The sequence below is a fragment of the Canis lupus genome, chromosome 30 (genome assembly GCF_011100685.1).
Source record: "Canis lupus familiaris isolate Mischka breed German Shepherd chromosome 30, alternate assembly UU_Cfam_GSD_1.0, whole genome shotgun sequence".
NCBI lineage: Eukaryota > Metazoa > Chordata > Mammalia > Carnivora > Canidae > Canis > Canis lupus.
The window spans coordinates 11,387,641-11,633,955 of NC_049251.1; the positions used below are offsets into that span (position 1 = coordinate 11,387,641).

General features: G+C 38.7%; 5 protein-coding genes, 1 long non-coding RNA gene and 1 pseudogene across 19 annotated transcripts; 3 read left to right on the forward strand and 4 right to left on the reverse strand.

Moving 5' to 3' along the window:
* Positions 1–5,437: 5,437 nt before the first annotated feature.
* On the reverse strand, positions 5,438–105,724 carry LOC111093274. 4 transcript variants are annotated; one of them, XR_005381563.1, is made up of 5 exons: positions 105,004–105,390; positions 99,739–99,881; positions 80,707–80,812; positions 24,522–24,586; positions 5,438–7,173 (listed from the first exon to the last, which is right to left on the reverse strand). It is a non-coding gene; the product is annotated as an uncharacterized LOC111093274 (long non-coding RNA). The 4 variants fall into 4 exon arrangements; XR_005381564.1 differs by lacking the exons at positions 5,438–7,173; positions 24,522–24,586 and adding exons at positions 67,371–67,741; positions 74,602–74,661; XR_005381562.1 differs by lacking the exons at positions 5,438–7,173; positions 24,522–24,586; positions 80,707–80,812 and adding exons at positions 94,697–94,918; positions 105,676–105,724 and having other exon boundaries at positions 105,004–105,255.
* Positions 7,809–95,977, forward strand: CTDSPL2 (CTD small phosphatase like 2). Of its 7 annotated transcripts, none has more exons than XM_038580281.1 (14): positions 7,813–8,025; positions 20,503–20,559; positions 35,948–36,157; positions 58,179–58,317; positions 59,848–59,997; positions 65,908–66,123; positions 70,751–70,829; positions 71,469–71,580; positions 73,787–73,873; positions 85,057–85,119; positions 85,224–85,303; positions 88,301–88,427; positions 90,323–90,418; positions 91,062–95,977. In XM_038580281.1, the coding sequence occupies exons 3-14, from the start codon at positions 35,972–35,974 to the stop codon at positions 91,125–91,127; spliced, it is 1,401 nt and encodes a 466-aa protein (XP_038436209.1). In that variant the 5' UTR covers positions 7,813–8,025; positions 20,503–20,559; positions 35,948–35,971; the 3' UTR covers positions 91,128–95,977. The 7 variants fall into 7 exon arrangements, with proteins under 7 accessions (XP_038436214.1, XP_038436209.1, XP_038436210.1 ...); XM_038580282.1 differs by having other exon boundaries at positions 7,813–8,020; XM_038580283.1 differs by lacking the exon at positions 7,813–8,025 and adding an exon at positions 8,146–8,166.
* Positions 105,725–105,787: 63 nt separating the features above from the next.
* EIF3J (eukaryotic translation initiation factor 3 subunit J) lies at positions 105,788–131,734 on the forward strand. Its single transcript, XM_038580287.1, has 8 exons — positions 105,788–105,949; positions 106,036–106,139; positions 118,854–118,908; positions 119,388–119,479; positions 125,243–125,357; positions 127,748–127,909; positions 129,561–129,634; positions 129,932–131,734. Exons 1-8 carry the CDS (start codon positions 105,904–105,906, stop codon positions 130,061–130,063), a joined length of 780 nt encoding a protein of 259 aa, XP_038436215.1. The 5' UTR covers positions 105,788–105,903; the 3' UTR covers positions 130,064–131,734.
* On the reverse strand, positions 131,630–203,417 carry SPG11 (SPG11 vesicle trafficking associated, spatacsin). Of its 4 annotated transcripts, XM_038580277.1 has the most exons (40): positions 203,098–203,417; positions 200,262–200,446; positions 198,615–198,839; positions 197,015–197,216; positions 192,916–193,053; positions 192,297–192,745; positions 191,110–191,255; positions 187,296–187,428; positions 181,833–181,988; positions 181,238–181,413; positions 178,909–179,085; positions 177,993–178,064; positions 177,383–177,510; positions 176,889–177,064; positions 175,960–176,173; positions 172,558–172,761; positions 170,902–171,008; positions 168,288–168,433; positions 167,148–167,309; positions 164,839–164,905; positions 160,373–160,538; positions 158,070–158,275; positions 157,703–157,811; positions 156,110–156,269; positions 155,432–155,704; positions 154,620–154,820; positions 153,442–153,549; positions 150,565–150,727; positions 147,991–148,205; positions 146,807–147,548; positions 139,763–139,902; positions 138,689–138,887; positions 138,142–138,279; positions 136,904–137,037; positions 136,087–136,194; positions 134,465–134,633; positions 133,930–134,018; positions 133,575–133,730; positions 132,708–132,859; positions 131,630–132,201 (listed from the first exon to the last, which is right to left on the reverse strand). In XM_038580277.1, exons 1-40 carry the CDS (start codon positions 203,400–203,402, stop codon positions 132,021–132,023), a joined length of 7,377 nt encoding a protein of 2,458 aa, XP_038436205.1. In that variant the 5' UTR covers positions 203,403–203,417; the 3' UTR covers positions 131,630–132,020. The 4 variants fall into 4 exon arrangements, 3 of the variants coding, with proteins under 3 accessions (XP_038436205.1, XP_038436206.1, XP_038436207.1); XM_038580278.1 differs by lacking the exon at positions 198,615–198,839; XM_038580279.1 differs by lacking the exons at positions 197,015–197,216; positions 198,615–198,839; positions 203,098–203,417 and having other exon boundaries at positions 200,262–200,397.
* LOC102152730 lies at positions 183,759–184,816 on the reverse strand (annotated as a pseudogene).
* A 1,789-nt stretch (positions 203,418–205,206) lies between the features above and the next one.
* PATL2 (PAT1 homolog 2) lies at positions 205,207–211,699 on the reverse strand. Of its 2 annotated transcripts, XM_038579877.1 has the most exons (10): positions 211,151–211,699; positions 210,778–210,919; positions 209,196–209,316; positions 208,996–209,093; positions 208,723–208,776; positions 208,491–208,624; positions 208,189–208,348; positions 207,554–207,694; positions 206,629–206,726; positions 205,207–206,021 (listed from the first exon to the last, which is right to left on the reverse strand). In XM_038579877.1, the coding sequence occupies exons 2-10, from the start codon at positions 210,865–210,867 to the stop codon at positions 205,868–205,870; spliced, it is 1,050 nt and encodes a 349-aa protein (XP_038435805.1). In that variant the 5' UTR covers positions 210,868–210,919; positions 211,151–211,699; the 3' UTR covers positions 205,207–205,867. The 2 variants fall into 2 exon arrangements, with proteins under 2 accessions (XP_038435805.1, XP_038435806.1); XM_038579878.1 differs by lacking the exon at positions 211,151–211,699 and having other exon boundaries at positions 210,778–211,082.
* A 17,516-nt stretch (positions 211,700–229,215) lies between these two features.
* B2M (beta-2-microglobulin) lies at positions 229,216–234,097 on the forward strand. Its single transcript, NM_001284479.1, has 3 exons — positions 229,216–229,303; positions 232,991–233,266; positions 234,084–234,097. Exons 1-3 carry the CDS (start codon positions 229,216–229,218, stop codon positions 234,095–234,097), a joined length of 378 nt encoding a protein of 125 aa, NP_001271408.1.
* The last annotated feature ends 12,218 nt before the right edge of the window (positions 234,098–246,315 follow it).

Below are 246,315 nucleotides of genomic sequence, written 5' to 3' on the forward strand. Positions count from 1 at the left end.
CCAATTCTTTTTAAGACTCTCCTCACTAAGGGTTTCAAATGAAAATTCAAACAACTATCTCAGAAAAAGGGGAAAATTTAATGGTCCATGTAAGCAAACTGCATAAAGGACAGGAGTCTCCCGGACTTGTGTAGCAATTCAATTCCATCAACTTTGTTTCACCAACTCCCATTTCTGCCTCTCTCTACTTGCTACTTTCTTTCACTTAGACCAGCTTTCCCCTCAAACCTCTACCCATGACTTCCAGCAGGTCTATTTTCTTAGTTGGCCACCCAAAAGCAGCTGCTCCTCTTTCCTTAATTCCACTGCAAAAAATCTGAGGGAACGGAGACTTTTGTTTCTGGCTATGATTAATTTGACCTGTCCTCCAGAATTAGTAGCAGCTATGAAACTGAACAATACATATTAATCGACTGTTTTGGGTTGCGCAAAACTGAAACTTCTGAAATAAAAACTTTAGCACTTGAACCCCACTATCACCCAGCTTCCTGTGGTGTAAAGAGGCTGAGCTGAGAATACAGAGATAAGAGTGGAGAGCAGCTGAAGCAGTTGGAATCAGTGCGGTAGCGCCAGAGAAGACGGAGCTATACAGAGTAGTAGCTCGCGAAATCCTTGGGGATGCCCGACTCCATGGGTGAGGTCTGGGCTGTACATAATCAGAGCAAGACCACCTGATGCTTACCAGATAGCAGTTGTTACAGAGCTGAGAATGGAATGTAGATACTAGTGGTCAAGAAGTGTTGGCCTAAAAGCAGTGCTAAGGGGCACTAAATTTCTGGGCCTGCCAAGGTAGCGATCTCTAACAGTTGTGGCATCCAGCTGAAACATTAGAGAGGCTGCATCTTGGGAGTAAAGACAATGCCCTAGAGTAAGACCTCCCCAGGCCTGCCCTAACAAGCTCTGACAAGATGGCAAGGGGAGATAGAGTATGGAGATCGTATCCTGCCAAGTTAAAACTTAGGAAATTCCTTGGGCATCTCACAGATATGAGCTAACAAAGTATAAAATCAAGCCTATAGTAGTTTAAGGTGACCACTCAGTAACTGAAGAATCTGCTAAAACAAGAAACATCACCTTTCAGAAGATATAATTTCTACGGCATCTACACAGTGATGTCCAGTATTCAATAAATTACTAGACAAAGACTTGAAATGTAATTCATAGTTTAAAAAAAAATTAGAGGGGGGATCCCTGGGTGGCGCAGCGGTTTGGCGCCTGCCTTTGGCCCAGGGCGCGATCCTGGAGACCCGGGATCGAATCCCACATCAGGCTCCTGGTGCATGGAGCCTGCTTCTCCCTCGGCCTATGTCTCTGCCTCTCTCTCTCTCTCTCTCTCTCTCTCTCTCTCTGTGACTATCATAAATAAATAAAAATTAAAAAAAAAAATAGAGGGGATCCCTGGGTGGCGCAGCGGTTTGGCGCCTGCCTTTGGCCCAGGGCGCGATCCTGGAGACCTGGAATCGAATCCCACGTCGGGCTCCCGGTGCATGGAGCCTGCTTCTCCCTCTGCCTGTGTCTCTGCTTCTCTCTCTCTCTCTGTGTGACTATCATAAATAAATAAAAATTAAAAAAAAAGATTTTATTTATTTATTCATAAGAGACACAGAGAGAGAGGCAGAGAGCCCGACGTGGGACGCAATTCCCGGTCTCCAGGAACACACCCTAGTCTGAAGGAGCACTAAGCCACCTGGGCTGCCCTATTAGTTGTTTGTTAATGCAGGTATTAAAAGTTTATTTAAAGATCAAATGAAAATGTTTTAAATGACTAAACAGAGTCTCAGCACAGAAATGAAAATTACAGAAAATCAAAAGGAAATTCTAGGACTGCAAAGTATAATAATTGAAATGAAAAATACATTGGGTGGGGTTTTTTTTGTTATTGTTTTTTTTTTAATTTATTTATTTATTCATGAGAGACACAGAGAGAGAGAGGCAGAGACACAGGCAGAGGGAGAAGCAGGCTCCATGCAGGGAGCCCGATGTGGAACTTGATCCCGGGTCTCCAGGATCACGCACTGGACCAAAGGCGGTGCTAAACCGCTGAGCCACCCGGGCTACCCACATTGGGTGGGTTTCATTGCAAATTGCAATGATAGTAGAATGAATTTGAGGATATATAAATGTAGTTGTACTATAAGTATTTGAAAATAGTTGAAATGTTGAGAGACCCAGAAATGTGGATTTGGGGTTCATTCAATATTTATTGTGTGCTCAAGATGTTCACCCCACTCCCTAACACAAAGTCTAAAGATTTCATCATAAAAGAACAATGATCAGGATCCCTGGGTTTAGTGCCTGCCTTTGGCCCAGGGGCATGATCCTGGAGTCCTGGGATCAAGTCCCATATCAGCCTGCCTCTGTCTCTGCCTCTCTCCCTCTCTGTGTGTCTCTCATGAATAAATAAATAAAATCTTAAAAAAAATCATTCTTTCAATTACTTATTGAGTACCTAATACGTCTGGAGATACAAGGGATACAAGAGTGATAAAGTCTCTGCCTTAGTGGAATTTATATGCCAGAGGGAGATATTATTTTCTATACTCATATTGATAAATGCTATAAGAAAAATAAGTTAGAAAAAAAAAGGAATAATGATGTAGGAGTGCTATTTCAAAAGATTTTGTCTATTTTAGAAAGAGAGAGAGAGAGCGTGCTTGGAAGCAGGGGAAGGTGGAGGAAGATAATCTCCAGCAGACTCCCTGCTGAGTGCAGAGCCTGATGCAGGCCTCAATCCCACAACCCTGAGATCATGACCTGAGCTGAAATCAAGAGTCGGATTTATTCATGAGAGACACACTTAACTGACTGAGACACTCAGGTGCTCCTAGAGGAATACTATTTTAGATAGGATGATCAGGGAGGGCCTTTCTGAAAAAGGGGTATGAGAACAAGCCATGTGAATATTCTATGCAATACTATCCAATAAAAATATAATTAATACAAACTACCTATGTAATTTTAAATTTTCTGGTAACCACATTTTATTTTAAATATTTTATTTATTTAATTATATGAGAGAGTGCGAGAGAGTAAGAAATAGTGACTGAGATAGCACAAGCAAGGAGGAGAGAGAGAAGCAAGCTCCCTGCTGAGCAAGGAGCCCAATGCAGGGCTCCATCCCAGGATCCTGGGATGATGACCTGAGCTGAAGGCAGACACTGAACCAACTGAGCCACTCAGGCACCCCTAGTAATAACTTTTAAAAATACTGGTGAAATTTTGATATTTAACCAATATATCCAAAATATTATTATTTTAATATGTAATCAACATAAAATACTACTCATGAGATATTTTATATTTTCTTTTGTACTAAATCTTAAATCTAGTATATATTTTACATTTACAATGCATCTCAATTTGAACAGTAAATTGTCATTGGAAATATTTAATTAGTATTTAGCATTAATAAAATTTATATTTGAGCAAGTATGTTCACATACCCATGTTCCACAAGCATACTTAAAAGTTTTCCAATAACTGAACGAAGTATTAATGTTTTTCAATACACTTTACTTTTTCGGGCACTTTCAGGTTCACAGCTAATTAAGTAGAAAGTAGTGAATTCCCACATACTCCATTCACACACACACACACACACAAGCTAAAATTTTTTATTAAAATTGATAAACTAACACTGTACACATCATTATCAACCAAAGTCAGTTTACATTAAAATTCACATTTTGTATTGTAAATTCTATGGATTAGGACAAATGTATAATGACATGTATCTACCATTATAGTATGCAGAATAGTTTCACTGCCCTAAAAATCACACATAGTCGACTTATTCCTCCTTCCTTTCCTCTAAGCCCCTGGCAGCCACTTTTCCAAAATATTATATAGTTGTAATCATATAGTATATAGCCTTTTCAGATTGGCCTTTTTAGCTGATTAATATTCCGTTGTATGGGTATATCACAGTTTAACTTTTCACCTATTGAAGGACATTTTGGGTGCTCTAAGTTTTGGCAATTACGAATAAAGTTGCTATTGATATTCATGTGTAGATTTTTGTGTGGGCACAAGTTCAGCTTCTTTGGGGAAATACCAAGGAACAATTTTTTTATTGTAGTAAAATACACATAATATAAAATTTACCATTGTTACATTTACATGTAAAATATACAATTCAGTGGCATTAAGTATACACTAACAATGTTGTGCAACCATTGCCATTAACTAGTTCTAGGACTGTTTCATTACCCCAAATGGAAGCTCTATTAAGCACTCGGGTCTTAGTTTTAAAGTTTAAGCTAATTAAAATTAAATAAAATTAAAAATTGATTTCCTCAACCACAATGCCTCATTTCAAGTGTCCAGTAGCCACACATGGCTTGTAGCTAGTGGCTGTTGAATAGCACAGGTCTAGGGGGAAAAAGAATTAGAAGCAGAGAAACAATAAATATAAAGCCCTTGATACAGGAATATACTTTTTCAAAGAATAGTTAGTTGGACAGTATGATGGAAATACAAATAACAAGAGGTAGGGAATTTAGTTAGTAAGGTATCCAAGAGTGAGCTAATAGCTCACTTGCATGTCACAGTAAAGATTTTAGATTTTAAGGGTGATGGAAATTTTATAATGAGGTTTAAAATGATCACTCTGGCTGTGTGTTAGAAAGGTTGAAGGAGGCTCAAGAACAGAACAGGAACACTTATAGTAGAGAGAGACCATAGAGATTATGGTCCTTGAACTAGGGACATAGCTGGAGTGGTAAGTGTTTGGATTCAAGATATTTTCAAGGTCTAGCTTATTGCACTTACAATGGATTGGATGAAATATGAGAAACAAACTATATTCTATAAGGTACAGAATACTGAGAGAAGCAGATTTGAGAGAAAATGAAGTTTTGTTTTGACCATGTTTCAGATGATCATTGCCATCAAGTGATTGCAATATTAGAGCAAAATGCAATTCTGATATTTCAGTATTTAAGTATTACTTCCTTAATGATGTATTATCATTTGTAGTAAGAGTGATAAAAATATATCTCACAGAGAATTTTAAGAATTGTTTGTGAAGTGCATACGCCTTACATATCAAAGGTAAATATATTCCATATACTGTGAAATAAGGAACTTTTTGAAGGATTCTATTGAATATCCAAGACACTTCTATCACATTACTTAGTGAACATTCTATTTCATTAATGGTTTCATATAGCAATAGTTCTGTATAGGTTAGAAAGCATGCATGTCACTAGGTTTTTGCATTAATTTTTTTCCCTATGGCTACTGCTTTGCATCTTAATATACTTCAGGGTTTTTTTTAAAGTTCATATTTTTGGGCAGTCCCGGTGGCTCAGCAGTTTAGGGCCGCCTTCAGCCCAGGGTGGGATCCTGGAGACCCGGGATCCAGTCCGAAGTCAGGCTCCCTGCATGGAGCCTGCTTCTCCCTCTGCCTGTGTCTCCGCCGCCGCCCCCCCCCCAATGTCTGTCATGAATAAATAAATAAAATCTTTAAAAAGCTCATATTTTTAAACCTTTATTTCATTCTAAAATCTTGGACAGAATTTTTACTGAAGCTTAATGACATTAACAACTATTATTTAAGGAGCAAGGAAAACACCTTATTGAATGTTTTTCCGTAAATAATATCTCATTTGATTTCAAAACAATCCACTTAGATATTGCAGAAAAGAATCTAGTAGACTATTAGATGTAAAATCCACTTAGATATTGCAGAAAAGAATCTAGTAGACTATTAGATGTAAAAGAAGGTGAAAATCAGAAATAATACAGTCAACTGTGAACAAATGGTATTGAAATATTAAATAAATTGCAAAAGCACTTAGACTTGCTACCAGCAGCCTTTCTAAACTTAACATCTAACAATCTAACATTGCCACAGGAGACAGTAGGAGGTGCTGTAATGAGCAGAAGGGGGGCTTGAGTCCTGATTATATTTCTTCCTGGCAGATTGTCTTTGGATAATACATCTGTTTTTTTCTTTTTTCTCCCCTCTCCTCACCTTAAAAAAAATTTCAGTGTCTTCAGCTGAAGAGTTTGGGGACTAATATCACCTATTTTATTTTTTTCCTGGGGTTGTTGGGGAAATCAAAATGCATGTAAAACTACTTTGTAAATGGCATACTTGTTTTAGAAGAGTGAACACTGGAAGTTACTACTACGGGGAACAACTTTTTTCAGAAATATTTCCAATTTTTACCTGATTTAAAAATTATTTTGGTAATCAATTGGGGTAATTGTTTAGTCTATATTCTAATTGCTTTCCGTGATACACACTGGATAATCAGTAACTGTTTGTTGATTTTCAATTATTTTGTGGACTAATACCAGTTCTGCACACAGTTACACCACGTCCTGTCAATGTCTCATTTAGAGCATTCTTGTATTAGGAAGAGACCTGGTACAAATGAACTCTGAGCTCTGACAGGATCTGTAGTATATAAGGCTATCAGGAGACAACCCACCTCCTCCACACTTTGAAACCACCAGATTCACAAGATTCTCTGCTTACCTGCGTCTCATCTCTCTCCACTATCTTCCCCTCAACTCCTGTATCCCTGGTGCACAGAACTACTTCCCTAATTGCTCAGTGCAATTTCATTTTTGGATTTTTCCATCTGTCGTTTCCTTTACCTAGACACTTCCCTTCTAACATCGATTCTTCACGCCATCATCTCATGAAAGCCATCTCAAACCCTCACTCAGTTGTACGCCTGTCAAGAACTCCTTGTGGTCATTTTAGCTGTATTTAAATTGTTTACTTGTTTGTCTTCAATAGACCATGAACTCTGGGAAGGCAGGGTCCACGTCTGCCTTGTATCCCTCGCATCTAGTATGGTCCTCACACCCTGTGTTTTTTTCAGTAAATGTTTCTTGATTGAATAACGTGAATGGCCCAAGAGTTTTAGCAAAGAGATGATGCTCTTCCAACCACTACACTCGGTTTTCTGATATTCCACTAGGGCTGGGCGCTTGGATTGACACATTTCCACCCCGTGAGGCTGACGGTCGGTCCTTAGATAGACTCAGTAATGCAGGTAGGACCCCAGTTGTCTGAACGATCTGGCTTCTCGGAAGGACCACCGCCGACATCGCGTGGAGTCGAACGGCGTGGGTGTGCATGGCAGATCCACAAGCGACTGCTATGCTCTCTAGGCAGAGCGCTGGAAAGAGGACCTTCAACGGCCACCCGGATCCCTGGAAAGAAGGAAGGATTCGTCTCACCACGGCCTCCGGCAGCGCTCCCTGCACACGACCTCCTCCAGCGCGCCAAGGCGTTAGTCCCACCCTGTCCCGCTTGGCCCCACCCACCTGGCGCGCCCGGGTTGCTAAACCCCAGCGGCCAGGGCGAGCGCCGCGTTCCTAAGCCCCGCCTCCCGGGCGAGGGCGCGCTCCCCCTCCCAGCCCTGCCTAAGCAGTTCCGTTAGCAGCGGGAGGAAAAACCGTCCTTCGGATCCCCGCCTCTTCACTCCCAACGCTTTACTCCCTACTCCTCCTGCAATCACTACACAGCCAGCTACGGAGGCCCCTAAAGTACAAATATCCCCCGGGCCCTGGTGTAGCCTCATAGGTTTTGTCCTTGTTCCTCCATTCGGTCCTAAGGGTCTGCGTTCAATTTTTGTCAAGAATCGGGTTTGTGAGTTTCTTCTGGCGGCAGGAACTCCAAGGCCCTTTACGGAACTAAAAGTTGTTTTTTTGTTTGTTTGTTTGTTTTTGTTTTTGTGCGGGCTTTTTGTTTTTTGTTTTCTGTTTTGGTTTGGTTTGGGTTTTTTTTTTTTTTTTTGCCGCTGAAGCCTCCCGCATTCCTTCCCTCCCACCTCGCGGAATTGTGGCGGGAGGGGGAGGAGGAAGCCAAGGCGCCTGCGCGGAGAGGCCGCTTTCCATCCGGGTCTCTGTCCGTGCGGTGCAGCAGGTCGGTAGGCGGGAAATGGCGACTGGCTGAAGGAGCTGGTTCTGTTGCTGCTGCGGGCTAAGCGGGAAAGACACCACACATTGCGCAGTCGGGACCATCGCCGGAGCCTGAGGATACTTCTCTGTCGTCACAGTTAGGTAATCCCCCTCGTCCAGACACTGCCGCTGCTTCCAACCTTAGTCCTCCTCTTCCAGGGCCGTCTGCCGGGGTCTCCTCCCCTTCCCAACCGGGTTCTCCAGCGGCTCGGCGCCTTGGTAGGCATGCACCATTGGCGCCCTGTAAGTGCGCGGTGTGGAGCCGCTCTTCTCTGGACTTTCCCCTGGGAACAGAAAGGGAGCTCACTTCCCGCCAGCTTCAGCTCCCGGGCTGCGGCCTGTGTTGTGATTTCTGGGGTTAGATTTCACTTTGCTACCCACCCCCACCCCGATCTCACGTTCCTAGTCCCAAACCCTGTGGTCCCTCTGGGTAGTTGGGTTAGATCAGCTTTTCTAACCTTGGCCCACCTGATGTTTTCGATATTTCATTCTTTCTAGTAGGGTGCTTTTAGGGGGGCGTTGCTCTATCTCAGTTTTTATAAACATCTTTCGAGGATCTGGAATTAGATATTTCATCAAGTTCTGTTTATCTTCTGTACTGTTGAAATGTTGACTTGACATTGTTACTTTTTCGAATCAGGAGTGGTAGTAAAGGACAGCCCATGTGGAAGGCCTGTGGTTTCTGTAGTGGTCAATTAAGGGTGAATCTTATCGGCCGTAGTAGTCGCCGCTTTCCTTGGGTATTAAATGACTATGTGCATGTTTACTTTTTCATTCTTGACTAGAATTCTGTGGTAAATAATTGCATAAGTAAATCGTGTTTATTTACTTCTCACCCTAGTGGTGGCTGGATGTGTGAATGATGTTAAGCACTTTAGAGTACCTTAGGGAAGCCTAAAGAGATACTGCTCGTAAACTGCCCTAAGATCTTGAAATGAAATGTACTTAGTAAATGTTCCTCCTAGGCAAGGATTTATCTTTCTAGCGCTAATAAAGCGGTACCATGATTACTGCCCAATATGGATATACAAATTAGTACTTAAAAGATAGATTTATCTTAGTAATTTTCAGATTGTAGATTTCTTTACATACAGTTTCCCCATTCTTTGCCAAGTTTTAAATTCTTCGTTTGTTGTCCACCTGTAATCCTTACAAAAGCAAGGAACCGGTAGTTAAGGCTAGTTTCATTCCGCCCCCCCCCCCCACCTTTTTTCTTATATTGCAAACCATTTGTCCATAGAGAAAAGTAGAGTCAGTTGGTGTTTTTCAGAATTTGTTTTTCAATATTGTTGAATTTGAGGCCTTCGTATTTTTCCCCCTTAACTAGCTAAATTTTTTAAATGTGGCTTATGTTACATATCAGTCAATGTTTATAGCTCAAAGGTTTTTTTCGCTTTTCTAGGTTTAGTTTAGATGACTTTACTAATGTTAGCATATTAGGATTAAATTTCAGTGATAAACAACATCATTATAATTGTCTTTTGGTAGATTCCCCCCAAGGTCATAAAGAAAGTCAAGGCAAAAGTAGCTCTTAGGTGAAGCAGTCTTTTAGGATTGAATTGAACCTCATACTTGTCTTCCAGGAGCAAAAGAAGAGTGGGTGGGAAGTGGAGATGAGGGCATATTGGATACTTGCTGAGCCTATTTGTTTAAAGAATAGGGCCAAATATGTGACTAAAAGAATGTAGAATAAATTATTTGATTTGCGAAGGTTTTAATCTCTACTTTAATGACCTTTTTGGGTAGTTTATAAAGCATTAATTTTTTTTAAACATTAATGTTTTTAATAAAATTTGGTTTACAGATAGCTGAGTAAGGATTGTGTGTAGATTTTGTCTTAAAAAACTCTCCCAAATTGTTTTAATTCTACGTTCATACAGTACCTGTGCTCTTTTCATATTCTTCTCAGTAGGAGTTGAAAGAAAGTAAAAGCTCTAGTGGTATAGACCTTAATAATCTCTGTGGACTTGTAGGTGTATAGAAATTCCAAATAGGATTGTATGGAAAAACTGAATAGGATTGGTATGTTTTATAATATTCAATATAATGTCTCAGGCATTTCATTTGAGCTAGTAATGTTATTCTTTTTCCACTGTTAAGAAATTAAGAATTGGAGAAGTTTGCTCTTCCCCAAATTTATCTAACTATTCTTATGTTTGAGATTCTGTCTAGAGGTTTCTTCATAAGATTATTATAATACAAAATCCATACTCTTCTGTTTTTTTTTCTTTTTTTAAAGATTTTATTTATTTATTCATGACAGACACACACACACACACACACACACAGAGAGAGAGAGAGAGAGGCAGAGGGAGAAGCAGGCCCCATGCAGGGAGCCGGACATGGGACTCGATCCCGGGTCTCCAGGATTACACCCCGGGCCGAAGGAGCACTAAACTGCTGAGCCACTGGGGCTGCCCCTATTCTGGTTTTAAAAAAAACTTGGATCTGTTGTTCAGAAAGACACGTGAGGCTCTAGACTTGTAACTAACTATAGGATTAATTGCAGATGGAATGAAATGGTATTAAATTATCTCAGTCGTAAGAGACTGTACTTTGGATTAATGCAATAAAGAATAAAGTGGTTTGTTAGAATTTGAAGTAAACTGTGTAATTATATTTGTAATTGACCAAGTTGTGAAAAATCATAAAGTAGAAAAGACACTGTAAAGTCATAAGTATCAAATGTTCTGAAAAAGTCCTCATATATGGTGTGCTAAGGTAATTTTTCTGGGTGGGTTAAAAGGTTACCTGACCATTTTAGGGGCCTGCTTGACCCAGTTGGTAGAGCACGCAACTCTTGGTCTTGGGGTCATGAGTTCAAACCCCACATTAGAGATATATAGAGATTACGTAAAAATTTTAAGAAATTAAAAGAAAGTTACCTGTTTGAACTGGATTAGCTACAGAGAGTCATTTGCTCTACTTTGAAAGTGAGAAGATTTAACAGATATAAGACTTATGATAAAACCATACAGTCATAATTTTAGTTATCACTTACTTGACATTTGCCACGAGGCATATATCTAAGCCAGACATATATTCCCTACTGGTTGTATATGACTACATTAATTTTTAGTTTAAACTGTATTAAATTGTAATTGGATCTACATTACAGATAGGTAGATTAGATGGTTGACTGTGTAGCATAATTTGAGAATTGCCAGTGCCAAACTTTGTGTCTGGTGTGTTATGGAATTCATTTTTAAAATGACCTATTGATATTTCTTATATTCCCTGTATGAGTGAAACCATATAATGCTAAATTCAAATAAATAAATAAAATAATGTTTAAAATCACAAATTCTCTGGAGAAAATTTAAACTGTTGTCTTTTATTGGTAATATTATCCCATATTAGTTTATCAAATAAACTTGCTGATACCACAAACAGGTGAGGGTTCAGAGGCAGTGGAATGTAGAAGTAAGATTTTATGCACTCACTGATCAGGAGAGGTGTGGCATATAGGAACACTGTTTAGCGGGAAAAGGCATGATAAGGGTTGAGTTGTAGTGAGAAGCTTGGGTTTCTTGGGGTCCTTTACGAATCTTGTGAATCTGACAGTAATGAGGGGTAAGACTAAGTGTGGGCTAAAGAAGAATGGTAGAATCTTAAGGACAAATATGGCTTATTGGTTTGGCTAGCCCTTTTGTTTGCTTCCCTCATCTCTAGGTCCCCCAGTTAATACGGTTTAGAAGAATGAAGGGAGGGCAGCCTGGGTTGGGTGGCTTAGCGGTTTAGCGCCACCTTCAGCCCAGGGCGTGATCCTGGAGACCCCGGATCGAGTCCCACATCAGGCTCCCTGCATGGAGCCTGCTTCTCCCTCTGCCTGTGTCTCTGCCTCTCTCTCTGTGTCTCATGAATAAATAAACAAAATCTTAAAAAAAAAAAAAAAAAAAAAGAGTGTAGGGAAACACTAATATGCCATTTTTAAAAAGTAGTGTTGTAAAATTTTTACGTAATAAGTCTTTTAACTTTATTATAAGGTCACAATAGACCATTTGAGTATATTTTTAATCCCATGTTTTATGGTATTCATAAATTCTCCTGTATTTATTTAGAGAGATTGTAGGAAAGGAAGTATGTCTAGATTAAACATGAATCATCAGCAGTACTTTAACTTGAGGTTTTAGCAATCATGTTTTCATAAGAGCTGTAATAATTTTAGTATAAGGAAATGTGTTTACTACTTTAAAGAAACTTAAAGCTGTAGTATTAGAAGGGACTTAAGGGCCACCTGAGTGGCTCAGTTGTTAATAAGCATCTGCCTTAGGCTTGGGTTATGATCCCAAGGTTCTGGGATGGAGCCCCACATCAGGCTCCCTGCTCAGTAGGGAGCCCGCTTCTTCTCCCTCTCCCTCTGCCTGCCACTCCCCCCCCCCCCCTTGCGCATGCTCTCTAATAAATAAAATCTTTTTAAAAATAAAGGCACTTGAATACTGCATAGATAATAGAGATTAATATTTAGTAATAGTTGTTTATATCTTTCAGGAAGAATGTTTTCTTTTTTTGGATTAAATTCTTCCATATCAAGTAATTCTTTGAGGGGCACCTGAGTGGCTTAGTCAGTTGATCATCTGCCTTCAGCTCAGGCCATGATCCTGGAGTCCTGGGATTGAGTCCCGCATCTGATTCCTGCTCAGCTTCTCCATCTGCCCCTCCCTCTGCTCATGTTCTCTCTCTCTCAAATAAATAAATAAAATCTTAAAAAAAATTCTTTGGGAAGTAAAAAAGCAGAGATATTGCTAAAAGTAAATAAGAGGGGGAAGATTAAGACCCTATTAGCAGCATAACGATAGTTTAAGTTTCTCAGGTTGACCAGTTTAATCTTTAATTAGGAATTTAGAAGTATGCCTTATTGAAAAAAGTATGTTACTTTTTTAAAAAGATTTTATTAATTTGTGTGAGAGAGAGAGAGATTGCACAATTGCGGGGTGGGGGAGGACAAAGGGTGAGGGAGAAGCAGATGGGGGGCTCCATCCCAGAACCAAGAGATCATGACCTGAGTCAAAAGCAGATGCTCAACTGACTGAGCCACCCATGTGCTCCAAAGAGTATATTACTCTTTAAAAGAAAAATATCCAGAACACATAAGTATCTTTTTAGTTGAGAAAAAAAAACTATGATTATTTGTTTTAGTAATAATTGTTTTCTTCCTGGTATTCCCCAAATATGTATGATTATCCTGTTTCATTGAAAATGATTAACCTTTCACTGACCCCCCCTTTTTTTTTTTTTAAGATTTTATTTATTTATGAGAGACAGAGAGAGGCAGAGACATAGGCAGAGGGAGAGGGAGAAGCAGGCTCCATTGCAGGGAGCCTGATGTGGGACTCGATCCTGGGACTCCGGGATTACGCCCTCAACCAAAGGCAGATGCTCACCCGCTGAGCTACCCAGGCATCCCCCTTTCACTGACCTTACAAGTACCTGTTTTAGTATATTTTGTTAAATAAGGTAATTATATAATCCTTTAATTTTCTGAGGTACTAATAAAAATTATTTGAAAAATATTCACAATCACATTTCAAACAATCAAGCACTTTTCCTTATTGAGAGTCTACCTTATTTTTTTAGTTATAGCAAACAAAATGTAGTTCTCTTAGAGAATTATGATTATACCTTGTCTTTGACAAGTTATTTGTTTATTTGGATTTTAGTTTTTATGTAGTCTTTGCCCCCAACCTGGGGCTTGAACCACGACCCCAAAATCAAGAGTCGTGAGCTTACCCACTGCCAGCCAGGTGAATTTCTATTGAAATCATTAGGGCATGTGAGACTTTTGATTCTGGGGTGTGAGTTCAAGTCCCATGTTGGGGGTGGAGTTTACTTAAAAGTTCACTCTTCATAGATCTTGTCTTTAGTTTATCTCCATCAAAATGACTAACTTTTCCTTGGAATGTGGTATAATAATAGTAGGGATTATTTCAGGTACTGTAAATGTATTTTTTTAAAGAATTTTTATTTATTTATTTGAGAGAGTGATAGAGTGCACAGAGGGAGAGGGGGAAGCAGACCTCCTGCTGAGTGGAGAACCACTCCATCAAGTGTTACTGATAGGAATTTTTTTCATACCATGTAGTTGAATGTTTTTTTTTTTTTTAAGATTTTATTTATTTATTCATGAGAGACACACAGAGAGAGTCAGAGACACAGGCAGAGGGAGAAGCAGGCTCCATGCAGGGAGCCCGATGCGGGACTCGATCCCCGGTCTCCAGGACCACACCCTGGGCTGAAGGCGGCACCAAACTGCTGAGCCACTCGGGCTGCCCGAATGCTCTTTTTACAAGATGTTTAAATCATATTTATTGATGGTAGTTAAAACAATCTTCAAATTACTGTTGTTAAAGATTAGGTGAAAGAAATACAGGGCAGCCTGGGTGGCTCAGTGGCTTAGCGCCACCTTCAGTCCCGGGTGTGGTCCTGGAGACCCAGGATCGAGTCCCACATCAGGCTCCCTGCATGGAATGGAGCCTGCTTCTCCCTCTGCCTGTGTCTGTGCCTCTCTCTCTCTCTCTCTCTCTCTGTGTGTGTCTCATGAATAAATAAATAAAATTAAAAAAAAAGAAATATAAAAATGTCCTCAGCAGGATATATAATATATATTGATTTTGCCCTAAGGATATTTCTACTGAGGACATACAAGGTTTTAAGTGGGGTACCACTAGTAGTATTTTAAAACATATATCTGAATGACTGTGCCTTAGTAAGTTTTTTCAGTGATTAACAAACTGAATAATGCCCTCTATTCTCAGAGTGTTTCAGTCATCACTAATTTAACAGTCCACATATTTTATTTCTCTAGAGAAAAATAATTGATCATGGATTTAGAAAAAGCATTCTTTGTTGTTGTTCATCAAAGAAAATTTTGAGAGGAAAAAATCCTCATAATTTTATCAACCTAACTCAGCAGCTCTTCTATTTTTTATATATTCTCTATATTTTGATAAGTGCTTTTGGTTATAAGTTTATTATATTTAGTAGTTTTTGAAGAATTTTACAATGTTAATAAAAAAGAGAAAGTCATACATCAAAAATAGTAATAACTCCAAAAGACCACCTGTCTTTATCACATGCTTTTTTGGGGGAAGTATTTGATGAAAACTTTTTTTTTTTTTTAAAGATTTTATTTATTTATCCATGAGAGATACAGAGAGAGAGAGAGGCAGAGACACAGGCAGAGGGAGAAGCAGGCTCCATGCAGGGAGCCCGACGTGGGACTCGATCCACGGTCTCCAGGATCAGGCCCTTGGCTGGAGGCAGCGCTAAACAGCTGAGCTGAGTTTTCGGGCTGCCCTGAAAACTCTTTTTGTAGTAGAGTTGATGCTTGTGTAATACTCCTCTACTTATTCTTTCTGCTCTAATTGATTTTTGACTTTTATTAGGTGTTAAGTAGGAGGGACAGAGAAATCTCTTCCTCTCTGAAATCATTTAATGAAGGCTTAGGGGTGAAGTGGAGATTAAAGTGGACAGTTGTAATATCTGAAGCTGTTGATTTCAGATTAGTCAGGCTAGAAATATAGATCATGAAAATAGATGCTGACACTTTTGAAAATGTTATTTGGTATCAATGAAGGCAGTGATTTTTAGCTTTTTCTCTCATGAGTATAAATTTAGTAGTGATACCATTTATAACACTATAAATTAACAAACCCTTGGAAATCTAGAGCTAGAGGAGACCAAAGGGGTCATCTAGTCCAGTAAAGTCTTTGTTTTATTAATGATGAGCCATTCTGAAGACTTACCATGTAGTAAATGTTTGTCTTAATTAGGGTGCTGTGGGATGAGTTGTATGTAATGGAAGGATGAAAACAGCTCAGATTAATTAATGACTCATTTCCCATTTTGGCAGCTCTCTTTTTTTTTTTTTTTTAAGGTAAAATTTACATGTAGTGAAATGCATAGAACTGATGTCCAGTAACAACTTCTGTTGAGGAAATCAGGGATGCCTGGGTGGCTCAGCAGTTAAGTGTCTGCCTTTGGCCCAGTGTGTGATCCTGGAGTCCTGGGATCAAGCCCTACATCGGGTTCCCTGCATGGAGCTTGCCTCTGCCTCTGCCTGTGTCTCTGCCTCTCTCTCTGTCTCTCATGAATAAATAAATAAAACCTTAAAAAAAACCCAAAACTTCTGTTGAAATCAAATGCTAGAATGATTGCATGATCACTTAATCATTGGTTGATCAGTGTCACACTTAACTAATGGTAAGATTCAGGACTGATACTTCCCTATTATCCTTCAATAACTCCCTTAGGAGGCTACTCCATAACCTTGCATGCATATATTCTTTATATTGCCAACTTATAAAATTACGTATATCTAGATTTAATGGGAAAACCCAGACTTTTCCTTTAAAGCTTGATATCTAATCTTTTTATAGTTTTCTTTATACTTATTACCCACTTTTATTTCCCTCTTCTCTGCTTCATTCAGCAAATACTTGTTTAAAGGATGTACATTAGGCTAGTCCTAGATAATTTGTTAAGAATCTTTTATATGTAGTGTGCTGTTTTGTTGTTTTGATAGAAATTTGTGCACTAAAGACCTCAGTAGCAAATTATTAACTGAATTTATGCTTGTAGCATTATTATAATCTTGTTAACACAAGATAATTTGTAACTGTAATTGTTTGCTTCAGATATTGCTTGGAATCAGGGATTTTGTGAAGAGGAAGGAAATCTTATGAGGAAGAAACATTTTTAGTTTTATTTATAGTTCTTTTTTTTTTTTTGTGAGTAAGAATTGATTGCTGCAGTGAGGATTGTTTATGTTTTAGTGACATAGTTTTTTCTCTGGTCTCTGAGGAAAATGAGAAAAATTATGGTGTAGTTCAACAGAGTTTGAATTTTCTTTTGTGCCAGGTTACTGGAGTTACAGATAAGACTTTTGCCTTCAAGACTCTTACAGTCTAGTATAATTAAAGATACATAAATTATTTCAATAGGATTTGTTAAGAGCTTAGGTAGCGATAATCACAGGTTTACATAGGCTTAGGGATGTGGAGGTGGTTACTTAACTTACTGGAGTGCATGATACTTGAGCCAAGCTTTCAGTGATGAAGGTAAGAATTAGTTGAAAGAATGTTTGTGGTAAAGAGAAAAGCAGAAGCAGGATACATACAGCACAACGTGGCAGGAAACTATTACTATTGGACTGCAAAGAGTGGCACAGCAAATAGCAATGAAAAAAGGCTTGGAGAGGTAGATCGTGTAGGGTTTTATATATATATATGCCAGAGTTCAGTCTTTATTTTGAAGGCAGTTAATGAGAAGGAACAGGCAGATTTGTGGAGTGTGGAGGATGGATTTAAAGGGGACAGACTGAGAAATGATTTAGAGGTAAAATCATCAGGATGTGACGATTGACTCTCTGGGGGACAAGGGAGAGGAGGAATGAGCAGGATGTTTAGGATGATTTCTGGTTTGGTTGATTAGATAGATGGCAGTAGCATTACTTGTGATCAAGCATGTAGGAGGGGGTCCTGGCTGGCTCAGTCGTTAGAGCACGCATGTGGCTTTTGATCTTGGCTTTGTGAGTTTGAGCCCCACACTGGGTGTAGAAATTGCTTAAATAAATAAGCTTTTAAAATAGGAATATAGTAGGAAATATATAGTAGGAAGAGCAAGTCTGTGAATGAGGGTGGAAAAGTGAGTTCAGTTTTGGGTAAGTTGAATTTGCGGTGCCACATGTTGAGTGTGTTGAGAAGTGTTGAGAAGGCTGTTGGATGTGAATCTGAAATTTAGAGGTGATAGAGAAACTAGCAGAATTAACTTTGTAATTGGTAGTGAGCATTTGGAAGAGGCTTTTTTTTTTTTTTTTAAGATTTTATTTATTTATTCATGAGAGACACAGGCAGAGGAAGAAGCAGGCTCCATGCAGGGAGCCAAATGTGGGACTCCATCCTGGGACTCCAGGATCACGCTCAGCGGAAGGCAGATGCTAAACCACTGAGCCACCCAGGCATCCCTGGAAGAGGCTTTTCTTTTCACACCCTCACAACTTTCCCAATCCTTTTAACTGGCCTGCAGGTAAATAGAAAGCGAAGTTCATTGCCCAGTTTTAGATTGATGAGCAATCAGTTTTTTCTATTCCTGAAATGAGATCTGGTTTAAATGTTGAAGAAGTGGAAACGTTTTACATTATATACTCACCCCCTTCTGCAACATCAGGAGTTTGCACCCTTAATGTGTCATTGTCGTTAGTAGTATTTATTTCCATAGTGTACTCATTTCCCAATCTTGTTTTATTCTATATTACTGATAATAGGAAAGAACTTATCTAGTAATGGAGCTCCAGAGAACTTAAAGGATATGTTAAATTCTAACATAAATAGAATTATCAAGATGAGGCAGTATGTGCATATTCAAAATTCTTCCTTTTACATTTTAAGTTTAAATAATAATATTAGGTTATTGCAAGTGTTGAGTAGGCAGTATCTGACTGGTATTTGGCCCAGTTAATATGTACCATTTAATTTTGTTATCAGGGTAATGCTGACCTCATGAAAATGAGTTGGGAAGTGTTCCTTTCTGTTTTCTAAAAGAGTTTGTAGATTTGGTGTTTTTGTTTTAAATGTTTGGTAGGATTCTACAGTGAACTCATCTGCACCCCTGTGTTGAACACTTGTCCTATAATTTGAATTTTTATAGATAGATATAGGGCTGATCAGGTTACCTATTCTTTTTTTTTTTTTTAATTTTTATTTATTTATGATAGTCACACAGAGAGAGAGAGAGAGAGGCAGAGACACAGGCAGAGGGAGAAGCAGGCTCCATGCACCGGGAGCCTGATGTGGGATTCGATCCCGGGTCTCCAGGATCACGCCCTGGGCCAAAGGCAGGCGCCAAACCGCTGCGCCACCCAGGGATCCCCAGGTTACCTATTCTTGTGTGATCTCTTGTGTTCATGTTTTTTTAAGAATTTGACTTTCATCTAAATTGTTGAATATATGGACATAAAGTTTATAACATTCCAATATTGTTCTTACGTCTGCGGGGTGTGTAGTGATTTTCACCTTCCCATTCTTGATATTTGTAATTTGTGTCTTTTTTTCCTTAGTCTTGCTAGAGGTTTATCAATTTATTGATCTTTTCTAAAAATCAGCTTTTGATTTCATTGAGTTTTCTGTTTTTGACCTCATTGATTTTTGGTTCTGCTGAATGCTTTGTCTCTTGACAGTGGGTTGTATATTCTTTTTTTGTGTGTCTTGCAATATTTTATCGAACACTAGATATCATAAATAGGACAGTAAAGACTGAGTAGATAGAATATATATACCTGGAAAACTGCATACCTGGATTTTTTTTAGTGTAGCAGTCCGAATAAGCTGAGTTTTGGTTTTGTTGTTGCAAAGAATTTTTCTTTGCAAAGAGTATTTTAAATGCATCATTGATTGATTTCAAACTTCTCTAGTGTTACTTTGTGCTTAAGCTAGAAATGAAGGCAGGAGAGAAAGGGTTTTTCAGTTTTCCTGATTGACTCTCAATTTTTGGCTGTCCTTGTGTACTTGTACCTCTATGCAGACTGTAAATGCTCCTTATTCTCTTCCCATGGTAGATTACAGTTATTGATCTGTGTTTATTAGCCTGGTGATGAACTCAGGAATATCTCTGTTGTCCCAAGTCCAGTCTAAGTCAAGAGTAGGCTCTGTGTATCTGGACATCAGAATGGATCTCTTTCAGTAATTGCCCCTCTGTGCTAAATCAGGCCTTGCAACTTTTCAGGTCTTGTTTGTTTATTTATTTATTTTAAAGATTTGATTATTTATTTGAGAGAGAGAGAAAAAAAAAATGAGCAGGGGGAGGGGCAGAGGCAGACTCCCAGACGAGCAGGGAGCATGACGTGCGTGCCGCTCGATCCCAGAACCTGATCCCAGGTCTCGGAGATCATAATCTGAGTCAAAGGCAGATACTTAACTGACTGAGCTACCCAGGCCCTCCCATCCTTTACAGTTTTTGTTATCTTTTCCTCAAACCCCTCTTTTTCCCAACCCTGCTTATCTTTCCATTCCATTTCCTGAAAGGCCCAGAAAAACCAGGAAATACTAAAATTTTTATCTCAAATTTAGATGAAATATTTCTGTACTTTGTATATCTGACAGTCCACCATTTTTTAGTCTACAGGTTATTTTGTCAGTTCTTATAAGTAGTAAATATATGAACAGCAGAATAGGAGGGCAAATTTTACTTAGTCCCCTTTTCTGTACTGTTGTTCTTCCCCTTTATACAGAAGTTTGTTAAAAATTTTTTTAGAAAGAGATTTTGTTTTCCCATTCCAGAGTCTCCCTCTCTTACTCTCTTGGAAACCTTTACCTTACACTATCATTAGTGGCTTAGAAAAAAGGATTAGTGGAGATTTGTAGTTTTTTTTCCTTTTTAATTGTGGTTAAATATAAGATAAAATTTACCATTTTAACTGTGGTTTTTTTTTCCATTTTAACTGTTTTTAAATGTACAATTCGGTGGTATTAAGTACATTCATCTTGTGCAGCCATTACCACTATCCATCTCTAGAACTTTTTCTTCCTGATGTGAAAGTCCATATCTATTAAATAATAATCCTCTTTCCCCTCCTTCCCTCAGGCCCTGGCAACCACTATTCTACTTTATGTCTCTACTGAATTTGAGTAGGAACCTCATGTAAGTGAAATCATACAATATTTGTCCTTTTGTGACTGATTTATTTTCCTTAGCATAATGTTACCAAGTTTTATCCATGTTGTAGCATATTGCAGAATTTCTTCCTTTTTAGGGCTGAATAATATTCCATTGTATATGTATATCACATTTTGCTCATCCGTCTGTTGATAGACACTTTTGCTTTCACCTTTTGGCTGTTGTGAATAATGCTGCTGTGGCAATGGCTATGCAATTATCTGTTTGCTTTCAATTCTTTATAGAGTATATACCTAGAAGTAGAAATGCTAGATCATATGGTAATTCTATGTTTAATTTTTTGAGGAACTGCCATAGTACTTTCCACAGTGGCTGAATCAATTTGCATTTTTATCAGCAGTGTACAAGGATTCCAGTTTCTCCACATCCTTGTTGATACCTCTTATTTTCTGTTTTTTGATAATAGCCATCCTAATGAATATGAAGAGGTATCTCATTGTGGTTTTGGTTTGCATTTCTCTAATGATTAGTGATGTTCAGCATTTTTTGATGTGCTTATTTGTGTATCTTCTTTGGAGAAATATCTGTTCAAATCTTCTACCCAGTTTTGAACCAGGTTGCTTGATTTGTTGTTATTGTAGGAGTTTTTAAAATATATTCTGGATATTTAAACCTTTATGAGAGAGATGATTTGCACATATTTTCTTTTCTTTCATAGTTACCTTTTCACTGTTCATAGTGTCTTTTGATGCACAAAAGTTTTTAACTTTGATGTAGTCCAGTATATCATTTTTTTCTTTTGTTGCTTGTTGCTTTGGTGTCCTATCCAAGAAATCATTGCCAAATCCAGTGTCATGAGCTCATCCTCTGTTTTCTTTTCTTTTCTTTTTTTTTTAAAGATTTTGTTTATTTATTCATGAGAGACACAGAGAGAGGCAGAGACACAGGCAGAGAGAGAAGCAGAATCCATGAAGGGAGCCGGACGTGGGACTCGATCCCAGGACTCCAGGATCACACCCTGGGCCGAAGGCAGGCGCTAAACCGCTGAGCCACCCGGGCGTCCCTCATCCCCTGTTTTCTTCTGAGACTTTAACTCTTAGGGTCTTTGATCCATTTTGAGTTAGTTTTTTTGTACACTGTAAGGTAAGGATCAGTTTCATTTTTTGCATTTGAATATTCAGTTTTCCCAGCACTAGAGATAGTTTTGCTATCGATAGGCTTGGTGTAGAAATATGGAGTATAGTTTTCCACATGGTTGGTGTAATGATGTAGATTTTAGATTTTTCTTTTCTTTCTTAAAGATTTGTTTATTTTAGAGCCGGGGAAGGGGCAAATGGGGTGGGGGAGAAAGAGACTCCCCACTGAGCATGGAACCTGATTTGGGGCTGGGTTCTGGGACCCTGAGATTATGTCTTGAGCCAAAACCAAGAATCAGATACTTAAACAGCTGAGCCACCAGGGCTCTGAGCTACCCAGGTGTCCCTAGGTTTTTCTATTCAGTTACATTATGGGTAAAAATATACTATAGGAGCTACCCTGGAACTGTAACCCCCATTTGTAACACTATTTCAATGAGAAGTTTTATTTTGAGCTTCTAACTGCCAATTTGTAAACACAGCTGTTTGTAAGTTAACCCTATTTTAAGGCTTTGTATAGATAGGGGTTCAGCAGGAAAATCACTTGTGAATGACTATGTATTTAGAAAAGAGCAGAAGTAAGAACAAACTTTAGAGGCTAATGGAAATTAAATTTTTGGTACCTTTCTAATTAGCTTTTTGTTGGTGATAAATATACCATTTTTATATTGTCGGTTATTTTTTATTGAAATTACCTGGAAATTGTTACTTAAAACACTTCTGCCATTTTCTCCACCTCATTTTCCTCCATTGTAAGATGGAAATAATGGACACTACTTTATGTTGTTGAAAGATTAAGTGAAATAATGTGTTTACAAAGCACTTAGGACGGTCCCTTGTACCTAGCAGTTAATAAAGGATGGCTGTTGGTTATTATATCACTTTAACATTTTCCATATTCAGATCCATGTAGTTAAGATAGGTACTTTATTTTTGAAAAGGATAGGTTAAGGGTTGGTTTTCTGGAGTGGACAGCAAACTTACTAGAAAACCAATACGATACTTTTTACACCATGCTTTTTGGATTATGCTTGTGATGTGCTATAATAGTAGTGTGCTTGTTTGGATTATGTTTCAGTATTCAGTTAAGCATGGACATTTGGACCTTTATTTTAGGATTTTAGTAATCTGTAAGAAATGCCAGGAGATTAAATTAGCAAATATTTATTGAGATCCTTGGAAATACAAAGTATTTTTGAAGTGTTAGTCATAGTTCCATTCTTTTGTGGGGCAAATAATGCAAATATCTTCCTCTAAATTAAGCCATAATTGGCAAACTAAAAAAGTTATATTTGTTTTTAAGTATTAAAATGAAAAAACTTGGGCAGCCCTGGTGGCTTAACAGTTTAGCACCACCTTCGGCCTGGGGTGTGATCCTGGAGACCCGGGATTGAGTCCCACGTTGGGCTCCTTGCAGGGAGCCTGCTTCTCCCTCTGCCTGTGTCTCTGCCTGTGTGTGTGTCTCTCTCTCTCTGTCTCTCATGAATAAATAAATAGAATCTTTTTAAAAATTAAAAAAAATAAAATGAAAAAACTTTACAAGCTTTGAGTTTTTTTTTTTTAAGCTTTGAGTTTAAAACAAAAATTATGCTTAACTAAGTTGCTAGAATTCTTCTTAGAAATTCTTCTTTATTTTATTTATTTACTTTTTAAGTAGGCTCTATACCCAGTGTGGAGCCCAACACAGTGCAGGGGTTGAACTCATGACCCCTGAGATGAGATCAAAAGTCAGATGCTCAACTCACTAAGCCACTCAGGTACCCCTAGAAATTCTTCTTTATTAGATAAGGGAATTGATGGTGTAATATAGATTTTATTCAGTTGACTTTAAATTTTTTTGGTTAGAACATTTAACATTTATAAATATTTGCGTTGGGAAGTAGTGAACTTCAAGTCTCCTTAAGCATTTGAGCACATTCTAGGTACCGTTAGACAAGGAAAACTACCTGAAAGATTTCTGCTTTGGGGAAGTTGAACTAAAGTCTTTTTCAACTTTAGTGTTTTGATCCTTAGAAAAAAATGAGGAAAGGGCATACATAGGCATTTAATGAAATGAGAACTAGAGGTAGCCTATAAATATAATTAAAACATTTAATTTAACCAGTCATTACTACAATTTAAAGTCATTTTTTCTTTCAGTTAGCAAACATTTTAAAAATTAAAAATAAATTTTTTTTTTAAGATTTTATTTCATCCATTCATGATAGACATAGAGAGAGAGAGGCAGAGACACAGGCAGAGGGAGAAGCAGACTCCATGCTGAGAGCAGGCGCCAAGCCACCCAGGGATCCCCAAAAAGAAATTTTGATGTGCAAGATTCGGTATATGGACAGGTGGGGCCCTCTTTAAGTCTCTGTACATGTGTGCTACCTCAGCCAGGAATATGATTGTCCCAGCACCCCTGCAACTTTAGACTCTTAGAGCTGTTGGTCCTAATAGTTTGCCTGCCACAGAAATGATTACTTATACCGAAATTGTCACTTAAACTGAGGACACCACTCAGTGTGGTCATTGCTCAACTGCTTTAAATCATGTGAGTCTCTTTTTATGAAGACCTCAAAATTGGCAGTCCTGTAAGCCTGACAGACCATCTGAGCTTGCAGGTAGGTAGAGGATACCGGAGTAGAGCAGCCCCAGATAAGAATGACACAGACAGACTCTTAATATTCTTACCCAAATATGAGCAGTCTTATAAACATTCTCAGATTGTTACATGTCTTTGGTTGATTTCTAGAGTACTGAAATGGTGGCTTTTATTATTTTGTCCAACTGAATGGTTGCTCTTTGGGGAGATCTTTGACCTCTTAACCTGGCCAGAGTCAGAATTCCAGGGATTTTATCTTAACTTACTCAGTATCTCTGTCGTCTTGTTCCCTACTGTGTCTAGGTTCCTCAGGATCCAGTAGATGACAGACCTGGAATTAGAAATCTGGATATTAATTAGGTTTATTTCACAATAGTCTTACAATAGCAGTGCCGGTGCTGTTATCATATATATGATTATTGAAGCCATATGTATACTCTTTTTGCTGTGTTCTTTCTATTCATCCCTCACTTTTTTTTAAAAAAGATTTTATTTATTTATTCATAAAAACACACACACACAGAGAGGCAGAGGCACAGGCAGAGGGAGAAGCAGGCTCCATGCAGGGAGCCTGATGTGGGACTTGATCCAGGGTCTCCAGGATCAAACCCCGGGCTGCAGGGGGCACTAAACCGCTGCGCCACCGGGGCTGCCCTCATCCCTCACTTTTAAATAGTTAAGTATATTTATTTACATTGTCAGAGAATAGTTAAGTATATTTATTTACATTGTCAGAGAATATACATACTATACTCTCCCTTTCAACCTTCATTTTATTTTTGCTGAATGAGTAACTAACTACATGTTGTATGTTTGACACTATCAGTTCTTAAGCAATATCTGTAGTCAGTTTTTTCTTTTTTTTTTTTTTTTAAGATTTTATTTATTTATTCATGAGAGACACAGATAGAGACAGGCAGAGACACAGATAGAGGAAAAGCAGGCTCCATGCAAGAAGCCTGACGAGGGTCTTGATCCCGGGACTCCAGGATCACGCCCTGGGCTGAAGGCAAGCGCCAAACTGCTGAGCCACTCAAGGATCCCCCAATTTTGTTTGCTTAAGGGCTGATTGATTTTTTAAGAAGGGCTCCATGAACACAGTATAACTAGAGTTCTTGCTCATTGATAATAGTTTGTGGCCATTATTCTTGTTATCTTGGTTGAATATAAAATTCTTGGTTTCATGTTCTTTTCTTAATTATTTTAATATATCAGTGTTGCTATTGGAAAATTTAGAAGAGTTTTTTTTTTCCATTATAAAGTCACTTAGTGCATGCCTATATCAGAGGTCTGCAAACTGCTGCCCATGGGCTGACTACCTGTGTTTGTAAACACAATTTTATTGCTCGCAGCCATGCCCATTCACTGACATATTGTTTTGGATGCTTTTGTTGTACAGTGCCATAGATAATACTGAAACCAGTGAGCATGACCTAGACATTGATATTTGAATTTCATTTAACTTTAACCCTGTGGTCTGCAAGCCGAAAATATTTACTGCTCGCTTTATTTATTTATTTATTTATTTATTTATTTATTTATTTATTTATTTATTTGAGACACAGAGAGAGAGGCAGAGACACAGGCAGAGGAAGAAGCAGGCTCTATGCAGGGAGCCTGATGTGGGACTCGATCCTGGGACTCCAGATTCACACTCTGAGATGAAGGCAGAAGCTGAACTGCTGAGCCACCCAAGTGTCCCTACTGTATACTTTTATAAGAAAAAGTTTGCCTACATCTTGCTTAGATGCCCAAAGGATTTTTTCCCCTTTAAAGTTCAGAAAAGTCCTAGTAATTTCTATCAGACTATTTCTTCACATTTGCTATTCTCAGGTCTGTTTCTTTCAATATATAGTTTCATACTTTTTCTGATAAGTTCTCTTGTTTTTGAGTATCTGATCCATTTCCAATATTTACCAGTTTCTCTTCGATCTTTTTTTTTAAGATTTTTATTTTTTAGTAATCTCTATACCCAACATGGGGCTTGAACTCAAAACCCCAAGATCAGTTGCATGCTCCACCAACTCAGCCAGCTAGGTACCTCTTGAATCTTTTCTAATGTGTGAAAATATTCCTTCTTTGTTATGTTTATTTAATTCTTTGTTCCTTCTTTTTTGGTCTGTTTCTAAAATGAATTTAAAATTTTTTTTCTGTGTTCTTTCACTTCATTTCTCTCTCCTCAAATCTTGGTTAAAATTGTTAATAAGGGATCCCTGGGTGGCGCAGCGGTTTGGCGCCTGCCTTTGGCCCAGGGCGCGATCCTGGAGACCCGGGATCGAATCCCACGTCGGGCTCCCGGTGCATGGAGCCTGCTTCTCCCTCTGCCTGTGTCTCTGCCTCTCTCTCTCTCTGTGACTATCATAAATAAATAAAAATTTAAAAAAAAATTGTTAATAAAATTGGGACGTCTATGTGGCTCAGGGGTTAAGTGTCTGCTTTCGGTTCAGGGCTGATCCTGGAGTCCTGGGATCAAGTCCCATATAGGCCTCCCTGCATGGAGCCTGCTTCTCCCTTTGCCTGTGTCTCTGCCTCTCAATCTCTGTGTCTATCAAAAATAAATAAAATCTTTAAATAAAAATTTAGTATTAATGTCTTTAAGCTTGCTTGGAAATAGTGTGTAGTTGTGATCTGTTTTTGTGGACTTCTCTTTTGCAGTCGTCTTGTCTGTAGAAAGTTAGGGATTAAAAAAAAAAGAAAGTTAGGGATTAATTAGTTAATTAATTCAAAAAATAATATTCTATTTCTTTTTTTAAAGTAAGCTCCATATCCAACGTGGGGCTCAAATTCATGACCTCAGGATCAAGAGTCACGTACTTGGGGCTCCTGGGTGGCTAAGTGGTTGAACATCTACCTTTGGCTCGGGTCGTGATCCAGGGTCCTGGGATAGAGTCCACATCAGGCTCCTCGCAGGGAGCCTGCTTCTCCTTCTGCCTGTGTCTCTGCCTCTCTCTGTGTGTCTCTCGTGAATAAATTAAACATAATAATAATAAAGTCTTTTAAAAAAAAGTCACGTACTCTACCAACGAGCCCCCAAAAGGTAGAGGTTTTGTTCTGTGCTTCCTTTTTTTTTTTTTTTTTTTCTTATGATGACTATATGGGCTCTGATCTAATTTCTGTTACTTTTTAATGTGAAATTTGTTTTCTTGAACTTTTAAGAGGAGATTTAGTGCAAGACAGTTTTTGACTTAAATGGAGCTTTCTTTTATTTTCTTACTTCCTATGTTTGAAAATATGGAGGATTGCTTTCTTGAGATTGCTTAAGTTTATGTTCCTCTGCCCCCTTTTTTCTAGATGTTCTCTTTGCTTTTCTCATTTGATCCTGTCCTACGCTGTTTTTTTACTTAATATAGTTTCTTAGTGTTGAACCCTGTTGGTAGCTCTGGTAGTGAGGGTTTTTGTTGTTTCTGCTACTTTGTAATGGAAAATATCAAGCATATGCACAAAGTAAACAGAGTGGTATTATGAAGCCCATATGACCATTACTCAGTTTGAGTACTTAGTAACATTTTGTCCATCTTCTGGATCTGTGTCCCCACCTACTTCCACCTTCCTGCTACCTGGTTGGTATTATTCATAGGAACTTTTTGTAGGTATTTATTTTGGTAAAATTTACATACTTTGAAATACATAGATTTTAGCTATAAGTTTTGACAAATAGAGCCATATTCCATCACATATGTAATTTCTTTTCCCCCAAACAGCTTCTATTCTGATTTGTTTCTCCTTAGATTATTTTTGCCTCTAATAGAATTTCTCTTTAATGGTATCATCAAATGTGTATGTATTCTTTTGTGTCTGCCATTGCTCAGCATAATGTCAGAGATTCTTTCATGTTGATGATAATAATTGTTTGATTTTTATTCCACTGTGTGAAAAGACCACAGTATTCATGTTTCTGTCCCTGAGCATTTTTGTTGTTTCCAGTTTGGGACTACTATAAATAAAGCCTACCATGAACATTTTTGTAAAGTATGCTGTGGACACGTTTACAGAAGATAAAAACATAGAAGTGAAAAAATTACTGTATCAAGGGGCAAGATGTTGTTTAATAGAAATTTACCAAAAACCTAACATCCCATTAGTAGAATATGAGAGTGCTCATTGTTCCACATCCTTACTCCCATGTATTATTGTCAGTCTTTTTAATTTTTGCCTTTCAAGTACATATGGATTAGTATGCTGTTTTGATTTTAATTTGCACTTCTGATGGGGAATTATATTGAGCATCATTTCATATGTTTGTGGCCAAACATCTAGCTTTTATGAAGTGTCTTCTCAGGTCTTTTTAATTTTTATGAAGTCTAGTAACCTAGTTTTTGCTTTTATGGTTTCTACTTTTGTGGTTATTCTTCATATATATATATATATATATATATATATATATATATATCTCCTCTGGATAGAGATAGTTTTACTTTTTCCTTTCTAATGTGAATTTCTTTTCTTTTTACTTGTCTTTCTAATTCCATGACATGAACCTCTAGTAAAATGTTGAATAGAAATGGTGAGTGTAGACAGCCTTGTCTTATTCTTGACCTTAGTTAAGAAAGCATTTAGCTTTTCTTTCTTTCTTTTTTTTAACAATTTTATTTATTTCTTTGAGAGAATGAGAGAGCATATGTGTACTTGCACATGCAGGGGGAGGGATAGAGGGAGAAACAGACTCCCTGCTGAGTGGGGAGGCCAGTGTAGGACTCCATCCCGGGACTCCAGGATCATGACCTGAACCAAAAACAGACGCTTTGGTGCCTTGCATTTAGTTTTTCATTATGCAGTATGATGTTAGCTGTGGGGTTTTTGTAGATGCCTTTTCTCAGATTTAAGTTCTGTTCTATTGCCGGTTTTTTTTAGTATTTTTATTGTGAAAGGGTGTTGAGTTTGGTCAGATGCTTTCTTTTTTTTCTGCATCATTTGAGATAATCATATGGGATTTTTCCTTTGCATCTATGTGCCTAAGGGATATTGACTGGTAGTTTTACTTTTCTTGTAGTGTCTTTGACTTTAGTATCAGAGTAATGCTGACCTCATAGATTGAGTTGGGAAGTGTTCCACAATTTTTTGAAAGGATTTGAGAAGGATTGGTGATAATTCTTTTTTTTTCTTTTTAAGATTTTATTTATTTATTCATGGGAAACACAGAGAGAGGCAGAGACATAGGCAAAGGTAGAGGCAGGCTCCCTCCAGGGAGTCTGATGTGGGACTTGATCCCGAAACCCCAGGATCAAGCCCTGAGTGGAAGGCAGGTGCTAAACCGTTGAGCCACCCAGGTGTCCTGGTGATAATTCTTTAAACATTTGGGGGACACCTGGGTGGCTCAGCAATTGGGCATCTGCCTTTGGCTCAGGGCATGATTCCGGTCTGGGGATCGAGTCCCATGTTGGGCTCCCTGCATGGAGCCTGCTTCTCTCTCTGCCTGTGTCTCTGCCTCTCTCTCATGAATAATTAAATAAATCTTTAAAAAAAAAATTTGGTAAAATTCACTAGTGAAGAAACCCTCTGGTCCTGGACTTTGCTTTTGAGAAGTTTTTTTTGTCTTGTCTTTCTTTCTTTCTTTCTTTCTTTCTTTCTTTCTTTCTTTCTTTCTTTCTTTCTTTCTCTCTCTCTCTCTCTCTCTCTCTCTCTCTCTCTCTCTTTCTTCCCTTTAGGGATTTATTTATTTATTTATTTATTTATTTTTATTTTTTATTTTTTTTATTCATAGACACAGAAAGAGAGGCAGAGACACAGGCAAAGGGAGAAGCAGGCTCCATGCAGGAAGCCTGATCACACCAGGATCACACCCCAGGCTGCAGGCAGCACCAAACTGCTATGCCACCGGGGCTGCCCCCCCTTTAGGGTTTTATTAAGTATTCTCTACACCCAAAGTGGGCCTCAATCTCTCAACCTAGAGATCAAGAATTGCATGCCAGCCAGGCTCCCCTGAGAAGTTTTTTTTTTTTTTTTTAAGATTTTATTTATTTATTCATGAGAGACAGAGAGAAAGGCAGAGGCACAGGCAGAGGGACTCGATCCCACGTCTCCAGGATCATGCCCTGGGCCAAAGGCGGCACTAAACCGCTGAGCCACCCAGGCTGCCCTCCCCTGAGAAGTTTTTAAAGAAATTATGACTACTTATTCAACTTTACTTAAGAGTGTTTTGAATTATTTTTCTTGAGCCCATTTTACTTATATCTTTATAGAAATTGATCCATCTCATCTAAGTTACTGGATTTGTTGGTGTGCAGTTGTTCGTAGTATTCCATTAAAATTATTTTTATTTCTGTAGTTTGGTATTAATGACCCATCTTTCACTCCTGACTTTAGTAGGTTGAGTTTTTTTCTTGGCTAGTCTAATTTAAGGTGTGTCAATTATGTTGATCTTTTCAAAGAAAAAACTTTTGGCCTCATTAAGGTTTTTTTTCTGTCTTTTTAAATCATCCATTTGACTAATTTCTGTTTTATTTTTTATTTCCTTCCTTCTGCTTGCTTTAGATTTAGTTTGCTTTTCTCTTTATAGTTTCTTTTTTTTTTTTTTTTTATTTATTTATGATAGAGAGAGAGAGAGAGAGAGGCAGAGACATAGGCAGAGGGAGAAGCAGGCTCCATGCACCGGGAGCCCGACGTGGGATTCGATCCCGGGTCTCCAGGATCGTGCCCTCGGCCAAAGGCAGGCGCCAAACCGCTGCGCCACCCAGGGATCCCCTCTTTATAGTTTCTTATGAAAAGTTTTGTTATTGAGTTGAGGTCTTTTTCTAATATAAGCATTTACGTAAATTGCCCTCTAAGCACAGTTTTGGGAGCATCTCATAAGTCTTGGTGTGTTTTGATTTTGTTTTGTTTCATCCTGAAGTATTTTCTAATTCTCGTGATTTCTTTTTTGACACGGTGCTTACATATTTAGGAGTTTGTTGTTTAATTGCTGCATGATTGTTAATTTCTCAAGTTTCTTTCCTTGTGATTTCTAATTTCATTCCAGTGTGGTTGGAAACCGGATACTTGTATGATTTCAGTCCTTTTCAGTTTATTGAGACTTGTTTTGTGTCCTAAAATGTAGTCTATCCTGGACAATGTTCTGTATTCTGTTGTTGTTGAATGGAATGTTCCATGTGTGTCTCTTAGGTCTAGGGAATTGTTCATGTCTTTGATTTCTTTATTGATCTTTTGTCTAGTTCTATTCATTATTGAAAGTGAGGTATTGAAATATCTACCTATTGTGGAATTGTCCATTTTTCACTTTTGTTTGGCAGTTTTTACTTCTTGTATTTTGAGACTCTGGTGTGAGGTACATATATGTTTATAATTTCCCTCTAAATGCTGCTTATTACATCCCACAAATTTTCATATGCTGCTGTTTTGTTTTGTTTTATTTTTTTCTCCAAAATATTTTGTATTTCCCTTGTGGTTTTCTTTTCTTTCTTTTCTTCTTTTACTAACGATTTTATTAATAAATATATTTTACATTTACATTTTTCAAATATTTGGTACTTTTTAAGATTCTTTGTTTTTGATTTTATAATTGTGGTCAGAGAATATATTCTTTAAAATTTTCTTTATATTTATTTAGACTTGTTTTACATTTCTGCATGTGGTGTGTCTTGGTAAGTATTTCATGAAAAATTGAAAAGTATATGTTTTCTTCATCTCTTGTGTGAGTAGTTTGTTTTTAAAGTTCATGAGGGCTTAACTGCTCCAGCCTTTTTAGCTGCCCTTTTTTTTTTTTTTAACACACTTGCAATTTTATTTTTTCTTTGGCGTTAGAGTTGAGGGGAAACAGAGGTTTTGGCTGAGAAATAAACTTCTTTGCTGAAATTACATACTGAAAATTTTAAATAAGTAGTAGAAGATGGAGAAGATAGGTAGTTGGTAAACTGGGACCTAAAGTTGCTATCTCACTTCTGCCACCATGACTTCCTGTTATAGACCAAATTATAATAGGGAAGGGAGCTATTCTTTATTTTGCTTGTTAAAGTCTAGGTAAGACATGAAGGGGGAAGTGCCCTTGCAAGCTTCCAAGAATGAGAGGCACAAGTCCATTTATTCTACTGTCTCTATCTGAGGTACAATCCCTAAGACTACTATGAAAGAGTAGAAGGTAGTTATATGGACTCAATTTGCTCCCAGACTTTTTCCAAAGCTTAGCTTAGCTTTGTTTTGCTCTGCTCTGCTCTTCTCTTGCTTTGCCTTGCCTTTTTAAGATTTTATTTACCCATTTGAGAGAGAGAGAGAACATGAGCAGTGGGGAGGGGCAGAGGGAGAAGCAGACTCCCTGCTGAGCAGGGAGCCTCTGCTGGGCCACACCCCAGGACCCTGGGAATATAGCCCTAGCTGAAGGTAGGCGCCCAATGGACTGAGCTACCCAGGAGCCCCTCCAGAGCTTTTCTATCCTCCTGTCATTGATGAACAAGGCAAGGGAAGACCAAGGCCATACCCACGATGGCCCCTTCAGATTTCCAGAATAAGTGTTGTTCTATCAGAGCTGAGCAGCAGCTTTTGAATTCATTCCTCTTAGATATATGACTTTCTCCCCATACCCTGTGGAAACACACTTTGGTGGGTTTAGCCTGAAAATTAGAACATGGAGCATATTCTTCCGCAGCAGCCAGCACAGCAAATTTGAGGTGCTCACCAACAGCTTCTCTGCCCACATAAGAGCCTCTGCTTGGGAGAGCTTTAAGATGAAAGCACAGAGCAACCAGCAGAGGTGGCTGCCCTGGGGGAGGCCATGCTTCCCTGTGCCCATAGGCAGGGAGTGCTTAGTGTTGTACCTTTCTGGACAGAGGGACCTACTTGATTGGCCTCATGCCTCCAACAGCCCTCTGGCAGGTTCCAGGTCAGGGCTGCAAAATGCTAGAATTGCCTATCAGGGCACAGGCTTTATTGGCATGTCCTCATGGCCATGGGGAGAAAAGCCAACACACATTTGTTGGGTGGGGCTGTGAGCTTACTTGCTCACACCTGCATGGCCCTCCAGAACGGCATATGGTCTGGCACTGCGTCACCTCTGGGGGCCTTCCTTGTCCAGCCATCTTGCCCCGTGGAGCCTTTTTAGGCATATCAAGTACACCTTTTACAATTCACTGTTGGGATGGACAAAAACCTACTTTTCAGGTCCTTCTTTAAATGCTCTTGTCTTTTTTCCAGTAAATGCCTGCTGGTTATTTTTAACTTAAAGGACCTTTCTCCTAAGCTTTCCCAGGACTATCTTCATTGTTTTCATGGGGAATGATCTAGTATTTTATATGTACATTATGATATGTATACTTATCTGACAGACTTTTTGATTCTCGTGGGCATAGGTTATAATTTTTATCCTTAATGTTCTAGTAGCAGGTGACCAATAAGTATTTAAGTTTTAAACAAGTTTAAACTTGCTGAGACTGGATTTACATATATATATATATATATATATATATATATATATACTTTTAGTTTTTTAAGACCTATATTATATCAATGTATTATTTCATAAGATTTTATCATTTCCATTTAATGATTTTGGGTTTAAGATAGATTCGTTCTTGGGTATTTTTTTTACAAATTTTTATAAGTATTACAGCAATTGGTTAAAAACAGTTTTGAGAAATTCCCTCTTGCATTTTCTATATGAGCATTTTCCTTTTCTAAGGAGTGCTGTGCTCGGTAACTAAGGCATTAAGTCAACATTTATGCACTCTAAATAGGGTTTTAAAGTAAATAATACATACCTTGAATGATAAAAACACCTTTGAAGTTAACATGGACTGTGTAGGAGAAAAGACAGTATTTTTTTATTTTGGGATAGCAACTTAAAACTGAACACTATTTGCTGACAGGAAAAAAAATAGTTGTTTGTGAAGATATTTAGGGACTCCTCTGGTGAATCCTTTGAGTTTGGGGTTTTTGTTAGAGTAGATTTTGTATACATAACTTTCTAAAAGTTTCTAACTTTTTTTTCTGTGACTGTTATATTGAATTGGTAAAGACACAATGTCTTAAGCTTCTTAATTGGTCGGTGAAGACTCTAACCTTTGCCAGGAATTTCTGCATCTTTAGGAGTTTAGAATGCTTAAATGGGGTTAGACTTTTCTGTGAATGCCTTCACTGTTGTTAGTAGCATTATTTTTCTTTGCACTTTAGACTTTTCTAATTCCTTTTTCATTTTGAGGCTCAGGATGGTAAATGAATGTATTCTTTATACAGGTGAGAAAACAAGTGACTATAGTTCAGCTATGATTGAAATAGATTAGAATTCACATTTCTTAATTCTTAGTTTGGTAGTTTTTATATTCTGTTTCAGATTCTAATTTAGGGTATGTACTTTAATATTTGTGTCTTGATACAGTTTTGTCAGCCATTAATTTTCTCATCGAGAAAGTAAGAGTTCCAAGTGGATTGTCTCATACTTTCTTTCTAGTGTGAATTCAATTTTTAAAGTATCATTATGGGGGCGCCTGGGTGCTCAGTTGGTTAAGCATCTGCCTTCAGCTTAGGTCATGATTGGGGTCTTGAGATCGAGCCCCACTTTGGGCTTCCTGCTCAGCAGGAGTCTGCTTCTCCCCACCTGCTGGTGCTCTCTCTTGCTCTCTCTCTCTCACTTTCTCAAAGAAATAAATAAATACAATCTTTTTTTTTTTTTAAAGTAAAGTATCATTATGTGTGGTAAGATCAAATGATCCTATAAATTGAATGATCCAGGGGTGCCTGATTGGCTCAGTTGGTTAAGTGTTTGCCTTCAACACAGGTCATGACCCCCAGGGTCCTGGGATCGAGTTCCACATCGGGCTCACCACTCAGCGGAGAATCTGCTTTTCCCTCTGCTCCTCCTTGCTCATACTCTCTCTCAAATTAAGTAAAATATTTTTAAAAATATTGAATGATCGAACTGCTCTTCTTACACTTGTATGATTGTTGATCATTAGAATCATGCTCATGTAATTCATTCATTCACTGAGGATTTTTGCACTGCATTGTGAGCTCCAGAAGTCAAAAACCTTCCATATGTTGTTTATTCTTTGCTAGGTACTTAACCTAGCCCAGTGTCTTGAATATGTTAAGTGCTTAATAATTATTTGTTGAATGATTAAATGAATGATAATGTCAGCATGAGTGGTGGCAGCATAGTGCTGTGGAAAGAGTATGCACATTTATGTATGTATGAATGAGAGAGAAAATCTTAAGCGGGTTCCATGCCTGGCACAGAGCCCAACACAGGACTTGATTTCACAACCCTGATATCATGACCTGAGTCAGAACCAAGAGATGGATGCTGAGGTGCCTGGGTGCCTGTAAAGCATCTGCCTTTGGCTCAGGTCATGGTCTCTAGGTCCTGGGATTGAACCTCGAGTCATGCTTCCTGCTCCTAGGGAGTCTGCTTCTTTGTCTCTCCCTCTGTCTCACCCACTGCTCATTCTCTCTCTCTCTCTCTAATAAAATCTTTATAAAAAAGAGAAAAGAGTTGAATGCTTAACCTTTGATACTGAGCCACCCAGGCACCCTGATGTTACTCCCATTTTTATTAGATCATAGGGTATAATATTTTAGAAGTTGTTGGAAAGGGTGTAATATTTTAGAAGTTGTTGGGAAGGTAAAAGTTCAAAGCAGTTTTCCACTTAAAAATGTTGGTTTCTTACTTTAATCCCTAGAGACTTGGAGCAAGAGATTTTTCTTACATAAGCTGGCATGTTTGGGTATGCTAGGTTTAATTGTAATAACCTTTGTTATTTTTCTCTTACAGTTTTATATGTGGCACTCATAAAAGATGAGGCTGAGAACACGGAAGGCTTCTCAGCAATCAAATCAAATTCAAACACAACGCACTGCTAGAGCAAAGAGGAAATATTCAGAGGTTGATGATAGCCTGCCTTCAGGAGGAGAAAAAACACCGAAAAATGAAACCGGCTTGTTGTCTTCAATTAAAAAATTCATTAAAGGAAGCACACCCAAGGTAATGGTTTTACCTTGTACTTACATCATTAAAATTAAAGTATAGATTGTTTTATTTAAGCATGCAGAGATGAGAAATGTATTGCTAGTAGATTAAAGAAATGTCTACATTTTGTTACTTTAAGAGTAATAACATGAACAACATTTTATGGCCATTCAGGAAAGCATTATTTATTCTATTTAACTGATCCATTTAGCCTTCTTCTTTTTTTTTTTTCTTTTTAGCATAGTATTAGGAAAAATAAAATTTTTCTTTATTTTATGTGAGTTTCTTTTACTTCCATTTTTTTCATATCAAAGAAAATTTAAATTTTCTTGTTAATATTTTTAATACAGTGTCTAATTAGTGAAATAAATTCTCTGAATTCTAACACGTGTATAATGACAATAGTATTACTTTATTAAAGAGGAAAAGTTATTAAAGACAAAATGATCACATGCTCCACATTCATACTTTGGACCAGCTTGATCTGAGGAAACTCATATACCCCTCTGAATCTCAAGAAAACAATAGTAAGATGGGACTAGTTCTAACTACTTTTTTGTTCATAGTTGTTTTTACATTAGATGGCAAACAGAAAAAGGAGTTTGAGAAATTTTAATATACTCTATAAATAGTGTTGTTATTATATAATGTAGACATTAATGAAAAATACAAGATTTTGGTTAAAAAAAGAAAGAAACTTGATAGATAGGTTTTTCCTCTGTCTTCTGACTTCTGTTTATATTCTTTTGATCTGGGCATTCTTCTCTTAATTTGGCACCATAGCATAGCATATCATGCTTTTTTATCCCTTAGTAGTAAGATCTATCTTTGTTGGTTAGCAAATTTTTGCCCATGTCAACTACACATTCAGGGTTTTCCTACAGAAATTTTTAAGTTTCTTTGTATAAATTTCAAAATCTTGCAATTTTCATTAATGTCTGCTTAAAGGTTTAAATAAGATAGGGCCAGTAAAAACCTGTTTGCAAGCTGACCTTTTATTCACGAATTTTGAGGGGCAAGAATTTTCCTCCAGCTACAAATTCATTTAATTGTACTGTTAATCATCTAGATTTTTTTACTGTATTCTATAAGGTTATTATGAAAATTAGTATTGGAATGTCTTGCTAAGATCAAGGTATACTATTTGTTGTTTTTCTCCTCCCAGGCTACTAATCCTGTTAGAAGTTAAATGATTAGCTTGTCATGTATTATTCCTCTTGAGCTTATACTGTCTTCTAATTGTTGTTTTTTTATCCCATTGTCATTAAATCATCTCTTTGATAATATATTCTAAAGTTTTATTGAGAATCTGTACAATGCTTTCTTATGTTCAGTATCTTAAGTATAGGTTGTTTATTTCAAAATTTGGGTAGGAGTTGGCAAGTAATGTTTATTGAGTATATTTGTTAGGTGCTTTATATTTAGTAGTTCCTTAACTCCTATCTTTTGATATTTTATAGAAGAGAAACATTTAGGCGTAATGAATATAGATAACTTGTACAATGTCCGTAACAACAATAATTGTAATAAATGTCCAGGATAAAAACGAACAATAAAGAACAAATAGAACAGTAATTACTATCATTTATTAAACAGTATGTGTCATACACTGTTCTCGGTGTTTTAAGTGTAATAACTTCTGTAAGCTGTATGGACCATATAAAGTAGGTGCTATCATCTCTACATTACAATCTCTATATTACAGATAAGGAAACTAAGGCACAGGAAGGTTAAAGAACTTGTCTAGGGTTACTTAGCTTTAAGTGGCAACACTGGAATTGAAACCCAAAAGTTTCAGAGCCTGCACTTTTAAGCCACTATGCAGTACTGCCTCTACAATAAGTGACAATGCTGAGAGTTAAACCCAGGTACATTTGACTGTGATACCTGTGCTCTTTATCCTATACCATTCTGTCTCAGAATAATGAGACAGAAGCTAGATAATGTCTTAATAGCATCACTTATCTTGTGTAAGCATTGAAAATTTTTCTTGATTAAAGCAAATAAGAGTACAATCTTTTATACTTTGTCATTTATATTTATATTCTATCATCATTTTAAAGCTTCCTAAAGCTTATTTTTTTTATAGGATGTTTCCCCCCTAGTATTTTTTTGCATCTATCTTCATCTTCTGTCTTTAGTCTGACTGGATGATAAACTACATTTCTTATCTCCACAAATGTCCTTTTTAAAACCAAGTCTGATAGACAACTCCCTGTGCTGCCTTTTTTGTTTCTTTGGTACCTTTCCCTCTTTGTGTCTACTTTTGGACTTTTCAAGTTATGTGGCTAGAATTGAACTTTTTAGACAAGCCTTCTTGCTTTCTCTTTTGAGCTGTAGTCCTTTCTAAGGTATCTGACATTGCTTTTATGCCTGTTTCAGGAATCTTTTTGAAATGGTCTCATATCACCCTCCTTTTTTGCTCTACTGTTAATATTATGATTTCTAGGATTAGTGTCTGTTGGTACTTGCCATTTTACCATCACTGACCCATTTTTATATTTTTATATTGTTAACAAGTTCTAGTCTGTATTCTGGTCTTAATTTTGGTTTTTTTTTGTTTTTTTTTTTTTGTTTTTTTTTGTTTTTTAAAGATTTTTTTTATTAATGATAGTCACAGAGAGAGAGAGAGAGAGAGAGAGGCAGAGACATAGGCAGAGGGAGAAGCAGGCTCCATGCACCGGGAGCCTGACGTGGGATTCGATCCCGAGTCTCCAGGATCGCGCCCTGGGCCAAAGGCAGGCTCCAAACCACTGCGCCACCCAGGGATCCCTGGTCTTAATTTTGTATAAATTAGCCATGAGAATATTTAGGTAAACCAAACATAGGTGGTTAATTTATGAATATAAGTGTGTATATTAGTTTGCTAGGACTGCCATAAGAAAATACCAGAGATTGAATGCTTAAACAATAAATGTTTTTACAGTCCAGAAGCTAGAATTCCAAATTTAGAGTGACAGCAAGTAGGTTTCTTCTGAGGCCTTTCTTGATTTGATGGCTTCTTTCTTGCTGTGTCCTCCCATAGTTGCCCATCAGTCCTTTGTGTTATCTGTGCTGTAATCTCTTCTTGTAAGGACACCACTCATAACTGGATTAGGGCCTACCTTAATGAACCCATTTTAACTTAATTATTACTTAAAAGCTGACTTTGTAAATATGGTTATGTTCCATGGTTTAGGGCTTCAACATATGAATTTAGGGATAGGGAAGGGGACACAAATTCAGCCCATAACAGGGTAAATGAAATCTCTGGTCTCTTTCAAATCCAGGTTTTGTGATTGAAACATTTACCACTTCTCTGATTTCGGAATTATGAAATTGTCAGTAAGAGCACTTAGGAATTCTTGACATGCATTCTTTCTGCATTTAGCAAAATGAGATTTTTTTTTAAAGATTTATTTATTAGCGAGAGAGATCAACTGGGGGGGACAGAGGGAGAGGAAGAGAGAAAATCAAGCAGACCTTAATGGAGGGCTTGATCTCATAACCCCAAGGTCATGACCTAAACCGAGACCAAGAGTCAGACACTTAACTGACTATACCACTCAGGGGCCCCAGCATAATGAGATTTCTTTCTTTCTTTTTTTTTTTTTAATTTTTTTTTAATTTTTATTTATTTATGATAGTCACAGAGATTGAGAGAGGCAGAGACACAGGCAGAGGGAGAAGCAGGCTCCATGCACCGGGAGCCCGACGTGGGATTCGATCCCGGGTCTCCAAGATCGCGCGCCCTGGGCCAAAGGCAGGCGCCAAACCGCTGCGCCACCCAGGGATCCCCATAATGAGATTTCTGATATATATTTGAAGTGAAAGCCTCACAGCTAAAATATATTTATTTTATATCAGAAATCTCTCTACTCCTTTCCAAATAGATGGTTACTGAAGTTTTCCTATAATAAAATGATCTTTCCTCTCTTCTTATCTAAATACTGTTATGCTCTTGTTAAGGGTCACCAATTTGTATATGGTTATAATTCTAATGAAATAATCAAATCCTTACCTGCTACATTAAATCAGTGTTTTAAGATCTTTTAAGTATAACCCTCAGAAAGAAATCTATCTTTTACTACATTCATACATGGGCAATAGAACTCACCCTTAATATATTTTATGTGCTCTGATTTTTATTTTCTGTTTCTTCTTCTTCTTCTTCTTCTTCTTCTTCTTCTTCTTCTTCTTCTTCTTCTTCTTTATTTATTTATTTATTTATTTATTTAAAAGATTTTATTTATTTATTCATGAGAAACACAGAGAGGAGAGAGATGCAGAGACACAGGCAGAGGGAGAAGCAGGCTTCATGCAGGGAGCCTGACGTGGTACTTGATCCATGGTCTCCAGGATCACGCCCTGGGCTGAAGGCAGCGCTAAACCGCTGAGCCACCTGGGCTGCCCTTTTATTCTCCTTTTAAAGGTTATTTTAATACTTTAATTTCTTGCTCCACTGGTGGGTTGTACCCCTTGTTTTAAAAACATGTTTAGATGAAAACTTTGTTTTCTAAACTTTGTACTACTACCAAGCTTCATGGTTTCATTTGGAACATTCTTCCTTCTTACAAAAGTTAACATAAGCCAGTCTCTCTAGATGTCTTCTTTAATGACTAGATTAAAAAGTACTCTACCATTTATTATGGAATGAAAAAAATTAAAAGTTCAGATTGGATGGTTATATATACATAATCATAGCATATACCAGATAACTAAAATTTTACTTATTTTTTTCCTGATCTGTAGGCCTTTTACCTCTATTTCTTTACTTATTGCTTTGGTTAGGGCCTCTAGTACAAGGTTCTGAGAAGTAGTGAGAGTAAATACTTTTTCTTGTTGCTGATTTTAGAGGAAAATAGTTGGTTTACCATTAGATATGATGTTAACTAAGTGTTATTCTTAGTTATCCTTTACTCATTTGAGGAAGTGATTATTCCTAGTTCACTAAAATTCTTTTTTTTTTTTTTTTTAATTTTTATTTATTTATGATAGTCACACAGAGAGAGAGAGAGGCAGAGACACAGGCAGAGGGAGAAGCAGGCTCCATGCACCGGGAGCCTGATGTGGGATTCGATCCCGAGTCTCCAGGATCGCGCCCTGGGCCAAAGGCAGGCGCCAAACCGCTGCGCCACCCAGGGATCCCCCACTAAAATTCTTATGTTGAGTTTTGTCGAAGACTTTTTCTCCACCTATTGAGATGGTCTTCAGATTTTCTTTTATTCTTTTAATATGGAGTAGTGCAGAAATATTTTTAATGGAAAACCAAACTTGTATTGCTGGATTTGATTTATTGTGTGTATGGGTTTTTTTTTAAAGGGATTTTTACACATCTGTGTTCATGAGAGTTTTGGCCCGTAGTTGCCTTGATTTTAATATTTCCAGATTTTGGGATCAAGATTATGCTTGGGCCATAAAGCAAGTGAAGAATTGTTCCCTCTGCTTCTTATTTCTGGAAAGAACTTATATTGGCTTAGAATTATTTTATCTTTACATAAGTAGTAGAATTCTTTGTGAGAGCTTTTATTGTAAATTTGATTTTTGTAATATATATGAGACTGTTTAGCTTTTCTATTTTTTTTTTATTGTGAAAAAATTTAGATTTATAGCCAGCTGTACTCAGTTTAGATGATCCCAATTTTGCTGGCAACATCCAAAGCATCATAGTCAGGAGCCAGTCGAACATATGCTTTCTTCTCTCCATCAGTCCTGATCAAGGTGTTGATCTTGGCCACATCAATGTCATAGAGCTTCTTCACAACCTGTTTGATTTGGTGCTTATTGGCCTTGACATCCACAATGAACACAAGTGTGTTGTTGTCTTTTATTTTCTTCATGGCTGTCTCAGTAGTCAGGGGGAACTTGATGAAGGCATAGTGACCAAGCTTGTTTTTCTTTCTTTCTTTCTTTCTTTCTTTTTTTTTTTTTTCCAAGCTTGTTTTTCCTGGTGGTGCTCTTTTGAGGATATTTGAGCTGCCTCAGAGATGCAGGGTCTTGGGTTGTCGGAATGTAGGTGACATACGAATCTTCTTTTTTTTTGTGACTGCATGCCTTTCGGCACCTCTTTCTTAGCTTTCAAAGCCTTTGCTTTGGCTTCGGCTTTGGGAGGGGCAGGGGCTTCCTTCGCCTTCAGAGCCATCTTCATGAAAGGGCACTTTTCTGTTTCTTATTTCAGTTTTGGTCATACGTGTTTTTCAAAAAATTAGTTCATTCATCCAAGTTGTTGAATTACTTGGTATAAAGTTTTGTGATATTTACATAAATATCAATGTCTGCTGTATCTATAATGATGTACCTCTTTTCATTCCTGATATGGATAGTTTATGATTTATCTTTGTTTTGATGTATTACTAGAGCCTTTTTAGCTTCATTACTCTTTCAAAGAATCAATGTCTATCTTTGTTAATTTTCTCTTTTCTTTCCATTTTCTATTGATTTCTATTTGTTTTTAATATTATACTTTCTGTCTGATTTAATTTTACTTTTTTAGTTTCTAGAAGTGGGAGCTTAGATAAGGAATCAGTAAACATTTTCTGTAACTATTTCAGATAAACAATATTTTAGACTTTGTGGAATATATTGTATTACAGCTACTACTCACCTCTTCAGATAATACATAAATGACCGACCATGACTTTGGACACTGATCTGAATTTCATATAATTTTCTTTTTTTATTTTAAATATTTTATTCACTTATTCATGAGAGACACACAGAGAGAGGCAGAGACACAGGCAGAGAGAGAGAAGCAGGCTCCATGCAGGGAGCCCGATGTGGGACTCGATCCTGGGACTCCAGAATCATGCCCTGGGCCAAAGGCAGGCGCTCAACCGCTGAGGCGTCCCTCATATAATTTTCTATGTCATCAAATAACCTTATTCTTTTGATCCTCCCCAACCCTTCCTACATCCCCATTTACAAATATAAAAAAAAAACATTCCTGGAGTACCTGGCTGGCTCAGTCAGTAGAGCGTGTGATTCTTGTGGTCTTGGGTCATGAGTTCAAGCCCTTTATTGGGTGTAGAGCTTACTTAAAAAAAGTTTTGAAAACAAAAACAAAAAACCCATTCCTAGCTTGCTGGTCATCAAAAACAGCTTGTTGGACTTGGCTTCTGGATTGTAGTTTTCCAGCCCCTTGTTTACTTAGATCGTCGATATTACACTCCCCTCCAATATAATTTTTAAAGCTGTGAATTTCAAAGTATTATTTTCCCATACATTCTGATTGTATATATTTTTAAGTTTTTATTTTAATTTCAGTTAATATACAGTGTTATATTAGTTTTAAGTGTACAGTACAGTGACTCAGCAATTCCATATATACATTACCTGGTACTCATCTGATTATATTTTTATTACCTTTTTTGTGGGTGTGTATGATTTAGTCTCTGACCCATGGACTATTTAGAAATGTGTTGTTTAACTTCCAGATTTTTGGGCAATTTTTAGATGTCTTTTAATTGTTGATTTCTAATTTAATATCATTGTGATTTATGAATATACTGTGTATGATTTCATTTATTTGATTTTTTTTTATTTCTTGATTTTTTTTAATACTTTCTAGCATGTAGTCTATGTTGGTGAGTGTCCCATGTGTATTTGAAAAAAATGTGTGTATTCCAGAATTATTTAGTGCAGTATTCTGTAACAATTAGATCTAGTTGGTTGATAATATTTCAGTCTTCTGTGTCTTAAACTTGTTTTATTAGTTACTACGAGAGGGATGTTAAAATCTCCAACTGTTACTATGAATTTGTCTACTTTGCCTTTCATTTCTACCATTTTTTTTCTTCATGTGTTTGAAGTTCTCTTGTTAGGTGTATACACGTTTTTGATGAGTATAAATTGTTCTTGTTACCACTGTGAAATGTCTCTCATCTCTATTAGTATTTGCTTTAAGATTTTCTTTGCCTAGGGACGCCTGGATGGCTCGGTGGTTAGGCACGGCTTTCGGCTTGGGGCATGATCCTGAAGTTCAGAGATCGAGTCCCACATCGGGCTCCTTGAGAGGAGCCTACTTCTCCGTCTGCTTATGTCTTTGCCTCTCTCTCTCTCTGTCTCTCATGAATAAATTTTAAAAATCTTAAAAAGATTTACTTTGCCTAATATTAATATAGCTACATAATTTTCCCAGCATTTGCATGATATAGTTCTTTCCCTCCCATGAATAAATATACTCTGTGTATTTATATTTAAATTGACATGTTCAGTTAGGTTTAAAGTGAATATTAATATGGTTGAGTTTATTAATCTTATTCTGTATCTATCACATTTTTTCTTTATTTTTCTGTTTTTCTTATCCTGCCTTCGTTTTCACAGACTAGTTATCTGTTAGAATTTCTTCTATTTCTTATATTGACTTGAAAAATTAACTTTATGGAGGGACGCATGGGTGCCTCAGTGGTTAAGCATCTGCCTTCAGTTCGGGGCATGATCCCAGAGTTCCGGGATTGAGTCCCACATCAGGCTCCCTTCTGCCTATTCTCTGCCTTCTCTCTGTGTGTCTCATGAATAAATGGATAAGATCTTAAAAAAAAAAAAAAACTTTATGGAGTTACAGTTATACACAAAATACCTGTTTAAGATATATAGTCACAAATTCTTAACATATTTATACACTAATGACCAAAAAGTACCTTTACAGTCTTTGCAGACAATTTCACAGCATCACCCTAGGCAACCATCAATCTACTTTTGTTATAGATCTCATAGAACTTTTCTAGAGTTTCATATTCATATGACTGTAATCATTCAGCATCTCTTGTATCTTTCACTCAGCATAAAAGTTTTGGGCTTACTTGTATTACTGCATGGATTCATTACTTTTATTCACTCCTCCACCTAGAATTCTATTGTATGAGTGTACTGCATAACATAATTTGTTTATCCATTTACACAGTTTTTGGTTTTGGTTTTGGTTTTTTATGAATATCATGAATAAAGTTGCTATGAATATTTGTGTTGAGTCCATGTGTGGACCTATATTTAAGTTAAAATTGGGTAAATAAAGAAGATTGGTACTGCTGGGTCCTATAATAAATACATGTTTATTTTTTTGTGGTAGCTTTATTGAGACATATAATTAGCATGCCATAAAACTCACCCATGCAAGGTATAAATTCAGGAGCTTTTAGTATATGCACAGAGTTCTACAACTGTTACCATAATCAATTTTATGCCATTTATGTCATCTTCAGTGGCTGTCACCCATCAAGTCTCCTTTCTTCCCTAGCCCTGAGCAACCAGTAGTTGACTTTCTGTCCATATAGATTTGCCTAGTCTAGACATTTCATATAAATGGAATTCTACAATATATAGTGTTCTATGTCTGGCTTCTTTCACTTAGCATATTTTCAGTGTGCATTTGTGTTACAGAATATATCATTTCACCATTCTTTCTTATTGTGAAGTAATATTCCATTGTATGGATATACTCCATTTTTTCAGTTGATGGACATTTGGGTTGTTTCCACATTTTGGCTTTATGAAAATGACGGCTATGAACATTCACATAAAAGTTTTTTTGTGGGAATCTTTTTTTCTTTTTAAAAGGTTTTATTTGAGAGCACGATCACAAGCAGCGGGGGAAGGGCTTGAGGGAGGAGCAGACTCCTCGCTCGCTGAGCAGGGAGCCCAGTGTCAGACTTGATCCCGGGAGACCCTGGGATCATGACCTGAGCCGAAGACAGACATTGAACCAACTGAGCCACCCAGGCACCCTGTGGAAACCTATTACAGGATAATACGATAATTCTGTGTTTAACTTTTAAGGAATTGTAGGTTGTTTTCCAAAATGTCTGTACTATGTTACAGTCCCACCAACAAAGTTGAGGGTTCCAGTTTCTCCACATCCTCAACAACACTTGTTTATTGTCTTATTAGTTTTAGCCATCTTGGTGAATGTGAAATAGTTTGTTATTGTGGTTCTGATAATACATTTTCTATTTATTCATTCATTCATTCATTCGAAACACAGAGAGGCAGAGACACAGTAGAGAGAGAAGCTGGCTCCCCACAGGGAACCTGATATGAGACTGGATCCCAGGATCCCGGGATCAGACCTGGGCCAAAGGCAGATGCTCAACCATTGAGCCGCCCAGGCATCCCATGATATACATTTCCCTAATGACAAGTCACATTGAGAGACTTGTCTTTTTTTTTTTAAGATATTATTTATTTATTCATAGAGAGAGAGAGAGGCAGAGACACAGGGAGAGGGAGAAAGAAGCAGGCATCATACAGAGAGCCCGACATGGGACTCGATCCAGGGTCTCCAGGATCACGCCCTGGGCTGCAGGTGGCGCCAAACAGCTGCGCCACCGGGGCTGCCCACGTTGAGAGACTTTTCATGAGCTTGTTGGTCATTGTAATTACTTCAAAGAAATGTCTTTTAAATCCTTTTTAAAAGGATTTTAAAACCCATTTTAAATTGGGTTTTGGAGGATGCATGGGTGGCTCAGTGGTTGAGCGTCTGCCTTTGACTCAGCTCATGAATCCCAGGGTCCTGGGATCAAAACCCACATGAGGGTCCCCACAGGGAGCCTGCTTCTCCCTCTGCTTATGTCTCTGCCTCTCTCTGTGTCTTTCATGAATAAATAAATAAAATCTTAAATAAATAAATAGGATTTTGGATTTTTATAATTGAATTGAAAGAGTTCTCATTTAGATACAAGTCCTTTATTTGATATATGATTTGCAGGTATTTTCTTCCATTCTTTCATACCCCTTTGAAGCACAAAAGTTTTAAATTTTGATCAAGTTCAATTTGTTTACTTTTGGTTGTTGTTGCTTATATTTTTGGTGTCATATCAAGAAGCTATTGCCAAAATCAAGGTTTGATAAAATTTTAAGAGTCTCATGCTCCACTGACTGAGCTAGCCAGGCGCTTGATAAAATTTTAGCCTTAAGTTTTCTCTGTAAGTTTTTTCTTATAAGCTGCTAAGTTTGTTTCGTATACGTTTTATAGTTTTAGTTCTTATGTTCAGCTCTTTCATCCATTTTGAATTAATTTTTGTAGGTGAAGTGAGGTAAGGGTCCCACTGTATTCTTTTGCATACTAATAATATTTATTGGTCCTACCACCATTTGTTGAAAGACTGTTTAACTTTTAAGAAACTGCCTAGTTGTTTTCCAGAATATTTGTACCATTTTACATTCTATCCAGCAATGTCTGACAGTTCCAGTTGCCCACATCCTCAGCAATATTTGGTATTGTCAGTCTTTTTAATTTTAGCCTTTCTATAGGAGTGGAGTAGTTATCTCATTGCATTTTTATTTTGCATTTCCCTGATTAATGAGGTTGAATATCCTTGCATGTGCTTATTGGCCGTATATGGATTTTCTTGTTGTTGTTTTTTTTTTTATCTTTCATTTTTTTGGCTTTTAAAATTTTATTTAAATTCAGTTTGCCAACATAAAGTATAACACCCAGGGCTCATCTCATCCATATATGGATTTTCTTTTGTGAACTGACAGTTCAGATTTTCCCATTCGTGGGGAATGACTTCTTAACTTTTTTCTTGTGATTTCATTAGTAATCTCTTGAGCAAGTGGTTCTTAAACTTTTTGATCTCAGGCTCCTTTACCTCCTTACAAATTATTGTTTATGTGGGTTGCATCTATAAATATATCTCATTGGGGGATCCCTGGGTGGCGCAGCGGTTTAGCACCTGCCTTTGGCCCAGGGCGTGATCCTGGAGACCTGGGATCGAATCCCACATCAGGCTCCCGGTGCATGGAGCCTGCTTCTCCCTCTGCCTATGTCTCTGCCTCTCTCTCTCTCTCTCTCTGTGTGTGTATGACTATCATAAATAAATTTAAAAAAAAAATCTTTAAAATAAATAAATAAATAAATAAATAAATAAATAAATAAATAAATCTCATTGGATAATAAAACTGAGGAATTTTGGGACACCTGGGTGGGTCAGCAGTTAGGCATCTGCCTTTGGCTCAGGGTGTGATCCCGCGTTCCTGGGATTGAGCCCCATATCAGGCCCCTTGCATGGAGCCTGCTCTTTCCTCTGCCTACTTCTCTGCCTCTCTGTCTCTCATGAATAAATAAATAAAATTTAAAAAAATAAAACTGAGGAATTTTGAAAATATTCATAATTGCAATTATAAACTCATTGAATGTTAATACAAATAACAGTTTATTTCCTAAAAACAAAAAGGAAATTAGTGGGTAGCGTGACATTGTTTATAATTTTGCAGATGTCTTTAATGGTGGCTTCATACAAAGTAGTTTTTATTGAAGTGTTTAAAGAAAACCATATTCACATGTATCTGTTAAAGGGAGGAGTATTTTAATATGCTTTTTAAATAATTGTGATAGTCTTTTGATACATATTGATACTAGACCAATGTAGTTTCTTAGGTTCTTGTTCCAAGAAGGAATTTGAAAGTGCTGCAATGATCTTGTTTTCAGTGTGCATTTGTGTTGTAGAATATATCATTTTTGTCTTGCACCTGGAGTGAGATGCTCTATGTATGATTTTCTAACACTGCACTGGTTATTTAGAAGATAGTGGTTCACTGAATTATGTAGATCTTTGACATGTTGATATATTTCATTATTCAGTATTTAAAAATCACATTTGTGAATATCCTCATTGATCTCAACAGCATAGTTGTTTGTTGTTGTTTAAGATTTTATTTATTTATTTATTTATTTGAGAGAGAGGAGAGAGAGTGCAGGCTTGCTTGCCAAGCAGGGGGAGGAGCAAGGGGAGAGGGAAGTAGGGGAAAGAATCTCCTTGCTGGGCAGCCCTCGTGGCCCAGTGGTTTAGTGCTCCCTTCGGCCCAGGGTATGATCCTGGATACCCAGGATTGAGTCCCACGTTAGGCTCCCTGCATGGAGCCTGCTTCTCCCTCTGCCTTTGTCTGTGCCTCTCTGTCTGTGTGTGTCTCTCATGAGTAAATAAATAAAATCTTAAAAAAAAAAAAAAAAAAAAAAGGAATCTCATTACTGAGTGCAGAGCCTGACATAGGAGCTCTCTCTCACAACCTGAGATCATGACCTGAGCCAAAACCAAAAGTCTGAAACCAAGAGTCTGGTGCTCAACCAACTGAGTCACTCAGGTGCTCCACAACAGGATAATTTTTAAGTACTGGAAAGCTGTGAATTTTATGGTGCTGGGTCCAACTTTTCTAAACTTATGATTTTTGCTTCAAAGCTCTCAATTTTTTTAAATATTTTACTTATTTATTCATGAGAAACACAGAAGGCAGAGACACAAGCAGAGGGAGAAGCAGGCTTCTTGAAGGGAGCCCAATTGGGACTTGATCCCGGAACTCTGGGATCACACCCTGAGCCGACGGCAGATGCTCAACCACTGAGCCACCCAGGCGTCCCAAAGCTCTCAAATTTTATTGTTGGCAACAAAAAGTTTTTCTTGAAGTGACAGACTTGCTTTGTTCACTTTTCAGAAAGTACCTACTTCAAGTAAAAATAGTTTTCCTTTGGAAAAGTTGTCTGACCCAGCTTATAATTAATTCAGACGCTTTTTCTTTTTCTTTTTCTTTTTTTTCTTTTTTCTTTTCTTTTCTTTTCTTTTCTTTTCTTTTCTTTTCTTTTCTTTTCTTCTTTTTCTTCAAGAGAGGGAATCAGAGCAAGAGGGAGAGAGCGAATCTTAAGCAGGCTCTGTGCCTAGCATGAGCCCAAGGCAGGGTTCAATCTCACAATTCTGAGATCATGACCTGAGCCATGCAGATGCTCTCAGATGCTTTTTCTCAAGATGACTGTGGAAGCAGAAGTTTACAGCAGTAGTGTTTTATTATACTAACTATCCCATCATACAGAATGTTAGCACATATTTAAGGATTGAGATTTAATTAATTTTACAGCTTCAGTGGGGACATTATTAAGCCGAACTGTCTTTTCCCCCTACTTGTGCATGGCAGTAAATAATACAATGACTATTGAGTATCATTGTTTTAATGTGCTAAGTGACAGTAGTTATATCTATCATTGTTTTTGCTTAGTACAAATATTCATTACAAGCTATTTCAGGGTAAATTGAGATGCAAAATTATTCACCACTTGTGTTTGCTACTATGCATTCACAGTAAAAAAGATCTTTAGTGATTAGTTGATGTTAGTATCAGATAAATAGAGTCAAAACAGAAAGTTGGCCATATCCGTAAGGCAAAAGTGTAATTCTATAGACCAGATAGATATTAACTCATTTCCTGTATTTGCAGATAAGTTTTCAATTCAGTGAGTGACTTTGGGAAGTAGAAGGGGTTGTTTCTTTTATAGACTTTATCCAGGAGGCTTCCAGCAGTATACTGTGCAAGAGTTTATAAGTCTTTCAGATACTATGTACACTTTTTCAACCAATGCTGTATGAGAACTAACTCTTTAAAATATTTCATTGTTTTTATTTTTAGTTTGAAAAGCTGTAATGATTTTTGGCTTTTAAGGAACTCATCATGTGTACATTTAAACTATTCTTCTTTTTTAAATGCTGAATGACTGTTCTCAAATGATAGTGCAACTGAATCAGCACCATCACTTTATTTGAATATGTTCTATTACATAAGGCATGATAAGACAACTTAATGGTATTTATGCAGCCAAAGAGAAAATAGCTTCATCATATTCTCATTTGTAACTTACAGTATGATCCAGATTCTTTGGGGGTTTTCCTCCTTTTGTGAGTCAGAGAATTCGGATCAATCAGTTTCTGCCTCAGTGTGATAATAAATTGAAACCACACATCATCCAATCTTCCTTTTTTAATCCAGTAATCCATTCATAATTATAAATTTATGAATTTTACTTTAAACTATTACTAAATTTCAAAATAGCTATTTTAGATACAATAATGTTATTATTTTTTAAGATTTTATTTATTCATGAGAGAGACAGAGAGGGGGAGAGAGAGAAAGAGGCAGAGACACAGAGGGAGAAGCAGGCTCCATGCAGGGATCCTGATGTGGGATCGGTCCTGGGTCTCCAGGATCAGGCCCTGGGCTGAAGGCAGCACTAAACCGCTGAGCCACCCAGGCTGCCCAGAATTTTAAAAATTGAATCTGTTATTATTGCAAAGCAAAATATTAAGAGTACTCTTACTATATTTCCACAAATACATATATTAAAAAGTTAAGATTTCAAAATAGTAATTTACTGGATTATAATGATGCCACATAGATTGTATGATAGCAAGTATGACTGTTGAAGATAGCTGGTAAAGAGTACAGTAGTATTGAACACCAAGATCTTTTATATTTCCTCATATTTGCCTTAGTAGTGTTCATTCCTTACTGCAGGTTTAGGATCCCATCTGGTATTATTTATTCTATGCCTGAAGATCTTCATTTAGTATTTCTTGTATAGATCAGCTGGAAATGAATTCTGTTGTTTTCTGTCTCAGAATGACTAAAATGAACAGTTTTTTAAAAACTTGCTATATCTCTTACCAGCTTTCTTACAGCTTTATATCTGTATATACTGAGCCTATAGTCATTACCTACTATCTTTTAATCTTTATCTTAGTCTTAAAGGGTCAGCATATGTTCAGTATGTTTAATGCTTATCCTTAGTCCTCATGTCATTGTCTGCAGTCATTTTTGTTGTCTGAAGCTCATTTTCTATTAGATGCCCCAGGAAGTACTCATGGGAACAATATTCTTGCACGTTGATAATAGTACTCTTTAAGGCTGAAAATCCAGTTTTGCTGCATATAAAATACTTGACTAGAATTTTCTCTTCTTATTTTAAATGTTACTTCATTTTCTTCTGACAAAAAGGCATTACTGTTGAAGTTTGTTTTTTTTGTTTTTTTGGTTTTTTTTTTTACTGTTGAAGTTTGATGATGATCTAATTTTTTAGTTTATAAATGATTTTCCTTGAGTGCTCGCTTCAGCAGCACATATACTAAATGATCTTCTTTGGTCTCCAAAGGATTTTTTTTTCTTTAAATTATATGAAGTTTAGGCTGTGTCTTGTTTGTTTTATGGATTGATAGTTTTAATTAGACATATCTTTCAATATATAACACAAAATCATTTTCTTTAAAAGATTGGTTGATTTGAGGGAGAGACAGAGACTGTGAGTATAGGAAGAGGGAGAGAGAATCTGAAGCAGACTCTGTGCTGAGCACAGAGCCCAAAGCATGGCCAGTCTCAAAACTGTGAGATCCTGACCTGAGCCAAAACCAAGAGTCAGAAACTCAACTGATTGAGCCAACTGGTTGCCCCTAAATTCTTTTCTTTGAGGAAAATTTTCTAATATTCATTTTTTTTGCCATGCTTTTGGTTTCCTTCTTCAGGGACTACTATTTTCTTCTTCTTCTTCTTCTTTTTCTTCTTCTTCTTCTTCTTCTTCTTCTTCTTCTTCTTCTTCTTCTTCTTCTTCTTCTTCTTCTTCAAGATTTATTTATTTATTTATTCATGAGAGAGCGAGAAAGAGAGAGGCAGAGACACAGGCAGAGGGAGAACCAGGCTCCATGCAGGAAGCCTGACGTGGAACTCAATCCCGGGTCTCCAGGATCAGGCCCTGGGCTGAAGGCGGTGCTAAACCGCTGAGCCACCTGGGTTGCCCCCAGGGACTACTATTTTCTGCCTGTTGGATCTTTGTGTACCTTCATTATTTGTAATATTTGATGTCTTTTAAAAATTTCCCATTTTATCTTTTATTTCTTTTAAAAGTCATAATCTATTGTTTACTCACTTTTATGTCTATTCTTGTTCAGACTATTTCTGATATGATTTTTTTATTTCTAATTATTTTATCTGCAATTTGAATTTTTCTAACTTATGTGTCTCATTTTCTTAATAAGTCTTGTGTTTTGAAATAGGTTATAATTTTGATCTATTCTGTATGCATATTTTTCTAATACGCATTTCTAACATGCATCTGTAAAGATGTTATTCTTTGTATATTTTATTACAATAATTTTTGTGTGGATTTAACATCTATATTTGTTCATTTTTGTGCATTAGTTTTTCTGAATGTTTAGAAGGTAGTGTGGTTTAGGGTATCTTTTCTGTTTTGGTGTAATGTTAAAAAATATAGTGATTGCTTTTTGAGTTTTCCTGTCTCTTTATTACTACTCCATGTTTATCTGAAACTTCACTTTCCTTTTATTTTTCCCCCCTTTCTCTTTTTTTCTTTTTAAGTAGGCTCCATGCCCAGCGTGGAGTCCTGTGCGGGGTTTGAATTTTCCACCCTGAGATCGAGACCTGAGCTGAGATTAAGAGTTAGATGCTTAACCAACTGAGCCACCTAGGCACCATCTTTCCTTCTTCTCTGTTGTGCCTTTGTTAACTCCGTTTTGATTCCATTCCCAGTAGTTTCCCCTTAGTGTGTAGCCTTATTCAAGAAGAGAGCCATAGTTGGTCATTTTCAAGAGTTTATAGTAGATGTTTCATTCTCACCACGGACCCCTTTACTGTTCGATTAGAAAGCAGCTTTCTCTCCTCTCTTAAGATTGTCCTGTCATGCTTTCCATTGAATACCTACCTTTTTAGCTATTTTGGGCTTTTCTTATTCTCAGGTGTATCACACACCTTGCTGATCTTCTACACTAGTGCATGTGGGCATTCAGTGTATGACGGCTGTTGGGTTGTCCTTATCTGCTTGGAATTTAGGAGAGACAGAATCTTGTCTCCCAATTCACCACTGGGTTTTTTTGCCTCTTTAATTCTTTGTGTTTCCCTTGGGATTCAGACATAAGAACATACTACCTTCCCAAGATTTTCCTCTAAAAGCCTATTTTAGGGACAATTGTGAAAAATATAAATTCCAGAGAAGACATTACAGGGTTAATGAATTTATTAAAACAACCTGTACAGTAATGTAGGAATCTTGGTTTTCCTAGTTCTTTTAAAAATCATGCCACATTCAGAAATTCCCCAAATTATGTAGTTGAACGTTCAAGAAGGGCTAGGATCAGGTGATGAATTGTCTTATCAATGACTGCAGAACTTTTACCTTGATTTTAATAGCTTCCTCTTCCTACTTAGAGATGTAAGCTAAAATATTTTTACTTTATGTATTTATATACTTTATTTTTTTTTTTTTAAGAAAAGAGTTATTTATTTTAGCACAAGCAGGGGGAGAGTCAGAGGAAAAGGGACAGAGTGATTCCTCAAACAGACTCCCCTCTGAGTGCAGAGCCTGGCATCATGGGGCTCAGGGCTTGACCCTAGGACACTGAGATCATGACCTGATCCAAAATCAAGAGTCAGGGATCCCTGGGTGGCGCAGCAGTTTGGCGCCTGCCTTTGGCCCAGGGCGCGATCCTGGAGACCCGGGATCGAATCCCACGTCGGGCTCCCGGTGCATGGAGCCTGCTTCTCCCTCTGCCTATGTCTCTGCCTCTCTCTCTGTGTGTGTGTGACTATCATAGATAAAAATAAAATAAAATAAAATATTAAAAAAAAACAAAATCAAGAGTCAGAGACTTAAATGACTGAGCCACCCAGGCACCCCAAATATTATATGTATTTTTTTTTAAATATTTTATTTATTCATTAGAGAGAGAGAGAGAGAGACAGGCAGAGGGAGAAGCAGGCTCCATGCAGGAGCCCGATATGGGACTCGATCCCAGAACTCCAGGATCACGCCCTGGGCCAAAGGCAGGTGCTAAACCATTGAGCCACCCAGGGATCCCCTATTATATGTATTTTTAATTGACTGCAGTACAGTCTATTCTGCTACAGTAAATATGTGGTACTTGTGCAACATCAGTTAGCCTATAGACTCTTGGTAAACGGGAGAATAGTGTCAGTATAACATGGGTGGTGCATTGCTTTATACATGACTTTTTCCTAAACTGGACAAAGGGATCCTGAATTAATGGGAGTTGAAATTTGTAAAGGTTTAGTTAGTTAGTTAGTTAGTTAGTTAGTTAGTTAGTTAGTTAGTTAGTTGAGAGAGAAAGAGCAGAGACAGCACAAGTGCAGAGGGTTTGGAGAGGTAGAGAGAGAATCTTTTAAGCAGACTCTGCTGCTGAGCAGGCTCAGTTCAGTCTCACAACCCTGAGATCACGATCTGAGCTGAAGCCAACAGTCAGACACTTAATTGGCTGTGCTACCCAGGTGCCCCAGGGAGTTGAATTTTATATTTCATCAGGAAAGTAAAAAACTTTCAATTCAGCTGTTACAGAAACAACTCCCTCCCAAACAAACATACACGCAGAGGTTTTAATTAGAAGTGATAATTAGCAGCATCAGGGAGGAGAGTTCCTTCCTAGAGAAGTACACTCTGGTCTAGCAGGGACTTTTCTCATGTGGCAGTCTGCATTTCCTTTTTTTTTTTTTTTTTTAAGATTTTATTTTATTTATTTATTCATAGAGAGAGAGAGAGAGGCGGAGACACAGGCAGAGAAAGAAACAGGCTCCATGCAGGGAGCGTGACGTGGGACTCGGTCCCGGGTCTCCAGGATCACACCTTGGGCTGCAGGCGGCGCTAAATCGCTGTGCCACCAGGGCTGCCCTGCATTTCCTTTTGTGTCCATCTTAGACCAACTGTGTTAAAGCTCCACTTCTCCGTTCCCATAAGCCCTTTTTTCTCCTTCTCTGTTTTTATTACTTTTTTTAAGCCCTAAGGTAGCATTTCGCCTTCTGTTCGCTGCCTTGCTGGGGTGTCCAAGTTATCTCTGAAGTGTCCCAATCATTGTTTTTGTGAATGCTATGGTTACAAGAATTAACAGGGCATTGATTGATCTGCTCTGTATAACCCTTCTCTACCCTCCTGGACCAATTATTTTTTCTTTAAGCCTTGTTATTTTTAGTGTTGCAGAATGCAGGGTTTTCAAGAATGTAAGTATTTATGTTATAGCAGATGTACTAAGAGATTTCTTCAAGAAGATGCTGGAGCTTAGTGTTTAGCTTTGAGGCATTTCTGTTCTTGAAGGACTTTATTTTATTTATTTATTTTTTTCTTGAAGGACTTTATAAAGAGAATCCTGTTTTCTGGCATTGGAATCCAGGGTTTGGGATATGAGGCTTACTATTCATTTTAAAATGCAGAAGAATGATAAATAGTAACCATTTGAAGAATTTTGTCATGGATCCCTGAGGTGTTATCTTGTGCTATAATGACATTTTTTTTTTAATAATGACATTGTTTTAATGGAGGTATCTAAATTAGAGAAACTACTAAGCAAAAGTAAAATTCTGTATGGTGTGATATGTAATGATGTATTTTTATATTATTTTTGTTCTGTTTTGATCCAAGTAGGGAATTTTTTTTAAAAGAAAGCTTTTTAATAATCTTTAATATCTTTTTCTTCTAAGATTTTATTTAAATTCAAGTTAGTTAACATATAGTATAGTATTGGTTTCAGGAGTAGAATTGATCCAAATAGCTAATTATAATTGTGGCAATTTACAATACTAGGGTTTGTTTTAGAAATAATAAAATAATATTCAACCTTAGAGAATGTACGGTACCATCTTATTTGCTACGATATAAAAGCATTAAATACAAATGTTCAGTAGAAATAAAAGAATTATTCCCCATTGAATAAGAATAGTGATCATACATACAGATTATGTTTAATATAGACTTAAAAATCTAATCTAATCCTTACCAAAAGATAGCAGGTAGTCTTATTAAAACAGCAAGAAAAAAAAAAACAGCAAGGAATTGGGGCACCTGGCTTGCTCAGTTGGTAAAGCATGCAACTCTTGATCTTGAGGTTGTGAGTTCAGGTGTAGAGATTACTACAAAATAAACAAAAGAATCCACCAAGGAATTAGAGGTCAGTATTACAGTAATGTAAGAAAATCACATACGTGGTGATAGAAAAATTTTACAAATGAGAAAAATAGATGTACAAATGAAAAAAAATCAGTGTTCTCTAAGAGTACACTTGGAGTATACTCTTAGTACTGCAAAAACAGTGTAAACTGGTGGTGTGGATTTGCCTCATATAAGAGGATATGAATAGAAAGCTTTATCGGGGAGTAGACTCCTTGGTGTTAATTTGGGCATTTAAAGAATTGAGGATGGCATTGGGGTGTGGCAATGGCAGACCCTGTTATTTTTGGTAATATGTGATATGCCAGCAAATTCCAATGGAGTTCTTTCTCTTACCCTGAGTGCTCAGGGAAACAACCACTGTTCTTTCAGACAAGTCTAGGAATAGGGGAAAATTGCTGAAAATTCAGAGCATATTGTACAATTGAGTATTTAAATCGCACAGTTTAGTGGACCCTGGGATAAGAATCTGAATTTTGGGGATGCTGTAGTTCTATTTGTGTATTATAAGTACATTAATAATAAACACTCTTAAAACATTGTCATATTTTTTTTACACTGTTGGATATTATATAATTGTATTTTGTTTCTCCTGGATGTGAAAAATGGGAAAATATATTACACATACTATATCTTTTTTAAATTAAGGTATAATTGATATATACAACATTATATTAATTTTAGCATACAACAGTGATTTGATATTTTTATGTGTGTGTGTGTTGTAAAATGATCATCACAACAGGCCTAGCTAACATCCCCATCACCATAGTTAGAACTTCTTTTTATGATGAGGACTTTTAAGATTTACTCTCTTAGCCACTTTCATATATGCAGTACTGTATTAGCTATAGTTACCATGCTGTGTATTACATTTCTATGACTTATTTTATAACTAGAATTTGTATCTTTTGAGTCCATTCATTCATTTTGCCAGCCCTCACCCCCCACCTCTGGCAACCACCAATCCATTCCCTGTATCTTTGAGCAGGTTTTTTGTTTTTTGTTTTTTGTTTTCTCATTTGTTGACCACATAGAAGTAAGGTCATATGGTATTTTCACTGTCTTTACTTAGTACATTCATGTTTTCATAAGTGGCAAAATTTCCTTTTTTAATGGCTGAGTAATACTCCATTTGTGTGTGTGTGTGTGTGTGTGTGTGTGCGCGCGTGTGCACCCCATGTATTCTTTATCCATTCATCAACAGATGGACACTTAAGTTGTTTCTGTTGGCTATTGTAAATAATGCTGCAGTGAACATAGAGGGTACATCTATTTTTATAAGTATATTCTATAAGGTGGAATGCCTGTGCTCAATGCATGTTTTTTCCCTCATATCTTAAGGAAGAGAGAGAAAATCCTTCGAAACGAAGTAGGATTGAACGTGATATAGATAATAATTTGATCACATCAACACCAAGAGCAGGAGAAAAGCCTAACAAACAGATATCTCGAGTAAGACGGAAAAGTCAAGTAAATGGAGGTTTGTTAATATTTAGATATTGTTTTATTAGGTTTGTTAATATTAGATATTGTTTTATTAGGTGCATAGATCTCACCTGTCATGTTTCTTTTCTGTTTTTAAAAATGGACTCTGAGATTTTTCCCTATTTTTGTAACCCTTTGTATTAAGTATTAATAGCATGAAATGAAATAAAAATTTATCTAATATAAATCTACTTTGATGAATTAAAATGATAAGTAAAGGCAGAGCAACTAGCTTTATACTATTTATCATGAAAATATATATGGAACAGCATTTTCAACCTCTAATAAGCTCAATTCTTAAAGCAGTAATAACTGTGACCTAATTTATTGAAATATGTACAAAGAATCTGTTCCTGGATCATGGAATTTCAGAGCTCAGAAAGGGCCTGGATCACTCAGGACAGTGGTTCTTAACTAGGGGTGGTTTTGTCCCCAGGGAACATTTATTAATGTCTGGAGACCTTTATGGTTGTCAGAACCTATTGAAGGGTTGCTACATCACTTCTAGCAGGTAGAAGTTAGGGATGCTGCTAAACATCCTACAGTGCACAGGACGTCCTCCCACAGTAAAGAAACATCCAGCCCAAAAGTCAATAGTACTGCTGTTGATAAATCTTGTTCTAGGTCAGTATAATATTGCTAGGAAGCTCCTCAAAGTCAAAAAGGAGGAAAACAAGAAGGACAAGCAGAGAAAAGCTATATAAAACAACACTTCAGAGCATGGAATGGTGCATTTTAACCATTGCTCTTTTAAACACAACAGCAAGAATAATTCCTTGCTTCTTTCCTCTCAATTCAGTGTTGTATCTCTATTGTTAGAATGGACTAATAGGGAAAAAGAAACAAAAGACCTATTACAAAGAAGGAAAAAATCTGGTAGATACCAAGTAAAGTTATGGAAGGTCAAGGATGATTAATCAAAACACATTTGTTTGAATTTGTTTTTACTGTATATTTTCCAAAAGATCATGAAATTTTTTTTATTAATAAGAAACTGAAAAAAAACAAAAGACAAAAAACCTGTTTGTTTTTCTTAACCATTCTGAAATGATGTCTGGGTATACATAAGTAATTTTTGATACTGCTATACATAGTCTTCTGCTTTAATAGATCTATGTTGTCTATTTATTTAGCTGTTATTCATTACTAATAGGTAGGTTTTGTGAATGTAGACAGCCTCCCAGAATGTAAAAAAGGACAGGATTTTGCATTTATCTTTTTGATGTAACTTGCTTTACTTACAAAGAGTTTTGTTTTCACTTATACTGTGGATTTTGAAGCCTTTCAGTCTATATACTTCTAGCTTCAAATGAGCTTTGTAGCAGTTATAAAGCATTATAAATAAACTTGTTATAAAGATCATTTGATTTACAATTTATTTACCTCGGGATATTTTTAAAGTAATAAGCTTTAACATTAAATGTTAATCAGTTTTTATAAAGTATTTTGAGGCAAAAAAGAAATTTTTTAAAACATTTCTTTAAGTCATGTTTTCTAGATTCCAACTTTTTTTCTTGTTTCTTAGAAGCTGGTAGTTATGAAATGACAAATCAACATGTAAAACAAAATGGAAAATTAGAAGATAATCCTTCCTCTGGCAGTCCTCCAAGGACTACATTGTTGGGGACCATATTTTCTCCTGTCTTCAACTTTTTTTCACCAGCAAATAAAAATGGTAAGTATAAACTATTACCTATAATTTGGGTTTAAAAATTATTAGTTCTCCTAATTTTTTAAAAGATCTGTTTGATTTTACTGGCTGTTTTGTCAGCAGCTTATGTTTGTTTTCAGCCTCATTAAAAAACACACAACTCCTGGGACGCCTGGGTGGCTCAGCGGTTGGGCGCCTGCCTTTGGCTCAGGTCGTGATCCCCGGATCCAGGATCGAGTCCCACGTCAGGCTCCCTGCGAGGAGCCTGCTTCTCCCTCTGCCTATGTCTCTGCCTCTCCTCTCAATCTATGTCTCTCATAAATAAATCTTTAAAAAAACAAAAACAAACAAAAAAAAAACACAGCTCCTGAAGAAAAAAAATACACAGTTCCTAAAATACCTTTTTTTTTTTTTTTTTTTTTAAGATTTTAAAAAATACATGTCTCTCATGTATTTATTCATGAGAGACAGAGAGGCAGAGACACAGGCAGAGGGAGAAGCAGGCTCCACGCAGGGAGCCTGACTTGGGACTCGATCCCGGGTCTCCAGGATCAGGCCCTGGGCTGAAGGCAGCGCTAAACTGCTGAGCCACCTGGGCTGCCCAAGACCTTTTTTTTTTTTTTTTTTAAGTGACAAATAAATTTAGGTCATATTTAATTCTCTTGAAGTGCATGAACTCCACTTTCACTATCTGAAAAGCTATATGATAAACTGGGCCAGAGGGAAAGTAATGTCTTTTATGTTGGAATAACTTCTGTAATCTTTAGTGTGTACAGGAGAGAATCCAGAAACACTTTAATATTCTAGATCAATAAAGTAGAATTTTAAGTGAGCTGAAACGAAGTCATTTTTTTTTTAAGATTTTATTTATTTATTCCTGAGAGACAGAGAGAGAGAGACAGACAGACAGGCAGACAGACAGGCAGGCAGAGGGAGAAGCAGGCTCCATGCAGGGAGCCTGATGTGGGACTCAATCCCTGGTCTCCAGGATCATGCCCTGGGCCAAAGGCAGGCACTAAACCGCTGAGCCACCCAGGGATCCCCTAGGTCATTTTTTTTTTAATACATCTTATATTATTTGCTTGATTTTTTTTTCCCCCTTAGGGATTTTTTTTTTAAAGACTTTATTTATTCATGAGAGACACAGAGACAGAGGCAGAGGCAGAGGCAGAGGGAGATGCAGGCTCCCTGCGAAGAGCCTGATGCAGCACTTGATCCCAGGACTCCAGGATTACACCCTGAGCTGAAGGCAGATGCTCAACCACTGAGCCACTCAGGTGCCCCTCCCAACATAATTTGTTTAAGATTTTATTTATTTAAGATAGAGAATGCATGCTAGAAGAAGGAGAGAAAGGGAGAGCATCCCAAGTAGACTCTCTGCTGAGTGTGGAGCCCAACTTGGGGCTTGATCCTACAACCCTGAGATCATGACCAGGGCCGAAACCAAGAGTTGGACACCCAACCAACTGAGCTACCCAGATGTCCCTCCCAACATTTTTTTTTAAAGATTTAACTAGTGTCCTATCTTTTTTGATGATTAATTCTTAAGTTCATAAACAATAATGTAGTCTCTAGATTATGTGAGAGCAAGAGATCATGCCTTTATTTTTACATCTACCTAGTTGTTTGATATAGTATGGGGCACATGGAAAATAGTCATTAAATATTTATCTGCTGATTATTTAAATTCTCGTATGAATTATGGTTGTGGATAATACAATTTTTAAAAGGCAGAATGGTGCACTATAAAATTTAGATGCTCTGGGGGCTTAAAATAATGCATATTGGCACATGAAAGGATTTGTGAAGTCCTATAGTAGAAATAAAACAAAAACTATATTTAACTTTAACTTTGTATTTCCTAGACATATTTGCCTCCAAGAATCCTTTTCTGTGGAATATCTGTTAATATATTGTAAAATATATTAAGTTTAAATATAAGTTTAAAAGTTTTAAAATAAAACTAGGGCCTTTTATTTTTTTTTTATTTTTTTATTTTTTATAATAAATTTATTTTTTATTGGTGTTTACTTTGCCAACACACAGAATAACACCCAGTGCTCATCCCCTCAAGTGCCCCCCTCAGTGCCTGTCACCCATTCACCCCCACCCCCCGCTCTCCTCCCCTTCCACCACCCCTCGTTCGTTACCCAGAGTTAGGAGTCTCTATGTTCTGTCTAAACTAGGGCCTTTTAGAACATCTTTCAGAATAGGTGGTATAGTGGAAAAAGAATAAGCATTGGAATTAGAGAAACTTGTTTTAAAATTCCAGCTCTGCCACTCTTTAAACATGTTATCTTGGTCCAGTTCTTTAAATTGAGCATCTTGGGACGCCTGGGTGGCTCAGAGGTTGAGCATCTGCCTTCGGCCCAGGGTGTGATCCTGGAGTCCCTGGATGGAGTCCCACATCAGGCTCCCTGCATGGAGCCTGCTTCTCCCTCTGCCTATGTCTTTGCATCTCTCTCTGTAACTTTCATGAATAAATAAATAAAATCTTTAAAAAAAAATAAAAATAAATTGAGCATCTTAACCTATGAGAGAGGATAATTATACTTGAGTATGGGGCAGAGGCAATTTGAAGATTTCAGTTTATTCAAATCAATATTTGCCATATCCCAACCATTGTACTAGTAGTCTCTGGAGAGTCAAGGATGATTAACACATGGTCCTTGCCCTCAAGGAGCTTGCTTTTTTACAGTAGGGAGAGAGGGGCACCTGGGTGGCTCAGTGGTTAAGCATCTGCCTTTGGCTCAGAAGAAATCTGGGTTTAAGCAGTAGACTATTAACTGTATTATCAGCTTATAGGTATTGAAACCAGTGGAGTAAATGGTCTATATGGTCAGCAAACTAAGATCTTGGGGGAATAGATATTTGGGCAGAAGTAGTTGATGTTTGATAGTTACAACTTTTTCTTTGAAGGAGGAGATGGTGCCATGTGCTGAGATTCCTGGTGGCAGGGATGAAGAGAACAGTGAAATGTTTGCTTTTGGGTATAATTAAAAGAAATCCCAGTAAGCCTGTAAGTTACATTGATTCAAGAGAGATTTCTGTGATGGTTGACAGTGGAAAGACAAGGGAGCAAGGACCCTGAAACTACTGGTTTGAGAGTGATTTGTGATATACCATGAAGTCTAACTAGTTGAGAAGGTTGGGGAAGGAGCTGTTGAAGGATTGTTTAGAATGAAAGAGATTGGGTTTTATCAAACATGAAATCACATGTAATAGGAATATGAGATCGATAATTAAAAGATGAGGAAGTTATGGTAGGGGATTGATATATTTGAACTTTTGTCTTCAGAGATGAAACTTTTCTTAGTGTGAATATCCAGGTTATGGTCATTGTAGTTACTTAAGAGAGCAGTTATGAATGAAGATAGAGCTAGAGAAGGCAAGACTTTTGAGGATTAGTCTTAGGATGAGTCATTGACATTACTATAATAACTAGGAGGTGTTTAATAGACTGCTGGTGAGGTGTTCAATTCTTCTAATTGAGAGAGGATGCTGGCAGCAGTTAGTAGATGGCAGCAGTGGGATAAGTGAAGAATTATATAGCTAGATGACATCAGTCTCAGGAACAGGTATTTTTTTGCATATTCAGTGGAAAAACCAATGATCTGGTAGCAGAAATGGAGATAAATGAATTCTGATTCAGTTAGTATGTTGAGTATGGAAGAATAAAGAGCTTTGCAGGAAAGATGTCAGGAAAAGAGGTTTTTTGGAAGGGAGTTACATTTAAAGCTATGATGGAGAAAGAACATTCTGTGAGAAAGTTGAGAGTTTAGGAGGTTGATTTTGTTGTTGAAAATGACATTTGGGGGCAGCCCAGGTGGCTCAGCAGTTTAGTGCCACCTTCAGCCCAGGGCATGATCCTGGAGTCTCGCGTTAAGCTCCCTGCATGGAGCCTGCTTCTCCCTCTGCGTGCATCTCTGCCTCTCGCTGTGTCTCTCATGAATAAATATATCAAATTAAAAAGAAAAAAAAAGACATTTGGAGAATTCCATAAAGAAAGAAAAGAGTTGGGTTTATCTAGTAGTGGAAGAATAGGGCAACAGGTTCATCTAGGTGGTAGGCGAGTATGATTAGGAAACTAACTTCAGTCTTTGTTACTAAGATGGAATATTGTTGGGAAATTGTTGTGTCTCTGAATTAAAATATTCTGATGGTTAGGGGAACATTTAGCTCATTCTTGCATAACTACCTCTGATTTTAAAATTACAACTGCCTACAGTGGCTAGGATGCTTAGTATGGAAGGATAAGGATCTGTTTAATGGAAATGATAATGGAAAAAAATACATATAAAATGCCTAGCTCATAGTAGGCACTTAATAAAAGATATTTGCTATATTGAAAAGAAGTTCTATGGTCAACAATACTGTATTGTATACTTCAAAGTTGCAAAGAGACTAGATCTTAGATTTTCTCACCACAAAAATAATGATAATGATGCGGCAGGATAGAGGTGTTAGCTAATGCTAGGTTAGTAGTCATAATGCAGTATATATATAAATGTATTAAATCAACACGTGAATAAGCGTGAAACTTAAACAGTTATATGTCTGTTATATCTCCATAAATTTTTTTTTAATTTTTAAAATCTATTCATGAGAGAGAGGCAGAGACATAGGCAGAGGAGAAGCAGGCTCCCTGTGGGGACCCTGATGTGGGTTTCAATCCCAGGACCCTGGGATCATGACCTGAGTTCAAGGCAGATGCTCAACCACTGAGCCATCCCTCAATAAAAAAATTTTTAAAGTTCTGGGGATCCCTGGGTGGCTCAGCAGTTTGGCACCTGCCTTTGGCCCAGGGCGTGATCCTGGAGTCCCGGGATCAAGTCCTGTGTCAACTCCTGGCATGGGGCCTGCTTCTCCCTCTGCCTGTGTCTCTGCCCCCCCTCCCCTCCCTATGTTTATCATGAATAAATAAATAAAATCTTTAAAAAAAATTTTTTTTTAAAGTTCTAAGTTATAAAAGCTCTAAATAGGTGTTGCTAAACTATTCGAACACTCTTAAAATTTTGTTCATCAGTATCACTTTACCTTATAATAGTCTTTATTCCTGATTATTTGAGATGTATAGAAAAAAAAAAACACTAAACAGTAGTATCCTCAGCTCTATTTCTGTTGCATTTGGTTTTTCCAAATTTTTTAGTTTAGTTTTCATTTTTAAAAAATATTTTATTTATTTATTCATGAGAGACACAGAGAAAGAGAGAGAAAGGCAGAGACACAGGCAGAGGGAGAAGCAGGCTCCATGCAGGGAGCCCGATGTGGGACTTGATCTCCGGACTCCAGGATCATGCCCTGAGCCAAAGGCAGATGCTCAACCTCTGAGCCACCCAGGTGTCCCCCGCCCCCCCTTTTTTTTTCTGTTTTTTGAGTTTATTTTTCAGTATTTCACTTTTATTAAAATATATCTGACATACATTTATGTAAATTTAAGGTAAACAAGTTGGGCAGCCCCGGTGGCTCAGCGGTTTAGCGCTACCATCAGCCCAGGGCATGATCCTGGACACCTGGGATTGAGTCCCACATTGGGTTCCCTGCATGGCTCCTGCTTCTCCCTCTGCCTGTGTCTCTGCCTCTCTCTGTGTCCCTCATGAATAAACAAATAAAATCTTAAAATATATATATAAGGTTAACAAGTTAATTTGATACATTTGTATATTATAATATGATTGCCGTGTAACAATAGTTAGCACCTCTATCACATTACATAATTATCCTTTTTAGTGGTTAGAACAATTAAGCTCTAGTCTCTTAGCAAGTTTGTTGATTATAATACAATATTGTTTATATTCACTCTACAGTGTATTAGGTCTGTAGGGCTTATGTTTGTTTGCTATAAGTCTGTACCCTTAAAAATATCTATCCTATTCCCTACCCCCTTTTGAGTTTTTATATGATGGTTGTCAATACCCTGAATCTTGATTATAGGAACATCAGGATCCGATTCCCCAGGACAGGCTGTGGAAGCTGAAGAAATAGTAAAACAACTTGATATGGAACAGGTGGATGAGATCACTACCAGTACTACTACGTCAACTAATGGAGCGGCTTACTCAAATCAAGCAGTTCAAGTGAGGCCATCGATAAATAATGGTTTAGAAGAAGCAGAAGAAACAGTTAATCGTGATATCCCACCTCTTACAGGTGAATAAAATTCCTTTTCTTAATGCATATTCATGAATAATTTATAAAAATGCAATCTTTCTCATTTTTTTCTTTAATCAATCAAATGCATAAGTTTTTATTTCTTGAACATAAAACAATTAGAATTGGAAATAAAACTTTCTCCCCAAAATCTGCTCATTTTGAATTTGAATTTTTTAAAAGATTGTTTTGACTGAGCATTAGTCATTTTACAGTTTATTTGTACTAATCTAATTACTTAGAGAAATAAATAAGTGAATTTATTTATTTGTTTATTTTTAAGGATTTTATTTATTCATGAGAGACGAGAGAGGGAGAGAGAGGGGGAGAGAGGCAGAAACAAAGGGAGAAGTAGGCTCCCTACTTCTGATATGGGACTGATATGGGACTCGATTCTGGGACTTCAGGACCATGTCCTGGGCCGAAGGCAGGCCCTAAACTGCTGAGCCTGTACTTAGAGAAATTTAATACAAATAGCAAAACATGCTCATGTTTTGTTTTTTTTTTTTAACACAATTATAGATGCATCAGTCTCAGACCTTTCGGTCTGAAGTCCCCACCTAAAGGCAGCCTTCACATTTATTGGACATATAAATGACATCTCCCCAAAAGAAGCTGCTTTTCCTAGATCTTTCCCTACATCCAAACTTTGCAGCCTAATTCTGGATCCTTATAAATGCCTAACATAATTGTTGGGTTCCTGAGCCAGTTGTCATGGAAATGTAGAACATATGAGATCAGAATTTATTACCTCTGAGGGTTGTGGTATATAGACATATAAAGCTAAAAGATAAAACTGTGCCATGATGCTTAAAAGCAGAAATAAAATTGAGAATGGTCATCTTTTCCCAGAGGGACAAGATCTTAGCTTTAATCTTAGATTTGTTTTTTGGTTTTTTATTTCTTAAAATGCCAGATACTTGAGAGACCGTAGCACATATGTATTGGTTCAGAAATGTAGTTTTGTGTAAGGAAGTAGAATGATGTTCTTCCTTTGAATATAAAGGGGAAACATGAAAAAATATAATTAAAATGGCAGAAATCATTTGAGGAAAAAATGCATACAATTATGAAACTTCTATATAGTGTAACTCAGTAATGCTAATATGAAGAGAAAAGCACATAACAGGAAAGATTTATTTTAAATTGGTCACATAAAAGATTTTTCTATAATGTTAAACAAAATATCTATAATGTTAATATCTATGTTACATTATAATGTTATATTTTTTAAGAATAATACTGAATCTAGCAAATCAACATGGATTATATACACAGTTCATTATTGGGTGGATAAGACTTGCAAAAGAACTTACTCTTCATCTGTCATTTTATGCTCATTACTTTGCCAGTATAGACTAAGTATAAACTAAGTCCAGAGCTTTGGGCTTCCTGTTTGATATTTGTTCTGTTTTTGTTTTTTTAACAATCTTGAGGTCTTTTATTTTCTTTACATTTATCATGCCATGAATTAATAGGTAATGGGTTCCAGCAGTTCAGGCTCCTTTCTATTGGTTCTCACAAAGTGTGTTGCTTTTGTGCTGCTGTATGATCCCACGTAATTTTTTTTCTTCTGATAACTGAAGATCCTTTGGGATTTCTATAACCTTAGTGGTTTCTAGAGGGAAAAAGTAATACTTACTCCAGTTGTCTCATTCATTTATTCCCCTAACATTTGTTGAACACCTATTTTCTGATATGGGTGTTATTTATAAAGATGAATAAGATAAATGCTCCTTGACCCTAAAGAGTATGTAATCTAATTGACAAGCCAAGTATACAAAAAAATTACTGTACAGTGTGGTAAGTGCTATTACAAATAAACGTGCACAATGTTCAGGTGGCACACTTACTCTGGATCATGACAGGATAGAAGTAAAATTTTTGCTGATCTTAGAAGATGAGTATGAGTGACAAAGGTTTTTACTTATTCTTAACTTCAAGAAACTAGCCAAAGAGAATAAGGAAGGAAGGAAGCTGGCTCTGCCATTCTCTTAGCTTTGTGGCTTTAGACAACTTCAGCTATCTGAGGTAGTTTTCCGAGCTTTAAAAGATATAATTCATGGTTTTGAAAGAAAAAAAGTTTAGCATGAAGGCACTCAAATATTGCTTCCTTTCCCCCTTTCTCTGAGGTTAATAGGAATTTGAAACAGAAGTGGTTAGAAGATATATTTTTCCATTACTTCTTGTGCTAATGAACTGTTACTGGCATAAAGTTGTTACAGATGGACAAAAATTATGCTTTACATCTGTTGTCATTCACTGAACATACACACTGTGTTATAAGGTAATATATACACAAAGAATTAATACATGATGGGGGCACCTGGGTGGCTTAGTCGGTTATGTCCAGCTCTTGGTTTTGGCTCAGGTCATGATCTCAGAGTCATGAAATAGAGCCCCATGTCAGGCTCCTCGCTTAGTGTAGAGTCTGCTTGAGATTCTCTCCCTTTTTCCTCTCCCTCCCTGTCTGCCCTTCTCTTGACCTGTGCATGTGTGCACTTAGTCTCTCTCTCTCTCCCTCTCAAATAAATAAAATCATTTAAAAATTAATAACAAATTTTTATTAATAATAACAAAACTTGTTTTTTGTCCTGACTTACCCAGTATGCCATTCCTGGAGATAGATTTTTTTTTTTTAAGATTTTATTTAGGGCAGCCTGGGTGGCTCAGCAGTTTAGCGCCATCTTCAGCCCAGGGCCTGATCTGGGGACCCGGGATCAAGTCCCACGTCGGGCTCCCTGCATGGAGCTTGCTTCTCCCTCTGCCTGCGTCTCTCCCTCTCTCTCTCTCTCTCTCTCTCTCTCTCTCTCTCTCTCTCTCTCTCTCTCTGTCTCCAGGATCACGCCCTGAGCCAAAGGCAGACGCTCAACCACTGAGCCACCCAGACGTCCCCTATAGATAGATTATAACACTTTTTATTGAGTTCTACTGTCTTAGTCCTTTTGGGCTGCAATAGCAAATTACCATAGACTAGGTGGCATATACACCACAGTAACGTATTTGTCACAGTTTAGGAGGCTGGGAAATCCAAGATCAAAGCACAAGCAGATCCAGTACTTGGAGAGGGCCTGCTTTCTGATTCGTAACAACTGTCTTCTCATGCATCCTTACATGGTAGAACCTATATGAGTTCTGGAGTCTCAGGGTACTAATCCCATTCATGAGGGCTCCAACCTTCTAAAAGTCTCCACCTCCAATTACCATTTTGTGGGGACACAAACATTGTTTCTAGCATCGATCTTAAATTATTATCTCTGCGACATTAACTTAAAATCTTTTGTCCTCTACTTGAATTTAAGTTATAATTATTATCTTAGAAAATTCTCAGTATAATTTTTTTTTTAAGTTTTTCATTTAAGTAATCTCTGCACCCATTGTGGGGTTTGAACTCATGACCCTGAGATCCAGAGTTGCATGCTCTTTCTACTGAGCCAGCCAGGCTAGCCTCCCGGCATAATTTCTAATGCTCTATCAGTTGACAGAATTTTAGCTTAAATGTAGAATGAACCATGTGGGGATCCCCGGGTGGCGCAGCGGTTTAGCGCCTGCCTTTGGCCCAGGGCGTGATCCTGGAGACCCGGGATCGAATCCCACGTTGGGCTCCCGGTGCATGGAGTCTGCTTCTCCCTCAGCCTGTGTCTCTGCCTCTCTCTCTCTCCCTGTGTGTGACTATCATAAATAAATAAAAATTAAAAAACAAACAACAACAACAAAAAAAAAGAACATGGAGACCAGGAGAAAAAAAAAAAAAAAAAGAATGAACCATGTGTCATGGAATATAGAATTGCTTCATGATTATTTTTAGGCTGCTTGTTAATTAGAAGTAAAATAAAGCCTCTTTTAAGGCAATGGTTTCTATACAGAGCAGCATTTTTTAAAATGTTTAAAAGATTTTAAACAACCTTAAGGTTCCTGGAAAAATGTACATACCGCATTTTTTCATAAGTCTTCAAGGGGGTTTCATGAACCTCTTAAATAATGTTTATAAACCTCAGGTTAAAAACTACCTTTGGGTCTAAGGTCAGCACAAATATATATTGACCTCTTGTGTATGTACAAGGTACTTTGCAAAGTGTTACTGCCTATAAGAGCCCATGAAATTTTTATGGTTTTACATGTAGCACTCTCTAATTAGAAATTGAAATTTTGTGGGATGCCTGGGTGGCTCAGTGGTTGAGCATCTGCCTTCGGCTCAGAGAGTGATCCCAGAGTCCCAGGATTGAGTCCCGCATCGGGTTCCCCATGGGGAGCCTGCTTCTCCCTCTGCCTGTGTCTCTGCCTTGCTCTCTGTGTCTCTCATGAATAAATAAATCTTTAAAAAAAATTAAAATTTTGTGGAGTGTATTTTTCTGGTAATAAGTAGTAAATTTTCTCTTTTGCTGTGAGGGATTTTAATTCTGCTAGCTGTGATCTAGCTTGCCATTTTATCAGTAATGGCAATTTCTTCCTTTGGATCTGGAGTTAGAACTATATGTTAATAAATTTGCTTTGCAATACTGTTTATAAGTTATTTCTGTCATATTTTGAATCTAAAATACCCAGAGAAAAATCTTACATAAAAACAGTAAAAATATATGCTTCATAGTGAGTAAAAGTAACATTTTGTTTTCATTCTTTTAAATAGCACCAGTAACTCCAGATAGTGGTTATTCATCAGCTCATGCAGAAGCCACCTATGAAGAAGACTGGGAAGTATTTGACCCGTGAGTTTGTTTTGTTTTTCTTTCTCTCTTGGAGCAGAATGAAAGACATGTGTGGCCACCAAATATATTTGGATGTCAGTTAACCAAGGGAAAGATCAGATTGTTGACTATATTTGCTTTTATGGTTGTTACTCCTGGATGGTATATTTTAAAGCCTGTTTTTCAATATTTTATGAGTTTTGTAGCATAATCTTCATCTTTCTCTCACATCATGCACCCACAAATTTTCTGATCTTGATGGCAAGAATTATATCCTTTGAGGTTGTCAGTTGTATCAATGTTAGAGATTAAGAAAGTCTCTGCAGTCCATTATTATTATTATATGTCATTCAATACATCTTTTAAATTCCCTAATAATGTTCTAAAAATAAAGCAGCACAAGCTATAAATATCTTAAAAAGAAACGTGTGTGGAGGGGTGGCTGAATGGTATATTGCAAAGAACATATAATGTAGGTATTAATACTTTAACTGGGTTACTGAAATACTAATATATTTTCAGTTTTATTACATTTCATAGGCTTGGTTTACTAGGTAAAAAGTGTATTATTAAAGATTTAAACATGAGCTGAATTTGGTAACATGTTTTATATTTATAAAATGTAGAAATGTAGAGATTTTCTTAAAATTTGATTTATAGGTATTATTTCATCAAACATGTTCCACCGCTGACAGAAGAACAACTAAATAGGAAACCTGCTCTTCCATTAAAAACAAGAAGCACACCAGAATTCTCCCTAGTTTTAGACCTGGTAAGTATATTATGTGTACAGGTAGAGAAAATAGTTAAATTTCTTTTTTAAAACACTAGCCCAAAATGCCTAAAAGGATAAAAGTGAATGTGAATAGTCTTTACACATTTACTAAACATATCTTAGATGTTCTGAAATGTTTTTATTGGAAGCATAGTCTAATGCCAAGATCCTCAGTTTGGTTGGTATCAGGTACTCTTTTGAAAATAAATTAGGTCATCATTGTTGTATTTAAATTAGCTCTTTTCCCCATATTTCTGAAACCCTTGTGACTTTAAAAAAAAAAATTCCTAATAAATTTCCTGATATGTTCTATTTCATTTCATTCTTAGATTTCACCTTTTTAGAGAGGGGGAGGGCAGTCAAGGTTATGTGTCCCCTGAAGGACCAAATATCATCTGGGTCCCAATGAATTAACTTTATATAAGATTATAATCCTTTTCCTATTTTTATTTTTGTATAGTATCTAATACTAATAACTTACTAATAGACTCCCAAAAATATGATCTCTTAATGCTAATAAAACCTTTAAAGTGCTCTCAGTATGTTAAAAAATATATGTTTTAGGGTACCAGAAGAGTTTTGAGAACTGAACACCTACCTAGCACATAATATTTGAAAGCATTTTATTATTTAGCCTTTGTTACTGGTATTCTATAATTGGAAATGTGCTTTATTTCTCCTAAAATTTTTTTCTTGAGGAAAAGCTTATTTTAAATCTTAACTAGCATGTATAGTTCTTTTGGAGAGTTCAGCACTTTTAGCCTTTGACTAGCCAAAGAGATGTAAGAGAAATCAACAGAGTTCCTAAGTATTAGGTATTGATTAGAGAGAATAAGTAGAGAAAAATTTTGAAACTGATTATGAGTAATCTAGGTTTTTTTTTTTTTTTTTTTAGTAATTTAGATTTGATGTGCAAGTTAGTGGAGAAACTGGAAAGAGATTTTGCTAGATTTTTGTGTTAGGAGTTAATGTGGTCATGATAGCAGGCTTGACCACGTAATTTTTAATTCAATGTGAAGGTAAATAGAAAAGGAAAGCTAAGATTTGGGTGAGCATAAATGAGTAATTTTATAGAAGTAAATGAAGAATGATCAAAATTTAGATAGTCTGTTGATGAAGAAGTAGTAGAATTAGTTGTGTTTCAGTTGAAGGAAAGAGACTACCTTTTTTTAAGATGCTAAGACAATACCTTGAAATGTGTAGACTGATATGCTATTAAAAGAAAATGAGGCATATCTAGAGTATTTTTTGCTCTTTGCCTCCCCAGAGTTAACTTTAGGTTAAAAGAAACACTCCAGCTAATAAGATGTGGAATCACAAGGTATGAACATTTGTGTTTCATTTTAATTCATTTTAAATGCATTGAAAAATTTTGGGGGTAGTCATTAGCTTTTTTAAAAAGCGTTTGTCACTTAACACAAATAGAACTGTTTTTAATCATTTATTTAAGAAATATATTTACACATATCTTAGATTGAGTGATCCTCACCTTTTTATCCTTTTAATGAGAAAACAGGGTTTGATAATCAAAAATGACAAGTCTTCATTGACTGCTAATTTATTAGCTAAATAATATTTATGTCTGAAACACATTCCACAGATACTAAGGCATTCATTTTATAAAATAAAAATCTTTGTTAAAGGTTAAAGGATAAGGAGCTATGTGGATAGAATATATGTATTTTTAAAAATAATTAGATTCTAAACTTCCATTTGCTAATTCTTAAAAGGAGTGTATATCTATTTCACTTAACAGAAAGTTGGCAACTGCAGAACTCAGAACACTGGTTCTCAAACTTGAGCTTGCATTGGAATCACCTAAAAGGCTTATTCAAATATGGATTGCTGAACTCCTCTCTTACTCATCGTCTTCTGAGTTTTTGAATTACCACAAGTGGAGCTGGAGAATTTGCGATTCTAACTAGCTAGAACTTTGTATTTCTAACTAGTTATTTATCTGCATTTCTAACCCAGGTGATGCTGATACTACTTGCTGGTCCAGGGGACCATACCTGAGAACCAGTGGCTTTGAAAGTTCTATCCCAGATTGCTATGCCACACACAGGAATGTATGATAAATATAAAATTCCACATATGAATGAGTGCTTCTATAAATGTTTTTGGTGGTCATGGGTACATAAAATTATCATATGAAATTTCTTTTAACATTTTGGTTCATTCAGTATGTGCTTTTTATTTTAAGGATGAAACACTAGTACACTGTAGTCTAAATGAGCTAGAAGATGCAGCACTTACTTTTCCAGTCCTTTTCCAAGATGTCATTTATCAGGTAATTAAAAAAATTTTTAACTTGACTTTTGGCCTGTTAGATAATGTTCTGAACCAAGAAATCTTTCATAATTTTGTGTGTGTAAAGTTTAATGTGTTTTTTCCTAATTGATTTCATCAATATATCAATGATTTATTAACACAAAGTAGCATCATGCAAAATAATTACATAAAACATTAATGTTCCCAAAAATGTCAAGTTTTTTAACCCAGTGATCTCTGCTAGTTTCATAATCTGTTTGCCAGCAGGTGGAGGCAGGAGCACTGACATCATAGATCCCCAAGAAGAACTTGCCAGGTTAACACCTGGTGTTTTGTTTTTTTGTGGGTTTTTTTTTTTTCTCCCAAAATCCAATTAGTATAAAGAAAACTCATTCCTTGTTGGTCATTTTTATATCCTTTTGTAGTAATATGGTCTGTAGATGGCAGTTTATGCATCTACTTTATATGAATCATAGAATTCCAGGATACTCTTCCAGTTACTGCTTTAAAAATCTGGGTAAAAGCATTTCTCCCTCATCTGTGTTGATGGACAGGTAACCATGCGAAATGCAAATATCATTTACATTTCACTGTGAATATTTGTGTTGGCTGTAGTTTTTCTTCACATCTGATATTTTCCTGTCATAAAATTTGAATTAATTAATTCATATGAATACGCTTTGAAAATTGCAAAGTGCCTTTCTGTGATGGTGGTTGTTACTTAATCAGCTTTACCTTCATACATACCAGTTGCTGAAGGATTGAGAAAGGGTCAAAAAGTTTGTTCTTTGTCAAGAGGAAGCAAACCTAAGGATTAAATAAAGCCACAGAACAATTACTTTGTGAATGGTGAACAGGTGTTCATGGTTGTTTGTGCGCTTAATAGGCAGTTAGAATGTGGGTATAGTTTTCTTGGCACATGATAGTTACTATCTTTTCAGAATCATAAAATTTCAGAGTTAAATAGAAGTTTGTGGTTCAGGATCTGCTTTACCTACTTTACTTTCTAATGAGTCATAAGAGGATTTACTTTAGCAATTATTGTCAGTTCTGGTTTAACATAGATAGGCATTATAGGCATGCTATTATGTGAGTACTATATTTCATTTCCCTTCTATGAAAGCTGATTTTAGTTCTGGTTTTTGATTAGAGAATGAGCAAAATACACATAAAAATAAAGGATTTTAAGATTTTTACATTTCTTTTTTAACTGGATATTATTTGATTTAAGGTAATCATTTTTTCTTAAGAAGACATTTTTTGCCAAATAGGTTGTTCTTATTTAGTTCACATCAAGGACAGGAGTCTTGTGGCAAATATAAATAATATAGCAATGTCTTAGTTCTCTTTAGCTTGATAACCTTGTTTTTTGTTGAAAAATTGCATTCAGGCTTTGAATTTGGAAAGGAAAGTTGTTATTTGAAAAATACTAAATTATTTTTGGATGACTTCTTAAGTTTTCAGATTTGAAATTTATTTCTTGGAAATAGTTTTGGTTTGTTTATGTCATTTTTGATAGTGAAATAAGAAACTTGGAAAGTAGAGGAGTTTGATTGTTCCCTTTCGTGAGCATTTCTTTTTATTGTGACCATAAAATTGAATTTTTTTCTTACTGCTTCCACCATTTCTGCCTTAATTCTCTTCTTTTTTTTAATAAAGTTCTTATTATTTTTATGTGGATCTGGATAGTTGTCTTATTTTGAATAAAAGTCTTCTGGCGGTGCATACGACTAATACTTTTAAAAACCATATATGTGCTGCGTCTACTTCTGTGGAATTCAAAGAACTCTTTTTCTTATATATTCTGAGTTATATTTTCTGAAACTAAAAAATAAATGATCTAGCCTAAATTAGGAGCAGTGTGAGCAGGAAGTTTGAATCTTATAAGTTAAGAGATGATTGCATTTTAATATTGCGATTTATTAGTTTACTACATCATGTACAGAGTTTAGTCTCCCTTCAGTAAATTTTTGAGGATGTCCATAGTTAATATTGGGTATATTCCCTTGGATTTCTGGTTTTGGCATATCCGTTCTGTCTGCTTTTTAAAAAATAACTTTGAAGAAATCTTGGGTTAGGGATCCCCTAGTTTTCAGACCAGCAAGCTCCCTTTAAACAGGGAATGATGTCTTTTAAACTTTCAGTGGTGTTGTCTCCATCTACTGGCAAAGAAGAAATATACACAAGGGTCTGAGATGATCTAAGAGATTTTGGAGAAACCACATTATTAGGTAAGATGTAACTTACATATTTAACCACTGCAATATAATGTGGCCCACTTAAAGGTAGAAACCTGTAAAATACTGTATATACTCTTAAAAAATAATTTATTTAGGTAAAATAAACCATTTTTAAGTGAACAGTTCCATAGCACTTATCTATATACTCTTGAATATGTCAGTTGCATAGCATTTATGTATATGCTCTTAAAAATAAACTGATAATGTTAAAGTAGGATCAAATTCTTCATCTGAATCAAAACCAAATAAAGTGTCCTCTTGGGACTTATTTTACTTTTGGTTTCTTTTTGTGGTAACTTTGTTATGGTTGAACTATATCTAATTTTAATTCTACTTGTTATTTTTCTTTCTTTCAAAACAATTTAAAGTGTAAATTGTTTTACATATGTTTCAGAAATTCTCTATATCAGGGGTTGGCAAACTTTTTCCTGAAAAGGGCCAGTTTTTAGTATTTTAGGTTCTGCAGTCTATGTTCCCAATACTTTTTCTGACATTGTAGCGTGAAAGTAGTCATAGACAATATGTACATAATCAAATAAGCATGGCTGTGTCCCAGTAAAACTTTACGTACAAAACTACGTGACGGTTTATATTTGGCCCATAAGCCATAGTTTGCTGACCCTTGGTCTAATAGTTGTGAGAGTATATACAGTAAATTTACATATTCAAATTCTAAGTGGAAGTAAGTAATCAAATATTCATCAAAATTCTTATTAATATATAGAGAAATTTAAAACTAGATCCACTATAATCTGATTGTGGGCTTTCTTAGTTATTTTAGATGAAAGTTGAAGGGAAATTTAAGGGGACCACTACTCATATTTAAAGATTGCCTGACTTCATGGTATATACTCTCCTTTTGATTGATAAGTAGGACTCAGCTTACTTAATGCAGGTCTCAGAATTATTGAGCAGGTCAATTATTCAAGCCTCAATTTAGTACATTGAGTGTATTTGAATTCCATTTCTCTGGGGGATAAAAAATCCTAAAAGATCCAACTCAAATTAAAATTTGATAAATGTTACTACTGACACATATGGATAGATTGTAGTTTGTGAAGATGGAGAGAAAAAGTCATTCAAAAGAACTGAGTTTTTAAAGTGAGGGTGTGGGACTCACAAAGGCAAAAGTATATGGATTTTTGTTTGAATGGGTCTTTTTTTTTCCCTTTAAATTGGTTGTTTTTCCATAAATTATTTTACAGCTAGTTATTGGGAAAACATATTTATTCATAGAATGGTGCAAATGCATTTGATATCTGGAAAAACAAGTGCATGATCAGTACCAATGCACATACTTAATCTTTATATTTAGCTTATTTGACACATTGTCAGGAAATCCATCTCGTGGTGTTACTCAGTTAAGAGGTCTCCACTGTATTTAGTTTCTGTTCCTGCAGATCCACCAATTCAAGACTCTAGGTCATCTCACTCCCTCTTCCATCCAGAAGATGACTTCTATCCACAAGCAGGACTGAATCAAAAGACAGATTTTTCACTTAGCTCTTGAGCTGAACCACCTCCTCAATGACCTTCCTCTATCTCCATCAAGAACTGGAGCTCAGTTTTTTGAAGATGTAATAGAGCTACTCAGCCCAAACGTGGCTAATTGAAGACAAAAAGAAGATGCCTCATATGTTTCACCACAGTGCAGCCAAACGTAACTGTGCTGTCCAACTCCTCATTCTGTAAAGTATGACAGGGGCATCTGATTTTTGACTCTGTTCACCAATAAGACTTTAGCCAGTCAGTGGCTTTCTGAAGATCAGTAAAATCATCAAACTTTGGGTCAGCTGTCCAGAAATCAGATTGTGGTAAGCACTCAAGGAGAGATAGGATCTTTAGGGAGCTACTTGCTAAAGGATGCTTTGTTTTATTAGTAGAGGTTGCTTTTATGGGGAAAATTGGGGGGAGAGGTGGGTGGGAAACCCCATGTTTAGCAAAGCTCCACCTCTTTCCCCATTACTATAGTTTGTTTGTTTTCTGGGAACCTTACAGCCTAGGATAATTTTCACAAGCATCTCAGATATTTTGTACTATAGAACAAGAGGCATAGAGGGTCAGTAGTTTCTTTCTCCTCTCTAGTCTTTCTTGGAAAAGTGAGGATTATTTTTGCTTCATGAAGAAAAAAGCAATCATGTAATTGAAGAGTTTTATAATAAATATCTAAGTTTCTCTTCTTTCAGTCTCTGACTTAGATACTAACCAAGAGGCATTTTGTTTTGACCTTCATAAAGCATAATTTTTGTTGTATAAAAGTATAAAGTAATGTGTATAATTGTGCCTTAAATAAAACATTTGGAGTCATGGACACTTAGTATTTGATGATTAATATTTTAGCTGGTAGGGAACAATATTTTGATAATTGTAGGTTAATATAAAAGTAATTTTAAAGGAACTTTCCTAGCCTTATTAGTAAGTTTAGTTAGACATTGATACTAATTTTTTCATTGTAATTATTCATTATTCTTAAGATTAAAAAAAAGCTGAAACCTATAGTTACCTACTTCTCAAAGGTGATAAAATGTATTTCATGAGGAATTCTTTGTATTTTTTGTAAATGGATCTTAAAATTAGAGGCAGTTCATTTTTTAAATGCATGGAAAATTCTTGTTCAGCTAAAAATGTTCTGCAAATTTAGGAGAGGTGACAGATGATTACTAAGCATATTAAATTGTTTAGTCAGTTTAGAATTTTTTAAAGCAGCTTATTTTTGTTTTACTAAAGTGACTTTTTTTGCTTTTAAAATTACTGAATTTTAAAAAAATAAAATGGCTGAATTTTATTTAAATATATTTTATGTATACACACAAATACATATGCACATATTAAAATTATATATATATAAACCATATATATATAATGGCCAATTTTTACTTGAAAATTATGCTTCATTGCCAACTTATCTATATGAATACCATAAGCTTCACTTTATCCCATGTAGACTCTAAAGGAAAATTCCTTTCAAATTTATTTCTATTTAGTTTAATGCTTTGCAGAATCTTTTAGTTTGGTGATTTTTGGTTTTACTTTTTTTTTTTTCTTTTGATATTTTAGTATTTACCTACTCATTTCCAGATTGATCTGCCTACAAATACTATCCCCAGCAGCCATCTACTTCTTGTTAGAACTGTGTTAAAGCAAAAGATGACTATAATGTCAGCCAGTGGGTTATGAAGTTGAGGTCCGCAGGTCCTACCTGAGCATCTCTCTTTCTCTGAAGAGGATTTAGGTTCTATCTCTGTGCTCTAGTATTGATGCTAAGAAAATGATAACTAAGTTAAATAGTTAAGCTATCAACTGATGCAATTCATGATTTAAAAGTATAGACTGCAGCTATACAGTTTTCTCTTTGAGTTGAGGTAGCCAGTTCTGCCCCATAGAATCGTACTCATTCCAACTATTCTCCTTATGACTAATTACTTGTAAATAATAAGGTGGATGGTAATAATAGGTGTTGACAATCTCAGTGAGGTGGGCACTATTCTAGATGCTTTATATATATTAACTTATTTAATCCTCACAACAACCCCATGAGGTAGGTACTATTATTTTACTCATTTTATAAATGAGGAGACTGAGGTGTACAGAAGGGTTAACAAATTGGCAGTCACTTGTACACCTATGGTATCTACTAATGGTAAGATTTTTCAATTATTTGTAGCATCTCATTCTTCGCATTCCCCAGTTTTGTTGTTTTTTTCTACTGCTTTAAAGTCTTACTGCTAATTCAGTAAATGGCATTTACCAGTCATCATCTTATTTAAAGATGCCATATTCTTTAAGTAGGGAAGTCCCATTGAATTGACTTTTTTTTTTTTTTTTAAACCCATATCAATCAGTATGGGGCACCTGGCTGGCTCAGTTGGTGGAGCATGCCACTCTTGATCTTGGGGTCATGAGTTTGAGTCCCATGTTTGGCCTAGAGATTTTTTTTTTTTAATTAAAAATTAAAACCTTAAAAAAATTTTAAAAACCTTTATCAATATAGCAATAAATTCAAAGGTTATAATAGAAAAACTATTAAAAGATATTTCTTTTTGAATATGTTAAGGTTATATTATCTGTGCTTAAAACCATTTAGAAATGTTTTTCCTTAGGGGTACCTTAGGTGGCTTAGTGGATTAAGCATCTGGTTAGGTGTCTGACTCTTGGTTTTGGCTCAGGTCATGATCCCAGGGTCGTGGGATCAAGTCTGATGTCAAACTCCACACTCAGCAGAGTCAGCTTGAGATTTTCTCTCTCTCCCTCTCTCTCTCTCTCTCTCTCTCTCTCTCTCTCTCTCTCTCTCCACCTCTCTCCACCCCCTGCCCTTCCCCGCCCTTGCACTCTCACTCTCTCAAATAAAATAAATAGGGATCCCTGGGTGGCACAGTGGTTCGGCGCCTGCCTTTGGCCCAGGGCGCAATCCTGGAGACCCGGGATCGAATCCCACATCGGGCTTCCGGTGCATGGAGCCTGCTTCTCCCTCTGCCTATGTCTCTGCCTCTCTCTCTCTCTCTGTGACTATCATAAAATTTAAAAAATAATAATAATAAAATAAAATAAATAATATCTTTTTTAAGACATTTTTCCTTAAAAGATTTACATGTAATAAATTTTTTTTTCTTACTTCCCCACAAAGTAATGCTGCTTTGGGTGTTTTCTTCTTCCTTTTCTCCCCATCTTCCTCCTCTTCTTCTGTTTTTTCTTTTTTGTGGTCATGCTGTTAAAGTTATCTGTGAAATTAGATAAGATTTGGTAAACTATGGCAGCACCCGTGGCCCAGGGGTTTAGCGCCGCCTGCAGCCCAGAGCATGATCCTGGGGTCCTAGGATCGAGTCCCACGTCAGGCTCCCTGCATGGAGCCTGCTTCTCCCTCTGCCTGTGTCTCTGCCTCTCTCTCTCTCTCTCTCTGCATCCCTATGAATAAATAAATAAAATCTTTAAAAAAAAGATTTGGTAAACTAATAGAAATTATTCAGTTTATATAGCTTGACATTACATACTTAGTCATGAATTTAGACAGACTATCACAAAATATTTATAATCAGTTTTTAACTAGCTTTTTATTTGGTGACTTTACTTCTTTAAATCTAGTTTTGTTAACCATTTATGGCCTGGTTGGACTATGTGTATACACCAGTTATAGGATGTCCTTATTGTCTTAATAGCAAAGAAAGTACATGCTATCAGGTATTGTTCATATGAAGGAATGTTGATGTACTGTTAATGTAATGTTTTCCATTATATATATATATTCATTATATTTCTATATAAAATTTAAATTTTAGTAAAATCAGTTCACAAGATTAGTTCCATTATCACGATTTTGCAGGTATTCTTCTAGTAGGTTTTGTTTTTAAAAGTTTTGTATTTTTAACATATTCATAAATCCCTATCTTTGGGGATGCCTGGGTGGCTCAGCGGTTGAGCGTCTGCCTTCGGTTCAGGGCGTGATCCCGAGTGCTGGGATCAAGTCCCACATCGCGCTCCCTGCACGGAGCCTGCTTCTCCCTCCGCCTATGTCTCTGCCTCTCTCTCTCTCTCTCTCTCTCTCTCTCTTTCATGAGTAAATAAATAAAATCTTTTTAAAAAATCCCTATCTTTTGGTAGTAGTCCTTTTTAAGACATATCTTTGGGTATGGTATATTTATATAATTGTTTCTTTATAGCATTCTGCATTACTTTTAAACTTTTGGCTTTTTTCAGAATGTGTATTGTTTAGTGGTAGAAGATTAAAACTTTGTAAAGAGTTGTTAGGAGAAGGATGGTTAGTGAAATAAGTAGAGAAAGAATGTGGAAAATAGGAAATAGGCAGCCCAGGACAGGAATCTTTGTGATGAGAAAGTTAGAAGATAAATGTAGTTAAGAGCATCTGTGGAATAGATTTGGAAGCATTTGGGAATGGCATGCCTCTGTGCATTTGTACATTTCTGTATTTCTTTGACCTCACACAATAAGTGATTGTCGTCTCTTTGTATTATATATATCTTACTTACAATTTTCTGTTTCCTACTAGGTAGTACTTAGTGTTTGACTTTTATATATTTCTGCTTTAATATATCCATCCAAATGATTTAGACCCTCCTGGCCTTGTGTCTCTTAATTTTTCTTTCTGAGATTTTGCCTTTGCAGCACATAGCAGAACTTCTACCCTTGCCCGTTGTTACCTTGTACCTTTCTATATTTTTTTTTCACTAACAACTTTAGTTTCTGTGTATATATTTTAATCCTGTTCAAATGCTGAATCTGTTTTGAGGCTAGAACTTTTATAGCTAACAATTATTCTGTTTTTATGGTAAGGAAACAGTCTAGCAATATACTCCCCCATCTTCACTGCCACCTTTCATCCCCTGTAAACAAGTACATTTTGAAAGTAATGTCAAATTTTAAGATGTATTTTTATATTAAGAATAGTCAAAGTAGTAGAATGTATAGTGAAGTTATACTTTTGACTTAATTTGGAAGTCATGTATAAGAGGTTGGAAATGTCATCTTTGTATAGTGTTCCACTTGCTATGCTTGGATAATACTGTTTATGTAGAAGTATTTCTCTAAAATGGAAGTATAGGGATCCCTGGGTGGCGCAGCGGTTTAGCGCCTGCCTTTGGCCCAGGGTGCGTTCCTGGAGACCCGGGATCGAATCCCACGTTGGGCTCCCGGTGCATGGAGCCTGCTTCTCCCTCTTCCTGTGTCTCTGCCTCTCTCTCTCTGTGACTATCATAAATAAATAAAAAAATTAAAAATAAATAAATAAATAAAATGGAAGTATGTTAGGGTTCAGAGGAAACAAATCCCAATTAGAGACCTTACTTAGCCTAATTATAATATGGAACAAGTGATAACAGAGATATTGAGAACAAATGAAATAATTTACACAAACACAAAAATAAAGTATTTTGGTTATTAAATGCATGTAAATGATAAACTTTCTTAGGAACAAACAAAAGGCTCTGATGGTTCATAGTTTATCATCCTTGAGATGAGGTCATTGGAAAAAAGTGTTGACTAAATTGATGGGTGTGTTGTTTTTTTTTTTAATCATCACCAATCTATTTTTGAAAAGACCCGTAGTTAATAAAAAATGTTAATAAAAAATGTTATTTCCGGGCAGTCCCAGTGGCGCAGTGGTTTAGCACCGCCTGCAGCCCAGGGCGTGATCCTGGAGACCCTGGATCGAGTCCCATGTCAGGCTCTCTGCATGGAGCCTGCTTCTCCCTCTGCCTGTGTCTCTGCTACTCTCTCTCTCTCTCTTTGCATCTCTATGAATAAATAAATAAAATCTTTAAAACAAAAATCTGTGTTACTTGAGGTGGCCACAAGGATGGATGAAAAATGTTAAAATTAATTAGAAGAGCAGCTATAGTTAAATTTCTTGTGCCTCATCCTAAATGATAGTGATTGAATACCAAGGATTTGGTAATTTTTATTTGCTCTAGAGGTAGGAACATATGGCATTAGTTTGTTTTTGATTAGTCAGGATTAAAATAAAGTGCCTAATAGGATTAAAAACAAGTATATTTTATCATTTTAGCCTAGAGGTAGGGGTAGAATTGATATTATTAACCTATTACAATTGTTCAAAATTTGTCTTCTACAAGTGGTTAGTATTTAAGGAAACAAGTGGTTAGTGTTTAAGGAAACTCAGTAATTGACCTTGTATAGTCACACTGGCTTGCCTCTCTCTGGTCTATACTGCTTAACTTTGGATAGTTCTATTTGATTTACTCAACTGTGTTGTTTTTTTTTTTAATCAAGTATTTGCTGTATATTTGGCATTTTCTTATGCCTGAGGACTTTGGAAACTATAAAGATTGGTAGTACATGGTTGCTACTTCCTAGAATCCTTTGCATGATTTCCCTATTTTTCCCTAAAACATTCCCAGAGCAAGATTTTTATCATGAGGGCATTTTTGTGTGGATGTATGTTGATGACAGCCTGGCTGACTCAACAGTTGAGCATCTGCCTTTGGCTCAGGGCATGATCTGCAGTCCCAGGATCGAGTCCCTCATTGGGCTCCCTACAGGGAGCCTGCTTCTCCCTCTCCCTGTGTCTCTGCCTCTCTCTCTCTCTGTGTCTATGAATAAATAAATAAAATCTTTTAAAAAATAAAATAAAAAAATAAAAATTAAATCTTTTATAAATCTGTTTTAACTGTTGCTTGTGGCTTATAATTCTGTGCTTTTTGAATTCTGGAGTGTATTATAAGAGCTACATTAAATATAGGCAAAAAGAACACAGAAATAAGAAAATAATATTTATAAGGCAGTTCTTTGGGTATTGTAGTTTTTTCTGATGTTGCCAGTAGGTTTTGATAACTGGTGTGTTTGACTATTGTATTTTTAATATCAAGTAGACCAGTAGTGCTAATTTAGATGCCACGTCTGAATCAGTAAATGTTGAAGAAGATTGAATTCTGAAAAATTCCAGTTATTTAAACCCACCAATCCAGACATCTCTTTCTTGAACATTATCTTAATAATAGAGATTTAAAATAAAAGTATTCAAAAAAATAAAATAAAATAAAAGTATTCTTAGCAGGTGATTGTTGAGAAGAAATTCTGAGTATTAGAGGAAGGTCATTGAGACAGGTCAGCTAGAGGTGGACACACAGCCTGCCTAATTATTGGATGGATGCTACCTGGCTGGAAGATGGAGCTGATTGGTGGATCAAAATCTCAAAGGGAAACCTTCCATTTTTAGTTGAAATGTTTATTAAAATTATACTGTATGCTGCCATTTAAATATAAAAGTGACATCACCAATGATGATTATTACCCTACCAAAAGATTGTTTTAAGTGATTTTTTGTATATGAAATCTATTTGGTTGAGTGGTACTTAGTGTACTTTTCTATTACTTTAAAATATGAACTTCTTAATTATAATATATCCAAAGTTAGAACACAACATGTCTTATAAATACGTTGTTTCTACTTTATGTGTTTATTTAGTGAAGCCTATCTTTGTTATTTCTTTAGGTTTATGTGAGATTAAGACCATTCTTCAGGGAATTCCTGGAACGAATGTCTCAGATGTATGAGGTAAACATGCTTAAGCTAATTACATAAGTATTTTTATTTTATTCAATATAGTACCCATATTTAGATCATGTATAATGATTACTTCTTTTCCCCTGAATTTGTAGATCATTCTTTTTACTGCTTCTAAGAAGGTGTATGCAGACAAGTTACTGAACATACTAGACCCTAAAAAGCAACTGGTCAGGTAAATTTAATTAAGAAATAGTGGAAATGTCTGTCACACTGATCTATGAAATTACTATGATTCTATTTAATTTTGATGGCCATTTTCAGTTGGCTGCATATATAGAGATTGGTTGTGTTGAATGGTGAAATGAATTTTTTTAAGCCCCCAAACTCTTTAAGAGTTCCTAATGATTTAACTTCAGACAGACGTTCTTTAAAGGATACAAGGATCAAATGTATTTATTCACTCACAATTCTATTTGTATCCTCACTTCTTTTGGGACTTGGGGGAGATTGGGGGTATGTGGAATTTTTCACTGTGTGCATGATATTTTCACTTCCTGTCTCTGAAATAATGCATGTTATGTCACCTTTTTTAATGGCATAGAGAAATAAAGGTTAATTTTAACAGAAAGGATAAATTAAACTCTTTTGCTTTTTTCAAGAGCAAATTTGTCCTCCATGGAAAGAAAACATTACATGAATCTAATTGGAAATTGCAGTTGGTTTAGTCACTCAAGTTATCCTGATCTGGACTCAGTTCCTTGTGTGTGTCCTGAGCCAGCAGATGCAGTGTGTTCCTGGTTAGGTGGGAGTGCCTTGGGTAATTTTAAAACAGTTTGAAAATAAGTTCCATTATTTCTGTCAACTGAAGTGAGATATTAAGACTGCCAGCAGTCTTGCTGCATCCTTTAAGATGCCAGAGTTAATCTTGGATTTTTTTGACCAAGAGCTATAAGAGATGCCAGAAAAGGCTCATAAAAAAAACTTTAATAGCTGGGAATTCATTTTCTTGAATACTTTCTTCCATATTTTTTAGTGGAAAATCCTAGTTTCTACTGTTACAATAGTACCTTTGTTATTGAGTATTTGCAGTTATGCTGAGACTTTTTCTGATGTCTTGCTTAGCAGATTTTCTTTCTTGTAAATAGAACTTTGATTTTTTTTAACCTAAAGGATCAAAATTTGTCCTTGTCACTTTCCATTTTAATCTTCCATATAAATAAGCATCAAACACAAAAATGAAAATGGTATTCTATTCATGAAAGTATAATACATGCTCATTTTACCTAACTTTAAAAAAGTACACAAATGATTTTGTTTTGATGACTTCATTCATTCTGAAGATTTCTATTTAGCACCTCCAGTGTTCCATGAACAGTGGTGAGCAATACATGCCTTTCTCTTTTAGAGCTTTCATTTTACCAGGGAGCAAGTCATAGTTATGGAATTATGATGTTACAAATTAACACCCCTCTTTTAAACTAGTTTTATAAAATCTACACATTTGGAAGTTTAAATTTGTTTTATGTAGTTGCATTTGAATAATTTAAAACAGGAGAAACTTTTTGAATGATATATTGAATTCATTAGTGCTAAGGGGAATTATGTTGAAGACAAGGTAGACTCAGAAATTCTATAATCTCTGAATCTCGTGAGTCCAAATGCAAATCTGATGACTGGCAAAAGTAGTTTCTTTCTAAAACTGAAATACCTACTACAGATCCTCACTCTCCTGAATAACTGGGAGGAGTTTTAGTGTAATTTAATTGAAGTAATCATTAGTATCCACATACATATTCATTTGTTTCCTGTCTTGGGTGAGTTTGCTGCTATTGGGGAAGAAACATTAGTAGTAACTTGCATGTACACGCTGCATTTGCCTCTCCAGTTTCCGCATACATAAATGTTTATACAAATAAAAAAATGGAATCTTTTATAGGCCCAACCAGGTCTTAAATTCTTTTGTCTGGTCTTATCTTTTCAAAGTAGGGTGGTCTTTAAACCATACAGAAGTAGATGATCACTTAATTAAAAGTCTTCTTTATAAAAGGGAGGAAGAGAACTATTTTGACTACATTTTGTCTGGTTGGAAAACTGTCATCACCACTGGCACGGATATTTTTAAGGTTGAGTTTTGTTGTTTTGTTGTTTTAGAGCTATGGCACATTTTGTTGGTAGAAAATGCCCTTTTCTTGAAATTTCAAATTAAAACTACAGGTATAAGTAGGCCCTAGCTGCTGAAAAACTGTTTAGTGGGATTAAGACACAAGGAAGCCAGATTACCAAATTATTAATGTATGCAAAGGGAATATTTCAAGGTGATCTATATTAATGATTAGTAATATTCACAGACTAACATTTTGAGTGCTAAATGAGATGATATAATATGACAGTATATAAGTATTATTATAAAGCCTTTAATAGCTTTTTAAAAATGATATAACATTTTTCAGTTAAGTATCATTGGTGTAAAACATCAGTTTACATTTGTAATAAATCTGAATTCATCATTTCATTCAATCCTTGTTTTTTCAAATGATCATATACACACTCACTAAATTAAAAGATGGGTTTGGGAAAAGTTGAAATGATGGAATGTTTTGGCCTCCACATCTTTTCTCAAAACTATAAGGGAAACTAAAAACATTTTTTAAAAATGCCAACACAGAAACATTCCTTCTTATATTTTCTATTCTGGCATGTACAGGGATAGGGAGGCTGTGTGGTCTTCTGGTTAGAGCAAAGGACTGGGAGCCAGGAGGATCCTGGGTTCCAATGCGGGGCTAACCACTGACTTACTGTGTGACCTTGGGCAAGTCACTTGACCTCCTTGTGCCTCAGTCAACCATCTGGAAAATTGGTTAAAAAGCAGGACCTCGCTGACAACCAGATGCTGCATCTGAACTGAGCTTTCCTGGGTAAATAAATTACAAAAACAATTTACAGAGTTTTTAATCCCTCTTTATAATTTAATATAACATTTTGGGATAAGCCAAAGTTCTTAAAGGCATGGTAATATTTGGTTGTAAGGTTTCAATAATTGCTAACATTTTTTAAAGTAAAACTGTAGCCCAAAGCTTAGGCTCACATTGGTATTTGAATTTCCTTTGTGAGAGAAAATAATAAGGCTTAAACTCTAAAGCCTATGGTATGTCTGTATGTTTCAATATATGTTGTACTTTTCAGAGTTTTTTTTTTTTTTAAGTTAATTTGTTTTTATTTTTATGTTTAGGCATCGGCTTTTTCGTGAACATTGTGTTTGTGTACAAGGAAACTATATAAAGGACTTAAATATCCTTGGAAGAGATCTTTCAAAGACTATAATAATTGACAACTCACCACAAGCCTTTGCATATCAGGTAGGATGAAAGGGTTGCTAAACAAATTTCAGATTGGGAAATATATATATAATGAGAACAAATGCTGCCAAACAGTATATGATGGGTGAACAGAATTTTCATAGGTGAAATTTCCCTGTTAAGTGTTATCTTTTAGAATTAGAAAGGCCAAATTGTTGTATTCCTTGTGGAAAGTTTTCTTTTAAATGAAGTACAACACAGATAAAAAATCTGAGTAATAAGTCTGAATAAGAAGGGACTATAAGGGCAGCTCGGGTGGCTCAGCGGTTTAGTGCCACCTTTAGCCCGGGGCATGATCCTGGAGACCCGGGATCGAGTCCCACGTCGGGCTCCCTGCATGGAGCCTGCTTCTCCCTCTGCCTTTGTCTCTCCCTCTCTGTGTCTCTCATGAATAAATAAATAAAATCTTAAAAAGAGAGAGAGAGAAGAGTATAAAATATACATCTTTGGGATGCCCACATGGCTCAGCAGTTAAGCACCTGCCTTCAGCCCAGGTAGTGATACTGGAGTCCTGGGGTCAAGTCCCACATCGGGCTCCCTGCATGGAGCCTGCTTCCCTCTCTGCCTGTGTCTCTGCTTCTCTCTCTGTCTGTGTCTTTCATGAATAAATAAATAAAATTTTTTATATATATATAATCTTATATATATATATATATATATACACACACATACACAATCAATTCATAGCATTCCTAGCAGTTAAATAATTATTTGTAAACATGTTTGAGAATTATAAATAGTTACAATTATAAATTATAATAGCTTACCCATGTTTTAGTCTGTTTGCTTTGTCTCTCATGAATAAAGAAGTAAAATCTTTAATATATATATATACACATACACACACACACACATCAATTCATAGCATTCCTAGCAGTTGTTAAATAATTATTTGTAAACATGTTTGAGGATTATAAATAGCTTACCCATGTTTTAGTCTGTTTGCTTTGACATTCTGAAATAATTTCTTAGACTGTTTTGTCAATATGTTTATACCGTGGCAGTGTTTCTTTGAAATATAACTTGGACTAGAAATGAGCCATCCTTGCAAGATATGTTTTACATTATGAATAATGTTCATGTGATAGGTCTGAGATTTCCTTCACAATAAGTCAGTGCAGATTAGGGATGGTGGAAATTGGATTGAGTGTGTATATAAAACAAGTAAAAAGATGTAAAAGGGGAAAACTGCATATGGTATTGACCTATGTTCAATTTAGGTCATTGCTCACATTTTGAAATATGTTTTTAAGAATTTCGTATTGGTTTCTTGATAAAATCATTTCAGTTATCTTCCATCTTAAACTTAGTATTCTGCATAAATGTTAAAGACAACCTAGAGGTTATTTACTATAAAACAAATATATTTTGCATTCTGGTTTCTAGACTCCTCTTCAGTGAAATACCATTGCATCTGTTTGTTACATTCCTGCTGTTTCAGGTTATCCTACTATTTGTTGGGAATAAAACAATGAATGTGATACTGTCCCTGTATAAAAGGACAGGCTTTCTAGTAGTGTTCTGTTTAGATTGGCAGTACGCCTTAATTCACAGCACCTTGCACTTACTGATAGTAGCTATTTCTTTAATCAATCAAGTAATATTTGTAGTTACATTAATGCAAAACTTGTTTCAGTGAATCTTTCTTGTTTAGTTTCATATATACTAAGAAGACACATTATGCTAAAAAACCAATTAGGCTTTGATGTATTCCTTAACATCTGTCTCTTGCCCCGTTGAGTTGTTGGAATATGACAAGCATAAACTTTGATGGCATTCCTTTTCAGAGGAATTTATATAGATCAGTGTCTCTTAAGTATCTGTTATTTCTCTTTTAAGCTTTTACAAAGTAGGCAAAATGTAAATAGGATTTAATTATTTATTTATTGTTTTAGCTATCTAATGGAATCCCTATAGAAAGCTGGTTTATGGATAAAAATGACAATGAACTCCTAAAATTGATTCCATTTCTGGAGAAGCTTGTAGAACTGGTAAGTATATCTTAATTTTCTTTTTCTGTTTTGCTTTTATTGCCTCAACTCTATTGAAATAAACCTTTCTAATTGCTTTATTTTGTATGCACTGACATTTTAAGTGAACATGCTGTGAAATTAGGGCAAAAGTTGAAAAGGATTATAAGTATTTTTCTAACCTTGTAAATTACATCAAAATCATGCTTATTGGTATTTAAAAATATTGTAGATTGAATATTTTTATTTGACTGGGCTTCTTACACATCAATAACTAGTAGTATTAAACTGATTTCACTTTCCTTTCATAGTTCAGGTCTAGAATTTATGCTTATGCTACTGAAACTTTATTCTGGGGTGATTTTTTTCCTAATATATGAAGTAGAGTTCAGTGGCTTAACACTTTTACCTGTCTTTTGGTTTTGCCTCTTAGTTGCATAATTGTTTTTTACAGAATTAAAACTTGAATGACAGGTTTCTTTAATCTAAATTGAATTCTAAGTTATCACCTTCCATATAGTATCTTTATATTTGGCAAACAATATTAACGTATGTTGTAAAAATAAATAGTGGTATATTTTCTCTGCAAAGGAATGTTCACAATGCTACGAGGATCATATTTTTGAAATTACATGGTTTTTAAAATGTCTTTTTCTCCACACAGAATGAAGATGTTCGACCTCACATCAGAGACAGATTTCGCTTGCATGATTTGCTGCCCCCAGATTAAGTACAAAGACTTGTCAAATCACTGAAGGGGGAGAGAATGCAGGACCCTTTTGGACTAAGACAAAAACATTGCCATTACTGTTGAAATTTTGCATTTTTGTACCCCGTCTTGCTTTTCTTATCTTTGGTGCCCAATAATAATCAAGGGTTACAGAAAGAGACTTTATCTCAGATTGAATACATACAGTAGGTAGGCTAAAACAGAAGAGTCTTTAGAACTAGTGCAACTCCAGTGAAATTTTTTTATGTACAGGACATCTGCAGTTTATAAAGAATTCTGTTTCTGCCACCAGCAGTTTGACCTGTAGTCACACAGGATTTTATGATAATAACAGAGATGAAAATGGACTTTTATTTTCTCTCTGTTTGGTGCTCTAAGTGGGTTTGTAGCCACTTTTCTGTTACTTTAAGATTCTCATTTCAACAGGAATGGCCAGTAAAAGTTGTTTTATTTTTTCCTGTTAAGGTTTATAACCTTTTTACATTTTTGACCTGTATTAGATTAGATTTTCATTATGCATTCCTTTTAGTTGAGGCGCTTCATAGTTTTCTGGAAATAGTTGATTTTTAGTTTTTTATTATACATTTGAATGGCCGTTTTCCTGCTTTGTCTGCCTGCATATTGTATATTTGTTTAAAAATATTCTCTACTTTTAGTCCATGTAAGTTTCATTTAGAAAGACATGCATTTATATTTTGTTTCTGTAATATTCTACTGTAGGTGAAATCTTTAAAAAAAAAAATCAAAGGACTGGGTAGATAAGAATATATGAATGACTAATATTCAAAAGATTTAAACCATTGTGATGGCATGTGTTCCCAAATGGTAATATCTTGCAATGGCACACAGATTTAATGGATAAAGGTATACCTCAGACTTCACTGTGCTCACCAATCTTTGAGGAGAATGAGTTTGGTCACCTGTTGGGCTTGATTTGGTTACTGCTGCCTTTGGTTTTCTCCAGGAATGAAGTATTCAGCACAGTGACTCAGTATTTTTAGTTATTTTGCATGGGCTGGTAGTACCTCTGTTATGCTCTTGGTTACAATCAATTTAAAACTCTGTGTAACAGTCTTGGTACCTTACAGTAGCTATGCATAATCCTGTGGCACAGTAAACTCCCAAGCCACCAATGCAGTTAATATGCTCTCATAGTGGTTTTCTATGCTATATGAAAATAGTCTTCAAGCCTTGGTTCTCTAATGCAGCTACCACAAGAGGTTGATATTTTTATAGTGGCGTGTAATCTCCTTTTCGGGAGGCTTTTTATGGAAGGTAGAATTTGTAAAAGTTAGTATGCTTTGCCTCTCGACTGCATTAACATGCCACAGGCTCAGACTGTTTTTGTGTAAAGGATGTCAAAGAACGGCACTTTTTCTAAAGAGAAGTTTGATATTTTGTATGCTTGTTAAGAAAGTACAGTATTGGAAATTAAAGGTGGACAACTGATAATTGAGGAGTATGTCACTTAATTTTTTATGTATATTACCTGTTTACTTGTACAACTTATTGTACAAATTACATGCAGCTTCATTTTCAAATGAATCCTTAAAATAAGGAAATCTTTTTAGGAAAACATTTAATTTTTGTATTTTTGATTTTAAAGGCATGAGTTATGTCAATTTTCAGTGTATTAATGAAGATTTTAACTTTTCATCAGGTTGAGTGTTTTCTTACTATATTATCTGTTGTGTATGTAGTTAGCATATTGTGTCACTGAACTGTTTAAAAAAATCTAGCATGTAGAGCAAGCCTGTTTTGTGGAAAATCCTTATTCATTAAAAAAATAATCATGGCAGATTTTCTGCAAAAAAAAAAAAAAAAAGCAAAAGCAATTGCAATTCAGAATACTGGTTTTTTTTATTATTATTATTTGTTTTGGTTGTTTTTGTTTTAATTTAAAGAAAGGTATTTTGCTTGCAGGAAAAAATTCTCCAGATTCATTTTAATGAGAATCTTTGAAATGTATTTATCTTTAGGGCATCTGGGCATCTTTATGCTGTTTGTCTCCTGTCTTTCTTGAAATAAAATGTACATACGTTACCTTTACATACGCTCTTGCTCAAAATTGTGAACCTAGTTACATTTCTCCTTGCTCCCTTTTTTGCTCAAACCGTAAAATCCAAAACCTATACAAGATCTAAGCTTTCAGCATGCATTATAATTGCTGAAAGCTTTTCTGATTAAGTAAACACAGTCTCAAAGGGCTTTCCCATAACTCAAAGGGAAATGTAAGCACCTGTAGTGTTGTGCCTTGGGCACTTTAAATAAACACCAACTTTTAATCATCTTTTATTAATGGTAAAGCTGTTTTCAGTCCTATGCTAGGAGAGTTCTTTAAGTCAGCCACCAAGGAATCTAGCATAACAAGAAATAAAGACAAATTTCATATGGACTGAGAAAATTTCTTGAGAACAATTTAGTTTTCTTCATTACTTGATTTGGGTCATTTTAAATTTGCTAAGAGAATTATCCAGTTTCCTTCCACTTTAGTATGTTTTACCTTCTCATTATCCCTTTTCTTTGACTCTTGGTAAATGTTATCTTAAACACTTCCATTTAGTTAAGTGGAGGTGTATATTTTGTGAATTGAGATGTGCCCAACCCCTTCAATTCACACAGGAAACATGAACTCTTTAAAAACTGACTGTAGGAGATGCAGGAGAGATGGATACATGATAAGACACAGCAAAAGTGACCTATATACACATTACATATCTGAAGTACATATTATAATTGTGGTATTTCCAGTGATAAATGTCTGGCTTTTAAGACATTCTTTTAAATATTTGTATTGTTGTTAGGATGTTTAAATCAGTTGTGTTTTTAAATTCTGTGTAATATATGTAGCCCTAATCAGATTTATATCATCATATTTCTCTTTGAGTCTTAAAAGAGTTGATAACAATTTGAAACCATAATTGTTTTATATTAGCTAGTATGTATATTTATTTACCCAATGGCTTTATCTTGTTTCCCAAAATTGGGAGGGGGGTTGTTGAAAGCATTGTAACTTCTATAAATGGCTATTTTCTTGTACCTGTCAGTGAAAATGGATGTGTACATTGTTTTTTTATATTTCTCTGGTTTTTCTGGTTTGTTTGGTTGTTGTTGGTTTTTTTTGTTTTTGTTTTTGTTTTTAGTGTTAAACATAGAATGGTTTTAAAAAAGTTACCTTTGGCCAATGACTTCTTCAGCTAGATATTACTTTCATTCAACCTTCTAAAGAAGTTTGTTTTGTTTTGTTCAGTCAACTTGCCTGAAAACAGAGACTTCATCTCATCAAAGAAGAAAGCATTTCATTATTCCTACAAATCTTTACAACGAGCACAGAATTCTTCATAAGGACCAGATCTCTTCCACTTCTTGTGTCAATCACATAAAGCTGAAATGTAAAGGACACTGAAGCCTTCATTTAATTGTACTAACATAATGGTGTTATATACCACATCATTAGCTAGTTAAGGTTTTCTGAACTGACTTCTCTTTGTCTTCCTAGGTATTTATTTGTTATCTCTTTTAATCTTGTGTATCTAAATTAACTTAGTTATAGTTACCCACTGAATAACTATGCCAAGCAACTAGGAAAGAATGTTTATTTTATTTCCCCTTATAGGGGAAGAGTGGACTGGGAACAAAAATGTATGGGCCAAAAGGCCTTAGGTTGTCATTCATTCACTTTCTTATTCCTCTCATGAGCTATATTTGAGTATAGTATTTTTTCAGTGCTGATATGCTTGATTATGTCATTACTTTTCATATCTTCCCAAGGTGAAAAGCCTGCTAGGAACCTGTATAAAAACACATTTAAAAATTTCAGATTAAGAACCACAAAACTCAGTATCTTATATTTAAATGCCACTTAAATTATTATTGGAATCCAACTCTCACTCACTAGGATACATTTTTATAAAATGTTTCTCTGTATCTTGAATTGAAATTACTTGCCCAGAGGCAAGAGTTCAGAGATATAATGTGTTTTGAGAAATTTTTTAAAAGGGGATGAGAGCAGCAAGTTTATACTTAGTTACTTTTTGGTTTTTATATTAGTTAGTATTTTTAAATACATCAGGCTTCCCAAACCTGACTGTTAGAGTTACTCTGAAGACCTTAAAAAATAGATTCCTGAGGCCTAGCCCCTGCAGAATTGTCTCAATGGACCTAGAGTGGGGCCTCAGAGTTCTGTGTTTTTTTAAAAGCTCTCCAAGTGATTCTAATAGCCAGCTTTGGGAAATCACTGTTTTAAATAATGTGACAGTGGTTTGAGAGTAGGCAACTAATACCAGGCATCTCTCTGTGGTAGGTTTGTGGGGTTTTGGTTTTTGGTTTTTTGTTTTTTAACTGGGACCAGATTTCACAGAACTTATTCAAGATACATGGAGGAATAATAAAGAAGATTGAGGCTACTGCTCATTATCATTCTTGTCTCATACTTTTTAAGAGTTTGCATTTCTAGCACTTGGAATAGTTGATCATATATACAGCTGAAGGACATCCCTGAATGAGACCATTATATATATTAACTGTAAAATATTTCACTATTTTTTTATTTTATAAATCTTTGTAGAAATAAGCAATGAAATACTACTTTCATCTTTTGAAATGGGATTTTTCAAGGCAGTGTCCTTTTGGCATTAAGGTAGGGGGGAGTTAATATTCTCTCTGCCTTTTTCCATGTGAATCAATATAAAAGTCATGGATATTTAAAAATCTCAGTTTAATTTCTACATATTTACTATGCAGTATAGCCGTGAACAAGTAATGTAGACTTAGTTTTCTCATCTTCAAATGCCCTGATCACCCTACCTCACAGGGTTGTTGTGGGGATAAATAAAACTTTTATGGAAGCACTTTTCTTTGATGATATTTTATCAGCCATTACAAAGAGTATCTAACAGCTTATATTTGTATAATGCTTTTTTTGTTAACAGTTACATGATTTTTTTCACATTACTCTCCCCTTTGATATCTTCAGGACATACATGTAAGGAACACAGAGTAGGCAAGAGAAATCACAATCTCTGGAACTAGCATGTGAGGAAGTGGAATAAAATCTGAATAAAGAGGCAAGTTCTGAAAAGGAGATATGATAGCAAAGAACCAGATTACGGTGAGCCAAAGATGAGGAATTTATACTTGATATAATGGGCAAAATAACATGAACCAACATAACTACAGAACAGCACTCTGGTTCCGCCACAATCTCTGTGGTGAGACTTTTTCTCCATCTTTATTGAGTAAAATTGACATTGTATAAGTTTAAGGTGTACAGTATGATGACTTGATACATATATTGTGGAATGTTCACCACAATAAAGTTAACACATCCTTCACCATTCTTGTTAGGGTGAGATGAGAACATTTAAGGTCTACTCTGATAGTAACTTTCAAGAATACATTTACTGTACTGTTAGTCACTATACTGTACATTAGGTCCCCAGAACATTAGATCCTCATCCAACTGGATGTCTCTCCTTTACCAGCATCTCTTCATTTTCCCCAGCCCCTGGCTGTGATGGGATATTTGGTAACTCTTTTCCCTAAGCTCCAATAAAATTTAACACATACATACACATTTCAGAGTCACTGGAGTACCTCTGCTGCCTTTAAATATGAAATGACAGGACTTCAGGTGAATAGTTGACTTGGGAGTTTGGTTAATAAAAGGGTCATCCATTAACTTAATAGACAGTTTTCCGAGCCTCGATTTGTTCTCTGTGCAAAGGGTGCACCAACGTCTCTTTCAGAATTACAAAGATGAAACATCAAGACTTTATAAACCGTAAGGGAATAAACAAATAACTACCACAATGGAAATGTTAAACCAGCTAGTTCTCTTGAGGATATGCAGGATGTACATATGCATGGTGGGGAGATGTCTGAAGCTGGAAGGGGCAGTGGAAAATCAAGGTATTGTAATACTACATGTCCTTGTTTTTTTAAGGGAAAACATGGGCAATAGGGTACATTCAAATGACAGGAAGTAATAATAGGTCACCTATATTAACATGTTAGATGAAAATACGCTGAGTGTTAAGGAAAAAGTGGGTGATGAGGAAACATTACTGAATGGCTTGGCAGATCTGGTAAGTAGTTGGGATAGCAGGCTGATATAAATGATTTGCCATCTTGGATGAACCAAATGAACTAGACAGCTTTTAGTACCTAGACATAATGAGCCTTAAAGTTAGATTCAATATATGGCAATATTTGTTGAAAGTAACTATAAGTAGCCTTCCTAGTGAAGGCAAAAGGTTTTTTTTTTGTTGTTTTTTTTTTATTATTTATGATAGACATAGAGAGGTAGAGACACAGGAAGAGGGAGAAGCAGGCCCATGCCGGGAGCCTAATGTGGGACTGACTGGGACTGGATCGCGCCCTGAGCAAAAGGCAGACGCTAAACCACTGAGCCACCCAGGAATCCCCGGCAAAAGGCATTTTAAAACACTGCTTTGGGATGCCTGGGTGATTAGAGGTTGGGCATCTGCCTTCGGCTCAGGACCCTGGGTGGTCCCAGGGTCCTGGGAGTCCCACATTGGGCTCCCTGCATGGAGCCTGCTTCTCCCTCTGCCTGTGTCTCTGCCTCTCTCTATGTGTGTCTCTCATGAATAAATAAATGAAATCTTAAAAAAAAAAAAAAAACTGCCTTAGTATGTCTTAGACACTATTTCAGGCTCTACGAGTGACAGGAGAAAGCAAACCTGACACTGCCCTAAGCTTATAGTCCAGTAGGGCAGACTGATAATTTTGGGAAAAGAGTCACGGAGGAGAAGAATGGCTTTGAGAATGCCAGTTACACAAGTCTGGAGGCAAGGCTTAGGTTGGCTGAAAAAGCATTGAGATCTGTAGAACATTCATTGAAAGAATGTAAAGCCAGGCATGGTTGTGGGGAGAGGAAGTAAAATCAAGCAAGAGAGTATATGATCAGATTTGTCTTGAAAAGATCACTTTGGGTGACAGAGTAGAACGGGTTGGTGGGAGGCCAGTTAAGAGTTACATAGAGGGTCACCTGGGTGCCTCAGTTGGTTACGCGTCTGCCTTCAACTCAGGTCATGATCCCAGGGTCCTAGGATAAAGTACCTTATCAGGCTCCCTGCTCAGTGGAGAGTCTGCTTTTCCCCTCCCCCCTGTGTGTGCTCTCTCTCAAATTAATAAATGAAATATTTTTCTTTTCTTTTTTTTTTTTAATTTCTATTTTCTTTTTTTCCCCTTTTTTATTTATTTATGAGAGACAGAGAGGCAGGCTCCTCACGGGGAGCCCGATGTGGGACTAGATTCCAAGACCCCATGATCAGGCCCTGCTCCAAAAGAAGATGCTCAACCGCTTTGTTCAACCAACATTGATCAATTATTCTGATCATCTATAAAATAAGAATACTATTATGTGATTATAGGGTTCCCCTAGAGACTAAAGCGAACCATAGATTCATTTTAAGGACTGAATTTTCTAGCACATAATTCTAGACAATTGTTTCCCTGCTTCCTCATTTCAGAAAACATATGCATAACACTGTGAGTAAATTCCCAATTTCTGCTTCAAAAGTTTATCAGTGCTGCATACATACAGTCCATGTATTTTTCCATAGCATCCCCAACCCCCAAAACCCATTTTCAGTTGCATGTAGATTAATACCTTGAAGTTAATATCCTCAGAACCTGGGACAGTACTTGGTACTGGGTAGGCACTCAATAATTATTTGCTGAATAACTGAATGAGCTCACACTTCAAAGTCCAAACTTTTTATATGTACAGAAAACTGATTGATTCAATTCAACCCAGAGTTGATGAGATTCAGGGGAATTGGGTTCATACCAACTAAACTCACAACACACTAGTTTTTAAGCCAGATTTCAATTTCCTTCACTTATTGGCAGCAAGATTTCTCCCTATGAAACTAAATTAAAATCAGATGTCTGCTTGGTAAGGGTGGAGCAAGAGAGAGAGGCTACTGAAAATAAATCATAATGGCTAATATTAATTCAACAGGACACTTCACTTCTCTACTAGGTATCTGCCAAAAGGCTGTAGGTTAATTTACCCTTTTTAGACTCAAATCTTATTCTTTGGTCTTACCTTCCCTATGCTTCACCTTCTTTCTGTTAACCCTTTTTTGTTCATTTTAAGATACATTGTCTTAGAACATCTTCAGGCAAGTTAATATAGATGACTACATTACTAATGATAGATGACAAATTATAACCATTATTGCAGAAATAGTCTTGCTTTCCTGAGAGTCCATCTTGAGGTTGTTGATTGCATATGGCCCCTTCTTAACCACTTATTTACTATTTCCTAGTTCAGGTTACTACTATATTGCTATGGGTTTACTAGTAATAAAGTGTCTTTAGGACCCAAATTAATTTTTAGAGCACCTTTCATGAGGAAAAAGAATGACCTGATGGGTAGGTTTTTATTGGTAAAGAAAACCCAGTTCTGTATAGAAATTTATTCATGCAGTCATTCAACAGTTACTAAGTGCCTCCTATGTGCCAAACACAGACTTAAATAGAGCAGAGCTTAGCCTCTAAAGATTTATTATCTACTAGGATGTATTTGTTAAATTTTTTGCTAAGGCCAAGAATGAAATACACTGGAAAGATGCTGGAGTACCTCATGACATTTAAAGACGAGCTGGACAACTGGACCTCAAGGGTAGGTAGAAGAAAGTAAAGTGGACTGGAAAATCACCACTTCACCAGGAGTTTGTGGTCTTCCCTTCAGGGTGCTATCATCAGACACCAACTTCTAAAGCCCTGGGAAAGAGAATCTTTCTGTTATCACTATTTACAATTCACCTCAAAAATTAAGAGGCCTAAGATAACTTACAGAAGACGGAAAGCAAGACACACATCTAGGAGTTGGTGTGGCTCAGTTAGGCAAGTCTTACTTTCAGTCTTCTGCACTTGCATTCAAATATTTAGAATCATCTGAAGGTTCAACTAAGCTGGATGTCCAAGATGGCTTCTTCACTCTCATGTCTGGCTCCTTCCCTAGGCAGCCTCTTCATATGGTTAGCTTAGCTCCATATGGTGGCCTTAGAGTAGTAAGACTCCTTAAGTGGCTGTTGGCTTCCACCAGAATGAACATTCCAAAAGGCACAGGTGGAAGCTACAAGGATTGTTATGGCCTAGCATTTCCCCATCACTTCTGCCCTATTCTGGTTAAAAATGAATTATAGGGCTAGCCTAGACTCAAAGGGAGCCTGCATAACAGCTTGAATATTCTTCATTTAAGGGCCATCTCTGGAGACTACCCACAAAGAGAACTGACAGGTCCATTAGGTTACTTACATCCCACCCAGGGGCAGTTCTTAATTTTACATATTTTGAAGCATATACAATTTGGAGGGCTATCTTAAAGAGTGGAAGGGGTCCATGCAATGAAGGGCCCTGGAGCTAAAGCGTCATTAGCTTCACAGTTAATTTGCTTTTGACTTTCCCAAATCAACTATGGTAAGAAAGCAAACACAGCTTTTGGGAGCCCACCTGCTCTTGCATAATACAACAATTTCCATTAAAGGAGGAATCATTGTAAGCTTTCTCCACTCTTCACCAGAAGTGTCCAGTGCTTAGTTCAATATAATTTGATTATTTGAATGACTTCCTAGGTCTCTTGACTTCCAAAAATGAATTTTCAAATATATTCCACAGTATTTTAAAATTAAATATTTTAAAAACAAAACAACAAAAAAACTGGTAGAACTGGAAGGATATATATTTTTTCTAACCTACTATCCTTTCTACACCTCTTTTCTCTGGCTGCTCCTTAAAAGTTGATGTCCTTCAAAGAGTCTTCTCATTCTATCTTATCATCAGATAGCCTCTAGTTTCACATGATTCCATCTACCACCATCAGATGACTCCTAATCCTCTATCTATAGTCCAGACCTCTCTGGTTCCAAATATGTACTAGACATTTCTATTCATATGTCCCGCAAGAATATCAAGGTCTTTGTGGCCAAAAGTTAATTTATCCTTATTCCTTATTATGATGAGAGGCACCATTCAGTCATTTTCAAAAGCATTTGTTGACCATTTACTATGTGCCAGGGACCGGGAATACAGTAATAACATGGACAAAGTCCCTGTACTCCAAACAAACATTAAATATGTAAACAAGGTCATTAGATATTATGATAAATGTTGTGATAAAAACAAGAGCGATAAGATAGAGTAAGTGGGGGAGGCCTCTAGCAGGAGGGAGATCAGGGTAGAACTTTCTGCAAAGGTAACATTTGATTTGAAAGAAGAAAAACCAACCAAGCCAAGAGGTGTGGAAAAAACACTTAGGCAGAACAGTAAGTACTAAGTCCAAAAATAGGAAAAGGCTTAGTGGCCTTAGAGGGCTAGTAGCAATGAAGTTACTGAGGAAAAATGACATAGGGGATTAATGGGAGGTAGGGTCAGACCATGCAGGACCTTGTATGCCACAGCAAGGAGTTGGGATTCTTTTTTTTTTTAATTTTATTATTTATTCATGAGAGAGAGAGAGAGAGTGGGAGGCAGAGACCTAAGCAGAGAGAGAGAAGCAGGCTCCATGCAGGGAGCCCAATGCAGGACTCGATCCCCGGACTCTAGGATCACACCCTGGGTTGAAGGCAGGAGCTAACCTGCAGAGCCACCCAGGAGTCCCAGGAGTTGGAATTTAAAAATAACAAGCAGGGCGGCCTGGGTGGCTCAGTGGTTTAGCGCTGCCTTCGGCCCAGGGCCTGATCCTGGAGACCTGGGATCGAGTCCCATGTCAGGCTCCCTGCATGGAGCCTGTTTCTCCTGCTTGTCTCTGCTTCTCTCTCTTTCTGTCTCTCATGAATAAATACATAAAAATCTTTTTAAATAAATAAATAAATAAATAAATAAATAAATAAATAAATAAATAAATAATAAAAAGAACAAGCCACTAAATGGAACTGGAAGAAAGGGGTGTCACGATCTGATTTACATTTTTATTTTATTTTTTTTAGATTTTATTTATTCATGAGAGACACAGAGAGAGGCAGAAACATAGGCAGAGGGAGAAGCAGGCTCCTTGCAGGGAACCCAATGTGGGACTCAATCCTGGAATTCCAGGATCACACCCTGAGCCAAAGGCAGACAGTCAACCACTGAGCCACCCAGGCGTCTCTGATTTACATTTTTATTTTTAAAAAACATTTTATTTATTTATTCATGAGAGACACACAGAGAGAGGCAGAGAGACACAGGCAGAGGGAGAAGCAGGCTCCTTGCAGGGAGCCCGATGCGGGACTCGATTCCGGGACCCCAGGATCACGCCCTGGGCTGAAGGCAGGTACTAAACTGCTGAGCTACCTAGGGATCCCCCGATTTACATTTTTATTTTTATTTATTTTTATTTTTAAATTTTTATTTATTTATGATAGTCAGAGAGAGAAGGAGAGAGGCAGAGACATAGGCAGAGGGAGAAGCAGGCTCCATGCACCGGGAGCCCGACGTGGGCTTCGATCCCGGGTCTCCAGGATCGCACCCTGGGCCAAAGGCAGGCGCCAAACCGCTGAGCCACCCAGGGATCCCTGATTTACATTTTTAAATCAGCAAACTGCCTGGTGTGTAGTGAATGGATTGTGGAGGGGAAAGTGAGGGGGAAAGCAAAAACAATTGGGAGGTCATCATAGAAGGGCCTGGAGAGGGACGCCTGGATGGCTCAGCAATTGAGCATCTGCCTCCGGCTCAGGGCGTGATCCTGGAGACCTGGGATTGAGTCCCACATTGGGCTCCCCGAAGGGAGCCTGCTTCTCCCTCTGCCTGTGTCTCTGCCTTTCTCTCTGTGTCTTGAATGAATGAATGAATGAATGAATAGGAAGAGCCTAGAGAAAGCTTGGACAAAGGTAGCAGCAAGAGATGCAGGGGTAAATGGATTCAAGATTAATAGTGGAAGTGAATTACAGAATTGGTGACTTAATTTAGGATGTGAGAGGAAGCAAGGACAGCTCTCCGGTTTCTTATTTCAGCACCTAGAGACTAACACTCATGGTGCTTCACCACAATTTATTCAGTCTTCAAAAGTATTATCCTCTACCTCTGCCGTTCTCCACTCCCCCACTCCAATCAGTCACTGTATTAGTTGGGGTTACCCAGAGAAACAGAACCAATAGTATGTGTGTGGAGAGAGGGAGGTGGGGGAGAGAGAGAGATTTTAAGGAACTGATTCACAGATTGTAGAAACTGGCAATTCTGAAATCTGCAGAGCAGGCCAGCAGGCTGGAGACCCAGGCAAGAGCTGCTACTGCAGAGTCCAAAGTCCAAAGGCAGAATTCCTTTTTTCTCAGTGTGTTTTTTAAAGGCCTTCACCTGATTGAGTAAGACCCATCCATATTTTGGAAAATCTGCTTTACTGGAACTTTACTGATTTAAATGTTAATCACACACAAGTATATTCACAGCAACTAGTGTTTGACTAAAAACTGGTTATGATGGCTGAGCCAAGTTGACACATAAAATTAACCATCACAATCAATACAATTGTTTTGAGCCTTAAATATTGCTGATTAAGTCTTTCCTCTGTTACCATTGCCTTATTTTGGGCTTGTGTTCTCTTTTAATTAATTCATTGAATAGTTGCTTTATAGTATCAGATACTGTGCCAAATGCTGGAGATACAAATGTGAATAAAAGATAGATTGTGCCCTAGGGATCTTGCATTCCAGTCTTTCTCTGCCTCTGCTTGCCTACTTTTAATCTACCTTTATAAATGGAGGACTGTATATCCTTGCCTCTCACACTTTAACCTGCAGAGTCATCTGGAGATCTTGTATAAGGGCAGATTCTGATTCAGTAGGTCTGGGATGGGGCCTGAGATTCCGCATTTTGAATGTTTCCCAAGTACTGCTATAGATCAAGAATAAACTATGAGTAACTGGGCTGTAGAAAATCTCTTAAAAGACCATGTTTATAAAAGGTGTTTTTTGTAGGGGTACCGGGTGGTTCAGTGGGAAGAGCCTGCGACTCCTAGTTTTGAGGTCCTGAGTGTTGAGCCCCACATCAGGTGTCGAGATTGCTTAAATAAATAAATAAGCTTGGGATCCCTCGGTGGGCAGCGGTTTGGCGCCTGCCTTTGGCCCAGGGCGTGATCCCGGAGACCCGGGATCGAATCCCATGTCGGGCTCCCGGTGCATGGAGCCTGCTTCTCCCTTTGCCTGTGTCTCTGCCTCTCTCTCTCTCTGTGACTATCATAAATAAATTAATAAAAATTAAAAAAATAAATAAACTTTAAAAAATTGTGTATTTGTAGACTTCCTGAAAGGATAGTAAGAAACAAGGAACGGCTGTTCCTAGAAAGAATCGAAAGGCTGGTTATTGTATATGCTCTTTAATAACTTGAATTTTATATCATGTAGATATATTACACATTCAGACATAAATTAATTTAACAAAAGGAAAGCCAAAATATCTGGAACTGTTCCCCTCTTAATACCCTGCAGTGGAGCCCAGGGGCCCAAAGGGCAGAGAGCAGCCCAGCTGAAACCCTTTATTTTGATTAGTCTCCCTTTTCAGCTTATCTCCGACTGTGCCAGTCGGGTCGAGGACCGGAGCATTCCTTCCACCGGAAAGGTACTGAAACACATTTCACTCGGTCTTTCAAATTCCGGATTCCGTGGTAGTTGCCCCGGGAAGCCTTTCTTTTTTTTTTTTTTTTTTTTTTTTTATGATAGTCACAGAGAGAAAGAGAGAGGCAGAGACATAGGCAGAGGGAGAAGCAGGCTCCGTGCACCGGGAGCCCGACGTGGGATTCGATCCCGGGTCTCCAGGATCGCGCACCTGGGCCAAAGGCAGGCGCCAAACCGCTGCGCCACCCAGGGATCCCCCGGGAAGCCTTTCAAGCATCCTCCCGCTACCCGTGCCGGGCAGCCGTTCAAGTTACCTTTTTACATTTAACCTCATAATGCTTTTGTTGTTGTTGTCGTTGCAGTCATCACACTGTGTCGAAATTTTGTTTACATGTCTGTCTTTGCTACTCGATCGTGCGCTCGTTGAGGACAAGGCTAGAGGTTAGGCCTGGCGCAGGCCAGGTTCCGAAATTACTCTGCCAAAGAATCGTGTGCTGGCTTCAAGGGGCTCCCAAGCAGGGACAATCCTCGAGTTCTGGGGCCCTCTTCGATCCCTTCGTGACTACCTAGAAGCAAACGTGCCCGGAGCTGAATTCGAGCACCCAGGCCGGGAAGGCGGCCCGGAGCGCGGCCCCGTGCACTCGCTCCTCCCCGGCGCCGGGCCGCGCTGGCTTCCAGAGACGTGCTCTCCGCCGGGGCGCGGTGCGGCGCCCGCTGCGAGGGTCGGGTCGCGGCCGCCGGCCCACCGCCCCCACGGGCGGGCGTGGCGTTCACCGCCCGCGACCGAAAGGAACACGCGGAGGGGCTGGAGTTGGCAGGGGAGGACCCGCGAGGGCCGGCGGGGGCCAAGCGCCAGGCAAGGGGCCGCCCTCCTAATTCCTCGCACTGTTTCCTCCCCGGGGCCCGGCCGGGGGCACCGTCTCCGGGCCGCTTCCTCTCCTCCCGCGCCACTGCCTCCGACACCACCCTCTCCCCCTCGGGCTCACCCTCCCGCCGCCGCCAGCGCCCGCCGCCGCCTTCCACGCCCCTCTCCGCCCGCGCGCGCGTCGCCCCGCCACCTCCTCCAGAGAGGGCGGGGCCTGGGCCCCGGCGCACAGTCAGCCACGGTCCCAGCCTGCCCCGCGCCGGCCAACGAGAGCAAAGCCAGTGACTCACCTCCGCCGCGCTAACTCCTCGCTAGCTCTGCCCTCACACACGCTCACGCCCGGTTCGAGATGGCGGCGGCGGCGGCGGCGGCGGCGGGGGACTCTGATTCCTGGGGTGAGGAGAAGTTGCGGGGGCAGGGCCTGGGCCGGCGCTGGCCTCAAGCCGAAGCAGGCGCTAACGCGGCTCGCTCTCTTCCGTAGACGCGGACACGTTCTCCGTGGAAGACCCGGTGCGGAAGGTGGGGGGCGGCGGCACCGCCGGCGGGGACCGCTGGGAAGGCGAGGACGAGGACGAGGACGTCAAGGTGGGTGCGGGCCGGGGCTCCCGGCGGCGCGGGAGCGGACTGGCGCTGTCGCGGGCGGGGATGCCCGTCGACAGGCGGGCGGGTGGACTCTGGGCCCAGGGGCGCCGCCCGGGCCTGCGGGGCTGCGGGTCCAGACGCCAGCGTCGGGCTTCCCGCTGCCCTTCTCTCCTCGGCTCGCCAGCCATATGGGCCGAAGTCTAGCAGCGTGGCCTTTTGGACTTCCTCGCAGAGGGCGGTGGCGGCCCCGGCCCCGGCCCCGGCCCCTCTTAAGGGTCTGCGCCCCGGCCCGGAGCCCATCCGCCAACTGGCGACGGGAGGTGACAGCAGCAGCAGGGCCCGGCCCACGTGCAAACTTCGCGGTCTGGAGCCGCTCGCCGGAAGGATCCGGGAAGTCGGGGGTTGAGCCCCACGGTGTATCCCATATGGAAAGTCTTGCAACCCACCTGCCTTTTTGAGCTCAGATCTTCCCGGGGCAGTAACTCATTTATGTTTCCAAAGGCCCATTTGTAGAGTGTGTTTGAGCAGTTAGATGAATGAAATACTGTGGTTTAATTTCAGTCTTTTTTTTTTTTTAAACACAAGACCAATAGAAGCAGTAAAGTGAAATAACTTTAGGCTTCCCTCCCCCGCCCTGTGGTAAAGAGATGAACCGAGTACTGAGATAACCAGGAGTTACTGGCCAGAAACCTAGGTAGTCCACCCAGCGACCTGGAAATGGACAGTTGATAGAGTTATTTATCTACATACAAATGATTCCTAAGGAAATACTGGTTGGAATAGACGAGGGGCCGGTGTTTTTCCCCTGTGCTTTGTTGATCTAAACCAGATGTACATTTTGTTTTTGAAAACTCCTGGGGACTTATCAAATGGCTTCAGATGACAGTATGACTAGTGTATTTGTTTTTAAGTAGCTAACACCTCTCAACCCCAGAATGTTAAGATTCTTATTAACAGAACTCTCAAAATCTTTATATATTGGTGCAGATAAAGTTTTGTATGAATTGAGAAAAAAGTTTCTTTTGGTTTTGATTCAATTAGTGTATGTTTTTCACTTTCCTAATTTCTACCCTTCAATACATGTTGGGAACCCTGTTCAGTCCTGCTCGGGTTGAAAAAATTTAAGCTAGACAATCACTATGAGCTTAATACTACTTTTGTTTGGATTTTACCTTTTTCTCCTCAGAGTCATTATAATGAGATAGATTTATGTTCCAGTTTATGGAACAGCTTGAGGTTCAGGGAGAATGTGAGCTTTGCATACATTGAGATTAATAAATGAGTAGTACTCTTGTGAAGATACTTAAATGCTGTATTTACATGTTGTATATATATGGGAATGGATTGTGTATCAGTCTCATTGCAAGGTATTAGTTACTTCCCTGAATTGTCTTGGACTTTCTGTTTTGAGCCTTCAGTTCAGATTTGTCCTTTGACTTTTTGTATGCTTACTGGATGCAGCAGTTAGGACATCTGTTCTGAAAATTGGGAATGATTTAGCAAATGAGAAGAAAAGATGGGATAAATCAGGAAAGAAGTACCAGAAAATGAAGTAACTAAGTTTGAGATTTACAGGTGCTAAGAGACCATAAAGGTCATCTTCTCCAGTCACTCTTTCAGTGCAGATTCTTTTCTTTTATTCAAATATCTTATTTCTTTTACATAAACATTGAAGTTGATCTTGGAGAAAAACTCAACTTGTCCATTTTATTTCTGAGTTGAAATGTTGGTTTCTTTTGAATTTCTTCAAGATTCCCAGGTTATGGTATTCATGGAGTAGTTTGATTCTTAGGTTTGGAATCAGACAGACATGGGTGTGCATTATATTGCCTTGACATTTTCTCTATTTGTGGTCACAAACAAGTTTTTTAATCTTTCCTTTTAGTTTCCCAGTCTAAGTTTTCATTATAGGAGATAACTTCGGGGGGTTGTTTTACATTTTATTTACTTAGGGTACGGAGAGGGAGAATCTTTTTTTTTTTTTAATATTTTATTTATTTATTCATGAGAGACACAGAGACAGAGAGAGGCAGAGACACAGGCAGAGAAAAAACAGGCTCCATGCAGGGAGCCCAATGTGGGACTCGATCCCAGGACTCCAGGATCACGCCCTGAGCTGAAGGCAGGCACTCAACCGCTGAGCCACCCAGGCATCCCGGACAGAGAGAATCTTAAGCAGGTTCCACACCCATTGTGGAGTCTGAGGCACAGGGCTTGATCTCACAACCCTGAGATTATGATCTGAGCCAAAATCGAGTCCAACACCAACTGAGCCACCCAGGCACCCCTATTTTGCACCTTAAATGATTAAATGTCTAGCATTAAGCAGAGTTGCTTAGCACTTCTGAGGCACTCAGTTAATGTTAATACTCTCTCTCTCTCTTTTTTTTTTTTTTTAAAGATTTTATTATTCATGAGAGAGACACACACACACACAGAGAGGCAGAGACATAGGTAGAGGGAGAAGCAGGTTCCATGCAGGGAGCCCAATGTGGGACTTGATCCCGGGACTCCGGGATCATGCCCTGAGCTGAAGGCAGATGCTTAACCGTTGAGCCACCCAGGCATCCCAGTGTTAATACTCTTACTTGAGATGTAGTCTTAATTTTTCTGGCTAAAGGAAAATATACCGGTTACCTCTAGTATCTGGGGTTTATTTTGTACCGCATTTTGTGATTTCCTGAGCTCCAGAATAAGTTCTCCCCACAGTGGCTATTTTTCTGTGAATTTTGTGTTTTGAATGGAATGACCTTGGTTGTCAAGCAAGTTTTTGCTCTGAGTTTACCAATCTAGAAGTTGAATTTTGTCAATACCAAATTTCTGAATTCTGATAATTTAGTACTTAATCCTTTTGTAAGGATACGAAAACAAGGCTTAGTTTTCATGAGATCAAATAATCGCAACCTTTAAATAGTACAACGTATGAATTTTTTAAAGTCTTCAAAGGTAAGATACGCAGAAACAGTAAGTTCTTCGATTTATGTCGTCATCATCTAGTGTTTAACCTTTAAGAATATAGATTTAGTGTCATGTGTAATGTCCTGAGATATGAAGAGAAAACTGAGGTCTTTGTTACAGTAATTTGCTTCAGTAGTTTACTGTCTTTCAGTAGACATTATAACATTTTTGTTCCCTGAAGACTTTTCAGATAGCTGTCTGGTAGTGACAGAAACGGATTTAGGTGAAAGCGTAGAATTGCTAATATTCATGAGGAGAGAAGCCTGTGCTTCTTCCCAGTTAAAAAGATCAGAACCCGGCAGCCCCGGTGGCGCAGCAGTTTAGTGCCGCCTGCAGTCTAGGGCATGATCCTGGAGACCCTGGATCGAGTCCCACGTCAGGCTCTCTGCATGGTGCCTGCTTCTCCCTCTGCCTGTGTCTCTGCCTCTCTCTCTCTCTGTCTCTATGAATAAATAAATAAATAATCTTAAAAAAAAAAAAAAAAGATGAGAACCAGGGGTCCCTGGCGGCTCATTTGGTAGAACATGCGACTCTTTATCTCAGGGTTGTAAGTAAGTTCAAGCCCCATGTTGAGTGTAGAGATTACTTAAAGAAAATCCTTAAAAAAAAAAAAAAAAAGATGAGAACTGGGAAGCATACTCTCCTGTTGTACTTGCTTTATTTTACCTTTCTTACTATCCTGATCTTATGCAGAGTTAGTGGGAGGAATTGTTCACTTAGCATATATCACTGGACTCCTTCCCCATTGCTGGAGTGATGTACAGGCTGTGGTGACAAAGAAGGAAGTGTGTAGCTAGCTATCCGCTGCAAACAGAGGCAATATAGGGGATCCCTGGGTGGCACAGTGGTTTAGCACCTGCCTTTGGCCCAGGGCGCGATCCTGGAGACCCGGGATCGAGTCCCACGTCGGGCTCCCGGTGCATGGAGCCTGCTTCTCCCTCTGCCTGTGTCTCTGCCTCTCTCTCTCTCTGTGTGACTATCATTAAAAAAAAAAAAAAAAAAGTCTAATGCATCATGAATAAATAAATAAATAAATAAATCTTTAAAAAAAAAAACAGAGGCAGTATAACTTTTATTCCATTTTACTAGTCTCCTAACATTTCAATATAGAATAGATTAAAAGCTGGATTTATTCAAGGTGTGTAGAATTGTATTGAAGAAACTTCTGGCTGTGTTCAAACATCTCTGGCATTTTTTCCTGTAATACTGTTATAGAGTTTTTTTTTAAAAGATCTGAGAATGGGGATCCCTGGGTGGCGCAGCGGTTTGGCGCCTGCCTTTGGCTCAGGGCGTGATCCTGGAGACCCAAGATCGAATCCCACATCGGGCTCCTGGTGCATGGAGCCTGCTTCTCCCTCTGCCTATGTCTCTGCTTCTCTCTCTCTCTCTGTGACTATCATAAAAAAAAAAAAAAAAAAAAACTTTAAAAAAAAACTTTAAAAAAAAAAAAAAAAGATCTGAGAATGAACTTAGTTGAAAACTACCTGTCTCATTCTACCCATTCAACCATCTGTTAGGATCCTATCCAGCTTAATAGTTTAAATCTACCAGAGTATTGGGCAGCCCGGGTCGCTCAGTGGTTTAGCGCTGCCTTTGGCCCAGGGCGTGATCCTGGAAACCCGGGATCCAGTCCCACGTTGGGCTCCCTGCATGGAACCTGCTTCTCCCTCTGCCTGTGTTTCTCATGAATAAATAAATAGAAAATCTTAAATAAATAAATAAATTACCAGAGTAAGCACATTTTTTTTATTTATTTATTTTTATGTTTTTTTTTTTTTTTTAAAGATTTTATTTATTCATTTATGAGAGAGGCAGAGACACTGGCAGAGGGAGAAGCAGGCTCCACGCAGGGAGCCTGATGGTGAGACCCAGTCGTGTGACTCCAGGATCACGCCCTGAGCCAAAGGCAGACACTCAACCCTTGAGCCACCCAGGCGTCCCTCTTTTCTTTTTTAAAGATTTTATTTATTTATTGAGAGAGGGAGAGAACATGTGCGTGGAGGGGCAGAGTGAGAAGCGGACTCCTTGGTGAGGAAGCAGCCCTATGCAGAACTCAATCCCAGGACCCTGGGATTGCAACCTGAGCGGAAGGCAGATGCTTAACTGACTGAGCCACTCAGGTGCCCAGTGAGGACATTTTTCCAGCATTGGAAATAGCACTTCTGAAGAAGGGAATCTCTACTTCAGAGAAATGGGAGATTATTGGGAAATACTCAGAAGATGGGCATTTTGCCAGGAAATGGGTATCTTGAAGTGTGTGTGTAACTTCTTATGAAAAATTCCAAACAAACAGAGGTAAAGAGAAGTTTAATAAACCTATGAGCGATCTTATTTCTTCTATATCTTCACTTGCTTTTCTCCTCCCCTAACCAGATTATTTTGAGGAAAATCTCAATTATATCATTTCAGTTCCCTGAAAGTTTTAATCAACTAGTAAGTTTTTAGTTAGGAAGCATGTTTGTTATTGAAAAATACTTAATATGTTTGTCTTGATGGATGACTGGAATTAAATAAGCCATTTGTTTAGTGTTCAGTATCTTGATCTTGCTTTAGCTAAGCATTTAAAGTAGAATTGATTAATGACAGTTCCAAATATAAGACAGGTAGGCATTGAGATGGAATTCAACTGAGTGCTGAGCCATAATACATGGTAGGATGTTAAAAACTTAATGAATTGAATTAAATGAAGTAGAATTTATTGAGGCAGGTACCTTGGCTTCCAGAAGCCAGCATAGTTCTGAGGTGATGGAAGAACATTTGGGCTTCTTTTAAAAACTGAACTTTGCTGGGAAGTCTAGCCATGCAAGAAGACTGTTACAGAGTTCTGAGGCCTCTCAGAGCAGGTCGGTACAGCTCACAGAAAGTCGGCAGAAGGCTCTTTTCCTGCAAAAGGTTATTCTTTATCTAAACCAAACTACTTAAAGAAAAGTAAAAGGGTATATGTTAATTAATGGACTCTTTCTATGAGGCAGAAGAATTTCACTCTCCTTTGAAGCTACTTCTATTTGACGATCTATAAATATATCTTGCTTAAGTTGGAAAGCATTTTCAGCCCTAAATGTGTTCTCTCACTGCATGTGACATTCTGTAGTTGTACATTTTGAAGATGATAGATTAGCCAACTACTGGCTATATTATTAGAAATTTTTGCAAGGATGACACGCAAATTCGTGAAGCGTTCCATATTTTTCTGGAGCTGCTCCTATTATCGATGTGGTGCGATCGGGCTACTACAAAGTTTTGGGAAAGGGAAAACTCCCAAAACAGCCTGTCATCGTGAAGGCCAAATTCTTCAGTAGAAGAACTGAGGAGAAGATAAAGGGTGTGGGGGGCGCCTGCGTTCTAGTAGCTTGAAGCCACATAGGGGGAGGTTCATTAAATGCTAACAAGTGCTTTTTCTTGGAAAAAATAAAAAATAAAAAAAATAATAAATTTTTAAAAAGCAGGATTTAAAATTTTTGTTTTCAGTTCTCAGTCATGTTCAATTGGGAAGCAGGTTTTAAACTTGAAAAGCAGCCATCTCTTTCAGAAAAATTATTCAAATGGTGTTGGGTGTGTATCTGTAGAAGAGTATAGATAAGTAAGTAGTTTATATACTGCTTCTGTTTTATGGAAGCTAGCTATTTTACGAGAGCAACCAGGGTAATTCTTTTGAAGATAAATTGAATAATATACCTGGAAGATTTATTACCTACCAAAAATAATTGGGTAAGGAATTTACTTGGTTATTGATAGGTATTCTCTGGAACCAAATAACCGTTTAGAGATTACTAAATTACAGATTTACTTGCTGTTTAAATGTGTTAATTTTAGTTGTTCCTCTAAGAACCTTTTTTGAATTTTATTTGAATTTATTGTCAGCATTTACAAAGTCCTAGTATTTACAGAAAATTGGGCAGATTTCAACATTCTACCTTATGTGTATTTTTTAGGCACTTGCAAATTTTATAACTAAGGAAACAAAAAGTTTAAGTTCTTGGGGAAAACTACCTGACCTGCTTTTGGGATTACATCTATTTGGAAGGGTGACCAGTCTCTTTGTTAACATCACTATGCTCCCTTCTTTAGGGACTTGTCCCCAGAATGGCAGAAACTTCAGGGCAGACTTGTTTTGAGCACTATGAGGTGAGGGTGACAGGCAAGGCTTGCCTTTAATGGTTCTTTTATGAACATAGGAACAGATACCATTGCTGTTCCCAGGACTTGTTTTTTGGGCCTTTTTTTTTTTTTTCCAATTTTTATTTATTTATGATAGTCACATCAGAGAGAGAGAGAGAGAGAGGCAGAGACACAGGCAGAGGGAGAAGCAGGCAGGCTCCATGCACCAGGAGCCCGACGTGGGATTCGATCCCGGGTCTCCAGGATCGCGCCCTGGGCCAAAGGCAGGCGCTAAACCGCTGCGCCACCCAGGGATCCCCCAGGACTTGTTAATAGGAACCACTGCTTTTGCTTCTACAGTCCATTCTGTGGTAGAATTCTAAGTAGCCTTATTATGTCTGCATTGATGAGACAGTTTAACTTGAGTGTCTGGAATAAGGTTTATGCTTTGATGGGAAAACCAGGAACAGGGATAGAGGTGGTAGGTATAATTGATAAAAATGAGATACTGAGGGAGGTGTGATATGGGTGGGGGTGAAGTTTTACTGAGAACGGGAACTGAGAAATGCTCCTCTGATGTTTGTTTCTTCATGTTGGAGGTATCAGGATGGAGCTCTTCAGTTTTAGCCATACTTCTCCAGTCTTGGCCACTTAGTACTTACTAGAGGCTGCTAGACTAGTTTCTTAAAATTAGTAGAAAACCATCACAGGCAATTTGAGTTAGATAGATTTGCAGCTGGACATGATATTATGTGCCATACACTTCTCTTTGATCAGCTTTCCTGCAATTCCAGGGGAACTCGTTCCAGAACTGATGGAAAGAACAAATTTTGGTGTGGGAGAGACCTAATTCTCAGAGAGTTATTATGTAATTCAGGACTCAGGTGTAAAGTTACGTTTACTGTGACACTATAAAGGAACTTTGGTCCATTTAGAACTGGTTCCTTCATTTGTTGTTGTTGTTTAGTTATTTCGTTATATTTCACTGAGATTTTGGGATAGCTATCTCAGGGCCTTAATGTTCTTATCTATAAATTGAGGATAACACTACCTTACTTACAGAACTTTTGTGAGGGTTAACTCTGTTACTAGATGTAAGACCCTTTGCACAGTGCCTGGTACAAAGTAAGTACTTGGCAAATGCTTTATCATCATCATTTTTGTCATCATCACTATTATTAGTAGAAAGTGGTGAATATGTACCCTTTCTTTTTTTTTTTTTTTTTTTTTTTTTTTTTTTTTATGTACCCCTTTCAAGTAAACAAGTGGTCTTCCTGTCTGAAGCACTGCCTAAATGGAATATTATTCACAGACCCAGCTTTCTATGTTCTGTGAAGATTAAAACAACAACAAAAACTCCTGGTGTTTACTTTTTATTTTTAGTTCTAGGATTCCTTTTGTACTGTGCTATATTGATAACAAGCACTTAAGCAAACCAGTGAGATTATACAAACATCTGCTTTCTAATTTCTAACTCTTGTGTCTTAGATGTCCAAACAATGACTAGCAGATTTGCTTTCAGTCTGTTAACCTTGACTCTGAGCTAAATTGCCAAGGTAAGGGTGATTATAAAAATATTTTACTTTCATACGAACTATTTTCTATTCTGCTTGCAGACTGTATGGCAGCCTTAATCAGGATTTTTAGTCCTTTGGTGGACTTAGAGATTTTTATTAAAGTCAAGGCTTGGTTAGTTTAAATGTCTAGACTGATTCAGATTATGACCTGTCTTGTTATAAAACAGAAGCTTGGTGTCATACTTAGGCACATTAGTCATCCTCTACATCTTGCAGTGGCATCAGGGCCCCCTGCTTTGCATCTGTAATCTGTGGTTCAGCTTCAAATGGCATGTCATAGGGTGCCTGGTAGTTGCTGAGACAATGGCCAGGCTACCTATAGATTAAAGCCCTATCAAAATACAAGGCTGTTGTCTGTCCCTATTAAACATTCTAAGTCTGTGGAGCCTTTGGAAAATTATTTGATAATCAATTTATATTTAGAGACTCTCTTAGGTATAGAAAACACAAGAGTTGAACCATTCTCTTACATCATACACAAAGATAAAATGGTTGAAAGATCTAAATGTGAGACAAGAATCCATCAAAATCCTAGAGAACGCAGGCAACAACCTTTTTGAACTTGGCCACAGCACCTTCTTACAAGACCTATCTATAAAAGCAAGGGAAACAAAAGCAATAATGAACCATTGGGACTTCATCAGGATAAAAAAGCTTCAGTCAGTAAAACTAAAAGACAACCTGCGTAATGGGAGAAGATATTTGCAAATGACATATCAGGTAAAGGGCTAGTATCCAAGATCTGTAAAGAACTTGCAAAACTCAACACCCAAGAAACAAACAACCCAGTCAAGAAATGGGCAGAAGACATGAACAGACATTTCTCCAAAGAATATCTACACATGGCCAACAAGCACATGAAAAAATGCTCCATATCACTTGCCATCAGGGAAATACAAATCAAAATCACAATGAGATACCACTTTACACCAGTGAGAATGGCTAAAATTAATAAGACAGGAAACAACAAATGTTGGTGAGGATATAGAGAAAGAATACCCTTTTGCACTGTTGGTAGGGATGCAAGCTGGTGGAGACACTCTGGAAAACAGCTTGGAGGTTCCTCAAGAAGTTAAAAATAAAGCTACCCTAAGACCCAGCAATTGCACTTCTGGGTATTTGTCCCCAAGATACAGATGTAGTGAAACCATGGGACACCTGCGCCCCAGTGTTCCTAGCAGCAGTGTCCACAATAGCCAAACTGTGGAAGGAACAATGATGTCCTTCAACAGATAGATAGATAAAGAATTTGGAATATTACTCAGCCATCAGAAAGGATGAACACCTACCATTTACATCGATGTAGATGGAACTGGAGGGTATTATGCTGAGTGAAATAAGTTAGTTGAAGAAAGACAATTATATGGTTTTGCTCATATTTGGAATATAAGAAATAGTGAAAGGGACCATAAGGGAAGGGGGGAAACTGAGGGGTGAAAAATTAGAGAGGAAGACAAACCATGAGAGACTCCTAACTCTGGGAAACAAACAAAGGGTTGCAGAAAGGGAGGTGGGTGGGAGAATGGGGTAACTGGGTGATGGCATTAAGGAGGACACACAATGAGATGAGCACTGGGTGTTATACTATATGTTGGCAGATTGAATTTAAATAATTTTTTTTTAAAAAGAAGAAAAGACAAGAGTATAGATCCACCTTAAAGTGCCCTGCCCAAGTTAGGGAGTGATTCAAGAAGCTATTGATCAGCTCTTGACTGCTCTTAAATACTGGGTTTAAATATTATATAGATTTAATTCATTAACCAGGGTCATGTTGAGTGGAATATTACTTGAAATAATTGAGTTATTGACTAGAATGTTGGATACTTTCACATTTGGGAAAGATATGAAGGCCTTTCAGTTTTTTATTTAAAACAGCTGCAAAAAAAAAAAATAAAAAAAAAATAAAACAGCTACAAATTACTTTAAGAGAAGTAGTTTTGGCTTGGTTGTCTTGTGTTTTGTTAACAGAAGCTTTTTGTTTTTTCTTTTGAGAAGCTTTTTTATAAAATGAGACAAGTTGATATAAAAGTTAATATGGAAAAACAAATGCAAGAATGGCCAGGAAAATACTTAAAAACCTGAAAACCTATAAGGAAGGGACTAAGCATAGCCTATATAAAAATATACTATAAAGTAATGAAAGCAGTATGGTATTGATGTATGAAAAGACAATAGACAGCGGGATGGAGTAGAAAGCAGACATATACCAAGTACCTGTGAAAATTTAGGGTACAGTAAATCACAGGACTCAGGTGGACTTTTTAGTAACTGACAGCTGGGTAACCATTTGGAAAGAGGATTAGATTCCTACTTCATCCCACACAAGAGAAAAAAACTCCACATGGACCAAGATCTAAATGAAAAAATAATGAAAGCATGTATGTTCTGGAAGAAACTGAACTGAAATTCGCAGGCAAGAAAATAACTGATAAATTTATCAGCACAGCATAAATGTGCTGGGGTGCATACACTATATGAGGAAACACTAGAGGCATTTCCATTAAGAGAAGAACTAGGCAATGATCATTATCACTGCTACCATTCACAATGTACTAGAGGTTTAGCCAGTGCAATTAGATAAATCTGTTGTGGTGGCATAAGAATTGGTAATGAAGTGGGGTACAGTGGCTCGGTAGGTTGAGTGTCAGACTCTTGGTTCCAGTTCAGATCATAATCTCCAGGTCAGAGGATCAGAGGCTTCAGGCTTTGCGTTCAGCCGGGAATCTGCTTGAGATTCTTCCTCTCCCCCTCCTCCTGCTCTCTCTCTAGATAAGTTTTTTTTTTTTTTTTAAGATTTTATTTATTTATTCATGAGAGAGACACAGAGAGAAAGAGAGAGGCAGAGACATAGGCAGAGGGAGAAGCAGGCTCCATGCAGGGAGCCTGATGTGGGACTCGATCCCTGGTCTCCAGGATCACACCCTGGTCTGAAGGCGGCGCCAAACTGCTGAGCCACCCGGGCTGCCCTCTAAATAAGTCTTTAAGAAGTAATTGGTATGGGGGCAGCCCGGGTGGCTCAGTGGTTTAGTGCCACCTTCAGTCCAGGGCGTGATCCTGGAGACCCTGGATCGAGTCCCACGTCAGGCTCCCTACATGGAGCCTGCTTCTCCCTCTGCCTGTGTCTCTGCCCACCCCCTCTCTCTGTGTCTCTCATGAATAAATAAATAAAATCTTAAAAAAAAAAAAAGAAGTAATTGGTATGGAAGTAAAGCCATTCTCGTTTGCATATGATTTGGTAGTACACCTGGAAAATCCTGGAGCAGCCATGAAAAGTGATAAATGAATTTAGTAAGGTAGCAGGATGTAAAATTAACATATAAAAGCCAATTATGTACTCAAATAGTAACCAGTTAGAGGACTAACAGGAAAAAAACTCTTTTTACAGTAGGAATGTAGAAATTCTTAGGAATGAACCTAAAGAGAAATTCACAAAACTTCTGAGAGAAACTTTTTTAAAAGATTTTATTTATTTTGAGAGCATGAGAGAGAGCGAGCATGCGCAGGGGTGGAGGGGGCAGAGAAGAGAGAGAAACAGGCTCCGCCTTGAGCAGTTAGCCAGATGTGGCCTCATGGGGCTCCATCCTAGGACCCTGGGATCATGGCCCAAGCTGAAGGTAGACACTCAATGAACTGAACCACTCAGGCGCCCGTAAGAGAGAAACTTTAAAACTTTACTTGAAAGATACAGAAGTAGAGTTGAACAAACGGAAGGACAGACCTTTTCCTTGGCTAGGGTGGCTCAACATCATGAAGATGTGTGTTCTCCCAACATTAATTAATAATTTTAATGCAATATCAAAAAAATACTGTTTCTGTGGAGTTAGACAAGCTGATAATAAGGTGTACATGGAAAAGTAAATATGCAAGAATTATTATTATTTAAAATAATTTATTCATGAGATATACAGAGGGAGAGGCAGAGGGGTAGGCAGAGGGAGAAGCAAGCAGGCTCCATGCAGAGAGCTCGATGCGGGGCTTGATCCCAGGCCTCCGGGATTGTGCCCTGAACCTAAGGCAGACACTCAACTGCTGAGCCACCCAGGCATCCTATGCAAGAATTATTAATAGAGATCCTTTTCTTTAGGATAACTGGGATGATGATGATGATGAAAAAAAAGAGGAAGCAGAAGTAAAACCAGGTGAGCCACTGGGGTTCCTTTATTTTTTGGTTTTCTGTCTTGGTGAGCATGTAGTAGTGCTTATGTTAAGACATATGATAGAATCTAGCTCACAAAATTGAGAATTTTAGTGTTTAGAAGCCAAACATTCTTCTGTTCTTTATTCCTTTCTTTCCCCTCAAATCATAATCATATTGGGTACTGCCTACTGCTTTCTGTTTGGAGCGCTGCTGTTAGGAGAGAGTAGGTTATGTGACCTCACTAAATCCTGCTGCAAGTGCTAGGGAAATAGGAAGGGAGGTGTTTGGGTCCTAGGAATCAGATCAGAGAGGAGAAAGGAAGAGTCCCAGAACTTTCCCATTCTTATTTGCCAGTAAGTCACCATATGAAACTGGAGCTGGGAGAAGTTTGGTCTCTTGAAGTATACAAGTATTATATATCTGTCTTATCCATAAACTGGAAAATACTCAGGATAACTGTGATTAAAACATTTCTTTCAGAAGTAAAAGTTTCAGAAAAGAAAAAAATAGCAGAGAAAATAAAAGAGAAAGAACGGCAACAGAAGAAAAGGCAAGAAGAAATTAAAAAGAGGGTAAGTACCATTCGTTTCCTGCAATACAGAATTCTCACATCAGTAGTGGTACAGTGTCTTAATAGGCAGCAAATATTACATCGCAATCTGAAGGGCTTTGTAAAGACTCCATGGATACTATCCACCAAGTGAATCCCCAAACTGAATTTGTGGTTTTGCAAAAAGCTAACCTGGAAGCTTTATGTATTAGAATGCCTTTTAAATTTCCACAAATGTTCAGGAACAGTCATGATTGTGTAGTACTACCATCAGTGATTTTTGCCAGTCCCTGCAATTCTTTGTAGTTGTGATTAATTGCAGTTGTACATATTGAGCAAAATACAAAAAAGTAACCATTTCTCTGCCATGTACTATGTAGGTGTTCCTGATTACTTGGAGGAAGATCAGGAACTCTATGTTAATTTTTTTCTATATTAATTTTTTTAATAGAAAGTACATTTACATGATTCAAAAGTCAAAACAGTATTAAGAACTCTCAACATCCTGTTTTTTTCTCCCTCTGTCTCCTAAGTGAATATTGGTTTCTTGCATCGCGGAGGTGTCTTTGGATATAACTATATATTCTTATTCCTTGCTTTTCTTAAGTTTTTTTACTTTTATAGTTTTCATCTTGCTTTAATATATCATGGAGATCTTTTCATATCACCATAGAGAGCTTTTTAGTTTTTTTTCTTGACTTTTCATTAAAAATTTCAAACGTAAAAATAGAGAAAATGAATAATCGTCTGTCTCCTAAATTTAACAGTTGCTAATATTTGCCATATTTGCTTCATCTCTTTTGTTGTTAAAATATAATCAAGTCCACAATAGACATTATGCATTTTACCTTTAAACACTTCAGTATGCATCTCTGAAAAAGCAAGGCTATTTCTTACATGATTAAGTACCTATTAGAGTGAATAATTTTTTAATGTCCTCTAGTACTCAGTTTATTTAATTTTAATTTTTTTTTAAAGATTTTATTTATTTATTCATGAGAGACACAGAGAGAGAGAGAGAGAGAGACAGAGACACAGACACAGGCAGAGGGTGAAGCAGGCTTCATGCAGGGGGCCTGATGTGGGACTCGATCCCGGGTCCCCAGGATCACGCCGTGGGCCAAAGGCAGCGCTAATCCGCTGAGCCACCCAGGCTGCCCTAGTATTTAGTTTATATGCATTTTCCTGATTGTCTCCAAATGTCTTTTATGTATGGTTTGTTCAGACAAGGACTTTGCATTGCATTAGGTGGTTAAGATATCCTAAGTCGCCTGGAGTGTCTTTCTCTCTAAGATAACATTGACTTATTGAAGAGAGGAGCCCCTTTGTTTTATAAAACATCCCACCTTCTTGATTTGTCTGATTACTTATATTTGGAATTTTCTGTAACTTGGCAGATAAGTCTAAAAGTTTGACTTCTCAGATTTGACTTCCAAATTCAGATTAAACATTTCTAATTGGAACGCTTCAGAGGTCATGCTGTGTGCTTTATATTGTATCACATCACACCAGGAGTCACATCATGTGTGTCCTATTATTAGTGATGCTAAAGTTGATCAGTGGGTTAAGGTGGTAACAACCTAATCCTTGTTTCATGTCAACCTCTCACCAGTTTGTTTAGTGTTAATGATGATTGTTGCCTAATTAGGGATTGCAGAATGGTGATTTTTTTCATCCTATGACTTCTCTTCCATTTGTTATTGGCTGGCTTTTTTTTTTTTTCTTCTTACTTTGCTTTTGGTTACTCTGGATATGATTTGTGCTGAAAGAGTAAAAACGTAATTGTTTTGTTTTGTTTAAAAGATTTTATTTATTTATTCATGAAAGACAGAGAGAGAGAGAGAGGCAGAGACACAGGCAGAGGGAGAAGCAGGCTCCATGCAGGGAGCCTGATGTGGGACTGGATCTTGGGATTCCAGGATCACGCCCTGCGCTGAAGGCAAACGCTTAACCACCGAGCCAACCAGGCGTCCCAATTGTTTTCTATTAATTGCCAGTTTTTCAGAGTAAGGAAAGAGTGTAATCATAACTTCAATGGTGAAAAATGAGGGATTTTTGTAGGTTTTTTTTTTTTCTGAGTGAATTTATGGATTTACAGATTTTTATAAATTTATTGTGTTTTATTTAGATACAGTAATTATTTTTTGGATGCTCAAATTGTCCCAGCTTTGGCCAGTAGGAAACCCTTTAAGATGTCCCAATCTTCTTCTTTTTTTTTTTTTTTTTTTTTTACAGAATCCCATTAGTCTTTGAAAACTTCCCTGCTTTCTGGCAGAATAAGAAGTGTTGGGCTCACCTGGTAAATTCTCTTTAGGCCTTGAATCAGTTACTTCTTTATGGTTCTTTTTAGTTGGAAATGATAGGGGCCAAATTTAGTTGCTAGTAGTTACTCAGTGTTACTGAGGTGGACTTGCCTTCTAGACCTTTTTTTAATGGGTGAAGCTAGAAATGTGTTGTGTTGTGTGTATGTGTTGTATAAGCATTGTGTTGTGTAAGCATTAGTTCATATTGACGTTTTCTTTTATTCTGAAAATACTGGTATAATAATGTAATTGTTTATTTGCTTTTCTATGATACCAGTAACATAAAGCTACTGAATAAAGTTTAGGATTTCCTTGCAGTTCTTTTGGGGCTTAGAATATATCCTACTAAGGATGTAGAATTACATCCTGGGTTCTAAAGTCATTTGTATTATTTCCTCTGTGTATTTTATTTTATTTATTTTTTTAAAGATTTTATTTATTTGTTCATAGAGACACAGAGAGAGGGAGAGGCAACGACACAGGCAAAGGGAGAAGCAGGCTCCATGCAGGGAGCCCGATGTGGGACTCGATCCTGGGTCTCCAGGATCACACTCCGGGCTGCAGGTGGCGCCAAGGTGCTGCGCCACCAGGGCTGCCCCCCCTGTGTATTTTAATATACATTTTAGAGTCACTTGTTTTCATTTTAAAGTTTTTTTTAAAATTTTTTAAACATGAAATGTGTTCAGAAGTCAAAACTACACCAAAATGGTACACTCAGAAAAGTCTTACACATCCATTCCTGTTCTAGCCTCTCCATCTTGTTCCCTGTCACCCTCTATAATAAATCATTTTCATTAGTGTTTGGTTTATTCTTTTTTTTTTTTTTTTTGGTAGCTGTATGGTATTCCATTGCCTAGATGCACCATATTGTATTTCACCAGTCTTCTAGAGGTGGACAGCTAGATTTTTTTCTTCCAGTCCTTTACTTGATGAACAGTGCTTCTATGAATAACCATATGTGTGTGTCATTTTTTTTAAGGTTTTATTTATTTATACATGAGAGACACAGAGAGACACACACACAGGCAGAGGGAGAAGCAGGCTCCCTGTGGGGAGCCCGATGCGGACCTTGGTCCCAGGACTCCAGGATCATGCCCTGAGCCGAAGGCAGATGCTCAACCACTGAGCCACCCAGGCATCCCATGTGGGTCATTTCTAATGGGTGTAGTCATATATGCAGGATAAATTCCCAGGCGAGATATTGCTGGATGAAAAGGCAAATCATATTTGTGGTCTTGATAAATGTTCACAAAATGCCCTCTGTATGGGGTTGTAACCAGTTTGCATTTGCCAACAATGTATGAAAGTGCCCGTTTCCTCCAGTCGGGAACATTTTAGATACTTTTTAATAATTTATATTTGTGTATCTAAAAATAGCTACATGTGTTTCTTTTTTTTTAATTTTTTTTTTTCATTTATTTATGATAGTCACAGAGAGAGAGAGAGAGAGAGGCAGAGACACAGGCAGAGGGAGAAGCAGGCTCCATGCACCGGGAGCCCGATGTGGGATTCAATCCCGGGTCTCCAGGATTGCGCCCTGGGCCAAAGGCAGGCGCCAAACCGCTGCGCCACCCAGGGATCCCTACATGTGTGTTTCTATGATCAGGACAAGCAATAGGATCTTATAGCTCAGTCTAAGAAGCCATCTTGATTAGATTTTTCTTGGTCATTGAAGTTGAAATTTATACTGCTTTTGTTGTGTCTTGGTATTAGTCTCCAGTGTAAAGAAACCTTAGTTTGATAGTGTATTCAGTATATTCACTTTTGATGCAGGAGATACTTCATGATGTCCAGATCTGCTAAGATGGTTAAGTCAAGATATTTCCCTTTTTCAAGAAAGTATTCTGATATTTCTTTAACTTGGCATAATGACGTTTCTCATTTCATCTTCTCCATGAGAAACAGAATGCTATGTATTACAGAACTAGACTTCTGAATTAGAATTTGCAAACTGCATAGACATGGATGATCACAAATGGCACAAGCTTCCTTTACTTTTTTCCCCACTTCAGTAAATACTGTCACAGACTTTCCCTTATAGTAAAATAATGCGTTTGTTATAGGAAATATCACAGTATAAAGATGTTAACAGTCATCTGAGAGGAGTAGGACTGGGAAATAAGTGACAACTTCCATGGTATGTGTTTAAATTTGTTAACAAATAACAATGTGTTACTTTTGTAATAGTAACAAATATAAAAAGATAAGTTCTTTTTATGATTCTTTGGAGAAAGACATTTTTTTTATGTCTACATAGTATAGCTGACTTTTGAACAATATTGAGGGTTAAGGTGCTGACTCCTTGCACAGTCAAAAAAATCCACATACAAATTTGACTCCCCCGAAACTTAACTACTGATAGCGTACTCTTTTTTTAAAATTTTATTTATTTATTCCTGAGAAAGAGAGAGAGAGGCAGAGACACAGGGAGGGACAGGCTCTATGCAGGGAGCCTGATGTGGGACTCGATCCCTGGTCTCCAGGATCAGGCCCTGGACTGAAGCGGCGCTAAACCACTGAGCCACCTGGGGTGCATATGATAGTGTATTCTTGATCAGAAGCCTTACTGCTAACATATAAATAGTCAACACATAATTTTGTAGTTGTATTATATACTGTATTCTTCCAATAAAGTAAAAAAGAGGGGGAAAATGTTATTAAATCATAAAGATGGGGAGCCTGGGTGGTACAGCTGGTTAAATGTTGGACTGGACTCTTGGTTTCAGCTCAGGTATGATCTCAGGATCATGAGATCCAGCCGCGTGCTGGGCTCCATGCTGAGTGCGGAGTGTACTTCAGATCTATCTCCCTTTCTCCCTCCTGCTTATTATTTCTTTCAAATAAATCTTATTGAAAAAAAAATCTGTGAATAAGTAGACCCATGTAGTTCAAACTTATGTTATTTGAGGATCATCTGTGTTGTCATATTTAACCATTCTGTTGAAATTTGGGTTGTCTCTAAATGTATTTGAAATTATAAGTAATACTCCATTGGACACCCTTGTGGCTAAATGTTTGTATGCATCTTTGGTTTCTTATGGTAAATAACTAGAAGTGGAATTCTTTGATTCCATATAAAAGTATTTTAAGACTCATACATCTTACTAAGTTGCCCTAGAAAGGTTATTTCAAAATATAGTCTTTAGTAGCAGATATGAGTGTACAGGTTTTCCCTTTTCTATAATGTCAGTTCCATCTTTTATTTTATTTTTTATTTTTTAAAGTTTATTTATTCATGAGAGACACAGAGAGAGAGGCAGAGACACAGGCAGAGGGAGAAGCAGGCTCCTTGCAGGGAGCCCGATATGGGACTCGATCCCAGAACCCTGGGATCACGCCCTGATCCAAAGGCAGACACTCAACCACTGACCCATCCAGGCGTCCCTATTTCTATATGTTTAATAAAAATATTAGCAATACAAAAATGTACTGGTCCATCACAATGCCAGATGTTTTAAAACTTCCTTTTTGTCTCATTTTAGTTAGAAGAACCTGAAGAACCTAAAGTGCTAACACCAGAAGAACTATTAGCAGATAAACTGAGGCTAAAGAAATTACAGGAAGAGTCAGACCTTGAATTAGCAAAAGAAACTTTTGGTAAGTGGGCGGGGTTGAGAAGGTGATTGCAGTGAAATATTGAAGTTCCAGGTGAATATGTTACTAGTTGTGAAAGTTTAGAAGACACTTCCTTTTTTGAAATAATACAGTACTGGCTTACTTAGATACTAGAAAGGAGTTTTTAATATTTATATTTGAGATTTCATTGCTTAGAGTGAAAAACGTGCTTAGGGTTTTGAATAATTAGGAGTATCAAGTAAAAAATTATTAAGATAAGTCATTGGACCCAAAATAAGTATACTGCTGCTTTAAATACATTTATCAGCTGGATGAATTGGATGAAATGTGAGACCTGTAGCTTTGAGGTTTAAATATTAGACTGACTTATAAGGCTGTGCCTTTGCTCAGGGTTATTTCTTTGTGACTCTTTTTGGCCTTCTCCATCCCCTGTCATTGGAGGGCTTCTATTTCTATGTGCCATCCCTGCAGCTGTGGTTGGTACGTGATATAAAAGACATGTTCAGGGTCCTATAGATAGGTAAGTTCAGAGTGTTCCAGGGGTAAAGGGTAAATAAAGTAAGAAACATGACCAGAGGAATAGTTTAAAGCTCTCACTTTGTTTAAGCTCATTGTTGTCATTACCTGTTGAGTACTTATCAGAGTAGAAGATCATGTTGAAAGTTTTTTTTTTTTTTTTTTTTTTTTCGGATCATGTTGAAAGTTAAGTAACTTTGAAATTGAAACCTAGAACTAAGAAGGATCTAGGTTATCTTGACTTTCCCCCCCCATCCTTCCTTTTTTTTTTTTTTTAATTTAAATTTTTCTAAAATTCAATTTGCCAACATACAGTATAACACCCAGTGCTCATCCCGTCGAGGCCATCCTTCTTTTTTTAAAATGGATCAAGCGGGCCATAATGATCATTCTCCCTTCTGTGGAAGGTGTGATTTTTCTCTCTGTACGAGTTGCTAGTAATCTAGAGTTGCTGTGATTCTCCTGTGCACTGGTGTGTGCTTGGCATGTCTTAACTGCACTCATCTCATTACAGAGAGCATACAGCCATTATCCAGTGTCTTCATAGGATGGTAAAAGCCACCCATGTGTTTATTAAAGAGAAGAGTTTACCTGATACCTATAAATTCTAATATGGGACCACAATTACAGATTACAAGGCAAAAACATGCATTCATACAGGCATCATTTGGTTAATAGGATTTTAATGTTGTGTTTCTCATACTAAAATACTGAATCAGTGGTATTGTTAACTAATTTACTGTTGAAGAGGATACAGAATGTACTGTCTCTTAGCCTAGAATCCTTTTAGGCTAGATTAATTTTTCTATTGGGATTTCACACATGGTTTACCCCTGCTTATTAGCCTCTGGAGTCAGTTAGCTGGATACTTTCTCAGGAACTATTTCTTTCTTTTTTTTTTTTTTTTTTTTTTTTGCTTTTTCCTTCTCTTCGCACTTTACTGTGGGCTATTCTTAGACCTATACTTTAAATAACTTTTAAGTAACTTTAAATAAAATCCCTTTTATACCAGGGGCTCCTTCAGTGGTCTGCTGAAGACTGTGGGTCTCTTCCAATTTAATGTTTTTAAATGAATAAAACACACAGGATTTTACTTTTATATTGAAATGGATATCAAAATATTAAAATAACTTGATTCAGTAGTGTGCTCCTTTATTAATGCATTAAATAAGATCTAGTGGCAGGTTAATAAGTAATATAATTTAAAAACAGTATTTCACGGTAATTACAACTGTAATGTGATATGAAAATTTTTACTGGTAACAGGTTTTGCTAATATCACTGTGATTTGTTGCCTGTAATGAAAAATGGAAGGAAATGATAAATTAGAGGTTAGTGAAAATAAAGCCGTAAATTTTTTTTTAAGATTTTATTTATTCATGAGAGATAGAGAAAGGCAGAGACATAGGGAGAGAGAGAAGCAGGCTCCATCCAGGGAGCCCAATGTGGGACCCATCCCAGGACTCCAGGATCACACCCTGAGCCAAAGGCAGATGCTCAACCATTGAGCCACCCAGGCATCCCTGTAAATTTTTTTTTTTTCTTTAAAGATTTTATTTATTTATTCATGAGAGACAAAGAGAGAGAGAGGCAGAGACACAGGCAGAGGGAGAAGCAGGCTTCCTGCAGAGATCCCGATGTGGGACTCGATCCCGGGACTCCAGGATCACGCCCTGGGCCAGGGGCAGAGGCTCAACTGCTGAGCCACCCGGGCTGCCCTGTAAATTTTTTTCTGATCTAAATTTACAGACTTCCTGAATGCTGTCCAAGCGCTTCAGTGGATCTAGGTTAAGAACCTGAGCTATAGCATGAAGTAACAGGGTTGTTCAGCTAACTAACTGGTTTATAAACTTGAAAAAAATCTAGAATTTTTAGTGTTCCCTCTTCTCTTGCAGGTGTTAATAATACAGTTTATGGAATAGATGCTATGAACCCATCTTCAAGAGATGACTTCACAGAGTTTGGGAAGTTACTAAAAGATAAAATTACACAATATGAAAAGTCACTATATTATGCTAGTTTTTTGGAAGCCTTAGTTCGAGATGTGTGTATTTCATGTAAGTATTTCTAATCTGTCGTTGGATTCGTACTCAGGAGGATGGAAGTTGACTTTTTTTTTTTTGCGTTCTATAATAAACTTAGGATTTGCTTTTTAGAAGTTACCTTGGGAATGTTCTGCAAATAGACAGTGAGTGTGAGTGGTTTTGTTTTTTGAGGCTGCCTTTTTAATGTTTTTATAATGGCTTCCCAAAAGGGACAACTGAGCTTTGCTGACCCAGCAGCTAATAAAACACTAGCTTATTCTTTTACCTAATTATATCTTAAAAAGACTAGGAAGTGTCTTTTTGGGAAAATGATCCCTGAGCATATGGGATTTTAATGCAGAGCGAGACCACAACAAGTATCTGTTCATTTTACAAACAAGGAAGCCTGTGACTAGGTTTAAGTTGCTCAATATTGCTGGTACCTGTTCTTTGGGTCTGTGGGTGTGGTGCGTGCCCTGAGAAGAGTCATGCATTTCAGAGGCAGGGTGTGTGGGAGTTAAAAACCAGGGGTGGTGTGGCACTAATTATGGAAGGGACTGTTTTTAAGATTGAGAAAGAGGAATTCTATACAGTGAACTTATAGTTTCATTTGTGAAGGTGCTCTCTAACCAAAACTGAAACACTTTTTTGATAGCTAAAAACTGTTGTCTGTTTCTAGCTTGATATTTTTGTAAGGATGGAAGGGTGTGTTCTCCCATAAACAGGCTTCTTTTCTAGTAGGACACTGACCTTTCTGAGACACTGACTCTTCATTCTGGTTCTGTGGTAGAAAATGGAGAAGGGGTGAAGAGTTTTTTTTTTTTTTTTTTAAGATTTTATTTATTTATTCATGAGAGAGAGAGAGAGGCAGAGACACAGATAGAGGGAGAAGCAGGCTCCATGCAGGGAGCCTGACGTGGGACTAGATCCCGGGTGGTGCTAAACCACTGAGCCACCCGGGCTGCCCAAGAGTTGTCATTTGTAATTTAAGAATTGTACCACGTTCATTCAGCCACTTCTCACTGTGCATTGAGGATGTGTTGTGGAAAGGCCTGGTTAATCCTCCATGGGTCTTCTTTTGCTTGTGTAAATTGAGTAAGGAAGTAGGGTAGGGAGCATTGTGAGAGCTCTAAAGACACTTGTAGTTTCTCTTCCATTAACAGTGGTGTCTTGGTTATCACAGGTCATTACAAAGAAATTTTTGTTCCTAAGTTTGCCATTTTACTTTATGTTTTTAAAAGATTTTATTTATTCATGGTGGGGGCGGGGTACAGAAATAGAGGAAGAGGGAGAAGCAGGATCCCTTCAGGGAGCCCGATGTGGGACTTGATCCCGGGACTCCAGGATCATACCCTGAGCTGAACGCAGACGCTCAACCACTGAGCCACCCAGGCATCCCCAGAATGATTCTTTACCATCTTTTTTTTTTTTAATTTTATTTATTTATTCATGAGAGACACAGAGAGAGAGGCAGAGAGAGGGAGAAGCAGGCTCCATGCAGGGAGCCTGACGTGGTACTTGATCCTGGGTCTCCAGGATCAGGCCCTGGGCTAAAGGCAGCGCCAAACCGCTGAGCCACCGGGCTGCCCACCATCTTATGTTTAACAGGACAAATTCATAGCCTTTTCAGTTACTGGAATTAATGATGGCCAAATTAAATGTTTTGTTTTGTTTTTTTTTTTAGTGGAAATTGATGACTTGAAAAAGATTACCAATTCATTGACCGTGCTTTGCAGTGAAAAACAAAAGCAAGAAAAGGTAAGAGCAAGCATGTGAGGGATATTATTTGAGAATGGGGCGTTGGCATAATAGTTTCAAGTGTCGTAGGAGCCTGAACTAAAGCTAAACTGGAACAGAGCCAGGAGTGTGAGTGCCATTACCATCCTTTTGTTTTCTTTTTGGAATTAGTAGTGATTTCCCTGGGTTAGGTCTGAGATCTCCCTTTGAGAACTGAAGCTTTTTTGGTACCAGAGGCTTTGGTGTCTGAGAGTTTCTGTACCAGAAAAGGTGCCCATAGTAGGTAGTCTCATGAATTAAAACTTTTTTTATCTTCAGCAAAGCAAAGCCAAAAAGAAGAAGAAAGGTGTGGTCCCTGGAGGGGGATTAAAGGCCACCATGAAAGACGATCTGGCAGATTATGGCGGCTATGACGGCGGATATGTACAAGACTATGAAGACTTCATGTGACATTTTCTCTTCTCCTGGTGTCTTCTTTCTGTTGCCCACAATCCCTTCAACATGTAGCACAACTTCCTTTCCTTTCAGTTCTGCCAAATGCTACAATCAGAAGTGCAGTATCTTTTGTGCTGGTTATTTAACCCCTTGACACTTAGGTGCTAATGTGCGAATGAGGGAACTTGGATCTTGCTGCCAAGGGGTTAAAATTGGGAACCTCAGTTGCTACTAAATCATAGTTTAAAAAAACAAACCTAATAATGTTGTCATTGTTGCTATCTGATTCCATAGCAGCAGTCACTGACTTGGAAACAAAGGTTGCAACATGACAAAAATTGTGTAGTATTTACCAGCACCATTCAGTAATACAGCCTTAACCATACCTCCTTGAACTACTTCATAACTTGTCAAGAAAAGCAGTTTGCAGCAAGGGCATGAGGTGTGCACCTAGTATTAAAATTGCTGTGTCTTAAAATTGAGCGTGAGGATATTAAATTACATTGTGAAGAAGACTGCTTATCTCAGAGTGAAGATAAAACGGCTGAAAAGCACTAGCTTGATATTTAAAAATTAAAATGACCAAAACCCTCCAACTTTGAAGCTGAAGAAGGTAAACCTCTCCGTTGTGTTGCATTACAACTTGTGGAATCTCTCAAGTGCATAGACTGTCTACTTTCTATTTATCAGACCGTTCTGCTGACAGAGTGCTTCACATGGGGGAGGGAAGCTCTTTACCTGTTTTCTTTCCCTGATTTAAGTGTCTGAGAAACAATTCTCCTTTGTTCTCCTCAGCTGCAGTTGAACAACTTTAACAGGGTTTTGGCATTTGCTTTCCTTTATAAAACATGCTCAGCAAACTGCACCAGTTGACTACAGTTTGGTAAATTGTTATGTTAACAATTATGACATCTGCAATGTTTTATAAAGCAACTAATTTAATAAAATCACTATTGTGAGGACTTAAAATTTGTGTTAACTCCCAAGAGGTATTTTTGGAGAATATAGAACACGGCTCTTGGGACTAGAGTTCTCTGTATACTTATAAAGCTTAATAAATAATGCCTGACAAGAAGTTACAGCTTTAAGACAAAAATGACATGCCAGGCCTTGAATAGTGTCACCCTAGAGCAACAAAGGTATGGGGCTGCCTTCCTCCTCTTATTTATTTGGGCAAATTATTTGGTTGTTTAGATACCAAGGCCTAATTACCTAGAAGAGCTTATTTATTTGGAATAATTGAGCTTGTTACTCAGGTTATGGCTGTAAGCATAGATTGGGTGATCTTTATTGTATATTTTCTTCTAAGCAATTTAACCAAATTTGTGGTTGGAGTCTTTTTTGAAACCATCAGAGAATCAAAAGTAGGGACAGAACAAAAAAGGTTTTAAATTTCTCTTAAATAGGAACTAGGAACCTCAGTCAAAGTTCTGTAGAGTACTGAGTATAAGACAGGACCATCTAAATGATTTGGAGGAATTAACAGGATGCAGTGACTATGCAGCAATAATTACAGCAAATAAAGATTGTTTTAAGGCAGACAAGGGCTAAGATTTCCTTGGCAGTAATAATGACATACAGTGAATTTAAAATCTATTTTATTATAGAGATCAGTTTCTAACAAATGGAAATGTATCATCTGTTCCTTAACTGTGTAAATAATATTAAATTCCTTTGAAACTGGAATCTGCAGGCACAGGTATTCTTTAATCAATACTGTATATCTAAATAGGAAGATGGAGCTTTTGATCTTAATACCACTATCTATATAAAGTGGTATAGATGAACAATCACTTTTAAATACTTATTGCCTTGTGAAAATTCATTCTTTACCCCCTATTCACAGAGGACTGGTTACCAGGTCAGTCTATTCTACTACGATCGCAAACACCTGTCAGCACCTCATCTCAGTACAAGAACAAAGCACCCAGGACACCTTGGCAGTAGCCACCCTCCTAGCGTCTGAATCCACCTAACCTGCTAGCATGTCCTTTAGACAGCAGCCGGTCTGAGGGTCCTTCAGAAGCACATTCACAATGTCATAAAATTTGTGTTCATATGCGAGCTTGTAGTACAAGTAGACATCTTCACAGTATGTGAGTAACTTCTTCAGGTTTTTCACAGCCGTGTCTGTCGGCTGATGTTGTTTATATCTAAGACAAAGGGGCATAAGGTACAAGTTAAGATGCTATCTTGAGCAAGGATTATCTGCTCTGACACAGCTACTTACAAAGGAGAGGACCCTGGAATTTGAGGAATTATTTAAGACTAGCGTTAGAGGTTGCGAGCTAAACGCTGAAATTATTTCATTAAAAATGTTAGCTTAATGCTCACCTTATTTGGGGTAAGTGCAATACTCCCAAGGGGCTTCTGAGGTTGAGAGTTTTTGGGGCACCTCAGACAAGCTGAGTAGTTGTCCTCTGATTTTAATTACGGAGCACTGTGAGTACACTGTTCCCTCAGTCATCTGTTTGCATCATTTTATTAAGGGATCTTTTAATGGGGATTCTTGATATCTGTTTGCCATCTCAAGCAGAGAGGTAGCTAGCTACATGCATGTCCTATTTATTTATTTTATTATTTTTTTTTGGCATGTCCTATTTAGCTATAAAATTCTTGCCCACGTCTTATCTCAAAGCAGAGGCATTTTAATACTTACTTTTTTGAAATCTCTTCAAATATACTGGATCTTAATAACCTTTGCTGCTTAAATTCTTCCAGGTAATTAAAGTCTCCTTTAAGAATCACTTGTTGGTAGAGGATTTCTGCCCAATCAGGAACAAAGTCATAGGCTTCGGCCACAATAGAAGCCTTAAAAGGATAGAGAAGAAGATACCATTAGGCCCTATTGGATGTAAAACTGAAGGCATGCTGTTCTAGAAAGTAACTTAATACTGCACATTCACAGTGAATGTGAGAATCACCAAGTATGTTGAAAGGCTTTATGTATTAGGGTTGGGGAAAAGTTTGATGTTTGGCATTTCTCTGCCCTTAAATCACAAACATCTTGAGTGTTTTCAGTCTTCACAATGCATCAACGCATTAATAAAAACTGCTGAGAAACAATATTTTCCCCCACTAACTCAACTGTAAGGAACAGGGAAGGGCTGATTCCCTGGTAACTATTTCTCATTCAAGGCCAGAAGCCCTGACTCCGTCTGCTAAGCTAGATGCACCATCCTAGAAACACTGGGGCTAAGTGATGCTTGGCTCACCAGCAGGTCTGCTCTTCCAGACCTCAGCTAAGGGGCAAGGTGGTCTCCCTTCCTGCTGGCCTGGCATCACGAGGAAGGGAGACCAGATCACCTCATCATTCTCCAACCTCTGTCCAAACAATATGCTAATAAATACTGCCATGGAAAGGCTGTTTGGTTTATCAGACAGCTAAAGTTAAAAGTTTAGAAATGTACTGGTTCTGTCACTAGCCTTGACACCTAGCAAGTCACTCAACCTATGGGTTCGCTGAGAGGGACGGCAGGAGAGGATGCTGGCACCAGTGCTGGCTGGATTTTCCTTCCTTGCTTACCTGGTAGAACCGAGGTAGAGCGAGGATACAGTCCATCAGCCGGTGGCGGCCCAGGTTGATGAGCATTGTGTTCTGGCCAGTGTTCAGAAAATGAATCTGCAGTGTTATCAACTTGGTGAGCCGGTGACAGTGCTGGGCCTGTCGCACACAGGAGTCCTGAGGGACGGGGGTAGAGGGAGGCACAGATAGACTGTCGTCATCCCTGCTATGAACCTGCCAGCAACTGAACTCACCCCTTCTGCCCTCAGTTGGCCCAAGGCTGTGTCTCCCTTCACTTGGAAGAGCCCAGGGACAAAATCAAATCATCCTGCAGACCCCAAGCCCTAAGGCCGGGCTGAAATGACTCTACGGTTACCTTGGCATAGCTCTCGGCTGCATCCAGCATCAGAGTCAGGGCTTTCAGCAGCAGCTGCTTCAGGTGGTGCCCGTCCTTGAGGCTGTCCTCTGTAGGAGAGAGAAGGAAACCTGGTGGATGTGTGACTCCCAAGGCTGGCTGCTCCCATCCTGCTCAGTGATGGTGGGTTGGACTAAAACATTCCAGCTCATGCTCACAGGGAGGCAGGTATGTCACTTGGGTAAAAGCTACTGGGCCAGAAGTGCACATGCTCTGGAGGAGGCCTCTAGTTCTCAGACATCAAGGCAGGCTTGCAAGGCCTCAGCACACACACCACTTCCTGATGGATGACACCCTAGGTGCACACGGGACAAGCTGGGCAGGTGCCTTCCAAATCCCCTTCCATCTCGTCTGCTCAGATGGGGCCCCAACCGAGTGGGTGTTAGCAGCCGAAGTGGATATTAGTCAGTCTCAAGGGTTCTTGCCCTTCTGAGCCCTAAGGACCCTCGATGGCTGGCCGCACTGGCCTGGGGGTGCCGCCATGACTTCTGCTCACCCCAGGGCTGAGACTCGATCAGTTTCAGCTGGATGCGGGCAGCTGCCTCATGGTTCTCCCCAATCTCCCGACACATGCTGAAGCACAGAGCGATCATGTTGTGCTTCTCACTGTCCCCAGGGCGGCAGCGTTTGATGTAGTCCAGTAGGGCGGTCTTCAGGGAGCCACTCTGCCCAGGAAAAAAGGAGTACTGAGGTCAACCAGTGACTGCGAGGCAGGCGTGAATGCCTGAGTCCCTTGGTTCTGAGAGTTCCTTAAAAACTCTCAAGAAAACGGGAAAAGAACCAAAAATGAGTACGAAAGGTTATGCTACCCTGTAAGAAAACAGGCACATCCTCTGTGCTGGTGGGAATGTGTGTCATAACCGGTCAGAAGGGAGAACCCTAAAATATGTGCACATATGCATTACTCCAGCAATGTTATTTCTAGGAATTTGTCCCTTACAAAATAAGAGAGAAGTGCTTAGATGGATGTAACAAAGGTATTTAATAGCAAAAAATTAGAAATGCCCTTGTTTTAGACATCTGGACTAAGAGAATACCATGTAGCCATTAAAAGCAATGTTGGTTTGGAAGATATTTGTGACCTGCCTATTAAGTGAGAAAAGCAGGCTATTTCATATCTACACAGCATGTTAAAAGTTTCGCTAAAAATATGTATATATGTATGTATCTCTGTGGGTACATGTACAGAGAAAGGGCCTATACCAAATTGTTAGCAGTGGCGGTCTCTAGATGGTCGATAGACACACAGGGCTTTTTTCTTCGGTGGACTGTTTTCCAAGTGTCTTTACATTGAATATGCATTACTTTTGTAATCAGAAAAAAAGTTATTAAAAGAATGTTTACACGCAGAAACAAAAATGCCTCAAAAGCAATCTTAAAAACCCGCTAGGGTATCCTGAGGGTGTACCTAGGTCCAGGACTCTTCCTCCTGACTGTGGCACTGGGTTGTCCTGAAACTAGCCCAGCACTGGGCAGGGTTTTTGTGCTTTTGACTCAGTCCTGCTGGGCCAAGCCCAAGTTCCCAGAAGACAAAAATTGGTTTTCAAATCTTCAGAGGAAACAAAGGCTGACGCAATGAATCCGCCAAATGAATGACTTGGAAGCAGAAGCTCTGTAAGTGACATACCTGCTATCACCACGCTGAAGACAGACAAGTGCCCAGAGCCTAAAGGCCTGCCAAGTCAGGCCTCTGCTTCCAAGCCTCCTTCCTGGTCGGCATCATAAATCGCCCTCCACAGCCTTCCAGGCCCAGGCTTCGGCATCCACTATCCTAACCCTTTCTCATGGTCCCCTGAAAACTCTCCACTTCTGACCTGGTTAATCCACTTCCACATAGTTCACAGGAAAGATTTTGCCCCTGCCAGAGCCAGCATTCACACATGGGACAGAGGCTTAGGTGCAAATGCACAAACTCGTTTTCTTCACTATTGAATGTGTCAGCATAACTGCTGCCTTGTCTGAAACTAATCTTAAGCTACTGTGTCCAGGGGACTCCTTTAATTCCCTCCCTCCATATCCCAGGGGGTCCACCCTGATTAGGATTATTCCTACGAAGCCTAAGACTCCTGAATGTCAACCGTCTATGCCATCCTGGAGCTCAAAATACCGTACACCTACCGGATCCAACTTCTTCCTCATCAGCACTTCAAAATAGTGCTTTTTATGCAGCAAGTCAAATATGTACGTCATCTCGTTGTACCTTCCGATGCCGGTGAGGAGGCGTACCTGAAAAGGGCAAGGGCCACTTGCATCAGCATCAGCCGGAGTTCTCTGAGCCAGAACACCACTACCCTCACCAGTCTGGTTGCTTCCAGATGCCAAGCTCCAAGAGGCAGAAGGGCTAATGCCAGGCTCCCCCTCTCCCTTCCCGTGTACCTAGCAGGCATCACCCCTGGAAGGTTCAGAAAGGCTTGTCACACAGACACCACTGGCTGTTGCCTCCTGTGTTTGTAAACGTGACTCTTAAGTGCCAACGTGACATTGTGGGCAGGCACTCTTTCTCTCCCCACCATTCCTTTTACTGCCCAGTGGCTTGCTCAGTCACTTGGGTTTATTTCAAGCCTAGAGAATTTGGGGAGGCACCGGGGGCATGAGCTGTCCGCTCATTTCAATTCAGAGATAACACTGAGCCTTGTTTTGGGGGGAAACAGCTGCCTTAGCCCTCTAGAAAAACGATCTGCCCTGGCAAGGGAGTAGGCTGGCCCTGGAACATGGCAGGGATCCTCCTGACATCTGTTCCTTTAGAGCAATCTCTGATTTTGACAGCAATTCATAACCTGGAGCAGAGCATTGAGTGGCTCAGCCAGCTCCCAAGTAGGTAGTGGTATCCAGGTGGGCAAATTCCCTAAGACCTTGTCAGCTTTGAACTGGTTGCCAGCCTATCTGTTCAAAACTTTCCTCAGAAAGGATGGTAGGGGATCAGGGGGTTACATACCATCAGCCCGTACTCTTCATTGGGGGCCAAGTGTTTGTCCGTGAGCAGCCGGGCAGCTTGCAGGACTCGGATGATGCCCTCCATGTGGCATGTCAGTGTGAAGCAGTGATGGGCCAGGATCAGCAGCTCTGTGGCTGGGGAGGTGAGGCAGTGGTAAGACAGGATTGTGAATCCTGGCAGGAAGGTGAAGGGGCCAATACAGACAGCCTGTCTGGGAGGGCTCCCCATTAGTCATCTGAGATCCTTGACCTTACCAGCTTTGGAGTAAAATGTGGCAATATATATAAAGCTTTAAAAATGGGTATACTCTTGAATCAGTTATTTATCTTAGGGAAATAATCACACATAGGCATATAAACTTGCCTATAAGGATGTCTGTCACAGTGTTTGCAACTGCAGAAAACTGGAAGCCATGTAAAGGTCCCAAATTAGGGTATAAAATTTTTCATTCTATGAGAAATACTGTTGTAACCTGTAAAAATTATATAGAATATTGTCATGGAATGATGTTCACAAATTATAAACCATATATACAGGATAATGCCATTTTTGAAAAATAAAAGCCTGTAGACTTCTATAGAAGGTCAGAGGGACACATACGACTACTGAATGCCTGCACATTGTGGAAAGCGAGATTTTGGAGTTATATCATCTGAGTTCCAGTGACACCTCTGCCACTTAACAGCTACAAATTATTTTTTTTAAGATTTTATTTTATTTTTTATTTATTCATGAGAGACACAGAGCGAGAGAGAGGCAGAGACACAGGCAGAGGGAGAAGCAGGCTCCATGCAGGGAGCCCGATGTGGGACCCGGGTCTCCAGGATCACGCCCTGAGCTGAAGGCGGCGCTAAACCGCTGAGCCACCCAGGCTGCCCAACAGCTACAAATTAATCCAACTTCTCTGAGCTTCAGTTTCCTTCCTCTGCTTCTAAAATGGGGACTGAAGTAGCCACTTTGCAGTGTAATGTAAAAGGAAGAGTAAGTTAACTGCCAAATGTTAGAAGGTCACCTGCTTGTGTGATTTTATATTTTGGGATGCTTTTCCATCTATATTTTCTAAATTTTCTTCAACGAACGGATGGCTTTCTACCAAGAACTTATAAACCATGCTGGAGGGGTAGGGATACAGAGCAGGAACAAGGATCCAAACTGAGTTTTGGAAAGACTAACCCCGAGAGACTTCTTGGAGACTTCCTTGGGCCCCAAACATGTAAGAAAATGGCCAATGAACTTACTGCAAGATAATTCTCCATGGGGAACGGACGAAATCTTGTCCAACAACTTCATGCCTACCAGTGTGCGGTCTTGACACAGAGTGGTCAGCTGAAGAAATGTCCGGCTTTCCTCTGCTGGGGCAAACATCTGCTGATGTCCTATAGAGAAAGATGGGGAGGAAGGTGCTGCTTTAACCTTGGGAGCTGGGTGCGAGGCCAGAGTCCCTGGCTAGGAGGCCCACTCTGCCCGGGCTCGGGCACCTGGAGCGGGTGCTGAAGGGGCTCCCTGTGCTGCTCTCTACTCTGCTGAGCTCACGTTCCTTGGCCTAGTGGTCATCTTCTAGGTCAGCAGGAGTTCATCAGCTCAGAGAAAGGCACAGCTACTCTAAGTGTAATCATAAAACAATAAACAAAAAGCAACCACAACATAGATGCCACATGTTCTCCCCTGATAGGTGCAAGCTGGTGAGGGCAGAGGGCAGTGTGCAGGAGCACAGGCGCATAACATCCAAGTCCTTACTGCTGGGAACTTGAGAATGGGGTATGAGAGGCCTGCAGGGTGGGGCACCTGTTCCCTCCGGTGGGGTCAGCAGCTCCCGGGTCACCTCTTCAGCCACAAGTTCAGCCACCGTGTCTGCCTCGAGGCCCTGGGTGCTAATGAAAGCCTGGGCTCGCTTGCATCGGTCGGGCTGCTGGGAAGCCAAGATTGCCCGGAGCATGGCCTCCCCGTCCTGAGAGGCCACGTCTGTGTAGGAACAGCCCAACTCCTGAGAGGAAGGCAAAGACAGTCAAAGTTCCCATTAGGAGCCAGGAAAAAGCTCGCAAAATGTAGCCTTTCTGAAATCCCATGTGGACAGACTCCACTATTGGCTAAGCTTAAAGATCCCTCACCCTGAGCAGGAACCTTAGAAACAGCAAGCACTGTCTTCTAGTCCTTTCTTTCACTTCAATGAGCTGAATCCAAGCAAGAAAAAGGCTTGTCTTCAGAAGCCATCAGGTGACATCTCTGGTTGAACACTGAGCTTTTTAAATGTTACGAAATGGAAGAAAGTTGAATAAAAGCAAGAGCCCTTCCTCTACTGTTCCCACAACAGCAGTAAAGCCCTCAATCTCCAGAGGGCTTTAGTGCTTGGCATTATTTCTCTTGTGCTCCTCTGCTTCTTAGAGTCTATTATTTTTGCCCTCAATCAGCACAAAGTCACAAATGATTCTTGGCTGCCCTGGTTCCTGTCTTTATAGTCATCACATTCCATTTTATTTTATTTTACAACTTATTTTGGGCTTTTCTCCTATGGAAATCCCCCAGCAATCCTGAAGCTGACAAAAACAGAGGGCTAGAAGGAACCTTCATGGTTAAGTCATTTATAGATGGAGAACCAGGAGCCTAGAGGTGTGAAATGTCATGCCCTCACTTCTGGTTGGCTGGGCCAAAGCCAGGACTCAAAAGGCCCGACACTTGGCCTGGCATCCTCCCCAATATTCCCAGGGGTGGATTTACAGGGGCCAACATCCTGTTGAGTGATCTGCTCCCTCATCATGATTATCACATGAACGGCTGACTTGGCAGTATCCAAAATCTACCTCCAACTTCCTGCTTCCCCCACTTCAGCTTCCCCTGGAGGCCCTACCCTTGGGCACATACCTTGGCAAGTTCATACAGACACAGGACCTGCCGACAGTAGTTCTTCCCATGGAGGCATTTACTTGTCAGAGTTTCCAGATTAGTCACCACTTCATCACTGGGGGGCAGCATCACAAATGACTGACTATCCAAACTTGAACCTGGAAGCAGACACAGGTCTGAGGAGGAGGGGAGCTTTAAGCTGTCAAGTGAAGGCCTCTTCCCAGTCCCTTATGATACTACCCCTCTTCCCACAGCTTCCTCCATTGCACCCCCATGACTCCCTCTGGGTCTGGGACCACTTTTGACTGGACCCACATCCCACTCAAACTTATTTCATTGCCCTCTTCCAGGAAATCTCAGCCCAGGATGCCTCAAAGGCTTCATAGGCTACAGAAGACTTCAAGCCACCTAATGAACACTCTAGATCATCACCAAAAATGTCTGCTAAACTCTCTTCCATGCACCCTCCCCCTTTTCCTTTCATATTACATAAGTCACCAGGTCTAGCGGACTGTGTCTCCAAAACATCTCCCTGGTCATTGCCTTCATTACAGTGTTCATAACTTTGCATCTTAAGAGGCTGCCACTGGCTCCTGCTGCCAGCCCCCGCCCCCCCCCACCAGTCAATCCTCCACAGACTCAGGAGAATCTGTCCAAAACGCCAATCACAAGAACCAAGGCCTGAAAGGCATGATAAAAATTAGAATCCATTCCTGAATTTATAAAAGAAAAAAACAAAAAAAAGCTCTTAGCCAGAAACAGAAGAAAATGGTCTTAATTTGAGAAAGGGTTTCTATTGGGGAAAAAAAACTATTCAGATCACACTGTTCCTAATAACAAAAACAAAGCTGAAGAATTTACATATTAATAAAGTACTGTTAAAAAATTTTAAGTAAAATTATACTTTAAGAGTTTATTAATACAGCATTGTTTAATAGTACATCCATACAGAATACTCTGCAGCCCTTAAAAAGAAGGAATTCAATATACATGTACTGACAGGAAAAAACGTACAATGATATAACTTTACCTTTGTAAAAAAAATAAATGGTGTGTATGTGCGCATGTACATATGTAAGGCCACAGAGAGAAAATAATGCATACCAAGCAAGCAGAAGATGTTACTCCAGGGAACGTGGTAGGGGTGGTGCTGACTGGGCAACGGACTTTCACTTTGTACTTGATGCACTTCCGTGCTGTGATTTTACACTAAGCATGTAATACTTTTGCATTTAAGTTATTATACATGAAAAAATATGCTTTAAGGACAAAAAAGTAAATAGCAACTTAGACTGTGTTATTCCCTGCCTAAAATCCCTTGTTGGGATGCCGGTTCTAGGGAAGCAGCTCATCCTACCCTGTCTCCCCCACTGAACTCAATATAAAAGCTGGCACACAGCACACAGCACTAAATGACACCGCCTCTTCCCCTCTAGTAACCTCTAGCCTGAATGTAATGCTGCCTGAAACCCGTAACTCAGCACAAAGACAGAGAGTGAGCACGCACTCCAGGAGAAGCCCTTTTGTACGGGCTCAAGGAGCAGGAAGGGGGACTCCTGATGCCCCTTCTCTCTCCTCTCAGCTCCCAGCAGCCCTGAGGCTGTGGTAGCAGGGGCCATGGCAGCAGCTGGTAAGAGCCCCCATCTCAAGAACTTTATTTTTAGACTCGAGGTGTTCTGGTCTCAAGACAATGCAGTGAACCTTTGTTTCCTTTTGCATTACCCTCCTGTCTGCTGGCCCAGGATGCAGGCATGGTCAGGGAAGTGCATGCCAGAGTGGGGTAACTAACTACAAGTCCATCTTTTAGCCAGGAGATCAAAAAAGGGAAGCCTCAGGGAACCAGAAAATCCTTGGGAGAGAGATTCAGAAAGCCACACAATAAAGTTGTTTATAAACTCTAGGGCTCACTCCCAGGCTTCGCATATATAGATCTGCTTCTAGTCGGCATATCAAGACCCTGAGCAATGAATTAACAGAGGACTATCTAGGCTGCAGACTGACCACAGGATGTTGCATATACACAGGACGGATCTGAACAGCATCACAAAGGATTTGAAAAACGAACTGATATTAGAACCACAGCCTATAGAAAGTGGGTTAGAACTTGTAGCCCCTCCCCACCCAAAAAAAACCCAAAAAAACAAACAAGAACTTGTAGCCCAAACCTAACCAGGTCAACTGCCTGCTATCCAAAAAAAAAAAACACAAAAAAAACAAAAAACAAAAAAAAAACACAACATTTTCCTTAAGAGATTTAAACATGACTCAGAGTCTCATAATATATGATTCAAAATGTCCAGGATCCAACCCAAAATTACTCAGCATACAAAAATGCAAGAAAATCTCAATTCATAGGAGAAAATACAACAGATGACACCTAGTACTAAAATGACATGAAGGGGGACACCTGGGTGGCTCAGCGTGTGATCTTGGAGTCCCAGGATCGAGTCCCACATCGGGCTCCCTGCATGGAGCCTGTTTCTCTCTCTGCCCATGTCTCTGCCTCTCTTTCTCTGTGTCTCTCATGAATAAATAAAATCTTTAAAAAATAAAAAATAATTTAAAAATGACATAAAGGTTGAAATCACCTGATAAAGTAGCTATTATATACATTGTTCCGACAAGCAATTATAAATGTTCTTGAAGCAAACTGAAAAACAGCCTAAAAAAAAAAAACCGAGGGTATAAAGAAGAATAAAACGGAAATTTTGGGGGTGAAAAATGAAATTTTAAAATCATAGAAATAAACTCAATAGTGTGCAGATACCACAGGAAAGAGTCAGTGAAACTGAAGATAGATAAACAGAAATTATCCAATCTGAACAACAATGACAAAAAAAATAGAATAAAGTCTAAAGGACTTATGAAACAGTAACAAAAGTTCTATCATTTGTATCACTGGAGTCCCAGAAGGAGAAGACTATGGGTGTGGTGCTGAAAAAATATCTGAAAGCATAATGTCTGAAAAGTAATTAAATTTGGTGAAACACATAAACCTAAACATTCAAGACTGTTCAGTGAACCCCAAACTTGATAAACCCAAAGAAATACAAGCCCAGTCATGTATAATCAAACTGCTGAAGACTAAAGATAGAAAAAAAAAAAATCTTGAAAGCAACTAGAGAAAAATGCATTATCAATAGGGTAATGATGATTCAAATGACTGCAGATTATTCACCAGATACCACAAAGATTAAAAGGAATGCTTTAAAAAATATTGTGCAACATTTTAAGCACTGAAAGAAAATAATGAATTTTCTCCTTCCAGTAAAAGTCATCCTTCAGGAATAAAGGTGAAATAGATATTCTCAGATGAATAAAAGTAATGAAGAAAAACTAAGAGAATGTGTTGCTAGTAGACAACTCTTAACAGAGTCACTAATGGAAGTTGTTCAGACAGGGATAGAAGGAAACTTGAAATATGAGGAATGAAAGGAGAGCAAAAAAACTGTAAATATACGAGTAAATAAAATTTCCTCCTCTTGAGTTTTTAAAAATATGATTTCTGGTTGAAAGTAAAAATTCTAGCATTGTTTGATAGGGATTTCAACATTATATAGATGTAAATATAATAAGACAAGTAAGGGCGCTTAGATATCTCAGTCAGCTCAGCATCTTACTCTTGGTTTCAGCTCAAGTCACCATCTCAGGGTTGTGAAATCAAGCTCCATGTTGGGCTCCACACTTGATTTGCAGTATCCTTGAAATTCTCTGCCTCTCTCTCTGCCCCCACTTCCCACAGCTTGTGCACATGCGAGCACTCTCTCTCTCTTAAAAAAGAAAAAAAAGTAGGTCATAACAGAAGAGAAGTGACCTATATGGTGGTAAGGTTTCTACACTCTAGCTGAAGTAGTAAAAAATTAATTTTTAAGTAGGCTATAAAAAGTTATGAATATATAATGTAATCCATAAAACAACCAATTTATTATTTATTTTTAAATATTTTATTTATTTATTCATGAGAGACACAGAAAGAGAGGCAGAGACATGGGCAGAAGGAGAAGCAGGCTCCATGCAGGGAGCCCAATGTGGGACTCGGGGCTCCAGGATCATGCCCTGAGCCAAAGGCAAACACTTAACCACTGAGCCACCCAGGTGTCCCAAAACAACCAATTTAAAAAAATATGCAGAGATATATAGTCAAAATTAGGAAAATTAAAATGGAACACTAAAAAAATGTTCAAATAACTCAAAGCAGGAAAAATTGTTTCCTCAAAATCTAAAAACTACCAAAAACTCTTCAAAGATGAAAAAGATAACCTGATTAGTTGTATAACTAAGAAAGAAGTTTATATTTTAAAGTCTTCCAAAACATAAATCTCCAGGTGCATGGTTTTTACTTGTAGATTCTACTGAACATCTAAAGAGAAAATGACACCAATTCCATAACAATGTCTTAAAACACACACAAACACAAAAAAGAGGTAGGAGTGCTTTCCAATTCATGAAAATGACATTACCTGGATACATAAACTAGACAAAGTATTAAAAAAAAAAGTGAAATGTAAAAATTTTCAAAGTAGAAAACTGATTATAGTAATGTATCTAAAAGAATAATGCACTATGACCAAGTGGGATTAATCTTGGGAAGGCAAAGCTGGTTTAATATTTTAAAAACAATGTAATCTACCAAATATAATCAGTTAATAGTCTAAAGAAAAAAACCCCCACATGATCATATCATGGATGTAGGAAAAAAATGACAAAATTCAACACTGATTCATGATAAAAACTTGCAAACTAGGAATAGAAGGGAACTTTCTCAAACATGACAGAGCCTTTCTTCAAAAAAACCTACAGCTAGTATACTTAACTATGAAGACTGAATGATTTATAAGACAGGCTCTTCAACAAATGACGCTGGGAAAACTGGACAGCTACACGCATAAGAATAAAACTAGACCCTTTCTTACACACAAAAATAAATTCAAAATGGATTAAAGATCTAAATGTGAGACCTGAAACCATAAAAAGCCTAGAAGAAAACATAGGCAGTAATTTCCCTGACATCAGCCATAGAAACATTTTTCTACACATATCTCCTCCAGCAAGGGGAAAAAAACAAAATTTAACTATTCAGATTACACCAAAACAAAAAGCTTTTATGCAGCAAATGAAACTATCAACAAAAGACAGTCTACTAAATGGGAGAAGATATTTGCAAATGACATATCTGATAAGGGGTTAATCCAAAGTATATAAAGAAGTTCTATAACTCAGCACCAAAAAACCCCACAAATAATCCAACTAAAAAAAAAGTAAGACATGAATAAACATTTTTCCAAAGAAATAAAGATGGCCAACAGACACATGAAAAGATGCTCGGCATCATTCATCATCAGGGAAATGCAAGTCAAAACCACAATTGGTTATCACTTTACACCCGTCAGAATGGCTAAAATAAAAAAGCACAAGAAATTACAAGTATTGGTGAGGAAAAGGAACCCCTGTGCACTCCTTGTGGGAGTGCAAGCTGGTGCTGCCACTGTGGAAGGCAGTATGGAAGTTCCTCAAAAAATTAAAAATAGAAGTACCACTTGATCCAGTAATTCCACTACTACATACTTACCCAAAGAATACAAAAACATTAATTAGAAAAGATATATGCACCCTTATGTTTACTGCAGCATTATTTACAATAATCGGGATATGGAACCAACCCAAGTGTCCATTTGTAGATAAAGATGTGGTGTGTGTGTGTGTGTGTGTGTGTATATATATATGTATATAAAATGGAATATTACTGAGCCAAAAAGTGATGAAATCTTGCCGTTTGCAAAAATGTGGATGGAGGGCAGCCCGGGTGGTTCAGCGGTTTAGCGCCGCCTTCAGCCCGGGGTGTGATCTGGAGACCCGGGATGGAGTCCAGCATGGGCTCCCTGCATGAAGCCAGCTTCTCCCCCTGCCTGTGTCTCGGCCTCTCTCCCTCTCTCTCATGAATAAATAAATAAAAACTAAAAAAAAAAAAAAAAAAAAGAAAGAAAGAAAAAAATGTGGATGGATTTAGAGGGTATAATGCTAAGAAGAGAAAGAAATACTATATAATTTCACTCATATATGGAATTTAAGAAACAAATGAACAAAGAAAAAAAAAGAGAAAAAAATAAAGTATCCTAACTACAGAGAACAAACTGGTGGTTATCAGAGGGGAGGTTGGTGGGGGGATGGGTGAAATTGGTGAAGGGAAGTAAGAGTACACTTATCCTGATGAGCACTGAGTAATGTATAGTATTTGTTTTTAAATTTATTTAAGAGAGAGAGAGTGCATGAGCAGAGGAGAGAAGGGGAAAGGCAAAGAGAGAGAGAGAGAGAGAGAGAGAGAAGCAGGCTCCCCTGCTGAACAGGGAGCCTGATGCGGGGCTCAATTCCAGGACCCTGAGATCATGACCTGAGCCAAAGGCAGGTGCTTAACTGACTGAACCACTCAGGGGCCCCTATGTATAGAATTGTTGAATCACACTGTACACCTGAAACTAATCTAACATTGTATATTAATTATACTTGAATTTAAAAAAAAAAAAAAAGGTTAATGCTTTCTCTCTAAAATCAGCAACAAGGCAAGTATTTCCACTTTTACTACTCCTATCCAATGTCATACTGAAAGTCCCAGCCAGTAAATAAAGCAAGACAAAGAAATCATTGGCAATTCAGATTGCAAAGGAAGATATAAAACCATCTCCATTCACAGATAGTATCATCTGTAGAAAATCCCAAGGAATCTATAAGAAAACCCTTAGGATAAGCAAATTTAGCAAGGTCACAGGATATAAGATTAACACAAAAATCAGCATATTTCTATATACCATCAATATACAATTGGAAACATGATAACCAGTTATAGAATCAATTTCAGTGAACTACCTACAAGTCAAATAGATTCCCTCTAACTTTGATATACAGCTAGTTAAAAGACACGTTTCTGTCATTGACCAGTTAACTACCTAGTTTAATGGACTACCCTTAACTTGTATAATTAGTATGCCAAAAGGGACCCTTTCCTTCTGGGAAAGAGTGCCAACAGCTCTGCTCAGGACTCAGGGCAGTTTGATCTCCTTTACTTACTGCTCTGGACTTTTCTTAGTGGAATGCCAGCTTCTTCCTCCTCAAGCGGCTCAGCACTTTGTAGGAGAGCATGGATCTCTGGGTGCAGGTCATCCACACTAGCTTCCCCTGAGGCCAGTGCTCTGCAGTGCAACACCAAGGCAACATCTTGGTTATAGAAATGAAAATACCGACACACTCTACTTGCTTCATGCACAAAGCCATCATCCAATAGGTGCCCAATCAGAAAGTTCAGTGACTCCTGCTCCTTCCAATCCAGTCCGCTATCACATGTCTCTTTGGATGGAAAGCCACTGAGTTCTAAGTACTTTGATGTGTTCAGAACAGCCAACATGGAGAGTGAAAACTTACTGGCTATGCCATCAAAGGAAAGTTCCCCACTAGTTGAAATCTGTTGAGAAAACCCGAGCTCTACTTGCTCCTGTTTTTCTCTGAGGGTGTGTTGGGTAATGCGGCAGAGCCAGATCTGCTTCTCTAGCTCCTCCAGTTCGGCCACCGGCACCAGATCCTCCTGAGCAAGCCAGTGTGCTGCCAATGTGAGCAGCAGATGGCGCTCCTCACTGCTGCTCCGACCCTCTTCAGTTGGGCACTCAGGTGCCTGGGCTGAGAAAAAGGAAGAAGCTGCTTTGCTTGAAATGGAATTTTTCTTAAAATTCTCATGACATTTTTTCCAGAAGTCAATTCTTGCTTGTTTCAGGGACCACTGGTCAATGTGTTTTAAGGTTTGCATTTCCTGTGTCATCTGTGAAATTGAACAAAACACTTTAGCCTTTTTGGGATAAAGAAGTATGTGCTAATGCTCCCGAAGTATGCTGTACTTGTTAAAGCCAAATCAAGCCAGGGAACAGGAGACTTGGCTATAGATGATCCGGGATATTTTATCTGGAAAGTTAAAGTATAAAAGCTAATTCTGAATTTATCTTAGGGAAGGGGGTTCAAGACGAAGCCACCCTATGTTTAATTCTGTTCAAAGCACAACAGCTGTAGCATATCCTGTAAGCCAACCTTAGTTTAAAACACACATTCTACACTAACGGGGATCTGATGCTCATCCATTTCTGAAAGTGATGTGTGTGTCAAAAGTAAAAAAGCCTCTTCTCCTAGAAATCACATATCTCATTTGATTCTGTTTAATGCTGGTTCAAAAAGCTAAGATTTCAAATAACTTAAAAGACTAATGGTACCTCTTCAATAACCAAGTTGTCCACAGGTAATTCAGCTAATTCTGCTACTCTCCTGGCCAAAGCAAACTGTCCCTCCATCGCCAGTTTTTCCAAAATAGATGTACATTCATGCTGAAAATTCTCAAGGCTGTGGCTGCTAATAATTACATGATTAATGGCTATGGATGTGTCCTTCAAAATTTCACTAAGGACACAGAGCTTCTTCACATCTGGACCTGTGCCAAAGAGAAGAGGGTATAAACATTTAATCAGTAAAATGCCACCATCAGAGGGAGAATATATATGCTTAACACCGTAATGTAATAAGGAAAAAAATAAAAACCTATTTTTCTACTCTGGTTGGCTAGCAGATGAAGTCATAAGCCATCTCCTATATAGTAAGAACTATTCAAGATTTGCACAAGGACTCAATCTATACAGCTGGCTTTATATACAGGGCAGAGGTTGGTGGCCTGCTGTGTAGTAGCAACTCAGTCAACCTTGGGAAGACCTGGCCATTCATTCAGGTCAATCCCATTTTTTTCTAGATTTTTCTCCAGCCTTAAACAAATTTGTTTTTTATGACTGTTCACTTGCTCATTTAGTGCAAATGTCATGTGGATTAAGACACAGAACCAGTAGGCCAGCTAAAACTGGGCAATAGCCAAGTCTCTTAATTCAGCACATTGTATTCAGAATGGAGCATCACTTGCTCCTTTGGACAACTACTTAAACCAGGGACACTCAGTGCAGTGTCTGTTTCTTTTTTTTATAAGATTTATTCATTCATTTTAGGGGGAGGGCAAACTGGGGGGAGGGGCAGAGTCATAAGCAGACTCTGTGCTAAGAACAGAGCCCAACGTGGGGCTCAATCCCATGCCCCTAAGATCACAACCTGAGCCAAAACCAAGAGTTGGACACCTAACTGACTATGCCACCCCTAATTGACTGTGCCAAACCCAAACCTGGCTGGGTTTGCTCCATCTCCCAGTCTATGTAGAGCTGACTTGTGTCCTACCATAAAGGAGGGACATGAAAAACACTCTGTAGGAGCCTATTCCCAATGCCACCTGCTGGGCTGTGGTCTGATTTAGGTAGTTCTAGGGACAGTGAGACACCCTGCACAATACCCACCAGTAGGGGGATGCTAGGTTTCTTTGTTGACAGCATATAAAACCTAGGTTTTTTTTCTTATAAATATTTTCTTTAGGCACATACATATTATATACACAGAGAATATAAACATTCCATAAAAATGGAAAAAAATTATATGAATAAAAGCAGTATGGGCAGCCCTGGTGGCTCAGCGGTTTAGCGCTGCCCTCAAACCAGGGTGTGATCCTGGAGACCCGGGAGCAAGTCCCATGTCGGGCTCCCTGCATGGAGCCTGCTTCTCCCTCTGCCTGTGTCTCTGCCTCTCTCTCTCCCTCTCTCTCTCTCCCCGCCCCCGTGTCTCTAATAAATGAATACATAAATATCTTTAAAAAAATAAAATAAAAGCAGTAAAATGGTTAACAACATAGACAATCCTTATAATTTTTCAAGGATACAGTAATTCTGGCAAGAAAATAGGGAATTCAAAAAAAAAAAAGAGAAAATAGGAAATTCATTTCTGAAAAAAATTAAAATTACTACAGATCAATAAAAACACCTGTGGGATCCCTGGGTAGCTCAGTGGTTTAGCTCCTGCCTTCAGCCCAGGGCGTGATCCTGGAGTCCTGGGATCGAGTCCTACATCAGGCTCCCTGCATGGAGCCTGCTTCTCCCTCTGCCTGTGTCTCTGCCTCTCTCTCTCTCATGAATAAATAAATAAAATCTTTTTTTAAAAATTAAAAACACCTGTATGTTAAAAGGACATACTATTTGGTCTATAGAGAAACAGACAAGTCCCATCTTACAGACTTAATTTTGGAAACACCCTTTCTTTCCAGTCTTCAGCCCTGACCACCAACAATGCAGGCACTGAGCCTAGCATTCTGTCACCATTCTGTGCAGATATGAGCTCTCCAAATAACCCCAGTAGTGAAAATGTCAGAATCTAGTATAAAACAACAACATAATCATTCAACAAAAACTTGAAATTATCAAGTAGAAAAGAAGGTAAGACAATAATTGGTTTCACTCAGTCAGCAACAATCTTAGAGACTGCCAGTGTCTGGAGAGAAATGTAAAAAATAAGCATAATTTGTCTTTGAAACCTTCAAAATGGATTAATCATTTCTGAAACAGTTTGTGACCCTGAGCAATGGTAACACTTTAAGGCTACTTGTCAGAAAAAAAAAATTGACAGTGACAGGATAGAGACTAGCCAAGGGGGAAATGCAGCTGACAAGTCCTCAGAAGGAGCAGCCAATTGTATTATTTAGGTTATGCCCTGTTGTGCTAGGTTTTGAATGCTTTAACCGTGATTGGAGTTTTTCCTGCAACCTCTTCTTCAAACCTCATTATGGACTGTAAATGTAATGTTATATATCATGCATTTTAATTTCCTGAATGCCCTTCTAAAATATTTTCAAGATTAAGGAATCTAAAAAAAAAAAAAAAAAGATTAAGGAATCTAATTTCTTAACAACTTAACTGTCAGGACTGTCTTACCATCAGAGAAGAAATTTTCTATTCCAACAAATAGCTGTAAAAGCTTCCCCAGTTCATACTGGGTCCCACACTGCTGCAGCATAAGCTTCAGAAGAAAACACACCTGCTCCCTCAGCCATGGGGCAGGGATGGTAGTGTGGACCCTTGTGGCTGCTGTTTCAACCTAGAAAAAAGAGGGGGTCAGGAAAACCAGTTTCACAGGAATAGCAAATCAAAACATCCCAATCCGGGAAAATATAAGAAAGGCAAGGTACCTCAAAAGTCCTTTCCTATCACAAAGGGGAACGCTTATTCAGGTCCTTTCCAAATGACAAGAAGTAGAGGTATGCCTCAGAGGAGTGGCAAAAATAAGCCCTTTGTTTCTCTTTGTGAGATGTCCTACTGTAGGGAGCTGTGTGTGTGTCAAAGTCAAAGATGGACAAGAGACCTACAGACTGAATGCCGACTATGGAGTGAACTGAAGCAAATACCTTCAAGTTAGCGACTGCCAAACTAATAACCCTGTGAGTTGCTGTGAAATTGACCTGACACGTTTTACTTAACAGCTTTGGAGAGGGATGGAGGCCTGCCCTCGAGTCCAGAAGATCTGAGATTCATATAACAAGACCTCTTAGAAAGACTTAACATTAACTTGTTCTACCAACTTGTTCTACCAGTTTGCTTGTAGTTTATACTATTGTTAAGGAAGCATCTTGGTTAAGAAGCCTGGATTTATGTCATTACAATCAAATGTTAGCAATATTAATTGGAAGATGACCCCAAGTAGCAGGCTGCATTAGCCTGAATTGGAGCATAGTTCTTAGTCTTTATTTACTTGTTTATGTACTCCTGCTGCTGTAAGAAGAGGGTCTATAGCAGGCAAGTGATGGAATTAGTCAAAACAAAAATATATGTGGAAGTAAAGGGTGGAAGCAAGGATGGAACAGGTGCACTGTCCCTCCAAAGGGATAAGCTGGAGCGGGAACAGTCAGGTCAGAGTAAAAAGATATCTGGGGGATCCCTGGGTGGCGCAGCGGTTTAGCGCCTGCCTTTGGCCCGGGGCGCGATCCTGGAGACCCGGGATCGAATCCCACGTCAGGCTCCCGGTGCATGGAGCCTGCTTCTCCCTCTGCCTGTGTCTCTGCCTCTCTCTCTCTCTCTCACTGTGTGCCTATCATAAATAAATAAAAATTTAAAAAAAAATGTTTAAAGATATCTGGGAGGACTTAAATATAAATGAAAAACTATAAAACTCCTAAGAGATAATATAAAAGAAAACCTAGATGACCTTGTACATGGTCCTTTTTAGAATACAACACCAAAGACCTAATCCATGAAAAAAATAATTGATCAGATGGACTTCATTAAAAGTAAAAACCTTGGGGTGCCTGGGTGGCTCAGCAATTGAGCATCTGCCTTTGGCTCAGGGCGTGATCCCGGGATCTGGGATCGAGTCCCACATTGGGCTCCCTGTGGGAAGCCTGCTTCTCCCTCTGCCTATGTCTCTGCCTCTCTGTGTCTCTCATGAACAAATAAATATTTTAAAAAAATAAAAGTAAACTTTTTTTTTCTTTTTAAAGATTTTATTTATTTGACAGAGAACGAGAGAGCATAAGCAAGGGGAGCTGCAGGGAGAGGCAGAGGGAGAAGCAGACTCCTTGCTGGGCAGTGAACCTGATGTGAGACTTGATCCCAGGGCCCTGAGATCATGACTTGAGCCGAAGACAGACACTCAACTGACTGAGCCACCTAGATATCACAAAAGTAAAAACTTCTGCTCTACAAAACAAAATCTCAAGAGAATTAGAAGACTAGACACAGATTGCAAGAAAATATTTACAAAAGACACATCTAATAATGGACTATTACCCAAAATATACAAAGAACTCCAAAACTGAGTGATTAAAAAAAAAAAAAAACCTCTATTAAAAAATAGGCTGGGGGCACCTGACTTGCTTAGTAGGTAGAGCATGTAACTCTTGATCCTGGGGTCTCCACATTGGGCAGAGCTTACTTAAAAACAAAACAGAGGGCAGCCTGGGTGGCTCAGCGGTTTAGCGCCACCTTCACCTTCACCTCCAGCGTGATCCTGGAGACCCAGGATTGAGTCCCACATAGGGCTCCCTGCATGGAGTCTGCTTCTCCCTCTGCCTGTGTCTCTGCCTCTTTCTCTCGGTGTCTCTCTCATGAATAAATAAATTTAAAAAAATTAAAATCTTAAAAAAACAAAACAGAAAACAAATGCTGAAGAGGATGTGGAGAGACTGGAACCTTGTATACTGCTGTGGCAATGTAAAATGGTGCAACTGCTATAGAAAGCAGTATGACAATTCCTCAAAATATTAAAGATACAGTTATCATATCATCCAGCAATTCCACTTTTGAGAGAATACCCAAAAGAATTGAAAGCAGGATCTTAAAGAGATTATTTGTATACCATGTTCATAGTAGCACAATTTAAATGTGGAAGCAACTCAAATATTCACAGATAGAGGAATGGATAAGCAAATGTGGCATATACCACAAATAGAATGGAATTTTATTCAGCATTTAAAAGGAAAGAAATTCTGCATTCTACATGGATGAGGCTTGAGAACATCATGCTAAGTGAAATAAACCATTTACAAAAGACAAATACTGTACAATTCCACTTAAATGAGTTACTTAAAAGTAGCCAAGTGAAACTTCTCTGTCATGCCTGGCAACTGAGGTGCTGTTGGCAAAGCCACTGTAACTCGTGATCTGTCTCCCCACCTCTGGAACAGTACAAATGAGTTAGTTTGAATTATGCCACATACCCAGCTACTTGTCTGCTGTTATATCCTGACTACTAGCAGATAACAGGCCACTCTAACCAATTTCAGATCAGTGATAAAGAGCAATAGGATTTCAACTTACAGTTTCAAAGCTCTTTTGGAACTCCAGAAGTTTAGCTTCAGCTTCTTTATAATTCTTGAAGAACATACACAGTTCATACATCTCCATCATCAACAGTAGTGGGGAATCCTTTGAGGAAGAGTTTGAATGAAATTTAAACATTGCGAAGCTAATCAATACTATTTTCTTAATGAATAATACCAATGTAAGAGGCATAGTAAAAACAAGTACTATTTTTTTTTTTTTTTTAATTTATGATAGTCACACAGAGAGAGAGAGAGAGGCAGAGACACAGGCAGAGGGAGAAGCAGGCTCCATGCACCGGGAGCCCGACGTGGGATTCGATCCCGGGTCTCCAGGATCGCGCCCTGGGCCAAAGGCAGGCGCCAAACCGCTGCACCACCCAGGGATCCCAAACAAGTACTATTAATAACAATTTCAAAGAATTGAATCATGTATGTTAAAGAGAAAGGAGGTTAAATTTCTATTTATTTTGCCTTTTAGAAAAAGGATATTCAGACCAGGTACACCTACTCAACAGTCCATTTTCTGTCTATTCTTTACTTGGTCACTGCACATGAGCTGGAGATACTCCACTGAGCTGCCCAACCTACTGCTGTCTGCAGCATTTCTATCACTTGGTGGGGGCTTTTCAGTCAGAAGACAGGGGTTTTGGAATGAGAAAGTATAGATCTGAACTATAAATACACTGCTTACTAACATACTTTGAGACCCTGGGCATGTTACTTAAGTTCTGTGAGCCTGAGTTTATTACTTTAAAATGAGAATACTATCACTTCATAACATCCTAATATATTATCTTTCTAAAGGACTATTGTGATAATTTTTTTGTGATAATTTTTATATCAAAAAAATATATATAAAGCTCTTTGCTGGGGTGCCTAGGTGGCTCAGTTGGTTAAGTGACTGGCTTTGGCTCGGGTCATGATCCCAGGGTCCTGGGATCCAGCCCTGCATTGGATTCCCTGCTCAGTGGGAAGTCTGCTTCTCCCTCTTCCTCTGTACACTCTCTCTCTAATGAATAAATAAAATCTTTAAAAAAAAATAAAGCTCTTTGCTAAATAAATGGTAGTTATCATCACTTGTTGTCAGCTAAAAAAAACAACTAAAAAAGCCAATAGGGGTATCCTGAAGTAACCCTTTAAAACACAGAAAATAAATGAAGTGACTATTACTACCTTAAAGAAAAGTTGGAAACCTCTGATGAGAGTTTTGCTCTTCTGCCTTGTTAATAATGTTCTCCAGATGACTGAGAGGTCTTGAAGGTCCCATATGTGGCCTTCCACTGAGCCCTGAATGTGTTCTGTTGCTTCAGCTGCAACACTGTCCTCCACAGATGTGATGATCCAAACACAGAGACAAGGAATAGTACTGGCATCCTGTCACAGGATAAAAACTTTTCAAAAACAGTTGTGTCTGGATTACCTGATAGAGGGAGTTGGAGGCTTCCAGCAATGCTACAAACATGGATAGATATTTCCTGTTTAGAACAAGTCATCTCAAGAAATTGGTTAAACTAGCTTGAAAAGCTTTCAAACTGAAATAAATTCTAATGAGCAACAAGGAACTATTATAAACTGTTCTGCAGTGTGACGTATCAAAAGACCAAGAAACAGAATGGGTATATATGGAAACAGTGGAAGTACTAGGTATAAGGAACAAGACTGGCTTCCACAGAAATGCTGATCAAGGGACTTTCTAGAGCATCTCACTTGTCTGCTCAAGAGGCACAATCCTTTCTCTATGACTGCCAACCAGGAACCAAGCTCTGACCACTTAAGTTACTGAATATTAAGGTACAAGGAAGTATACTAGATGGCTTGGAGCCTAAGCCAGAAAAGTGTAAAAGTTACAGTGACCTTACAAATACATGCTGGAGCCTCACTGTCATCATCACCCCACTTCCTTTCTGATTATCAGCCTTCTCTGTCCCTTTCCACTTTTTCCATTGTTTGCTGGGTCTTTAATTTAGGCTTCTTATTATCCTCACCTGAAGACATGAGGCCAGGACACTAAGGATAGGAGCCTGTTGTTTCATTGCTTCAGCTAGGAGCCAGCACCAGGGGTTTGGTTCCTCTGAGCACTGGAGTAGAACTTGAAAGAAATCAGCCATTTCTTCTTTGTTTCTCTGGAGTTCCTGGGGAGACCTGCTGCAGACTTCACCACTATCCATTTTGGATTTAGACACTGAGGTCAGGTTCTCAAAAGCTAGTCTTAAGTGGTCTTGAAGGACAGGACTGAAATACTGAAGAAGAGATTTCACCTAGAAAACATATTAGGTGATTTAAAAAGACCAGTTCTATCTGGAGCTGAAAAATGTTAGAGAAAAGCAGAGGTAAAATTGTTCTTTCTCACCTTGAACTGTGTGGGGGGAAGTGACCATACCATTTTACAAAGTTATTTGTTGCTTTGGATTGAATTTCTTTTTTTTTTTTTTTTTTTGGATTGAATTTCTATATTTAATCTGGAGTCACAAAAACTCTTCCTTCAGCTCTGTAGTACTAATGACTAATTCTTTGTCTGAAGCCAACCCACTGAAATCTTAGTAAAAACAGTAGTATCATATAAAACAAAAGCCTAGGTACACACAACAGAAAGAACACTATTCATCCTCCCTGAAGTTTTCCATTTCCTCTTCTTGAATAGTTGGCAACAAATGGTGGCTTACCTCCGCTGGGTGATAGTTATAGAGTTGGCTGTGAATAATGAACTGTAACCAGTCATTTGCTTTGGCACATTCTCTAAGGTAAGACGTGCTCAGCTTCACATTGTGAAGCCTGCAGAACTGTACTGCTAATGCCCACTGGCTGCTAGATTCACTAGATAACCTGTAATTGGAAGTTGGGGCAGTAGAGAAAAAAATTGTTAAAATATAGCTTTAGTTTTAAATGGAAAATTAGTAAAAATTAAATAAACTTAACTGCAGTATATTCTCTAAAAAGCCTTTCTACAAATACCAAATGTTTATTAGGCTGCTTTGGGGGGAAAAAAAAAAAGAAGGCTCTTGCGCCCAGAATGTATAAAAAAGTCTTCTTAGCATACTGGCAGAATTCATTCCTTTTATCAACCAAGAATCTATCCATAGATAGATTATACTAGCTATATACCACCTTTAGGAGTATTGAATAAATCAGCATTCAAGAAATTTCCTGAGTGCTTAATTGTTTCGCATGATTTGCTTTAGAGTATCAGAGCCCAGACAGATGCTTGGGCTTCCTCATGAAGGGGCAGTACTTATTCCTGCTCACAGCAGAAAACTTGAGAACAGAGTCACTGATAGCAGGTACAGGAGAGTGCTGCATTCCCAGGGTCTAAGGTGGCTAGGTCACCCCCGGTGGCATAGCACAGAGGAAAGATGGCATAAATGTATAAGTAGAGGTATTTCTGTGGATAGATGGTCACCTCAACTTTCATTATCAACTAACATATTAGCAAGAGAAAAATTAAGGACAACTCTTAGAGTCAAATTTTGTGAGATACATCCCCCAACTTTTTTCTTTATATATATATATATATATACACATATGTATATATATATTTTTTGTTTTTTTGAGAGAGCGAGAGAGAAAGCAAGAGAGAGAGAAAAAGAGAAAGAGAGCAAGGGAGGGGCAAAGAGAAGCTTTAGCAGTCTCTGCGCCCAGCAGGGAGCCGATGTGGGGCTAGATCTCAGGACCCTGAGATCATGACCTGAGCTGAAATCAAGAGTCAAATGCTTAACTAACTGAGCCACCCAGGTGCTCCCATCCCATATCTTCTTAAATGATTTCAACATGTAACACTTAAGAAGTTTCTCTCACTAGCAGGACAGCGGGGAGACAGAGTTCTCCATCTCTTGGAAACTCTTATCTCTAAAGAGTGAATGATTATTTGCATCCTCCCTTTTTTTTTTTTTTTTAAGATTTATTTATTTATTTATTTATGAGAAAGAGACAGAGGCACAGACATAGGCAGAGAGAAGCAAGCTCCTCAAAGGGACCCTGATGTGGGACTCAATCCCAGGACCCAGGATCACGCCCTGAGCAAGGGCAGATGCTCAACCACTGAGCCACCCAGGCGTCCCTATCTACATCCTCCTTTACTGATGGCAAGAAGCAATCAAAACTCACTGTCCATTTACTGAGTAACTACTATATACTGTCCAAGTAAGATGGCCTGAAGGGATTAGTAAAAACATCTGAGGTGTCAGAAGAAAGACTAGGCAAACACAGACTGGAAGAAAAAAGCTTGCTGGAAAAGAGCATGAGGTGGAAATTCAACAAACCTCTTTATCTCTTGCTGCTGAATGTTGTTCCATATACCTTCTTCTAAGAGAATAAGCAATTCCTCTACGGTGGCCTTTTCACCCACAGCCAGTTTAGATAGTTTTTCAACTGTAAGAAATACAAACAATAAAATATGGTCAAGAGAAAGGGTCAGGAACTCTTCTGTTTGAAGAGTGTGGCCCAGGGCCATTTCAGAACCTAATTAAAAGGCCCAGAAAATGAGATAAAGTACAAACATTCTGTAGGAAAAGGATGAAACAGGAAGACAATTGTTTCCTCCCCAACCACCAACGATTCAATACTTTAAACCTATTCATCCCTTGTCCTCTAAACAAAACAAACACCAGATAGAAAAGGTACTGGTACCTAGAGCCTCTCTGATACAGCTGTACTGAACATCTTCATTTCTACATTTGTAGTTCAAAATTATATTGGCCACTTTCATGTCAACTCTGAGCTTGAGGCTATCGAGGCCAAGCAGTTCTAAGAAACAAACACAGGCAGCTCCTACTGATGGAATGTAGAAGGAGGAGAGCCCTAAAACATAAGCTTCATTGCCTACTTGCTGGATCCTGAAAAAGAAAGGAATCAAAATCACATCAGAAAACAGTTTCTCACCAGGAAAAGCAGATGGAATTATGCAGTGATGCATGGAGTATCAGACACCTGTGATTTTTAGCTTCCTCTCCTTTCAGTTTTTGAGCCCTGCACACATTCATTGAGGTTCTTGGTAGTTTTGTCTCCATCGTCCCTCAATCTTTAACCTTCTCCTAAAGCATCAACTCACAGGCCAAATTATTCTTGTTTCCAACTTCATCCAGGGAACACAGAACAGAACTTCTGAAAGACTGACAACTTGTGATCTTATCAATTATGAGTGTGTATAAATAAACTACCAAGAAAATTAATGCTAATTAAATTTTGATATGATATATATATAGTATATGTAGTTTTACATCATAGATAAATTTCAAGGAAAGTTGCACAAGAAATTACCCATCTTTATTTACTGTGTAGACTCATGCCGACAGGAGATTCAGGGACCTTTTATCTTTCATTTTTCACCCTTCTTAATTACTTGAATATTTTATCACTAAAATGCATTACTTTGAAACAAGACGAAATCAGAGAGAGAAAGAGAGAAACCATAAGAGACTCTTTTTTTTTAATTTTATTTATTTATTCATAGAGACAGACAGAGAGAGAGAGAGAGAGAGAGGCAGAGACACAGGCAGAGGGAGAAGCAGGCATCATACAGAGAGCCTGACGTGGGACTTGATCCAGGGTCTCCAGGATCACGCCCTGGGCTGCAGGCGGCGCTAAACCACTGCACCACAGGGGCTGCCCCACCATAAAAGACTCTTAATCACAGAAAACAAACTAGGGTCATTAGAGGGGAGGTGGGTGGGGAAATGGGGTAACTGGGGGATGGACATTAAGGAGGGCACATAATATAATGAGAACTGGGTGTTACAGAAGACTGATGAATCACTGACCTCCACTTCTGAAACCAATAATACACTAAATGTTCATTAATTGAATTTAAATTTAAAAATAAAAAAAAATTGAAAAAATTCATTAACTACAAAACAAACTAATAAAGTAGATCTATATTTAGCTGATTATATCAAATACTCCTCCCAATTCTGTGCTTAATAAAAATGAATTATAAAAAAATGCAGATCTTAAATACAGAATTCACATCTTATTATACAATTCTCTCTTTAGAGTAACTGCTAATATTTGCCAATCTCCTGGGTCATTAAAAAACAACAACAGAATTTTAAAAGATATAAATAGTATCTTTTTTTAATAGTATCTTTTAATATTATCTTTATTCTCTTTTTTTCCCATTAACAAAAGACACATTACATCCCCCAAACTTGGAATATACAGAAAAGCACAAAATGGGAGAAAAAAAAAAAGATCAAATTACTAGCCAGGCATAACTACTTAACTGTGATAAGTTTTTTTTTTTTTTAAGATTTTATTTATTCATAGACACACAGAGACACAGAAGGGGGGGGGAGGGAGGGAGGGAGAGAGAGAGAGAGAGAGGCAGAGACGCAGGCAGAGGGAGAAGCGGGCTCCAAGCAGGGAGCCCGACGCGATACTCGATCCTGGGTCTCCAGGATCACGCCCCGGGCTGCAGGCGGCGCTAAACCGCTACACCACTGGGGCTGCCCCTGTGATAGGTTTCCAGTATATTTTTTTTCAAATGCATGTGTAAAAGACATAAATATGCCTTAAAAAAAAAAAAAAAAGATTTTATTTATTCATGAGAGACGGGGGGGAGGGGGGGTGGGCAGAGACACAGGCAGAGGGAGAAGCAGGCTCCATGCATGGAGCCCCATGTGGGACTTGATCCCGGGTCTCCATGATCAGGCCCTGGGCTGAAGGCGGCGCTAAACCGCTGAACCACCCGGGCTGCCCAGATATGGCTTTTAAGAATACAAATTAAGGATGCCTAGGTGGCTCAGCGGTTGAGTGTCTGGCTTTGGCTCAGGTTGTAATCCTGGAGTTCTGGAATCGAATCCCACATGGAGCCTGCTTCTCCCTCTGCCTATGTCTCTGCCTCTCTCTCTCTGTGCCTCTCATGAATGAATGAATGAATCAATCAATCTTAAAAAAAAAAAAAAAAGAATACAAATTATGTTTTAAATACTCACAGCTGCTTGGGAGTCTTGCTCTTGGTTAATTCCTGGACCAGAAAAGTACCAAATGCAAATGACGGCCGTCCATGTTGTAAATAATATGCAAAATTCAGACGTTCCATGATAGCATATTTATTAACCAGATCAGGGCTAGAAAAATGTGGGAGATGACTCACTGCATCTGGGGGGAAAGTGAAGCAATATTAATCCTCTGCACCTCACCACAATTAATTTCAAATCTGTACGTGGACAACTTAACTTTGCAATGGTGAAAGAAAACAAGTTGCAGAGCACCTGGCTAGCTTGGTTGGGTAAGTATCTGACTCTTGATTTTGGCTTTTGATCTCCAGGTCATTGGATCGAGCCCTGTGTTGGGCTCCATGGTCAGCAGGGAGTCTGCTTGAGATTCAATCTCTCTTTCTACCCTTCCCCCTGCTTGCAGTACGTTCTCTAATAAATGAATCTTAAAAAAAGAAAAAAAACCAGTTGCTATAGTCATTTTGTACCACTGTGTATTACTCTGAACCACCAAAACATAATAGTTCATTTTAATGTGTTGATGTAGCCCCTAATTTTATTTTTATTTTATTTTATTTTTTAATTTTTATTTATTTATGATAGTCACAGAGAGAGAGAGAGAGAGAGGCAGAGACACAGGCAGAGGGAGAAGCAGGCTCCACGCACCGGGAGCCCGACGTGGGACTCGATCCCGGGTCTACCAGGATCGCGCCCTGGGCCAAAGGCAGGCGCCAAACCGCTGCGCCACCCAGGGATCCCATATTTTTAAATTTATTTTAGAGAGAGTGCATATGTGTGGGGGGAAGGTCAGAGGGAGAGGGAGAAAATCTTAAGCAGACTCCCCGCTGAGTGGTGAACCCAACACAAGGCTCAATCCCACAACCCTGAGATCATAGCCTGAGCTGAAATCAATAGTCGGATGCTTACCTGAGCCACCTTAGTGCCCCAGCCTCCCATATTGGGTACAAAAACATGTACCCAAGAAGCTCCATAAAAACTTATAAATTATGCTTTTTCCTCATTCAACTTGTTATTTCAGATGCCTTAATTCTGTATCTGATGATCCTTTAAGTCACAATGGCGATAATGCGTTAGCTATAAAATCTCTGCTAAGGGTCTGCAAAAGGAGCTTTTTAATTAATTCATGGAGCTCATTACACAATGAATTCCCTTCTTAACATTTTTATGAGTTCTCTATACATCAGGGGCAACACCCTGTACCTTTCTCCAATACATAGTGTAAGAACATCCTTTTCTCCACGTTAATGCCCTCCTTCAATTTCCTTTTGTTGGTTATACTTTCTGTGTTGTATTTGGAGCACCTTATTATCTATCTATATGATGACCACTTTGCTTAGGCAGGCAGGGTAGTTCAGCTTAAAGTTCCTCTGTGCTCGTGAAAAAGGCAGAAAGCATTTTTTCCTCTCTTTAGAGAAATCTGAAGTCAGGAGATATTTGGATGTGATAAGTTAGTATAAGCCCTTATCTTTTTTTTTTTTTTTTTAAAGATTATTTATTTATTCGGGGGGGGGGCATTGGGGGCAGAGAGAGAAGCAGGCTCCGTGCAGGGAGCCCGACGTGGGACTCGATCCTGGGTCTCCAGGATCACACCCCGGGCTGCAGGTGGTGCTAAACCGCTGCACCACCAGGGCTGCCCGAACCCTAATCTTTAAATGCCTCTTAATCACTCACTACTTGTAAAAAAAAAAAAAAAAAAAAAAAAGAAAAGAAAAAGAAAAAAAGAAATAACATTTTGAACTGTTAAGGAACAAGTTCTGGAAAATAGTACATTCGCTCTTATTTTCAAAGTTCAAAGCTTATTTCTTTTTTTAAAAATATTTTATTTATTCATTTTATTTGAGAGAGAATGAGAGAGAGGAGGAGTAGGAAGGAGGGGGGAGAAGCAGGCTTCCTGCAGGGGATTCAATCTCAGCACCCTGGGACCATGACCTGAGCTAAAAGCAGATGCTTAACCCACTGAGCCACCCAGGTGCCCCTCAAAGCTTATTTCTGAAAAAAAGTTTTATCTTGTGACATTCCAAGGACTTTTTTTTTTTTAAGATTTTTATTTATTTATTCATGAGAGACACACAGAGAGAGGTAGAGACACAGGCAGAGGAAGAGGGAAGAAGCAGGCTCCATGCAGGGAGCCCGATGCAGGTCTCAATCCCGAGTCTCCATGATCACGCCCTGGGCTGAAAGCAGACGCTCAACTGCTGAGCCACCCAGGCATCCCTCTAAGGACTTTTTATATTGTGACTTGGCACTTTAAAAAAAAATAAATAAATAAAAAGACTTGAAGAGTTGAGAGGCGTCTGTCAACTTACAAAGCTATTACTTAAAAGTACACCCTCTCGGAGATTAAAAAACTGTTGCATGCTTTATCTATATTCTTTGTGATATCACAGTGACCTTGGTAACTTATAATTATATACAAAACTGTTCATTCATTCATTAAATATTTGCTGAGTACATGTAAAGGATATAGCACTGCTTGGTGCCAGATGAGCTAACTTGAGTTTTTAATTCAAATAAGACCCTGATTTCTTAGCAGTTGGGAGCTAATTAGCATGGAGGGCATGTACAAGAAATAATTCTACCCAAAGGGAAATTTTTCTCTGGCTTGTCACAGAAGCCAAATCACCTCGCAGTTATCCTACATCTCTTTTTCATGGTAAGACCACACGAAAAAAGAAATAAATATTCCAATTAAATACAAATCTCTAATTTTATAAATCCACATTATGGTTTTCATAACTGTTTCATTTACTTTGTGCTTTATTTCCTCAAATATGTTTTAAACTTCTAAAAACCAGGCAGGGAATAGGTCTTCAACTTCCTCTCTGCTGCTCTAGTATTGTAGTATGGAGCTCCTTTTCCACAAGAGGGTCAGGACTCTGGCTAAGTGTTGGAGTTGGAAGCATTAGAACACGAAGGACGGGGATGAGGTCTACACTCTAGGAGAACTTTACAGAGATTAATTAGAAAGAGTATTTTCACTTGAAAATACAATACACACTACTTTATTTAGCCCTCAACAAGTATTTATTGAACATCTACTATAGGCCTAGCACTGCACTGAACCTTGGGCACTGGGTAAATTAAATATATTGAAATTTGAACTTATAAAACTGACATATAAGAAAATACATTTTACGCATCTCAGTAAATAGTTACAGGGTATACCTTATGTGCAAAGTGCTCATTTAAAGCCTACTTTAGAGTGATTTCAGCAGAGGCACCACAGGTGCCACGATATTAAAGGATAACTCTAAATTTAAAAGTAAAGGGACACCTGGGTGGCTCAGTGGTTGAGCATCTGCCTTCGGCTCAGGGCGTGATCCCAGAAGTCCAGGATCAAGTCCCACATCAGGTTCCCTGCGGGGAACCTGCTTCTCCCTCTGCCTAGATCTCTCCCTTTTTCTCTGTCTCTCTCATGAATAAATAAATAAAATATTTAAAAAAATAAATTTAAAAGTAAAAAAAGAAATAGAAAAAGAGTTTAAGAATCGGCATAAAAGACAATCAGACAAATGCTTATAGCCTAAAGAGGACAGTAGTGTGTATGCATCTGGTGATTACTATGCACCAAAAACTTCAAGAGCTTTTAATTTTTAAACATTTTAAAAAGATTTATTTACTTGAAAAAGAGATTGTGTGAGTGAGTGAGCATAAGCAGGAGGAGGGTCAGAAGGAGAGGGAGAAGCAGGCTCCTTGCTCAGCAGAGAATCAAGTGGGGCTTGATCCCAGGACTCTGAGATCATGACCTGAGCCAAAAGCAGATGCTTAACCAATTGAGCCAGCCAGGCACCCCCAACACAAGCTTTTTAAATGCATTATTATATCCTTTCATTTTCATATAATATGTGAGGTGGGCACTATTATTAACCTTATTTTATAGGGAACTGAAGAGTGGTTAAACCATTTACCCAAGGTCAGACAGCTATCACATAGTCAAGCCAGGATTTGTCTAATGCCTACACCTATGCTCTTAACTTTTATAATATTGCAAACAAACAGGAATTTGGGGAAAGGGAGAGATTTAAGCAGGTAGGTACATTTCCTACCTACATTTTCTCACATTTCCCAGCAAGAACAGAACAGCGCTACTGACTTACTATAATTTAACTCGCAACATGTTTTCAACTCTAAAATGTTTGTCATTAGAATGCATCTTTATTTTTAAAATAGAAATCAATGAAAACAAATGGATTGTCTTTACATAAATTAAATTCTACTGTCGGGACACCTGGGTGGCTCAGTGGTTGAGCCTTTGGCTCAGGTCATGATCCCGGAATCCTGGGATCAAGTGCCGCATCAGGCTCCCTGCAGGGAGCCTGCTTCTCCCTCTACCTATGTCTCTCATAAATAAATAAATAAAATCTTAAAAAAACAAAAACCTTCTACTGTCAACATTCCTGAAAAACTTCCTTCTAAAGCCCTAGGTACCTGGAATCACTTACCTCCAATAGCCAGTGTGTTGGCAGACTGCCAGCCAAACAATCTGCTAGAGTCAAAGGGCAATAGTGACTAAAAAAGCAGAAAAGTCAGAGTTAAACGCTAAATGATTCTAAAATAAGTAAAAATATATGAAAAGACTTCGCAAGTAGTCTACTTCCCTTCTTCCCTTCTCCAACCTTATCTTTCTGCACATAAATTCTCTGAACACAGCTTAAAAAAAAAAAAAAAAAAGAATGCATGAGATACTTTCCTTCGTTAGTAAAAATGGAAGCAGCTACATTCCTTTTAAAGACTCTTCTCACTTCAAACTATATCTGCAAAGTGTACCCTCTTTTGGTTGAATCAGCATCAATTATAATGTAAAATGGACTTTTGATATGCTTTTGGAATCCAAACCCAAGAGGACTGAGTCTAGACAAAGTTACCATGTAAACAGGACAAGGTGAGTGAAGGCGCAATCTAGAAAGGAAAGAGGGAGACAAGTAGATCAAAGTTAGAGGAATGTGATGAACAAATCACCACCAACAACAAAGAAAAAAGAGTGGAATAAGGTTAAGCCAGTCAGAAAAGGTTTGAAAGCAGGGAGCCATGGCTGTTTGAAATTTGTCTAGGCCAGAGATGTAGCAAACACTATAAACAGATGGTAGGAAAGATAAAGAAGAAAATGAAAAATCCTTTAAAGTAAAGATTTGGGTGGCTAAACAAAGAGCAGCTTTGATTTAAAATTATGGGAGAATTTGTGGTCTATTAAGGAAGGACCACTCTTTGTAAAATAACAAGACCAAAAAACTGCATCAGTCAACTTGAAAAACAGAACAAAGAACAACCTGAAACCACTTATGTTTTAGGCTGATTGAATCCACTTTAGGTACTGAAACTATGTTTTAATAGAATCCACTTATATATAGTTTATACTGGTGCTACCAGTCTGCAAGGACATGAGAAGCTTGTAAATAAATTTAAATGCAGCTTAATACTTCCTGCCTCAAGAGAGTCTTGCTACATTCACACACACACACACACACACACACACACACACACACACACACACACAGCCTGCTGAATGAACACTGTAATGACACAGATTTATATCACAGTGCAAGATCCTAATCTCAACACATAACAGCAACAGTTTGTGAACTGGCAGCCATCTGAGGACCACATTTTTGAGTAGGACTACTCTATAAATTAAGGACCGTTCACATTAGAGAGATTTTGTACCTTTATAGATTATAGAGTTCATGCTGAATTAAGGACCTCAAGGGAATATGTGCAGCCAGAGAGAAAAGGCAAAAGCCCTTTGAAATGAGAAGCAAACAAAAGAATGTGTTCATCATGGAGGATCTGAGTAGGTCTCAGGGAATCTGAATTCCTCTGAAATTGAAGCAAAATTATACACATATGTGCAATTTTTCTAGGTAGAGGACTCATAGCTCTCTCACATTCTTAAAGAGTTCTTTATCCTTGGGATGCCTGGGTGGCTCAGCGGTTGGGCACCTCCCTTCAGCCCTGGGGCATGATCCTGGAGACCCGGGATCGAGTCCCACACTGGGCTCCCTGCATGGAGCCTGCTTCTCCCTCTGCCTATGTCTCTGCCTCTCTCTCTGTCTCTCATGAATAAATAAATAAAATATATTAAAAAAAGAGTTCTTTATCCTGAAAAAGGTTAAGAAGCACTGACTTAAATAAACAGATAGCCCTATTCACTGAGAAGGGATAGAGAGAAGTCATTAGTAGTAGAACAAAGTGTTTTTTTTTTTTTTCATTTTTTTTTTTTCAAAGTGGTTTTTAATGCAGGCAGCCAACCAGCACGCTTGCCAACTGTCTGCTCTCAGATCCATTCCCACCTTTCTCCTGTTCTACAGAGAACTGCATTTCCCAAGCCCATTTACCCTTTGACTACCAGATAGGTTTAGCCAAGAGAGACAACATGGGAAATTAAAGGTACAAAGAGAGCAGAAACCAGGATATTTTCCTCTCCTTCATTTTCAAGGTATCTCCTCCATGGTTCCAGCTCTACCCTCTAGGTTCCAAGTTCCTATTAGGCAGCCTGGTTGTTAGTTTAGCTCCCAGAGAGAGATGGGTCCAGCTTCTGGTAACACTATTTTTTGTACCATTCTTGCAGCTGGAGAGATGTTGATGCTTCCTCCTTTGTCAGTTTTTGAGTGGTCTCACCATCACAAGTTTGGATTCCCCATTCTGCTATGACTATGGAAGTAATTATGTATGTTAAATGTCTTCCATTTGAAAGACCCAGAGTAGGTTTCAGTCTTCCTGGCTGTACCCTAAGTGAGACTCCTATATACTGTACCTGAATAAGGTGGTAAAGCGTAATATCAGGCGGCAGAACATTAGAGGTAGTGTACTGTGGGAAGAGAGCAGTTTTTAGCTTGGGATAAGGAGTTAATGCCATCTTCAGTAACTGGGGATCTACTTTCTTCAAACAGGTCTCATTTTCATCATCCTGAACAACCTAGATAAAAAGATCACATGGTACACAATAAGGTTTTTCTCTTCTCCAAATGTCTTTTTTTTTTTCACAAGAGTGAAACAAGATTAGCTTAAAAAACTATATGGTAGTGAAAAAAACCACTCGTGAAAGAGTCAGAAGCTAATAGTTTTAGTTATGGTTCTAAGAAAAACTAGCTGGTGACCTTGGGCTAGATATTTAACAGCAGGCCTCAGTTTTCTCATCTACAAAATTGGGAAGTTCAACTAGATCAGTGTTTTTTAAACTACATATGAAAATATTTAAATAGTAAATATTTTTAAAGTGAAAAAAATTACTAGACTAGATGATACCTACCTTCTGAGAGGACCTTCTCTCTCAGCTCTCAAGTTACTCTATGACTAATTTCTGACAGGTGATTAAAAACAGAGGAACAGATAACCATATGAATTAAAATATATTGTGATAATTTGGAGGAGGTGGTATTATATTAAACTAGCATCAATAAGAAGCTTTTAAAGATTACACGGTAAGTAGCATTCTTAAGTTCCTTCTAATGAGGCATACTGTGTACTTTCAAAAAAATAGAGATGGGAAATTTCCACTGGGTTGCTTAAAGAGTTTATATGGATAGCTAGAAATTATTATTTCCTTTGGTCTGTCTAAGAGTACAAATAGTAGAGAATGATTCCCAAGCAATACATCTAGAGTGCAGTTATTTCCAGGAGCAATCAGATCCTGATTCTACCCTGAAAACAAACCTGAAGTTTAGAAAACAAAGGTAAAAAAAATCTCTAGACCACATATCAATTCCAGTCCAACTTAAGAGGATGCAATATAAAATTTAAAACTTCATCCTTGTTTTATGTTCTTTAATAAAATGAAATACTTATATAAGTGGTTGTATTTGAATATCAAAGGAGACTAGAAGACACATAGATATTTCTGCTAAATTTAAAATCAGTCCTATTTTGCCATACTAGGTAAAAGTGCTGTCCATACCTGGCTGACACCGCCAGGGGCATACATTGTGGTAGCAAGGGCCAGGAGAGTATGTCCTTCCAATAGCATACTGCTTACACTGGCCTGGTTGCTGGGAATCAGTATCTGAGCGTTTGCAAGGCTAGCCTGGAAGATCAGTTTGGGATCTGAAAAACAAAAGAGTATGTTTTTCTCAAGAGAAAGAATTACTTAATTCCGAGGAAGAAAATTTTTAACTCTATCCACAGTAAGAAGGACTTTCTAAGTTGAAAAGCAATAGGAAAACATCATAAAGGGGAAAAAATGAAAGATTTGTCCACATAAAATAAAAACTATCCCAACAATTGATATAAACAAGTGTTGAAACTGAGACAAACAGAAGAAAATTGAAAGGCAGTAATGAACTAGGGGGGAAATTTTAACAACAAATTAACAGCAAATGACAATCTAAGGATTAATGTCTTCAGCAAAGGGCTCATACAAATCAATGCCCAAAATACGGACTCCAACAGATAAGCAGACAAAGTAAATAACCATTTACAAAGGAGGAAATATAAATGTTAGACATATAAAAATATATAATTCATTAGCAATAAATAAATGCAATGTAAAATATTAATTACATGCTGTATATTCCTTATCAGCAATGTGTTTTTTTTTTTTTTTTTTTTTTTTTTAAATAATCAGCCTCCGGCAGCCCAGGTGGCCCAGCAGTTTAGTGCCTCCTTCAGTCTGGGGCCTGATTTTGGAGACCCGGGATTGAGTCCCATGTCGGGTTCCCTGCATGGGGCCTGCTTCTCTCTCTGCCTGTGTCTCTGCCTCTCTCTGTGTCTCTCATAAATAAATAAATAAAAATCTTTTAAAAAATAATAATCTGCCTCAAGCACAGAGCTGGTCAGGGCATGTAGAAGCTGGGACTTGTGGATAAAATGCTATAAATCCCCCTGAAAAAGCAATCTGGCCTTATAGCAAGAACCTTCAAAATGTATATAGCCTTTGATCTAGTAATTTCATATCCAGGAATCTATTTGCACTAAAGAAATAATCTAAAACACAGACAAAAATTCTATGTTCAAATATACACAAGACTATTATTTATGATAGAAAAAAACTGAAAACAGCCTCAGTGTCAAAAATTGAGAGAACAGTATGTTAATTAAGAGTACATCTATATGATGAAATATTAGGTAGATATAAAATAGTCACTGTCTCTAAGCATATAGGAAAATTCTTATAATTACTATGTGAAAAAAGCAATATATAAATACACAGATGTTTCTAGCTGTATTCCTAGTACTTATATTGTCACAACGTGAGAGCTTAATAAATATTTGTTGGATGAATGAAATATAATGTAGACTGGGCTAAAAAAAACATATAGAGAGAATACCTGGAATAAAATACATTAAAATACATCAAGAGTTGCTTGTGGATGATTATCTACCTATGTTATCTACCTGTGGAGTTTTATCTTCCTGATAAGTCTGTGGCTTCTAATTTTTCTTCATAATGAACATGTATTATTTTATAATCAGCATCAAAAAACATAACAAAAAAAACCCAATCCACATTACGAAAAAATTCTTTATTTGGGAAAGAAAACAGGAGTTACATAAAACTGAAAGATCGGTTGTTGGTATTTCTTGCCTGTGCAGTGGCTCTGCCTGTCCCTTTTCCGGAGTGAATCTCTGGAATAATACCAGCTAAGCTGAGGGGGTGGCAGCGGGTGTCACAGGGATTTTCTGATTATAACCAGACCAAAACTCTCCTTCAGTAGCTCCACAACAGAAGATGCAACAATCCTACACATACTATGTATTTTTTTTTTTTTTTCACTCTATCTGGAGTTACTTTCTAAAGGATTCAGGGTGGACACCTGAAAACAGACCAATTCTTCATAGAAAAAGGATGTCAATCTACCAGAGAGCAGGAATTCAGCCTGTGATTAACTGGTAAAGATGAGAGCTATTTAAAGACAACAGAGCATGAGCCCGCAGGGGACGGCAACAGAAGCACACATGCTATGCTGTCTGGCTTTTTGCTGGCTGGTAGGAGGGGGACATTTTTGGTGTTCTTAAATAAAACTTGAGCCTAGGTGACAGTCAGATATTTGTCTACAGCCAAATGATTTATTTAGAACTCACAAATTAAATGCCATTCAAGAGACTGATTATTTAGCAAAGACTTTTTTTTTTAAAGACTTCTTTATTTCAAGGCAGCCTGGGTGGCTCAGCGGTTTAGCGCCACCTTCCACCCAGGGCCTGATCCTGGAGACCCAGGATCGAGTCCCATGTCCGGCTCTCTGCATGGAGACTGCTTCTCCCTTTGCCTGTGTCTCTGCCTCTCTCTCTGTCTGTCTCTCATGAATAAATGAATAAAATCTTAAAAAAAAAAAAAAAAAAGACTTACTTATTTCAGAGAAAGAAAAAGAGAGCATGAGTGGGAGGGCCAGAGGGAGAGCAAGAGAATATTTCAAGACGACTCCACACTGAGCACAGAGCCTGATGCAGGGCTTGTTCTCACGACCCTGAGATCACAAACTAAGCAGAAACCAAGAGTAGGATGCTTAACTCACTGTGCTACCCAGGTGCCCCTAACCAAAGAGATTTTTGTATTTAATACAGTATACCCATACCTGTTAAATTACTGGAAACCTGTCGACACTGAACCAAAAATTCAAACCAAGGGTGAGTTTCATGTAATTCTTTTTTTTCCAAAAAGGGACAATTTGCAGGACTAAGTCTGTATATAAAACAAAAGAACAAACTCTGGTTAACATACAGGATAAGACAGTTACAACCATGTTTGCTCAGATGATAACTAGCATTAAAAAAGGAACTTTGGAATTAAAAGTAAATATAACATTATATACTGCCATTCTTGCGCTTTACATATTCATTATGATCTGGAAATAGAGAAAAATTTAAAGACATAATTTTATTTATAATGTGTTTACTTCCATGATGAAATCTTACCAACTCTATTAAATTAACAGATATCCTGTCCTGTAAGATACTTTTTACTTTATTGTATTTTTTAAACAACAAAAACTCTTCAGCATTTTCAAACTCCAGAGGTTTTTGAGAACTTTTACATACTATAGAGAAGCTGGGACTGAAGAATTAAATTAAATCTCAGAATAGGTCCTCTGAACTTAAAACTTTTTTTTTTTTATTAAAGATTTTTATTTATTTATTCATGATAGTCACAGAGAGAGAGAGAGGCAGAGACACAGGCAGAGGGAGAAGCAGGCTCCATGCACCGGGAGCCCGATGTGGGACTCGATCCCGGGTCTCCAGGATCGCGCCCTGGGCCAAAGGCAGGCGCCAAACCGCTGCGCCACCCAGGGATCCCTGAACTTATAACTTTTAAATCTTCTCTTGCCAGTAGCTTTGAGGGAAAAAGATTTCCCCAGGCTTATTGTCTAAATAAGCCTCAGTGATATGAACCAGAAAAACATCATTTGTTTGAATTCCTAGTCTTTAATACACAATATAAAAATGTTCTCACTAGCACCTAAGTGTGTGGACTCTAGAATCAAACCTAAGTAGAATTAAGTCTGGCTGTGCCATTTGCTAGAACTGTGTGCTTTAAATAAGGTACTTAGAAATCAATCAATCAATCAATAAGATACCTAGTTGTCTCACCTGTGGAATGGAGGTGGCAGTAACCACCTCCTAGAACTTCTGTGAATATTAGATGAAATAATACATGTAAAGCACTTAGCCTAGTGCCAAGAACATTGAAAGTACTCATATTTAGAGACTATAATAATTTTTATTACTGACCCAATAGTAATTCACAATGGCCACATATGATTCTGTAGGTTAATATTGGGCAGGTACATTGCTGATGTATATTTGCCTATCTAAATATAAATTTTAGGGCATACCTAACATAACTTGAAGTGGTTATGAATTCAAAGTTGGTTAGCACTCATTTGTTTGGGAAGGAAGGTAATAAAGAACTCCAAGCTAACTTTTAGAATCTTCCTCTTTTAAACTTTTAAAGCATTTCTTTCATTTTATTCTCTCTAGTAATTTAAAAGATGAACAGAGACATTATAAGATTAACATCACCAAAAAACACATGATAAGCATTTAGTTGAATGCAGCATTGAACTAAGTAAGGTACCGAGTGCTGGATTTGGGTTGGGGCAGGGGACTCCTACAAAAAAATTAGTATTCCTCAAGTAAATATTTAATATTTTCCTAAAAGTCATGTTCAGAAGTAGTATGGAAAGAGAAAACATGAAGACCTGCTCAAGGACAAATCAGTTTTCAGTACTCACTTGTAAAAGTCAAGATAGACATAGAGAGGATACTGCAGACCATGTTCCAAACAATAGAGAATGAAGTGAGAATGGAAATCCCAACCTTCTTTGGATCTGTAGTTTTGAATGGGGAGAGCATCTTGCATCACACCCCCAATGCGATTCAGTCTTAGCAGGAAGAGTTCAAAGTCTTCTAGCTCAGATTGAAGAAAAATCCCATTCCTGTTGGGCAGGTTTTAGAGATGGCAAGTTACAAAGTTGCTAGAGTCAGAGCTGACCAAACCACTTCCATTGTTGAAGTTTCAACTACTTAAAAATAAAGATTTATAAATTAAGACTGTCAAGTCTCATTCTATAACTATGTTCTGATGCATGTATATTTAGCTAGTTTCTGATGAAGGTTTGTGCACCATTTTAGTATTTAAGGTAATAACAGTCTAGAGTGATCTTAAATATTTCAAAAACCAAATCTATCTCCATTTTTTTGGTGTGTGTGGTTTTGACTGGAACTGTACAATCCACTGTGGCAACAGTTGTTAGGTCTTGAAGCTAGAGGCTTTAACCTCTGAGAATTTCCAAAATACTGTAACAAAATCATTTAAAAAACTAAAGCAGGGGCACCTGGGTGGCTCAGCGGTTGGATGTCTGCCTTCTGCTCGGGACGTGATCCTAGAGTCCCAGGATCGAGTCCCACATCGGGCTTCCCGCGTGGAGCCTGCTTCTCCCTCTTCCTGTGTCTCTGCCTCTCTCTCTATGTCTATCATAAATAAATAAATCTAAAAAAAAAAAAAAAAAAAAACTAAAGCAGAATTTAACTAAATCAACTACTAAATAAGAATAGAAATTTGCATTTAAATATTACTTTTTTACAAATTTATTGTTAAGTATATATACCACACAAAGGAAAATAGAACATATATAATGTGGCATTTATAGAAATACTATGTTACCATCAGCCAGATAATAGAGTATTATATTAGAAGCCCTTGGTATATTCCTCTCCCACTGCATGTCCTTTGCTACCCCTAGAGGTAACCACTATTCTGACTTTGTAATAACCATTCCCTACTTTTAGTTTTACCAGTCATATATATAACCCCAAATAATCTGTTTGGTTTTGCCTATTTTAAACTTTATATATAAATGGTACATTCTGGATATACTGTTCTTAGTCTTACTTCTATTCAACATTGTATGATTTAACCATGTCAACACCCATAACTACAATTTGTTCCTTTTTGTTGTTATATAATACTCCATTGTATGATTATGCTACATGATTATGCCCTACCTTTGATGGTCATTGCAAGTGCTCCTAGATTTTTGGCAAACTAAATTTACATTTCCATGACTACAAGTGAAGAAAAGCATCTTTTCATATGCTTATTGGCCATTTGTGCCTCCTCTCTTGTGAAATGCCTGTGTGCCCTGATACCTTTCCCTTCCAGATCCAAGCTCTACTCTTCTCTTGCTCTCGGTCTCTAGATGATCACTTGGACAGAAGACTCCAGTGTTCTCAGGCTTCCATTCTGGTTCACCCAATGGGAGACCCACATCAAATGGTAAGAGTCAGAAAAAAGAGAGGATGGGGATACCTTGACTCTCTTTGTGCTGAGTGACTGCAGGCTGACCGACACTTTCCACTAGGGGACACAACTCTTGCCAGGTAGCTCTCTAGGTCTCAGTAATAACCCTTCTCTTCCTTTACCCCTCTAGGCCGTTTAGAAAGCACATCCTATTCCCAGGGTCATGAAGAAATTCTACATCTTCTAAAAGTTTTATAGAGCTTTTGTCTACATTGTCATTTAGGTTTTCAAATCTACTTGAAATTGATTGTATGCATGATAGAAGCCAGAAAGTCCAATTTAATTTTCCCCCCACATAGCTATCCAGTTATCCTAGCCCCTTTTATCGAAGATTGTTCTTTGCACACTGTGCAGTGCCACTCGGTCATATATAATGTGAGCATACACGTGGAAATTTGTTTCTATGCTCATTATTTTATTCTATTGTCTATCTGTCTATCCTTGAACCAATAATCCCACTGTCTTAATTGCTATAGCTGTAGAATAAGCTTTTATATCTGGTAGGGCAAGTTCTTTTTTCAGGGCTAGTCTTGACCCTCTGCATTCATATAAATATTTATAATCAGCGTGTTGAAATCCAGAAGAAAACTGCTGAGATTTCATTATATCTAAAGATCAACTTGGGAAGAACTGATGACAGGCTTGTCTTGCTCCAAATTTAAAGAGAACGTTTGTGATGTTTCACCATCAAGCATAATGTTAGCTAGAAGATTTTTTTTTTTTTTAGATACCCCTTTCAAGCTAAGGATATTTGTCTATTCTTAGTTTGCTAATATGTAGCTTTTACTATAAATAGATGCTGAATTTTATCAAATGCTTTCCTGTATTTATCAGGGTGGTATGATATTTTCCCTTCTAATCTGTTACTGTAGATCTCATTAACTCATTAATGTCATAATTCATGTTAAATCATACATATACTAGCTTTTTAAACAATCAGATATTAAGCTACATATTTGATAAACATGCAAGTTATAGTAATTTTATATCCGGTAAACCAGAAGAGGATTTAGTACAATGGAAAGACCAGCCAGTGCCAAGTCGGGTAAAAGAACTGAAGTCTGCAAGTAACTGGTATGGGCAAAGCTCCTAACTTCTCCAGATCTCACTCTCCACATCTTCAAGTTGGGTTGGACAATATAGCTATACTTCCCCAATAAGTATAAACACACAATAAATACACAGGAATAACTTTATGAAACTTAACAAATTAACACGTATGTTATTGTCTCCTTATATTATTTTAATAGCTTAGAAAGACAGCTTAGGCTGACCATATGAAATTGTTGATATTCAACCATCTTTGACCCACACAAATGGCAAGTTTGCATGGTTCAATCTAACAGAATTATTTTTAGCAATGAATTAAAATTTTAAAGTCTCCACTCATCACTTCAAGAGCTACTTCCCCTCATTAATTTCTTAATTGAGCAATCCTCTTTAGTTCAAGTCCACATGCAGCATACAGGTACAGGGACAGCTGGGAGTAGAGTGGCAGACATTACATGACACTAAGGTATCCTCATCCCACCTCCTCCATTTGGTCCTCCTCCGCCATTTGGTCCTTGTAGCCTGACAGCTGACCACTTCTATACCAAAGCACATATAATGGCACATATAATGGCTTGCAGAAAACCTTTATCTACAATTTGAGAGCCTATTCACTACTACATGATGCTAAATGTGTGGGATTTTAAAATCTCAATAGATAAATACCCTTATAATTTTGAATACTATAAAACAAGACTGCATTGGATTTATGGCATTTCAGAGCAAAAATTACACCATTATTTTTTCTTGACCTTTCTTGTATTTTTCCTCACAGTTATACAACCTGGCCAGCTGATCTAAAATTTCATTCCTCATGTAGTTGTTGCAGCAAGTATTCTGGTCTATAACATCAACAGTCAGAAGGGGCCATTTGTTCTGCTGCAGTAAAACACAACTGTTCTGGGCCTGAAATTCTTCAATCCACAAGCTAATGCTTGACCAATCATGATGGGCTGTGAGATAGCTCCAAAGGGCTTCAGGAGAACATGATTTGTATTCTGCATTAAGAATAAAATACATTAAAAAAAAAAAAAAGAATAAAAGGCATTTTAAAATAGCAATGAATTATGGTTATTGACATGAAACTCAACACTAGTTAACTGAATAGATATAATGATCTGCCCAAATATTTATATAACATGAATTATGCAGGCCCCCTACTTCTTTTACTATTTTCCTCCTTAGTGCTCATTTCATAATCAAGAGCTAAATGTTGCTTCTCATTACTACAGTGATTAAATGAAACATGGAAGTTAGCTGTTATTTCACATATCTTTTCAGGTCTCTTCTTCCTTTTTCCTTAATATAAATAAAAACTTTGGCTGTAATAGTAAACATGAATTTAACGTTCCGTGAATTATCACTGTTTGTTCCCCAGAGCCCTGATGTGATATAGATCCTTGGTATGCAAAAGAAAAAACTCACAGACTATTTGGAAAAACAAAGATGTAACTTTGAGGTCAGGGAGAGAATTCTTAGCTTTGAAAACTCAATTCACCGAAACATATGGCTTTTCTCTTCCACTATCACATTATAAATACCTCACAAAAATCTTGAGATATGAAAGAGGTCTTAATGCAGACTCGCATTTTAAAGCAACTGTTGTTTTTCCTCCAAAAGGAATTCTAAAATGAAGACTCATGTAAATATCAAATATCAATGCCTAATTTAATCCTCATTCAACATGTTAGATTTTAGGTTCTTTACACTTGCCTTCTGGACTTATCCTGGGGAGAAGGATGGATTCTTGTGTTAGTTGATTCCACCACTGAGCCCAATTTAACACAATTCTATGGTCCTGTTTGTTAAATTTATCTTTAGGATCATATTTCAGGAGTGAGTCCAAAACAGATTTGTGCTTGAAAAAATCCTGTTCCTTTATCCAATACCTAAAACAGCGATATAAATGTTTTTACTTTTTGGAGGGAAAAAGCATCATTCCTTTTTATCTGTTCATGAACTTCTACTCTTTCAGTGAACACAATTCAGTACTTTCATTTTTGTATTTATTGTCTTAAAAATATATATGTGATTATACATATATGGAAATGATAGGAAATTTCTGAGTCCTTTCTGGATGGTACAAGTTTTATCTTCATAGAGAACATAAGCTCAGTTCCACATAAAAAGCCTGTTCTAACACTTATAAACTAAACATTGTCCACAGTATTTTTTCCAAATTATCAAAAGTGGGCTAATGAGATTACCTGGTAAAGGACTGGATCTGCACATTTTCTTGAAAATGTCCTGAATAAAACTTCTCAACTTGATGCACGAAGTCTATAGTTCTTTTTTCATTTTCAGAAAAATAATTTTTTTCTTTTAAAATTTCCACCTGAATAAAGAATAATTAACCAGTGACCTCACAAAAATGAAGCAAAGTTGCAAAACAAATGTCATGAGATTTAAAGCCATTTAAGAATTGTATTTTGGGGCAGCCCGGGTGGCTCAGCGGTTTAGCACTGCCTTCAGCCCAGGGCGTGATCCTGGAGACCCGGGATCGAGTCCCACCTTGGGCTCCCTGCATGGAGCCTGCTTCTCCCTCTGCCTGTGTCTCTGCCTCTCTCTCTCTCTCTCTCTCGGTCTCTCATGAATAAATAAATAAAATCTTAAAAAAAAACTGTGTTTTGAATTTTTGAGGTATATAAAAATTAACACAAATTTTCTTTTATCACAAATGCTAAACAATCCTTAAAAAATACAAGGAGTTCTCATACTTTTACTTACTAGATAGTAGCTGAATATTAAAATAACTCATTTGTAGTTTCACCAAGGTTTACTAGAAGATATAAATTATATAGCCTCACCTTTACCTACCAAAAAGTCCCGTATATTTTTATCAGTTGTATAGAAACATATCTTGAGCAACTGGTCTTTTACATCAAAGCCCTATAGTAAACAGAGAAAATTTTCAAAACCTTTATATTTTGTAATAGGGAGGTTTTAAACATAAATATATGTTGTATAAAGAAGTACTCTATTATAGACATGTATCCTATTAAAATTCTACAGTTTTTCAGCTCTTGTGAGCATTCATTCTATTTATTATATATATCTCCTATCCCTAAAGCCCTTAGCCATTTTGCCAGACAAAGGCAGCACACAGAACAATTTAAGATAATGCTGGGCTACCATATGAGCAAAACTCCAGGTATCTTCTATAATGATTTACTTGAAAACAGAAGTCCATGCAAATCACAACCCTTACATAGTTTTACTCATCTACATCTCCAGAAAGTTAGCATGGGCAAGACGCCAACCATACAGATTAGGGCCAGGTCTCAGCTTAGTCCAGGAGGCCTATCTCTAGGACTTTCCCTTCTCAAATGAAATAAAACCACAAAGCACAAAGCAAAGGTAGAAGCCACTAAAAAGTTCAAATGGAGATATAAGGGTTCACACAAGGAACCCAGAATGTCCCCTTAAAAATGAGGTCCTGTGCATGCTTTGAAATTGTGAAGCCTTCTAAGAAAAGCACTGTTTCCTAACCAAAGTGCCAAGTGTAACAGAGGGCAAATGATGGTAACTCCCCCGCCAAAAAAAGACCTCCTCAAAAAAAGTTATCAGTACTAAAGAACATTTCTATTATTATTTCCCAGTACAAGCTATGTAAATTTCTTAGTTTGTGACACAACTAGGAACAAATCAATTTCTCTATCAACCAGAAATTGTATTAAATAGAGATTTTTTCTTACATTAAATACTTTAAGATCAGACAGATTATGCAACTCACCATATTCTTCAAAAGTTCAGATGCTTCCTTTATATTGTTCTTTTTCAAACAGTCAAAGACCAAATTTAGGCCTATTCTAATCAGCTCCTCAAGTCTTTGAGCAGAATGATTGTTAATCCTGAAGAAAGTCTGTGCCTCTGGTATTTTGTTGTTTAAAATAGCATTGGCAATAACTTCCTAAAAAAAAAAAAGGAAAATATCTTCTGTTTAAATTACTTTTTATTTCCTTATTATGATGATCTACATGGGACTTAAATATTTATTGAGAACCTAATGGACTTTTACTGAAAATCTGCTGTGAGATTTGGGGCTTTACATAGGGGAAATGAAGTGGACCAAAACACAGACCCTGTTTTTAGATTAGTGGAAAATACACAATGCTACAGGTATCCCAGGGTGCTAGAAAGGAGGACCCAGAAGAAACATTTCAATAAAAGGGGTAACAAAAATGTCTTCCTAGTAGAGAAGACTAATGAGGTAAAGTTTACAAGGCAAGTGTTATATATATGTTATACATTGAGGAAAAAGGACAGGTATTCCAAAAAGAGGGACTGTGGGGGTTCCTGGGTGGTTCAGTTAGTTGGGCATCTTTTTTTGGCTCAGGTTATAATCTCAGAGTCCTAGATTCCCTGGCTCACTGGGGAATCTGCTTCTCTTTCTCTGCCCCTCCCCCCAATTTGTGCTCACACGAGTGTGTGCACATGCTCTCTCTTAAAAAAAAAAAAAAAAAAAAAGATTTATTTATTCATGTGAGAGACAGAGAGAGAGCGAGAGTGAGAGGCAGAGACATAAGCAGAGGGAGAAACAGACTCCATGCAGGGAGCCCGACACAGGACTCAATCCTGGGAGCTGAAGGCAGGTGCTCAACTGCTGAGCCACCCAGGAGTCCCTCAAATAAATAAAATCTTAAAAAATAAAGGAGAGACTATGTACAAAGGCATAAAGGCAAAAAATAGTATCAGTCTTTAGGAACCTCGGAATTAATTTAACTGGAGAAAAAGCTGGACAGAGTAGCACGTGAGACTTGAAAGAAAAGCAGAGGTTCCACCATGCACGGTGTCATACGTGGGAGATGGGTTTTATCCTAAAACTTACATGGATACACTACAGAATCTTAAAAGCCAAAGGAGATATAATCAGATATATACTTTAGGAAGAATATTCAGGCAGCAATGAGGGGAATGGATTGAAAGGGATTCAAGCTCAGTATAGTAAGGCATTAGAAGGTTCCTATAACAATCCTACCTAGAAGAAATAAAGACATACACTGAAGACCTACACCCAAGACTGAAGAGAAAAGGGGCATTCTTAACCTGGGGCTTTAGAGTGGTCTGTAAATCCCATTAAGCCATGTGCAAAACTGTATGTATGTATACATGTACACATTCACAAGCATTTTTTGAAGATAGAGTTCACAGCCTCTATCAAAATAGAGTTAAAAATCAATTATTTTGAGTCAAAAGACCAGAGAACCATGGATGGAACCTTGGAGCAAGTTAAAGGGTAAAAAACAGAAAATGAAACCTGCAAAGGTGACTGGAAAAGAGAAACCAAAAAAGTAGAGGGAAAATCAAGTAATTTTTGGCTTGAGAATAAGAAATACAGAAAATGCAGTCACATCAGGTACTTCCCTATTCCTCCACCTCAAGACCAGCAGTCCTGCAAACCTGCCAGTGTGTCAAACTTATCCCTTTCACTCCCTACTGAGTTTGATCATCTGGGTTAAACATTTTGGTCTTTGTCTTTCCAGAGCCAATGCTCTCTATATGGGTGGAAGGATTCTTTCAGGCCCTAGTCATAAGGAGGGCAACACAGTTTGGTTGTACGGACTTCTATTATAAAAAGAAAAGCAAGCAGGTAGGCACAGAAAATTTAAAAGGCAAGATATCCTAACTAGAATCTAAGATAGGACCCAAATCAAGTATACTTCTAAGACATAATGGCATAAAATAAAAGTTTCCTAAGATCGAACCATCAGCAGCAATTTGATTTATTCAAAGTTCAGGCAGATACTTAAGTCTAAAGTGCCAGGTTCTAGCTATTGAGGAAGTATTGTTAACAGTGTGCCACTTCACATGGGTCTGGGGTTGGGTGCCCGTCACTGGATCCAAGTGGGCAGATCAGGCATGAAGAGGGAACCTGTGTTCTAAATTAAATAAATGAAGTTTGTAGACATAAATTTGAAGTTGTGTCCAAAGATCTCCAAATCTGTAAAACGTAAACCCTTGCCAAAGATTCTGAATCACAAGTGTAAGATTCTAAATTCTGTTTGTTTTCTCAGATCTTCTGAATCTGGCAAATAAAATGAGTGATAATTATTCATATTTACCTCAATGCTGAGTTTCTCCCATGTATCACTCTCTCTTACTTTGAGGACATTTTCACTTACATCATATTCATCTACTGGGTCTACTATCTTCCAAGGAAATTTTATCATGAAGGTTCGAAGTTCATTAATGTAGCTGGTCAAAATGTTCACTCCTTTCTGTAGATGTTCATCTAATTCTATGGAAAACACCAATTTGCCAATTTAATATATACAAAAATATATGTGTATGTATATATATCCATAGAGAAAGAACTAGACAGAAGAGCCATAAGCTGTTATGATTATAAAGAATTCTAGAAAATGCCAAAATTTAAACTCAGTGTTTTCAAATTTCAGACAAAAAAAATTTGAGCTTTTTCCTATTAACAAGTAGCTCTATATTTTAATACAATCCTTTACACAATGATTAGTCCTTTCTGTCAACTTTCCCAGGATTAGAATCCATGTCACTCATCAATCATACACTGACGTTTCTCAGCTTTAGTAAACAGCACTCTATTGACTCATGCTCTCTCATGCAAGAAGATCTACCATTTGTATCTCCGTCCTGACACAGGAATAGGGCAGTTACACCCCTCTTTGCTGCTATTCTTACCTTCATTGTGAACAAAAAGCTCCTTTATTTGTTTGTTAAGAAAAGACAGTGTAAGGTTAAGCAACTGTTCTGAAAAGTGTTTGCTTTGGGTTTCAGAATCACTTTCTCTAATTGCTGAGCAAAGTAAATCCAATGCTGGTGTCAGCTTTTCCACATCTGAGAAAGAACCAAAGAAATGAACATGAACATCATCAGTATACTCCTAATAAAACTAACATATCTAAAAATACCGTATTTTTTTTTAGAACAAAACAGGTATATTCCCATTGAACTACCTGATAGAAAGGATAGCATGATATGAATAGATAATACACATAGTACAAATATATTTTATTTGAAGTAATAATGTTTACACAGCTCAATGGGTCACCTGGAAACAAAGTTGCTTGACTGTATTACTGAGCAAAAACAAATCTGAAGCACAAACATCCTTCTTTTTTGACATGTATTTGGAGATAAGGAGGAAGTCAATACTTTTTTTTTAAAACTAACTTTCCCTTAAGGCCTGGTCATAGAAGTGTAAACAACGTAAATAAGCCCACCATTACCAATTGTCATATCATACCTACATCACCTTTATATTCTGAGATCACAAATATACTTGCCAAAGTACGTGGAAAGGGTTTCTGTATCACTGTTACATTTGAGTTCTTGGCAGGCAAGACTGAGGAAGAGGAATTTGGAACAAGTTTTACATCTTATTTAGAACAAATCACTAGTACTCCCTTAAATAACAAATTACAGTAGAAAGATTCTACCTGGAATGTATTCTTTTCACTTTGGTTCATTTTTAGTTTCTGTTGGTGATTTACATAGTTGTTTGATTCATCTGCTACAAAATATTAAAGCACAGATACCTATTATTCCTTCAACATCTGCATTTTTCCGGTTTTATACTCTACTATATCCCTAATACGTCAACAGTTCTTGAATAATAAAAAATAATAATGGGTAAAACTCTTCTAAAAATGCAGATCCCTGTAACTATAATGGTACTAGATGGGAAGGAGACAATGAGGGAAGAGAAAAAATGCAAACACATTCATGTGCAGGGAATGTGGTTCAAGTCTTTGGATTTAAAAATAACTTCCCCACAGAAGCTGGCTATGATGGAATTTCCAGAAAACTTTCTTTGCCCACACAAAAGGACCTAAAAAGCCCAATCCAAACTTTTGAATACTACAGATATGAGATGCTATAAATGATAATCAAAGCAGTCAGAGGGAGAGAGATCTATGTGTCTTCCATTCAGCTAGTTTGTAGCATAGCCTCCTCAGCTGTTGGCGGATCAATAAAAACAACTCAAGTACCAGAAGTGCTTTGAAAATTATGGGTAGGAAAATACCGAGCATATTACCTGTCTATATTAGTAATAGGACTTCATGGCTAGGAAAATTTTCTAAATAGTAAAAGGATTCCAGGATAGATCTCTCTGACCATCATTAAATGTGGCAGAATTTTTAAAAAAATTTACAAGTAGATACAGTGAAAACAGGAAATTACAAGGCAGAGAACGAGAAAGAATCAAGATGAAGTTATAGGTTCAACAGTATTCCGTAAGTCTAGAAAACCTAATAATTTTGAAAGCCCTAGCAAAAACACTTTAAAAAAAATTTTGGAGGTGGGGCACCTGGGTGGCTCGGTAGGTTAAGCATCTGCTTTCTGCTCAGGTCATGATCCTGGAGTCTTAGGATTGAACAAGGAGTGGTCAGGCTCCTTGCTCAGCAGAGAGCCTGCTCCTCCATCTCCCCCTATTCATCCCCCACCATGCTCACACGCACGAACGCTCTCTCTCTCCCTCAAATAATTTTTTTAATCTTAAAAAAAGTTTTTTTTTTTTAATTTTTAAGTAATCTCTATACCCAACATGGGGCTCAAATTCACAACTCCCAAGATCAGGAGTCACATGCTCTACCAACTGAGCCATCCAGGTACCTCTTAAACTATGTTTTTGTAATAAAAATATCACCCTTGTTGATAAATCACTTATTTACTATATGACCACATATTTAATCTTTTCTTTCCACATACCAAAGAATCCTACACTCAGTCTTTAAGCGTTCTGCATTTCTTTGCCAATCTTGTAGCTCAGTATCTTGTTCCAGTCGATTTGGGGGCAAGGAACTGGAAGCTGCCAGCATATGGCCTTGAATGTAATTGTCTGACATTATTTGATAGTTTTCATTAAACACTGTCTGATATTCATTTTCTGCATGCTCTATGGTTTTAATGAACTCCTTGGCAATTTGGACTTCATTTGAAGCAGTTACTGAATCCTGTACACCTTTATGACTAACCATCTGAACATTGTCATCTTCATAATGTGAACCTGAAACTTAAGTACTCCAACCAGTTGGGCTGTAGGTGGTGTGACAGTGACAGTTCAATTCTGTTCTCCAACAATCTTTCCAGAAGTTTTTAGACTGAAACTAGTGGTTTTCAATACATGCAATGATGGTCTGTTACCCATCTATAGTTTTACCATAAACATTACAGAAGCCATTGGAATAATGATCTTTCACATAGGCTCTTAAAGCACGGTCACAAGATTCTAAGACTTCAGATCTCCATCTATATTCTCTGGCTGGGGGTCACTAGCTCCTTTCTGTAAGTGATCAAACTTAAAGGAAATTTTGTTTCTTGGCTAAAAATCTGCTATTACCCAGGTCACCATGTTTAGTAATTCAGACCTGATCTTCATAGGTGTGAACTGATCATGCTATACTGGGCGAATGCATGTGCTACCCCTTCCCTGAGGGGACTGTCATTATTAAGTAATAGCTAGACAACACTGAACACTTCATTAAAATCCCCTGGGGGTGCATGAGTGATGAATTCTCAAAGTTAGCCATCTTGGGCTGCTCTGACACATTGCGGTGTTTTTAAGCGTAAAACAAGGACCAATATCTTATTTTCAAAAAGCTCACAAAACTTTTATGAAGTCTTACCTGCAAATGTTAGTGATTCTACTTACTATTAGTCATCTTTTACTGATATTACTAGTAACTACCATTTTGCTGACCACCTATGCTGTATCTTAACTACTGGACTTGGTGTCTTATAAATGCTACCTCGTTTATGATTTTCAACAACGCTGAGAGGTAGGTGTTGTAGCCTCCTTTCCATAGACGAAGAAACTGAGGTTAAGCGGTGTTAAAATAACTTGCCCAAGCTAATTTGGAAAATAAATGGAAGAGTCAAAATTTGAACTTCTGCCTGTCTCATTCCAAAACCATTCTATTAAACATGCAGATGAAAGCAAGAAGTATGGGTTCCTGAAACCTTCATTTGCTAGCTACAAGTCCTAATAAAGGGATTCCTGTTAATCTCAGCATTAGCTCCACCTCCAGAATTCCATGAGAACTATAAGAAACATGAGTTTGACCCCCAAGAGAGCTGGTAAACTATTTCCACACTGATTTCCAGGCTCATCCCCAACCTTTAAGCCAGAGTAGTGCAAATGAGAACAGAATGAGGAGAAATCACTGACCAAACAGAAGTGAATATTGACCATACAATTGCTAATGGCCTCACTTATAACAAACCAGGCTTTTTTCTATAAATTCAACAGACGTTAAAAAAAAAAAAGTAACTGGATCATTAAAAAAAAAGTTAGCAATGCAAGAGGGAAGAGACAAAACTGTGCACCAAAATGAAAGAGAGAATATGCTTAAAAAAAGAAGCTGCTAATCTACAGTGTGAAAACACTACACTGATGGGGGAAAAAAAAAAAAGTTGTCATTCCCTCCATGGAATCAGAGTGAGTACAAGTTGATAGAACTTTTCTGGAGGACAATTTATCAAAGCTTTTAAGAATGTAAATCATGAGGTGCCTGGGTGACTCAGTCCATTGAATATCCGACTCTTGGTTTCAGCTAAGGTCAGGAGAGATCAAGCCCAGAGACAGGCTCCATGCTCAGCACAAGGTCTCCTTGAGATTATTTTCCCCTCCCTGCACCCCAGCTCAAATGCCTCTCAAATAAATAAAATCTTTTTTTAAAAAAAAGATTTTATTTATTCATGAGAGGGACAGAGAGAGAGAGAGAGGCAGAGACACAGGCAGAGGGAGAAGCAGGCTCCATGCAGGGAGCCTGACGTGGGACTCGATCTGGGGTCTCCAGGATCAGGACCTGGGCTGAAGGCGGCGCTAAACTGCTGAGCCACCCGGGCTGCCCAAATCCCTCTCTTTTTGAAAAGATTGTATTTATTTATTCATGAGAGACACAGAGAAAGAGGCAGAGACATAAATAAAATCTTTAAAAAACATATAAATCAAGTGTCTCTTTGACCTGGAAATTTCACATCTACACATTTATTCCAACAATTTTATATATGTGAAAATACACACACACACACACACACACAGCATTTGTGGCACATTAACTACAGTAAAAGTTGGGATCAGTCTAAAATGCCTAATAGAAACATGGGTGGGTACAAGAAAGAGGTCTATAATATATCACCAAATGAAAAAAAAAAAAAAGATTATAAAACTGTATGTATAAGGAAAAACATACTTTATTACCTTATCCCTCTAAGGTCAGGATGTGCATGGCTACCTGGTCCAAGAATAAAAGCTAGGTTTCCTGTTTATTAAATAGGAGAGTCAAATCTTGAAGTGTTGGTAATGTAGCAAAAAAACTGAAGAGTTAGGCTGAAAAAATTTTTTATAAAGATTTATTTGACAGAGAGAGAGAGAAGAGAGATAGAGAGAGAGAGAGGGAGGGAGGGAGAGAAAGAGAGAGAAAGAGGGAGAGAGAGGACACAAGCAGGGGGAGTGGCAGGGAGAGGGAGAAGGGAGCCTGATGCAGGGCTCAATCCCAGGACCTTGGGATCATGATCTGAGCTGAAAGCAGACCTTTAAAGGAATGAGCCACCAGGGAGCCCCTAGGCTGAAAATTTTTGTAACAAGTCTCAATCCATAACTCAACCATCACACTAAATGTCTCAGATAGTTGCAGGGGTGGGTAATTTTGCAAATGAATTTTATTCTCTTTTGAATAAAATTCTCTTGAATTTAAAAGGTCATCTCTTCCTTGCATACTAAAAATACAAAGCACAGTACAAGATATGAACAATAAACACCCCACTTAGAATAAGAACATTTATAGATTCCACCAACTCCCTCAAGATTCCACAAAGCACATAAAATGTCATGACTGAGTTTTGGCAATTCAGTCAGTCATCAGAATGCTCAACAATAATTTGAAAGTGACTAAAAAAATAAAATGATAAATACAAATGTAGAAGCTTTTTCTACTTTTTTTTTCCCCCAAAGATTTTGTTTATTTATTCATGAGAGACAGAGAGACAGAGAGAGAGAGGCAGAGACACAGGCAGAGAGAGAAGCAGGCTCCATGCAGGGAGCCCAACGTGGGACTCAATCCCGGGTCTTCAGGATCAGGCCCTGGGCTGAAGGCGGCGCTAAACCACTGAGCCACCTGGGCTGCCCCTTCTACTTACTTCTTAAATATAAATGAGATGGAAAGTCATCAAACTGATCCGGTACGGAAGATTTTGAGGATGGATTCAAAAGATTTTCTTTGCTCTTCAAAAAGAAATCTACGGTGTCCAGCTGACGATTTTCTATCCCAGCCTGAAACAAGAGAAAATCAGAAAAAAAAAAAATTACAATATGAAAAAATCGGGGATATGGATTTTTTATTCTTTTTTAACGTTAGAATTTAATGCACTGAGACTGCAAGAAACACAAGGCTATCTAGCTGCAATACCCTGGCTCTGGTAAGGATTAGGAAAATGACTATTTATGAAACCTGGGCCAAGTCTCTAACTTTTCTGAAAATCAATTTCTGCTTCAGTAGAAACAAGAGGTTAGACTAGAAAACACTTTGAACTCTACCATCTGTAAATCTATTACTACTCAAAGATAGGTACTTGGGGACCATTATTACAGGTAAGTTAGGGTCCATTTGAATTAAAGTGTTAAAGCAGTGTGATACAAAGTTCTCTGAAAAAGCAAGCTAAAATAGATTCGCCTTTCTAACTAGGCACCTTTTTTTTTTTTTTCTAACTAGGCATCTTGAGTAAGTTTTCCATACAACACACTTAAAAATCACAGATTCTGGGGCGACTGGGTGGTTCAGTCAGGTAAACATCTGCCTTTGGCTCAGGTCATGATCCCTGGGGTCCTGGGATTGAGAGCCCTGTATCAAACCCAGCATCAAACTCCCTACTCAGCAGGGAGCCTGCTTCTCCCTCTCCCTCTAGCTCCTCCTGCTTGTGCCCTCCGTGTCCAATAAATAAAATCTTTAAAAAATCAGTCTCACACACACATTTTTTTTTTTTAAGATTTATTTATTCATGAGAGATGCACAGAAAGGCAGAGACACAGAAGAAGCAGCAAGCTTCTCTCAGGGATCCCAATGCAGGACTGGATCCCTGGACTGGGATCACACCCTGAGCCAAAGGCAGACGCTCAACCACTGAGCCACCTAGGCGTCCCACACACACACCTTTTTTTTTTTTTTTTAAAGATTTTATTTTTTATTCGTGAGACAGAGAGAGAGAGAGAGAGAGAGAGAGAGAGAGAGAGAGAGAGGCAGAGACACAGGCAGAGGGAGAAGCAGGCTCCATGCAGGGTGTCTGACGTGGGATTCGATCCCAGGTCTGCAAGATCAGGCCCTGGGTGGGGAAGGTGGTGCTAAACCCCTGAGCCACCCGGGCTGCCCTACACACACTTTAAATGCAGGAAACAAATTAAAAAATCCTCCCAGGATAAAAATTAGTCCAAAGACAAATCCAGAAACGTACCAGCTCTAAAACCAACTGTGGTCTGAAGGATTCTGCATCTTTCTGATGGCCTAAAGCAGGTGTTGGAAGACTAAGGCCCATCAACCAAATTCAGCCCTTGCCTGTTTACATAAATGAAGTTTTATGGGAACACAGCACAGCCATTCACCCATCATTTACATATTCCCAATGGCTACAATGGCACATCTGAGTAGTTGCAATAGAAACCTACTTGCAAACTCTTAAATACTTACCATCTGATTTTTTACAGAAAAAGTTTGCCATTCCTACCCTAAAGCACTGTGCCTAAGAATTATTTGGAGAGTTCATTTAAATGTAAATTGCTTGCCACCAGAGTTTCTATTTTAGTAGGTCTGAGGTAGGACATAATCTACACTTCTAATAAATCTCCAGGTGATGGTGATGCTGTTAGTCTAAGGATCATACTTTGAAGTTCTGTTCTGATGTTAACAGACCAGGCAGGTTGAGGTGGGAGGTACTGGTGGAAGTTCCATATGGATGGAGGAAAAGGGAGGATAAACCTAGAGTCCATACAAAGCGACACTGTCCAAAAACCGTAAGCTAGAAAAACTGCCCCCAAATGGAGACCCTAAAAACAACAACAAAAAAACAAACAAAACTGCCTTTGCTCTGATTGGTGGGAGGAAAAACTGAATTGTATATGAGTAAATAAGATAATTTTTTTTTAAGATTTTATCTTTTCATGAGAGACAGAGAGAGAGAGAGAGAGAGAGGCAGAGACACAGGCAGAGGGAGAAGCAGGCTCCATGCAGGGAGCCAGATGTGGAACTCAATCCCAGGACTCCAGGATCATGCCCCAGGCTGAAGGCAGGCACTAACCCGCTGAACCACCCAGGGATCCCAGTAAGAGAATATTGTTGTTCTTAGATGATCTATGCCAAAGTACTTGAAGAGTTACAAAGTTAGTAACTTTTTAATAGTTTGGCAAAAACAAGAAGTACACAGTCAAGACAAAATGTTAACAGCTGATGAATGGTGAAGGGTAAGTGGATGTTCATTTCAGTATTTTTTGCAATTTTTTCTGTAAATTTGAAAATTCTCAAAATAACATATTTAAAAACAATGAACAAGGTGCCTGGGTGGTTCAGCAGATGCCTTTGGCTCAGGTCAAGATCTCCAGTTCCTGGGGTCCAGCTTTGTATGGGGCTTCCTGCTCAGCAGAGTCTGCTTCTCTCTCTCCCTCTTTCTCTCCCCACCCCCACCATTCATTCTCTCTCTCAAGTAAATAAATAAAAATCTTAACAACAACCACAAAAAGCCAAAACAATGACCAAACAGTAATAATTGAAATCAGATGCTCAAAGGATGTTTCTTTTTGGAGTAATGAAAATGTTGTGGAATTAGTGTTGATAGTTATAAGACCCTGACTAAAAACTACTGGATTTATACTTTAGATGGGTGAATTTTAGTATGTGAATTATTTTATTTTTAAAAACATATTATATTTATTTATTTGAGAAAGCAAGTAAGAGCACACAAGCAGGGGGAGCTACAGAGGGGGAAGGAGAAACAGACTCCCCACTAAGCAAGGAGCCGGACACGGGGCTCACTCCTAGGACTCCAGGATCATGACCTGAACCGAAGGCAGATGCTTAACTAACTGAGCTACCCAGGCATCCTGAAATTATATTTCAATAAAGCTGTCGTTAAAAATACAAATATAAGCATAACATTATTAACTTTCAGTTTTTGACCTTTCAGGGGCTGTGTGGTATAGAGAAAAGTACCCTAACTTTGATTCTACATCCAGCTCTTATCAGTACTGCTATGGGCCACTTAGTCAACCATTCTGAGCCTAAGGTGTTTCATCTGTAAAATGAAATGAGTAAAAACTATCCAACCCATCTCATGTGGTTATTTTAAGACAAAACTAGATAATGCATATAAGATGGTGCACTATAGGGCAGCCGGGTGGCTCAGCGGTTTAGCGCCGCCTTCAGCCCAGGGTGTGATCCTGGAGACCTGGGATTGAGTCCCAAGTTGTCGGGCTCCCTGCATGGAGCCTGCTTCTCCCTCTGCCTGTGTCTCTGCCCCTCTCTCTCTCCCTGTGTCTCTCATGAATAAATAAATAAAATCTTAAAAAAAAAAAAAGAGGGTGCACTATAAAAATGCTATACAAATTCAGGTTATGTTGCTTCTACAGCTGGAGAGAGAGTGGGGACCATAAGGCAGAAACAAAAGATTACTCTTATTCACCCTTTCTATAGCTTGCTTCCCCTTTATTTAGTCTTACCAATTTAATGTTGCCTCCATTCCTTGCAACTTTTTATTTCTTAGTGTTTGTTATAATTTTATATCTTTTAAGGCCAAAAAGGGTAAACTGCTAAGCAGAATCAGGTAATAATCAGAACTAAGCAAATGGTTGGGTAAAGACTATAATTCTTTTTGCTGCTAGGCTAAATGAATTCTCCCAAATCTTCAGTCAAATAAGAGTATATGACAGAAAATAATCAAGCAAAGTCATACAGACATTTAATTTTGTTACCTCCAGCGCATGTATGGGGATTGAGCACCTCCCCCAACCATTGAGATGGCAAAGAGAGTCCACAGTGCTGGCACTTCCATGGATCATTAGTCTATTTAAAAACTCCTCCTGAGTCAATCCAAACAAAATCAGGGAGAGTCCATTTTCTACAAGGAAAATAAAAATTACCTTAAATAAATTATGAGGACTTAGGTTTTAGGATTATAACACAAATTTCTAATTAATACTTCAGTGCCATAATTATAAATATATTTATTGGACACGATACTACTATGACCATAGTTCATTTGATGTTTTAATGTTTTTAAAGAAGAGTTTTATTTTTTAAACATGGACCATAGGATACATTCTAGCAACAACAATGGACCCTATGAAATAGTACTAAATCTCACTTTTCTACTTTCTATTATCCTACACAATCAATCCCTGGAATTTTAAACTATTTACGAAGATGTTACATTTCTGATTTACTAAGATAAAACAAAGAGCATGCTCTCGAGACAAAGAAATACATAATTACCAAAATTTGGGTATTAAAGGAGATAAAGATAGTTCAATCACATCATGTAATAGCTTTATAGGAGGTTATAGTATAAATGCTGAATGAATATGTATCTTAAATATCAAACTCAAATGTCTACAGGCCCAAACAGGTGGTGAGACAAGTGCAAGAAGAGCCTAATGAGAACCCATCTAAGAGAACTGAAATTCAACTCCAACACATAAGTTACTATGCAGGAATGCAGGCCTAGTGTTGCCAGATCTTATAATTTTTCAGTAACAGCTAGAAATCCTTTAATTTTACATGTTTATAATAAAGTCTTTTTTTAAAAAGCCTAGATAGTGCAAGCCAAACAAAATAAATCTGCAGTTCATAGGTGGCCCACAAGCAGCCAGCTTGCAACGTTTGCTTGCACAGAGTCAAGTCAAGACTCCCTGGATTAAAACCAACCTTTATTACTCTTAAAACTTTCTCTGACTTGGTATCTGAACATTTAGCTGAGCAAAAATAACCTTAATTAAAAATCAAACACAGGAGACAAGAGTACCAAAAGCAACACTAAATTTCCCTCGTGAAGATTACCACTTAGAAGAGTAGGCACTGACATCACCAGAGCAAAAATAAAATATGTTAAGAAAGCACACCTCTCAGCAATGGATTTCAACCTGATACAAGACAGTCTCACCTGTCAAAACAAGGCACAGCTGCTGGTCTCCACTCATATCTATAGGAATACACCTTTTGCCAAGGGAAAAACACTGGATACCCTGGGTCTCCAAATCCCAAAGGACAATGGTGCAGCCCATCTTTTCCACTGCCCAAGTAAACAGTACACTGAATCCTGTCACAGACATACATGTAAGCTCAACAGGTTCCTTTAGTTCACTAATGTTCATTATTTTCCATGATCTTCCTGGGTCACCGGTGTTGGCATGATCTTTCTGTGGAAACTTGTAGTGGCTATGCATTTCATCCTGTGGGATGAAGGCCCAGCCTGGTGTACTAGTACTGTGGTAACCAGATTCCGGTGACTCCAAATGCAAAATATTCTGGAACCATGGAGCACAACAGGGAACCTCCCATTTGGAGCTCTTTATTATTTCATTCAGTGATGATAGCTGGGCTTTCCAAGACCTGGAAGATAGGGTAGAACTCACACCTGTTACAGTGAAAGGCACTAAATAAAATACTAAATCAGGAAGATGATGCATTAAAAAAAGAAGTGTCTACTTTTGTAAAGCCCTTTAGTAAAAAGGACACAATATGGAAATAATAAAGTAAATCCAAAGAAGGAGTTTCTGTACCTATCAACTTGAAAGGAAAACTTGGTCAGTTTCATGTTGTAGTCAGAATTAACAGGATCATCTTCATCGATCCCCTCAGGGCCTTCAATAGGAATGTCTTCTAGAGTTCTTTCACACAGTAGGTGTCCTGGGTGTTGCCTACATTTTAAAATGATAGCCATGGTCAACAATGATGATCAAATCCAAATCTGTATTAGTACCACTCCTATTAAAAATGGGTGGGAGGAGGTGTCACTCAGAAGAAACAATACAGACAATAAGTTTCTGCAAACAGGGCTCTTAATCTCCAATGCTTATAGCAGAATGCTAAAGTCAGCCTTAAGGATTTGACCCATTTATAACTATGTGTGGTAATGAATTATTGTGGTGTTCATTTCATAATATATACATACAGATTCTGAATCATTATGTTATACATCTGAAACTAATATAATGTATGTCAATTATATCTCAATTAAGAAAACAATAATTTGGGATCCCTGGGTGGCGCAGCGGTTTGGTGCCTGCCTTTGGCCCAGGGCGCGATCCTGGAGACCCGGGATCGAATCCCACATCGGGCTCCCGGTGCATGGAGCCTGCTTCTCCCTCTGCCTGTGTCTCTGCCTCTCTCTCTCTCTCTCTGTGACTATCATAAATAAATAAAAATTAAAAAAAAAAAAAAGGAAAACAATAATTTGGCACATATGGGCAGTTAGCTTTATGAAGAGATAAGAGCACTTATTGTATACTATATTGCAGATGTTGTGATAAAAACTTCATATAAACTAGCCTTTCAACAACCTTCTGAGGTAAATATACCCTCATTTTATAGATATGGAAATGAAGGCTCAGAGAAACAGTGGAGCTGGATTTGAAACAGGTCAATGTGACTATAAAACCCAGGCTACTGGGACGCCTGGGTGGCTCAACATTTGAGCATCTGCCTTTAGCCCAGGAAGTGATCCTGGAGTCCAGGGATCGAGTCCCACATTGAGCTCCCTGCATGGATCCTGCTTCTTTCTCTGCCTATGTCTCTGCCTCTCTCTCTGTGTCTCTCATGAATAAATAAAAATCTTAAAAAAAAAAAAAAAAAAAAAAGGCCCAGGCTTCTAAGTGCTCACAATACTGTCACCACAAAGTAAGATTTAGGCTGAGACCAGGGAATCCTTGGGTGGCTCAGCAGTTTAGCGCCTGCCTTTAGCCCAGGGTGTGATCCTGGAGTCCTGGGATCAAGTCCCACATCAGGCTCCCTGCATGGAGCCTGCTTCTCTCTCTGCCTGTCTGTCTCTCATGAATAAATAAATATAAATCTTAAAAAAACATAGGCGAGACCAGGGCAATGTATTAGAAAGATAAAAAGAACTAGAAAGATAAAATACAAGTGCAGGTGTATGTGCAAGAGTATATGCAGGAAAAGGGCTGTCACATTTGAGAAACACAAAGGTGGTTAAGGTAGCACAGAGGAAAAAATGGTAAAATTAGTATAAAATTACAAGTGGAAGGGGTGTTAGTAAGAAAAGTAGATGAAAAGCAAGGTGGTATGAGATGAGGCTGGTAGGATACAGTGCAGTGCTTGATGGACTATTAACGATTTTTAGTTTCATTTTGGTGGGTGGAAGCTAAATAAGGGTTTTAAACAGAAAAGCAATCTGATCAGATACAGAAGAGTAGCTGGGGGAGAAAGAGAGGCATTTAAACACCCTGAGCAACTTAAATTACTATTAACCCTTTCAACAATTTGAAGGTAGTATGTTATTAAACATGTATCAAGGTGATAAGTTAGAGAAGGCAGGAGGACAGTGTGAAAAAACGATGCATGGAAAAGGTAGTTTCCAAACAAAAGGTGGATACCTTGTCCCCACATGTTAATATCTGGCTATTCCTCTGAGAAGCTATCCATTTTAACAATATCACTCTGCCTATCGTACAGAGCATGAAGTTGAGGGGGTAAAAGCAGACATCAGGAGACCAATTATGAGCTGTTATCTTACCTTAGTTCAGGTAAGTGATGACAGTGGCATGGAGGAGAGTGATAACACAGGAGTTAAGTGTATTCAAGAAACATTTAAGGAGGAGGAATGACTAGGACCTGGTGATTAATTAGATATGGATGTAATACTTAAAAGAGGTTCAAGATTTATATATATATTTCTTATATATATCTCTTATATCTTTAAGATATCTTTAAGATATCATATATATATATATGGAAATGGAAATGGAAAACAGTCTCTAAGAAAGAAGGAAGAATTAGGATCCAGAGTACAGAGGGATGGGCCTTCATAGAAGGAGAGGAATCATTGTAATAAGAGGTAAGACAAGAAGATGGGTATAGGAAAGCAGGTTTGTAACTTAACGTGAGAAACTGAGGGAGCTCTCATTAGATTCTACTTCCTTTATAAGTAGGAGGCAAAGTCACCCAAGATTTGGGGGCAAAGAGATGAGCAGAGACCTGGGGAAAATGGAGGTTTAAAAACATTATTGTAAAGAATGGGCTCATGAAAAATTAAGTTTCCAGGTAATATTCAGAGACCACTTGAAGGTAGCAAAAGTGAACTTACAGTGCTATCAATTTTCCTTTGTTTGAGGTTTTCTCACAAGTGCCTGGTTGCTTGGGTACAGGGACAGAGAAGGCAGAGTAAAAAAAAAAAAAAAAAGATTTTGTCAAACCAAGTGCTACCATAGAGCAGGAGCAAGAATTTAGGGTACATGTTAAAAAGGGATTGAAATGGGGGCCAGAATCCATGTTGGAAAGGGAAGGAAGTGAAGATGAGAGTGGGAAGGTCAACTGACTGAAAATTCCAATGATGTCAGACGACAAGTAGAGTGGGAGTACTTGAGTAAGTGACACAGAAAGTTTGGAAGGTTGTGGTTAGAAAATGAGACGTGTAGGTAGTGATTTGGGGGAGGAATAGTTTCAAACAACTCAAAGTCAGGAAGAGAGTATGGGAGTGGACAACTAAAGTAAATTGGAAGAAAAAGTCACTGACAATGAACTGAAAGAACAAACCATGAGTTTGGGTTCTCAAGGAGTTTACAAAGTCTATGGGAAACATGAAAAAAAATTAGAGAAATAATACGACACTATACAATTAAGTGCCAAACGGTAATTCAAAGCCAAAGTGCTACAGAAGTTCAAAGAGAAAAAAAAATGATAAAATTAGTATAAAATTACGAGTGGAAGGGGTGTTAGTAAGAAAAGGCCTCATGAGAGAGGTAGATCTTAAAAGATAAAATGAGAAGGAGAGACTGACATTCTGTATTCCGGCGGGGGGAAAAGAGCTAGAACCAGGAGTGAAGAAAAAGAAACACTTTTCAACCAACTTACAAAATCAGAAGTAACTAGAATATCTAAATAAAAAAAGCAACATAAATAAGCAGTCATTTTTTACTAATATATTTTAGATTGCCACAAGTGTGGGTCCTTCAAGGGAAACACCTGAGGAAATCCTCAGTTGGAGAAATCTAGCTTAATATATCTTATCAAAGTTCTTTAAGAGTAAAGTAATCCCTAAGGCTGCCAGGATCCCAGACACATAAGCAGCAATTTTAATACGGTAAACACCTTTATCTTCTATTCTAATGTAGGGCAAAAAGTAGGTAAATAATGTATTAAAGCCAACTATGCTGTTGTACATTATGTACTTTATTATTTTTTAAGTTGTGCTTGATTACTTAATAACATGATATAACCGATATGTAATAACATATACAAATCATAATCACAACTTTGATATATATTAAGAAATAAAAAGGTAGCCAATGGTCTTTTGCACAATTTTACAATAACAATCTATGTAGTAGCTAGAACACAATCTCACTGAATAGAGAAATAAAACTTTTTTTTTTTTTTTTTAAGATTTTACTTATTTTTTCATGAGACACAGATTGAGAGAGGCACAGACAAAGGCAGAGGGAGAAGCAGGCTCCATGCAGGGAGCCTGATGTGGAACTCGATCCTGGGTCTCCAGGATCACACCCTGGGCTGAAGGTGGCGCTAAACCGCTGAGCCACCCGGGCTGCTCTAAAACTGGTTTAAAAAAAAGCTAACAAGTACATTTTTAACCTCTTATGGCTTTAATTATTTACCTTAAAGCAGAGATTGCAGTAACCTACATACCTGAAATACAAGTTTAGGTTAAGAGCAACTGCAGAGTTGAAGGAGCTGACAATCACTACAACATCTAGGTCTTGAGACACTTTCAGTGAAGTAAAGGAAGAAATCTTGGCTGGTTCCTGTTGCTGTTCATTACACATATCTTCTTGGTGAAGTGCTAAATCCACGTGAGCTACATGTCTTCCATCCACAATGTCAAAAATGTCTTTGAATCAGAGTTAAAGAAAATACCAGTCTTAAGTATGCCTCACCACTTAAAGCAGAAGATGGGATGGAGTTCAGACTTCATGGCTGCAACCTTATAGATATAGTAACAAAGGGAACAGTGGACACTGAGGCAGCCTTCATCACAAGAATCAGAGGACTTATGAAGTTGGTGGCCCCACAGAGTTCATTCAGCAATACTTGCTAAAAATCCACTGTGCCGGGCCTTGATTGATACCCTGCTAATATTTTCCACTAGTTTTCTATAACAATGCTAAGAGAAATATGTATTGTGAGCCACATCTGTCATTATACATTTTTTAGTAGCCTTATTAAAGTGAAACCAGTGAACCTAATTTTAATAATACATTTTACTTAATCCAATATATCCAAAATATTACCATCTCAACATGTAATTGATATAAAAAATTAAGATGCTTTACAACTTTTCATAAAAATGTTCAAAATTTGGTATTTTACACCTACAGCAAATCTGTTTAGACACTAAACTTTCATTGAAAATACCTGATCTGTACTTAAACTTCATTAAATTCACATTCGAGAACTTAAATATACTTAAAAGTTCTCCAATAACTGAATAAAGCATCAGCTTTTAAATTTAAAGTAATTAAGTAAAATTAAGAATTCCATTTCTCAATCACAGTAGCCAATTTCAAGTGCTCAATAGACATATAAGCCTCGTGTCTACCTTGCTGGACAGCACCATCTATTATCTGGCAACAAAGATGAAGTTAATGCAACATTTTATGACATTTTTACAAAAGAAATTTTAATAAAGGCTATTTTATATTTAAGTAGAAAAACCACCCCTTTAATTCAGAAATAAAAGTTCCACAATCATGTAAAGGGTCATTTCTCAAGTCTTCAAAAACAATTTTGCTGATAATCTATGGATCTATAGAGACAAAAAGAAACCCCTAATATTTCCAAAACCAAATTAAAAGTGGTTAAGCAAACCCTATGATTCACTAATATGATGGAATCATTAGAGATAAGTGGATTGTATTCATACATGAAAATGTATGTATCACACCTAAGTAGTTCTCAAAATACTTTCTAGAACAAGCACATAGATATTTAACAAGCATGTTTTGAATAAATAGGTAATACAGAGCATATGTAATTTAAAAACACAAATAAGTTGGGATGATTAGGCCTATGGAAAAAAATGTACTTACTAGAAAATATTTCAGTGGAATATAAAGCAATATAATGATTATTTTAAGTTCATGAAGATCTTTTTCCCTGGAAAATTGTACTGAAAAACTAACCATTCTACCTATATACCAGTCCCTAAAACTAAAAGCCTAAAAAAGGTTCACCTTTCCAGGCACATCCCCTCTCCGCCGCATATCCCCATCTTTACTGCCAAGGATACAGATCCAGCCTAAACTACTCAAAACAAAAAGAATTCCTCTGCAGAGCTGCACATCAATGATCCTGTCCACTGCCTGTGCAGGCAAGGGTAACGTGAAACAGTTGAGTACTCTGATCTCAGCATCTCTTTCAGGAAATATAATGTGTAGGACAATACATTTATTGATGAACAATAATGATGTGTTATTGTGAAATGACAGAATTCTCAAAGATAAAAAGGAAACACCTAGGAAACAAAATGATATTATTTCAAACTTACTGGTCACAATTTTACAGTTGGTAATTCTGATTTTGTGAACACAAACAGGTAAAACAAAAAAGAAACAGCACTTTGTCCAATTTGAAGCAGTTATGATCATACCCACCTAAACAAGTGATTGATTACTGGTAGGTAGGAGGTAAGAGGATGAATAAAAATAGCCTACAACAGGGACACCTGGGTGACTCAGCGGCTGGGCGCCTGCCATCGGCCTAGAGCGTGAGTGATCCCAGGATGGAGTCCCATATCAGGCTCCCTGCATGGAGCCTGCTTCTCCCTCTAGCCTGTGTCTCTGCCCCTCTCTCTTTCCTCTCTCTCTCTCTCTCTCTCTCTCTCTCTCTCGGTCTCTCATGAATAAATAAATAAAATCTTAAAAAAAAAAAAAAAGAAAAAAAGAAGATAGCCTACAATGTCTCTGTTCCTTCTGTTTACAGCCAGAATCTGGTACCACACCAGAAGTTTCGGGGGAAAAAAAAACAACAAAAAACCATTTATCTCAGGAACCCCACAAGAACAATCACAGGCTTCTTCTTCTTTTTTTTTTTTTTTGAATGAAAAAGAAGGGGGCCCTTGGCTGGCTCAGTCAGAAGAGCATGTGACTCTTGATGTCAGGGTTGTGAGTTCAAGCCCCACACTGGTGGTAGAGATTACTTAAAAAGAAAAAAATCTAAAAGAAGAAAAGGATCCTTAAAACCAAGGGTATTGAGTATGCTACTGCCTTAAATATAGAAGCCTGAGTGCTTTGATTTCTGTTCCCTGCAGCCCTCAGGATGGGTAATCAGTCTAGATCAGCACTATCCAGTAGAAATATTATCAGCCGCAAATGCGAACTGCACTTGTTCTAGTAGCTGCATTAAAAAAAAAACAAACAAAAAAAAAACAGGTGAAACTAATTTTTACATATTATTTACCCCGTTACATCCAAAATATAATTTCAACATGTAATAAATATAAAAAAAACTATTTATGAGATATTTTACTTTCTTATTCTTTTTTTTTTTTTTTTTTTTTTAAGATTTTATTTATTGATTTGTGAGAGACACAGGGAGAGGGAGAAGAAGCAGGCTCCATGCAGGGAGCCCGATGCAGGACTCGATCCTGGGAAACCAGGATCACGCCCTGGGCCGACGGCAGACACTCAACCACTGAGCCACCCAGGCGTCCCCTACTTTCTTACTCTAAGCCTTCAAAATCTGGTATGTATTTGACACTTAGAGGACATCTTAATTCACATCAGTCACATTTCAATTGCTCAATAGCCCCATGTGGCTAGTGACTACTGGACAAGGCAAATCTCCCTCTCTGATTTCATCTCTATAAGAACTCTTCCTGGAATATATAAGATTACACAGATTTCAACATGCTAAGAGACCACCTGTAAATACTTACTGATATTTTGATCTTCAATGAGCTTCTGCAATGTCTCCTCACTACAGCTATACAAAATGGTTGCATCACATCTTCCATCTTTCAAATTAAATTCATAGATAAACAGTTCATAGTTTTCACTAAGAGCAAGAAGTTTGGGCTTGTCTGTTGGTGAGCTGCCGTTATGAGAATCCTCCCATATAAAGCTATGGAAAAAGCATAATTATTATATTCTACTATCCACAATAATATTTACCCACAATGGTGAGGGTAGAAGGATAGAATGAGTAAAGAACAATTCTTTAGTTCATCCACTAGCAGCATTAATTCTACATCCAACTTGAGGGAATGTAAACTGCTCTGGGACGTCCCCCTTCCCACCCCTCCCCGAGCCCTGAATCTTCAGGCCAACAATGTAGGAGTGGGTGGTAAAAAAAAAAAAAAAAAAAAAAAAAAAAAGGTATGGGGTAATAAATGATGGCTGCTTTTATTCCTTCATCAAGGACAAGTTTCAACAACCAAATATGTATATTATTTACAAAAGGTGGTACTATTAACAAAATAGGTTTTGCTAACTGAAATGCTTCCAATGACTTTAAAAAGTGACTATTTTTATTTATAGACTACTAAGACCCCAAGATAGTATACTATAGGTCTGTCCAATAGAACGTTCCATAATGATGGAAGTGCTCTATATATCTGCACTGTCCAATATGGTACCCAACAGCTACACACAGCTACCCAACATCTGAAATGTGAATAGTGCAACTGAGCAAAATGCAAAATTCATTAAGTCACGTGTAGCTAATGGCTACCATGCTGGACAACACAGTTACAGAATTTTTAACGCAGTGCAATGTCAACATATCAACATTGGCTAACAATGGTGGAAAGAGACTAACAAATGATGCTACAGCTTCAAATTAAATAAATCAAATTACATTTAATAAACAAGAGGGGGTGTCCCAGGGTGGCACAGTTAAACGATGACATCTTGATTTCAGCCAGGGTCATGATCTCAGGGTGGTGGGACTGGGCTCCTCCCTCAGGAGGGGTCTGCTTGAGATTTCTCTCCCTTTCCCTCTCCTCCTTTCCATGTGCATCCACACACACCTGTCTAAAATCTTTTTAAAAATAAAAAAATAAAATGAAAGGCCTAATTCTGAAAATACAATGGAATAAGAGGTGGCTACCATGCCAATAGTTTAATCTTTTAAAAAAAGCTTTCTTCTACAGAAGTAGTTTTAGATCTAATTAAAAAAAAAAATCAGACTTGATGCTCTAATGTCCTTATTGGAGAAAAAGACTGAAATATTATATATTTCTATCTTTGTGCCTAGACTGATTTTTCATGAACACTCAATTCCTGTTTACAATGAACATCTGGGGAAAAATCTTAATGTCAAATATGGAAAAGAACAAATTAAGATATACTCAAAAGGCAAACTACAGTGACATCCTTTAACATTATTAGCATATGGACTATACTGTCACATGAAAAAAACAGGAAATTTTCAAAAGTAACTGAAGAATGTACAGTGATTTTGACATATATAAGAAAGACCATGTATACTTTAAGATAAGTAGACTCTGAACACTATAAATTTGTTACATTTACATTAAGTGCCTGAATTAAAATTAAATCCAATTCAAATAAAAATAAATCCTTCTGATCCTCCTGCAGTCAACTAATTTCATGCAGTAGCTTATGAACGCCCTCATTATCTCATGTGTGTATGTCTCATCTCCCATTAAGTTCTCAAACATCTAAAGAGTTCTCCCTTTCTCTGCCTCATTTCTTCCTTTACAGGACTGTGTCCACAGGTACTTAACGTAGTTGAATAAACCAACTTCCCCTATGGAGAGATTCTTCTTCCTAGCACCCAGAGATCAGGAGTAAAGAATACAAACGGAGAACAGATTACAGCACTCGCTTATTTATCAAACAAATCTCTACTATCAGGCACTGCTACAGAACCTGGATATTCCAAGATAACACACCTCGAGACTGCTTAATGTTTTAGAAAGGAGATCGTTTCCAAATGTTTTCTATTAAGTAAGAGCCCAGAGATGCTGGAGGGCTGTTAGAAGAGCAAGACACTCTTGACTTTGGGGTTGTTGAGCCCCATGTTGGGTGCAGAGATTACTTACATAAATAAAACTTAAAAAAAAAAAAAAAAAAAGCCCAAAGATTCTGAAGCCACTCTCAAGCTTAATGACATTAACTCCCAGAGAGTCACAAAAGTGGAAAGTTAATACATGATTGTAATTGTGTTTTTCTGTCTTCCCAAATCATGCAAGGGTCACATAGAAGCTATCTTACTCAACCTCTTAGGGAATGCTCCTATGTAACAGTAAGCATGTAAGAATATTTGTTGAATGAATACGTAAGTGGGCAAAGTAGACTCTATCAAAGAAAAAGGCGGCGGCGGGGCGAAGCCCACGTGTGACGGAACGATCAGGATGATTCAAATTAAAGATGATCCCCAGCTGCAATCGTTAAAGGATTTTGAATTAAGAGAATGGGCAAGGTACGAGGAACAGTAACGATTATTTAACCTATGCTGAATTAATTTAAGCGCGAGCGCCTAAGCGGGACCTACTCGGGGTTGGCAGCGGCCAGCGGGGGAGCTGGGGCGCCCTCTCCGCGCCCCCACCCGCCCCACGTCGGGGAAGCGAGGGTGGGGCTGCAAAGCGAGGGACAGGTTCCGACAGTGCACGCGGTTCCCCTCTGCGGCCTCGCCTGCGGCTGTCATTCCTCCCCCGACCTCCACGCCTGGAGGGGAGCACTGGGGCCCGCCGACCTAAGGCTCCGTACTCCCCCGGCACTGCCCAGCATCCCCCCCGCAGCACTTACTGCCGAAAGGGGCCATTGAGGCAGCAGGCCCCGCCGCTCCGGCCGCCCGGCGCCAAGGAAAGCACCTGCAGGCTGCCTGCAGCTGTTAGGCTCCCCAGAACCTCCTGCTCTCTGTGCAACTGCGCCCGGGAGCCCAACCGCCCGGTTGCCTCCACAGGGACCGGCACCAACAGCATAGGTAGAACCCGTTCCATAGTTTCAGCGCCGCAGCTGCTGCAACCAGCAGCTCTCGCAGCTGCCTCTCCTGCGGCCATCTTGATCCGGCCACCGCTTCCGGTCACCTGAGTCAGCGGCGTCCGGGGCATGCGCGGGGCAGCCCACCCTCCGGAGGACCCGTGACCCGCGGGGACCGCGGGGCTGCCTCGGCCGGTTGCGTTGCTGGCTTTCGCAGGCGGGTGCCAACCACGGCCAAAAGCTACTTCTACCTTTGCTTCGAGCCTGTTTACTTAACTACCCTGGAAGAGTTAAGGGCCAAATTTAGCGGCCTCAGGCAGGCGGGAGCAGCTTTATTCACATTGTGGCGTTCGTCTCTTCCTTCGTAATCTAAATGCTTCCCCGCTCTTGGAACCCGGTTCCTGCCTCTCTCCTTTGATTTTCCTCTTGTGCTGTTTTCTTTTATAGGCCCCGGGTGTTATCATGTCTTTGGTAGTATGCACCGATCCATTCTGAGAGAGCGGATCTGAATGTTGAAGTAAAATAAGGTCTCTTGTAAAGGGAAGGGGAACAGGGTAGTTAACGGGTGGTGGGGGTGGTGATGGTGGTGGTAGAGTTCCTGTTTCATTCCTAGTCTTTTCTCAGGGAAGTTTGGCCCAAGGTCTTCAGGAGCTGGTGAGGAGCAGAGGGCGTGAGGAAAGAATAGATTCTCCTAATAAACATCAGTACCTTTCTTGACCTATTCTTTTCCACAATTAGCTGAGGTCACAACAGTAACCAAAGGCCAGCCCCTCGAGTTGTGCTTTGATTCAGTCTCTTCTTGTTCTAGGACTTTGTAAAATTTTTTTCCTCCCACATTCTTTTCTCCCCTTTTATTAGGGTGCTTTATCATGTGACATTTATGATGTCACTCTCAAAAGAGATCCTCCCTTAACCTACACCAACTGCTACCTCTGTCACATTTTGCTTCCCCTTTAGAAAATTCTTAGTTGATTCTTTTTAACGCTGCTAACCCATGTTTCCTCCACCCCACCCCCCAACTTAGCCACCACCTTTATCCAACCCAACAGCAATGTCAACTCGTACTTTCAAGACCTATTCCAAATTTTCTTCTCTGCTTTTCCTCATCACTACTCTTCAATTCTTGCCTGAGCTGATGGAATAAACCTCTGAATATTTTTCTCTGCTTTGCTCCCTTGTTCCTCTAACAAGCAGCAGAGGGATCTTCTAAAAATGAAGTCACATTACATCCCAGTTTAAAATTCTGACTTCCCATTAGTTAGAATCCTGATTTTTAAATCATGGCTTATAGATCTATACCTTATCTACCTCTCTCCAATCTCACCCTTCCACCATATCTGTGTGCCTCAGTCATACTTGCCTTCTTTCCATTCCTGAAACACATGAAGTTCATTCTCAGTTGGCAGCTTTGTGTTCACTAGTGCTTCTACATGGAATGCTTTCAGCTTAATCGTAACTGCTATTGACAGACCTTCCTGGATCATTACACTCTAGGCGCACCCCACCCAGTTTTGTTTTCACCAAGGTATTTATACTACTTGATGTTTTGCATCAGTCCCTGTCTAACCAGAATGTAAGCTTCAGAAAAATGGAGTTTTCACTGCTTACTGTTAACCTACCACCTAAAACAGTGCCTGATTCATAAAAGGGACTCTGATTATTGATGAATACAGGACCTTGTTTTTCAACTTAAACCTAACATTTCATAGCCCAAGGGAGATATTTATAGCCAACCTTATTAGCTTAGCTACTCTATTTAAAAAAAAAAAAAAATGGCAACAATGAAGAAATTTCTAAGGTTCTACTTTTGTTAGAACCTAACAAGGCCTTATCCCTTTTATTAAGGACATTCTTGGGGGCATTCATATGTAAGAAAATGGCTTTCATATACCTTCTAACTTAGGACAAAATTTCAACACATCATTATTTCTTTAATATACCTTGTTATGTCATGCCCTTGTAGGCATATCATTCAAGTTTTTAAGGAGAACATAAGAAAAGGTTTGGGGTGGGGTCCTCTGATATAGCAAGGCATAAGAAATGTCCTCAGATTCTCTGGATCCCTGTGGACATAATCCATACAGCTAGCATCTGATGATTAAGCTTTTCCCCATGTACAGATATTCCAGAACAATTGGATCAATAGATCCAAGCAAGCCTACAAAGAGAGCAGATGTTAACTAAACAATTCTATTTTCTAATTTGTGTGATTTGATTCCTATCTGGCTCTTTCCAGCAGCTGGTAAATTCTCAAGACAGAAGTGAACTTCAGGTCACTCATGCTTTTATCTTAGAATTATTGTCCCTCAAATATTTCTTGAATTAACAACTCAGCTTCTCATATTAATTCTTGCCGTTAAAGCAGCTTGGCATGATAAATGAGCAAAGCATCTGGGAATAAATTAAAAGGTGTGCCTGAAGAAACAGGCTTTGGGAACCTAACCTGGGCAAATTGGTTACTTGATAAATGCTAGAGCATCTAGAACTACTTCTAAATAGGAGTTATCCTTCATATTCTTGGCCTCAAAGAAGAGACCTCAGTGACAGAACCTACACTGGGCTTGAACAAGGGCTATGACCTTGTTTCTGCCATCACTTACTCCATCTTAGCCTCTAGCTGCTGTACCAATTGTTTGTCCACGTGGTGACAGAACAGAGGAAGAAGATTACTGGGGAAGGTTAGGGGTTCCGCCAGAGATGCTGTTGGCATTTGGGCTATCTCCCAGGCAATCAGAACCACCATGTCTGTCCTGGAGGGGAGAGAAGATGGAAAAACACCAGAATCTTTGTATTTACAGGAAACAGACTAAAGGCCCAGGTTTCTAATTATTTTCCACCACCACTATCACCCTCTGTGCTTGTGGCAGTTAAGATAATGTTCCCATATTTTGTATGTGCCAGGCAATGCCTAATGCTTTGCATATCCACCTTCTTAAGAACTCTAAGTGGTAACAACAACAACAACAGTAATAACAACAGTAAGTGGTTAGTATCATTATCCCTAAATCCCTAGTTTATAGACAACAGACTTAGAGAAGTGAAGTAACATGTCCAAAACTTGTAATGCTGCTAAGTGACAAAGGCAGAATTCCATCTTAGGTCTGTTTCACTCTAAAGCTTGTCCCCTTAATCACTGTTATATTGCCTTCCATTGGAAACCAATACTTTAGGGCGCTATGAAAAAGGAAGTGGGGAAAAAATGAAAAGGCAAAACAGCTACAACTCTGCCATTTTACCTTTCTCCATCCAACTTCCTCCCCAATACTTGAATATACCACTCAGGTAATACCTTGTCTGGCCTGCCTATACATCTCAGGGGGTACTTAAGTCATATTTACTAGGCCTTTAAGATCTTACCAAGCTGTATGATCACTGTTGGTCTCCTCAAGGGAGGACTCCAGGGATACCAGTTGCTCCCCTTGACTCAGTAGGGCATAGAGCAAAGATATTCCAAACTGCAAGTGATACAAGGTAAAATAAGTTCAACATAGGCCTTCAGTGCTTCCTGGCCCAGCCAATTCCCCAACTAAAGGGGCAGGTTCACTTGTAAAAATGGAATTCAACACTTGTAGAAGTATCAGGTTTTATAATGGCTGGCTAAAGAACTGTCAGACCTTTCGAAGGAAATCACTGCTCTGAATTTCCCAAAAGATCCTTGTGGAGCGTTGATTAAATACACACTTATGGGTTTTACTCTCAGCAGTCAGAGAATATAGATCAAGAATAGACTCAGGAATCTGATGCAGGTAGTTTGTGGACTGCACTGAAAGAAGTATTGCTTTAGGTAAAGATCTTCAGAGAGGAGTTCACAAAATAATTCACTGGGGTTTTAGAAGTTATCAGAACTTTTGCATCTAGAGTCCCTTCATTTAAAATTTTCTATCTTGTACTTATTATGTATTTAGTAAAGTGTTACATGTATAGGACTCCTAGACAAGCACATGGGTAAAATGGTTCAGAACTTTTTACTAAAAGGGATGCATAATAAAAAAAAAATTTTGGTGACTTCTGCTCTAGAGGTTCACATCAGCACCATTATCAGGGAACTTGTTATAAAGGTAAATGCAAGAGGCCATACCCAGGTCTATTAAATGAGACTCTCTGGGGATGAGACCAAGGAACTGGTGCTTGGTAAGCTCTCCAGGTGATCCTAGTGCTCACCAGACATGGAGAAGCAATGCAGAGAAGATGGAGAAGTAAAATTCCTTTGCTTACTCCTTGCCAGTGATACCAACTGAAGGCCATCTGTGGAAAGAGAAAAGCCTCCCCACTATTAGGTTACCTGGTTCTGAAGCACCAGAGTGACTGGCCGCTCTGAGGAGCTGGGTGGAAACCGCATTAGCCCCTGAAGTCCTTGGAGGAGTTCGTGGAAGGTCAAGTGACTGATACATTTGCCCAGAGGTTTGAATAACATTTGTAGAGCCTGCAAGAATGTCAGTAAGTGCCTCTTTCAGACTCCACTACAACTTTGCCTTCTATCCCCTTTTCTATCCTTTTTTTTTCCTTTGATGACCTGTGTTTGACATTTTCCTGGTCAGATTTCTTACTAAGCCAATCACCATTCATGTCTCTCCAACCTTAATACTGGTCCTTCAATATCTACTTATCTATGTCTTCCCTAAGAAAGGTAGATACGGGGCTCAACAAACACTTCTCAGGGAGTCCTTATCTTCTCAAACCTCCACAGCACACTCAGACCTGTGCAACCACATGCCTATGTTTTTTGTTCATTGTACCTAAAGATGATCAGTTCTAATAGTAGTTGGTTCTGTAACTCCCTCACTCAGGGGTTACAGGTTTGGCACCTCTCCCTGCCCAGCACTTTATCTGGCATCTCTGGGGCTGAGGGACAGAAGATAGGAAGGATCCCTAACTCATCCACAAAACTATCCTCTTCTCTACTTAGTGCCACAGTACCTGATCAGCTACATCCCTCCGGACTAGGAAGGGCAAATGGTGGGTGATAGCCAAAAGAAGGCTAACAGCTTGATCCTGGGGCAGGAAAGGGAGCAGCCTTGCCACGAGAGCTTTCCCCTTCCTCACAGAGAGCACCTGCAGGAAACCATCTGCTGCCTCCCTACATGTGAGAAAAGAGAACATTTTCAGGGCTCTGCATAGAGGGCTCTGGCTGCATGCCAGAAAAGAGGGGCAGAAGCAAAGCCAGTGTGTTTGCTTATCTTCCCCTTCCCTGGCTGGAGGTGTGACCCTCCCACACTCACTCCAGATTTTTCTGCTCCTGGGTCTTTAAGGCCTGGAAGAGCTTCTCAACCTGGTTGCTCTGTTGTTCAGAGTAGCAGGGCTGTGGATGCCCATCCTTCTGGCCCTCCTCTATTTCTAGTAACTGAAGAAACATCTGGGAATTCAAAGGTGGGAAAAGAAGGGGTCAGTTTGAGCAATATTCCATTCCCAAGGGGAAATTAGGAACTCATCCTTAAGAAGTTGATAGCTCACCTTCTCAATCCGGGACAACACCTGAAGCCTCTGACTGCTTGCAGCTCCTATCTCCTAGGAGAGAGTCCAAGGCCCTCAGCCACACCTCCATAGCATCAGCCCAGGCCTTAGGCTAGCTAGCAATGGAGCTGGAAAGGCTAACATAAAGCCTGACCACACTTCTTTCTCACTCTAAAGTCACAATCTTATTGATCTCAAGCATGAGAGTGCCCCCCCCATCCTTTCTCCAAAACAGGGGAGATAAAAAGGCTCATGGGAAGCTATCATTTCTACCTGCTCTTGAGATCCGTGGGGTACAGCATCAATAGCTCGGCGAGGACTAAAACACGTCGATACAGCTACTTGGCCCAGGGAGCCCTCGATTCGAACCACTGCACAAAAAAGGAGTCAAGACAAACATATTCCCCTCTCCTTTCCACCCTCTGGTTCATCCAGATGTCCATCCCAACCCAACAGGTCAGTCCTGGTCCTACCTGACTCATAAGCCTCTGCCTTCTGAATGTAAGGCGTTACCAGCTTCAGCGATTCAACCTTGCTCCTTCGCCCAAGTAGCTCTTCATCTTTCTGCTTCTTCTCTAGTTTCTGATAATATTCCTGAGAGTCCATGGGATTAAAAAAAAAAAAAAAAAAAGGTATCCTCATCTCCTGAACTTGGAATTAAGGTTCTCAAGTGCTACCTCTTAATAAACCCTTTCCTATAGCATTTATTCCAGAAGTGACCCTGACCCCTTAGGGTCTCCTGCCAACCATTCTGCATCATCTTGAGTACTGTGGGTCTCATGCCATCTGTCTTGGTGTCTCCATCCTGAGGACTTGAAGAGCTAAAGACCACCACCAGCTCTGATGAAACGGCTGAGAGCAAAGTGGAGAGTCAGGAAGCAAACTCTGGCCAGCGTCTGCAACCTTCTTGCATTTCTTTTTTCCTAAGATACACACTGCATACCTTTCTTCCCCACCTCCCCCTTTTAGTTTTGTAGCCTACCTGTGCCTTCCAAAATCAGAGTTCTGTGATGGCATGAAGACCATCAGCAGCTTGCAGTATAGAGATAGCACTACTGTCAGTTGGCCAGTAGCCAATAGTACTCTAGGCCAGTTTTATGCTTCTGAGGAATGGCTAAGCAGCTCTAATGTCTTCTTAAAGAATTCTGTAAAATCCCAAGCTAAAATAAAGTCACTGACTGTGAGGCAAACTAGCATTTGAATAAAGCTTCTTCTTTATTTAGGAGAAATGCCAAAAAGGCAAGAGTGTAAAAATATTTCACTTTCAGTGATCCAGGCAAAAAGTTTCTACAGCATGGTGGAAAGAAAGGAAGAAATTAGTCTAAATTGGAAGGAGATAAAGGTGGAAACCCCTTTGAGGGCTCACGGAAGTTGAAAAGAAAGTGGTACACAGCTTAAACAATCCAAAAGCCTGTAAGCAAAGCTTGCCTCATAAATAAAAGGGAGATAGGGAGCAGAGGGTAAAGAGTTAAAATGTCTTCCAGCATTTATCCAGTTCAACGAGTTGAATCCCACTATTTATAAAATTCATGTTTTATATCTAAAAAAGGCAGTAAGTAGATTAATGTTTATAACAAGACATTTCTAAGACCCACAGAAGTATATAAAAGTGAGAAGTCCAGGGATGCCTGGGTCCCTCAGGTGGTGATCTCAGAATCCTGGGATCGAGTCCCACATCGGGCTCCCTGCATGGAGCTTGCTTCTCCCTCTGCCTGTGTCTCTACCCCTCTCTCTGTATCTCTCATGAATAAATAAATTAAATCTTTAAAAAAAAAAGTGAAAAGTCCATATTTCAAGGATGAGTAGGGGAAATTCTTGGCAAAGGATGAAGACAAAACCTCAGTGTTTAGGGAACTGTAACTAATCCCATTTGTCTGAAGTGTAGGAAAATAAAGAGGAATGATCTTGGGATGCCAACTTTAGAAATATGGCCCCTGTCATGTAGTGATTGCCTCTCCCATCTGACTGGACATAGCCTCTAAGAGCTGGGAAAATAATCCAAGAAGGCCCATTTGATGCCAAGGTCAGAGGCTGAGAAGAGCACCTAGGACTCACCTGATAGTAATAGTCATCCAGGTGGGGGTTCTCACTCTGCAGCTGAACCATCTGTACTTTTATCACCCAGTCTTTCTCTTTTCGGGTCATGAGGTTAACATAGGGATCTGGCTGCTGAGACCAAGGCTTCTTGGCTGGGGAACTTCAAGCCAGAGGAACATTCCTTTAGACCTACCCACTCCCGCACAGTGAACTTCCCAAGGAGCGGTGAGGAGGGAGTGGAGCTATCTGGGAAGGATGGAACAGAGTACAGAGGTGGGCAACACGGGGAGAATCTTAATGGTGCAGGGCCTCCGGGGAGACACCCAATCACATGGGAATACCCAGCACGAAAATGAGCTGCCCTCAACCCTGCTGCTCATCTAGGCTTTACCTTGGTGTTCGACTACGTTGCTGCAGCTGCAAGATCCGTTGGTGCTGAGGGTGGAGCTGGGTCAGATGACTAGGAAGACTTAGAAAGAAACTTGGGCTGGGTGAGAGAAAGCACTTAGCTCCCTATTATTCCATCCAATTAGCCTCTAGTAAGTTCACTGTACATCTAAGGCAACCCTATCTGTTCACGTGCCTTCCCCCCAAAATCAGCCACATGAAATACCACAACCCCAGCTCAAAGGGCTCACATTTCTTTCCAGGGCTTAAATTCCTGAAATTTGGCTGCAGGAAATCTTGACATAGTAGAAACCCATTTGGCCTGGTCGTTGGGAGTTCTGAGTCCTCATCTCAGTTCTTCCATGCCAGCTAACCACAAGTAAGTTGTTTAGTCCCCCGGGCCTCCACTTCCTCATCTGTGAGGGAGAAGGGTTCTACTTCACACTTCTCTAACTAGGTTTCTGTGGCAGCTGGTAGGTGGCCCCCATCCCTCCTCAACCACTGTGTACTGAAACATCCAGAGAAGAGCTCATCTAGGGGAGACACTTGGGGGCCTGCTCCTTAAGCCAGTACCTGAAACTAGGGTGCCATGAGGTTGGCAGGCTGCAGAAGAGAATTGGGTCTGGTGAGAGAAGTCGAGGTCCGAAGTGCCGTGCTGGAGAGCTGGCAGTGGGAAAAGTAGTCCGGAAGGGAACTGGTGAGAGGTAGTCCAGAGTCTGAGAATGGAATTCAGAGGTCTGGGAAAAGCGCTCACCAACAGGATGCTGCTCTTGTTGCCACATGTGGCTTTCCCACCTTTATATTCTCACCTGCCTTTTCTCCCACAAGAACCTCACCCAACAGAGTTTGTCACCTCCTAGGAAACAGCTCTTCAGTGCCTGACAGTGTGGGGACAGGTGCTTTTCCTGTTTGTTGAGTTAGCACCCATCTCTCCCCTCTCTGTGATAGTCTTTCTTGGGCTCTCGTGCCTTCAGCCACTGGGCGAATGCTTGTCTGCCTCTTTTTGGACTCATCTGAAGCCCCTGTCAGAGCGGCAGTTGTCACCTCATTCTCCCTGCAGGATTTCTTGCAATTCTTCTAGCCTAGGTTGTATTCTTATTACACAGTTAATTTAAGGGCAGGTGCTCTTTCTAGCCATAAGCTCAATGCTGCTCATCTGCTGAAATTTAAGGAGGTGGAAATAGGGCCCTGGCTTTTCCTTTCCATATGGATGGCCAGATGTTCCAGGACCACCTCTGTCATTTACCAAACTTCCCTACATTATGGGTATCTCCCACCTCCCATACCTACACCTCACGTGGGAAGCTTCATTGCCAGAACAAGGTCAAGAGCAGACTAAGGGACACTCCACATGTTCTTTCTCTATACACCATGACTTTCTCACAGGATGGGGATTGAAGTGACTCACCTGCCATAGGAAGTGCAAGGAAGCAAGTGACATCCCCAGCACACCAGAGGTCTTGATTCCAGAGGAGCTGAGAAGGCCTCTCTGGAATAGGAGGGAGAAAACAGGCTTCAGTGAGCCCCTGAGGTATCTTCTATAGGCATCAGCATCCATTGGATATGGAAAACATGAAGGGCAACCACTTCCAATATTCAAGACAGTGGTAGCCTGGCCTTCCCTCATAATCCAAAACAACTGGGTCAGGACTTCTCTGCTTTCTTTGAGGAGAAGCAAGACTGGTATCTCAGGAGTAGGTTGGGGGAGAATCTGAATGATTTCTTTTTTAAGTTTATTTATTAGACAGAGAGACATGGTGGGGGGGGAAGCATAAGCAAGGAGAGCAGTAGGGAGAGGGAAAAACAGGCTCCCTGCTGAGGAGGGAGCCCCACATGGGGCTTGATCCCAGTACTCTGGGATCAAGAACTGAGCCAAAGGCAGATGCTTAACCAAATGAGCCACCCAGGTGCCCCGTGATTTCTATATAGGAATCCTTGCCTCTTTCTACTGGTTGTGGGAACCTAAAGAAATAACCATCAGGAACAAACTGTTGAGACACAGGGGTCCAAGGCCCAAGAGGACTCCCCTCAGTACCAGGAGCTCGACCAGCACGTATAGGCTATGTACGACCCTGCTAAGACCTGGTTTTTAAGGTGAAGAGAGCATCAGAAACTAAATGAGGGATAGGAAGAAAGAGGGAAAGAAGAAAAGAGAGTCTCTCTACTCTCTCTGAAATAGAAGGTGTTAACCCAAACCGATCTTAGGTGTGGAAGTCATGTTGTCCTGGCCAAATGGTTAAGGTGATGCACTAGAAAGGAGTGGGTGGGGAAGAGGAGAAGAATATTTAGCAACAGTCTGTGAGCTCCAGAAAGTTCAGGACAACTGTCCCCCCACTCCCTCCTGCCCTGGTACCTGGGTGTTATGGATAGCACTGAGGACAGCTGGATCTCTGAGATCATGCTCTTCCTCCTCCACCTCTTCTTCTTCCTCCCCCTCTGGGTCTGGGGCTAGATCTGGATCCAGATCCTGATCCCCTTCTTCTTCTTCCTCCAGTTGGGAGGCAGACACCAGATCCTCCTCAGGAGCCAAGGAACTACAAGACTTGCTTGGGTCTTGGTTTAAGTGGGGGCCTGAGGAGGGAGTAGATGGGGACTCAGAGGAGTCTGGTCTAGAAAGGCTACTTCTCAGTAACACGTATGTCCATAAGTCATCTCCAGCACCGCCTTCAAACAATGCGTCCCCCTTGCTACCCCTAACCCCCTCTCCCATCCCCCACCCCCAGTAGAGCAAATGGAACCTGGCAGGTGCCAAACACCTTTGCTTTCCGCATCTCTTTAATTGCCTCAGGTACCACCCCAGGCCTCTCTACCTGGCTCTCTCCCACATAACAGCCCTCTTAGTGCCTCTTTAACCACTCAAGGGCCAGGTGCCAGGACTCACTGCAATTTAAGCCTACTGTGCGCCAGATACTTCACCTGTATATGACCATTTGACTCTGAGTAGCCAGGCAAGGTTGGTAGTGATCATTTCACAATGAAGGGGAGGAAAATAAGGCCCAGAAAAGTGACCTCAGTGTGATGCAGCTAGTAAGTCAGAGTTTGGAAATCATGCCCACTAATTCTGGACACTCAGGCCCACATCTGTCCAGGGAACCATACCAATAGGGCTCTGCACCCTCAGGCTTTTCATCCAGATTCCACAGCCTTATTAGCTTATTAGCAGTACCTTCAAGACCTTCCATCTCTGCAGGCTGGCAGACTTCCACCATGTCTGTTTCCTCTGGTAAGAAAACACCGTCAGCCTCTGGAAGGTAAGCCTGAGACAGAGAAGAAATGCAGAGACATCTTCCTCCTCAGTAAGGATGGCATGGCACCCTAAAACAGCCACCAGTTCCCCTTAGCAAAGTTGTCAGAGGAATATTGGCCCAAGGTCTCAAGGAGCAGGACTGCCCTAAAGTCCCACCCTCTGCCCTCACCAGCCCAGCTGCAGGGATCTGTCTTGCAAAGGGACAGAACTCTTGGAGAAGCACTCCTACAGATACACGTGGCCCCTCACCAACAGCTGCCTTCTTGCGGACACCCACCGCCTGACTGTTGCCGTCCTTTCTGCCGAGTTTAGCCATGGCAACCTAAGTCAGGGCTGGTTTGCTGCCCCTGGCTTTAAGAGCCCCAACCCTACTGCCCCCTTAAAGAGGCAGCATCCCCCAACTGCTGCATCTTGATGGAAATATGAGAATATAATCTAATGATAAAAAAGACTCCTGAAAGGGCCAGAGAAATAAACTGCATTTTTAACCCTCCAAGGTCGGGGGTACAGTTTATGGGGGATTGATATTTGGGAGCATTTTTTTAAATGGCCCCTGTTTTGCACACCCTTCCTAGGAGCTTTATGAAGTTATGTTCCTTTTCCAATCTGTAGGTTTTGCTCCATCACGATTGGGTAAGAAAGCCCTGGGTGGATCTTGAGATTTGTTAGTAACCAAGATCTCAGCACTTGGGCAGTGCACCTGGTGATGCTCGCCCTTCCCTGGGTCGCATGAGTTAGGTCTACCACCCAGCTTTAACTGATGAGGGACCCCTGTGAATTTAGAAGCCAGCCTCTTCAAGGCTGAAACACTTTTTCATGAGTTACACAGACAATCTTATATCTTCTTGACTACTCTAGTGGAAAACTGGTTCAAAAGCTCAGGAGCGAAAAGAAAACAAGACGGCAACAAAAGCAAGAACATGGATACAGCTGGTAGGCAAAAACCTAAGACCCACCTGAGCCTCCACTAACCCTTGAGTGATCTTGGCTTCTGTGCCCACATCCTTTGTTTAAATGAACCCTACATGACTTTGTAGAATTTCTGAATAAAAAGTAAAATGAAGCTAATTTCTGTACATCAAAAAATATTAGTTGGGGCCCTATTGTCATGGTTGTAGGACAGGTGTTCTTGGTGCTTCTAAAGAAAAATTTTGTTTCAAAAGTTTTGGTGTATGTTAGAATGATATGAATGAGGGGAGGGAATTAAATAGCTTAAAGTTTAAGTTACTGAAAAACTTCAAATATCTGAATTGGGTTCAGATCCTTTTTGATAATATCACTCAGCTGTTATTCTCAAGAATTTCCTTATAGCTCAATTTGGTTGTTTTCTTAAGATGTTATTTATTTATCTGAGAGAGTGCGAGAGCACAAGCAGGGGGAGTGACAAAGGAAAAGGGAAAAGCAGATTCCCTGCAGAGCAGGGAGCCTGATGCAGGGCTCAATCCCAGGAACCTGGGATCATGACCTGAGTGGAAGGCAGACGTTTAACTGACTGAGCCACTCAGGCACCCCTTTGGTATTATTAATAAAAGGACCAAATGGTGAATTTCAGTGTTCCAGAAGTGATTTATTAGATTGTTGTAGCAACTAGGTTTTAGGAAGAGCCACTTGCTGCATTCATAGCATAAAAAAATCAGGACATGTTCATTCTTAGAAACAAAATCTCTTTCTTGTTTTTGTTTCTCATTTTCTCTGCCCTTTATCTCTCTCCTACCAATGAACCAAATTCCTCCGTTTCCTCAACTCCTATTGTTTCTTCAACCATTGCTCTCTGGCTTTTGACTTCATCATAATGAGGGCACCAGGGGACAGATGAAGGATTTCACAAGCTCCTCACCTCTTTCTATGGACAGTTGACAGTTTTTCAACCCTATATTAGTACTCTGCAAATACACCATCAAGACAAATCCCCTACCCTCACTTCTACCCAAATGCCACCCCTAAACACTTCTTGGATTAAAAAAAAAAAAATTTGGAACTACCATTACCCATCACCCCTCAGAAACTATTCACAGTTATCAATGATTTCTTAACCATAAGTGTGAAAGATATGTTTCAGTCCTTACCTTAGTTAAGTCTCTATAGCACTTGACACTGTTGCTCACGCCCTCCTCACATCTCTATTCTCCTGCAACTTCCCGATACTTTACTCTTCTGGTTCTTCTTGTACTTCTTGGGTCTTTCTTTGGCCTCTTTCCTGTTCTCCTCATCATCATCCAAATATCTTCTTCTTCACATCTTTTCTCTTTCCTCTCTACATTGAATATTCTTAATTTGACAGTCCCCTGAAATTATGTATGTTTGTGTGATCTTTAACGTACATTTTTCTGGAGAGATGTCCAGAGCTTTCATCATGTTTTCAAAGAGATCAAGAATCTCTCCAAAAATTAAGTCCTCTGCAACTTGGTAACCCTGGGCAATCTCACCCACTCGCATCTTCCTACTCACCACCTGTTGGTGATTTCCAAGTCTTTTCATCAGCTCTGACACTTTCCAGTTAAGCACCTTAGTGGTTTCTATCTCCTGTCTGTTACATAGGCATAAGATCCCTAAAATTTGCCTCTTCAGGCTCCAGGCTTCAAGTTCTCTGCCTTCTAGTTTGGGTTTCAGAACTTGTGAGCTACATTTGGCTATGTGGGGAGAGTGGAGTTCTGGTGGAGCCCTCTCTCATAATCAGTGTGCACCAGGATGACTCTCTCTGGCTTGGGGGCCTCTCTCCATTGGTCTGGGAGTTGTATTCAATTGTTGATCAAAGCAGCTTCTGTCCCAATTTTTTTCTTTTCAATTATATTAAACATGTATCTTTGCAAGTAATGTGTTCTTCCTTGTGTCTCACAGGCAGAATGAATTTGCAGAGGAAATTATATTAATTGGAGGGTGATTTCAGATGCTTCATTAAATTGTTTTATCCTAATTTTATAAATATCCAAATGGGGGCAAAAACTTATCTCGGCTCCACTTCCCTCAGCATTCTCAGACACCCTCCTCCCTTCCAGGCTAGATGAGTGCCCATCTGAGGGGTACTCATTGGTCCTTACATTATTTTCTCATTATACATACCGCTGATCTGTAATTCTGTTTCTGTATTTGTCTCCCCCATTTGAGAACAGAAATATGGCTTCTTCATCTTTGTGCTTCCAGCACTTAACACAGTATCTGTAACAGAGTAGATTCTCAGTAAATGTTAACTGAGCTGAGTTGAAACGAAAAATGGTACTTTCAAAAAAGAGAAAGAAAGAAAGAAAGAAAAATGGTACTTTCCCTTGGAAACTACTTCAAATGGAGTTTCTAGCCTGCCAACTGGGTTTGTCCTACTCCAGCCTACTCTTCACATTGCTCCCAAGAAATGTCATTAAAAGAAAACAAATCATAATACCTGTACCAGAAATCATAAAAGACAACGATTTGACTATAAAAGTAAAAATGTCTATACTGAAGACATACTTATGCCAGCACAAATTCTTACAGAGTAAAGATTTCAATATTTTTTAAAAAATTAAGCCTCAAAAATAATCAAAGAAAGTGTGAATTAAAAAAAAAAAAAAAAGTAAAGTAGAGAAGGTCTTTCATGACCCCATGACCCCAAATCCATAAACCATGAAAGGTGACTGATAAATCTGCCTACATAAAAATGTAAGGCTTCCAAATGGCAAACAAAACAAAACAAAACAAAACAAAACAAAACAAAAATGAAAGAAAAGAAAAGAAAAAAATAACCTTATTTTGATCTGACAATCTTAAATTTACCTTTGGAAACTAAAAGAATTTTTAGGTAAAGATTCTTTTTATCGTTTCTGAAGATTTTGAGGGCTTAGAAAAGGAGATATCTGTGTTAAGTCCAGATTCTTTTAGCAATACTTCCTGCACAACACCTGATAATCAATATTATCCAATCAGCAACCCTGTCAAAATTAACATAACACTGTTGATGGATAATATAAAAATAAGCTCACTAATTTCTCTCACATTTACTTTTAAAATCCTATACTTTGGCTAAGTGCTGAATGTCTGTTAACACAGAACATCTACATCCTTATTGAGACTGAGAAATCTTTGAACATACTATTCATTTCTTCTTCTCCTTCTTCTTCAAAAAAAATTGTCCTAATTTAAATAAGAAAAGTATGACTTTGTCTTAATCCATTTCAGCTGCTATAACAAGATACCACAGAATAGGGGACTTAACCAACAGACAATTCTTTCTCACAGTTCTAGAAGCTGGCAGATTCAGGGTCTGGTGAAAGCTCACTTTCTGGTTCACACATGGCACCTTCTCACTGTGTCCTCACATGGTAAAAGAGAGGGGTAAGGGTCTCCTCAGGGTCTCTTTTATAAATTCACAAATCCTATTCATAAGGACTCCACCTTCATGACCTAAGCACTTCCTAATACCATCACCTTGGGAATGGGGTTTCAACATATGAATGGAGGGGGGGCACAAATATTCAGTCCATAGCCATGACCTTTGGGGAATATAGGCTAAGTATATAAAACTGCTATGTTTTTACTTGTATTTTACATTGCAATGAATATTTGGTTATAAAAGTCTCAAACGTTATTGTTTCTCAAAAGTATGCTTCTATTTACAGTGTATGTTCAGACAAAAGACTTTGTCTTCCAAATCTATATTCAATCCATAATCAGGTAAGTCAGCTTTCTGGGATTAATCTACAATTGCCACGTTTACAGAGAAACTTCTGGGTAAGAGAAACTTTGTTGTTGTTGTTGAGAGAGAAAGGGGGCAGTGGGGAGCAAAAGGAGAAGAGAGAACTTTAAGCAGGCTCCTATGCAGCATGGAGCCCAACGTGGAGCTCTATCTCACACCCCTAAGATCATGACCTGAGTTGGAATCAAGAGTCAGACACTTAACTGGCTGAGCCACCTAAGCACCCCAAGATAAACTTTTTAAAACAGATTGTTTGGTGGTGCATTTAGCCTCAATGTTCACTTATTTAAATCACCTGCAACATTTGAAAATTTTTTTTTCAAACTTAGGAAAATGCAGTTATTAATAGGGCTTCATTGAATTATACATAAATCTGCAAAATATTTATGTTACACAATTAAGTACAATTGGATAAATATGATTAGACAAGTAAAGACTTTCTTTTCACATTTAAGTTACATTTGTTTCACACATAAGACTGCCTGAAAACAAGCTGGAAGAGGCTGTTACTGATCCTGACTCTGACAACTTATTGCATTTTCCAGCCTCTTTTTAAAATGTTAAATAGTTTGAGTTTCAAGTTCCACTTTTTTACTTATCTTCAAATAGATGGTTTAGCATAAAACTTGGATGGGTGACACCATTGATCACTGAATTGTTTGTGGACCAGAAATCAACTTTATCAAAGTTGCTTCCTTGTATATTTCTATCAAGAGCTTCAAATACTCTAAGCAGAATTTGGATATGACTGCATTTGCTTAACCCTGATTTGATGATGATGATGGTTCCCTGATGCTCCAGGTTCTAGACCTTCTGGTTTCAGATCCAACACATCCATGTCTGTAATATATTCCCTCTTATTCTTGCCCCTGTTCTTCCATAATATCCAAGATTAATTCTAAGAAAGTCACCTTTCAGAAATGGTGCTGAATATACAGTCACCAACTTCAGTTTCCATCATGTGTACATCACCTGCTTTTTTTCTATCCCAAAACAGAGGTTTTATTTCCTGTAGAGGCAAGATAAAAATTAATAGCTCATTCTACTTTGTCTGAAACTTGGTAGTTTCTTTCCAGCAAAGCCATCAGGGCATGGCCTGATGGAAGTCGCTGTCCTGGAGGGCTGAGGCTACCTACCAGGAGCTGCCTTGTCACCCCTGCTGTGGGACTGGAAAAGGTAGACTCATTTAAGATGGCTGAGAACCTCCAGACAAGAGTGGCAGTTGTCCTCAGAGCTGGAAGCAGAGTCCAAGAAAGGGAGGGATCTAAGAGTGACCTTAGTCACTTTTCCCCACCTTTTCCCCCTCAGGGCTTTCTTCCTGACAGTTTTTGGAAAAAAAAAAAAAAAAAAAAGTCAAGAGGATAATAAAATTAACCTCTGTGTATCTTTCACCTAGCAGTTGGTAACATTTAGCTAACAAATATTCTTTTTTTCTTTTTTAATATTTTTTTTTATTTATTCATGAGAGACACACAAAGAAAGGCAGAGACATGAGCAGAGGGAGAACCAGGCTCCCTGCAGGGAGCCTGATGTAGCACTGGATCCCAGGGTCCCCGGATCACACCCTGAGCCAAAGGCAGACACTCAACCACCGAGCCACCCAGGTGCCCCACAAATACTCTTTCTTTTCTTTCTTTTTTAGAGAGGCAGAGACACAGGCAGAGGGAGAAGCAGGCTCCATGCACCGGGAGCCCGATGTGGGATTCGATCCCGGGTCTCCAGGATCGCGCCCTGGGCCAAAGGCAGGCGCCAAACCGCTGCGCCACCCGGGGATCCCCCTACAAATACTCTTTAAGCACACTCCTCTGCTACATTAATCAGCATTCAGTGACTAGGGATTTTGGCTGACAGAATCATGAATAGGAAACTCACCAAACAGGAAACATATATAACAAGCAAACATGTAAAAAAACTCTTCAACCTAACTGCCGTTTAAACATCTGAAGTCAAGGGTGCCTGGGTGGCTCAGCAGATTAAGGAACTGACTCCAGTTGCTTTCACCTCAGATCATTATCTCACAGGTCATAAGATGGAGTCCTGCCTTGGGCTCTGCCCTCATAGGGAGTTGGCTTGATGATTCTCTTCCTCTGCCCCTCCCTCCACACGAGCATGATTTTTTTTTAGATTATTTATTTATTTATTCATGAGATACACACACACAGAGAGAGAGAGAGAGAGAGAGAGAGACACAGAGTGAGAAGCAGGCTCCACACGGGGAGCCCCACGTGGGACTCGATCTGGGGTCTCCAGGATCACACCCTGGGCTGAAGGCGGCGCTAAACCGCTGCGCCACCGGGGCTACCCATTTTTTTTTTTTTAACCCAGCAATACATACTTTCTAAAATAAACAAATCTTTAAAAAAAATCTACGAAGTCAGGGTGTCTGTGTGGCTCAGTGGTTGAGCATTTGCCTTTGGCTCATCCAGTCCCGCATCATGCTCCCCACAGAGAGCCTGCTTCTCTCTCTACCTATGTCTCTGCCTCTCTGTGGCTCTCATGAATAAATAAATAAAATCTTAAAAAAAAAAAAATGAAGTCAAACAAGGAGACACAATTTTTCAATGATAATGACCACCTTAGGGAAGGACTTGGGAAGATGAGCACTCTTTCTGTTGGGCAGTGGAATGTAACCTGGTACAAAGCCTATGGAGGACAATTTCAGTGTAGAAGCTGTGGTATAATAGGAAAAAACTAGAAATGTCCTCAATACAGGATTGGGTAAAAAAAAAAAAAAGCATGGTATATGCAAATAAAGAAGTACAGTTGAGGGATCCCTGGGTGGTGCAGTGGTTTGGCGCCTGCCTTTGGCCCAGGGCGCGATCCTGGAGACCCAGGATCGAATCCCACGTCGGGCTCCCGGTGCATGGAGCCTGCTTCTCCCTCTGCCTATGTCTCTGCCTCTCTCTTTCTCTCTGTGTGATACATTCATCAATTCATTAAGCAGTAGTTATCTTTGGGTGGTGGATTAATAGACAATTAAAAAATTTTAAATTATCTATATTGTCTGAATTTTTCATACTGAATATAAATTTTATAATTAGGAAAAACACGAAGCCATGTGGAAAAGCATTTTAAACTATAAACAAAAAATACCTCAAAGACAAGCGAGTTAAAAAAAAGCAAACCCAGCTTTTCTGTGCTTGCATAATCCACATTCTTTCCTTGGTACCAAAGTCCTCTGCACGCTCTTTAACCCCTCTGGGTGGAGTTAATTACTTTCCTGGAATTGTAATTTATTCATATCTATAAACCAGAGTCTCTGAGCTCTTTGAAGAAGGATATTCCCCTAGTGCCAGTCTGGTACCCAGCGCCTAGCAAGGTGCTGGGTAAAGGTTTGTTGAATGATTGAATGATTGTGGTGCACACTGAGATCTGATGGATATATTGGAGCTAGGCTAAGAAGAAAGAAGCCAAAGCTTTGAGAGACCTTTGTCCTGGGGACTAGAGGACTCTTCCTGTTTCTCTCATTCTCTGGCAACAGCAGTACTAAACTGGCAGAAGTAGTTTGACTCATTTGGTGTGTGATGTCTGTGACATAATCCAGAAAAGGTACTCGAGACTAAGCCAGGTTGGTGAGGGCAGTAACCAGAGGGACAAGACCAAAGCTCCTGATCAGCCCAGGTTTCAGCCCAACTCCCACCCCCTAGCTATTGAACTGACAATAGCCTTCCCTCAAAATGTGAATGTACCAAAAATGCACTATATGGCCAGATTCTGGTTAACCAACAGGTAAACTTGACTTTGAAAGGCAAACTTTACTACTGAACTAAGCTCCTGGCAACCAAGGCCCAAATATCCGTGATTCTGAAAAAGGGGCATAAATTGGCTTTCTCTTGTTGCTGTAACAAATTGCCACAAACTTGGTGGCTTAAAACAACACAATTCATCATCTTACAGTTCTATAAATCAGAAATTGAACATAGGTTCCAGGGGGTTAACATTAAGGCAGGGCTGCTTTCCTTTCTAGAGGCTCTAGAGGAGAATCTGTCTTTCCTGATAATTTCCCCCTCTCCAGGGAAGATGCAAAGTCCCTTACACCATTCACATTGACTAAGACGTGAACATCTGGGTGGGTGGGGCTTTATTCTGCCTACCACAAATTATGATATGGTGAAAAGTCTAAAATCGCTAGCAAGGGATCCCTGGGTGGCGCAGTGGTTTAGCGCCTGCCTTTGGCCCAGGGCCTGATCCTGGAGACCTGGGATTGAATCCCACGTCGGGCTTCCGGTGCATGGAGCCTGCTTCTCCCTCTGCCTATGTCTCTGCCTCTCTCTCTCTCTCTCTTTCTCTCTCTGTGACTATCATAAAAATTTTTTAAAAAATTAAAATCGCTAGCAATAAGAAACCAGTTCTGTACATAATGACATAGAAAATAGCTATATTGTTAAATGAAAATAATCAAGTTCAGTTCGTATGTATAGAATGACCCAAATTTTTTTAAGTTTTATTTATTTATGATAGTCACACACCTGCTTCTCCCTCTGCCTCTGTCTCTGCCTCTCTCTGTGTGTCTCTCATGAATAAATAAATAAAATCTTTAAAAAAAATTCTGCAGGTTTTTAAAAAAATATTTCATGTATTTATTTGAGAGAGAGCTCCCATGAGGTGAGGGATAGATAGGGAGTGAGGGAGAGGCAGAGGCAAAGGGAGAAGGAGAAGACTTCCTGCTGAGAAGGAGCCCTGACTCAGAACGCCATCTTAGGACCCTGAGATCATGACCTGAGCTGGAGGCAGATACTTAACTGAACGAGTCAGCCAGGTGCCCCAGCATTCTGTAGTTTTCAAATAGAAACTAAGATGCAGATGGTAGGACCTGTTGAGAAGAGGCTGTATCAATAACTTAGTCACTGGGTGTAATACTCCCAGGGATGGTGCCCAATCCTTGACTCCTGGGGTTGCTCCCACGCTGTTAGGGGCTTTTGGCTTCTGCATTTACTTAACCCTTTTTTCATCTAAGCTGACAGCTGATGTTGCCTCTAATCCCTCTTATAGTGGGTGCTGTGTTCCAAACTGCAATAGTCTTTGTAGTTATAATTTAAAAATTCCTCACTTTCCAAACTATATGCAACATATATCCAGAGCAGGGTAAGCACCACACCTTAATGATGGTGTCTGAGGGGAGGAGAGTGAGATAAGAGATCAGAGAACTTTTAATTTTGCTCTAATCTAATGCCAATGGGCATATGTTCATGTGTTGGGCTTATAATTAAAAATAAAAAGTACTTTAAATATTGTGGTTACTACTGTGAAGAAGATTTGAGAGAAATTGGGATTTTATAGATCTCTACTGCTGGATGTTTTTAATACCAAATGTCTATGGTTTTCCCAGTAAAAACAAATTGGCAATTGAGACACATAAGCCTGAGGCAGATTCTCCATGAATCAGATATCTCAGCTCTACTGAGTCTTCCCATGTACTCTCCCTCAAATAGTGATAATAGAATTTACTTTACATGGATCTTGTGAAGTATTTTTTCTATGTATGGTGTCTGACTTAGTAGCTATCAAAAAAAAAAAAAAAAAGACTCCCACTCTGTGTTCCATTTCCTCTGGGCCTGTTGTCCATTAGTAACATCTCTCAAATCTGAGAAGTCAATCAGCAGTGGGTGCTAACAAATTAATTATTGTGCTGATTTTAACTCAAGATGGGAATCTCCTGGTGGGCAGTCTGTTGTACCCTTCTGCTTTATTGTTACAGTGCTTTCCACAAAGCCTGCACTTAACTGACATTTGCTCAGTTTAATGGAATTTAACACAAAAGATTGAGGACTTCCAGTCCCCAGACAGATGTAACTAGGATGCACTTTTGAGCAGGCAACAACCTTCAAACTCCTTTAATTAAACCATTTAATAATAGTCATCTCTGGGTTGTAGGATTACCAGTTTTAATTTTTTTAAAGATTTTATTTTTTTATTTGAGAGAGAGAGAGTGAGCGTAAGAGCATGAGTGGAGGAGGGGCAGAGGGAGAAGCAGACTCTTAGACTCAGGGCTTGATCCCAAGATGCTGGGATCATGACCCCGAGCAGAAGGCAGATGCTTAACCAACTGAGCCACCCAGGTACCCCTAATTTTCTTCTTTATAGTTTTTAGTATGTTCCAATTTTCTATCATGTGCATATACCTTCTATGCTTTTAACCATTGCCCAGATCTTCAAGCCAACCAACAAATCCTTCCTATGAACCCCTTTCTGAAAGTGATTTTCTAGTGGAAATTATGGGGCTGTTGGATTCAGATGGACTAGTATTTGAATCCCAGCCTAGTATGAAGGTGGGCAAGAATCTTACTTTTCTATCTCCTTATCTGTAAACGAAAGTAACACCTACCTTCTAGATTGTTGTGTGGTTTGGGTTAGCAGCTTCACAAACTTTAATTTGTATATGGATCAATCAGAATGTTATTAAAATGCAGACTGTTTTAATAGGTCTGGGATAGGCCCAAGAGCCTGCATTTCTAAGAAATCCTAGATTTTGCTGATGCCAGTGATGTATAGACCACACTTTGAACTGCAAGGGATTAATGACATAACATTTGAAAAAGCCCTGGCACAAATGTCCTACCTATGCTTGGCATTCTCCTCTAGAGAGGACCTAGCTTTTCTGGCTGTTTGGATGGGCCCATCTCAGAAAACTGCTGATTGAAATCCACTCAGGTGCAAGCCAGCTCATTTGAGATTTAACCTATTCCTATTTTCTTCCCACTTTAGTACCATTCTTTTTCTTTTTGTTCAAGTAGTTCATTATTCTTTTGCCTAACAACAATACAGGTATCTGTGCTTTTTTTTTTTTTTTTCAGCAGCTTTACTCAGGTATAATTGACATACAATAAATTGCACTTAAAATATACAGTTTAGTAAGTTCTAAAATATGTATACATCCATGAAATCATCATCAAACTCAAGATAAACTCCTGTCCATCAACCCTAAAGTTTCTTTATGCTCCTCTCTCCTACTCTGTACTTTCCCAAAACTACTCATCTGCTTTCTGTTACATAGACGAGTCTGTCTTTTCTAGAGTTTTATACAAACAGAATCATACAGAATATACTCTTTTTTGTCTGGCCTCTTTCATTTGGCATAATTATTTTCATCTGTGTTGTTGTGTATGTCAGTACTTCATTCCTTGCTTATTGCTGATAGCATTCCACTCAATAGGTATAACCACAATTTGTTTATTCAGTCATCTGTTGATGGATGTTTGGATTGTTTCTAGCTTTTGGCTATTACAAATAAAGCTGCTATGGATTTTTGTGTACAGATTTTTGTATAAACATATGCTTTTATTTTCCCTTGGGTAAATACTTAGAATATCTGGATCATAAGGCCAATATATGTTTAACTTTTTAAGAAACTGTCAAATTATTTTCCAAAGTGATTTTATCATTTTACATTCCCATTAGGAGGTTATGAGAATTCCAGTTCTTCCACATTCTTGAAAATATTTACTATTTTTTTAAATAATTATTTTATTTATTTGAGAAAGAGAGAGAGAGAGAATCTTCAAACAGACTCCTCAATGAGCATGGAGCCCAACTCAAGACTTGATCTCATGACCCTGAGATCATGACCTGAACTGAAACCAAGAGTCAGGCACTTAACTGACCGAGCCACCCAGGCACCCTGAAATATTTTCTATTTTGAATAAACATTCATTGTAAAAAAAAATTTAGGATGGTCATATAGGAAAAAAAAAAAAGAAAGAAAATCCAGCTGTTTTTCCCACAACTGAGAGATAACATTAAATTGTAGATTTCCACAAGTTTACCCTAATAAACAAACAGTGCTCTCAATTAAAAAAAAAAGTTTTGGGGTGCCTGGGTGGTACAGTCAATTAAGCATCTGACCCTTGGTTTTGGCTCAGGTCACAATCTCAGGGTTGTGAGATGGAGTCCCATATCAGTCTCCACACTCAGCACAGAGTCTGCTTGGGATGCTCTCTCCCTCTCCTTCTGCTACCCCCCTCCCTGGGCTCTCTCTCTCTCAAATAAATAAATAAATAATTTTTTAAAGCTTTATATTCAAAAATATTCTTCATTCTCACTATTCAAAAGCATGTCATAAATGGAAATTTAAGAAAAATATAGGAGTTCCCCAAACACAGAAAACTGAAAAATATACTTTTCACTGCCTTTGCTGTATTTTAAAATTGCTTTTTAAGTTGGTTTTCTAAGTGAATAGATCAGAATCTATCTGTAATGAATGTTAAGTATCGTATTTCTCTGTGATATAGTAAACAGAGAATTTAGAGGTGAAAAATAGCCCTGTGTCTTCCTATACTCCCAGGGCACTAGAAAACAATTAAATATGAACATTTCAGGCCTTAGGAGCCTTAAATGAGTTTAAAAACACAAACAAACAAATGGGAGAAGCAAGAATGTCTTTACTCATAACTTTATGCATAACAATTATATTTCAAGAGAATTATCGATACAGCTGGAAGGAAAACTAGGTAAATAACATCAATAATTATAGTACACTTGTTAAACAGAACACTCTGTGAGGAACTGTGTGAGGCTTTCTGTGCATTATCTCATTTCATTAGGTCTGTGGAGATTATTCTACTTTTTCTAGTTCAGACATAGCTTCCACAATAGGGGTTATTACAAGGTCTAAAAATATGTAAAAGAAATATATAACATATTTGTTGTTTCCTCGGGGAATCACAACCCAACTCCTTTTAACTGAAAACCATGGTGTTTTTCAAGATCTCTGTCCTCTCACTCCCAAGGTTCACTTCCTCTCCTCACTGTTCCATCGACAGACTGGAGAACTCAGCTGCCACGTGATGTCAGCATCTTTTTCATGGTATCTCTAAGGTTTAGGTTCTCTTAAGGGGTCTGACATTATTATGTTCTTACAGTCAGTAGGTTTGACTTCTTTGGCTGAGCCCATGGATGATGCAATCCCAATTCTCACTACAATTTCAAAGCCCTTATCTTCCAAGTGTCTAAAGCATGAATGCAATGTCAGGAGAGTTTGAGTCCTAGTTTCAGTTTTTATTTTCCCTTATCCATAAAAATTAATGGGGTAAATCCAATTTCCTACTGTTTATTCCCATATTTACTGGTTTGTTTATTCATTCAACTACTCATTCATTCATTCATTTCATTTACCAAATACCAATTATGTGCCAAGCCTTCTAGTATGGTAACTGGCAGGGATGATGTACCGAAGGGGTCTGTACACTCTAGGCGGTTATGGCTTTTGCCGTCAGTGGTTGGTTTCCCTACAAATCAACAAAACAAAGAAAATTACCTAACAATGGCAGGAAGATACAGAGAAGAATTGCTTGGCAAGGGGCCTTATTTACAAACAGACTCTTTTGCCTGAAGGAATTCAGTAAGTAAGGAGGTCCTTGTCCACTCTGGACGGTCTCTGAGCTGTCCTCAGAAGGCTTCGGGGTTCCTGGACTACTTTTCTCGCCCAAAGAATCCAGAAACCCTACATTAAATTCCTGGGCCGTAGTTATTAATCAAAGTTCTCTCTCTCTCTCTCTCTCTCTTTTTTAAAGATTTTATTTATTTATCCATGAGAGACAGAGAGACACAGGCAGAGGGAGAAGCAGCTTCCACGCAGGGAGCCCGACGCGGGACTCGATCCCGGATCTCCAGGATCCCACCCCGGGCTGAAGGCGGCGCTAACCCGCTGAGCCACCCGGGCTGCCCTTAATTGAAGTTCTTATTCTGCCCTGCACCATTCATCCTTTGTCCACTCCCTTCATCTTTCTGGGCTTGGGTCTTCTCGAATGGAAAGCACAGGTCCTCAGGTGGGCCCCGTCCGGGACATGGCAAGAAGTCGTTCTGAGGCTGGAGGGCTGGAGGGTCCCCCGGGCAGGAGGCCGCACCGAGGTAGATGCAGCCCAGAGTGCTAGGGTGGGAGGCCCCCGCCCCGAGCTCTGCCGTGCTCCCCAGTAGGAGCGCGCGGGGTCACAGGCAGCAGAACCACCCACTCGGGCCAGACCAGGCCTTCTTAGAATCACGAGACTTTATGGGAAATGAAACTGAAAACGGGAGCGTCCCTCTCTCTAACCTGGCTGGGCCTCGCGCGCTAGGAGACGAGTGACAGCGCCGGCCGGGAGGGCCCCGATTGGCGGGGCGCGCCCGACTATATAGCGGCGGCGCGGCGGGCGGGCGGCCCAGTCTCCGGCGCTCTGCGGCCATGGCTCCGCGCCCCGCGCTGGCGACGGCTGGTTTCCTGGCCTTGCTCCTCATCCTCCTCGCTGCGTGCCGCCTGGATGCCGTGCAGCGTGAGTGTCCGCCCTGCCCCGGCCCTTCCCCGGCGCGCGTCTCGCTGGCACCCTCGGCGCCGACGCTCACCCGCCGCGCCTCCCCGCCGCTCCTTCCGACCTGGGGCTCGCCGCGGTGGAGCGGGGTCGGCCGGGCGCCGGCCTCTCGCCTTCCGCTTGGGGAGAGGGGGCGCGCGGGGCCCCGGCGGGTCGGCACACAGTGTCCGGGTGGTGACAGGTTTCGGGGCGACCGAGGTGGGGCGAGTTTCCCTTCCGCGGGACCTCGCCCCCCGGGTGCAGCTGCCTGGGAGCGCGGGTCCTGCGGACGCCGAGTCCCGCGCGGTGACAGGGCCGGGGCGTCCGTCTGGGCTTCGCGGGCGGCGCGGCGGGGGCCCCGCTCGGCTCGGATCCCGCCGCCTCGGGCTTCCCCCCGCGCCCGCGCCCGCCCCCCGAACACCCCCACACTTGCGCGGCGGCACCGCGGCGGGGGAATCCGCACGTGGGTTTCGTGAACTGTCTTGAGGGGCTGCAAAGCGCCCGGACTTCATTAATTCCCTGGTTGCTGTTACTTGTCGCTTTTAACAGTCCTAAGGGCACGTCGTCATTGATAGGGAGCCTGCTGGGGACGTTTTGTGCTTTAAGTCGTTTGATTCCGAGACTACGATGTCCATACAATGCTTACGATCACCGGCATTTCCAGGATAAGGAAACTGAGACACCAACAGGCTTTTTTTTTTTTTTAATTTTTATTTTTAATTTTTTTTATGCTTGAGAGACAGAGAGCGAGAGGCAGAGACACAGCAGAGGGGGAAGCAGGCTCCACGCAGGGAGCCCGATGCGGGACTCGATCCCCGGACCCCGGGATCACGCCCCGGGCTGAGCCCCCCCGGCGATCCCGAGACACCAAAAGTTTAAGCAACTTCATCACACAACACCGGGGAAAAACGGGGGGAAAACGGCAGAGAGTCGAGCGGGACCTGGGCTTTTTGCGGGCGTGGCGCCCTTTGGCTGCGATCTTTGCGGTTTTTCAGCATCTCCTCCTCGCCGTCGGGTGTTAGGGTTTTGGCAGGAGGCTAGAGAGCCAGGAGCCCTTTGTCTTTTCTTCACAGAGGGCTCTTCCTCTTTGGCTCTTTGCCTGGTTCTTTCCAAGATGAACTAAGCTTCTACTTTCAGTTTTGAAAAAAGCAAAGGTTTACCAGGCAAGGATTGTAAAACCAGTGATAATGGCCATCAACTTGGTTGCCCAGGTCGCCCGTCAGGGACGCTGTAGATCCTGAGCACGTTCTAAAATATCCTGCAATATGCCAGAAGCCTCATATTTTCCCCCTCACAAAAGCCTCTGTGAAGCGGGGGTATTTTGCTCATGAAAAAAAGGTATTTAATTTATAATCTATTTACAAAATAAAGCACAGATGCCACTATTGATATTTGCGGGTGACCATAGAAATCTTTTTATTTTTTTAATTTATTTTATTTATTTTTTCATAGAAATCTTTTTAAAAATAACAAGCTGATATTAAAAGAAAAATCTGAATTTGAAAATTTCCAAAGTAATACATGCCATGAATAAATCACTTCTAGAAGATACACAAGAAAAGGGTAGTGGTGATTGCCTCTAGGGGTCTGTTTTTTGCTCTGTCCTATGTGTGAGTTTTGTTTCACTGTAGACATAAATTGACTTTTCAGTTAAGCTTCAGAAGCTCAACTAACTGTCCCAAAGTCACAGAAACAGTAAGGGGCTGAATTCAAATTCAAACCCAGGTCTTGTCTGATATGCGTCCTCCTCTTAGAAGAGATTATTGTGATATTTTTGCAGAACCCTGCCTGCCTCCCTCAAAGAGAGAATTCTAGGCCTGATGAACCTGTACTCTGACTCTTGTGGCATATATTGTGTTCTAATTATTAGAAGTTCTGATACAAAGAACAATCTGATTTGTCTTCACTTTTAACTTTATGGGAAAAAAAAAATCAGGGCTTCTTTGGGATCACCAGTCTAGTTCCTAGTGGGGCTGGTGACCTTTCCTTTTATGATAGGGTGTTTCTAGACAGATAGACCTGGTCAGAGTAGCCTAGTACTCCTCTTCCCCACCACCTGCAGGACACAGAGTTGCTGCCCTTTAGTAACCATATACACTGCATATACACTGCATGTATGTGTATTTATTTATTTTTTTTTAATTTTTTTTTCATTTATTTATGATAGTCACACAGAGAGAGAGAGAGAGGCAGAGACATAGGCAGAGGGAGAAGCAGGCTCCATGCACCAGGAGCCTGACGTGGGATTCGATCCCGGGTCTCCAGGATCACGCCCAGAGCCAAAGGCAGGCGCTAAACCGCTGCGCCACTCAGGGATCCCTGTATTTAAAAGTGAATTAGACACTTTAGTGTCAATCTTCATTTAGTAACAGTAACACTTCTCTTCACTGGATGAAAAATATAGAAATGGAGTTTATGATAGCTCCTTTCCTTATCCCCAGGGATGGTCTAAGTTATGCATTCCATTTTGGAAACTATTGTTCTACAGCAATGTATTCCCAATATGGCTAGTTATAGCCATCACTTAAGGGTACTCGTTAAAAATGCAGATCCCAGTCTTGCACACTTTACTTTGGTCACGACAGAGAGTGTTCTTTCTCATTTGCACAGTCATCACCCTTCCCTATTGTTCTTACCCAGCCCAATTCACTCATTTATGGTATTTCTGGCTTCTGTAGGCATTTTGTTTGAAGTAATAATAATAATAATCTGCCATTTACAGAGCAATTGCTGTGTGCCAGACACTTTTTTTTAAATTTTTTTTTTCATTTATTTATGATAGTCACAGAGAGAGAGAGAGAGAGGCAGAGACATAGGCAGAGGGAGAAGCAGGCTCCATGCACCGGGAGCCTGACGTGGGATTCGATCCCGGGTCTCCAGGATCACGCCCTGGGCCAAAGGCAGGCGCTAAACCGCTGCGCCACCCAGACACTTAATACATATTGAGAAGTCAGATGGGCGGGGATCTAGACAGGAGCATGAACTAAAAAGGAAAGGAGTAAACATTAAAAAGAAAAAAAATATTTGGAGAGTGTGTGAAGTGAGAAGTGAAGTTTAAAAAAGAGATTGGGGCCAAATCATGAGAACTCTTGTGAGATGTGTAGAGGAATTATATGGGTGCTAAGAATCCATCAAAAGTTCTTGAGAGTCTCTACAGAAAAGTTCTTAAAGATTTATGAATCTTTAAGATTCTTTGGCACAAACTCCAGAAATAGAAGATGATACTATTAGAAACCTGCTAGAAACAAACAAAAAGCCATGAGTAGAACAATTATGTGAAAAAGATATTAAGGCATGGTTTATCCCTCAAAATGGAGGTAGCCTTTTGGAAAAGTGGAACCTCATTTGGCCAGAGTGGAAATGGAATTAGGACAAATCAATGATCAAATTTTTTTTAAAAGATTTTATTTATTTATTCATGAGAGACACACAGAGAGGCAGAGACACAGGCAGAGAGAGAAGCAGGCGCCATGCAGGGAGCCCGACGTTGGACTCGATCCTAGGATTTCAGGATCACACCCTGGGCCAAAGGCAGGCGCTCAACCCCTGAGCCACCCAGGCGTCCCTCAATGATCAAATTTAAACATTTGTTGCCTGATCTAACTTTAGACCAAGGTAGCCCCAGGTGAAATACTCTGCAATTTTCATTTGTCTTTCCCTCATGTCCCACAGATCCCCCAAAGATTCAAGTGTACTCACGACACCCAGCAGAGAATGGAAAGCCAAATTTCCTGAACTGCTACGTGTCAGGGTTCCATCCACCAGAGATTGAAATTGATTTGTTGAAGAACGGAAAGGAGATGAAAGCAGAACAGACAGACCTGTCTTTCAGCAAGGACTGGACCTTCTATCTTCTGGTCCACACTGAATTCACTCCCAATGAGCAGGATGAGTTTAGCTGCCGTGTAAAGCATGTTACTCTCAGTGAGCCCCAGATCGTTAAGTGGGGTAAGTTTCTATGTTCTTTCCTCAGCTACTAACAATTGTATCTGAGCACAGGCACAGCTTAAAGCTACTTTGATGTTTAAAAAAACAAAAAAACAAAACAACAACAACAAAAAAAACGCATGCTGGGATTGGCAGGGAACACTAACTATAAAGCTCTGCTTAAGTGGGACCTGCTGAGAGACCTCAGCACAGCATGATGCCTGAAACAGTTTTCCTGCAGCAAGAGCAGGGAGAAGTAGCAGCCTGCAGCCAGCACTTGCACAAATGCACATGAACCCCCAGTATTTATTTATTTATTTATTTATTTATTTATTTATTTATTTATTTATTTATTTCCTTCTTTCTTTCTTTCTTTTTTTTTTTTTTTAAGATTTTATTTATTAATTCATGAGACACACAGAGGAAAAACAGCTCCATACAGGGAGCCCGATGTGGGACTTGATCCCGGAACTCCAGGATCATGCTCTGGGCTGAAGGCAGGTGCTCAACCACTGAGCCACCCAGATGTCCCAAACTCCCAGTGTTTCTTACCTAACTGGCTGCCTTGGGCTTTCCTGACAGCCTCATGGATACTTACAACCATCAAAAGTCTCAGGGAGCCACAGGCCTTTGTATGATCTGCTATCCTAGTATCTTGTTTGGTACTCGCAGCTGGGTTGGGATCTGAGACTAGAAGGCAAGGTTGGGACTTACTGGGTATTCATAGTTAGGGACAGCAGGCTATTCTAACAGCCTCATTTATAAGTTTTAGATATTTGTTGATACATAATATCTTAAAAGTAAAACTTACTGTCTTTCTTGGTTTTCTTTTTTGTAGACCGAGACAACTGACTAGCATCACAGGTAGGTTTCTAACCTTAAGAAAATACTTTTCTTGTTTGACTGTCCTGGGGACTATTTATAGACAACCTTGTAGGATAACCCTCATTATAGGGAAGACATTAATTAGGGTGGCATTTCAGCAGATAAGCAAGAATCCTCCAGGGAATACATTTTCTTTTCCTGTGGAGTAGCATGAGAACGGTCTAATGCTGCCAGTGTCACTAGCCCTCCACACAGTCAGAGGAGCTGTTGGGGCACTGTAATGTGGTAGAGGCAGCCAAGTTACCCACACTAGTTGTGAGGATTTGATCTTTCTTCATCCATTTCTATGGTGGGCATCTCTGGGCCTTCAGAAATGAATTGTTCTCTTCCTTTGCATAGCAGTTGCTTTATTATTCAGCCCCAAGACAGGAGTGACATGGTTTTTACAGATACCCATTCCTTCAATCTCTTGTTTAGCTTCAGTGTGTGGGCACTGTTTGCCTTCTAGAGGCTCCTAGTCCAACAAAGGAGAGAAATGGAAACAGACTGTTGTAATGCAATGTAAGGATACTATAATACATGTATCTATAGAAACTTCAAGCAGTGTGAAAGGGGGAGGAATTGTACTTCTCTGCATTGTTGGTTGGAGTCCAGAGGTAAAAAATCCAGCTTTTCAGTGAAATTCATCTCTACTGGGTACCATGGTACTAAAAACCTTTCAAATTTCCTGTTACATTCTAGCATAGGGAAATTAACTTGACAGAGCATCAGAGAGTTTGAGTGACCTGCCTGGAATCACACAGTTACTAAATGGGAGGGCCAGGATCTGAACTCTATACCAGCATTTTTTCCTCTAAGGTTGTGAGAGAGCCAAGGGGATAAATTAATGGGATATGCTCTTTATAATGGGTTTGGAAAATTGTCTGCAGCTATTTCTTTTACAAACAGTGATTTACACAGCAGAAGTTAGACAAATTTGGTGGTGCAATCTATAATCTAAATAAATGTATTGCTAACAAATCTATTTTCTTTTTTTCAGCTTTGAAGATGATGCATTTATTGAACTAATCCCAAATGCTTTGGTTTTTCTTCATGCTGATAGGTTTTTATGCTTTAATCATAAAGTTATATTGAAACAAATACAAATACAATCTAGTTGTTAATTCTACATTGGGCACTGTGTCACTATGCTTGACCTATCTGGGCCAGTAGCTATAGTTGTGGGGCTGGAAGCTTAGAGATACGGAGGAGAGAATTCTCATACTCACCATCAATATCTTGGTCAGACCTGAACTCTTCAGTCTCTTCAGAAAAACTGGATAAGAAGATAATTATGCCTGTTTAGAGTTAATCTCCAATTTGCATACTTTGCTTAGAATTTGGGAGACATTTTTTGAAAGATAAATGCCAAATTATTGGAAATTTGTTACAGTGGATAATATACCTTATTGTATAAAATTCATATTTACCTCTTCCATATGTTAGAGACACTGTTGCACATGATTCTACTTACGTTAATTTTGTTTCAATAATTAAAACAATGGTAAAACTTGACATGTTCAGTTTCTTGTATATCAGTCCCTCTCTTACCCCTTTGTTTTCAAACAGGAAAACAGTCTTCAAACATCCTTTGGAAAAGAGTGTAAACCCCTGTTATACAGGGCTTGACTCACAGTGAAAAGGGCCTTAGTGATCTGCATTTTACAGATGAATAATAGGATCCCAGGGAAATTAAGTGACTTAGGGTGACAACAGTGGTCCACTGTGTGACCATGCCTCTGTCTTTTTCTTTTCTTTTCTTTTTTTAAAGATTTTATTTATTAATTCATGAGAGACACAGAGGCAGAGACATAGGCAGAGGGGAAGCAGGCTCATGCAGGGAGCCCGATGTGGGACTCGACCCCGGGATCCCAGGATCACGCCTTAGGTTGAAGGTAGGCGCTAAACCACTGAGCCACCCAGGGATCCCCCCATGCCTCTGTCTTTTAGCCAGTGTTCTTTCTGTTCCTGGCCAAGACACAAGGAATGTGCACAACAAAAGTATCTGGAGGATCTCATATTTTAGCAAGCAATAGATAAACTTTGAATGAAAAATACTGGATTTTTTAGTTTTAAAATATAGTTTATACATGATGACCAGCTTTGTGCATTTGTTTATTTAGCCACACCACCACCCTGCCTCTACTTGTGCACATGCATGCTCTCTATTTCTAAAATAAATAAAATCTTTAAAGCAAAATTTAAAAAAATAAAAAAATAAAGCAAAATTAAGACCTTATGCTCTATACATTAATAATGAAGTAGGAGAAAGAAAAATTAAAACAATCCCATTTATAATTGCATTAAAAAGAGTAAGCTAAAAAAAAAAAAAGAGTAAGCTACTAAGAATGAATTTCATCAAGGAAGTAAAAGACCTGTATTCTGAAAACTATGAGACATTAATGAAAGAAATCGAAGATGACACAAATAGAAGATACAGCATGCTCATGAATTAGAAGAACTGACATTGTTAAAGTGCCCATATTACACAAAGCAACTTACAGATTCAAAAGGAATCCCTATCAAAATATCAATAGCATTTTTCATTGAACTAGAACAAAAATCCTCAAATATGTATGGAACTACAAAAGACCTCAAATAGCCAAAGCAGCCTTAAGAAAGAACAAAACTGAAGATATCACAATTCCAGATTTCAAGATATACTACAAAACTACAGTAATCAAAACAGTATGGTACTGGCACAAAAATAGGCACATAGACCAATGGAACAGAAGAGAGAGGCCAGAAATAAACCCATGATTATATGGTCAATTAATCTATGACAAGGAAGTGATATACAATGGGGAAAACAGTCTCTTCAATAAATGGTGTTGGGAAAACTGGATCACTTTCTTACACTGTACACGAGTAAACTCAAAATGGATTAAAGACTTAAGTGTCAGACCTGAAACCATAAAACTCCTAAAAGAAAACATAGGCAATAATTTCTTGGACATTGACCTTGGCTATATTTTTCTGGATATCTTTCCTGAGGCAAGGAAAACAAAAGTAAAAATAAGCAATTGGGATTATATCCAACTAAAAGGATTTTGCACAATGAAGGAAACCATCAACAAAGCAAAAGGCAACCTTCTAGATGGCAGAAGATATTTGCAAATGATATATCTGATCAGGGGTTAATATCCAAAATAAATAAAGCATTCATACAACTAAAAAAAAAACCTGATTAAAAAATGGCCAAAAGACCTAAATAGACATTTTTTCCAAAAAAAAAAACAAAAAACAAAAAAACGTATAGATGACAAACACATGAGAAAATGCTCAACATCACCCAGCAGGGGAATGCAGATAAAAACTACAATGAGATGTCACCTCATTCCAGTCAGAATGGCTATTCTCAAAAAGACAAGAAACAACAAGCATTGGTGAGGATGTGGAGAAAAGGAAACCCTTGTGCACTGTTGGTAGGATAAAAATTAGTGCAGCACTATGGAAAACAGTATGGAGGTTCCTCAAAAAGTTAAAAATAGAAATACCATACAATCCAGTAATAGCACTGCTGGGCATTTGCCCAAAGAATAGGAAAACAGTACTTTGAAAAGTTATATGAATCCTTATGTTTATTGCAGTATTATTTATAATAGTCAAGCTATGGAAACAACCTAAGTGTCCACCCATAGTCCCTAGATGAATGGATAAAGAAGATACAGGGTGTCTGTGTGTGTGTGTATGTGTGTATGATATATATAATATATATATATATTAGAATATTACTCAGCCATAAAAAAGATAGCCACTTGCAACAAAATGAATGGACTTAGAGGGTATTATGCTAAGTGAAATAATTCAGAGAAAGACAAATACCATATGATTTCATTTATATTTGGAAATTAAAAAAAAAAACAGAAACAGACTAAAACAGAATAAACTGGCAGTTGCCAGAGGGAAGGGGGAAGAGAAAGGTTGGACAAAATAGGTGAAGGTGATTAAGAGGTACAAACTTCCAGCTATAAAATTAATAAGCCATGGGGATGAAAAATATACCATAGAGAATATAATCAATAATAATATAATACTTTTGTATGGTGATGGTAACTACACTTACTGTGGTGAGGATTGTATAATGTATAGAACTATTGAATCATGTTCTACACCTGAAACTAATACAACATTGTATATCAACTATACTTCAATTAAGAAAAACCTTATGTTTTTAGAGTAGTTTGGATTCATAGCAAAATTGAAGGGAAGATACAGAGATTTCCCATATATCCCCTAGCCCCACACATGCAAAGCCTCCTCTATTATCAAAACCCCCATCTACATTGACATAGTATTATCACCAAAATCCATATTTTACCTTACAGTTCCCTCTTGATGTTGTATGTTCTGTGGGTTTGCACAAATATATAATGACATGTATCCATCGTTATCAGAGTATTTCACTGCTCTAAAAATCCCATGTGAAAAAAAATAAAAAAATAAAAAATAAAAAAAATAAAAATCCCATGTGTTGCCTATTCATTCCTCCCACCAACTTCCTTTTGCTCTCCAAGTGCTGACAACCAACTGATCTTTTTACTATCTTTGTAGTTTTGCCTTATCCAGAATATCATAAAGTTGTAATCATGTATGTAGCCTTTTCAGATCTTTTTTAAATAAAGGATTATTTATTTGAGAGAGAGAGAGAGAGAGAGAGAGAATGAGAGAGAGAGAAAGTGTGAGGTGGGGGCAGGGGAAGGGCTGGGGGAGAGGGAAAGAAAAATCTCAAGCAGACTCTGTGCTGAGCTTAGTAGGGCTTAATCTCAAGACCCTGAGATCATGATCTGAACCAAAACCAAGAGTCACCCAACTGACTGTATCACTCAAGTGCCCCAATAAATATATAAATCTTTAAATTTTTGATTTTAGAATTGTTCTAAAATTGTCCTCTTCATCATCAAATAGTGAAAATAAAGAAAAAGTATTGTTCATCCATCTTGGCAGCTGTGGCGGCAATTATGTTCACCCCTCATTGAGAACACCAGCATTTGCCTGTTTTAGGCATTCCAAACTGAGGTGCTACTTCTGATTTGATTTTATACATTTTAAAACAAACTATATTAGCCTCTTACATTTTTCTTGCAACCTCTTTAAGCAGATACACTCAGAGGAAAAGGTCCAGAAATATATACAATAATTTTTTAACTATGTTTACCTAAGGGCAGGGACTAAAATGGCAGGAGTAAGATAAAAATAGGTTTTTAATTTTAATTTTATTTTTTTAAAAATTTAATTCCAGTGTAGTTAACATACAGTGTTATATTCATTTCAGGTATACAATATAGTGATTCAATAATTCTATATATTAGTCAATGCTCACCATGACAAGTGCATTCCTTAATCCCCATCACCTATTTCACCCACCCACCCCCATCCACCTCCCTTCTGGTAACCATCAGTTTGTTCTCTACTTGAGTCTGTTTCTTAGTTTATCTCTCTCTTTTTTTCCCTTTGTTCATTTGTTTTGTTTCTTAAATTTCACATGAGTGAAATCATATGGTATTTGTATTTCTCTGGCTTATTTTGCTTAGCATTATACTCTTCTAGAACTATCCATGTTGTTGCAAATGGCAAGATTTCATTCTTCTTTTTTATGGCAAAATAATATTCCAGTGTGTGTGTCTATGCCACTCTTCTTTAACCATTCATCTATCAATGGACACAGATTTATTTCCCTTTCAGCATTTGGAATATATTTTGCCACTTTATTCTGGCCTGCACAGTTTCTGTTGAACAATCTGGCCTTCCGAAGTTTCCCTTGTATTTACATCAAGTGTTTTCTTTTCTCCTCCTGCTTTTACAATTCCTTCTTTATCACTGCTTTTTCCTATTTTAATTACTATGTGTCTTGTGTAGACCTCTTTGGGTTGATTTTGTTGGGAGATCTCTGTGCCTCCTGGATCTGAATTTCTGTTTCCTTTCCCTAATTTGGGAGTTTTCAGGTATTATTTCTTCCAATAAATTTTCTGATCCCTTTTCTCTCTCTTCTGGGATCTCTATATCTATAATTCAAATATTATTACACTTGATGGAGTCACTAAGTTCCCCAAGTCCATTCTAATTTTGCATAACTTTTTTCTCTCACCTGCTTAGCTTAATTACTCTGTCTTCCTGATTGCTGATATGTTCTTATGCTTCTTCTAACCTGTTATTTGTTCCATCCAGTGTATTTTTTAATTTCAATTATTGTGTTCTTTATCTCTGATTGGTTCTTTTTTCTTTTTGTTAAAGGCCTCACTGTTGTCTTCCACTCTTTTCTCAAGTCTAGTGAGTATCTTTATGATCAGTACTTTAAATTCTCTGTCAGGCATATTACTTATCTCCATTTTGCTTAGGTCTTTTGCTGTAATTTTGTCCTGTTCTTTCATTTGTTACTTATTCATCTGTCTCATTTTGTCTAACTCTCTGTGTCTGTTTCTGTTTGGTAGGAAAGTCAACTATGTCTCTTGCTTTTAAAAGTAGTGGGCAGGGTGCACATTTTTAGCAAGGTGGTGCCAATCCTTTTCCATAGGGGATGAGCAGCTGCCACAGAGACTAGGGCTGGAGGGGGCTGCTTCACAAAGCATATGCAGGCAGGGGCCTTGTAGCCCACAAGTTGTACAAGCTGGTTCTTTTCCACAGAGGATACACAGCTGCTAAGATGGGGCAGGCAGTTTCAACAAGATGTGTGCATCCTCATGGGAGGTGACCTGCCAGCTCACTGACAGGACTGAGGTCCTGCAAAATGTGCAGTCCAGATACGCAATGTTGACAAGGTTACACTAGTCTTTTAGGGGATGGGACCTGCAGTGCTTGGATGGGATCAGGCCAAGCTAGAGGGGGCAGGGTGTGGTATAAGCAGTTAGGTAGCGAATGCCAATGCTGTGCTGGTTTCTGCAGGTGGCCCTGTGTTTGTGCTAGGGCACTGGGAGAGAAATGACATTTGCCAGCTCATTTGTTCCTGAAGAAGTCCTTCAGCAAACTCTGAGATTTACGAATAATTCTCCCTCCCATATGCCCCAGGCATTTTTCCAATTGCTGCTTTTTTTTTTTTGTATATTTTTTTATTGGAGTTCAATTTGCCAACATATACCATATAACCCAGTGCTCATCCCACCAAGTGCCCCCCTCAGTGCCTGTCACCCAGCCACTGCATCCCCCTGCCCACCTCCCCTTCCACCACCCCTTGTTCATTTCCCAGAGTTAGGAGTCTCTCATGTTCTGTCACCCTCACTGATATTTCCCACTCATTTTCTCTCCTTTCCCCTTTAATCCCTTAACTATTTTTATATTCCCTGAATGAATGAGACCATATAATGTTTGTCCTTCTCCGATTGACTTACTTTACTTAGCATAATACCCTCCAGTTCTATTCACGTTGAAACAAATGGTGGCTATTTGTCATTTCTAGTGGCTGAGTAATATTCCATTGTATACTGTATACTACAGCTTCTTTATCCATTCATTTTTCGATGGACACCAAAGCTCTTTCCACAGTTTGGCTATTGTGGACATTGCTGCTATAAACATTGGGGTGCAAGTGTCTCGGTTTTTCACTGCATCTGTATCTTTGGGGTAAATCCTCAGCAGTGCAATTGCTGGGGCATAGGGTAGCTCTATTTTAACTCTTTGAGGAACCTCCACACAGTTTTCCAGAGTGGCCATACCAGTTCACATTCTCACCAACAGAGCAAGAGAGTTCTCCTTTCTCCATGTCCTCTCCAACAATTGTTGTTTCCTGTCTTGTTAATTTTCACCATTCTCACTGGTGTGAGGTGGTATCGCATTGTGGTTTTGATTTGTATTTCCCTGATGGCAAGGGATGCGGAGCATTTTCTCATGTGCTTGTTGGCCATGTCTATGTCTTCCTCTGTGAAATTTCTGTTCATGTCTTTTGCCCATTAAACGATTGGATTGTTTGTTTCTTTGCTGTTGAGTTTATAAGTTCTTTATAGATCTTGGATACTAGCCCTTTATCTGATATGTCATTTGCAAATATCTTCTCCCATTCTGTAGGTTGTCTTTTAGTTTTGTTGACTGTTTCTTTTGCTGTGCAGAAGCTTTGTATCTTGATTAAGTCCCAATAGTTCATTTTTGCTTTTGTGTCCCTTGCCTTCAAAGAAGTATCTTGCAAGAAGTTGCTGTGGCCAAGTTCCAAAAGGGTGTTGCCTGTGTTCTCCTCTAGGATGTTGATGGATTCTTGTCTCACATTTAGATCTTTCATCCATTTTGAGTTTATCTTTGTGTATGGTGTAAGAGAATGGTCTAGTTTCATTCTTCTGCACGTGCCAATTGCTGCTTCTATGCCCAATCTCTGATCTCCATAGGTTGTTTGTTGTGCTGTCTCTTTAAGGCCAGGGACTCAGTTTCTTATCACTCTCTTAGAGCTGAAACTGCTGATTTTTAAAGTTCCAGGACTTAAGTCATGCTGGTTGTAAGAACTCAGGAAATTCAGTCCCTTTGGTTTTCAAAGCCAAATGTTTTGGGGCTTCTTCTTCCAGGTACAAGGCTCCTCGGTGTAAGAGTCTGTTTCTCTTCCCTCACCACACCCAAAGCTCCCTTCCTCCAGCAATCAGGCACTTAGCTCCCCACCTCATCTCTGCCTTTCCTACCTTCTTCAATGTGGCCTCTCCTCTATACTTCGTTATAGTGTTTGTTTTGGCAGTCTCTGGTCGTTTTCTTATTTGCACTGATTAAGTGTTATCTATAGTTGTTTCCGTGGGACGAGGTGAGCTTAAAGTCCTCCTACTTGGCCATCTTCCTTGGAACAATTGAAAATAGACTTTAAAAAAATATATTTATTATTTATTCTAGAGAGTGAGAGAGCAAGAGAGCACATGTGGGCACAGGGTGGAGGGGCAGAGGAAGAGGGAGAGCAAGTTTTAAGCAGACTATTGCTGAGCACGGAACCCAAAGTGGGGCTTGATCTCATAACCCTGAGATCACAACCAGAGCTGAAACCAAGAGTCCGATGCTCAACCAACTGTACCATCCAGGCACCCCTTGAAAGTAGACTTAAAAAAATTATTTACATATGTTTATATGATTTTAATTTTTACTACTTTTATCATTTGAGTATAGTTCATTATTTAAAGAAAAAAGGTGTTTTTTTTTTTTTAAAGGTGTTTATATGAACAGAAAGGAAAAAAAAATCTTGTTAGTTTCACCAGCCAGAGATATCAGTTACTAGTGTTCAATTTGGTATGGTTAGCTTTCCAGGAGATTTTTATTTTTTGTTTATTTTATTTTATTTTATTTTATTTTAATTTTTTAAAAGATCTTATTTATTTGACAGAGAGAGAGCATAAGTAGGAGGAAGGGCTGAGGGAGAGGGAGAAGCAGGCTCCCCCTTGAGCAGGGAGCCCAATGCAGGACTTGATCCCAGGACTCTGGGTTCGTGATTTGAGCTGAAGGCAGACACTTAACCATCTGAGCCACCCAGGCTTCCCTTTTAATTTTTTAAAAGACTTTACATTTAAGTAATCTCTACACCAAACATGGGTTCCAAACCCACAATCCTAAAATCAAGTTGCATGCTCCACCAACTAAGCCAGCCAGATGCCCCTGTTTTATTATTATTTTTAAATGGTCATTGTTGAAACTGAAGATGACACAAATAAATGGAAAGATATTCTAGGCTCATGGATTGTGAAAACAAATATTTGTTAAATTGTACACACTATCAAAAGCAACCTACAGATTTAATGTGATTTCTGTCAAAATACCAACAGCATTTTTCATAGAAGTAAAACAAATAGTCCTAAAATTTGTATGGAGCCACAAAAGACTCTGAATAGCCAAAGCAATCTTGAGAAAGAAGAATAAAATCACAATCTCAGATTTCAAGACATACTACAAAGCTGTACTAGTCAAAACAGTATGGTACTGGCACAAAAATAGGAACATATTTCAATGGAACTGAATAGAGAGCCCAGAAATAAACCCACAATTATATTGCCAATTAATCTACAACAAATAAGGCAAGAGTATATAATGGGAAAAATACAGTTTCTTTAACAAATTGTACTGGGAAAACTGGACGGCTACATGAAAAGAATGGAACAGGACCACTTTCTGACATCATACACACAAAAATAAACTCAGAATGGATTAAGGGCTAAATGTGAGACCTGAAACCATAAAAATCCGAGAAGAAAGCACTAGCAGTAATTTCTCTGAAATCAGCCATAAGATCTTTCTAGATATGTCTCTTGAGGGAAGGGAAACAAAACCAAAAATGAACAATTTGGACTATATCAGAATAAAAAGCTTCTGCACAGCAAAGGAAACAAATGACAAAACTAGAAGACAACCTACTGAATGGGAGAAGATATTTGCAAATCACATATCTGATAAAAGCTTAAATCCAAAAAATATAAGGAACTCATTCAACTCAACACACACACACACACACACACACACACACACACACACCCAAGTAATTCAATTAAAAATGGGCAGAAGACACGAACAGACATTTTTCCAAAGAAGACATACAGATGGTCAACAGATACATGAAAAGATGCTCAACAATGACTCATTGTCAGGGAAATGCAAATCAAAGCTACAATGAGATATCACCTTACACCTATCAGAATGGCTAAAATAAAAAATATAAGAAATAGTTTTGTTGGACAGGATATGGAGGAAAAGGAAGACTTATTCACTGTTGGTTGGAATGCAAGCTGATAGCCACTGTGGAAAACAGTATGGAGTTAAAAATAGAATTATCATATGATCCAGTAATTCCACTACTGGGTATTTACCCAAAGAATACAAAAACACTAATTTGAAGGACTATATCCATCCCTACGTTTATTGCAGCATTATTTACAATAGCCAAATTATGGAAGCAGCCCAAGTATTCATAATAGATGAATGAACAAAGAAGAGGTGGTATATGCATACAGTAGAATATTACTTAGCCATAAAACAGAATGAAATCTTGCCATTTGAACAACATGGATGGATCTAGAGGGTATAATGCTAAGTGAAAGACGTCTGTCAGAGAAAGACAAATACCATATGATTTCACTCATATGTGGAATTTAAGAAACAAAACACATGAACAAAGAAAAAGAGACAAACCAAAAAACAGACTCTTAACCATAGAGAACAAACTGGTAGTTACCAGAAGGGAGGTAGGGGGGAAGATGAGTAAAACAGGTGAGGGGATTAAGAGTATACATGTGGTGATGAGCACTGATTAATGTATAGAATCGTTGAATCACTATATCATATACCTGAAACCAATATAACACTATATGCTAATTATAGCGGAATGTAAGAAGGAAGGAAGGAATGGAGGTAAACAGCATTGCACTGAGGGTATGTCTTCCCAAGTATTTTGGAAGTATTAGAAAAGTATTATTTAGTTTAATATCCAGTTTTCTTTCTTTTTTTTTTAATATCCAGTTTTCAAAGTATATTTTGATAACGTCAAAAGAAATAAAACATAAGAAATGGTCATTGTTATTATTATAATGTTTTAAAAGTTTTCAAAATAATAACTGTTGTAGTTCACTTTTTTTTTCACTATCTCTAATGAAAACATGGCATAAACAGAAACAATACAGGAACTGGCAAATGTTATCTTTTCTAGTTTTTGGTTACAATCACTCTCCCAATATCTTTGGGCTGTTGCTTTTTACTTTATTTCTTATACCCTAAGCCCTTTAAAAAAAAAAGACTTTATTTATTTATTCATGAGAGACAGAGAGAGAGAGAGAGGCACAGGCACAGGCAGAGGGAGAAGCAGGCCCCATGCAGGGAGCCAGATGTGGGACTTGATCCCGGGTCTCCAGGATCAGTCTCCAGGATCAGTGGTAAACTGCTGAGGCTGCCCATACCCTAAGCTCTTGAGGAAAAATTCAAAGTCTTTCCTTAATAAAATAAATATTTTGTCTGTGATGTAGTCATTAAAGTTTTAAGGGCAAAAACTAGCCTTCTCTCTCCTTGGACTATTGGCTTTTTCTTTTAATTTTCTTTTTTCAATTCAGTGAAATTTAGTTTAATTTCCAACTTCTTCATAATTTTGGTTTCTAGCATTATCTATTATCAATTCATCACCATTTCAATTTCTAATTTTAGCCGTATGCCATTTTTAGACTCCTCTTTTTTTGTAAAGAGCAGTCTGTTCTTCTTCTATCATCATAAATCCCATGGAATCTCACTGAATATCAGAAACAGTTTTTAGAGGTTTCAATCTTCTCTTTTAACCTTAA

Coding starts and splice junctions, on each gene's coding strand:
- CTDSPL2 (XM_038580281.1), top strand. CDS start 35,972: ATGAGGCTGAGAACACGGAAGGCTTCTCAGCAATCAAATCAAATTCAA. Junction 70,830..71,468: donor GACTGGGAAGTATTTGACCC/GTGAGTTTGTTT, acceptor TTTGATTTATAG/GTATTATTTCATCAAACATG. Junction 71,581..73,786: donor TCTCCCTAGTTTTAGACCTG/GTAAGTATATTA, acceptor TTTTATTTTAAG/GATGAAACACTAGTACACTG.
- EIF3J (XM_038580287.1), top strand. CDS start 105,904: ATGGCGGCGGCGGCGGCGGCGGCGGCGGGGGACTCTGATTCCTGGG. Junction 106,140..118,853: donor ACGAGGACGAGGACGTCAAG/GTGGGTGCGGGC, acceptor CCTTTTCTTTAG/GATAACTGGGATGATGATGA. Junction 127,910..129,560: donor TCGAGATGTGTGTATTTCAT/GTAAGTATTTCT, acceptor TTTTTTTTTTAG/TGGAAATTGATGACTTGAAA.
- SPG11 (XM_038580277.1), bottom strand. CDS start 203,402: ATGCCCCGGACGCCGCTGACTCAGGTGACCGGAAGCGGTGGCCGGATC. Junction 171,009..172,557: donor GTCTATCTTGACTTTTACAA/GTGAGTACTGAA, acceptor TTTTATATACAG/ACTTAGTCCTGCAAATTGTC. Junction 168,434..170,901: donor GGTTTCCAGTAATTTAACAG/GTATGGGTATAC, acceptor TTTGTTTTTCAG/ATCCCAAACTGATCTTCCAG.
- PATL2 (XM_038579877.1), bottom strand. CDS start 210,867: ATGACCCGAAAAGAGAAAGACTGGGTGATAAAAGTACAGATGGTTCAG. Junction 209,317..210,777: donor TGGATGACTATTACTATCAG/GTGAGTCCTAGG, acceptor ATGGACTCTCAG/GAATATTATCAGAAACTAGA. Junction 208,625..208,722: donor TGTTGTCCCGGATTGAGAAG/GTGAGCTATCAA, acceptor TTGAATTCCCAG/ATGTTTCTTCAGTTACTAGA.
- B2M (NM_001284479.1), top strand. CDS start 229,216: ATGGCTCCGCGCCCCGCGCTGGCGACGGCTGGTTTCCTGGCCTTGCTC. Junction 229,304..232,990: donor CCGCCTGGATGCCGTGCAGC/GTGAGTGTCCGC, acceptor CATGTCCCACAG/ATCCCCCAAAGATTCAAGTG.